We start from the raw sequence: 288,358 nt of genomic DNA on the forward strand, positions 1-288,358 counted from the left end.
TTTTAAATTAGTATATATAAAAAAATAATATAACAAATTAGTTGCATATACATATATGCACAAGTATGTGGCACACAGCGGAAACGCGTGCGAACAACATTAACGGAAGCGGACTCTTTACGGCCAAAGTGGCATATTAAATTTATTCCTTTTTATATGACAGCAACAACTACAACAACAACAACAAAATTCAAACCAATATATAAATAAGAATTCCTTTTGTACTAATGTAGCCAAACTAATTAACTCTTTTGGTCATTTAATCAAAAACTAAGTTAAAGCAACAACAACATTATGTTAAATTAGAAATCTCATCCTACTATCCTCATTCAGTTTGCTGCTGGCTGGAGGCTGACTTTGACGGGACATTGCCTAATTAAAATGACAAATCGTCAACTGCAATAGCAACACAAAGGCAGTAAAAACAACAACAACAACGGCACAGGCACAAGTTAACCCTGGCCAATGAACGGCAACAGCAAACGGCCAATTGTGATGCAAATTTATGCGCTGCTTGGTCAAAAACAAAAACCCGAACATGGCCCCAAAAACTAGGCAACCAAATTATGCACTCGCACCCACACAAACACACACCTACACACACATGGGATTCCCGCATGAATCGTTGTAGATACAGATACTGTTGCCACAATTCAGATTGAGATACATTCCATTCCAGAGTATGTTGCAAGGGCGTGGCATGGATTTTACAGTGGCTAGCAGGAAAATATATTTTCCATTTTTCCATTTGATTAACGATTTTTGGCGGCCAATTCTGGTACCAACAAAAAAAGAGTTTGATTGGTTGGCAAAGTTTTTGTTTTTGTTTTTGTTGTTGTTGTCTTTTTTTTTTTGTTTTGGTACCCTGCAAATCAGCAATTAATTTTCATCTCATGCAATTGCGTGCTCCGTTACGATTCATTAACTTCAAAATGTGTTTGTGTATGTGTGTAAGAGAAATCTGTGTCAGCATCTCAGTTGTGTTGGCTTTCAATTCAGTTAACAGGGCCAACAGAAGGACGCTTATTATCCTTGTCACGTTCGCGTTGTTGCACCTTTGTTTACCCCCCATGGCTTGCAGTTGGGCAAACAATTTGCTTGAGTGCCGATGCCGATGCCGATGCTGATGCTGATGCTTTTGCTTCAAGGTAAACTCCATTTCCTGGCCGAATCATTGAGAGTTTGAATATGTTTGCCAGAGTGTTGCGTGTGTATCTTTGGCCAAGTTTGTATTAGTTTGTATGCTAATTTCAGATGAGTGTTTAATGTCAGTTAACATGGGCATGAATTAACTAGATATATGTGGAAAAAAACTACAAATTAGACTTGAACTGAAGTCAGGAATTAAATTACTTAAAATTAAATAGATTTGTTTGAGTCCCTTGTTTTTTTCTTTTTTCCTCACATCAGTCTCTGTCGCATTTACCGAGCAAATACACAATAGTAAAGAGCAATACAAGAAACCAAATGTACAGAAATCACAGCACAAAGCGTAACATGAGTCTGGAGTAAAAAAAAAAAGAAAAGAAAGAACAAAATATAAAAAAGGCAAAGTGTTAAGGATGTAGTCGACTTGAGAATATACTGGAAATTCACTAAAACCAATTTTATTTATTTTCTAAGAATAAATTTCCAAGCATGAGTAAGCCTGTGATTAGTAAGGAAAAATAATATTTGACAACCCGAACTGGAATTAGATAGAGGCAGCTATATATGATTGAGAAAGTCCTAAATCCTGATGATGAACCTTAAAATCTGAAAACATTTCCAGTCAACTTTCGACTGATACTGCAAAGTAATGAATAGATTATCTGTTTTAACAACTGGTCTAGCGCAAAATACAATCGACTAAGATATATTTCATATTTTAAATTTAGAAAAAGAACTCATAAGATTAAGGGTTAACAAATGAAATTAATACATTTTCTGCTTCACAGAAGGGGGAAAAAATTCTTGTCTCTTTCAACTTATGAACATCATTGATATACTCACTTAATTAAAGGGTAACTGCAAATAAAATCGTGCGCAGATTGTGTGAGAAAGGAAAAAATATACGACAACAGAAGCAAAAAGCAACAAGAACTATAATTTCCTAAAGGACTTAATTATTTTATAATAAGCACATAACACAAGAACGACGAGCAAGAGAAAAGAAGCAAAATACGAACAGAAGATAGGTAGGTGGAGAAAAGGAAAAAGAAGGTTAACGTGAAGTGAAGAAAAGCATTAGTCGACTACAGGGACGAAGCATGAAAGGAAGTCGCTTAAATGCAGCGCAAAAGTTGCAAAAGTTTTTATACCACTCATCGAAAGTCTGAAATGATATATTAAAGTCCCCAAATGTATGTAACAGACACAAAGAAGCTTTTTCGACCACATAAAGTACAAAAATGAATAAATGAACATAATGAATCGAATGAAGGAGGCTAAAAAATAAAAAGAATTACATAAATCCGACGTAGTAATCAAACTTATTCATTCGTTTTCTGCTCGATTAAGTAGGTTAAGACTTTAGGTAAGAACTCATAGGGTAAAATGGTATATTAACGTCACCAAAATGTAAATGAATGAGTCTATCTGCTTACATTTACATTTAAATTTAAAATAATTGTTTAATTTGCTGCATGGTATAACGAAGTCGGCGAAATGTATTTACTTTATATTTTTTTTTGCCAGCACCACGGCAATCGGTCAAAGAGTGCTAAAGAGTGGAAGGATAAGTCAGAGAGCTGCAAAAAGGAATGAGTAGCAGCAACATCAGGGAAAAGCATAAATTGTGAAAATATTACAGATTGTTGTTTGTCTTCCTCTCTTTCGCTTTCCATCGTTCCATTCATTTGAACACCCGTCGCCCTCTCTGTTGTGGCTGTTGGTGGAAAGCTGCTTGGTTTTACGTTTTCTGTTCTTTTGTCTTATTAATGAATTTATGGTTGAGTGAATTTTAGCAATTAATATTGATTTGCAAAAGTTGTTATTGTTATTTTGCTCACTGGCCAAAGATTCTTGTGGCTCTAGCATCGAACCGAGATTCGTGGCAACATTAAGTAAATCAACCAAATGCAAACAAAATTCAAGTTTTTGGGTTATATGCACAGTAAAATTGTTAGAATGAAAGTCTAAAAAGGCATTTCTTTAAATAAAACGATTTGCTTCACTGGTGCGTGAGGGTAAATTAAAATTGTTGGTTTAAACTATTTCCATTTTGCTTGACTAATTAATTATTAATTTTTTGCTTAATTAAGTGTTTTTGTTAATATCCAAACATTTAACTGGCACTTGTGATAAAATTGTCTAGTATATCAATCATTATGAAACAAATAGATTTAATTGCAACTGCAATTATAAAATGATTTTAATCAGACTCAAATTGTCATAATCGATTTGAAAACTTCTTAAAGGACCTTCCTAGGAAACTGCCAGTCTCTCTTAAAAAACAAAAATCATATAAATTCATTCAGAGTATGCGAAACTATAATCATACAGCAATAAAATACACCATGGCCAATATGTAGAATAGAAATCGAACAATAATGGCAACAACAAATGCATAAATACAGGCCAATGCCGAACAATTGATACTTTTTTGGGAGAGGAAGGGGGTCCGAAAAAGGAAGCAGAACCCCAAAAAACGACCATCCAACAAATTTGTATGAATTTGTGCCGATGAAAGGTTGGTGGCTGGCGGAAGTGGATGTGGAAATGGCAATGGCAAAGAGGATGCCAGACACCAAACATAAACCCAAAACAAAACACTGAAACAAACATGGCCAAACACACACACACACACACACACACATATTAGGAGACCATGTGAACGTGTTAGGGTGAAGAGGGGAAAGTCTTTGGACAAAATTTCAAACCTCAAACTCCCAATCGTAACCGAAGCAAATTCATTTGAATTGCAAAACAAACACAGGCTGACAGCGATGAGGCCTAAGTCCAAGAACCAAGTCCGAAAACTAAACGAGCTTAATCATGTTGTAAATTTGCATAATTTGACATGTGTGTTAGTGTGTGTGTGTGTGTGTGTGTGTGTATGTGAGAGAGAGATATATACATTGTTTAATGCAAATCAATATGCCTAATATGTATCTTCATGCATATATTTCAATCAGCTTGGCAATAATTTTTCAACAATGCAGAACAGAAATTGATAAATTTAAAAGAAATTTGTTTTAAAACTATTTAAACGATTTAATAAAAAATATTTTTGAAAAAAGAGCAGGCCTTAAGTTAGCCAACTTTGTAGGCAAGCCAAGATCTTCATTCCTTAAAAAAAGACAAAAAGTTGAATAAGAACTAAAAGAAATTTGCTTAGCAGCAATAACTGAAATTAGTTTTTTGTTGACATTTTTGGCTTCCTCACAGTCTTGGTCAATTTATATACAATAAATAGAAATTACAATGCATTTTCTTAAAATGATAGTCATACCCTTTATTTGTTCGATTTCAAACTATTTTGAATTACACTGAAAATTACTTGCAATCGCGACAACTTGGCCATTCCCATGTCTGTCACACATTAATGACAATTGAATTGACAGCTCTCTGTTGGCCCAGGGATTGCAATTTGTATTCAATTGATGAAATTGTAATCATTAAATATTATGCTAAAGACATTCAATTGCAGTTGAATATAAGATATACGATTATTTAAACATTTTTCTAGCTTTTCATTTTCAAAACTTTTCCTCAAGTGTAGTTAAAAGCCATGTCAGTTAATAGAAAAACAGCTGACAGTTTCTAAAACATGTTCTGTCACTTTATAATTAAGTGGAAAACGAAGATGGCGCCTGAGCATGACCAACTCTGACTTGACCCAACTTAAGCAGCATGAGTAAAGGGCTGAGTGAAGAGAAACTGAATGGGTTGGGGAGGACTAAAGCTATATGTAAGTGTTTGCAGTTTAATGGAATTTTTAATTTTGTCCACTGTGTGCCTTGGCATCCCCAACTAGTTGACATTATTACAGAATTTTCTCGTGTTTTTTAACTATTATTAAAAATGCAACAACAAAAAAACAAGAAACAAAATTATTAAAAGCAACGAATTCTCATGCCCTTGGACCAACCTACCAGAAGCTCCAACAAAAAGACAGTTCCACTGGCCAACATGACCAGAGCCAAAGCAAAGAGTGCTGGAGCAAAATGCTCTAGATCCACCTCCACTTGGGCAGCTTTAAATAGACTGCAATCTGGCTTGGGCACTGTCCACAATTTGTCATTGTATTGCATGAGGCCAGTGGCTTGTAAATGAAGGATTGCATGGGCCAAATGTTCGCGCCAGGGTGAACTTTTGGCCAGCACCGAAGACGCCACATATGGAGGATTGAACATGATCTCTTGTAGCTCACAAAATTCATGTTCCTCCAGCAATTCAATTAATAATCTATACATACGATCGATGGCCGCATGAAAAGCGAAACCGCCTTGTTTTAAACGTTCTGCTCCCTGATCAATACTCAAAATGTTATGCTCTCGATTACGGCAAATCCTTTTACTATAGACATCTCTTACCAGCTGATTGGATGTATTGGTGAAGAGAACAAAATTGTAGGAAATGTTCTCCATGCCAATATCCAAATTACTATCATACAATGCCTGCAGATTAACAATACTCCGCGGACTGTCAGAGAGAAGTGATCCCACAATGAAGGCTCCATAGAACTGCATTAGCATAAAGCCAAATATGGAACTGGCACTGATAAGCATACGAGTTGAGAACAAGCGAAACATTTCAGGGTCGGGGCCCTGTTGCAAATAGGTGTCCATCATGGTGAACCATACAAAGGCAAAGTGGCGTTCCACGCGATGATGATGTTCTCCGCCAACTGTGAGGACGCGATGCTCTTGACGTACATGCAAGACCAGCAACAAAGTGCTAAACGTAATCAATGCCAAAACAGACCACCAGACCAGAGTGCTTAGTGGCTCAAAGAAGATATTTCGCACAATATTGCGACGTGGATGCCGGAATAGAAAATGAATGCTGTAAAGATAAAAATTAAATGTCTGAGTGGTCTTTCATTCACTTCCAACTCATTTAATATTACAATTGTGTATGCAAGATGGGAGTAAATTGCACTGAACTTTGCCTATCTAATACAAAACGCATCGGACAGAGGGCAAAGTCAGCCTGGTGGCTGGTTATTTGACCCATTACACCAGTCCAGCTGCCATTGTTGAGCATTTGGCCCCAGTTGTCTGTAAATCCAATATCCAAGCTGTAATTATTAAATCCTAATTAATGCTCCATTCCCAAACCACAACCGCAAGTGATGTTGGTACCTGAGATTGTACATACTCTGGATGAGTTTAAACAATTGATATGTCTTGCGCTGCATGGGATCGAATTGCAAGAGTTCCTTGTCGTTGGCCAAATACGACATGTCATCCAAGCCTTTGGGTTTCTCAATTAACTGATTGAAAACTAAATTACATATTAACAAATTCCATTAGTTTCTGTAATGCCTAGTTACCGCAGTGCTGGCACGTAGAGTGAAATTGTAGAAGTCTCGACGTCTTACTACCCAAGTGTTCTTAAAGTGGTTCAATAGTTGATAACCTTTAATGGGGGACCAACTTCCCTTGAATTCTATTATTAAAGGAGCATTAATTTGATAGACATCATACAGTTGATATGTGAAATTGCTAGAAGGCACATACTTTAATTACTTTCATTTCGGATTTATACACACACACACACACACACTTACTTATCAGCAGTCTCAAGAGCAACTGTTATATCCGCATCAATATTTATATTATAGCCACTAAGAATTTCCATTATGGTTTGCTCATTGGTTGCTCCTCCTGATCCCATCATAAACCAGGCTTGAGTATTATTAAAATATCCCATCTCAGAGGCTATTTTATAAATATAACGTTTCGCGTAATCATTATCATAATTAAATATTAAAACTCCAGTGCGTGGACTATTGTAATAAAAGAGTTCATCAAATTTCATTGGCTTCTTCAAATTATAAAATTGCACATAATAGTTGGCCAACAAATGCTGAATGCCTTCAATTTTGTGCTCTTCCTCAAGCGTCAAGACCACCAGAGCATGCTTCAAATTGTGGTAATACAGAAAATCCTCGAAAGCAAAGAGTTTCATGGAATTGGAATTTATGTTTTCAATTTGCCGCGAGCCTGAAAATCTTGGCAAAATTATGAAAATCCATAAAATAATTTTCACTTGCAACTTAATCATTCTATATGGCCGTGTGGCTACTACTTTCACTTGGACTTTACTTTGCTTTCATACTTTGTTTCTGCTGAGCCTTTTTATATTCGTTCAAATGGTGGAGCTTAAAGTTGTGAATTATTTAACAATATATTTATCATATCAGAGGAATTGGAATTGGTATACTCATAATACGCAACAAATTGCGTGAATGACATGTAAATTGTTCTATAATTTGTATAATTTTAAACATAGTGGTTGGAAAATTAGTTCATGAAATGCGTATACATATAATGCTAATGCCAGCTGAACGAGGGTCGTTTATGAAGTTGATTTGAGACAAGATTTAGTTTACTCAAAAAAGTTGACCTCTGAGAAGAACTGCTCTGGGTTGGACTGCGCCTGACATCGTAACTAGTTGACTAGGATATTTAAAAAAAAATACTTTCTTTTTTTTACTCTCAGATAACAAGCAATTTAAGACTTAAAGTTATATAGTGAATAAGAAAATGATCAAGTTGTTTTCAAGAAAAACTCATACGGGGCTAATAATCGAATTGCCCTTCGTATATGTAAATGAACATTTATTAACTGTCAAAACATGTCACATAGCACACGGGCACGGTAAGCCAGCGTAGAACAACATTTTAGACTAGCTAAATCAGCCATCAAAATGCACGTGAAAAGAAAATTTTTACCTGCGGCAGCCAAGCACAAGGAATATTTTCATATGAAAAATTAAATGAAGTTTTTTCATTGTTTTCTCTTTTTCTTTCCTAGACTTCTTGTTTGTTCATCTTATTTTATTTAATTTTTTTTTTGTATGTGGAGCATATTTTCATGTTACATCGTCAGACATGTGAGTGAGAAAAGTGTGAGAAAAGAAGGGGCAAAAAAATAAAAAAAGAAAGAGGACGACAACGAGGGAAGGCTAAAAAAGGGATGTGAAAGGAAAAGCAGCGAATGAAAACACACAAAACAAATTTAAACAGAAATATTTAAACGTTCCTGTCGCTTTTGTCGCGTACGCTGAGCAACGTGGCGTATGAGCAATTTTTGTCCTCTGCTTTTTTTTTTTTTGGCTTTCATTTTAATAGAGAAAAAATTGTTCCGCTTTTTTGTTGGTTGTTTTTTTTTTACTCGCTTGCTTGCTTGCTTTCCCCATTCTGCATGCAAGTCGCGCGCGCGTCTTCGATGCGAAAATCTGCGATAAAATGTGCAAAATTTCCCTTTTTCTTGGAAATGACTACATTTGAAAGGACTTGGTAAGTTTTCTTTTTTCTAAGGTTTTTTATTTTTGGTTGTTGGTTGCTGTTGCTTTTGTTGCTGTTCATTTGCATGTGGCCTTGCAACAAAATGTTTTTGTCATTACCGGCAAGTCAGGAGCTAAGCAGCAACAAGGACAACGACAGGGATAGGAACAGGGACAGGACAAAAACAAAACCAAATGAAACCTCTTGCATCCGCAAAAATGTCAACAAAGTGAATGTAATTCCTTTTAATTTCGTACTGCTCTTACAAGTCCTTGCTGCTTGCTGGTTGCCACTGGACGGTGTCTTCTTCTAGCACGTGGCAAGCTGTCGTGTAGCAAATTGCCCGAATGAAGTTGCCGCATGCAACGCGCCAAGCCAGGCCAGGCCAGGCCAGAACATTGCCCGTGCTGCATGCCATGAAATTAAGTTGCAAGCTGCAGGATTTGCTTTCAAGTTTCACTAAATTTTCTTTGCTCAACATACACACACACACACACACAGGCATAGACACATATACTCTTACCAAAAGAGGACACGAAGGTCCTTGGCTTCCTATCGTCTATTGCTAACACGCGTTTCGCTCGTTTCTTGCAGCTCTCTTCCTTAGCTTTCCTTCCTTTTGTTTTTTTTTTTTGCGGCAGTTTCGGATAATGTCACGTTAATGCCGCCAGCTTTGTCCTGCGTAATGTGGCAACTGGTTATTGGACTTTTTCGTATCTCACTACATACAATAAATTTATGTATTTCTTTTAATATTTTCCTGTTGCCTACTTGAATTTCCACACATATTTTTCATTTACCAAATTGTTTACGACTCAGTTGTCGCCAAGGCAAACAATTTCGGTAGCAAAATTTTAACAAATTTAATTAATTTCGCCGACCCAAAAAAACACAACAAAAAAATAGGACGTCATTATTATTATTCTTAATATTATGAAACATTTTCTGTGTCTCGTTTTTTTCTTTGCTTTACGTATTTTTCTTCTTAATTATTTTTACATTTCAACAGTCGAGGCATTTTAATTGTAGGTAGTCAACCAGAAAAACTTGTCCCAGGGCCAAAAAAACAAAAAAGAAATGCAAACGAACAACAATAACAAAAAGATAAAGGAACAAACAATACAAGTCCCTTTTCAATGGAATATTTAAACAACAAATTGAAATTGTCTTCATATAATGCTCTTAACAAAATCACAAATGAAATGAAAACTGAAACAGATTTCAATTTTCATCTTTCTTTTTGAGCAATGAAAGTCATTTTCAGTGATGGTCACAAATTATTTTTATTTTTTATCCCGCTTAAACTTTCTGCACTTCATTATTGTTTAATGTTGGCATGAACTGAAAAAAAATAATGTGTTTCCCTCCTTCCGCTCGTCTCTCCTCTGCTGCTGGTGTTTGGGCCGCATAAAGTCAACTCATTATGAAATTACTGCTGAAAACTTCCCCCATGCCGCAGATTTTCCGACCCACGGGAAATAATGGGAAGGAAGCAACGAAAACAAACAGCCAAAAAAAAAAAAACGAAGAAAATTACGATGACTGACTGGAAAGCAAGGCGAGTGAAAGAAATTAAATTTAATCGATTTGTGAAATGCTGCCAGACAACAACATCAACAGCAACTAAAACTAGAGCTCTTAGTTAAGTAAAGTGAAGGCGTTCATTCGGCTCGAGGACAGTGTCCAGAAATGTGAGTGAGTACGACAAGCACTTGGCCAGTTGGCCACTTGGCGTATGGCGCTTTTGCCACTTTTGCTCTGCCAGCTCTAAGCGCATTCTAAACAAATTAAAATTCAATTAAAAAGATGAAATGGCATTTCAGGGCTTAAAATGCACAGACACAGACCGAGACCAGAGAACCAGACGAAGCAAGGATTCCTCCATCTGCAGTGGGTAAAGAGACTTTACTTATATGGGACAGAATAAAATTTAAAAGATGTTGAGTTTTTGGTTTTCTATTTTGACTTGTTCTTAAACAGAAACCCATGGGGCAGAGTGTAACAAAATAGATAGAATCAGTGTCTGACTGAATACGAATTTTTCACAGTTGGTTGCTGCTACTTAATCTCCGCTAAAAGGCATCACATTCAATTCATTTAGTGGCAACACGTTATCAAAGCAAACGAGATGCTCCCATCCCGTCAGTTGGTAGCACCATTTTCGTCCTTTTCGTTGCATTTACTCTTGATGGAGGGCGGACATCGTCATTAATGCTTCACGCAACACGAAGTGCGACTTGAGCATCATTTCCAATTACGTCTACTCAACAGAGAGTGCGAGAGAGAAGGAGCGGGATAGCCATGGAGTGAGATAATAGGACAGACAGACAGAAAAGCAAAAAATTCTGTTCGTTTATGAACAGTTTTTTTGGCTGTCGTTGTTCAGGGTCGACATTGCCAATGTGCTGCTCATTATGGCCTTTGGCTATGCAAGCAAACCGCCAACTGTCATTTGCTTTGCTGTCCTTTATGGACTGCATTAAAATCCAGTCGAAGGTCCTCTTCGAAATAGAAGGAGCAGCAGATCCATACGTATTTTCATTTTTCATTTATCAACGTTTTTCGCTCACTTTCCAACTTTCTTTTTGTCTGCATAATGGAATCAAACTGATTTTAAACACATTTTGCCTGACAGATTTAAAATTCGGTCAAAGTTCGAGAACATGTAGTTAATTTGATGATTTCACTAAACTAACGACTAGTTTAAACTAGTTTGAAATCCATATCATGAACTTTGACCCTTGTTTTTTTGTATTTTAATTTTCAGTTTTTCTTGCAAATCAATTTTGGTTTTAAGGGTAATGGATACGCTTCAGGATATCCAATAAATATGCATGGCAAGCCAAATAGATAGAAAAAAAGAAAAAACAAAATGAACAATTTTTTATCCCCTTTCCCGAAAAACCGAAAAAAAAATAATTTAAAATTCGTCAGTGTGTTTTCTCTTCCTGTTCCTGTTCTTGTCGCCAACAGTCATCAATTATGGGCGGCCTTTCATAGACTCTCCCCACGACCACCTCCATCGAACCGCCTTCCCATCAAGCAAGTGTTGCAGGCGGAAGCGTCCAACTAACTAAACTATGCAAATTGGTTATTTTATGGCCGAAACCCTTTTTGCTCTTGTTTGGCCCTAAAGGATAACAGGCAGCGGCAACAGCAACAACAACTGTGCGACAGGCAAAAAAGAGTATAGAATAGAATAGAATGATATTGGGGAAGAATGGAATAATAACAAGAGGGGGTGAAAAAAAAAACCGAAAACTAAACGAAAGGAGAGCAAGGACAACGCCAACTAATGGCACAATTTAACCAACTAGCTGGGATAGCTATGTGTGGGTTGTGCGGATCTGGATGCGGATATGTGAGAATTCAATGAAATGGAAACTAACAAAATCAAATTGATGGAAAAAAAAAAAAAAAAAACACACAAAAAATTGGAAATAACAAGAACAAGAGAGTAGCCAGGACGATGTAGCAAGAAAAAGATGAAGACGAGCGGAAGAGACAGTGAAACCTTTAAAGGACACTTGGATGAAAAGAAATCAGCGCAAATCAAACGAAGCAGCGCAGCAGGAAAAATTGGGCCGACAACGGCGCAAAACAACAAATGCCAAGCAGATATAAGGAGCAAGGCAAAAAAAAACACACTCTGAAACGGAAGCGCAGCGACAAAAGGGCACGCCCCCCAACTGATAACCAACCTTACCGCCCACACGAAAACAACAAAAGATGCTGAAATGGCCAAAGAGCCACGACATGGAACAATGCCTCCGCCCCAGTACGCCGGAGATGGGCCGACTCTGGCGCTGGGATTGGAAATTGGACCTAGTCCTGTCCCAGGGCCAAAGCAAAGGAATGGGCGTGGGTGGTGTGTCTGTGTCCGTTTGGGGGTGTGGGTATAGCCTGACTGACTGGCGTATAACTCGTGCCTTGCTTCCGTTCAATTTGAAGCCTGTTTGTGAAAAGAAAAAGCAAAAAAATAAAACTGGCCAAGTCTGAAAAACAAATGCGGAAACAAGCAGTTGGCGGCCGATTGGAACAATTGCATCATCCATGAGTAGCAGCAGCGACTCAAGCAGAAGTCACAGCGGTGGCAAAAATTAAACAAACATGCCATTGCCGCGAGGTGGTCCAATCAGAGGGGTAAAACGTGGAGACCTTGAATGCGGGGAATTTACCCATTGTTTGAAGTTATTATTGGTCCAATTCCAATCACCATCGGCTGGACTGGACAGAACTGGACTGTTGCTACGTCTCTTGTTGCCTTTCCTCGAAGGATATCGCTTGATTTTCTTCTCATCGCCTCCGCTTCACAAACTTCCCTTTTACCCACTCCCCATTCGACGTCGATATAATTTCTGCTCTTTTATATTTGTCTTTCCGTTCGTAGACATTGGCTTTCTGGCATGTGAGCGTATAATTTGTAAAAATTATTTGCCTTGCTTTCATCGGATGGGAAAATATATATATATATATATATATATATTTATACTATGTAGGAGGTATATATATTTTTTTCATCAACATTGAATGTGGCTCGGGTTGGTCCTGGGACAGGAAGCGTTGCGGTCACCGCCTCCGGGTAAAAAAAAAAATGAAAAAAATTCTGAAAAACGAAGAGGATATGAAAAGAAAAAAGAAAGGGTTTACATTTTAAATGAAGCCTCGCTACTTCGTTAGTTATTGTTGGCAGCAGAAGCAATCCGAGTGATTGTCGTGCCCTTTAATTGCCTCAAGTGACCCGGCTATCCGACTTTAATTGGACAAAGATGATTGTCAGATCAATGCTTGAAGTGGCCAGCTGTCCATTTTGTTTGCTAAGCCACTTTAGCACAAAAAAAAAAAATATCGATGAGAACCCAGCAACAGCAAAAATGATTAACTCCAGGAGCAATGGCTGGTTCACAATAAATATGTGTGGAGTAGTTCAACAGACAATCTTCTACCAATTAAGTGAAACCATCTTTACTAAGTAATTATAGAAGATCAGTTGCAGTTGTCCATTTAGACAATAGAGACATTTTACAGTTATATTAACTGATTCGCTGTACTGAAAGAAGATAAAAAATCAGTTTCAAGTTTGTTTATTTCTCATAAAGAGAAATTAATAGAAAACTGTTTCTTAAGCTTTTTATTTATACACAATTTTAAAATGTATATTTGTGGAAATGAAAACCCTATTCGAAAGCATTCGAAGCAGATGAAATTAAAGCTAGTAAACAATATAATTTGTTAGTTTTTTGTTAAATATATGTGGCTTTTAATTTAGCTTTTTTGAAAAGAGTTCTCATGCATAAAAAAATTGTACAAATTTGGTTAAAACCAAAAGGCTTGATTAATTCTTGTGTATGAACTAAACATAGAGAGATAAATTTGATCCATTTTGATCCACTAGGTTGAACGGTTTCTTCCTTCTTAAAAGCGCCCACTATTCTTTAAAAAAGGCTGAGCGAATTATCATCGGTAAGACCCGCTAAATGGCCCCATTGTGGCAAGTGGTGGCCTGTTTCTGGTGATCCTTCATCTTAATTCTCCTGCAGAAAATACTTAATTTTTTAAATATCTTTTTAAAATCATTTTCCAAAGTCGATTCTTGGATTGTGGATGGTATTCTTCTGATTGGAGTAAACTTCCAATTTCCTTTATATAACACTTAAATACTGTAGAAAATCTGACAAGAATTATTTTCATTTTACGCGTCTTACTCATGTATGATTTGGTGTCAATAATATATTGCAAACGAAATCTTGCAATGACTCACAATATGTAATATAAGCACACAGATAATTTAATATATAACTTTAATTGGCAATTCGCTATTTAATTTCGATTCTATTTATAATTCGCGCAGAGTAAGCTGTTAAATTAAACGATTTTATTTATAATAAATTGCCAACTTTAGAAATTTGGTCATAACCCTTTATAATTACTAAAATATACATATATATTTATATATACGTTTATGAATATTTAAAATGCCCATTTTCGCTCCTTTTTACCGCATCCTGGAGTCGGAAAGTCGAGACTTTGTTGTTATTGTTGTTGTTTTTTTGGTGCTGCCTAAACAAACAGGAAAAACAAAGAAAAGAAAACCCAAATGCAATCACCTGTAACACGAAACTGAATACACAAACAAAGCGACTAAAAAAGGGGAGAAGCAAGGGGGAAACAAACGGTGCAAGGAAATATTTAATGCCAAGACTTTGATGTAGCCAATTTTCCCTGGGTAAGAAATTCAGATTCAGAGTTTGGTTTGGGTTCTGGCTTTGGCATAAATTGTTGGTTGATTTTGCAGAAAAACGGCGAGAGAAATGTTAAAATTAAACAGAAATGTTTTTTTCACCCTTTTTTTTTTTGCGTTGCTTCTTTTGTGGGCCTACTTTTCCAGTTTCATACACTTGGCTTTCTTATTGGCAAATTTCGTTTTTGTCTGCTTTCTATTTATGCACATTGGCTGCTGATTTGCCTGCTGTTGTTGCCCGTTTTTCTATTTCACTAAACTTGGCCAAAACGAACACTGTGGCAATGACAACAACTGTGCGGGTGAACGGTAGAGAAGACGAAGCCAATTTGTTTGTAAGTGAATATGCGATTCAGGATTTCGTCATAGCCCATTTTTACGTTGTTTTCCAGTGCTTTTCTTTTTGTCTAGTCGCGGAGTTTTTCCTTTTGGCTTGCAAATGTATGAAAGGAAGTAAATTTTATACAGAATATGCAAATAATGCTGACAACAATGACTATCCTCCACATAGTCGAGGAGTGAGGGGAAGTGGCGGTTGTTTTTTTTTTTTTTTCTTTTTGGATTTCATGCCATTAGCATGGACTGCAACGGAAGATGTCTGGGTGAAAATATTGGCCATTGTATTGCTGAGAATGGTTGATGTAGAAACTGAGAAAGTTCTCCCCCATTCCTGAAATCAGATATGTGCAGAAAATGTAATGCAAAATGTGAGTAAATAAAATAGACCATCATAGCATAAATGGCAACAATTATGTTATAGAATTTGTAAGAATCTACTTTGCTTTTTTCTTTTTGTATACCTACTTTTCCTAAAGCATAAGTGCTTGGAATTTTTTATAAGCATAAAAACTGAAGTGAAGCATATTAAAAATGTTTTTGCTATTGCAATATGAGGTAAAGCAACGAATTTTCTTTTTTAAAATATCAATTAAATATGTTCAAATGAATAATCTCATTTTATGAAATCTAAAATTTATTTGATTTAATCGAATTAATAGATTGATGACCATTAGAAATGTACAATCATAATTTATACATTCAAAAAAACGTTTCTAAAAAGGGCCAACAAAATGAGAAAAGGACATAAATGAAAATCCTCACTTAATCGCTTTTCAATTACTTAACCTTAACCACTTAATTTATTCATTGCATTACAGGTGTCCAAACTGGCAGCTCGCCCAATCAGTGTGCTAAATCCCGGCGAGAACCAGTCGCAAACGAGCCACAACAGCAACAACAACAACAACAAGAACAAAATGAACACCAACCAAAAAATAACGAAATGGAGCAAACAAAAAGAAGAGCAAAAGGTGGACCACCTGCCGGGTAGAGCATTCTCATTGTGAGAATCATTCTACACTCACCCATCAGGTACTTGCGCCTCGACACCATTAATCCGCATGAAATGAAAGGTGAGCGATTTTTTCGCAAATCCAATTTGTTGTAAAAAGAGAATGGTGAGGATGGGGACGGGGGTTGGCAAAAAGCTGAATGAGCACGGCGGGGGACAACCCGAAACTCAATATAGAGAAAGAGATTTTTGTGTAACCTAGCGAGGCAAAAACATTTTAAGAGGTTTTTTTATTCCCTCTTTTTTTTTTAAGTGTGACGTGGCCTTTAATGCGGACACTTTTAAGAAGATTTATCCATCTCACCGACCTCCCAACCGCCCCTCCATACCCATCAATTGCTTTCCGTCCGTCTTACCTGTCAAACATTTTGACGTTAAGTGCAGTTTCATTTCTTCGATTTAGCTGGCTTATCGCTTGTTAGCGTCCTTCTAATGTGTCCAAATCTTTTGAAGTAATGTCAGCCAATTATGCAGACTGCAGTTTACCATATTGAAAAATCAATAAGAGCGAGGCCAGTCAGTCATCTAGGCAGCCAGACCAGCCAGCCAGCCAGGCAGCCAAACAACCGGCCACTCATCAACAGAGGTCGTTAGTTTGATAAACCCAACAGGCTTCTCTCGCTATTTTCTCCCCCAGCCGAAAAGAAAAGTTGCAAAAGTGTCTCGAGTGCTTTAAACTTCTTCAAAAACTTCTTCTTGCTGACGCTGACTCCCTCAATGTTCCCAGCGGCCTAAGGACGGCGGCGACTTCCATTTTCCTCTGCCTCCAACTCACCATCTTACGTGCTCTCGGTGCTCTGTGCCATTTCCGCGTTTCTTGGTCGGCTGATTCTCAAGTGGGCAGGGGCCACACACCAGGTGGTGGTGCAGGTGGCGGTGGTTGTCGGAGGTTGCCACCTTGTTGAGCCAAAGTGTGTGGTCTGTGTGCACCAAAAAACGAGATGGGAGAGACAGAAAAAAAAGGACAAAGGCGAGAGGATAGATGAAGCGGGCGGACAGCTTTCCAGCCACATCTCAAGTGCGCACTCTTTGAACGTTCTTCGATAAACTTAATGGCCATTGAGTGTGGCCCTGGCTTCCGATCCAGTACCAGCTTCAGTTCCAACTCTTACTCTCTCGCTCTCCTTCAGCCCATCAAAGCGTTAAATGATTATGAAAATCGTTGGCAGGCCGCTTGCAATGACCTTAGTTTGGTCTATAAAAGAATGACTGCAAAGGTGGGGATGGCAGAATGGCGAGTGGAATTGGTCTTTGGCAGCTGCCGCAGGTCACGCCCAAACAGTTCTCAAGTGGTTTTCAAGACTTTGCCAGACTTTTCACAAAAAAAAAACAAGAAAAAAAACGAAAAACAAAACAGAAAACCACACATAATTTTAAAAGGAAAGGCGCAAGGAATGTACGGGGGTAAGAGAAACCCCATAAAGGAAATGCAATACACCAAAAGCAATTACAAAACAGTTGATCAGAATTATGCAGCTGCTCTTGCGGTTTGAAGTACAGTGCTCCATAATTAAAATGTCTTTGCTTGTTGTTTTTCTTTAAGAGAGGGCTGAAATTTACAAATGATGAAGGCAAACATCAAACATAAGATCAATTCCGAAATAGTTTTATGAAGGATAATGTGTCCGCTGAGTCATTTTACAAAAACTGCAGAGCTGAAATTAAGCAAATCTCCAAAAATGTCAACTAAAAGTTAACATATGTAGTTAGTAAAGCTATAAAACTCCGTTTTTAACACACTGTGAGTACAGGAAGCACAACTTCTCTTTGACAGCTAAAACAATATCTCTTCATCTCGATGGTAGTTAATTTAGTTCCTGTCGAAAAATATTTCGGTATTTCTCCTGATTACTGGTAAATTTTAATATCTATAAGTGAGTTTCTCCTGTATATTGTACGAATTTTGCTATAGATTGTACTTACATATGTATCAGCAATTTTTCTAAGCAAAAAGGGCAACTAAAATTAAACTCACGAAGTAGAGAGTACCAACATAAATAAAACGAAATCGAATGGGAAAATTATTTCCTCAGGTTAAATCGAATACTACACTAAACATACACACACACACCTACAAGGACTGTAGACACACACTTGCCCACAAAAACGATAAATTGCAAGTGCAATGTTAGCAATTGCTGTTGGCCATTACGTATACGCCGCTTTGGTTGCCCTATCGAGTTGAAAGCGTACACTTGATTGATGAAAAACCTTTTGCGAAATGTCAATCCAACATAATTGAGTCATCTGATGCAGTGGCCCTGCCACCCCCCAAATAAAAAAGAAAAAACGACGACATCGAAAAGGAGGCAAAACGAGAAAATGGTGAGCTACAAATAAACAGCAAGAAAGTGCCAAATACTATGCTACGTGATATCTAAAGTCGTATCGAGTTGTACAAATGTACATATATACATACACATAAGCCAAAGTCAACGTTGGCAAAAATTGTCATTACCGACGCCATACGTCGCGGCTGCTGCAGCTTAAAGTCACTCAGGTGTATTAGCCCCCTTACCACACATTGAGGGAGGGGAGACACATTATAATGGCAATGGCAGCTACAAACACATCAATATAACCACTTGCAAGTGACCAGAGATGTCAGCGTGAGTCACGTAACTGTATGGCAAAAATAGTAGTGAATATTTTAAACCACATCACGTAATCATCTCTGACCAGTAATGACAACTAAAATTAATGCCAGCAAGTAAATGGTAGTGACTGCAGTCCCAAGGTAACCACCAAAAGACGATGTACCTAGTTTGACGACGACTACAACGACGACGGAGATGATGATGATGATGAGGATGAGAATGATGTGGCCGATGCAATGGAACCAATGAAGGCGAATCACGCTGGGCTGGTCCAAGCAGCCAAAGCCGTTTCAAGTAAGTGTGACAAAATATAAATCTCTCTCTCCTTTCATGTGTGTATGCCTGTCTGTGTGAGTGAGTCTACGGGTGCAATAAAGTAACATGGGCACATATACATATAAGCTACACTTGGTCAGGTGCGCTCGTTAAAATGGACAGACTTGTTGTTGCTGCTGCTCCTGTTCCCAACTCGGTTGAGCAACCACATCAGCTGCATCCCGTGTTTATGACCTACACCAAAAGAGAGTTCAACTCGTATCACCCAATACAGATGACTATATGTGTGCCTTGTGGCTGTGTGAGTATTTAAGGTCCCCATTACGGACTTCAAGGGGTAACTAGCTTAACTTGAAATACTGGGAAAACTTTCCCCAACTGAATTCCCATTGAATTTTCGATGCATACGCAGGGGAAAAATCTAGTTTCACTAGATGGTTAGAAACTTTCTTCTTAGTCTTTTAACGGGTTTAAGCAGATTTGAGTATTGAGAATCTGAGTTTGTGGTTTATTCAAAATACTTTTCATGTGGCGGGTCTATTTAGGTGGCTAATAAAGAGTAGTTAATCAGAAATCTATTATCATTATCAACGTTCTATTTCTTAACGGATCCTCTTGTGAGCTTACTCTCTGAATATCAACGTTGCAATAAAGAAATTGAGTCCTCAATTTTCAAAATACATTGAAATAACTGGATCTAGGACTGAAAAAAAGTATTTTAGCCTAACACGCTTCGACCTTTTCGAAATTTTAAATACTTTTATTTTACACCGGCTTTTCTTAAAAAAAGAAACCATTACTAAACATAAAAAACTCCCAATATTTCGATTTCAATGCTAGTAAAATATATTTCCTTCCCCTTTTTGCACTGCGCATGTTCTGTTCTCTCTCTGTCGCACGCTCTTTCTCACTTAAACTCTCAAAAATATTAGTTAAAAACGAACCACTTTCATTTGGAGGACAAAATGTCGCTTCTGGCTTAAATTCTCTCTCTCGCTTATCAAACGAACTCTCACATAATTCTCCTCTCACTCTTCGCTCTAAATTTCTTGCTAGTATTATTCTCAACTCACTTATCTCTTGCTCTCTCTCTCTCTCTTGCATAGTCTATCTCGCTCTTCCTTGGTGTGGCTATGCACGAAAGTAAAAACAAAACCTGGCAGGCAACAATATACCCATAAAAAAAATAAAATCATGCCGAGCGGCATGGATTTTCTTTCAATGATACATTGCATCTGTAGAAAGGAAGAAGCAAGAAGTTCGGGTAAATATGATACACACAAACATACACCCACACACATGCATACACAAACCCATGAATGTATGCTATGCTGACTTGGCATACAGACCGAAAAAGAGGAAAATAGTACACACGTATTGCCGGGAATCCCTTTAGGATTTACCCCTTTTGGAAACTTCAATGCAGCTTAAACAGCCATCGCCGTCGAATGGAAAAGGAACAAGGAACATCGTACGAAGGCATAAGGCAGGCAACATTCACAGGATGCACACAGTTCACAGACTGAAAGCTGGCTCTCGAACTTTGACAATCTAAGCAGTTTACTGTGTCAATATGTTGCGTTTGCCAAGCTTCTACACCTGTCTCCATCCCGCCACCACGCTTTGCCCCGCTCCCATTTCCACCGGTTGTGTTCGCTCGTTGCCAAACTCAAACTCCGCATAACTTATGCATGCAAATTTTCTCCTAAAACCCTCCTTCAAACGTTTTGTTGACTTCGAAAAGGTAAAAGAAACGCAGTGAAAAATTTACTAACCAAAATGCGGTTATTGCAGCGATTATTTTAATGGCTCTTCCCTGTAGGTTGTCAAAGCATTTGCCATCCATGCCCCAGACACACTCTATATTTAACACCATGAGAAAAGTTTTCTATTATTATTACAAATCTTTGAGACATTGTTACAAAGATATAAGGAAAAACTGTTGCAAATTGTAGAAAGTATTTCACTATTTTTATTGAGATCATCTTGTTTCGCATTATCGACAGAGGATGTATTTCAGTTTCAATTGTTGAAAAAGTTTATCAAATGAGGAATGTAAGACCCGATCATAGGAGGAAAGCATGTCATGAAACATAATTTGGTTGCTTTAGTTCATATTTATATTAACGGTTATTTTGCTTTTAGTGTTTTGTTTTTGAATATTTGGCAATATATAACTTAAAAAGACTTTCAAAAGGTTTAGTCTTTACAAACTTATTTTCGCCTGCCTTATTTCATTCGTTTTCGATTGACTATATTGTGATCAACTTAGTTGCTTTTACTTTACAGACTTAATGTCTCTAATTTTTTTTGATTTTCTTTTGACTAAATTTTGATTAATTTTAGTGGTTTTTCGCTTTAAAACAAGCCTTCTTAATTAGTTTGAATTGACTTCGAAAACAGTCTGATCCATCAGTAAATGGTAAACAAAGTCAGAATATATTTTAATCACAGCCAGATTTAGCAATTAAAGAAACATAACTTCAGGCCAATGGAAAGCAAACATATGTATATTGTATATGTTTGCACAAAAATAAAAGAATGGAAATATGAAATTGTTAACTTCTTTTGAAAAAAGTCAAGTACATTTAGCTTGGTTCAGTAAAGGAAAAAGAAAGACAAAGGGGACTTTATTAAGCCTTTAATACTTTCAATTGCAACAATTATCGTAGTCTTTTAGTAGTTTTTAGTAAAATTTACATCCTGTGAAATGGATCGTCATTAAAGTACCTAAGCTTATAGTAAAGTAGATGCATCACAAAATGGATCAAAAGAATTACTTCCACAAAATTAAGCATAGCGTGAAAGAAAATTTCAATTTCCAATTTCTTCAAAAAAAAAAAAAAAAAAGTTACGTATACGCACTGTAAGCACTGCCAGAAATGTGACATCAGACTTCATAATTCACACTATAGTTCAAGATGGTACAATTTTCCCTTCCATTTTGCCATTCATATTTTTTTGCACCCCCTCTCGCTCTCTTTCTCTCTCTCTCCCTCTTTTTAATTTACGCTAAATGTTGCAACGACATTTGAGAGCACAGCTGCAGGCATCGCAGCCACGCCCACAATAGGCCACCCGCGCCCTCCTATATACAGCATCATCACTCTGGCCACATTTCCTTTTCAGACGTCTCGAGTCTGCTTATATTTTATTTGTTGCTAAAAATTGCATTCATGAATAATTCAGTGAAATAAAAAATTCGAGGTTTTTCATTCTTTTTTTTCCGTAGTTGTCAAAAATAAACTCAACTAAAAGAAATTCATTTTCATTTTCTTTTTTTTGTTATGCAGCAACTTCCGCTGGTGTTTTGGTGTGTGTGTTTGTGTGGGTGGTTGTGAGGGGTGCGGGCGTGTGTGCTCGTGTCGGTTATCAGCATTTTGGGTTAATATTTAATGTAAATGACCAACATTGTGGCTGCGTTGATGATGCTTCGGGCACTCGGACCGAGACCAAGACCGAGACCGACACCAAACAACCAAAAATAAGACCAAGGAACCAACGACCAGAGTCAAGAACAAGGCTCGCCTCCAAGTGCCTCCCCTTCTCAAGAGTTGTGCGTAGTTTTTGCATAAAAAGTCAGCAGGCTCCAGGAAATGGAAACTGTTTATGCAGATCGAATATGCAGTGAACATTTTGTGAAATGTTTCTTTCGTTTGCTTTTTGCTCTACGCTTCTGTTTCTTGCTCCTTTCCTTTCCTTTCCTTTGCCATCATTCTCTCTTGTTGAATTTATGTGGCCCAAAAGCAAAAATAAACTACCAAAGAAGAACTATTCTATAAATTAAAATTGCAAAAATATTCCAAGAGAGCGAATGAGAGAGTGAAAGAGAGCGAGAGAGAAAGGGAGAGACTGAATGAACTTTTTGTGACATTTTTGCATGGCAATTGAGAATTTGTGTTGTTTATTCTTTTGTGTCGCATATATTCAAAATATTTTCTTAAGAATTTGTTTTTTTTTTTCTATGAAGAGCTGAAATTGCAACCATAACAATATAAATGAATTATTGGTGTATAATATTTTTGGTTTTGGTCTCCTCTTCATATGAGAAAGAGCTATAAAAGTGGGTTTAGATGCAGAGAACTTCATCTGCTGTTTACCATATGGTTAAAAGAGCAAATCATAAAAAGTTTTGTTAGAGAATATTGAGCAAAATCCGTCAATATGATATGACGATTATCCAAAAATGACAAACAGCTGAACAAACATTGAACTAAGAGACCATATTAAGCCACAAAAGCCTTGCAATTTAATTTATTATGTCTAAACGTCATATATCCATAAATTTAAAGGAAAATTATAGCTCTAAACATGCTTGTCTTTAAAATCTTTTTCTTATTCATGGCAGAACATTCTTCTAAAACTGGCCAAACAGCAACAACTTAGATTAAGGTCTTAACTTTAGTCTGATCCATGCTGGCCAGTTTTAGATAATGTCGTTTGCCATTATCCAACGAAAACGTTTTTTTTCTTGTGGTGTAAGACTGAAAAATTTTTGACTGGTGCGGTTTATCTCAGCAACACTGTGATATGGCGGCCACAAGGTTGTATACGATATAACACTAGAAAGAAACCAAATAAGAACTTGAGGAGTAATCAAAAAGTATTGAATCGTACCGTATAAAATATGCAGCTTCCCTGGCACAAGATTGATTTTCAATAAGCTTATCAATTTCATGGCAAAACTGATTATTATATTTCACAACCGCTTGCTTATAGTTGTTATTGCAAATGACTTCGCTGTTGGATTTAGTGCAATTATAAATCTACTAAACCATTGCTCAGGCTTATTAAATATACTCACAAAGGTATTTTAAATTTGCTGTAACTAGGATCAGTAATCAGAATATCTGGTAGATCGTTATTCTTATATTTATAATTTTTATACACCTCGATATCAAAATCTCTTATATGTCGTTTATCCTTAAAATGTCGTTTACGCATAGCTCTAAATGGATAGCCGGTGTCAATCATGGGAAGTTCAACTGGTTCATCATCCTCTTGTGTCGTCTGATTAGGTCGCAACCGACGAATTTTTAAAATCGGTGTCAAATATGCATTTTGGTTATTGTCCATTTCAATAAAACTTAAACGAAGAACTCAATAAAATTGTGTTTAATGTGTTAGTCTGAGTGTCTAAGAATCTGTGTAGTGATTGATTTTGAAAAACATTAAATCTGTAAGTAAGAAATAAAAGGTTACTTGGAGTAAAGATTTTTCCAAAAACTGCTTAAAACAGCAAAAATAGTCTAAAATTAAAAAAAAAATCTGATCCCAATATAATAGAAAGAGTTTGGTATGCAATTCTTTGAGAATCAGTGGACTAGAAAAATTTATAATTTATAATAAAGCCATTTGTTTTACTTTTTACCATTAAAGTACTGTATTTTATTGCTTTATAAACCATTAAAGATAACTACTTTAATTAATAATCGAATTCGCATTGAATAATAATACTTGTATGTATCTATAAATTTTAGGAAGTTAGATTATAGCTCTAATTATGAAGGTGCTGATGTATAAGATCCTGGTAGTTTTTGTTCTTCTGTTGTTGTTGTTTTTTTTTTTGTGGCAGAAGTTTCATTGAAAACTGGCCAAAAACATCAGCTTAATTAAAGCCTTCAAAAGAGCATATGTCAAATTTCAAATACTTTAACTTCGGCCTGATTCGTTTTGGCCAGTTTTAAACGAAGTCATTAGCCATTATCCAACGAAAACGTTTTTTTTCTTCACGTGTGAGACTGAAAAAATTTTCACTGGTGCGTTTTATTTCAGCAACACTGTGATATGGTGGCCACAGAGTTGTATACGATATAACACTAAAAATAAACCAAATAAGAACTTGAGGATTTATTAAAAATTATAGAATCGTACCGTATAAAATATGCAGCTTCCCTGGCACAAGGTTGATTGTCAATCAGTTTATCGATTTCTTGACGAAATTTATTGTCATATTTGACAAAAGCTTGCTTATAACTGGCATTGCAAATGACATCGCTGTATGATATTCAATGGAATTATTTATCTACTTAATGACATTGTTCAGGCTTATCGAATATATACTTACAAAGGTATTTTAAATTTCTTATAAGTAGGATGACGAATCAAGATATCTGGTAGATCGTTACACTTATGTTTCAAGTTGTCATCCTGATTGTAATCATAATCTTTTATATATCGTCTATCCATACCATTTCGTCTACACATTGCTCTGTAGTGGGCTCTGGTGTCAAGTATGGGAACTTCATATTTCTCTTCAATCTGCCGGTTCGCCTGCTCAGCTCGAATCCGACGAATTCGTGAAGTCTTCGATGGTGGAATTGCATTCTGTGTTTGGTCCATTTTAAATAAACTTAAACGAAGAACAAAACAATGTTGTGTTAAGTGTGTTAGTCTGAGTGTCTAAGTGTCTTTGTTCTATCTAATTTGTTTCAAAACACATTAAATTTGTAAGTAAAAAGTAAAAGGTTACTAGAATTAAAGGTATTTTTAGTGTTTGATTAACCCAAGAGAAAAAGTCTATCTATCTATGCTTAGGGTGTTTGGCAGGATATTACATAAGCAAGACAGATGAAAAATGCAAAATCTGTTGGACTCAATATCGATGAGGAATTCACAGTACACGTAATGTTTTTAAAGTTATCCCACACGAGTTGGGCTATATATGTATAATATATATGTATATAACTCTAAGTGAATGGAAAAGCATAAACTATTTTATGTTAATGTGCCATTAGTAGACAAGAGCAAAATCAATAAACTAAAAGTAAACCATAATGAAATTATCAGCTATCCATTTATTTTCTTATAATATGCTTGTGTATGTATGTGTGTGTGTACAGGCAGACATTGAGTCGCGAGTTACGCCCACACATACTCACAATACGCCCACATACATACACACAGACGCATACCCTGAAGGCTGCTCAAACTTTTCACGTTGTTTGTGTGTTAAAAATATGCAAAATATTTAAACCGAAAACCCTTTTCAAAAGATTGCAGGAATGGGAAATGCTTAATATGTTCAATAATGTGTGTGAGGGAGTGTGTGTGTGTGTGTGTGTGAGTGTTTGTTTGTGTTTAAATAAGCAGCCTGAAGTCAACGCCTTTGTGCCATGATAGCACTGACTCCATATAACTATCACCAAAGTAACCAAAAACAACTTTAAAACATAAAAGTTTGCGTTAAGACACTACAAAGGTCTCAAGCGAGAGAAAAACTAAAAACAATTTTTGCAATATGATTATAAAATTTACATATTTTCCATACTTGATTTGTCTAAGGCCAAGTTTTCATCATTTGCTACGTTTATTCTTCAAGTTAAACATTAAGTCAAAATTTAATTTGGCTGTTTATCGCAATAAGCAAAAAATGTTACCCAACTTTCATATATTCTCTCTTTCTCTCCCTCTTCCTCCCTATGTATATTTCAGTAGAATTTTCAAGCATATTCTATGCAGTATTTTCTAGTTATTCCACTTTGATAGGAAACTGCGTTGAACCCTTTCCCCGGGTCCAATGCCTGCTTGCCTGCCGGCCTAGAGCTGCTAAGCGCAACAGAATTTATGGTTTTAATCTTTTGGCTTGAAAATTTTTCCGTTTTCTGTGTGTATGTGTGTGTGTGTTGTTTTTTCTTCTTCTTTTTTCTGCCTGCAACTGAACTCTTCCCTCGACTTGGCAGTCCAAGAACCAATGCCAAAATCATTTCAGCCTACGATACTGAGATGCGAAGCCGGCTCAAGGACGCGTACGCTCTCTCAACTAACACTTGAAGGACTGAGTTTTTTTTTTGGATTTGTGTGTTTCATTATGGGGAAATCAAGGCATGGCTGAGGATTGGGCTTAGGCCTGTGGGCGTGCTCCCCCCTCCATTTTCACTGCATTCCATTGAAAACAAAGAACTGCGTAAAAAAAAATAAGGAAAAACCAAACAAAAATACTATATACATGTATGAGAGTCTGAGCGCGACCAGAAAATAAATCAAATTAAATGAAATGAAATAGTTGCGGGATTTAGGGGCGCTGACAATGGAATCCTGCCGCCATATTTAAGCTGCCAGTTCCCTTAGTTTTGTTTTTTTCCCAGCCGCCCCATTTCTTTTTTGTTTTAGTCTTTTTCTGTTCTGGCAACTTGAACTCAAACAATGAATAACAAATAAAACAGAAGAGTCGAAAAAATAATATGGTATGTGGGGGAAAAATGAAAGAGAAAGTGAACAAATCCTAAAACATTGTTGTCATCTTGTCTGTTTACGCTGAGCAGGTCATTTTGGGTCTGTAACCAAATCAGGCATACCAAATTGAAGAGACATAGAGCAATGTGCTTAGTCGGAATGTTAAGTTACATAAAAGAATGTGGCACCTTTAGGCTAGAGTAGATTAAATTTTAGTAGTATCATCTGCTCTCAACTCATGATCAATGCGAAATTATCTCTTGACTGACTTACTGTCGGTTTGCTCTATTATCATGAGCGAGCATAAACAAGCCTTCCATTCAATCCAATAACCACGTGCCACAATCACACTTACAGTTACACGAATGTATGAACAAGAGCAATTCACCGCCAATCGACCAGGAGCCAGTACTTCATATCCTGCTCTTGTATAAACAAAGCATCAATGGGCGAGTATATGTGTGTGTGAGTGGGGGAATATCCTGCACTGACAGTTTCGCTTGCAGGCAGCATAAAACGATATAGTGAATCGAAAAATGGCATTGCAAAATAACAACACAACACACATTCAGACACAAAAACCCACTGGAGAATATTAAACAAAATGTCAATTTTCTGTGTGATAAGTTTTAAGTTTTCTATTTTGGCAGTAGCAATTTTAATGCCAAACCAGGCAAGGCGTAGGACATGCCTCAAGGATCTGTCAAGTGAGCGAAGAAACAAAGACTCTCTGCTCTATTTTTGCCTGACAGTTCGGCAAATCAAATCAAATTGCACAATTTAGTTGCAATTGCTATGGCAGTCAGTATAACAAATCAAAGGCAAGTTTGAGAGAAAACAAGAGTGGCAAGTAAAATGGACTGGCTTGCCGACACCCTACTAAACGATTCTTTGACAAAAAACTATGGTTACTACGACGTCTTGTACTCTTTTCTCCTCACTTAGATTTATAAAAGACGTTGTGAGTCTGTTACTCACTGCTGATAAATAAAAAACATATATTAAAGTTAAAAATTATTCATTTAGATCCTTAAGAGGTTTGCCAATTTTTATTAAACTATTTGACAAGTGCTTAAAACTTTATTGGGCTTAGAGACTAAGATTAAATATATATAAAAACCAATATTTAAAGATTCTTGTTAATCTATATAAACATGTACATATTTAGAACATACTTAATGCTCTGTCATTAATTTAATTTTATTTATATTTTGTCCAATACATCTTTCATGCCTAGCATAACAAATGTTTAAGTGGTATCAACTATCTGCAGTCTCTTGCTATGATAGGCAGCCAAGAAATAGGAAATAAAATCAAGTAAATTGAATGCGATGACTTGGACGTGGGAATACGTGCCAAGCTTTGGCATAATAACAAGGAACACAACAAAACAAACGGTGATAAAAAACACTTGAGATCAACGGTAATTGCTGCTGACAGACCCACCGATACCAGAGAGTATAGAACACGCGCCATAACAACAAGCCCCCTCCCCTCGCCGCACTCCACACCCCACCACACCACATAGACAATGCGTGCCAAATGTCAAGACTTTGCTCGATTCTGCCCAACAAAACATTTCTATGGCATGTCATCGCGAAGCTGGCAGAACAAATGACCCATCTACCGCATCTTTTGCCCACCCATTTCGCAGCCATCTGCCCACCAGTTTTTGCGCCTCCCCCGCTTCCCTCGCCATGCCACCCCACCCCTACCCCATCAACAGGAAACAACTTTGGATTTAGCTCGACAATTGACATTTGGCTACCGCATCGTCCTCATCTATTTGGATGTCTGCCTTAAAGCTTGTCGCCGCAATTTAGCCGCTTCCGTTGAATCCCCTTCCCTTACACTCTAGCAGCAAAACCGTTGCCACCTGCCGTTTGCTACACCTACGGCCACAGCTTTTGGTCTTTGTCCATTTGCCATTCATCAACATCACGAAGCTTCAAACCATTGCGAAGGAGGAGAAGAAGGAGCAGAAGGAGGGGGAACTCCTGTTACCTCCGGAACGATGAAATTAGAAATGTTTTTGCGTTTGGCTTCAGGCAAAATTCGGCTTCGGCCTCTCAAATATCATTGACAGCGACAGCGACAGCGACGACGCTGTTAAATGGAGGACGAGAAGGAGCGGAAGAATGCCATCCTGGACATCAACATAGTTTCATGGCATTTTGGTCAGCTTTTTTGGGCACATTGGCACAATGCTAATGTCAGGTTGTTGGCGTTTTCTGATTTGTTTACCTTTTCAATTGAATTCGCGGTGCGAAATTGCCGTCCATTTCAATTACACTTAACAGCAGGTCGATACTTTTCTCCAACCAAAAGAGATGCAGATGATGGTTTCATTGTTTACCTTTGTTGTTCAGTGTTTTGTTGCATACCATCGTAAATATCTCGAGCATAGAAAGAACATGACCATAGATAACAGCAGCCCATTAGAACAGTCGCCTGTCTGACAACAATTTTTATGCCTTAAAGAGTTCAGTTAAAGTCAAATGAACTATAGTTCAATGGTCACGATATGAAACAAAAATGGAAGCAATGAAGGGAAAACGCACGACAATTTCTCTATTAGATGAGAAGCAATGGCAAATTGAACAGCTCAAGCTGCCCAATTGACTGAGCTCTGGATGCTCGTCGATTATTGTTCTGTTTTTTTACGACAATTTGTCTGGGGGCTGCAGTTCAAACGAGTATATTCCACCCACTGAAGAGGGTCAAGGACTTGGCCTTGTATTAAAGCCCAAAAGTGTACAAAAAATTGTAAGAAATTTTGAAGGACGCCATTGAAACAGTTTAAAACTTTCTATATTCTTCAAAGTGCCAAGAGAAAAGCTGAAAGAAATGCTGCAAAAAGCAAGAAGTTGCCATAAATAAAAAGAAAAATGTGTATGTGCGGGGTTTGTGGGCTAAGAGGAGGGGAGGTTAGTGAAAACGATTCCGTATTGAATCTGTTTTGTGTGAAAGCCAATAAATAGCAAAAGTAGCGCTATATGTGAGCTATACTCAAAATTTATTGCCCTGCTCACGGAAATCCTTGAACATTTTTATGACCCCGCAGAAAGGTGAGTAAGGTGTCACGCAGAGAGAGAGAGAAATAAAGCCAACTGCTAACTGGAAAAAAATTAATTCAAGCAACGTATTGAAATTTATTTAAAATCTTTTTTTAAATTACTTTTTTAATTCTCTTGTCAATCAGTGAGCTTATTAAAACGTCTGCTCTTCACATTGCGAAAAGTATGCCAACTTGCATACTTAACTCACTCAAATCACTTAATGCCGTCCTGTGAAATGAGGCCTATTTAAGCTAGAAGCATTCGCCAGTCAGACACACACACACACACACACAAGCACACGACCAAAAGCTGGTGTTTGGTTTAAATAAACATGCAAACTGTAAAGTAAGAGTGGCAAAAAGTGTTGCCTACATTCCCGCGCCCAACTAAAACCAGAAAATCAGGTGAATGAGCACTTTAAGTCTTTGTTTCGTAGCGAAATCGAAATGAAATGGCAAACAAAGACCAACAAAGGTTTGGCTAACTCTGGCGTTTTAATAGGATTACAAAAACAACAACAACAACTATAACATCGGCACCAACAAAGGCCGCACACACACACACAAACGCAGCAAAAAAAAAAAAGCGCAATGCGAAAAGTTACTGAAGCGAAAGCTAACCTGCCACAGTGGCCAATGTTTTGCCAGTTGCTGCTGCGGCTATTATTGTTGTTGTTGTTGTTGCTGTTGCTGTTGCTGCTCTTTGTTATTGCTGTGCCTGCTAGCCAATTGTTTTGGTGACTAGCCATGGTTGATACAACTGCGACTTCTGTCTCACCTCGTTATACTTACATTTGCCTAGTTCAACATCACAATCCCAAATTAAATCGCTACAAAGGGTCAATTGGTTGCCAAGGAGCAGAGGAACTTTTACAAGAAATTGTTGGAGTCATAAGTAGGAATTATCACACCACACAAAAACAAGTCTTTATCTGGTCATCGGGTGATTAATGAAAACCTATTTACATATTGATTTAGAAAAAAACTCGTTCTGTATTAAAACCCTAAGCCATTTGTGACCTAAATATAGCTAAGTTACTTAATTTTATCACCAATTCTGTCTCGGTGGCTTTCTTGAACCCTTCAGTAAATTATTATCTAAACATTCTTATTCCAAACTTTTTAAAAACTTTTATTTTACATTTGACAGCTTTTTATGTAATGTTGATATAGCATTCTTCTATTCTTTATTTACAACTTATCTCTTACATATTATCGAACGACTAAAAGTCGAATCGTAATACTTTTACTTAACTTCCATAATCATTCGTATTATCTTTAATGCATACATTCTGAGAGCTGTGCTACCTGCCTTTAATTAACTATATCAATAGTGGAAATTGATTTTCTAATTTTAAGTGCCAGCATGTTTTCAGTTGTATTTTTCTGACTGCCTTTAATTTGGACTGGTTCTGGGAAACGGATGTGTTGATTGCTGGCATTAGCCTCTAGGACTTCTGGTTGTTCTACTGTCCTTGTTGATTCTTAATAACACACACAAACACACAGCGCTGTGAACTGGACACTGTGCGCGGACTCATGGTCGCTGCTCACAAAGGCGCACAGTTGTCATCAACAGATGACGATGATAATGAGGCCGAAGCCTGATCATGGTTTACTGACACATAATGACAGCTAAACTTTCAACACTCGACGAACACAGAGGGACAAACGGAATGGGATAAAGAAGCCGATGGTGGGCTAGGGATTGGATGCCATCATTAAAATCTCACTCACAGAGGAAGGGGCGATTGGGGAGAGTCAAGGGCATTGGTTAGACGAAATGAACGAAAAGGCAGCAAATGACTCGTGCAGGTCGCTTTTGTCATTTAGTCAGTCAGCGAATCAGTCTGTAACTGTAAATGCGTGACTTTTGGCCATTTAATGATGTTTCAACGTCATTGTGCACACAACAAATAAACAATCATCATTATGATCAACCATATCAGTGACAAGGACACTGGCTGTGGCAGGATGAAAATGAGGAGGAGCAGGAAGAAACATCATTCGAGCTGCTGCCGCTGGCTGTGGCTCATTTGATGACATGGCCTTTCAATGGCGCCCGCTGTTTGGTTATTAATGCCACTGTTTTTGGCCCAACAATATCTCTTCCTTTTAAAAGCCAGCGACAAAAGTAACAACAATGGCCAAGTAATAGCTTTCAACTGCCGCTAACAATGGACGATTACACCAGAACCAGGTCCAATGGCAGAAGAGGAAACGGAACTTATCAGTCCGCCCGGTCCCCTCTTAATTTGGCCAAGTTACATAATAATTGTAGATTCATTTAACTTAATTGCTAATTTAATACAATTTAATTGTAAGTTTTATACAAAATGATATTATAAACTAAAACATACAAACCTGTCAATGTTGTAAAAGAGGCTTTTCCTTTTCCGCATTACCATGCAATGATAAATGTGAACATATTAAATTATTGATGATTTTTTGTTTTTTAAACATATAATTTATTTGTGCAACTTCCTGGAAATAAGGTTGCACATTAAACGGATACGGATGTGCAGGGGACAATCAAACATTTTCTTTTTTTTTGCCCCAATCGAATCGATTGGCGAAGACCACTTCGTATATGCATACTCTTTAAACTAAAGGCTCCAACGCTTCACTAAACCTTTGCCCAAATAGACCCAAGTGGGAGAACTAGTAGTAGTTGGTACATTGACTCGCCTAAAAAAAAAACGAAAAACGAGGAAAAGTTGCTCTGGCTCTTACTTATTTAAAGTTGAGCCTGGCTCAGTCATGTGTATGGAAGCGAATTGGAGGAGCAAGCAAGTGCCCAGCATTGAATGAGCTGAGTATCCTGACTGCTGGCAGGACATGGCGAAGGCGATGGCGATGGCGATGGCAATTGCGAGTGTAGATGGAAATGAAGCTTAAAGTTTGTGTCATGGCCAAGCATGAGAATTTTATTTCTTAATTTTGTTTTCGTCTAATACTAATTTGATTTTGCTGTAAGCAAGCTTATTGACCCGTGTCCGGATTCAGCTTTTACTTTTCTATTTTTATTTCACTCTTCTTCTCTCTCTCTCTCTCTCCCTCTCGCTCTCATGCTGCGAAATTCCCTATAGTTTTTCTCCGCATTTTACCAATTTACATTGAAGGGTGCACGATTGAGTAGGATTGGGTCAGCGCCAGTTAGTAACTTGGTCGTGTTTGTTGCTGCTGCTGCTGCTGTTGCTGTTGGATGTTACGTTATTAGTCAGTCCACAGTTCGTGTCAGGCAGTTTGTCGTACATAATGAAAGACATGGCTTTCATGCTATGTTCTCGTTCCCATTTTAGCAGTTAGGACATACTGCCCCATGCCAGTCCCCTATATACAGAAGAAGGAGATGGCATGTTGCATAAAATGGCATTTGCATTTGTACTTTTAGTCTGCTGTTGCTTGTGCTGCTTCGTTATTGCATACAAAATACGTAATTGAAAAATGCACATATCTCCGAGATGCTTATTGACTTTTATTGGACAGCTGGAAGTTGATTCTTACTGCATAGATGCGAATGCTTGGCATGTGAGAATCTAAGCAGCTTAGTCATAGTACCATTTCAGTGGAATACTCTTAGAAAAGGGTATCTTAGTTTTGTATGTTAACAAGAACATAACGAGAGTCAGCTAATAAGACCTTGGCTGACTCTTATAAGCTTAATGGACTCATTGAGCTGTTAACTATGATTTGAGTGCTCAATTTAAAGCCCTCTCTTCCTAAATCTTTACATCAACTAGCTTTTAAAGATATTTGGCCTTCATCTTAATATATGGCGGAGAATGCCTTAAGTTAGAGCAATTAAAGTAAAGTGCCCTGAAGGATATACAAGCTTCTACATGGTTAAAATTGAATTTGCGCACTCTAAACTCTTTCAAGAATCACGTCTAATAGGGAGAACTATTTGAACTGCTTATTAAACGGGTTTCAATTGTAAATTGCTATAACAATTTGCAGTCTTGAAAATTAAATAAAGAAATGCAAATAAAAGTTAAGGCCAAATATGTGTGAAATCTATATGTACATACTTGATACATCTCTTTTCCCGCTCTCCTTTTACTTTTTCTCTTCGGCTCACTCGATTTCTTACACTTTCTCTGCCTTCTTGAGTTATTGGAATTTTAAATAAGAAAATACAAAAAGAAAGGCAATATTGAATTTTCTCTCCGTGTGTGTGTGAGTGTGTGTGTATCTGCGTCTGTGTGCGTTTGGTTGTGCCTCAAGTGTGAGTGTGTAAAAATGCGAATTATTATTGCCATTGCGTAAATAACCATCATTCCACTACGGTTGAGTGAATGGTCTGCCATCCTCTGGCTTAAAAAAAAAAAAACGGAAATGCTGTTGAGGCATTTTTAATAATAAAAAAAATAAATGAAAACAACAAAAATGTAAAATGGCAAAAGAAAAAGGGGGAAATCTCCGTATGCATTGCCTGCTTGACTTTTTTCTTGGTCTGCCATAGACATGGACTGGGCAGATAAAAAAAAGTTTTTGGCCTCCAACTTTTAATTATAAATAATTTTCAACATTTTAAATATGTCGCTGGCACGCAAAACTGTGTTAGGCAAATGGCCGAAATCGGCATAAAGCCGAATTTCAAATGTGGAATGGTTGCAATGGGTTCAGCTATTTTTTTTTTTTTGGTCTTCTTCCTTTTTTTTTGCCCAAAGACTGCCAAATGCAGTTTTTTATGGCTTGCGAAACTGCTTGAAATAATTCGTTTTCCCCTTGGTGCTCCTTGCCTTTCCTTTTCTACTCTAACTCTGTCTCTGCCTCTACGTTTTTATTTTTTATGCCCGGTTCAACGAGAAATAGTATATGAACAGCAGGGGTCGGGTAGGTAGGAGTTGAAAAGGGGTCGTCGAAGAACATGTTAGAGAGCTGCGGTTAAAAGTGCGGAAATACATTGAAATGACAATAAAACTAAAAGTTGCTGCTGCTTTGCCTTGCCTTTTCTATACTCTATTATCCAAAACACAAGTGGGGTACATTTGAATTTCTAACTAACGCAGATAAATGTCTCAATCTATTAACTACTATAAACTAGTTTCTGAGTTACATAAGTACACATAACAATTGAACAAAAAAAAGGATTAATTTAGAAGTCATTGCAGATTTGATGTTCACTTAACTGAGAGAATACTGTTTATCACTAAGCTTAGAAAGTGTTAGAAACAACAATCGGAATTTGAAAGGTCATTCAGCAATCGCTCTTTTTAGTTTTGGTTTGCGTTTAGTTTTTGTTTTATTCTGTTGTTTTTTTGTATCCCAATTTTAAAGTTTATTGCCTGAAGGCAAGCATGTGCAAGGATCGAGGAAATGTTGGCCAAATATTTATTTTATTTTTTATGTTTTTATGTCACTTTGGTGTATTTTTTTTTTCCTGTCGGTAGTTTAAATGTGCTGCTAATAGCAGTTTTTAGTTTGTTTCTGCACTGAGGCTATTTTAAATTGGGAAGAGATAAAGTTTGTCGCTAACTTTAAATGACGCTTAGAAAATTGCATGAAGATGCTGAAAATATGTTTAGAAATATTAATCATTATCCAACTTTTAGTTGGCACTGTGTGTTTTAATTGACCCTTTATTTGACTTTCCAAATTGCAAAAAGCCCCTTTATCTAGACAGAGAGAACCATTATTTGCTCATCACACATGATATGCTGATAGAAATAGAAAATCAACTTGAGCTTGAGCTGCATAAAATGGACCAGAGAATGGAGAAATAAATGTATTTGCATTTTACCTGTATGTACATTGCCACCTAAGTTATTTGAAATGCAATTTTCTTAAATGATTGGACACTGTATTGGTTGACATGGTCAATATTCTTATCTCAGTTACTTCAGACACCACTTGATGCTGACCAAAGTCAAATAATGGCATTGTGTGTCCCTCAGATTGTGGCTGACAGCATTTTATTGATGGCAAAATATTCTTTCATTTAATCTCAGACAATTTTCATGTTTACCAAGAGACAATATAGAAATTAAGAAGAAAATCTCAAATTGAAGAATAATATGACTTTCAAACTTGAGCTACACACACACTTAGACGAAGTTAATTACCACTTTAATAGAAAGCAAACTTTAAAGTTTAATTCAATTGTTTTGAATTTAAATAAAAGATGACATTAAATTACTTATTATGTGTCATTTGGTAATTAATTGTTAACAAAGGGCTTTGAAATGAAATTCTTTTTGTGAATATTTTGTTTAACTTCTTTTTCACTATGCCATAAAAAAAAGAACTGAAAACTTCAAAAAAATCCGAAAAAAAACGGAGACGGAAACGAAATGCCAGATACACTTCAGCTTAACACCTTGAGGCCAAAACCAAAAGTACAATACCATAACAGAGACACAGACAAAGAATGAGAAAAACAAGAAGTTTTTAGGGCGAAAAAAGAAACGCAACAGGGCCAACATGTGCAATTTAACCTTAGACACGCACAACTGACAAAAGATATAAGCAACAGTGAAAAAAAGGTAAAAAACCAAAAAAGTTCAAAAAGAGATCGTGGTGGGGCTGGCCAAAGGTAAGCAACAAAAGAATGAAACAATTTTGCCAGCACTTAACCATTTAAACCCCAACTGAACCGAGTGCACACGTTTGACCCCAAAAACAGACTCACACACACACACACACACAGATACTAGAACGCATAGAATGAAGGACATGTGGGAATTGAGCCAGAGAACAAGCTCAAGATTTGAACAAAAACAAAAACCAAATGGGTAGCACAAAAAAAAAGATTGGGAAAACATGTATGACCAAAAAGAGAAAAGAAAAAAACGGGTCAAAATTAAAACCAACGTAGGGCTTAAATTTATAACCAACGCGATGCTGCGTGGCTTCTGCCACACTATGGCATTTGTGGGCGTGGGCAAACAAGCAGCAAAATGAAAGCCACAGTGAAATGCAGTTTAGAACTGCAAAAAAATAAAGAACAAAAAAAAAGCCAAATGTTGCTTCACTCTGTGTGACGGCGACGATTTGAAGCCGAAGCCATGACCCCGCGTTGCATGCAATGAACATCCCATTCTCAGTTTTTTTTTTGTCCACTCTCTCCCAGTTTGATATACAAACTGCAAAATGGCAGTTCACCTTAACTGAACTGAACCGAACTGAACTCTTTTTGCCAACGCTTGCCAACGACAGCCAACAAAAAGTTGTCACATGTGAAACGCAACATTTCCTAAGCCCCATCACCCCCATCAGCTCCCCTCTCTCAATGTCTCTAGCCCTTTTTCTCCCTCTTCATCTCGCCTGTCTCCCTTCGATGGAGGTAGTTTTTGTATGCTTTCAGTCGAATTTCAAATGTTGCTTACTCTGCTGGACATGTTACCAACTTGGACGTGTCCTTTGTTCATCCTGGGGTTTCTTCTTTTCAGACCTCAACCACACCACCGCCAGCATCGTCGCTGCCTTTTTCTGACTACAACTCGCTAGAGCTCGCTTCTGACTATTATTAAACAGATAAATTCTCACAACACCTGCAAAAAAAAACAAAAAACACTCACAACATATACGGGTAAATCTTATATTGGGTAATTCCTAGTTACTTTTGCAGGTGCTTCTGTTTGCTCGCGGATTTTACACATGTCGCCTCATCTGTTCATGTTTTAAGTATCTCAAATAGTTGCCACACCCGCCCTCCTGCATCACATTTATTTGCAATGGCACAAATATCACGTTGGCTTATCTACACTGACACAATTATTCTCTACAGTGGTCTAAAATTGTGTAAAAGGTCAATTTAAAGAAACTGTTTCCACATTTCAAATCAATACTGGGGATTCGGTAAAACATCATCTACGCTTTTATTGTGTTTTTAAGAGTTCAGATGTTTCTTTTTGATTTCTGTTATAGCTGCAACTGAGATAGTAGGATCTAGGAAATTGATATTCTGTTCTAAATATGTTGCCATAAAGCGATTATTTCAGCTATTAATCGATTAACAATTCAAACAATCAAACGACATTGTTTGATAAATCGTATCATATGATTAAACGTGGCATTGAGCCATATAGAGTAAGTCTAGGTTTATGACTAGTCTAGGGCATGTGACTATCTAATGTCATGTTATACTAAAGTGAACCCACAGTGCACTTATACAGTTGTATTAGTCACCATATTTCGCACATTTTACAAACACACATTAATTTATGTTGGTTTCGGTAGGTGGGGGGCTTGGGTGGTGGTGTTTCTTTTGGGGCTGGCACTGTATTTTAGTTGAGCTGACAAAAAGCACGTGATTTGCTTATTTGAGCAGCTCAAACATGTAGCTAGTGGCACACAAACTCACACTCGCAGGTGTGAAGGAAAACTGATTTGTTGCTTTAGTTAAGTTTAGAGCATTTTAAGCATCTTGCATGAGTATGTGTGTGTGTGTGTGGATGGCATAACTTGTTCAGATTTTATTAGCAGCTGTTGCACGAAAAAAAAAAAAAACCAAATATCAAAGCCATTAAATTTAGCAACTGTTTTTGATATCTTAAACGAATATACCACAAAATACCATATATGCATTAAAACTTTGGTTAGAGATTAAAAGAAAAAAGTTTTTATAAGCAATTTCCATTCAGCATTTCCTTTGACAAGGACATGAGTTGCTGCACTACAAGATAGAGAGAACGGAATGTCCAATTCAAAACAACAAAGTCCAAACTGGAAACTAGAATTAGATATCAAACAAAAGCTTAAATTTTCTTTTTCGGTATTGTCTCAGCAAAATAAAAAAAACAAAACAAAAATTGTAGCATACTTATTGGCACACTGCAAATGCTTGACTCCCACATTTCATACTGGTCGTTGTTGTTCTTGTTGTTGTTGCTTTTTTTGTGGCATGTACAGTTGGTTTTGGACGACAAGGAAAAAGGTGGGAAAAAAACATTGTCCGAGAGAGACAAGACAACGACAGTTCTGCACAGACAAATGCGTGTGTGTGCGTGTATTAGCCATATGCATGTGTGTGTGCTCTGATTTTTTTTTTTTTTTGTTGTTGTTTGTCTGCTCAGTGGTTGTCTTTCCTTATCGGAAACTAGCTTATTCCGTTCAATGAACTGAAAAATATTGCTTACCTCTGGGTTTCCTCTGGCCAATGATCCTTTATAGATTGAATAGCTGAAATTTTCACATTGCATTTTGATAAATTTTTATTACCTTGACCTTGCGGACACTTTGAGCAAAGTTTTTGCTTTGTTTCAAAAGCATTTGTAAAGTATTTATGCTTAACTAATTTGAATGCTAGTCTCTCTGGACTTTTAAGCTCTATTCTGTCACTTGCCATAATAGCACAACGAATAGGAAATAAACAAAGAGTTAAGCGAAAACTAGGTGGGAGTGTTTTTGGGGGCCGAGGCAGGAATGGATAACTTTTGCAGGACTTTTCTTTTTAAACATGACATTTGACATATTTCAGCAAAAAAGTTGTGCTGCCGCCGCATTTTATACCCTTGTCAATTAGGCTGACGCGGCGTATGCGTAATGCATGTGTGTGTGTTTTTTTGCCCTGGTCAGTATGAGAAAGGAAAATGATATGCACATACACACAATCATACACAGCCTCTCGCAAAAAAATGCGAATGATGACAAAAAGTTTTGCTTTTGCGTTTGAACTTTGCCCAACGCAAAAATGTTAAGCAACGAAAATTTTTTCTATTTTTTTGTTGTTTGTTTAGGAAGACAAAAAAAAACCCTTTGTCAAAAAACTCTTTTAGAGACAATTTGCCAAGCTCATGGCAAATGGTAAAGAAATAAAATACATTCGAAAAAAAAATATATATTTTGTGAAAGAAATTGCTTAAATTTTGGTTTGGGTAAAAGTGAAAGAAATGCAAAGAACGGACCAGCACAGAACAGTTTTTGGTCAGATGAATAAACTTTTTGTGGTTACAAACTGTTGGCCATTTGAATAAACTATGAACATGGCTGAAAGTTAAAGTGTCTTTTGGCAAATGAACATATTTAAGTGACTAGCAATCAGCACATTTCGTTTCTGTTGCAGTAGTAGAGTATTCGCTCTCGATGTATACACATGTTACTTTAGCCTCTTTCTGTGTTCGACAGCTTTATCTGAAACGATAATTTTATTGGACATTAAAACATTTACGTGCCAAGTCACAAAATATTAAAAAGCCATATACCAACAAAAGCATAAACACGAAAAGCCAAAAAGAAAAAAACGAAAACAAAAAAGTACAAAATTCAGTAGAAAAGGCAGACAACAAAAAAACAAAAAAAAAAAAAAGAGAAAACACATGACATAAAACAAAAGAGGCCATAGGAGAAGAACTTTTTCAGTATGATTTTCCCTTAACTTAACTTTTCTTTTGGTTACTTGCTGATGCGTGTGCTTGTAATGACAACAAGCATAAGAACAACTTGGCCAAGTGTATCACATATCATGGCCATCAGTCATAAACTACTAAAGACACGCTGCTGCCGCCTGCCCACACACATACACACATACATACATACATACGACTTGGCGACTTTGTGACTTGCTTTGCGCCAAACACATGATGTAAAAACGTAAATGGCATAAAAAGCTATAATGTCCTGTTATTGTGTATGATGAACAACAATAGCAGCAGCAGCAACAACAACAAGAACAACTTGCCAACGGCTTGTTTGCTTTGTGCTTCCAGTTAAAGACAAAAGGCAACTGTAATAACTCAGTTCACCAGGAAGAAAGCAAAAGGCGTGCCACATGCAACACTCGCGAACAGATACAAACAAAAAAAAACAAAAACAGAATTATCGCCTGACCGCTTAGCGAAAATTCAGTTAACAAAGTTACATGAAATGGAAAGAGTATTCAGAGTATTAAGTATTTTTGACCCACTTCCAATCCCTTTAAATTGTTATATGTATCTATAACTTGTAGTTTCCCTTTTTCTATATTTATTGCAAATTTATTTTCTTATTTTATTTGTTAATTACTCTAAAAATATTTGAATAAGTAATTTCAATTATCTTTGAGTTGCTAATAACTTGCTTAAATGCTGCACAATCAGCTTGATGTTGTTAAAGCCAATGGAATTTTCTTCTAGATAGTTTTCAATTTGATTACAAAACTTTTACTTTGCCAAAGGTTTTACCCTCGTTCAACCATAACGCATACGCAGTGTAAGCCAGCAAAGCCAATGATGATGATGATGATGATGATGATGATGATGATGATGATGATGATGATGATGATGATGATGATGACAGCGGCAGTTGAACATTGCCATTGGAGCGTGCAATTTATTTCAGTTGGGCAAACATCCAAACATTTAAAAAATAAACTGTCAATAAAACAAACAATAAGAGAAGAATGAAGAAAATATTTTAAATACCAATTGGAATTGTTCTATTTAATAAATATATTTAAAATATTTTACAAATTGTACACATTTTTCTTCACACAATTGGCTTTTTTCTACATAGTTGTCATTGAAAATTAATATAAACATATCAGATGTAGCTAACTATATACGATGTGTGTGTGTGTGTGTGTGAGTGTGTGGCTAATATGTTTGTTGGCTATGCGGTTATTTATTTATGCGATTGTAGGCGCAACATTATTGAAATATAATAGATTTGTTGCCCAGGTGCGACATCGATGGGAAATACCTTCCCTCTAGCAATTCCAATTAGCTGAACCGCACTTACAAGTGGCCGTGTGCATGGCACTCAAACCACATGGAGAAGACTGCACCCACTTACACAAATTCACGCACACACACACACGTATTCATACACAAACACATTGTCAATCGATTTATACTCATACAGAAACAATGGCAGTAACAAGCAAGCAACAGGCTGGGAGGATCGCCATCATTTTGCCTGCGGTTTGTTGACAAATGTATTTCCAATTGTTTCACGTTTTCCCTTTTCTTTTGCCACCGCCTCGTTTATTATCCATGTGTGCCACCTGATACGTGAGCCTTATTAAAATTTCACTCTAACACATTGAAAATAATAAATTTATTCTATCGCTCTCTCTCTAAATTCAATAAGGTGGAGAAATGCGCATGAATGATAAATATCATTTGTTGTGTTTCATTTTAAATAAAATACTTAGTTAACCGTACTTAATCTAAAACTTCAGTGGACAAACTATTGTTTTGCAATATTTGGTTTATCACCATTTTTCTATTGGAAAAAAACAATGATGTAAAATGTAGAGCAAGTTAACTGAAAACTAACACGAATATTCAGTAAAAATGCTGAGTTATAGTGGACAAAAGTACAATATTTCAAATGCACGACTGGGCCCAGGGCACATTCACATGTCTCTGCTACTGACTGTTACACAGGTTGCCGAGCCTCATACGTGGCGTATACGTAATATCCTCACCAGCTAAACAGAGTCCTTTTCAATATAAAAGGAGAGAGCGGCGAATTCCTTTCAACTTGACACTGATGTTTTGTATACTCTTGCAGTTCATGCGACTTATCAGAGTCTTAAAGTTTTATCTAAAGATTCTGGAAAAGGGAGAGTTTTCCTGATAGTCACGCTCCTTCATGTTAATCCTTAAAATGCATAAGAAAACATACAGATTGATATAAGTTGCTGAATATCTCATAAATTTCATAATACCCCTTGATAGGGCATATAAAAAAAGTTATATTCTTGTTGCAGTTTTTTATTGCCAACCATTGTGTATGCGATTGGAATAGCAAAAGGCTCTAACAAAAAACAACAATATGACAAATAACAAAAAAACCAAAAACTAAAAACCAATATTAAAATTTTTGTTATAGCAACCCGCTGAGCAAGACACAGACAAACAAACAAATATACATCGATAGGTGTAAAAAAAAAAAAGAAATAAGTAAATAAAATGCAAATAAAATTGTATTAAATTTTAATGGAATTTCAAATGATTTATATTTACAGATTTTGTTAAATTTCGCAGATTGCTGTAAAAATATGAAAATGATGTATGAAATTTAAAAGGTAAGAGTAACATTAAAGTGCAACAGTTCACTTTTGGTTGAGTCTTTTTTGTGTTTATCAAATATGTTTTAAGAAGAAGGGAGAACAGAAATTTGCATAACAATTCGTTTCAATTTGCATTTCACTCTATCTCTTGGATTTAGCCAACATCCCAGACATTATTAGTGGAAGTTGCCTTTAGCAACAATTTTCCAGTGAGGAGGGTTAACTAAACAACAATTTCCAAGCTCTTTGCCATGATTTAAGATATTGGCCAAGTAAATGCAAGTGGATATAAATCAAATCAAAGCTTTTTAATTTTCTGACGGCACAACAAGCATAGCCAAGAATTCTAAGAAGTCTGCTAAAGGAGAGAGCAAGCAAAGCAAATGCCTTGTGGCTAACAATAACTTAATTGCAAAGTCATGTTTGCATTGTCCATGACCATGTCTTGAACATTTGGATACCTGATACACTTATGGTTAGTTCTGCAACTGTTCTCTTGTGGTGGCAGTGGCAAGAGCTGCACGACATTTCTGGAAACAGGACTCTACCCAAGTTTGAGTAACCACTTGGTAAAGCATTCAAAGGATGCCATGAATTTAATTATACATGAGTAAAGGTGTTGAGCCACAGTTTCAATTATATTAAACAGAGTTCTTTTTGTCTTTAAAATGTATGTAAGGGATAGCATACATTTTTGGGCCCATTTATAAGTTAAACCCTTCTTTGGATTAATACTCAGCTTGTCACTATAGAAATGCTATTATTTGAAATGACTAATAGTTGGTCAGCACTTCGGTAGACTGGCAAAATCCCCTTTTTGCTTAACCTTCACACAATGACAGAAAGCAATTGCTTCTGAATCGAATTGAACTGTAAGCTTTTGTGGCTTTCATTCTCGTATTGTGCTGGCATTGCAATTTAAATAATGCATCATCAAATGAATAAAGTTCGGTCGCCTGTCAACTCAACTGAAGCATTTAAGGTAAATGGGCCAAGTCGATCCACAGTCACAGTTCTATCCACAGCAATAAAAGCCAAATCATGTTTAACAAAGAAAATGAAATAACCGACTGTCTCAAAGTCAATCAATTGACATGTTTCAATAGTTTCACAAAAAAATATCCTGTTAACTAGAAAACTTGACAGACGAAAAAATGGGTTTGATAGCTCCAAATAAGGGAGTAGAGTAGAGAAATCTAGGGTCAATAAAGGACTAAACAAGTATTTAAGTCCTGTGAATTTTTATCGAATGGGTTTATAGTTTGTTGTTTACTGTTAAATCTATAGAATAAAATAAACGATTTGCTTCAAAATTTCTAGCCTCACGATGTTCTTATCTTTATGAAAAATTAGAATCTTTCAAATCTTATAAGTTCCCAAACGAAGCCTCAAGATACCATTAATTTTATCGCCGAAGTGTTATTCAGAATACAATTTCAAAACGCGTTTGCAAGAATTTCAGCAAATTGCAGACTACCACTTGCATGTGTATAAATGGAAACACAAAATATTATTTGTCATGCACATTTAAATGCGAGAGCTAAATATTCACCTTTACGGATGTGACTTCAACACAAATCACGTTGCCAGCAAGTCCACAGCGGTGGTGCGCGGTGTGGGAGGAGGGTGTGGCACATGGAAGGCTATGGCAGACATGCGACATGTGTAGCACAATTACCGCGTCGCGGCAACCGAATCCAACTTCTAAATAAAACATAATAAGGGTATGTCATCTAATTAAATATATCCGTGTGTAATTTTGTAGTTTAATTTGTGTACAAAAAAAAAATGAAATAAATACAAAAATGTAGGGAAACTAAAATACAAAATGCAAACACTGGCACACACAAACAAAACATTCTAAAGTAAGTATATGGCGAAATTTGGCTAAGGTGATGTGGTACTTGTACATTTTCTTCAATGTTTCTAGTATTAATAGGATTTATTTCATAAATGGATTGGGATAAAAGTCTCAAGGATAAGAAAATTTGTGTTGTCCTCAAAAGGCCGCAATCATGGGAGTTAAGAAAAGTATTTTGTATGAGAAGTATTTTGTCTTAGCTACATAAAAAATACCATGGACAGTTAATAACCATAACATTTAAAAGCCATTTATAAGTATTTAAAATTAACTTTTGTCATTATTGGAACAATATTAACACTATAATTTTCAGATTTCATCAAATTATAAAGACAAATTTCTAAGACCTCATAAATCAAATATGTAATTTAATGTAAAAAAAAAAATCAGAAAAAGGGTCTTAAAAATTTTTAAAATTAAAACTTTTCATTTAAATAAATGCGATAAATGATCTAGTTAACAATAGATTCCGACACACTGTGAGTGTGGAAACAAATGAGCACACACGGCAGACGTGCCCCGTTGAGGAAGCAAACGCATACAAGTACACCTAAACCAACACATAGAAACCCACACACACACACTCATAGACACCCATACACAGGCACACACACACACAGACACACAGCTGAAATGAAGCTTCCGGCAAAATATTTCAGTTGAAAATTTTTAATGAGCTCAAAATTGTGTGTGTCGTAGAAATGAAAATGTAAAATAAAAATGAAATAGATGATAAAATGAAATCAAATAAAATACAAAAATGAGAGAATTGTAAGGAATCTATATATATGAATGTAGTGAATTGCAATTGAAAGCTTTGGCATACCGAGAAGAGAATTATAGGAAGAAAAAAATTGGATTTTATTGAAAATAAAATCTAAAAAGAATTCTATGCCAATTGCCAATATGTAACTATATGCATATGGTCGATACGTTATATATATGGGTGATTCCACTGTATGAGCCTGTTGAGAGTTATCCGATGGGTTGGATGTTTGGTTTTTTTCGGTGTCAATGCCACATAAATATGACACTTTACACGTGTGAGTGGAAATGGGACTGGGACTGGGATTGGGATTGGGAGTGTTGCAACCATGACAGGACACATGAAGAGCAGGCACAATAGCACGACAGCCGGTGTATCGGTAGCAATGAAAATATTCGATGCTGTTCATGCCCCGATTTGCCCACAACAACAACAACAATCCCATGCCACAGCAGATGTGAGCTCTATCTGTCTGTTTGACATTTTATTTTAATTTCACAGATTTACTCGTTACCCTCTTGAGTCCTCCTGCTGTTGCTGCCACTGAGTATGGGTAGGAAACCATTATGTTGCCACTCTTATTCCTGATCAAGTTGAGAAAAATAAAGGTAGGGCCCCTCCCCTTCACCCCGTGAATTCTAGGTATTCATATATTTTCATAAATATACATAAACATATGTAAAGCAGGTTGCTGATATTAAAGCATCTTGTATAAATTATATTTCTATTTTCAAACCAATTTGATTGATTTATATACTGTCAAATATCTGTAACTGTAATTTAAGCTCCGACCCTTAGGTCGCATGTTTTTAACGAACAATTTCCCGTTTCCGGCTTTTCACGCTTCACTTCAAAAGCAAAAAGACATCGCCCACATGGCACACTGGTTCGATGTATTAAAGAAAACTGTTCAAATTGTCATGAATTCATTCTGAAACACTGTGAAGTTATTTCTTAGCTTGCTAATTAATGTAAAAAACGGAAATTAATTTGTCAAAATTGTCAAATGCGAACGGAAATGTCTACTACTCTAAAGATGAGAATTTGCATATATTAATAGCAAATGAATTGAGTTATTTGCGAAAGCTTTACAAGTAAATGGTCTACAAAATTTAATTCCTTTATTCATCTGTATGCCATAAGCACTCCTTGTTCTCCGCCTGCTGCGCTTGTTTACACACGGAAAGGATATATTGTATTTTTTATCGCCGTGGGTGACATGTACATTCTCTCAGTCATTGATAAAAACAAAATGTGAACGAATTTTTATGAATGAAAAGTAAAACTAAACTTTTGTGAAAATTTAAAGCATATTTCTCGAGCCATAGGCAATTTTTCGATTAAACATTATGACAGAAGAAGAGAGAGATAGAGAGAGAGTAATGGAATATCAAATGCAAGTGCGTTTCTAGTTGTATTATTTTAAACGCTACGCTTAAAGCAAGAACCGGTTACTGTTTGTCGACTAGCCCATAGCCCGTGGCTGCGCTTCATCAACATCCTTTTGCCCTTTGACCCTTGCTCTATCTGGCATTCGCTCCGTATTTCAAATTTTCTTTTTTCTTTTGTTCTTGCCTTTTTTGTTTTTGGCATATTGCGTTACCTCTGGGGCAAGTTCTTTATTGCCGTGTATTGTTTCGCCCAATGAAGCGCTGTTCGAACTCGGTCATCTATGTACGAGTATTGTAACCTGCATTCACTTCGCCCGCATATGCATTTTTATTTACTGCTCGCTGTGACTCTACCCCTCTCTTTGTCTGTATTTGACTCTGGATATTGCAATGGATTGCATGGTGAATTGAATTCCTTTGCAGCACTTTAAAATGCAAAGCTTTGACATGAGAAAACTCTTCAATGAACTCTGTCTATATGATCATAAAGGTGATTGATAGTTTTAAATAGAAATTAGATTTAGCGGGAAATCGATGTATGATATCTTTGCCTTGGTTGTCGCTCTTGACTATCTATTACTCTTGTCTTTAACCACTTTAGTTGCCACAATTCAACAACCACAAAACAGAAACAAGCCAAACTCTAAGCCAAGCCAAAAAAAAGGACTGGAGAGTATGAGGGTAAAGGGAATGAATGCCATTCTCGTCGTTGTTGAGTCTTTAAGTAGCCACTGGAGAGATTGCTAAACACAAATGTGAAATTTTCAAAACGAAACGAAAATAGAGCCAGAAGGCAGAAGGCGGCAAAACGTTGAATATGCAGTAGGATAGAACACACAAGCTAGCAGGCTGTGGGCTGTGGGCTGTGTCCGGAGCTGGCCAAGAGTTTATCACTGCACAAGTTTTATGTGTTAACATACTGGCCACAGTACAAGCAATCCTTGACTTGCCTCTGTGTTTTCTCTTTTGCGCTCTCTTTTCATTTGGTTGTTTGCTATTGCTTAGCTCCCAAATGTGCCACAAATACATTACAAAGGGGAAGGACTTTTTCTTTTGCCTGATAAGTAAATGAGTGTTCTGTATACTTACGGGGGGTGGCGTCAAAAAGGGGGGCTAGGCGTGGAGGCGCGGGCAATTTGCTAGATTTTCAATCATCAAAAAACTCATGAGGGTGTTATTAATGCCGCGTTATCAGCCCACCCGTTACCCATTTTTGTTTTTGTCATTCCCCAACTGCACTCTCAATCCCATTGCTTGTAAATTTCATCGTTCTCCATGGTCACCACAAAATGCACAGCAGAAGAAAGGCCACCAACAACAACATCAGCAGCTGCTGATGCAGTAAGGATACTCACACACAGTACAGGATGTGGATGCAGATTTCAGCTTCATGTTGGTTTCGTTGCTGTCTGCATAAAAACCCAAAAATTAGCATAATTTCTGGCACTCGGGCGACCATGGACGCAGCACTTGCGACCGCAGATAAGGCGTAAAATGAACGCAACGCGTCTTTTTTCATCTGTATTCCTGCTACTGTGTATCTGCGGGTCTATGTGTGTGTGTGTGTGTGTAGTGTTTGGGTGTATGTCTGTGTGTGGAACGCGCTGTTCTTTGCTTGTTATTTCGACTACGTTGTGTAAAACTTGCCGCACATATGAGAATATGTGTGAGAGGCACTGCAACCATTCTCAATTTGCCTTATGCCTCGAAAAAAACGGGTACATTAGTTTTGATAAAGGTTCGGTAGTCCTAAAAACTAACTTGTGAAACAGAAATCGAGCTTTATAGGATATAGTTGTAAACTACCATCCTACATTAGCCTAGGATTCGAACCCGGATCCTCGTTATTCAGCTGTCTAATTGACTGGACCATCTAACGAAATCTGCTTTCCGCGAGATCTTTAGATGCATTTCTTTGTCAACTTGTCATTGTCTATCTTTAAAACCTTTTTCGTTCACAATCTGCTTTAATCCTAGGTTCGATCCAATTCGAAAAAAGTCCAAAATCCAGTCAAATAATATATATACATATATTGTCGTCTCTAGATACAGCCATTTGGGTCAAGAATCTAGATATAAGCAAAGAGTATTAAAATTCCGTTCTTCTAAGAATTTTGTAGAATATTTTTTGGGCTACTTTTTTTTTGTTTCTTGCTGGCCATGAAGTTTTCTTGGTAGCAGCATCAGCTAGTGGCATGTGCAACATACAACAGAAAGAGAGTGGAGAGGCATAGAGGAAAACAAAGATGATTTCCATAAAAGCACAACAAGGGCGCAATACGCATAGCGAAAGAAAAGCAACTTGCGACTCAGTGTAGCGTTGACTACCATAAATGATGCTGGAAAATGAATTCCGCCCATGCACAGCATTCTTTCGAAGACATCGATTTTAATTGGCTGCATAAAAGTTTAAATCTGCAGTCGTCCTTTATTTACTTTTCGATAAAACTTGAAAATTTTTAGATTACTGCGGCCATGCTTATTGATTTTTAAAGGGACAAAGGATCTGGGTTGAATTTGGTTGGGTTGGGTTAGTTCGATTTTAGTTAATGTAAAACAGCTCATTACAGATGATCCTCAGAGTCTCATTAAGTCCAATGCCAACAAGTATGCCCAATACTTTTCGGCAATCGTCTGATGACCATGAAATATTATCTCTGATCGGATGGCCGCTACGATTGGGAACAACGAAACGTTGGTGGAGAAATGCCATTGGGACATCTACCATAGATACACCGCGAGACCATTCCTCAGTATCACTGGACAACATGATATCTTCATCGCTATCACTGCTTAGTTCGTCAATGAAAGATGGAGGATATCGTAGCACTTGGACCCTTGATTGCGATCGATGCCGTCCACCCATTCGGCGGTAGGGTTGATAGGCTAGGATGCCATGAGAGAATATACTATTGCCACTAATGTTTACCTTGGGCCTGTGATTGGGTCGATTATTTCTTTCCCGTTCAGCCATTAATCTGCGATGAGTATGCCAATTAATCCATTGGGGCTCCCGCAGCATTGCTCGATTAGTCGGCAGATAAGAACCAAAAATATGACGACGCGGCGGCACTTCACGAGTTTGACGAATTCTTTGCTCCATATGGTGGCCATCACCGACTTGAGAGTGCTCCAACACACGACGATTAATTACGGGGCTACGGGTAGACGAAGGGGGAATTTCACTGGACTCCATGGTATGAAATGAGCTGAAAACGGTGACGGGCATTTATATTGAAATTTGTAAAAACTATTATTTGCCTAAAAACAAGATGGGAAACTGGAAAAAACGGAATTGAACTGAAGCCTAGACTGTTACAAATTAATATAATGATGAAACTTCACATGATTTTAATCAAACGGTTTACTATGTTAAATAATAATCGAAATATTTGTTTAAAAATTGATAAATAAACTGCTTGCATTTCCCCAAGGTAACACTAGCCATGGAAGGGAGAGGAAGCGAGGGACAGAGAGAGGAAAGTTTGTTTCGTTCAATTACCACTTCCTGCCGCATTACTTATTCAACAACGGATATATTATATGTATGTAAGTGTGTGTGTGTGTGTATGTGTGTAGGTACTGCATGGCGCTGATTAAATGTTTCGACTTTCATCCGCCAGCTCGAGTTAAGAAGAAAATTTGATCCGTTTCTGAGCCGGCATCAGTTCAAGTTCTATGCTGAAACAATTCATTTCCATGCCACATCCTTACTCGATATTATTCCCAAAGCTACGTCATCACAGAGCACACACACACACACACACACGCGCATATATACAGTGCGCCATAATTCAGTGTGTTGCCATGACTAGGAGGACCTAGCAGCAGGAGCACATGAGTTTTGGAGCGGCAAAACAAAATGAATGATGAAAATCAGATCCCTAGACACTTTAGCCTCGGCAGTCTGTGAAATACATGCAGCTAGCAAGCAAGTATGTTGAAGTGTATGTATGCAATAAGCAATTTGCTTGAATTGAAATGTCAGCAGGTTGCACTTGTGCTTAAGTTGAGGTCCATTAATAATTGTCCATGGGTCCTTAGAAAGAAAGACTTGTCGGTGCGTACAGAGCAAGGAGTAAGGGGGCGTATGAGTAACTTTTTGCATTTATTTTGTTGTACTTGAAGCCACTTGGCACTAATTAAAGTCCCTCGTTAGCTAATTTAAATACTGCGACAATTTGCTTCTTTCCGTTTTCTTTTTTTTTGTGCTGCTCCTTTTTAACTTTTACAGTTTTGCCTCAATTAGTTCTCCATAAATTAAGAATTTCCTTTGTTCCTGTGCCACTTGCCAGGATAATGTGCAAGTGACCGAGAGTTAAACTGACCCATGCATTGTTGCTTGCTGGTCCTGTACTCTATTTGCATTCGTTTGCTATTGGCCATTAGCTGAAATGCTAAACAACAATGCAACTTGAGTTCCATGTCAGTTTGTATGTCATTGACAACAAGTACAAAAGCATCCTTATATGAAATGAAGCATCATTTGCCATCCATCGACATGACGGAAAAGTGTACTGGCTTGATTTTTTAATGAGGTTTGCGGCTGTCTCTGGTTCCCCTTCCTACACTTTTCCGCTCTTATTTTGCCATCAACTAAGGGTAGCAGCATATTTGTTTTGTCAAGGAGCTCATTCCCAGAGCGAGCCCCTCTTCTACTACTACAACTACTACTACTTGTATGCAGGACCCCATTTAATAAGACAATGTTGATTTTTAATGAGAATTAACCGCATCCTGAAATGCGACAGGCAACAGAGAAATGTTTAGGGGTGCCATGATGGATTAAAAATCAGAATGCAGCAAAACCAGATACTTCTAATGTAAATTAAAGTTCCTAATAGATTGAGTTTCTCATTAAGGAATGCTAATCGAAGGAATTAAAAATAATGAATTCTTTAGACATAGCCGCTGGAAAAGTCCATTGAAATATTTGTTGATCTCAACATCAGTTTACCCATGAAATTAAATGTCATTCAAGGAAAAAAGCATATAGGAGATTTCACCAGTTTTCTAATCAGTTCGTTTCGGCAAGCCAAACAGGCAACAACATCCCAAATTTTCTGTGTAGTTTCAGATTTTTGTTTGATTTTCAAGTAAGTTATCAAAAAAAATCCTAAAAAAAAAAAAAAATTCGATTTTTATTAGGAAATAATTTTTTTTGGTGCCAGTTTACCCCGGATCCTTCAAAATGTGTGGACCTTGCTGTGGAGGAGGATGCTGTTCACCTTGCGTGAGTCCTTGTTGCGCCCCGTGCTGTAGTCCATGTTGCGGTCCCTGCTATGGCCCCAATGTTTGTGGACCCTGCTGCGCTACTGGACCATGTGGTGGTTGCTACAGTTGCTGGCCAGGTTGTTGAGCAAAAGGCGCGTGTGTCCACCATTAAACATGAGGACCGCTTGGAGATCATCAAAAATTTGAAGCAATTATAAACTAAAAATAAAATTCGCGCGAATTTTACAAAATTTGTTGGCTGTATCAAGATCTTTGGGAAGGCTAACCAAGAGTGAAGTAATCTAGGTAATCTACGGGCCTTCAGTAATGGAGGCATTTTCCTGAATGTCTGTTTCTGAAACAGAATGTCTGTTTCTACAGAATTATAGATTTAGTAAAGCCAAAGCCTACTAGAAAATTTCAAGCCGATGGAAAGCCGACACCTGACAAAAGGAAAATGCCTCCATTACTGAAGGCCCTGAGATTACCTAGATTACTTCAAGAAAATTAAGGCTTCTGAAATACTGTAAGAATGTACATAGGCATAGTTTAGCCAAATTTATATAAGGGCAGTAGTTCCCTATGGAATTCTGTCGCCAATCGACACCCAAAGACACCATAGTATTAATGTTCTCCATCTCCAGCCTCTTGTCATAAGAGTGTTCCCTCTTCTTATCCTTTTCGAATCCCCTAAAGCTATTTAGCAATCTTTTGTGGACGGAACTCTGTCTATATCCCAGCCAGACGTTCATTACAGATGGATTGAAAATTAAGCATCGAGATTCCATGTCTACTTTCCGTAAGGGTATCAAGGATTTACCAAACCGAACTAATTGAACTTTATTTGCTTCTTTCATCGAAAACTTTTACCGGCTCTTCTTGGTCTAATGATGATGATGCTGATGCCACAGAGCTCCATCCAACTTGTTAGGGCCACAGTCAAGGGTTGCTTTTAATTATTGTTTATATCAGTTGAATTCGAAAGTTATTTTCTTTTTTATTTTTCTTTCTGCCAATATGCGAATAACGTTAAAAAACTTTTTCATTGTGATGAGCTTCTTTTTTTTATTGTGTGTTGAATATTTCAGTTTTTCTAGAGAAAATTGTGCAACAGTTTTTCTAGAGAAAATTGTTTCAGTTTGTATATAAATATTCTATAAATATAAATGTCTGGTCGGTTTTTTTGTTTTTCTTTTTTTTTTTTGGTTTCGTCAGCTAAATATTCACCTGGCCATTAAGAAACCAATGCCGACACCGTTTGTCCTGGCCCTAGACCCCGGTCTTCTATCCTATCTAACCGTCGCACTGCGTCAATGTCCGTTGACTGCTCCGCTTGCCGTGCATTTTACGCATGAGAAAATATTTTCAGTTAACAAGTGTAAACGATGGGATGCGGAGTTTTCACCAGCCTGAAAAGGGAGGGGAAGTTGAGGGCAAATGCAACGAAAAGCGTAAAAAAATCACATAAAAATAAATCGAAATAAGGCAAAAGTTGGTGCACAGGAGCAAGCGAGTAACAAACGATGCTCTATGACAACCACGATGGAAGCAGAAGGGGCAGGTGAAAAGGTGGACACATCAGAGTCAGGGGCAAGGAGACTACGTAGGATTTGTTTATGACGCGATATGGAATGACACGTGACGGGAAGAGACACCAGACAGCGTGGCATAGCACAGGAGTCTGGTTTGTTAAAAATATATATACAAAAGATATTTATTTGGTGGTCTGGTACTGTGTGATACCCTGTAAGAATAAGTAGACAAGTGAAGTGCATATTAATGACATGCTTTAAACCACATACATACATACATAGATATATATCAAATTCTAAACTTGGTTGAGAAAGTATTGTAAATAAGAAGTAAACTTTTCTTTGAAAGTTTGAAGATAATAGAAGTGTCCGAATTTAAGTCTGTATTTTGGTGGGAGGTGGTCTTATTTGACCAATTTGACTCAAACCTTTCATTTCAGTGCTGTTATGATACTGTAAGTGCTTCAAAGTCAAGAATGAATTTAAGAACATCATCAAATAGTCCACCCTTCCCTAATGCTTGGCCCTCCTTAAGTAGTTGAAATTGACAAAAGTAAATACTATTTTGAAAGAAGTTTTCATTTAATAGCATTTAAAGTGATGAAATTTTCTTCTTAACCTTGCGGCAAATCTATATTAAGTACCAAAATATACTTTTACATCACTTGCTAACAGGGTGGAAAAATTATGAAATTTAGCGCAAGCCACGAAAAAAAAGGAAGACGCATTCACACAAATGCGCATACATGTACATATATGCACAGACAGGACGACAAGGATAGGTATTTGTGGCATATCGCACCTGGTGCACTCATACCAATACCAAAAAGGAATTGGAGTTTGAGTTTCTGATGGCCAATGCGCTTAGCACTTTCATTTCGTTTGCTGCAAATTGCTTAACCACAATGCATATGTATGCAAAACGAACACCCACACGCACACACACAAACACACAGGCTTGGCGGCATTAGCAACGTCAGCTTTGTAAGGTTTTTTTTTTCTTCCCGTTTCATTCTTTACAAGGCAACACGAGCAACTGTTGCAAGGTGTCGCCAGCAGCTGTTCGACTCAATCCAACAGCTAACGGTTTAACGCTTCTCTGCCTTTTTTCACCATCCTGTTTTTCCACTTTTCTTTTGCTAAAACTCACACACACACACACACACAGACCCACTCACACCCATATATCCTCATATCACTCATTTGCAGTTGCTAGGCAGTCTGAAATACCGCAAAAATTTGTTAAGGACAAGAGCCCTGAAATTAACAGGAGTGCGGGTTCTAATTGAGCATAGAAAGTGAAAAACTTTAAGACTGTCTGGGAAAAATTACATAAGTAAATTTATTCAGTATTTTCTTTTTACTCATTAATTTGGGCTTCAATTTTCCTGTTATACTCTTCCTAAGGATAAGAACATTGTAATTTATTTAGTACGATGTCTATAAATCGCAGAAGAAAGTAATTCTTACTATACATATTCTTGATTCTTACAATACGTTAGGAAAGTTGACAAAATGTAAAATTTTAATGTTGTCATAACATTTTTGGATCATTTTTTGATTTTATTGGAATATTAAATAATTATAAAAAGGTAATATTAAATAAGGATAATTGTAAATTGAATTGTAAATTATTATTCCCAGAAAAATAATACACCATTTTCCATCTATATTTTGACCAGGTATTGATAATGCTTCAAATCTCTTCTTCAAGTCTCTTTCGGAAAGTCGCGATTATATAATCTATCCAACTATCTTCTGAAAAAGTTAAAGCAACTCTAAAGTGATAAATCTTTGACTATTTTGATAGAGTATGCAAAAGTTGCTTCCATTTAAATCATTTTTTTTTTTCATTTCCTTTAATATTTAGATATACAACAAAAAAAAATTGTCCTTGCCAAAATGTTATATAAAAGGTGAGATCTTAACAACAATTTCTTTGGTAATCCCTAAGCCTAATGTAACTGTGTGTCGTAATACGCAGTTAATACATCTATTGATAGGTCTAAATGTAGGTATCCAAAAGCTGTTTAGGGCCTACATTTTGTATGCGCAAAAAAAAAGCAAATGTTTAAGCTAAAAAGCGGCTAAAGATTTATTTTTTTTTTTCTTTGATTTTCTGCAATTTTTTCCAGTTTCCTTTTATTTTTTTTGTGAATGAAATCCTGGTTTAACATGTGTGAAAAAGGCAAAAACAAACGCAACGTATAAAAATGAGTGTCGGCTGGTTTTTTCTACTCCCGGTTTCAAGTGATCAATTAAAATGTTTGACACTTTAGCACTTTGTTAACTCGCATGGCCAACACACGTTTTTATGGCCAGTTTGCTGTTGTTGTTTGCTTCACCATTGGAAACGTATTAAATTATGTCAACTGAATAAATGTGTACTTAAATAGAAATATGAGTAGAAACATCTGCATTGATTTGTATCTGTAAGTGTGTGTTTTGCTCAAGAGTTCTTAGCTACCTGCCCATGATGAGTAGCTCAAAAGTTGTTCTCGGCTAACAAAGTTATCTAATTGCTGCAAAAGCCCGAAAAGTTATTGAATGTAATTAATAAGCAAGGCCACAAATTAAATAGCAATCAAAGTTCCTAGACTAGAGGACACAGAAAAGTATCTTAATAAGATAAAGTATTGGTTTAATAAGTGTCCAAGAGAAAGTGGAGACAAACGTAGCTATTTTCTTGGAGTGGATATTTATTGTCATCTTTCGAATTTGATTATAACAAAACGTTAAAGCCAATTAACAGATCGTTGCATAGTTCAACCAATTCGAGGTGGTTGTTTTAAGTAAACGATAGTCGGATGCAAAAATATAGTTGTGTGAATATGTCAAGAGCATTTGCCACATCGAACACTATCACCCCCAACCGCAAAAGGACTACCACACACACACACACACACTGACAAACTCTTATACACCCACTCTCAGTGCCATTCACAGTCACTTCCTGTTTTTTGTTTTTGTCTTTTGGCGGCCACAAAAGTCAAATGGTGAATATTAAACAACTTGGTCCTGGTTCCTGTCCCTTCATTTGCCAGTCATGTGGTTAAAGTGCCAAATCGAACACGGACTTCCTGCATCTTTACAATATGTATATACCTATATATGTACATATATGTAGATACATATCTGGATATATGTATATATTTGTCTCCGAATTTGGTGGAAAAAAGAAACAACATGGCAAGAGTCTATCAACAACAAACACACAACAATTGTCAATTTGATTAATTGATGCGTCAAGCTGGGAAAATTCTCTCTCTCGGTCTTCTTGTTTGGTGCATAGAAAATTAGACTTTCCATAGGCTAAATGGAACATAGATTTATATCTTGAAGAGGGAGCTACATAAATCATGTTGAAATATATCAGGGGAAAAACATCAACAACAACAACATATGTTAAACTGAACAGTAGAAATATTAGCCCAACAAAGAATTGGCTCAATTGTTAACAAATATATAAAGATTATTGCAACAAATTTAATTTAAGACGAGCATTTAAGTTATTTATGACCGATTAATAAATATTCAGCCCTTTTCTCATTTCAGAGATGTTTTCCTAAGAATTTACTGTTCTTAATTTAGAGTGAAATCGTTTTCATTTTCAAAGCTAAATTCTAAATTTAAGTCAATTTGATTTCGATTGGTTTCATATGTTTATTAGACTTAATTCGCTGATTGCTAGCTAAGAAAAATTTTTGTATTCTTATATTAATGATAGATTGGAATTTATGCACAAGTAAGGAAAGGAAGAACAGTAATAGATTCCGAGAAAATCAATTAAAATCAGGGAGAAAAATAGGTCTGATTCTTTTCTCGCTGATCTTGATTAATTTAATGTTACTTTGACCTTTTTTACTAATTTAATTTATTTTTAAAATCGATTCATTGACAAGTCTTTATATTTTCTTATGCACTTTAAAGTTGCTTAGTATTACTTATTATTGTTGAAATGAAGTAAGAAATTTCAATAATCGTTTGCTAATTACCCAATAAATAGAATGCAATTTGATTTCTCTCCCTACAAAATGTTTGTAATTTATATGTATGTTTTTCTTGGACCACTTAACACGTTCGACAATGTGCCACATGTCCTCTTTCCCCAGACACACTAAACACACACAAAATGTATGCACAAATTAGTTTGTCATTATGCTTATATAAAATTACTCAAACTCTAGTTTAAGGACTAGGCGTGAAATCTGCTTCTTGGCATTTTTTGACATAACCACACACTTGAAAAACTTCAAGTTAAAAGGGCAATATTATTATTTATACAAGCAAATTACTTTCATTTATGTACATCAATTTGTGAACGTTTATTAAATTGGGTCAAACGGAAGTGCACATTAAATTTCACTTCCGTTTCTGTTACGGTCATGCAAGTAATTAATATCAATTTCAACCATAACAAAGTTTACTTTTTGCTTAGTTTCTAAAATCCAAAAAAACAGGAACGTAACAACAAAATTATTATACAAATAATATATTTAACAATTCACTAAGAAAATGGAAGATCCACGCAAACGTCTACTCCGTAATATAATTGACAATGTCTATCACTTGGACAAGCGCCGATTCTTTCAGCAGAGACAAATCCAAACTGAAACCGAACGTCTAGAACGTTATATAGCTGATGTTGCCATGAATCATAAAAAATATGAACAATTGCAAAAGATTGAAGGCTCTCAATCGATTTTTGACCAGGTCCAACGCCAATTGCAATTAGAGTGTGAGAAATTGGAGAAATTTCTGAAATTCAATGATGATCTCAAGACTACGGATTGCTATGTGGAGGCTAAACAATTGCTGGAGGCAGCACGTTCCGAAGATAAAGAGACTGAAAAAGAACATGGTGAATTAATTTCTTCTAATTAGCAAATATATATAAGGTCTACCTACATAACTTTCCTAGTGGCTCTTACTACCTTAGATGGGCATAAAACCGCATGCTAAAGTAATATCTTCTTAGCCACAAGTAACACTAACTATAGAGTGGTTGAAGGGTGAGGGGTGAAAAAAACTTTACAAGCTGACTAGTGCCGCCTTAAAAATTAAACTAAAGTGCCAAGAAAGTAAAAGGCGACTCGTCCCGTCCTCTTCAAGTTGGTCAAAACTGTGAGAGAGGCTAAAGTTGCATAGCCAGCAGCAACTTCCGTTTACGCCAGGGCACAAAAACCACTTCTTGTTTCCATTACTTTTCTTCTAGTTCTTCTTAATTTTCTCGCTACAAACAACCCAGAAGAGAGAGAAAAAAAAAAGCTTCAGTGCCAGTGCGTGGGCAGGCGTCTCTTTTAATAATTTTTAACTCATTTTGCACTCGGAAAACAACAACCACAAAACAAGAAGAAAACATAGGAAACATAGCCGCAGTAAGAGCAAAATGTTTCACCTTTTGAGCTAAGCTCATTCTGGGCTAGAATGAACAAAGCTAAGTGAAAAGTTCTGTGACTCAAAAGTCAACCGAAAATTATTTAAAAAAAAAACTAGAAATATGGGAAACTTTTCTTGGACATCGCATCTGGGTTAACAGGCAAATTATATAATTGAAGTGGCCACAAAAAAATAAAGAAATGTTGCCTACATTAACATGTGGTTGTATGTGTGTATGTGGAGCACCCAAGTCTCATATAATTATTAAAAATTTACTAGTAGGTCCTCAATGTTCTACTTAATATAAAATATAAATATTTGACTAGATTTTCAATCATGCGTATTACAAATTAATTTAATTCGAATTGAATTATTTTCTAATAAAATATTTACCAATGTGTAATGTCTGACTTGTACACATAAAATTTGTATAGAATGTATTAGCCAAGAAATGCTCAAGGATATGCAACAAATGTTTTTCATCCTTCTCATAATAATAAACAGACTACCGTGAGCTCTTTGGCCATAATGCGTTGGGCATAATCGTCAAAGCTATATCATCCTTCAGGCTTCAGTTCTTGCACTAAATTGATCATATGTATATGGATGTAAAACATGATCCTTTCGGTAAATCTTTCACGTAATGGACGGTGAAAGGGCAAGTTACTGCAAACGGCGTCAAACTTATCTAGTTTAACGAAATCACAATTCTCATCACTTGGAGACGAAAAATGTACATTCGGCTTGGGGGAATTCTCCAAGTAGTGAGGCTTATTAATTAATAATTAATCAATTATTAAGCTCTTCCAATTAATCAATAATTAAGCTCTTAAAAGTGATTTTTTATTTTATTCAATAAAAATGATTGTCTTGTACATTTTGAAATTACCGTTGGCGTTCTAAAAAATCAAAAGCAAGCAGTTTTGACAATAAGCAAGCAGTTCATTTAGAGCATAATGCTCGCATCAATCGCTAGATGGCGCAATAACCAGTTTTGAGTTAACATGGCTCATTTTGAGTTAGAATAGACATTGAATTAACATGATGTTAACTGCTTCATGGCGGCAAAATCAAAATTGGTAGAATTTTAAGTTTATTTACAAATGTTACTCTAACTGAATATGTAGTTTAAGTTATAATCAAGTCCTTAGTCTTGCTGATAACGGATTTAAATAAATTTACATCCTCATATAAAAAATATCCTTTTCCAATTCTATTTTCTTTTAATTGTTGAAAAATGTATGTATATAAGTATGACTTCAGTCATTTCTTTATTAAGTAATTTGAATTTTAAAATTAAATTTATCATATATTAGATAAGAAAAGTTGTAAAGCTGAAAACGACCACCAGCAGGGCAAAACAACCTTGAGGAATTGCTGCTCCTGACTTCTTTTTGGGATAGTAAACAGTTTTTTTTGATAAAACAATCACTTGAGGTGGTTGGGCAGGCCCAACTACTGGGGCTGGAACGTGAACGGGAATAACTGGAGCGGCTGCCGCCGGTGCGTGATGGACAGCAATAGGAGCGGCAACAACGGGTGCAAGGGGAGCGGCAACCACGGGGACGGCGGGTGCAAGTGGAGTGGCAACCACGGGGACGGCAGGAGCGGCAGCTGGCGCAGGATGCGCAGCTGTAGGATGCACGGCCTGAACGACTGGCGCGGCCACAGGAGCAGTGGCAGGCACTGGTACAACCACGGGATGTGGTTGTGGCATCACGGGCACCAAATTAACACTGGGAGAAATGGGCGGTGCGGCCACATTCACCTGTTTAATGGTGGGACAAACTAAATGTTGCGTCTCAGTGTAGGCTTTTGGATTATGTGGATCCTGTTCGCGAATAGTTTGTTTGTAGCAGCCATTGGCATCGGGAGCACCAGTCTCGACCACAGTGGGACTGGGTTGTGGCACGGCAACAGCGACAGCATGGACTGGATCTGCTGCAGGATAATAATGATGAACATGCGTTCCAGCGGCAACAGCAGCAGGCGCAGGGGCAGGGGCTGGCGCTGGTGTGTTCTTGGCATTTCCCACTGCATGACCAATAGCAGCTCCAGCCAGTGCTCCACCTAGCAGGCCAAGTCCTGTATGGATACCCCCAAAGATTGTTTTTACTTTGTAGATATAAAAATCTATCTCACTTACCAAAGGACCTCTTTCGACCCCGTCCTGGTCTGCTTTCACTCAGGGGCAGCATGGTCATTGCCAGCAAGGCAACCACTAAAAATACCTTACCAAAACCACGTCTCGACATATCTGTATCAAATGAAAGACTTCTCCTACAATACTTTTTTCGTTTCGGGTAAATCAGGTCTTTCAGCTGTATGGCTAAATTTACAAAACGCTTCTGACTCATTTGCACTCAAGAAACGAAAAATATTGTCGCAAATATTTACACAGTTGCTTTAAATAAGTTATATGGCTTAATATAAGATTCTGCGGTAAATGAAACGCTCATTAAGCAAGTGTTCCGAAAAGAGCAAAGAAACGTGTACGCCAACATCAATAATTTACGCAGTTTTATTCGTTTTGTTATATAGAAGTGAATCCATTTATAAGAGTATTTCCAATTCTCTATTTTGTCGTTTTTTTTTTTTAACATCTAACGTACGATAGAAAATTTAATTCGGCGAATTCTTATATGTCATCAGCAATAAAATAAAAATCGGAATGGCCATGCCAATGAGTCATGTTCTAATACTCTATTTATTACTCTATATTAACATCCTAAAGCTTAAATAAGTTTAACTTTTACATATTTTAAATTCTTAGACTAAATATTGATATTATATTTAGTATGCAAACAATTGCTGCATTTTTTTTTTAATGACTGGAATAGTTTTACATTTTATTTGTTCGAGACTTTTTAAAACTAAAGTGCGACTCTTGTGGCTAAAAGTATTTTCAGGTTTATAGATAACATAAGTCAGGATTATTACCATATTTTTTGGGAAACTTCTTATTTAAATGACAAGGACTCTGACCAAAAGAGAGTAATAGGCCCATTAAAAAAAGCTCCAAACTGCTTTCTTTTAAACCCAAATGATTCCAAAAATCATATGAAATATTGATTTACATATTTAAATCGATTGCGGATCTTAACAAGTTAAATTAAAATTATTAAAAAAAACTATTTCACATTCCCAATCTTAATATCTGATATATTATTATCATTTAGTCTTTTTTTCATTTAATTATATTTAAGTTGAGCAGTAATTAAAATTACAGTCACCCAAGATCTAGTTTATATTGAAATTTAAGTCTCTAGATTTTGTGGTCGAGATGCTTATCCTCGAATCGATTAATCATTCGTTTTATTCGTTTTTTAAACTGTTTCTAGAGAAGAATAAGTATTGCTGTCTGATTTTAACATAAATATATGTATGGGTTTCAAGAAGAAAACTATATTAATTTGAAAAAGATTTTTGCAAAGCAATAGAGATCCAAGCGAGTTTCTTAAAAGCATATATAAGTTTATATATTTTTTTAGCCTCCATTTAACAGAGATTTACAAAGTTAATCTTCAGATTGTCATGTCAATTTATAAAAAAATTGTTGTAATACATTCTACCACATGTCCAACTCTAACTGGAGGCTAAATGTGTATGATAAAGTGTGTGTGTGTGTTTGTGTGGAGGTGCATGGACCATGAGGCTATGGTTTCAGACATCTTTAGACATTGAATGTCCCAGCCATGGATATGGCCACATGCGGTCGCAGTCATATTTTCGGTCTTATTATAAATGACTGAATGTGAACTGCCTGTCATGTTTTATCTTTATTTTCGTGCATTTGGCGTTGTAGACGGGGGTGGGCGGGGGAGTAGGCGGGGGCGTGTCTGCACATTTTGGCATGAACATGAACATGGCGAGATGATAATGGCGCTTGCAGGCCGACCCATTCTGACTGACGTTGCTAACAAAGTGACTCGCATTAAGGATAATAGAGGCAACTAAAAGCAAAGCCACAACAAACATGAAACAAAGCAGAGCTACGAACAGAAGCTGGAGCTGGAGCAAGAGCAGGAGCAGCGCGAATGGAGAATGAAGAATGAAGAATGAAGAAAGAACGATGACTGCCAGCGATTTGCGCATCATTATCCCCTTGGTCCTTGGCCGCCACAGGCCTGAAGATGTCCATCAAACGAACCAAACGAACAAACCAAAGAAATGCTTGCAATGACCCAGCCCATCCGCCACCCCCCCGCCCATACTTGCGCATCCTGTCGCTGACATTTTTCGTCGTCGTCATCTCGTTTGGCCTTACAGAATGATTTATGGCCAGCTCGGAAGTGGAACTCAAGTGTCGTACACCCTTCGTACACGTTCAAAGACGAAAAATCTTCCTGCTGTCCTGCAATTGACAATTGTCTTTTACTTTTACTTGAGGCAACCTGCTTATTCTCGCCCGCTCTCTCTCTCTCTCGCACTCGGCTAGTCAGAGACTTATAAACTAAACAAATATTTATTAAGCAAATTAAAGTTGCTTCTCACTTGGCCAAATTGTTGGCAAATCCCTTAGAAAACAAATGACTTGAGATATTTCACTGGATCAGAAAGTGAGTGGTGAGAGAGGGGATGCTGGTGAGGGGGTGTGAGCGTAAAGGAGGGTAAACGAACAACATTTTGATGCAGGTCCATCAGGTCTGGGAAATTCGTTGCCTTCACATGATGATGCCGCATTTTTATGCGCTCTAGCGCGCCAAAAATAACCAAAAATCCAAATCCAAAAATCTTCTCTGTCATCATTAGTCAAATCTTTAAGCCAATTCAATGAATATGTACACAATAAGAAAGAGAAAGAGTACAAGAAAAGAGAGAGAGAGAGAAACTTTTCGTTGTTAACACAAGGCACATTGCGTGTTTGCTTATGAAAATTAAATTGTCTGTATTGTGCCACCTCACGTGCTATATGTTGGCCATAGTTGTTAACCAAAAAAACAGCTGCCATATTTTGTGTATTTTTTGCCAACCGAAAATCAGATAAAAAAATATTAAAAAGAAAAGGCAGTCAGTCAGTCAGATAATCTCTCTGGCCCTCATTAAACAATTAAAGTGCTGCCATTTTTTTTTTTCGGGTGAGGTTAACTTAAATTAGATCACTTAAAGCTGGACCACAAAATTTTCAAACAGAAAATGACTTATGTCAGGGCATATGAATAAAAATGGGTAACGGGTGAAAGTCAGAAAGATCTGGCAGAAGGAAAAGAGTTGAAGAATTTGTAGTTAACCATAAAAGTACCCTCAGATCTCATTAAATCCAAAGTCTCTCTCTCTTTCTCTCCCTAATGAATTAATTGTTGTTAACTATTTACAAGCATCAAATGCATTCGCAGTCTTTAAAGACATGCCATAATTATACAACTAAGTATAGAACTTGTCTTTAACTATAGTCTCTAGCTCTAGAACCAGTCTTAGGTCTTTGGCTGCAATGTTAATGACATAATTTCAAAAGCATTTCATTAATGATCAATCCAAGAGGAGTTCGAAGTTGGATTAAAGAAGAGGGCTAAGTTGGCCTGCTTGTCGTAAGATGTTAAATGTTAATGCAGAAAATAAATATTTAAAAACTTGTATAATTTAAAGATTTAATTTTAAGATATGCGTGGAAAAGAGAAATGTTTTTTTATATTTCTTCTTATCTGAATCTGTGGCAAAAATATTGTTATTTGCTATGCCACAAGAATGCCAACCACCCCATACCACCACTGTGATGCCTTCTACCCACGATGTCCTGCGCCATGTCAAATCATTTGTATATAATTCACATCCTTTTGCCTCTGCCAAGTGATTTATGGCCTCCAGCTGCTTCTTCTTGGCTTTTAGAGAAATGCCAAAACGGAAAAGAACGTGGGGCGGGGAAATGGAACCAACTATACGTAGAACCGCCGTGCAAATTGTCTGCCTCAGCACTATTATCCTTTTCTCGTAGTTTTGTTCGCTTTTTAAGTAATTGCTGACTTTTGCCATTTGTAAGTTGTAAGTTCAATACGAAAATTTGATATTCCGACCACATGCTGTGATTAAATTGTTGGGCTTATGCTTGGGTCCCATATCAGGATCACAAAATGTCTGGGTAGGTGTGTTCTAGACCATTTCCTAGTTTGTTTTTATAATTGAAAATAGTTTTTTTGGCTGCCAAAGGCGTGACTAAGATGCTTTGCCAGTGATTACACACAAATACAAATATTGAGTGTCTAAATTTAAGACAATTTGTTTAAATCCATATTTCTGTGTGATAAACATGGCCAAATTTCTAGCATACTTCCTCAATTGAATGCCAACTTAACCTATGGCCATTTATCATGTGAAATTTACCCCTTCCTCTCCTCCCCAAAAAAAAAAAAAACGATCAATTTCAAAACAAACTCTAAACGTAAAACTAAACATTTTACGCAACATGCAAATTTTCATAAATTGAAAATTGACTTGCAACATTTTTGCCATAAAAGCCACAAAACCCGCTGCCCAATAAGTTTCAAGACGAACGAAGCATAAAACATGGCCCACAAAGTGTTGGTGAGGAGTGCAGGGGAGAGAGAGAAGGAGGGTATATGAACATGTGCATTTGCCATAAATTAGAAACTGTAACTTTAGTTTTGTGTGTGTTTTTTTTTTTGTTTTGTTTCCTGTTTCGAGTGCCCTGACAAAACACTTAAATTTATTGCAAACAACTGTAACAACTCTTTTACCAATTTGATTTTCTATGTTGGGGAGTGGTTAAACTAATCAACGGTCCCAGCAGGAATGAGGAAATGGCCCAACGGTCGAAACGAGAGGCGGCTAAATGAAGTGTGCAAAATTCTGTGTCCAAAAAACGTAAAACAAAGACCCCGCCCACTTTTACTTTTTAACTGAAAAAAGCATTGTTTAGATTGTTGTTGTTGTTGGTGTGCAGTCAAAAGTGAATCTAGAAACCCTGGACTGGACATAGCAGCATATAAATCTTGGCCTAAGTGTTGTGGTCATTTAGCTAAATGTCCGGCATGCAAAATTTATTTGTGGCCAGCTAAGTTTGTTCTAGACTTATCAGAGATGATGATGATGATGATGATGATGATGATGATGATGGGTGGTCGGTTGGTTGCTTCTTTGCCTTGTTGTGATTTATAAAATATATTAATTAAATCCAACCTAAATGGTGATAAAAACCTACTTGAGATGGGTAAAACAAAAGACAAATGGTCAAGCAAACAAACTCTTAAAAATAAAATGTTACTTTCAACTTTAACTCTTGCCACAAAATTTTTCAAACAACATTTCTCCACCCTCTGGGGACACCAAACGATTCCCGTGAAACGAAACTTTGTATCCACTCAATAATCGTTTTGTTAGCCAGACGAAAAAAGGGGCGGGGCAGGAAAAACTTTTCCTATCTGATGCAAACTTTTTTATTGGTTCATTTTGATGAAAAAAACTATTCCACTTTAATATACCTTTAAAAGACAACTTTCACATTTCATTAATAAGATTTATGTGTGTGTTTTATGGCAATTTAATATGTTTCAGAGGAAATTATTTCAATATTAATTTTAGTCCCCCCAACTTGGCTTTTGTCTGGTTCTATAAACAAATTATACACACATTTGTCGCGCTTTTCCAACTCTCCCACTTATGTGGGACACATACTTTTAGCATATGAAGAAAACGTATAAGAGATTATGCACGAGGGTTGATCACATAGTAATGAAATGAAGGTCTTTATATGGTTAGACCCTTTTGTCTACCAATTGGTTATATGTTGACTTGATGATGAGGAAGTTTGCGTCTCGATGAATTAACAGCTTACAATGTTGCAACAAAATACATAAAAGAAATGAATTGAATTGAGCCCTTTAACTCGTTCCCTTTTAGTAGACACTTTTCTATACTGGCGACAGCTAATTCTCAAAAAGTTAAAATACTTTTTCTTATAAATTTGGCATTCCTGATAAGAGACATCTTTATAAATAGATTACTTCAAACAAAAAACAATTGGCGTTTACATTTCACTTTTATTTATTTGAAACTTCCCTCGCTTTGCCTAGAAAACCTTTAACCCAAACCAGCATTTCCTCTAGCAAACAGAAAATCCTTGGAAGAAATTCCCGACTTTTTTCGACAGTGCCACACACATAAATCATTATTTGTCGCTGCGTTTGTTTTTTGATTTTGACAGGATTACCACTTATGTCTCCATGCTACAGTCTGGAAAGGAAAAGCCATGCGCAAGGAATTCTTCTGTGTCCTTTCGATGTCTGCCGACTATGCCTTAGGCAATAGTCGGGGCATTTCATTCCCTTGTAGTCAGTAGTCACTCTTCAATATCTAAAGCTATACAACAATTTAAAGCACTTAATTGATTTTAAACAAACGATAAAAACAGAAAACCATTACCAAAATTTGAATTTCACTCAAGACCAAACCCAATCAGTTACCCATTCTGCCTATTTTTTGAGATGGATGAATGGTTGGTTGGATGGCTTGACTTGGCTTGGTTTGTTCGTCTGTTGACTGGTTTGGCGTCCCAGCTCATAAGCCACAGAAATGCAAAACCGCCATAATAAAGGATAATGTCGGCGCATATTAAATAAATGACTTCCGTTCTCCATTGGCGTCGCCGTTGCCGTCATAGTCGTAGTCTATGTCTACCAAGAGCTCTACTACCCCCTCACGTCCTCATGGAACAACATTTACTCAATGAAAATAAGCGAAAGGATATTGAAATGAGTTGGTTGGTAGGTTAAAATGCAAATTCATGCCAAACGGGAAATGACGTGTGCGAAAATTCACAGGATGATGATGAGGCGATAGAGAGACCCCTTAACTAATTAAAAAACTTGAAAAGTGCTTCATAACATTTAAAATTGAATTAAACAAAAGAAAATAAAACGAAAAAGGAGAAACTTCCTGTCTTTAAAATGCAGATAATTCCAAATTCCGTTTTGACCTGTTGCCCCAGTAAAATCTGGGCAAGAGTTCTCACAGTTCTCTGGCCCGAAACTCATGTCGGCTGATCTCACAGCTCAAGGCTTGACTAATTACCCACCGAGGAGAATATAAAACTTACTCTTCGAGGCTTAATCGCTGTTTAAGTACACGATAGTCGCTTTTGGCCATAAACGCGAATTACGCCCAATGTCCCAGACCTTGCAGACTCATGACCATTTAATGTAAACAATAATTAAAACGCTAAGACCCAACACTGACGACAGCAGAGTGACTCTCTCTCTGTCTTTCTGCCCCTTCTCTTCTATCTGTGTCCCTCCTGCTGATGCATAATTCCTTGATATTGTGGCTTAATAGCTGCAAACTGCAAACTTACTTAACTCAAAAGAGGCAATTAAAAGGAATTCACTGTAATTTTATCAATATGTTACCCTAATTATAAAACCTTATATAGAGAACTTAACAATCGAAACTCTTTCATCATCTTTTCATTCAACAATAAATTCTTTGAAATAAAAAGCCACTAATTGTAAGATAAATATCTATATATACAAGTTTATTTGATTTTCTTTTTAAATCTGGGTCCAAAAATTTTGTTTACCATGAAGTGATTTTTTGATCAATTAATTAACTCATCTTTAGCAAAATTATTGAGTATTGCGAAGTATTTGATTAATCGTGTCATTACAAAAAATAGTCAATAATATTTACAAATTCAAAACAGAATCCCAAATGCATTCAATTAAGTAGAGTAAATATATTATTTTCTTAAATATTTACATAGATGTGAGAAATCTAAACGACAAATGGCAAAAAAAAGTTTTGATTTTTGCTATGGCAAAGAAATTTTTGCCAATTAAAGAAAAAGCCATAATGTCATATACTAATTGGAAACTGCATTCTATTTGGGCTCCATCTAAGCGATTTCAAACAATTCCATTACGTGTGGCTCAGACGTCTTTTGCCCTCTTATTCTATGCCAGATATCAATGTCAACTTTGTTGTTTGCCATTTAGATTGCACATTTCACTCAACCTACATAGGGAAAAAGGGTTTTTTGTTTCATTTGTTTATTCAATTCACCCTTCGGAATCAACTTGAAGGTTCCTTTTGCTTGTCCTCATTTTATTTTTGCTTTTTTTGGTATGTTTTTGTTGCAGTTTTGGGGCGTGGTTTCTGGCTTGCAAATTGAAGACATGCGCAACCAATTTCTCCTTTTGGTATAAGCAACAGCAACTACTCGTGTATATCTGTATATATGTACTTGTATAGTCATAGTTCTATGCAGATTTTGCAGACGCTGCAAGAATTGAACATTATTGTGCTCAATGGGAAACGCCCACAAAATGTAACCAATTTTTTGGGGGTTGCATTGCATTGCACATTTATTTGGCAAATTGCGTTTTTGACATTGCACTTTACAGATTGTTTGTTTGTGGTTGATAATCTTCGTCTAGATATTTTTTGGTTGACTAACTAATTTACGATAGTGATTAGAAGAAAAAGTTTCATTTGTCCTTCAAAAATATTAAACGAATACTTTTTAAGTGAGGCATACGTATTCATAAAGTTATTCATAGCTGGCAAATCATCAGAGAGAGAGAGACTCGTCAGTCTGGAAAATAAATCACAGAAAAATGTCTTTAATCTTGGCGCCTAGCATCTTTTGTATCCACTTGGTTGGTAGCAGCTTCTCCTTGTTGCTGCCGCTCTTCTTATGGTAAATGCCTTCATCATACATCATCACACCTGGCCACGCCCACTTTTCAGTAGTATTTGTCGCCTTAATTACTGGCCACTGCACTGTTAACTGCAAGTTAAAACTATGCAACAATTGCAAAAGCAAAACGATTTTTGCCCCACAGTGATGGCTTGATGAATGAAGGGGAATGAATGAATGCTCGATGAGGATTGTAGATTGAGGATTGAAGTTGACGATGACGATGGCGATGGCGATGACTCTGTTTGTTCGTTCCCTGTAACCCATTCGGTTTTGGCCTCTCCTTCTCTTTCTCTCTGTGCTTGATTGGTAGCTAGATCATTTGTCAAGGAGCTGCCATAGAATATGTATGTTGGGAACAGAGAAAGGGAGAGAAAGGAGAGGAGAAGGATGAGGAGAGACATCCCTGCCTGAGGCCTTTGGAGCGGAAGCTGTGTAATGAGTTATTAAAGTAAAGCGCCAACTCCAAGGCAATTAACTTGAAGAAGAAAATTTTTCAAATCATCTACTCCCACATGTGGCAAAGACTTTTACTCTTGCCACATTGTACCTTGACTTTATAAACCACTAAAAATAATTTACGACTTTCTATGGAATTTAAATTTCAACGCCATTGCTCTCACTCTCCTCACTCTCTCTCTCTCTCACTTGTATCTTTGCATCTCCATCTTTCTATGCCTTATGCGAACCTTTCAAGATATACTTGAGATACTTTTTTTTTTTTTGCGGCCTGCCGCAGAGTGTAAAATTTATGCGTTGGGGACTTACAACAACCTGTTTGTTCAACTTACAACATATAACATACAGGCGAAGGCTTTTTATTTCCGCTTAGATAAGTTTGTTTCATAAACGACACTAAATTATATGCGAAGAATGTGTTTGCCGGTCGACAGACATGTTTTAGCCTTATTTTTGGTTGTTCTCCTTCTACTTGTTATTGCCATTTATGCAAAAATTATTTTCGTTGCCAACATTTGGCTGTCTCAGTCTTATATCTTTCTATTATGGCACGTATGAAATATATAGTTTTTGATAAATGGACTGTCTATTGGGATAATAAAAGACACGTAGGCTAAAGCACATTTTAGTTATCTATAAAAGGATGCGGCAAAATTTTCTAGTGTTAGGAATTAGAATTATTTTTAGCAACATTTTTAGTTTCTTTCTTTCTGTTAAAAAATTGTCAATTTAAAAAATTATTCTTGCGTATGTACAATTAAATGGTAGTGTATATACTCACGTCTGTCTATTTATTTAGATTAACACAAACTGATTCTGACAAATTGTACTTAAAGCTCGCATAGGAACAAATGGTTTAACTTAAGTTTTGTAGGCTTTAACATGAAGTCGACTTTGCCGTCTGTATTAGATTAAATAACATTAAAATTAGCTAGGGTACACAAACTTTGGCATGGCGAAATTTAGTTCATTTCTCTGGTCAGTGATTATTTTCATAGTTCAAGAATGATTCATAAAAGCACTTGACAAATGAATCTAGTGCAATTCGCTCTGGATTATGTTTGTGTGTGTGTGTGTTTGTATCAGAATTGGGAATACAAATGCTATATACAATGCTTGTCTTTCAATGCCAAAGTCAAAGTGTCAGGCCAAAGTCAAAATAACATTTGCCAGGGCACAAGCTGAGGACAAACAACCAAACAACAAGCAAACCAACAGTCAACAGACACACAAACAAACAATCAAGCGCTTCCTGTTGAAACATTGCAAACTTCCGACAGTTGAACGAATGAAAGGAACATGAAAACATATGCCAGCAGTGTGGGGCAGCAGCAGCAGCAGTAACTCTAACATGAACTCCTCCTCCACCTACTGCTCCTGCTTCTGCTCCCAAGGACTGAGTGTAGTTGAAATATTTTTGGTGATTTATTTGCAGCGCGTAGTTTGTGGCATGTTTGCCAGCCGACAAAAGACGACATTCAGCGCCAATAAACAAATTGCCGACGCATTTTGTACGCCACTGGCAGAAGGACAAGGATTATGTTAAACAGTTTCGCCTAAAAATTGTATGGCGGTGGCACAATGTCTGTCCTGATCTCCGATGTTTTGTGCTGACATGGGCCTGTTCCTGGTATCTGGTTCTCCTTTAAGGGTTCATTATGCGGGAACAAAGATTGGCGACAACTTTGTCAAGTGATTTAAATGAGAGTCTTTATAGGCGCCACTTAATAAGTCATTGAATTCAAATCATTTCTTTTTCGGTGTTTTAAATGCAATCGAGAGCGTTATATATATCGCTTTACAATGTTTTAGTACAAATTTAGATTCAGTTTAAGTCAGTGGGCTAATAAATCAGTGTGAAATTCTTTTACTTAAAACTCGGGGTAAAGAATTTGCAGTTTTGTTTGAATTTCCACCAGCATTGTTTTAATTTCACGGCGTCTTTTTTTTGTTATCTCGTTGGTTTTCTTTTGTCGGTTAGCTCATATCATGGTTACTTTTGTTAAGGTAACATATGGCACATAAATTATAAAAAACACACACAAACACAGACACAGTCAATGTGGAGGTAAAAAAAACTAAATGAAAATGAACACAAGTAAAATAATGGAAAATGGGAAAAAGGCAAATGGTCTGACTTGCTGGTTGGGTTAAGAGTCAGTGCATTTGATTTACATTTTAATGAATCTATGTGAAAGAATTTTGTGTGTTTGCGACGACAACGAAGACTCTTGACAAGGAGATATTCCTTGGTGATAAGCTGTAAAGAAGCTTTTCTTCCCCCTTTTATTTAAGCCATTTAAATTAAAGGCCAAGTGATAATTCTAGCTAAATAAGAAATATTAAAGGTAATTTCGTTTGGAAAAAAATGTTTACAGAGAGAGAAATATCTGAACAAATTAAAGGTAGGCAAGTATCTAACCCATGTCTAGCCATCAGTCATAAGAGATACAAGTGGCCGGATTAGGAGAAATGCTTGTAGCACAGAGCTTAATGACCGTAATGACCAAACAGGATTCACATCCTGATGATGATGATGATGCTTAGATTAGACCACATGATGCGGCTGAAAAATTTGTACAAATTGCTTTAACCGAAACAAATAGTAAAGCGAGAGAAACAGAAATGTTTTTCTCGTAAATGAAATCATTCTCTGTTTGCTTATCTCCAAAAAGGGGATGAGAAACAGAGTGAGGCAAGAAAGGGAGGTATGGAAGGGATGTTTGCCCCGCAACCCTCGCAGCATTTTTATTAATGATTCACAATTTTATGTTGCACGTACTTATCACATTGAAGAGAGAAGGTTGCCAGCATATTCCACATACATACTCATACGGTGACAGAACGACAATAAGACAGTTCGACTGGGCGGTAGGGCGGCAGGGCGACAGGTATTTTGTAAGCTAAAAACTTGACAGACTTGTTTGTGATCCTTTTTGTTGTGTACTCTCTGTGTTTGTGTTTGTGTTTGTATTTGTTTGGTGTTCCCATTATGACAAGGGGATAAGGAATGAATACGTCTAAAGGGCGGCACGGGCGAAATGTTTTGCAGTTTTCCGGTTGACCGCAACAAAAGACAGCCTGTCACGCTGCCTTGTAACAACAGCAGCAGCAACATCAATGGCAGGAGCAACACTGGTAGACAGCGAGACCCAAAGGGACCCCAGGACGACAACTTTTCCACACTTTGCCATTTATATGAGCCTCTATACGTGTGTGTGTTTGTGGTGTCAATTGTAACGTAGTCAAAAGGTCGGACTTAAGTGACTTTATTAAGCGGTTTAAAAGGCCTACTGACTCCCACTCATAATGCACACACACACACCACAAACGTAATCACACGTGACAGTTTTAAAAACCTTTTTACCCAAAATTTGCTTGCCATTTGTTTAAGGAGCGACAGGTCTTTGAATAGATTAGGCTTAAAAGATGAAATACTCCTTTTCTATTTTACAATAACTATATTTAACATTTTAAAATTCTAGAAAATGGTTTGGCTTCCAGTCAATAGATATTATTTAGAATTTATTTACTGACAAACCCAAATGGATGATAAAGATGATAAATTTGGAAGCTAAAAGATAGCTTAAATCTAAAGCAAAGCAAGAAAGAATTCCCGATGCAAAATGTGATGAATAAGTGGTACAGATAAGGAAAATGATATGATGATCTGTCATTGATTCAAATGACCTTGTCAAGTGTACAATGATATTATTCAACCGTTTAAATGAATTATGTACTCTAAAAATTCTTTTCACATAGTCTAAAAAAAATTGATTTTTAATATAATATTTTTATTTTAAATAGATTAAATAGATCTTCTTCTTTCTAACGTTGTGTTGTCTGATTTGCATTCAACTTTTCACACACTTTCGTTGCATAAAACAGCTTTTGCTTGTTGCTGGTGATTATAAAATCAAATGAAATCGAAAGTGTCATACAATCAAGTCTCGCTAACTGTCTGACTTGCTCACTAACTCAATAACCATTTCCATTAAACAGCAACAAAATAAAAAAACTGTCAGTAAATTTTCAAATGACACACATTATACGTAGCATATAAGTGGAAAAAGTGGAAAACCTGCCAACGGATGTCGGATGTATAGCAATTAAATTGTTAGAACAGTTGGACAGAGAGACGAGATGGGCGAGAAGGGTTGGGAAGGGGATGAGGTAAAACTGCTACAAAATGGGTGTCAAAATGATAGAACTCTATTTTGATTATATATAATTCTATGCTTTATTTATTTTTTAGCTCGAACTAAAGACTCAAATCGCAATTAGCCGTAAATAGGGCGCGCAAAATAAAAGACAATTCGAAAATCCCAAAACTATGTGCCCTTCACATTGAATGCCACACATTGTTTGACAAAGGTTTTTGGATTGTGACCCTTCTGTTTTTAGTGGGTTTTGTTTTTTTGCTCTTTTGTGAAATATTTGAAATATTTGTGCCTTAGATTAGCAATGAACGTTTGCACAATGTTTCCCAACTAACGGCACAAAGAAATCCATCAAGGGATCATCAAATTTTGTGGCCAGACAAGAGTCTGGGTTGATGAGGCATGGAATCTACAAAGAACAGCAGTCTGGAAGAAACGGGAGTGGAAAAAAAAGAGTCCAATAAAACATCAACACGAGTAGAATTATAACAAACTAAGTATAAACTCCCTCTGTCTGTTCTGTCTGTCACTCAGTCGAGGTGGACAGAATTTTGATCAGGCCCCCAAAAAGGAGAGAACGATGGATGGATGGTAGGATCGATCACATAGTATCTATAGAACGGCAGCTGATCAAAGGCACCCAAAAAACTTTGATTGAAGTGAAGTCTCTCAAGCGACAGCAACAGCAGCAGCAGCAGGAGGACGTCTTTCTGCTGACGATTGCAGTGCAAATGATAATTTATTAGATGGCTATCTTTTGGGGGCATCCTTCTTTTGGTATTTTCATTATTATTATTGAATTAATTTTTGTCTGCATTTCTAATTAAACCGAATTAATCATGTGTCATACGAGTTAACTAGTTAAGGGAGGGGCCTGAAGGAAGAACTAAACAGATCTAGGGATGGAATTGCACAACAATTGACTGGCGGCGGTATATGTTCAAAAGTGGACAACAACAACATGCTCATGATTATTATGATCAAATGTTGTTCTCATGGACACTTTGATGTCATCCGACACACGCATGACACATTCACTTCAGACAATGCCTTGAGTATTGAGTTCAAAATGATCTGTATAGGAATGTGTTTTAGCCCAAAAGTATCATGCCTCTCTCTCTCTCTCTATCTCTCTCTCTATACCTCTCTCTCTCTCTCTCTCTTTATATATCTTTCAAACTCTAATCAATAAACCATTGACACCGTAAAAGATCAGGTCCTCTTTACAACTATTTTCCCATGTCAATCTGGCAATAAAGCAATATCAATTCACTAGTTAAACTTATATGTCTCCTTTAAGTAAAAGTTAGTTGTTTTTGTTTTTTAATGATTTAAGCTATGAATTTTCATGTTATTGCAACTAATTTTTATTTAAACAGTGTCTTAGCATAAGGGGGATATCAATATTGAAAATATTATTCCATTTTTAGTTACATTGACCCCACTGAAACAACGTCCCTGTTGATTTGATCATTGTTTTTTGCAGTTTTAATTGTAGACCATAAACTAACGTATCGTATAGTGCGTGGAGTATATCGTATCTAATGCCTCTTGAGAAACCAGTTTGCCAAAGGAAGCCGCTCAGACATGGACATTAGATTCTCACAGTCGTACAATCTGCGACGTCCGTTTGCACTGGATCTGTCTCTATCTCTGGCACTGGCTAATGAAAGTGGTTGCACCTGATTTGTGTGCTCCAGTTGTATCCATCAGAGATTGCTGTCACCCTCGTTGCTGCTGCTGTTGGTAGACTCACTCAGACCCCCTCGGACTGATGCCCAAGAGGCATAATTTAATTTCCGCTTCGAATCTGTTGTATGGCCAAGTGGGTATCAGTTGGCCATATTGACACTTTGATTTAAAGCTACACAATATTTGCCATTTGCTGCTTTTGATATTGATTTATATTCAAAGCCGATTTGATTCGTTTATTTACTTCTCAATTCTTTGCTTTGATTGAGCGGTTATGTCTACCAACGCGTAATGTCGTAATGACATTTCTAAAGTTTGTCAACTTATGTCAATTATCTGAAAGCCTTCAATCCACATTGAAGTTCTACCAGTGGCAATAGACAAAGCCAACTTATGAATCAGAAAAAAATGATTACACAGCTAAAATAAATCAAGAATTCATTAGATATCTTTTAATAACAGCATAATCCATCAATGCTTCCTTTTATTTAATATTTTGTGGAAAACTTTGGGATTAATTGACAAAATTACATGAAACATTTCCAAAGAAATCTCTAAATTTGTTTTCTATATCCTTAAATTTTAAAAACTATTTCATAAGTTTTTTTTACAATCCTCTTCTTTCATTTGTTTCTTTGAATTAAATTTTGGGATGCAATTTTTGTAAGGACAATAACTGACTCTAAACTTGGGAAAATGTATAAATAAATTTGAGCCAATTGGTCATGTGGGTAAGAAATACTGTTGAAAGTTGTGATAGAAACGGCTACTACCATAAGTATAATACCCTGTAGAAAGAGTATTAAAAGTGAAAAATCAGATTCAATGGACTTATATGTTGTAAATTACTTTCCTTTAAAGCATATTCTTTCATTTTAGCTTATTATTTCAAGTTGCTGTCTTCCTATCAAGCACTTTTGTCCATTATCATCTATTTAGCAGCTCTCGCAAATGTTTCATCTTATTTGGAAACCATTAAGCAATTTGAATATTATCAATAATAAGTTAAAAATTTTCTTAACTAATCTAATTGAATTTAATGCAAAGTTATGCATCTTTGAACACCCTTACCTCTTATCTAATTACATGCGTTGAGATCCATTTTAGATCATGAAAATTATGATTCTATGCGTATGTGGCCCATGTTCTATTGCATGTCTGACTGCTAAGTCAGTGATTATGGTGCAGTTTGCCAAGCAACACCTCTGAATAACAATGATTGGGATCTATGATTATTTTCCCAGTCATGTGTATGTGTCTAACAGATAAACAACTATAGCAACAACAACAACAACAACAACTACATATGTATAACAAATTTATCGCGTGCTAAGTGTGGGGCTCGTGCTTGGGTAGGTAAGAGTCAGGCTTGGTCTGGTTGAAATAATGATGATGATAGCTTTTTGATGCTAATGATAGACGAGGCTGCCAACACACACACAAACTAAATCACGCATACATACACACACAGATGACTCCCATACAATTGAACTCATTCGAATCGGAAGTCACAATCGCAGTTCGTTCTCTGTGTAGGCTGGCCAACAATTGAAAGTGAAATTTTTCGGGGCGATAATCGTTCAATCAATTAAGGTTAATTACAATTTAATGCAATTCTTTCCAGGCAGTCAGCAAACTTCACACAGACACACATTTGGCCAAAACGATTATGCAAAACTCATTGAGAGAAGAACAGTTAGTTTCGATGATCGGCGGCAATTTGCGTTTATTTTTTGTTTCGGCCCTTTCGTGTTTGGCCATCATTTAGTTTTGAAGTTTTCTGGTTAAACAAAAATTCGCAGTAGCCACCAAAAATTGGCAAACCGCTGGCAATTTTCTAAAATTGTTTCCCATTTTTTTTGTTGCTTTTGATATTCTAATTTTGTGTCTCAGGTTTTTTTATGATTTATAATTTTAAATTATTGGGCTACTGGCTTTCGCTTTAGGGCATATACTATGCAAATTTTGATAATTTGGCGCTTCTAACGGTTAAACTATATGAGAGATATGTGTTTATCTGTCTGGCCAATTTGCATATATGGATGCAAAACTGTTCAAGGTTAAGTCACGATGAAGTTTACTTTTTTGTATGATTAAACAAATTACTTCCTTTTGAGAGCCTTTCTTTTGTTTGAACAATGACATTAGCGAAAATTAAAGAACAGAGAGAAAGAGGAATGGAAAGACCTTTAAAGTGCCAACAAAATGACAGCTAATTAATTAAGCATTCCATTTATCTGACAGGAATTATCTCTTGTGGCGTTAATCAACTCTAAACAGATCTCTGAATGATACTGATATCCATGCCCATGCAAAATTTTTGGCAGTGAAAGCAGCTGTCATAACAACAATTAAACTGTCATCAGTGTTTGCACAACATTTTCGTTCAAAAATTTTGTGGATGAAATTTGATTTTAATTGGCCAAAGACCAGGGTAATGGTAGTAGTAGAGGTATGCCAAAATGTGGGCGTCAATGGGCATCAAAAGGCAGCTGTCACTTCAAAACGCACTGACATTTCACGAAAGTCCATCCCCTTAGATGCAAAAGCCTTGGCAAAAACCCGCTAAAACTAATTTCCTGATGGTAGTGATGGTGGGGATTATGATGGTGCTGTTGGTGGTGGTGTTGGTGGTTTTGTTGCGCCATTTTTCTCACTTTACGCATCATCACTTTGGTTAATTTGTGGCCGGGCCGGTCAGTGGTGGCTCAATGCGCCCTTCCCTGGCTCGATGATTACTTCATCTAGGTCCAACAGCATAAGCAACGGAGGCAACGGCAGAAACTGCAGCTGTGACCTTGGTGTAAAAGCTAATGATGCCAGTCCCCATACCGCCAGATGGATAGCTGATGGAGCTGTAAATTTGCAACACAAATGCAACCGATTTGCAATCAACGGCGTTGAATCTCTATCGCAACTTCCATCATTACCCATGTGGACCGAGACCGAGACCACGACTGAATCTGAAACTGAAAACTCAAAAACTGAGACAACAAACTGCAGAGGAATTGGAAATGGGGATTCGTAGGTAGTTGTTGTTACGTTTCCGCCGTTGCTCTGGCTCGTTTTACGCGCTTCAATGATTTGCCTGCAAAACTCTCACACAGCCAAGAAGATTAAGCGTATGCAACTCTCTTAACCTTCGTTTAAATTTTGCTGCCCTTTGCTCTGATTGACAATCGTTCGAACGATCGATCGATCGATCGATCGTTGGATCCCAAACAATGGGGCAGACAAAGCAACGGTTTCTGCTGCTGTGCGGTAGTTGTCATTGTTGTAACTAAATTTGTTTTGCGGTTTCTCAAGCTAATTGTGTGTGTGTTTAAGCTGGATGGAAGTGGTTTGACATGAGAACTGGTAAATAAATAAGAATCCTTGATAGTCTCCATTAGGTAGAAAAGGAAAAAATCAACCAAACTAAACACAAATCTATTTGCTGACAAATTCAATCTCTCAGGTCTGCCCCTCTTACAATTACCATTCATTTAAGCATTTCGACAGACAATTTTCAGTACGTTTAGTATACTTAATTACCCATGGAACCTCAACCAAGCCACCCAGAAGTCTTTGGGCCAACTCATGTGTCTGTGTGTGAATGTGTGTGAGTGTGGGGGGGCTTGCACTTAAACAGTAGTCGTCGCTTCTGTCGAATGTGCTTAACACAAATTACCAATTTTAATGCGACAGCCTCTCTCTTTCTCACTCTCTGTGTCAGACGGCGGCACAACAGTTGAAATTAACATGACAACGGCAATACTTCAATACACGGCAGGAACTCTCGACTCCAAGCTTCAACTTGTCCGTGGATACCCCATGACTTAGCCATGGCAAATTCGAAGAAAGCAAGACATACTCGTATTTTTGGTGTTAAAATGGATATAGCTGCATTTTATTATGATTATTATGATTTTCGACTGGCAGCAGCAGCAGCAGCAGCAAAGGTAAAAAAAAAGCCCCATAACAAAATCATCATCGACAAACTGAACTCACCCGAGGCAGAGAGGAATGAGGAAGAGGAGAAGTGGGCACCGCCATCGGCACCGGTAGCAACGGTAGCCCGATCGGGTGCAAGTGCAAGCAGCTTCGCGTTAATGGCCAGCAAACAACAGGGTCCCAAAACAGAGGCTTCAATGTGAATTCCGTGCATTTGCAATCGCACTTGACTTGGCCACTACGTCCGGTCGATGGATGCATGGGCATGTGTTTATGGGGCATGGGTTGAGAAGTCAAAATGACTGTACAGTCTTTATCCGTTAAATGCAAACTAATTTCATTTTGCTTTATTACATATAGAATTTATTTATTTTTAAACTTTGACCTCGCATATAAAATAAATTTCCTCCATACACACTCGATCGTTCATTTTACCCAAATTCGGTTTCAATTCCACACAATTCTCACCTTTTTGCCCATGATTTGGTTCATTATTGTTCCATTTAAGATATTTGGCTTTTTCACCAGTTGTCACCGATATATATTCATTTTGGTTTACGTGATTATGGACATCTAGCCAATAGTTATTACCTGAAGTTTTTAATAAATTGCTAAGTCCATCCAGTTCTTCTTCATTCTGAGGACTAGCCAGATGACTACCTAAACGATGACATGCGTGCAAGGCGCCAAACCAAGTTTCTTTTTTCTGTCTTTCAATATAGTAATATTTCGAGCCAATTTGTTCGAATTTATTCGATTTTGTCTTCATAGTATTACGTTGAAAGTTGAATTCTTCGATTTTTGATTCACAAATTGCAAGTGCATCGGACTTGTCCTGCACTTGTAGTACTTTGTTCCTCATCTCCATTTGGCATTCGACGAGAGATTCTTTATCGGTATTCACGTGCTTTGCTTCGACTTCTGATTTCCAGGAGAGCAATGATTGAATTTGCTTATCGGCACTCAATTGCAATTTGTTCATTGCCATTTCTATTTTATCCAATCTCTCTTGAGCATAAGGTGGCTTCAGAGTTTCACAGGATTCCAATCGCTTTTGCATTGTGGGTAGAAATAACAAAAGTGGTTTTGCTAAGCGATAAAAGCTATTAGAGCCATCGATATGCCCATCGTTAAGCTGTAAAATGGCATTGCCAGTTAGAAAAAAATAAGCATTTATCCCGAAATTTACTAATTTACCAAGCAATCATTTGCATTGACCAGACTTAATGCACACAAGAAAATCAAATAGAACATTTTTAAATCAATTGAAACGTATCACTAAACTGTCTTAATCAGAACTGATGGCTTATATGCCAAAGAGACAGCCAAATACATATGTGCATACATACATAGCGGCTGAATATACAAAGAAGAGTCATTCAGAGTCAAGTAAGCAAAATGAAATATGAGATAATACATGCTTTGGAGATTGAATTTCAGTGTGTTAATTAGATTCTCTGAAATATATATGTATGTATAATTTCAATTTATTTTATGTGAGCGCTCATTGAATTAATAATTTTTATAGCTTATCAATTTGTTGTGAATGTTGTTAATCTAAAGATTTCTGATGAAAAGATAGAGTTTTTTCAATCAAAAGAGTCAAAATAATATGTAATATAGGTTATACATTTTATTGAGTAAGCACTGTATTGATCTCTGTTTCTAGCTTCTGCTGCTACTGATGATGATGATGACGACGTTGAAAACTTTAACGCGTTTTTCGCTTTGGCATGATCATTATCGCAGGTTTCGTTTTACGCAACTTCTTGTTCAACTCATTTGGCTTTGGCAACTTGCAAACGGCCAAAAGAACTGCAGATTCTGTGGCACTGGCTGTGGCTGTTGGTTTCCAACCTGCTTTTTGGGGTGATCCATCAATTGTGTACAATGTCCCAAATGTAACTCGTCTTCCTTTCTCTCTCAATCTCTCTCTCTCTGGTGATCTCCCTTTTTCCCATAATGATGTATGCTCATTGCATTGGCTTCTTTTAGTTTTCGATCCAGAGTGTTTGTCTGTTTCTTGGGCAATTTGATTTGCTACCATTTACAAAAAGAATACAAAAAAAAAAGGAATCTCCCTCTCTGTCCTGATTACTTGTTGTGGTGGCATCAAAAACAAATAAAAGCTTAAATTGTTTTCAGATCATAAAGCAAAAAGGGTTTAACCCATTGATTGTCTGTTGATTGCCATTTATTGCTGCATTGTATCCCTCTCTCTGAGTGGAACTGGGTGGTTTTTGGTAGTTTTACAACATCACAGTTATGATTGACGGTGGAACTAATGAGTGAAGAAAGGGAGCAAATCAACAATGAACCGTAAAAACCTGATCAATGATCAAATTTCCGAATACTCTACAAAAATATTGTGCAATTGCATTAAGTATACGACGAGTGATCGTCTTGTTTCGTCTCGTCTGTAATTAACTTAATGCAACAAGATACAAATTCAGCAGTTTACGAGCCCATAAACTGGGGCTGCCTTACATACATTGTATCCAACTAATTGGGTCAAAAATTCAAGGAGGAACTGCACTCAGAGAAGAGTGAACTAAAGTTAAGAACGTACGGTAACAAATATACACCTGTTGGCAGGTGTGGGCAAAACCTTTAACTGACTGCCGCAATGACGTTTCACTTTGCAATGCATTTTGCGTTAAAATAAATAAATAATTTTTGACAGAAAGATGACACGAAGATTATGATGACAATAGAAATGATGACATGACCAAGATAATACATAACATACATACATACATAAGTGTATATACATATATACACTTCGTTGTACTCTCCTCTTCTCTACGAGATGTTGGCCATTTGCCAACGAGCCAGCCATCCAAGTAAACAGCCATCGAACCATTCACTCAACTTCTCATGGACCTCGGTGCACCTTTCAACGTCGCCTAATTGTGCCTTGGCCCATTCAGACGGTGTGTGTGTGTGTGTGTGTGTGAGTATGTGCAGTTGTTTTGGGGTACACCTCACACAGCAAATGGCATAAATTTAAATTTTAATTTACTACGTCGTCAATTGAAAGTCGTGCCCAGGCAGCGACCGCTTGAAAACCCGTCTCAGTCCAAGTTGAGTCGAGACCTGGCTATTTTATTTCATTTCATTTATTTATTTTGAGCTACTTGCAAAATAATTGCATAAATAAATATTTTAAAAAAAGGGTACACAGTATAAAGTCATCTCTCTCGCTCTCCCTCTCTCTCTCTCTCTCTCTCTATCACGCTCTGTCTCTCTCGCACTTGGTCTTGTTAATTTGTTGTATTTTGATTACAATCATTCCAACTGGGAGCAGAAGGGGCAGATGTTGGCTCCAACTTCTGTTCCATCTATCTCACTCTCAGATTGAAGCGTTGTGATTACTTCGACAAGAACGACAAAAGGCGACTCATCTAGATGAGGATTCTAGTACCTGTCATTGCAGTTAGTTGGCATTTGGATTTGTACAATTTATCAATGAAACGATGCATAAAAAAGTTAACCCAGTGATTAACTAAACTCATGCACAGCAAAGAATATTTTTTCCTTGAATGCCTTAACAACTTAATCCACTCATTCCCCTCATATGACACACACTCTCACACGATTAACAAGTGTTTAAATCACAATAAAACTTTTCAAATCCCATCGAATGAAGCAATAAAAAGAAATCGCAAAATATGCTGAAGACCCAAGGGCAACATGCAAAAAAAATGAAACTTCCCAAAGAAGATGGAAAGAGCGGCAGAGAGAAGAAAAAGAACAGAACTTACGCATCCAAAAATTGGTCAATAAAATCAACGACAAAACTTTTCTTTGGCCAAAGTACGAAAAGGACACCCAGCACCAGTCGCAGACCCAGACAGAAAACGTACTTATAAGGCACAGACAGGGCGTTCAAAAGGAAGGAAAAAAATGGGGCAAAACCAAAACAAAAGAAATCATTCCCAGGCCAATAAAAATGACAACAGTTACAAAGTGGCGGTTGCCAATATTACAAAGAGCCAAACACACAGACAAACAAACAAACAAAGATTAAGCCAATTTAACAGATGCTTAAAGTCAGGACACACTCGTAATCGCATATTGGATTAACGCACAGTATAGAGGAGTGTAGTGTGAACTTCAAGTCAATGACGACGGTTAAGGATAAGACAGACAGACAGTAAAGACAGCCAGACACAATGTGAGATATATGTATGTAGAAGCATGGAATATGAAAGATCTGAAGAGAAGATTCTAAAGAGATGTGAATACCCTGTAAGAACCTATGTATGATTTTAAATTCGATTCATGGGTTTTAATAGCTTTTATTCTTTTATTACAAGAACGAAGCGAGCAATTTTGAACTTAGTACTAGAACTAATATATAAGAGACTTAATGAACATTTAAAGCCAGACAAATCTGGCATTTAACCTGCCTTTGGTGTATATAAAAAGTTTTATAATTCTAGATATATTTTTAAACTAATTGTTTGTTCACTATGTTTGGTCTTCAAAGCCAATTTAATAACATTTTGTAAATAGAATAAGAAAGGGTATCTCTTAATTGTTCCAACCCAACCATAAACAAAGACCCAAGCTATAATATAACCTTTTGCGAAACCAAACTATAAATACTCTTGCCAAATTTTTCGTTATATTTATTTCAAACAGAATTTTTCAATATATTAAAGGTAGCTCTATTCGCAAAAGGAAAAAAGTTGAAATCAACTCATTTAATATTTAATTTGTTTAATTTTACTTGTTCATGTAGACCATCTATTCGCTTAATCATAAGACTTTAATCAAGTATTTAAAGGTTTTAGTTTATTATTATTTTAAGCGTTACAAACTTGTTGTAGAAACCAAACGTTGACTTTTTTTCGAAGGGCATAAAAAGGAGGGCAAGTATATAGAATTTATTTCGATGACATTTGCGGTCTATAGCAAACGCGTTTCTCTCTTTCTCTCTGCCTGACTTCTGCCGACAGTGACGCTTCTGCTTGCATTTATTTCACTTTTAATTTTTTCTTTTTTTTTAACAAAAATCGCGGCATAAATTCCCAAATATATCCACACACAAACACACAGAGATGGGTGCCTTTTTTTCGTCCACAGATACTTTGTCTTTGGCCGTTTGCTGCCATGGGGCAAATCCTTTAGACGACGTCGCATGTTTGGTTTTTCTTCTGGTTTGCCTTTTTTTGTGATATTTTTTTTTGGGTATTTTTTTCTGTTTGCGTTGCCCATTTGCGGCGTTTTGATATGTTACCCGGTAGCAGCAATTTTTTTTTTGTAGATTTTTTTGTTTTTGTTTGGATCTGGTGTTGGCTCTTGCCGGCGGTTCTGGCTGGAGCTCAATTGAGGGCCACAGAATCCGTGCAACTCTTGAAGATGAGCCACTTAAAGCGATGAGATTTTTTGGCGTCTGATATATTTTTGGCGGCGGCGTTTATCAAATGAATATCTTTGATATATATGTATAACAAATGATAAAATGTTGTTGCTGCCTCTGCTACTGCTGCTGGCTGTCGTGTCTCCATGTTTTTGTCTGGATCAATAAGCTCAAATTGGTGTTATTAATTGTGGGCAATTGATTTGATTTGTTTATTGGTTAAGGAAAGAGGCATGTATCATCATCATCCACTTTGCGATTTAGTGGCCACCCACTTTCATGGGTCGCATTTGAGCAAGGCGATGGATCATTAGCAATGAAATGAAATCCTCCATCCAAAAATTCTGAGTAACCTTCAGCTGGGATGCCAAATGAATTTATTGAAACATTACCTAAGCAAACGGTCAACCTAGACTCATGATGATGTTTCTTTCTCTTTGGCTAATTGAATTTCCTCTAGCCTCACCCACGTGTGTCCTTGTGCTTGTATGATTATATCATCTGCTGGACCAACTGCCTTAGCCCCCACTTCTTTCCCCTCTCTGCCATCGTTTGTACAAAAATGAATGTCTCGCATTTTAAGTGCCGGGTCTCGTTCCGTTTTTTTTCCTCATTTTTACGGTCGTTGGTATGTGTTTTCACGCATAAAAATTAAAGTCCCCAAGCATTTGTTTGTATGGGCATTAGGTCTGGACTGGGTCTCCTCCTTATCTTTTTCTGTGACTCTTCTTTTGTTTGTGCTCTACAACAATTGACCTTTTGTTGTAAATTTTTGGCCATCATTAGTTTGCCGGCTACTTAACACGACATTGATGTAGCTTAATTATGCCTAAAGATAATCTAACTGGATACAGGGAAGGTGTTTTAGTGGATCCGAAGGAAATTTACAGACATAATGTATGATGAAGCTGATGAGAGTCCCCCTTTTAACTACGTCTATGTATGCGTTCCGCCCGCATCCCATTCTCATTCATTTGAATGACTTTAATTACATTGAGACTAAAGCCCAGACAGAAACTTCTTGTCTTTTTTTGCCCTACACGAGTCAAGCAATTCATTAAAGCTAAACTGGGGCGAGACTTGGGCAACTTCATAACAGTTTTCTACTCACCATGTCGATGAGTTGGACGAACTCGACCACACCCACCGCAGCAACAACAAGTTGGACCGTTAATGATTGTGATTGCTAATGTCCCTCAAATAGAACGATACATATATACGGAGCACAGCATAGTTAGATGGATGGTTTCTGGCTGCTATTACTGGTTTCAGTTTCTACTTCTGGTTGACATCGAGTTCAAGTGGCAGGCTGCATCTCAATCTCTAGATTGACTAATGCCATTGGGCAAAAGGAGACAGTGCGCTTTGTTGGTGGTGGTGGTGGTGGTGGTGTTGATTGATTGTTTTTCCATGTAAATCGTGGCACAAATTAATCAATGCTAATGACACTTTCTCACTGTACAAGTTGACATTTCGTCAGGTTGACTAAGAAATACGGAAAAGTCTAGCCATCGTTTCGTTCTTCTTAATGTGTCTTGAGAGCAAAAACAAATTGCATTTTAAGCATTTACTGGGATAGTGCAATTTTTCATCATCTGAAACCCAGATAGCCTTGATTTACGTCTGGCGTTGAATGCGTTAATTACCCATATACTTACATAAGATACTTTGTATACATTCAAGATACGCAGATACGCACTTTGGCTAAATCTCAGAACGGTTTTACTTATCTTAATCATGATTTTATGCTAATGTGTCGCAGTGTCTTGTGTAACTGCAAGATTACAAGATACATAAACTCAACTCTTGCCAAGTTCAAACTCAAAGCCAAGACCATTTTTCGGAAATTTACTAAAAACCGCGTTTCGGTCTACGCCCACTTTTTGGGTAACAACAGAACTACAGAAGTGTACCAACCCTTTTCGGCACCTTTTCAGTTTATTTCCATTTACCAGTTCATTTCGAAATTGCCATAGGGTAGCTTTTTATACCGAGTACATTGCACTTTTAGCCACGACCAACAACTACAAGTACATCTATAATTACGTCACCTTGGCGTGGCAGTCACGGAGACCCAAGCACACACAGGAGGACCTCAGTGTGCATGGTAGGCAGGACATTGTTTTCACTTAAAAGAGCTGTAATAGATTCGTTAAATACTCAGAACATATGCATGTGTGAGTGTGACTCAAAAAAGTCTTTAAGTTCCCCTTTAAAGCGAGAATTAATTTGCAAATTTACTTCAGTAGGTAGAATGTAAATAATATTTGTATTTTAAATGATCTTTAACTCAGGAAATATACAAATATTGCTTAGTCTGTTTTCTTTTTCGGCTTTATTCCAAAAAGTTTGCCCCACACTGGTTCGGCTTCTATTAAACCAAAGAGAGCAATAAATAAAATAAACAAGAAGATCTTCATGTTAACTGAAGTTTGCTTAGCTGTTAGTTCATTATAAATACTCTCACTTGAAATATCCAATAATGTATGACAAATACAATTAGTTCCTAATTAACAGCGAAAACCATGACAAACCTTTTGGAATACAAGCAAATTAGTTACAACTGTAAAAAATAAAATATTAAGAAGTGAAAGTAATTTAATGGAAACTTTTAGTCTCTGAATTCAACTGTAAAACACTTTAATATAACAAAACGAAACTAAACCCGACTAAGTCTTGATTATTTTCATTTGATCACTTTAAAGAATGGATGTGAATGGATCTAAATGCATATTGATCTATGCATAGGTATATTCACACTCATGGCAATCAAATGACATCCCATTATAGTGTATCTTGTCAATAAGTTCACTTCAAACATCTGCAATAGGTTCGTGATGCATATGTTAATGAGTCTCAAAGGACTTTAGGTTCCCCTTTAAAGTAAGAATTGATAAATTTAGAACGTTGTGTTTTAACTTCACATTTCTTTTATTAATATTTAAGATTGATAATTTAATTTGTACTCCCTTTCAAATGGGGATTAAACCATAAAAGTAAGTAGGTCATCTTTCAAAGAATGTTTGTATACGGTTTTGGCCCTTATTAGACCAAAGAGAGCAATAAATAAAATAATTAAAAAGAACTTCATGTTAACTAAAGTTTGGATAGCTATTAGTTTAGTATATATACCTGTATTTCAAATATCCAAGCATGTATGACAAATAAAATTAGATTCTGATTAAAGTCAAAAACCATGACAAATTTTTTGAGATACAAACAGATTACTTATGTTAGAAGTGGAAAGCTTTATAGAAACTTCGAATTATAATAATTTATTTAAGGCATTTATTTAATGCCTTTAGTCCGTGAAGTCGACTGTAAAACATTTTAATATAACAAAAATATTGACTTTAATCCTCTCATTTACAAAAACTTAACCACAACCAAGTCGTTACTCCTGACATGACCACACTAAAGACAGAATGCATTTAGGTCTCTTCACACCCATCGCATTCAAAATACATCCCTTTATAACACATCATATCTTGTCAATAAGCTGCTTTCTTTTTGGGGAAATGTTCGGCAAAGATTTTATAAGCAGCTTCCCTTCAAAAGTGAAACAAATTGCCACCAAAAAGGTAGAGCAACCTTTGTTTGCTGTCCATACCAGGCGAACAATTTTCTTTGACCATGATTTATACAAGCAAGTGGTCTCGTTTTCTCCATCTTTGGGTGTTCTGACACGTCTTTCGGTCAGTGCGAAAAGATAATAACTGACAGGACTCTCCTCTTGACCAGCACGATGGGTTTTTCCACATGCTTGTATTCAAAATTCAAGCCAGACTGTCCAACGGTTATCAGAGTTTTCCCATTTTCGTCGCCTGGCGTTTTTGCTGACTTTTCATATGGAGCAACAGCTGGCCCAGTCAACTGGCAACTGCCAAGTGCTTCCTTTTTGTATTTTGTTATTAACATTTTGGTTATTTATTTTTATTTTTTTCTTATTTTGGTCACGTTTGATAAGCTTGAACTAATAATTCATGAATGGACAGCTGTTGCTGCTGCTTTGAATGATTTTAAATATGAGATTCGAATGAGTTTATAAGTTTCTGTTTATTTATTTAAGAAGCATTCACCCCCCAAAATGGGCACAGAGTAATGGCAATGGGATGGTTATCGAAGGAGGTTGGGAGAGGATGGGGTGGTTGATGCCATCCTTGCCATTGAGATTGATTGATGTCTTTGGCTGGCATAGGTTCAGCTAGACAATCATTAGCTGAGCGAGAGAGAAAGCGGCGGGCGGAGGACAAACGAATGCCACGCCCTATATGCCGAGTGTGGAATGTCGTGGAGTGCCGTTGACAGCTTGCCAAATTGTCTAAAGAAATGTTTCGTTTTCCCAGACATTGCCCTGACCATGACGCATCATTAGCATCTTCTAAGTTAACAATGGATAGACGATTAAAGTTTATATCTTTCAAATTTCATGACATTTACTCACAAATGGTTACGAAACTTTTTTTTTTAAATTTAAGTAAACAAAATATATCTATTTTCCTAAAATCAATATAATTTAGAAATATTTGGAAATAGAAAACATTGAGTGTTAAAATTAGTTATAGTTTTTACTTATCAATTGTGTCACTAATGGCTAATTTCGTGGTTTAAATTTCTGCAAGAAGTTTCAAACCTTGGTAAAATTACAAAAATATTCATTTTTTTATCTACAGAACTTTAAGAACTAAATAAGATATTAAACTGACATTCCTAAAACTAAACTAGAAAAGTATTTACTATATAAAAGTTATCAGAACAGAAAAAAAACAAAAATTTAACTTAAAGGATTTGTTTTGAAAATAATTCATTTCAAATTACTGGACTGGGTTTCTGTTTTATATCTCCTACAAACAATGCGATCTGTAGAACAAGAAAGGCGAACTTCATTTTGACAACTGAGTTGCTATATGTTTATGTTTTATAGACTGAAAATATCCACGTAAGTTTAAGTTTGAAACCGAATAAATTTCTTAATTACCACGTAAGCGAAACGAATATAATTATACACTATAATATTTCTCATTTGGCCTGCAAAATTAAAAGTTGTATTAGTTTGGCCAAGATGCTGATAACAAAACGTAGTTTCTTAATTCTTTTCGTAGTATTCCAACTTTTTACAACCGTTCCGGCCTATGTGGTGAATGTGAATAATGAGAATCTTCCTCTACTCTTGGAATCCCATAAACTGGTGTTGCTTAATTTCTATGTGAATTGGTGCAAATTCAGCATGCAGCTAGAACCCATTTACTATGAAGTCGCTCAGCTGCTTCGGATGGGAAATCCTGAGCAAGGTCTCATAGTTTTGGGCAGGGTTGATTGTGATGTCGAAACGGAATTGGCGAAAAAATATCATATTCGAAAGTATCCAACGGTGGCTGTGGTGCAGCATGGACTGATCCGATGGGATGAATTTCAAGGACCTCGTAATGTCGAGAGTATTATGAAATTTTTGGAAACGCACTTGAATGATCCCGTTAAAGAGATACAATCAAAAACGGAATTGGACAATTTGGTGGTTGTATCAAACACTCTGATTATCGGTTACTTTACAAACTATCTTGATCAAGAATATAAAGTTTTTCGTGATGCTGTGCGTTTTTTCGGTCCATACGGCGATTTCTATGTGGTCCTGTACGATGCTATGAGAAATGCCACTCTAGATGGCGAACACAGGATTGTCGCTAGGGCTAAATATGATCACATTGAGGAGTATAAGGGGAATAAGACAAATACCAAGGAGCTGGGAATGTGGATTTTCTATCAATGTCAACCCATGGTGCAAGAGATAACATTTGCCAATGCCGAGATACTAATCGATGGTTCTCTGCCACTTATGATACTATTTCACCATAAAGATGATCATGAATCGGTCAAGCTATTTAGAAAAACGGTCGAGTCTCAATCAACGGAAACTTTTATGTCTGTTAGATTTATCAGCGGTCAGTCCGATATGTTCTCCCATGCAATGTATCATATGGGCAAATCGGAGGAGGATTTACCCTTTATTGCCTTCGATACCTTCGAGCATATGTATGTCCTTCCGAATTTCACTGATATTGAAGTGCCTGGCACAATAGAGCAATACATTGAAGACCTTCATTCGGGTAAATTGCATTATAAGTACCATGAAAAGGAACTTTTGGACGCCTTAGGCGGCGATGTGCAAGAAACAACTCGCATTCCAGAATCAAAATTTAAAATTCTAAAACAATCCAAACATCGCTATACCTATGTTAAAGAGGAATTGTAAATTATCATTAAGTATAAGTATAAAATTAAAAATTACAAATAATTTTTTGCCATCAATCTCTAATTTGAATTTGAATTCTTTTGCTTCCATTCAAGATTCAATGCCCATTTCGGTGTGATTGTCATTTGTGACAAATCGAACACCAAACAAATATGGTCAACTTCATCGTCAATTAAAGGTAAATGTCGCGTGCCAGTCCTGGAAGCAAGATATCATCGACTGCATAAGATTTCTAGGAAATAACCAGGAAAGGAGATTTGAATATGCGTGATCTAGCCATATAAATACTAATAAACTCATTAGTCAAGCATCTAATAGTCAAATCTCTGAGGCTTCGAAATTTAACTTAAATCTCGAATTGGATCCAAAACCTCTAGAGACAAAAATCGGTTAGTTATGGTCTCACTCACTGTTGACTAAACACTCTTACTCATAAATTGTCATTATTAATCATAAATTTATGGCAATATCCAGAGCGTTACATGTTACCAAACAAAAATGGAAGTGGTCCAAACAGAATAGAGCACGTGCTAGCAAAACAGCGATCAAGTGCCAAGTGTGGCACCTTCTTCTCTGGCAGCAGCAGCAAGTTGTGGCTGGAGCTGTTGTTGATGATGCAGTTGCAAGTTTGCTAAAAGTTGGAGCTGCAATTATAGAATTTTCCATAGTGGGCCATATAAGGTACGTTTCATAATTATAACGCCACCCATATATTTCAAATATTGGTCTAACGGTACAATTTTCGATGTTACAATGTTCTACCGAAATACTTGTTGGGGCACAACAACAACATACAACAACTTTGGGATCAATATGAATAACGGTACTTTTCTATTTACGCAAATTTGGTTTTGAGCTTGTTTCATAATTATAACGCCACTTTCAATTAATGCGTTTTTTTACTACAAATGTCAACAGTTAACAATTTTTTTTTTATGAACAATTAAAATTTGCTTTCCATTTTTAGAAATGACATTAAATATCCTTGTAGGCATCCTTAAAACTAAATTTTTAATTACATCTGGCTCAAACATCCATCCAAGCCCCGTCTATCGCATCTTTCAGTTCTTGTACTGTGTTAAATTGCCGATTTTCCCTGGAAACCTTACGTACTAAGATGCTCCAGAGATTCGCAATCGGATTGAGGTCTGGGGATCATGCTGTCCAGTTCATAACTGGGATTTCCTTGGAACAAAACCATGACTTCGTCTCCGTGCTCCCTGGAAAGTCCAGTCTCTACCATCATTTTCATTGAAAAATGGGATGAGACAGTTTTCCAACACCTGGATGTAATCTGCACTCTTCATTCGGGGAGATTACAACTGCAGTTTCTAACATCCAGCCTAGGAAAAAGCTCCTCAAACCATTTCAAAATTGTTGAACATATAAACAGACAATGGTCATCAGTAAGCATCACACAATAATAACCAAATTCGTGTTTACAATAAAGATATAAATTAGAGGTAATTTTTTCGGATGAAAAACAAATGGAACTTGGATGGTTCTACTGGTTTTCAACGATATTGGCATGATCTGAGGAAAGAGCCATACATTTTTTCCAAGCACAATTTCGGTGGACGAAATGTGATGGTTTGAGGAGCTTTTTCTTAGGCTGGATGTTAGAAACTGCAGTTGTAATCTCCCCGAATGAAGAGTGCAGATTACATCCAGGTGTTGGAAAACTGTCTCATCCCATTTTTCAATGAAAATGATGGTAGAGACTGGACTTTCCAGGGAGCACGGAGACGAAGTCATGGTTTTGTTCCAAGGAAATCCCAGTTATGAACTGGACAGCATGATCCCCAGACCTCAATCCGATTGCGAATCTCTGGAGCATCTTAGTACGTAAGGTTTCCAGGGAAAATCGGCAATTTAACACAGTACAAGAACTGAAAGATGCGATAGACGGGGCTTGGATGGATGTTTGAGCCAGATGTAATTAAAAATTTAGTTTTAAGGATGCCTACAAGGATATTTAATGTCATTTCTAAAAATGGAAAGCAAATTTTAATTGTTCATAAAAAAAAAATTGTTAACTGTTGACATTTGTAGTAAAAAAACGCATTAATTGAAAGTGGCGTTATAATTATGAAACAAGCTCAAAACCAAATTTGCGTAAATAGAAAAGTACCGTTATTCATATTGATCCCAAAGTTGTTGTATGTTGTTGTTGTGCCCCAACAAGTATTTCGGTAGAACATTGTAACATCGAAAATTGTACCGTTAGACCAATATTTGAAATATATGGGTGGCGTTATAATTATGAAACGTACCTTACATAGTTGGCCACCAAAACAAGGCAAACGCTCTAAAAAGGTGTTGACTCTGGCAGTTTGAGGAACTGTCCAATCCATGGCCACCATAAATAACTGCCAATAAATGTCAACGTTTTTGGCGCATTAACATAAAGAGCCGTAAGCCGATTTCGTTGACAGCTGACACACACAAACACACAGACACACACACACACAGGTGTGCCACAGTGAGATTGACATCAAACCCTGAGGTACGAGTAATGGCCATCATTATATCGTCTCTCTCTCATTCGCTCTACACAATTGATATAATCGCCTTTTAATCACCTACACCAACTTGGCTCTTGATGTCCAATTACATCTTCAGCTTCAGGTCCATTTCCAGCTTCAAGTCCATCTCTTGGTGCCAAGATTTAAGTTTAGTTGCCATTCTTCAATTGTCCAGATCTAAGAAATGCGGGCGGAAGTCACGTGCGGATGTTTTATTTTCTACTTTCTAGTTTGGTCTTAATTCTTTGATGTTCATAGTCAAACATGCGAGTTCTAAATTAAGGCTCCAAATGTTTCCGTTTATAATTTACCTAGTTTTAGTACACAATTTCACCGAAAATTAACCCAGTTTAATTTGGAGTACTTCATGACGGTACTTTGAGAAGTTTGAAAAACAAACCGAAAACTAAATCGAATGATTACAAAAATTTATTTAAAATGTTTACTTTCCGATGAGAACGAAAAGAAAACAAATTCTACTATTTGAGTTCTAATTTCTATTCGTAAGGGTCGACCTTGATAAGGTTTAAATTTCTCACATTTCTAAAACAATCCGTTTAATTCGGTATGAAAGAGAAACAATGAATTTATATAACAATTTTGAAAAGTTAATGGTTTGGGTTGTTTCAACAATCTATCTATTCTATCTTCAGCTTAAATACAACTTTAAATTGACAGCATCATCAAATTTAAGAAACATATATTACGAAGTTAAGAAAAACTCTTAAATTTTCCATAGACTTAACAAAGCCGTGCAAAACGGGGATCGACAAAAGAATATAAAAACCCTTGCAGGAAGTTTTCAATGGAATTTCTAGTAATGATTCCTCTCTATTGTTGCAACAAAAACTACAAAAAAAAAAGGAAGCAAGTGTAAATCCATATCAACAACAAGTTGCAATTACAATTTCAGCGTCTCAATGTGTGATATTTCAATTAAAGTTTACTGTCGCCAGTCATTAAATGACAAATGCAACATGTACATGCGGCATGTGGCAACAAGCAACAGAAAAAAAAACAGAAGCCAACAAACAAAAAACAAAAAAAATACAAAATTAAATGTCAAAGCGGACAAACGGAATAACAAAATATCGACAATGTACTACTCTAACAACAACAAAACAGAATCAGAATCAGAGTCGGAATCGAGTTGATGATGGAGCCGGTATCTTCTCTCCTCAACGTATTCAAAGTTGTGCACGAATTCAACTGCGATTCCAATTTCATTTTGTTCAGGGGCCAAAAGAAATAAAAGTCAACAGAGAGAACGAACGAACGAACCAAAAAAAAAAACACAAACAAAACGTTTTTGTTTAATTAAATTAACAAAATACGCGACGGACGGATAAAAACTCAGTTATTTTTACACACGCCAACACCAGAAGAAGCGAAAAAAACACAAAGCTGGCCAACACGTGTTGGCTTTGGCCAAGAGTAAAGAGAATTTGGCCACCAAAATGCGCTCTTAAGACCGAAGTTTGACTATGCCTATTCACTTGCTCCCATTGAGTTTGCCAGGCATGCCGTCTCGTTTGCTCACATTCATTCCGGGGCTGTTGTTCTCTCGCTTATACTCAAGGCACTTCCCTCACGGGCCATCTCTTTCGCTGTGGGCTAACTCAACCCGTTTCGACCAATGAATAAAAAGCGGTTGCCACAGTGCGCCATGCGCGTATTAAAAGAGGCGGAGCTGCTATAGCCTGACACTATAGTGTCTCGGGCCTCTCTCGACCGATCTGGTTCCCCTGCGGTTTTAGGTGACCAGCCCTTTTTGCATGGCAGAACAGAACCTGCCCCAGTCTGTCAACCATTTGGCGTCCATGACCAACCATGACGACGACGATGAGAAGATGATAATGGTTCGCCGCAGTATTGCGGGCTGGCATTTTGACATTTTGTTGGATTTTGCTTTTGCGTTTAGTTCATGGCGCCGCACAGCTGTAAACTGTATTCAATATATCAGACATCTGCCCTGCCTGCGGTTTCTCCATCATTTCATACACAATTTTGGCTTTTCCATTTCATAAAATTTCATTATTTAATGTGTTTCGGTTTGCAAATTTACTATCAGGTGTCAGACACAAACTTAATAATGCCGATCAATGAGAGAAAACGACATTCTGTTGATAGGAGTGCTGAAATTATACGCAGATGAATGACAAAAATAATAATTGATAATTAACGGCCAATGTGAAAAGTCAATGAAATGATCGCTTCAAAATTTAATGGAATAATTCTACCCAATACTTTAAGTTCAACAAAAACTTAATATAAAATATTTCGATTTTCAGTTTTTAGGCATCAAAAAAAGGTTATGGCAAATATTGTCCAGCATGTTTTGTTAGCTTTAAAAAGGATTTAAAAAATGTACAATCACATTATATTTTACACAAACTGATAAAAAATGACGATTTTTTAACGATTTAAATGATTTTCAACATAGCATTTCAATCAAATTATGATTGACTCTTGCAATTGTCAATAAAAAAGGCCAAAAATATTGCTTTTGCCAAATGATTGTTTGCTGATGGGATTGAGAATTTAAGTATCATCTGTTTTTTTGCCAGATGCCATTAGAATTCAGGCTTTGAAAGTAGAAATCAAATTTGAGGAATTAAGCTGGATACATATCAATGACATTTTGATTAAAATTTATAGAAAATAGTTCAAGATGACCTGTTTTCAAATTGGTTCTTTATAATCCTATTATTTGACTGTTCATTTTTAGTTTCAGAATGATATTTATAAATTGTATCTAAAAATCAAACCAAAATTATATGCAAATTGTGAAATTCGAATTGGGTACAATCTGTTTCGGCGATTTCCTTTGGTATATTATAATAGGCCGGCTTCAAGGCTCCCTTCAATGATTCGAATTACAAAAAATGTAAAATGTCTATAAAAATCAGTTTTATATAATTTCTCACATTACATGTGAACGTCATATTAGCTGGAAATCATAAAAAATGTTTGATTTGAATGAAATGTTTTGTAAAAAAGAAACAAAAAATGTTATAGATATTTTTTTAAAATCATTTTCATATTTTAAATGATCACGTAATTTTTTAAATTCTCTTTTATGTTTTTACTATCTAAAATGTTTTGATTAAGTACATTTAGGTAAATTTCGTTTTCCGATTTTGCATTATATAATGTTTAAGCACAAATTGTCTTTTTATTATCTTTGACTATTAAAAAATATTAATTTATATATTTTAATTATTTTTCTAATTTCACAAAGAAATAACTTTGAAAGTTTAATATTCATTAAGTAATATAAAAAAGTAACTATAATATTTCAAAGTCTATCCTACCCATTACGTTAAAAAGTTTTACCATAAACATAATTTTCTCTATATATGTATAAACTGCAACCCATATCAGATGACAATGAAATGGGATCAGGTTTTCAATATATTTATAAATAATAATTATAACAATTTAGACCAGGTTAACAACATTAAAAATGTTGAAAGTTTCCACTAGAAAGGAACAAAATATATAAATAGATGTTATTAGAACGTTAATAACCTCGCACCATGTCATAATTGTTTCTTACTGCTTGCCGCATTTATCAGTTGACGGGGATCAATTCAAAATGGTTGCCCATATGCAAATAGATAATAAAAATGGCATTGATGACAGTGCAAACAAGTGCAATGACAGTCGCATCCAGATAGCAATTTCCATTCCACTCAAACAAATGAAAATTGACACGAACGGAAAACTAAAAACAACAAAAAATGGAATGAAAAATAAACTACAAAAAAATGGCTGGACATAAAAATTGCACCTAATTACTCGGGTGCGGCGGGGGAGAATGTATTTATTTTCCTTGGTGATTATATTATATGTACATAATCAAATTAGTTGATAAGAAACTGCAAGAGGCATTAGTTTTAATGGCCAGAGTTTGCCGGCGGAAGGCCAACTGTTTATTTGCCAAATAAAGCAATTTCCTTGCGGTAATAACAAATATGGAGTAGAGAAGCATTACAACATATTTGAAATAATTCCCCAGAGGGCGTCTGGGGATAACGAAACTTTTACATTGATTAACTAAACCGGGCCTAGACGACATTTGTCATTGCATTGCTATGATACTTGACCAGCAAGAGTGAGATAGCAACAGAGAGAGAGAGAGAGAGAAAAAGAGAGTTTGAAATGCAAGTAGTTGGCTTCTCTCCCCAAGGAATTGCAGTTGCAGTTGTCACAAGAAGCCGAAAATCGGTTTCCCACCCGCCGCCACCCGTCGCCAACAACAACGACACATGTCTTTGAAATAAACGATAAAAAAGAAGAAACAAACTGCAACAAAAAGGAGAGAGGAGCAGAAACAACAAAAAACGAAATGCCAATCCAAAGTCGAGCAGTGCAAAAAGATATAAACCAAGTGCTCCAATAAAAATTCCACCGCCTTCGCATAAATGCCTCATTCTCTCTTGCTCTAACACACATACATTCTCTGCCGCTATCTCTCTCTCTCTCCCTCATACACACTCTCTCTCCCTCGCTGTCTCTGGTGTTTCTTACATTTCTCGTTTTTATGAGATTCGTTTTTTTATTAAGAGCGAATTTGTCACGTTTTTGCTGGAAGTTGCTCTTGAGCTTGGTTTACATTGCGTATGAGTGATTTCGCTTGCTCTGTATATTCGGTTTTTGTTGTTGTGCCACTTGAAATGAATATGTGCGATTATTAGCTGTAAAAACCGCAGCTTGAATGAATGAATGAAATGCGAGGCAAAAAAATTATACCGTTTTTTTGCCACACTTTTTTTGTGGATTTTTTAATTTGAATATTACATGAATTAAATACTCATTATCTACGCACAGCTCGACCAATATCGGTCAATGGGCTAATGGTCAACGGATGCAGTTGGGTGTTTCTTTTTTGTTTTGGTGTTTTGTCATGCCGAGAAAACTTTTCAACGAATGATGACAGTCAAAAAATAGTTTCGTTTTATTGTTTAAAAAATGTTTCCCAAAAATAATGTTCAATGCATTCTCTCGAGAGGTGGTATAAGCACACATCCTGTTAGCTCACAAGCTATTTTACTGCCCAAGCAGAAGAGTAAAATGCTGCGACTAATTCGCCACAAATAACAGCACCAAGTTAATTGATCTTCATCGTCGTCCTTTTTATCTTGGTCCTTCTCGTTGTCCTTATCTGTGGTCTTCGGCTCATCAGGGGTGTCCTTTGATTCGTTATCCCCACCATCTTCTGTGGGTGGTTTGCTTTTATTAGATTCGGAAGGTCTCTTTGCTTCAGATGGTCGGCTGTTTTCATTAGATTGCGAGGGTCTCTTCTCTTCAGTGGGCTGAGGCACTTGTGAGGCTCTTTTCTCCTCAGTTGGCATCTGACCATCACCGCCTTCATTATTAACCTCGTCGGACATTTTTTTTGAATTTGGAAATTTTGAAATTTTGTTAAAATAAAAATGAAATAATAATTAATCTAATATAAATCAAAGACTGCTTAAATTTTTCCTACATTTTAATTGTTTCTTATATTTGAACTTTCATTTTTAGTCAATTTTTGTATAAATTGCCTGTCTTTTAGCCAAAGAGCAAAACCTTCATGCAACTTTGTCCATTCATGCTCAAAGTCAAGAGGGAAAATCAACGAAGGCAAAAAGCGGCCAAAATCAAATCAAAGCTGCTCAAGAGTTAAGAGCAAAAACTCATGGAAAAACCACAAACAAATTTTTTTATACGGATTGTCCACCAATCTTAAGAGAGAGAGACAAACCGAAGCAGATGGGAAGAGCAAAAGAGAGAGAGAGAGAGAGAGAGAGAGCAGTGTAGTTTTTGTCTCGGTTGGCTGGCAAAAACTAAGCAAAAAGGTACAAAAAGAGGAGTTAAAATTGCTACTGCGCATGCGCCGCTGTCTGCCCCAAAGTTTAGGCCCCCCCTCATCCCTCTTCTTCCGAGACTCAGTCTGACTATGCAAGAGCGAGAGAGAGCGTCCTACACTCCACTCCAAGTGGCTCGTCATCATCGGTCGTCGTCGTCGCCGGTCGTCGTCATCGTCGTGACTGCGATTTGGCGGCGAGCCGTGCGAGGCATTTGAATGTTTTTTTCGTTGCCACACTCAGCATTCGAGTTCGGAATTCTTGCGAGCTGGTAGCAACTTTTTGTAGTGCTCCACAAAAAGCAGAAGCCAAATTAAGCCCCCAGTGCCAGGGCCCAGAGTGCTGGCCACTGTCCACTTTAGCCACTTTCGCGCGCGCGTTTCATGCACTCAGTGCAACTCTTTGGTCGAGTTTTTTGTGCTGCTGCTTAGCGGCAATTCCCCGCTGCATTTTGTGCTGGAGTCCCCGTGAAGAATTCTGTCGCAAAGTGCAAATGCATTTTCATCATTCCGCAAGTGCAGCTGCATTTTCTGTATCACAATTACATATATCGGCATAATCGTTTCTGTCAACGAGTGAAGTGCAAAAATCGCTTATCACAACAACTACAAAAAAGAAATAAAGGAAAGAGTGCGAAAATAAAATACAAAATTCAAAAATAATGCCATAAGTCAGATAAAGTGTGTAAATTGTGAATATCTTGAATCAACGAAACGCAAACGTCAATTGTGAATGAATATGAATTGATACCCAATAAAAGTTATACTCTTCAGTGTTGTGTTCTTTAAATAATGTGGTAATAAATGAAAAGTCAAAAAATTATAAAAATTTTATAAGAATAACTTGTGTCAGAGGATTACAAACGAACTAGCTAGAGATATTCCTAAGCACTGCATCGGCTTATTACTCATCTAAGTCTTGACTAATAAATATTTCTTATTTGTCATAGAACAAGGATTAGATAAATGCCAATTAGTCTTGAGTGTAGACACTAATCAACTTGTCAGACAAAACTGAATCATTCCTATTAGTCCGATGTTTAATAAATACAAGATAAAGATATAAACATTCGATTTCCATGTAATAAATGTCTCAATATTTGCAATTATTTTTCCTTGTAGTATACAAAGTCGTTCATATAAGTTTCAACTAGTTTTTACTCCGGTCTTAGGGTTGCTCTTTAACTACATTTTGTCTGCTGCCTGATACGTTTATCAAATGATAAATCCTAGGAAAGTTCTCTATTATAACCCAAAAAAACTTTAAGAGGATAGAGGATTCTTTAAGTGTCTTTCTGAGAATTGTGTAAAAAGAATAAGTACAAATATCATTATGGCCAAGTAAAAAAAAAGGGTTGATTCTTCCAATCATTAATTTGTTTTATTTCCAGAAAGGGAGCCTCAAAGTTTAAGAATCCAACTTGACTACCTATTAGAACGTTGATTAGAAAGTAGGCAGCAGGACTAACGAACTGTACCTGCTGCCATCAAAATAAATAAGTAAATGTGTAATATTCCGATTCGAAGTTCAAAGTTGTTTATTCTTTTGACCAAAATGTTATGTTGTATAAAAATTGCTTACATGATCATCATATCTCTTAAACCATGTGAAACTTGCAGTTAATCAAGTGATGAGAATCAATAGATTGAGTCCTAATTGAAAAGGAAAAAGTTGAAAACAAGTGCTTTGCGAGTGAACAAGTGAATTGATCAAGTTTTAAATGATTATGCATGGTACCTGGTACAAAGGACCACAGTTGGCGCATCATCCACACTCGCATACGCATAGTCACACACCGCATAGCCATACACCGCATCACAGTGACTATTCGCAGTTTCGTTCGTATCCCTCGTTTGTTGTGACACCCTACCATGATGGCCATGCAACGGCCACGGCCACGCCCACACCCTGTACAGCTGCAACGCCCGGAGTGCAGAGCAATGAGGCGACAGCAATAATTCTGGCCAAGACACTTCCACCATCAACTGCAACAAATACTGCAACTGCATCTTTATTGCCAAGTCCCCCGATTAAGATCGAACAGGTCTTTGGTGAGGCATCCACAGCTCTGGGAGCAGCTGTTGTTGAGGATTATGCCCTGAATTTGGACTGTCCGGTGGAGCATCATCATACATTTCGGGTGAGTAAAAATAAAGAGATAATGTTATTATCGTAAATGACTAGGTATCCCATGTCTATGACCCACAATATGCCAATTGGTGTAGCCCAGCACCTGCACTTGTCCCCCTTCCAAAAAAGCCATACAACACAATACAAAGTGGGCGTGCCTCAAATCAATTTTTATAAAATCATCCAATAACACTTAAAAGTCACGTAAAGGGAAGCCGGATTGGGGGGAAACGTAAGGGAGAGAAAGACACACACAAACAAAAACACGATGAAAACAAACACGCCCCCAACTGACACAGTTGAAGAGCGAGTAAAAGAGAACGACAATAAATGCTCCAAGTCTCTTGGGTGCAAATAAAAGAGTAACTTAGTCTCTGTGAGCATTTTTTTCCACTCAAGCTTTAAAAAAAGGTTTTTATAGCCTTTGCTAGCAAGGATATTTTTTGTTCCCCGGTTTGTGTACAGGATACAGCAAAAGTCCTTGACGGCAAAAAAGCTTTCTCCATGGCTTCCGTATAGAAATTCAAGCAACAGGTGCAAATTGCATATCAAGTGCCTAGGGCAATCACAAACAACTTGTGGAACATTTGTCACTCAAAGTGGAGTGCAAGGAGAAGACATTTCAAACTCATTGTTAGATTGATTTTCAAATATAAAAATTTGATAGCAAAAAGTTGGAACATAATAAGCTGGGGTGAGAAGTTCAACCCCGCAACAATTTGTTCTTTATATTAGGTTGTTCAACCGAAGTAAATCCACTCACATTTATTTCAATTATCACTAAATGCAATTCTCTTTATACACTTTCATGTTGATAGTATGTTCACTTTACACAGCACTTTGTAACAAATAGAAAGCAGACCATAGTTCTATAAAAATGCAAGTTATTCTAGATCTTTTTTTAAATTGCAGAATATTTTTAGAAAGTATAAAGTTTATACCATAAACATATTAAATCCAAATAAAATTTTAAACAAAGTTTTCAAATAAGAATAAAATACTGTAACTCTGAGCTAATCAAAGTTTTAGTTTAGTTGACGTTTGAACTCAAAAAAGGGGTTTTAATTCTAGTTGGTGTGTGTTTTAGGTCTGATCTACGTTTTTAAATATTATTTTCCACTTTTGTTTTCATGCTTCCTCGAGTCCATTTGCTAGATCAATTTCTTTACTTACAAATATATTTTGTGATTTAGAACTAAACGAAATTCATTTAAAATAACAATCCTTGCCTTCATATTTTTCTTCATAATTTTAATCTAAAAGAGTATACAATTCTGGCATAACATGTTTAAATGTTAAGCCCGAGTAAAATACCAAGACGATTTGCTTTCCACACGTTGCATAGTCGAAAAAAAGATGCCCGTTCATTGTTCTTATCAGCCATTGTGCTGGGAAACTCTATTAAAGCACATACAGACACACACACACACACACACACACACACGCACATTAGTATGTATGTGTGTAATTGGCTGTGTTCCTTGGATCTATACATACATAAAAACATATGGTCCTGTAAAGGATTTAGTTTTTCTTACTACACTTTGCTGCATGCGTTTGCGTTGGCGTTGCCGTCGCCAGCAAAGCAAACTGCGCTGCTTACGCTGACGCTTAAGAAAAAAGGAGGAATGGGGATGTAAGTGTAAAAAAAATGTTTATCAGAAAGAAATCTGCACAGTGTTTAAAGCCAAATGAAGCGAAATAAGCTTGAAAAGGAAGATTGCTTTTTGACCTGAGAGAAAAGAGATATAAGAAAATGATCTTTAAGTTAACTTTGAGAAAAGACCCTGAGATCTTGCTTAAATTTCATAAAGAGAAACGGGTTAAACCAACAATCAAACAAAATAATATCAAAGGGGCAAAATAACAAACCAAATAATGCTAAGAGATATGCAAGAGAATGGAATAGAATAGAAAAAAGGATACAAATAATATAAACAAAATGAAAGAAAATGAAATTGGCGCTCGTGAAATGTTAACAACGTTGACGTCTGAAGTAGACGCCGACCTAGCGGTCGGCGTCGCAGCTAACGCTGGCAGAGCTGAATGTTTTTATCCTTTCTTCGATATGTCGTCGTCGCGGCATTGTGTGAGTCTATGTGGATGGGTGTGTGTGTGTGTGTGTGCCAGGACATCACACAGTTTCGCTTTTCTTTTACAACTTTTTGTTATTATTTCGTTTTTTGCTCGACGCTTGGCAATGTATTTCTTTCAGTCGCTGCCATTTTTTTCATGTGGCAAGGAACAAAAAGAAAAAAAAATATAAGACCAGCACAAAAAAAAAATGGGAAAACAACAACAATACACACAGGAAAAAAATACAATTTCACTTGGATTTTTTATATCCACAAAACTCATGTGTGTGTCTGTGTGTGTATGCTTGCGAGTGTTCTTGTGTGTGTGTGTTTCCTTGAGTTTCCTTTTCGCGCGCGAGCCATTTTGCTGTTTCTGCTCCTTACAACAAACATGAGCACCATAAGTTGCCGTAGCAGGAGCTGGAGCTGGAACTGAAGCCATGGCCAAAGCCGGAGTCGGTGCCGGGAAATAGCTTGCTTCCGTTGTCAGTTTTTTTTTTTTTGCTCTCTTGTTTTCTTTTTTTTTGTGTTTTCTTCCTTTTTTTCTCGCTTCCTGCTTCCTCCGCTGGCTGTTGGCTGTTGGGAGCCGGCAGAGCTGCTGCTGTTGACGTCAACGTCGTCGATTGTTGCATGTGTTGCCTTTGGCGGGCTTGCAACTGTCGTTGTCTTCAGCTCTCAGTTCCCAGCTTGGTTCTGACCAAATCTATTGCTACACGGTCGCGGTATCGCACTCGCGTTCGCGTTGGCGTTAGCCTTTACATTTCTTAGCCCACAAGCAGTTCGTGGCTTAGACGCTAGATGGCGTCCCGCAAAAGACACAGCTGACCGCAAAAGGGCTGAAAGGGTTGAAAAAAGTACAGACCATCATAAGTGAAGACCCAAACTTACGACTCAAAGAAGAATTTTTTGGGACATGAGCTGGCAAAAGGACTAAAGGGATTTAAGTACTTGCGACTTGCTAATCCTATCTGTCAAGAAACTGACTTCAAATCTTGACTGTATCATCTAAGTACTATTAGATATAAATAGAAAGTGTATACTTTTGCTCAAACTTTCTGTTCTCTGACTTTTCTCCTTAAGCACTGACTATTAAGTCAAGTCAAGGTTACCAAATTGAGGCTTAAGAAGGATCAAACTGTACAGCTTACATACGATTGGGTAATTTTTCCCAAGAGAATGAAAATTCATAGTACAAACATGAGAGGGCAGCAAACGATATAAAAGAAAATCAATCTCTCATCTTTCTCCACCTCTCTTGAAACCTCTTTAAGTTCTCTCATGTTCTACCCTCTTTATTCGCGCCTCGGCTGAACTTTGCGCAAATTCAGCTTTATATTTTCTTCTTGTTGTTCCTTTTATTCCTTTTTTTATTTTCCGTTTTCTTACAAGAAAATGCTGCAGTGCTTCTCCGTTGAAAACTGCAATTGTATGTCTTTATAAAGGAGAAGCAAGAGGAAAAATTATAAAATACAAAAAAGAAAAAAACCAAGAAAAAAAGGAGAAACAACAAGTGTAGAAGGAGCAACAAAACATTCACAACACACACACAAGCACACAATATGTGTGGGCTAACCATGTACATATATATATAAATGTGTATGTGTGTGTGTTTGTGTGTTTTTTTTTTATATACATACTTATTTTTGCTTCGCGCGCGCTCGCAATTTCTTTTGCGGACAGCTTCAGTGCTTCATGCCTTTGGCTGGTGCACTTTGAGTTTTAGTTTTTCAGTTGTTGCAAGTTATCCCATGCTCCCTGACGCAAGACGGACGCAGACGGACTCAACAGGACTCGACAGGACACACAAACAAACAAACCAAAGCCAACACCTACACCCGCCCACACAGCCCACCACAAAACTTAAAGACTTAGCAACTGCAACGCGTCGTATGCGCAATATCTTGAAAGAAACACTATCAGCTGCTGTTGCTGTTGCTGCTGCAGATAATGCCTGAGCTTTAATCAGCAGACGGAAAAACGAAAGCCCGACTGAAATGTGTTAACTGTTCGAGTGTTGGCCAATGTGAATTGCGAAAACGTGATGTGAATGAGAGAAACATATGTGAATTGAAAAGAAAAATCTCTCTCTTTTGTCCTTTGTTTCCCCACAGTTTACAAAAACTACCTAAAGTTCCTCTTTAAAGTGCAAAACAAATAAAATAAAATAATAATAATGTAAACAAACTAAAATAAATAATAAAGGAAAAAACCAAAGTTCCTACAATTAGTGCAAAAATAAATACGCCAAATAAAACCAAAAAGTTCCTAATATATAACAAAGACGTAAAACGTAGTCAAATATAATACATAAGTAAAACAAAAATTAATTTAGTAAATGCATAAAAAACAAAGAAATATAGTAAGTGAAGTGTTGGTTATTATATCAAATGGAGATGCTGATCTTAATGCCTCAAAATAGATTAAAATAACTTTAGATACATTACTTACTTAGTATCGGTTATGGATAGCACTTACTGTGTCTGTTCTGAAAAGTATAAGATTATATTAGACCCGTTTTGAACAAAATTTCTTCTTAGTAGTTAATAAGCAGCTACGAAATAGTTCGACTGTCTTAGCAGTCACTTGACAGTCAACTTAAGAGACTAACTATATCATAGCAGACATCTTATTACCATAGAAGTTGTATTAAGTCAGACAGCTGCCATCTAGTAACATTACCATCATGTCTGATAAGTCTCAAACCAAACTAGAATGGTGGAAAGACAACTCAATAAATTTTTAAAACTAATTCTGTTCAAGTTGCTTTAATATATTACAAGCCATTGCAGCTAACATACAATAAACTTAATTAAAAAATTTAGAGCTAATACCCAATAGAAAATTGTAATATTTTCCCAGACTTACAAAGAGACAAATTGGTATTCCGAAGATTATATTCAATAATAGCCAATAGTTGCTTTAGAATTCACCACGTTAGAGCATAAAGCCAAATTTTCATAGATAATCCTCACCTACAGGCGACAATCGAAAAGCAAAAATGAAACCAAATATTACTTTAGTGACATATCAAAAACTCGAAAAGCACAACCGGAATGACAAATGAATGCTAAACAAATCAAACAACCAGCAAAACAAATAAATCTCCGTGGACATATTCTACCACATTCACACAAAACTGTTTACTAAACAATGTGCTAACCATCAGCGATAAAAAATAAAAACAAGAAACAAAAAATGTTAAAAAACAAAATAAAATATTGCAATGGAAAAACTTGAAAAATAAAAGGAAAAAAAATTCAACAACAACCACCACACATTTTTCAAGGTCATTTTGTGGCAAGTTTTTCCGGCAAATGAATTTCTATTTGTTTCATTTTTCAAACGCAAAAAACTAGAAAAAAAGAAACAAACATCACTTAAAAAAAAAGGAAAACTTGAAAAAACTTGTGTTTCGTTTTGGAAAATAAAAGAAAAGCCAAAGAAAAAAGAACAAAAAATGTACATGAAATTCGCTGGCAAAGTTTTGCTTGTTTAGTTTCTATATGACAGTGTGTGTATGTGTGTGTGTGTATCCAAGTGTGTCTATGTGTATGTATGTATAAAAATCAAACAAATAAACTGCAAGCCAGTTAGATAAATTGCTTTTGGCGTACATGGAGAGGGAGAGGCACCATTTGAAAGTGAAATTTGTTGCCTACATTTGAGCGTTTGCTTACATTTGTCATGCACGAACTTCCACGAACGAAGTGCGTCAGCAACAGCAACTATCAAAACAACAATAACAACAACAACAATCATGCTGAAATGGATATGCTAAAGGATCATCTCAAGCGTTATCAGATGGGTCCGCCCACACCATCCGTCACTCCGGTGCCATTTCTTATGCCTGCTGAGTTCTACAAGAGCCTCTTTGCCAGTGCCGTCCTACAGCAACAGCAACAACAGCAGCAGCAACAGCAACAACAAAAATGCGATGGCTTACGTTTCTATGTCCAAACGCCATCACCAACACCGCCTGCAGCTTTGGCTGCTGCAACAGGAAGTGGTAGTGGAAGCGGTGCCTCTTTGTCCACCAATTTGTTATTATCTTCGGCAGCTGCAGCCGCTGTTTGTGTGGCGGCTGCAGAATCAGCCAAGCGCACTCAGGTGAAGCAGGAGCAGGATGAACAGGAACAGCAAACCGAATCAAACGATGAGAGAGAAGTGCAAATGAAGTCGCAGCTAACGGTTAGAAGACGTATGGGAAATGTTAGTATTTGAAATAGAATTAAAGCTCTTTAAGCCGGTATCGCATAAATAAAGTGTATTTCCCAAGATGTCCTCTTCCTTTTTGTCAACCCATCAAACAAATTAAGATATGTTACTGATAAATCAGACATTTTGCACTCCGGGGCTTAAAATAGAGCTCATCCCGTAGTTGTTAATTGCCATCTGATTGTCCTCTTGATTTTTGATTTCCTATTTGTTGTTATAATTATATTTTCATCCAAAACTTGAGTTCCTTAAAATGTAATCCCAAGTCAAGTAACCCAAATCATGTCGTTGGTGACCCTTGCAACTTGCGAAAAAAGTTTCCTTGTATTTATTGTTGCTAATTATGGAACTCGACCGGTCAGTGGACCGTTCTGTGTGTAACACGGCGCCAGCCAACAATAACAAGTAAAAATCATAAAAAAATCATTTCATTTTTCATGCCCAATGCTTTAACCAACAAAATATGTATAGAAAAAAAACCTTTTTCACCTTTTTTTTTCTTATTTTTTTTTTTGGCAGAAACCCCAGAGCAACGAAAACAACAGTTACTCCTGGTCAACGCAAAACGGCGGACACCAACACGACGAAGTCGTCAACAGCAACACGAACAACCCAACAACGCCGCCAACTCCGCCCATTGAGGGTAGCCAAACAAGTTCGGCATCCGCAATTAATTTGAATCCAACTCAACCCACCTCACAGCAGCAGACGCGTCCAAACTTTGGCAGTTCCATAAAATCACCACCAGAAACAAGGGCCCACAATTCTATAGCCACGTGCAAAAGTCAACCAGAGGAAAATAATAACAACAACAACAGCAACAGCAACAACTCTAACTCAACAGCAACTGCTGCTGCTGTGGCTGCTGCCGCTGCTGCTGCCGCCGCTGCAAATATGCCGATCGGCAGCGTACAGGGACAGAATCCCACACAGGGATTGGTACACTGGATGAGTGCTGTGATGGCCGAACATATGACAGGTCAAACGCATCATGATCCCACAGCAGCTGTGGGCATGCATTACATGTGGAATGGCAATGTCGATGTAAGTACAACTACAATAACCTCTTGTCCGCCTTTTTGAAAACTCCCCCACACAATCACCAAGAGGAAAATTATCTTTCTCTACTTTTTTTATTGTCTTAACATTGCCGACACCTGCAATTGACAAGAAGCTGAATGTATAGCTGCAGTAACTGAGGCCAACTCTCTTTTACTTCTCTTGGCTTCTAATTAATGTGCATTAAAAAACTTGTTCAAGTTAAGTGAATTAAATGAGCGATGCGTAAGAAACTTATCTATGAAAACTCTTTTTGCTTAGTACAAAAATATGTTATTATCTTTGAATCAACTTTCAAATGTCCTTAGATTTCTTCAATCAAAGAACAGAACTAAACAACTAAATTCAACTTACACGTAGAAACTATAATGTATAGAATGAAATGCATGTAACAAAAGGCTTAGGGAGAAATATAAATCTTTGAAATCTAAAAAGCTTTCAACGAAAGTCTAATAAAAAATTATAATCTTTAGACAGTTACAAGATTAACTTTGAGATAGACTTAAATATTAAATATTTAATTCAACAGTTTATACAACATACGTTAAGAATCAGAAAGAAACAACCAAATTCTATTGTCAGCAGACTAACAGAACTTAGGGATAAAAGAATCCAAAACCAGACTCATATTAATGATATGATATAATAACTAGGAATAACCCTTCGACTACATCAGACTGTATGTGGCATGTACTGGTTCAGTATCTAAATTTAAATTTCACCATAATTATAAAACCTTGTAAATGAGAAATGGGTCTAGAGAAACACCTACACGATGATACTTGAGCAAAGTTCATGTGGCAAGAAGACGACCTTAACCCGAGAGCAGGTCAACTTATTACACAGACCATTCCCATTCATTGACTTGGCCGCAATCACAATTTATTCTTGTCTTTTTTTTGCAAGTCCCTTGCAATTTTTAGCACGATTCATCATCAAGCTTCCCCGCATGCGAAAGGCTTTTGGAAAAATTCTTACCCTAACCCTTTCCGTGCACTTTCACTCGACGACAACTCCAAGCGACAACTTCAGCCATCTAACTCGAACCGTTTGCTGTCTGCAGCTACACACACACACACATACACTCTCAGAAGGATGGAAAATAAAGAGGGAAAAGAGAAAGCAGCACGCAAAACGAGAACCCAACCTAAGCCCTAAACCCTTCTCATACCCATATCCTTGACCGAGCAGACGCGACGTTGAAAAAAATCCTTTTAACGGCTTCGTCGTCCAAAAAAAATGTTATTTTCCTCCTTTTTTTTGCCATCCCGTTGCTGCTCGCACTCTTCCTTTTTGCCCTTCTCCCCCTTCACCCATATCCGAGAGAGAGAGAGAGAAATTCGTCCTGGCTTCGTCGTCTACTTGGCAGCTGTAGAAATTTTCGCTCTCTGGCTCGCCGCGTGCCATTCCGTAGAATTTTTTTCCCTTCAAGATGTAAACAAGTTCAACGCGTCGTTCAAGTTTTTCTTTGACTTTTTCTTCAGTTTCTGTTTTTGTTTGTTTTTGTGTTTTGAGTTTTTTCGTTGCTGTTCATTGAGTTTGCTCTTGATTTTTTTTTTGTTTTGTTTTGCTTTTTTGTTTCCCTTTTGAATTTTCTTTTTTTAAAGCTGCGAAATTATTGTTTTGAATGGAGATTGATTGTCTCCAAGGACAACGACAGGAACGTGTCCAGGCCGAAAGGTTTGTCTCAGTTTTGCCCTCCCGCATTTCGCCTACTTCAGTTTGCCTCGTTAGCAACGCGCTTTACTTTTGAACGTATTTTCTTCTTGCTTTCTTCGTCTTTCTTTAAGGAGACATTTCCCGAGTTAATTAATTTTTAAAGTTTAACAATGGCGTCGGGTCAACAATCGCAGCACTCACAGATTCTGTAGTTGTTGTCACTTGCATTAGCTAAATTAGCTATTGGCCGAAACGTGAAGAATGAAAAGCGAACTCAGGCCACTAAGAGGAGGAGACACTAATTAATTTTAAAAGCAACTGCAGCTTAATTTTAACCAAAGCGTGTAGATCAAGTTGGGACTTAAACTTGATATTGATTTAAATGAGATTTTTAGTTTGTCCTAAAATCATGGCTAATCAAAATTATGTTGGCCAATGTTCAATAAGCAAATTAGAGAATAAATTGGCTTATACAGATGATTTAAATGGTAGTTGAATATATTTTAGGTCTCAGTTTTTAATTCTAGCATAGATTCAGATTCTTCAGTTAATCTTTAAATTGTCTTATTAATTTGCTTCTTTTTTTATGTGGTCTTTAGAAGCTTTCAAATGAAGAAATCGACCAGCAAATGCTTCCTTCATCATGGCATATTTTGCATTTATTTAATTGACAAACAAATTAACACTTAGCAAATATTAGAAAAGAAGTGAAATTTACTTAAAAAATTATGCAATAAACAGTCAAAGAATTTTTTTTTTGAAACATGTAAAGAACTTTTGGATTTTCTTGTAAATACAACAACAAACATTGCTTGTACACAAGTTTTAAGTTTTGAGGCATAAGAAAAGTTATAAATCTTCTGAAAATAATGAACTAGCCTATGATAAACTTGAAGGCGCAAAGGTTCCTAGTTCTATCTTGTCCTATTGTCTTCTTCTTTTCGTCTTAAGTTGAAATTCCATTTCTCACATTCTCACACATTTCCTCTTAAGATCCGCTCTTAAGTTGCTCTTTAAAATTTTAACAATTCTAGATAACAGATTCAACTGAACACAATTACGACTGTAAAATATCTTAAACCTTAATAATGTTGTTTCACTAGCCTCGCAAACGGATTATTTGAAACAGACTCACTCATTCACTCGACCGTATCGAATTAGTATTGGTAAAAAATGCCCAAAGCCCTAAACCGCGATGAGATCCACAAAAGAGGCAACCCTAGACCGCAGCACGCCTCAAAACAAAGCATTGCAATTAATACTTGTGCTTCAATTAGAGGAATAAAAAAACCTCGACGTGACGCCAAAGCGACAGTTGGACCAAAGAAAAAACACAACACACGAGAATACAGAAAAGTGAAAATTGAAAATGCGAAACGAAATGAGAGCACAAAATGGATGCCAAGAGAAGTTCGGCCTGCTCCTGACTCGACGGGCTCTCAATGGATAATAGACGTACCAGAGTCATGGAATGAATAAAAAACCGCGCTAAAACCGCCAGGCAACTTCAATTTTTAAAGTAATTGCCACACAGTTGTAGCACACTTTTCTTTCCATTTGCCTCGATTTTTACCCATTTTCCCTGCATTTTTTATATATGCAGAAGAAAAAGCACAACAAACTCTAACCTCAAAAGAGTTGGCGACAAAACGCAGCACCACACAAAAAAAAAAAAGGATGCAAAAAGGAATAAACAATGCACATATAAAAACTAAAGGAATACAAATTTTTGGTTTCTATCTATGGCAAAAAATCAATAGAAGCAGACAGAACATGGCTAAAAAGATGTAAGAGAAAAAGAAGTTCACAAAAATGCAGGCAACACAAAAAAAAAAAACTGGAAAAAAAGAAGAAGAGAAGCTCACTGAAAAGTAAGTGAGTGAGAGGAAGTTGAATTCAAAGGTTGCTACATTGTAGAAAACGCGTTTTGGCGGCTGGCCATGGGTGGTTGGACGGGTGGTTCTAGGCCGAGGCAGAGTGGTGGGTGGAAGTCTGGTCCGAGCAATTGCAAACAAAAAAAAAACAAAAAAGAAGGAAGCATTTTTTACGTTTTCCGCCTAATTTTTTGCACTTTTTTCGCCGTACTTTTTGCATAGAAGTTGGACCAAGCAAGCAGCAACAAACCCACTCAACCACCCAACCAAACCCCTTCCATCCATCCACCAAAACCACCGCCCAGCCACCCAAAACTGTACAGAGCCTCAGTTGACGTCGCTGCCACTGCGAAGGGGTTAAAAAAAATTTATTTTGATTTTTCTAGGTTTTTTTTATTTGCGTACCACTAGCAAAAAATTTTTTTTCATTTGAGAGCATGGAGATGAGGTTAAGGAGTAAGAGAGAGAGCGAATGAGTTTGTGTGAAAGAGAGACAGAAAGAGAGGGAGTGAAAAGGAGAGGAAGATGAAGAGAATTTTGCTGCTGCGCTGTGTCATTTTTTTTTGTTTTTTTTTATTTTCAAAAATTTTTTTCAATTTTTTTTCGTTTCTTTTTTGCTGCGTGCTGCTGCTTTTGGCTGGCTGGCATGTTGGTTAGAGAGAACTTCCGTCCATGTTCATGTCCATTTCCATGTCCATGGCTCTGGTCATCTTCATCAGCCAGCTGCGTATGTATGTATACATGCGTATGTGTGTGTGTGTGTGTGTGTGTGAATGCGTGTGTCAGTCTCTGTTGGTAATTTCTCTTTTTCTATTTTTTTTCTCTCTACCACCCTCCTACACACATACATAGGAGTAAAAGAAGTTGGCTAAAACAACAACAACATCAACTAACGCTCACTCACACACCCAAACACCCAAACACACACACACACTTATGCACATGTGAGCCTATCACACACTGGCCAACTCCCCTTGCGATATGCAACACTTTTTGCCAACTTTTTGGCCAACACCAAAAGCCGCCGCACTTTTGTCGCCGCTCGCCGTCTCCAATGCATCGCCGCCGTCGCTTTGACACCTCCGATTGTGTGTTACACTCGGTTTTCTATTTCAATTGACACTTTCATATATTTGTGTTTTGTATTTTGAGCTTGCCAGAAATTTTTTAGCCACTTGTTTTTTCTCTTTACCATTTACCCCGCCCATTTCAAAGCGGCTTCCAATTTCAATAAACGGCAATTTTTCTCACTTGGTTAGATAAAAAACAAAAATGATGAATTCAAATCGATTATCATTATAAAGTTATTGAAGTAGGCCAACAAAAACGAAAAGGGCACTTCATCAAGCCCTTTGAAGAGGTATTTCAATAATATTTTTTCTATTAATTTCAAGAGGTGTGTTAATTGTATATTTATAAAGGGAAAAGATAAGTATGAGCGATACTTGTTGTTTATAATAAAATCCTTGCAAATTTTATGACATATTTTAATGCTTCGTTTCAAATTAAACCAAAGTCTCAACGTTTAGTAGGTTCCTATTTATTCCTATTTAGTTCTTATTTAAATCTATTTTACATTACCGAGCCAGACTTTTAGTAACTTTAACTTTTAACTTTTACTAACTCAGCATCTTCAGCTGATTGAAGAATACCTAGAGGCAGTTTATTTTAACTTTTTGCTTTTCTTAATACATTCGATACTGTTAATTGTTATGACAGCTTAGTTTAATAATCGAATTTTACTATTTTATACCTATATTCATTATTATAGTACAAATAACCCACTTTCCACTGTGGAAATGATTTATCAGGCATTTGTGAAGCATCTAGTTTTCTATTTAATTATTTACTTCTTTTTACTAATTAACGACATCGATTGAAACGTGGAAAATGTTTTCGCAGACCTTATAAAATTCTCACTCTGATAGCAAACAAATTTTTCTTAACTATTTTGCATATTTCGCCCACCAATTGACCGACAAAAAATGCTGGACATAAAAAACCAAACAGCATGCTAAGGATATAAGCGATTACAATCTTTGGCCCCCAACGCCGCGGAGTCATCAGCATGCCAGCGAGCATCATCCAATGTCCCTGAAACAGGAATATGAGGTAAGTATCTTAAATAAAGAAACAAAAGCAACTACAGAATATAATACGCCAGAAATGTTATGGTTTAAGCCAAAAAAATTAAAAAACTTTGCAAATACTCAAAGTGAAGGTTAACAAGGCGAATACTGTATACCCTATATCATATAATTATTTAGGTAGTTAACTGATATTTAAATGGTGGTCTGGTAGGCTGTAAGATAAACTTAGAAAGTGACTAAGGTCTTGGTTTTAAAACCATTAATTATAATTTAATATAGTCTGAGTAACTTTCGGATTAAACTTCTTCTGTTTTCTGTAGCCAAAGTCGACCTGTTGCTGATCACTAAAAATAAATGGAAAAAGTTCTGTTTCATGTTCTAAAAACATTTCAATAGATCGATTAAGTACTTTTGCCATTAGTCTTGAAATAGAATAATGAAATCGTTAACTGGATTGTTTGTCATTATCTATAGATAAAGCTTGAAAAGTTTCGTCTTATTAGAATCTTTGTTAAGGCCTAAAATGTTGCTGGTCTTTCTTTTAAAATACATAAAAAAAACCGGAAGCGCTGTTTGTGCTACAAACACAGCTGAGTAAAGTCGTGAGAGAGAATATGACATACAAAAGGGGGGAAAAATATAAATAAAAACAAAAACAAATTCTAAACTCGCGTGCTGCCAACATTTGGATTTGGTTTGCCCTCTTCTCTTTGCTTTTCCTATATACATTTTCTTTTATTTACTTGTCTGGCTCTAGCCAGACTTTTTTTTTGCTTTTGCCGAATTTTTTTATAGAAATAAACTTTATACATATATTTTTTTCGTTCTATTTTGTTGTCTTTGTTGCATTCGGGATATTCGTTTTGCCTAAGCATATTGAAAGAGTTTAGGAGAAAAAAACGCAGCCAGCCGGCGGTGTCATTTATATAGAATTTTATTTGATTTTCGGCAGCGATATCGATGTCTGTGTGTGTGTATGTGTGTGTGTGTGTGTGTGTGTGTGGGAGAGAGAGAGGTAGCAAGAGTCATCCTAGGTCAGGTTCGGTTGGTATTTAACCCATATTTGATGGCCAATAGCCATCAAAATTTCCTTTTTGCCACTTTCACTTTATGTCAGTTAGAATAAAATTTTTTAATTTTTTGTTTCGACCCATGGCAATAAATTGGTAAACTTGATTTGAATGTGTAGCTTTTAATTATGCAAATTTAATATTTTTAGTAGCATTTTCTAATTTGTCTATTTTTTGGGGTGTCAACAAATTGGGAAAATATTTTTGGTTTTGATTTTTGTTTCATGGCTAATTACTTTGAGCTGAGTGGATTTGTCAAATGCATATTTAATATTAATGATTAGTTGATTAGGTTAATTAAATAGGACTTTTGTTTCTCTCTCTTTGTGTTTATTAAAATTGATGAAATATTTAATTTTAAATTATCTCTTTCTACTTTTAGGCCAAAATGAGTGATCATCACCACAATAATCTGCAGAAAGGTGAGTCATTGCTTAAACATTCCCAAATAGGTTCTCTCACAGGCCAAGCCAACGACAGAGGAAGAAATCGTTTGCTAATTAATTGCTCACTAAACAGTAGGGCAGGAACAACCAACACAAGGACAGAGAAACAATCACGAAACGGCCTAAACCGATATCTACCCAATAAGCCAAAGATTCAGATCAAAAGCGCGAGAGCTATCTCAAAGATTGCAATCTACATACAAAACTAAAATCGAAGAACGCGTGCGGGCCTCGAAAAACAACAAAAGCGGGGCAGCAGCTCCCACGACGGCAACCAAAAAGTCGCCGAAATGTTGACCTTTAACTGAACGTACAAGAGACTGGCTTACAAGATGTTTACATAAATTCCTAAAATGCAAACAACATTTTCAACATTTTCGAAGTTGCTAGGAAGAGGGCATGTTGCATGTTGAGAGAGGCTCCGCCGCATTGACAGCAACACGCTGTGGCAGTGGCGGTAGCTGTGGCTACTGTGGCTGCTGGTACCCAGGAGTCTGGATCTGGACCTCCTTCAGTCTTGTAGCTAGATTCTCTATCGATAATGTCAACGCTAGGCAATTGGCCAATAAGGTTGTTGTTGTTGTTGTTGCAGCAGTTGCTATTGCTGCAGCCTTTTGCTTTTGGAAGATAAAAATCTCTTAGTGGCCACATTGTTGCCATCAATGGATCTCAAATGTAGATGTAGATGTACCTCACCGTATCTATCTATGCGATCCTTGTACAAATTAACAATAAGCCCAACAAGCCCACTGAAAAATGCCGCTAAAACTTTATCGAATGGAGGGTGGGTGAGGAGAGTGAGGTGGGTATTTTGTGTGGGTTTATTTTATGTGTTCATGAACCTAAACTTTCAAAAACCCGTCGTAATTAACACTAAAATTGTTTGCCAACTAACAACAACAACAACAACGACGACAATGAAAGCAACAAACTAAATAGAACAAAACATTTATGCCAACAATTGCCTGCAAATGTTTTATTAGTGAAATGTATCTGACATACTTTGCCATCATCATCTGTGGGACGCCAAAAGAGCTAATTGCTTGAAGTGACTACAAAATGCTGGCATTTTAAAATAATAGATATGTAAATAATTTCATCTATGCAAATATAATAAAGAACAAACTAATAACATCATAAGGGCAAGAAGTTTGTTATACAAACGTTTGCAATAAGTTGACAAGAAATATGTAAGTGGAAATAGACCTAAAGAAAGGTCTGTTCTCGTTAGAAACTTGAATAGTTGTTAAAATCAATTTTTTATTTGTCAAATGTCAAGAAATGGATAGATATGAGCTAAGATGGGGTTCATAACTGAACGCATAAGAATAAGAACTGTGTTCCGCTTGGATCCACTAGGTTAGCCGGATCTCTCTTCAATGGATCACTCAATGTTGGTTTAGGAATTTTAGCAATGAGTTCAGTGCCATTAAGCCATTAAGCCTATTGATAATAGAATTGGTCTGTCCTCCATCTTACAGCTATTGCAGAAATGTGGTCCCTATGTTCTTGGTATCCAATTGAAAAAGTCTGCATAACCAATGAATGAAGTTGAAGATTTTAACTGATCTCTAGTGCATTAAACAAGGGCATATACCAAAGCTTTGTGTGAACTCATCTTTATAACTCATCATTATAACTCGACTGACAAATCAGACAATCACAAGGAAAATATTATTAAAATAGCCTTGAGAATGACTTTAAATATCACCCCAGTGTACGGAGATGTCAATTTAGATTATGGTCTCCAATTCTAACGAGATATTAATCAGATTCCATTGAAACAAAATAAAAGAAAAGAAGAAATCAAAATACAGACAACAAAAGACCAATGAATAAATAAATATGTGGAAAATAAAACAAACACAAACTGTTTTTTATATGTTCGAATTGATCTCGAATCGATAAATATGTTTAATAAATTTGCTTAATGTCTTATTGACTGTAAGAAGGTAAAATTTGGGTTCAATAAATGTCCTAAGTAGCTTATTTATAGTCTGTTTAGCTTTACATGGTCTTTAAATATAAAAAGTTTTTATTTTACTTATATATAAAGCGAGGGGTAAAGTGTACTTCGGATATCTCTTTTCCTAAACAAATTACTTATTTTTCAGTTTGCTTAGCTTATAGTCCTTGGCTAAAACACCTGAAGTTCGGCAGAAAATGAAATTTTTTAAATATTGTAGGATATTTTTCAGTCTAAACTACATAGTCAGACATAGGCCTGATAACATTATTAGTTACACGATTCCAAAGATAAGTAATCAACGTCGTCTATTTAGCATGTGGCCTAATTAAAGAATAAGCGATAGTAAATGCGTAAAGGAAACTCATAAACTCATAAAGTTAGTTGATTTTGTGAAATCCAATTCAGCAAATCTCTTCATAATTGTAAATGCATTTACGTTCATAAATATCTTCTGAATATAAAGCCTTTCAACCTCATTAACAAATTCACACAATTTTTACACGCAAATACGTTAAGCTGCCACTGCAGCAGCAGCAGCAGCAACAACAAAGCAGCAGAAAAAAAAAAAGAAAAACAAACGCTTAATTATGATAGAACTTCAGCAACGCCCGAGGTAAACCGGTAGAAATATTATAAAATGTGCAACAATTTTCACATAATCTACAAGCTCAAAACCGTAACTCAGTCCAAACGATTTCCCAGTGGCAATCAGAACAGGCAACAAAATGACTCAGTTTAATTAGAAGATGGATGTGGCCAAGGGGCAGATGAATAGATGAGAATAGAGATGGGCATGAGCATGGCGGAGTAAAGGAGGGAGAGGGGGAATCCTTTGGCTGGACAGGTGGCGACATAGGTAACGTGAGTGAACGTGAATTGTCGGCAACAACCTCAGCGAGCGCGGCTTTGACATGGACAACGGGCCAACCAAACTGGCCACTGGCTACAGAGCCCGAGACCAACTTGACGTTGGAGCGACAGCCGTTGGATGGCGCCATGGCCTGACATAATTCAACTAACTCAACACAACTCAGCAAGAAGTTTAATGCAACAACTCAATTGCAATTGCAGGTCACTTTCTGGATGACAATCGTTTGGACCATCATTCGGTGGCTGGACAAGGTGAGTCAAGTGATGGGAAATCTTTTCGCTTAGTTTTCGGAACATCTTTTGCTTTACGTGAGTAATTTCTAATTACTTATTTTGTGTGTTTTCAATATTTTATAGGTGGCTTGGGCCTATCGAGTACTCCAAATGGTGGTGGTGGCGGCGGTGGTGGTGCAGGTGGAGCCAATTCAAACGGCGGCAATTCAAGTCTTGGCGCCACTTCACATCATGGCAATCATGTCAGTTCTGCTGCTGCCGCCGCCGCTGCTGCTGCTGCCCATCATCATAGTTCTGCGGTGGCAGCTGCTTCGGCGGCTGCTCTTCTCGTGGTGCCACAGCCCATCAATGCCAGCAAAATCGGTGGATCCGGTGTAGGGGGCAGTGGCACAGGCGGTGCTGGTCATGCGGCGGTCACTGGCGGCGGCGGAGGCGGAGGCAGTGGACGCAAGTATCAGTGCAAAATGTGCCCGCAGGTGAGTCCATATGAAACGATTATCCAATTGTTCACGATATTGATGCGACGACTGTTGCTGCTGCTCCTCATGTTACTTAAGGCTAAAGGTTTTAACAGTTAAATTATGCCGATGGCAGCCGTTAACATTGCGGGTAAAAAAAATTTGTGCGTCACTTAGGCCAGAGCCAGTGCCAGGGCCTTCCAGCGCGGTAGGCGAAACAATCGCACAGCAAAGGCTTTGTTTACAATTTTCCAATTGATTTACTTTGATCCATAGTTTCGGATTTCAATTTGCTTCAATCTGGTTCCCACACACACATACAAACAAACACTCCCTTGTACTCATTCACGGCGCTTCCAACGCAGTTTGTCTCTTGCTATAATGACTGACACTTCAGTCGAAAGGGCCAACAGGCAACAACAGATGCTGCACATGCATTTTGCTCATAAAATGTCAATAAAGTGTGTCTGTGAGTGTGTATGAGTGTGGGTAAGTGTGTTGACAATGCTGTTGTTAGCTGCTAATTGAACTTATTTGTTGTTTTAACGGTCACTTATGGCAAGTTGGGGCAGGTGCCAGCTGTCAAGATTTCACAATTTCGGGTTTGAAGCAAGTTCTCTGCGGTGTGTGATAGCCGTGTGACACATCCTTGGTGGGCTAAGCAATTGAGTTTGAGCTTACTTTCAAAAATAGAGTTACATGGCCAAAATTGTCCAGTTTTGTGTCATTCTAAATATAAATTTACAACAAGGTTATTAAAGTGGAAATCTGACAATTGGCTCAGATATGCATAGAAGGGATTAGAATAATAGATAATAGAAAACAGAACAAAAAATAAGAATTTGGGCAGTTATAAGAGGGAAAACTTTATCGCCAATAAGTAGTCCAAACGTTTGATCAGCAAAGTTTCCTCCATTGTCAACACTAGATCCTCCTATGACAATTTGTCATCAGCAGACTTTGGTAGAAAACATTCAGGATTAAATCTATCAAGGGAATATTATTTTTACCCCATTTTTGCTCGTTTAAGGTGAAGCTTGTTAACGCCATTTCATAATAGAGTTATGACACTTAACCTTTTTTTTCCATTCACTCATTATGTGATCATATACTGCAGGATAACTACAAGAGTTGTCAAAGAAATCAACATTTGGTTTTTGTTTTTTTTTTTTGTTTTGGCTTACCAATTATTGCAAATGTTATTTGTTGCCATGGACATGAAGCAATTTTCAAAACGAATGATATGTCCATTTAGATACTATGCCACACCCACAATGCCCACAAATTGCGGTTCGGAAGCTAACAACGTTTGCCGTGTTGATGAGCATCGAAACTCACACAGAATCGTGCAGTTATCCCTACTCCATTTATGATGTTGCTGATGTCGCTGCTGAAAGGCTAGCAACAGCAACAGCAACAATAACAGCAACAACAGCAGCAGCAACAAATAGTAGTAGTGAAAAGAAGAAGACCAACATGGACGAGGTGTTCATTTGTGCGAGGAAAAGTGAAATAGCAAGCATGCCTAAAAGTATGCTAACGCTTTTTTTTCTGTGCACGTTGCTGTTGCGTGTATGAATGTGGTATGAGCGTCATATGCATGTATATGTGTGAGCGTCCATGTGTGGGTGAGGGCTGTGAGCTGCACTACTGAAAATTAGTGCGTTTTGTACACTCAAAAAGCGGCTGCTGCTACTTTTTTAATTACCCACACTTTCCTTTTTTCTTTCACTGCTGTTTCTGCTGCTCCTGTTACTCCTACAGCTAGTGGTGCTGCTGGTGATGGTGGTGCTGCTGCTGCTGCTTTGGCCATGTTGTTGCTGTATCTCCCAGCTTCAATTGGAATTACTACACTTGGCACTCTCCAACGACAGCAGCAGAATCAGCAGCAACATCTCGTTTTTTATGCCTTTGACCACATATCCGTATATAAACCATCTCCACCCCCTGCCATGTATGTACATATGTGTGTGCGTGTATGTGTGCGACGGTCAGCCTATCATGTTAGTGTGCGCTCTGCCATTTTCTTTGCATCTTTTTTTTTTTTGGAACGGATGAATGTGCCAAAGAGAAACGAAGAGCGACTCGTCGGAGACTTTTCCCATTCTTATTTGTTGACTTTTTGTTGGCCAAAAATAATGTGGACCCAATTTTTGTTGCTTCTTCTTACATTTCATTTCATTTGTTTTTGAGGGAGGCGCATGCATGCAGCGCGCTTCGTGAGCTTAAAAATAAAATAAATTATTTTTCAATTATTTTCAAAAAAGAATAAGGTAAAGAGGCAAATGATTAATGCACTGCCAAACCTGAAAATAACATACAAATAAATTATGAACGCTTTATTAATAAAATATATTATTGAAATTCATACAACAAATGGCTTCTGCCGATAAATTGGAGATGCTCTTCATTCATATTCTGGGAATAGTCAGCTATGGATATAAAGAAATTAAGAAGTTTTTTAGTGGTCTGCTAAAGGAAAATTATGCATCGAAAGATTTAAAAGGCCAACAAAAGAATTAACAATAAAAAGAAGCTAAAATTTTCCTTTTTTTTTTGGCCTTTTTAAAAGGCCAACAAAAGAATTAACAATAAAAAGAAGCTAAAATTTTCGGAATACGACTTAAGCACTTCTAACCGAAGAAAATCTAAACTGAACCAACTTATTTGCTAACAAAAAGAATTCAATTTACGAGTAGTTATTTCTCGTAATGACACTTTTAAATTCCCAAATGAGTTTTACCAATTTCATTCCCACTATTTATTAATTTCAAGAATTTCGCAACATTTTTCACGTTTTAACTGATCAATTTTAGAATATTATTTGGGCTTTTTTTTCTGTAATGGAATGGATAAACCAGAAAAGTCATTTAAATATGTTTAATTGAATTTAAATGGTCCCGAAATTGTTTTTCTATTCATTCGATCAGAGTCGTCATCGTCAGCACTTTTCAAACGAAAGCCCCTCAGTATTAAAGTATAAAATTTTCAGCAAAAACCTATATGGAGAAACCGAAAAACCGATTTAAAAAAAATTGAAAATCATTAAACTTTTTGTGTGGGTTTGTATGTGTGTGTGTGAACAAAACCTCATGCTTTTAACCTTCATTTTGTTTGCAGATGCAAATTTTTTAACAAAATATTTGTGATAAATCATATACAAAAAAAAAAAAAACCGTAAAAAATAAAAGAGGAGTATAAAAATCAATTTCAGTGCCGCGCCCATTTCAAGGGAGGTCGCTGGCAACGTTTACATAAAATTATAAAACACGCCTAGTACAGAAAAATCAAAAAAAATAAAACAAGTAACGAAAAATTAACTGAAATAAGCATAAAAGTATGCAACACCATTATTGTAGCATCCTCCCATACACACACGCACACACACACACCAGCACATAATAACCTTTTTATTATTTTTCGCAATGTTTTATTTTTAGAATACATGCAACTGTATTTGTATGTGTGTATGTGTGTGTGGGTGCACTTTGCCTGTACTGCAATTTGCCTACATTTTGTATATGTATAAGTTCGTTTTTCTGTGTGTGTGTGTGTGTGTGTGTATGGAGGGGCGTAGAGGCACTAACACAATTGCAAGCTTGGTCAACCGAGGGTGAGTTGGAGCCAACTCACACTATCAATTAGTGAAATTACATGCGAAAAACGAGAGCAACAGCAACAACAACAAAAACGACGAAAAAAAAAGGAACGATGAGAAAAATAGAAAAATTGCACAAAATTTTCAGAGTTCACCCAAACGGCGCATGTGTATGTGTTTGATGCATGCATGCATGCGTGTGTGTGTGTGTGTGTGTGTGAGCATTTGTTTTTCCCCTTCATTTAATTAACAATAAAAATAGGCTAAAAAAATCTAAAAAATAAAAAAGTAATGAAATAAAATATATACTTGTACACACACCCACATATGAACAAAGTATACATGCTATTTGTTAAATAATTTTCAACACGCGCCCCCAAGTAGGCAACACTTTTTTTATATTTTTTTTATTTTGTGTCACATTGAGAGGAGAAGCTTACGCTTCATGCAGGGTTGGGCATTAAAATTTGATCCGATATAATGCATGAATTATGTAAACTATTTTTATTTTCATTTCGTTTTTCTGCCACGGTATTGGTGCATATGCATTACCCCTACATAGCGTGTGTGTGTTTTTTTGAGTGTGCTGGTGTGTGTGTGTGTGTGGCAGCCTTTGGCATTTAGCAATTTGGTTAACTGTTAACATTAACATGCCCTCCATATTCTATCCTGCCTGCCAGCAAATGTTGCGGTTAGCAACAGCAGCTAATGGCAAATGTTTGGCCTAGGAATTCGCTGTCCTGCGCCAACCATTTACTCATTACCATCACTTTTTCACTGGATCTATGCTGAGAGTATTATTTTTATCACAATACAGTGAAATCTCATTTACACGACACCATAAGCTTAATGAAACTGGGGCTTATCAGGTAAAACTCACAGAGACCCACACAAGGTTAAATAATAAATATTTTAATATTTCTTTATTCATTTTACACAAAATGTATAAGTAAAGAACTTTATCTGCAAAGTTCACATTGAGCCAGATTCATTTTTTATTTGGCATAAACTTCTATTTAAATAATAAGGGTCTGCAAATTTTGCAATTATAAAATTGAGATTTTCTGTTAATTTTTTAATACTTTTAGGCTTAGTTCTTTGTGGTTCGAATTTTATATAATATACATATGAAATAGTGGTTATTTCAGCTTAATTGAATTCATTTTGCCAACAATCGAATCGAAAAGTGCTTATTTATTTCCAGTATTCAAAATTGCTCACCGGAAATTTAGCCTTGATTACCAAATATATTAAGAGAATAGGCGAAATCGGGCAAAAATTGTGATTTGTATATATATTTTTATAGTTTTAATGTTTTAAGTCAAATTTCAAATCGGTCAGTCGTCTTCTTTATCGAGACTTCACTCCACAATCATTTATTCACTCACTCCTAAGGCAAATTCACAATATTGAGTGTTTTGCTTTGTTTTACACATGCAATAAAAATACAAAAATTTTTGTATGTTTTTTACAAGTTTTTTTTGTTTAACCAAATTGTTGTTAAAACGACAAATTTTTTTTCCTCTTTTTTCTTAACTTTGCATGCATATAGTCGTAATATTTATTCACGGGGCGAAAATATTTTTCCCTTTGCCTTTTGGTTTACGCTTCAGCTAAATATAAATATGAGAAAAATGCAAATTATTCAAATAGTTTTTTTGTTTTGTTTTCTTTTTTAGCTTTTAATCAACAATTAATAATAATACAAAAAAATCAATGTATAATCTAGTAGAACTATTAAAAATTTCAGTAAATTGAAATTTAAATTAAATGCGCCCCGGGGCGAATACTTCAAATGAAATATTTCTTGATCAAAGGAGAGAAAAAAATGGGATATTCTTTTGAATTTTTAATGAAAATATATACTCTAGCTACACATACAAATATATAACTAATAATAATAGGAAACATGATTTGCAAAACAATTAAATTAAATAAAATAACTTAACACTAAACAATAAATTTAAGTGCTATGCCTCGATTTCAATGTAAACTGGGTAAATTAACCTGAAAGTAAAGAAATAGAAATCGATGTTGTTAGAAAAAGTCAATAGAGGAAACATTTGGAAACTAACCATTGATCTGAAATATGTTTTTACCGATTGCCAGCGCAAATTCGCAGAACTTCCCCATTGTCTATCGACATAGTCAAAGTCATTTGTAGGCTGCACTTCCAGAAATTGTGCCCAGAAACCAGCAGGGAGAAGGAGTAGAACAGTTAATGTCTGTTGCCAGATGACAACATTTTTGAGACTCAAATCAAGATCTCCAAATAGAGTGGGGGCAAATACTGTGGCTAGATTGTGTACAGTCATCCGTACAGGAGGACTTTCGGCCACCCGTTGCCAATGGAGTATGAGATAGGCCAAGGTATCGCGATGCGCTTGCTGCAACTGCAACATGGACAAATAGACGGCCTCCTCGATGGCCAAGGGATTTTCCATGTGGGTGGCTCTCTCAAAATCCTTGCGATGATATATTGGAATAAGAGGTTCAACTAATCGCCGCAGGAACTCCTTTACGCAGCAGCATAACGTGTGTGTATCCTTATTGCCCAAATGGGGCGTGGACTTGCCACGCAATAGCTTCTGCCGCAGACTTTTGCACTTCGCTCGAGTGGAGGATATCCGATAGAGACCCTCTTGCTGCAGGCCACGGGACTCAATCTCTGTGACACAATGAACTATCAAAGCTGGCACCATGGGTGCCACAGTGGGTGCAAAATCCCTTAAGTGACCACGTTTTGTGGTCATCAGTGGCTGTGGAATACAATTCACTGTGAGATGACGACAGCAAGAAATGTGACAACGCAGGGGACAGGAACGACACCGCAGACTGGCCATGGCAAAGCGAATTCTATAGAAGCACCAAGTACAGAGAGATTAGATTTGGCTTTTTTCAGATTTATCAACTGTTTTACTTACCGTTTCTTGCAGTGCACACAATGACCGCCATTGTAATAATACGATTTCACCTTAAAATTATGCTCCCTCAGCAGGCCAGAATGGGATTGTGAGCAGGTTATCGTATAGCAATCATCTATAGCGTCTACCGAAAGACTGCCAAGACCTCTGCCATTTGGATTCATTTCAATGCGATCCTGCAGCGAGTCCAGCGATTGTCCATCGAACATGCGAAAACGTTCACTCAAATCATCATAGGAACTGCATTGCCGCAACATTATGACTTTGATCTGTCCACTGACGCGTTTGGTAGGCAAATGAAACGCTTTTGCCTTTCTGATTTATCGATCGAATGCAATTACCATATATGTATATTTATATAAACAATGATTGACTCAGCTGTTCTGACCAACTGTGCATCCAGTAATTCGCGAAAACGATAATAAGTCAATTAGTCAGTTTCTGTAAATATTTGATTTTTGTTTTTGTTTTTAACTCTGACAGCAAAGGCATTTTACTAGAATTTATGTGGAAATCTTTCAAACATGAATATATTGCTATACACATAAACATAAGTAAACAAAATCTCTTGTTTACACTTCTTTGGTTTCAACTTATACTGACACCTCAGACACGAGCTGAGTAGAATATTGTCAATATCAATTTGTAAACACTTTTATTCTCATCGGATGTATCATTTTGTCTCGCACACTTGATTTATTTACAAATGCCGTTGTCCAAAATTTTAGATCAAAAGGCAAAAACTTTTAGGTTGACAAAAATAAGGGAGACTTTGATGAACACATTGATGATTAAAGCATAAGCTGACCAAAAAAATTGCAAACAAATAGAGAGTTTATTAACAATTTACTGTTTAATACTGTTTAACCAACTAAGGTCTAAGTTTTTTACTGGCTATCCCAGGTTGATCCCAGTTCACGCCCAATTAACATTCATCTAGAGTCGGCTAAAATCAGATAAAATCTTTTAGCAAATCGTCTGCTCCTTTCTTGGCCATTAAGAAGTCTAAAAAAGCGTCAATTTTGAATATTTGAGTCCCCACATCGCAGATATTAACCATCACTAATTCTTAGTTTATCTTAATAACTTAACCTAGGGAAGAATAAACACAATCGTCATTTGAAGACTGACACAAATACTGATACGAAAACTGACCAAGACTATATTGATGTATTTTGAAGCCTAAACCATAACCAATCTAAATATGTATTTGGACAAGAATCACAGGAACTCCAGTCCCAAATTCTAAGTTTTGTTGGCTTGTATAATCTACAATTAGTCTTCACCCATTACTGAGACAAGAGAAAACACTCTGATCCCTCCAACTTTTAATCTAGAGTCTATGATAATAATGTTGATAATAATGTCTGATCCCTTCAACTGTTAATCTAGAGTCTATGATAATAATGTTGTCATTTAAACACAATCAAATAAAAAGGGATCAATAAAACCATCTCAAGAAATTTTACAAAGCCAGGAAATAATACTTTGTTCCTTTAAAATCCCATCCTTTGCTAATATGAACAAACTTCATGATGTTATAAAGTGTTGTTAATTCTTTTTTTCAAGAGTTTCCAATTTTAAGCAATTTTTATGTATGTAAAGTATATATCAACATAAACATTTGAAACTCCTTTTAGAGAGTTTTTGAAGTTTCATTTAAAAAAAAATAATAATAATTTTAATACTATTCGTTTATGTCCAAACTGTCATAAATTGTAATCACATTCACTCATGTTTCCATTTTCCATCTAAATTACTCATATTTCAATGTCAATGTCTGGGAATTCCATGAAATAAATCCATGTAAATCAAACAATTTGTCTAACAAGTCAGTGATTTCTAAACGCGTTGAAAATGGCTCTAAATGAATGAAAAATTCATGGAGCAAAGCGTTTGGTGGCCATCAAAATAGAAAACCAAAAAATCAACGGGGAAAAAATTTGTTTCAAGTCTGTGGAAAATAAACCAAAAAAACAGACATTTTTTTTGAAAAAAATCTTTGTGACATCAAAAGGCAAACATGTGAAATTCAAACGAGGGGCTAAAAAAAAGTCTGTCGCACAGATACGATGGATTGGAGGGCAAAGGTTGAAACCAAAGCACATTAAATATATCAGCCAAAATATATGCTAAGATAAATTTATAGATTCTCCTAATGATTCATAGACCGATATAGACCGATAACCTGATGAATTCCGAGTAAACACTATATACTCGGCAAACATTTAAGCCTTTTGTGGATGGCGGCGAATTTGGTAGCAGGAAAAGAATAAAATTAACGAATGAGGAGGGCAAAACGAAATGAATTTGATTTTAATAAATTTTTATTTTTTTTGCTTGTTGTCGTTTTTTAGGCGTCAGCTGCAGCCACTCGATGTTGTGTGTGTGTGTGTGTATTGTGGAAGGGGGGGTAGGAGAGAGGTAGATGGGAGGGACGGTTCAGTGAGTGGGTTGCCACATTGAATTCGTAGTTATTAATGCGTATTGAAATGCATATACCAATGTGAGTGAGAGTGAACTCCTCTGTACATATTATTGTATATGTGTATCTCTGTATAGCTGTGTGTATGTGTGTGGGTTGCTGTGGGTGTAGCGTATGTGTTTGGCTGCTTTGTTTGTATTCAAAGTCCACAAATGCCAGTCACGCATTGGAATAAGCCCATGCAGGACGCATCCCAAACCCAAACCAAACGGCAAAACTGGCTCCCAAGCCATTCCACATTACTTTAACCGAAACGTTTTTTCCTTTTTTTTTTTTGCACTTTTTGTCAATGACCGGAGAGTATAAATGTATGTGTGTGTTTGTATGGGCGAGTGTATTGCATGTGGGGATGTGTATTCAAAAACACAAGCACAACAAAGCATAAAAAATTCACTGGAAAACATCAACAAAACCACAAAATAAAAAAAAAACATAGGAAAAATGTACAAAATAAAAATAGCGTCAAAGCAATGGAAACAGTGTTGCCAAGTGCCAATAAATAATATTTAGCACACTTTTAAAAAACAATTTATTTTCAAAAGAACTCAATTGGTTTATAAGTCAAGCACTTTAACTTACTTTTGTCGTCTAACAATATTGAATCTTAAGACTTTTAACTACTAAGGCTTCATTTAAGCGATATTTAATTCTGTTAATAATATTGATCCCTTTATCGAGTAGTTCATAAATAGCACGACTATTTAGTCTATCTTTGTTACTGTCTCTTTGTCTCACTCTATGTCTCTCCGCTTTTTATCATCTGTTTGCTGTCTAACCCAAAATCCTATTTATTTTAGCCCCTTTCGAACAAAAGAGCAACAAAAATTATTGTTATAAATTATATTTTTCAATGGCAACTCTACGATTAAGCAACAACCAAAACGAAACTAAAAACAGGACAAAATCTAAAAGGCAAAATCCAAAAGCAAATGCAATAACAACAGAAACAACATCAGCAGCAGCAACAAGCACAAAACTCGTGCCACGTGAGGGGTAGCTGCAAAACCGTAAAAACAAAGTGAAAAAAATCCAAAAAAAAGCAAAAACTGAACAAAAAAATGATTGTGTTTTGCGAAAGGGAAAAAAATTGCACCGAACAGAAAGAGATGGCATGAGGCAAGGAAGAAAAAAATGCTGTTTCCTGTGGCAACGAAGGCAAAAAAAAGAAGCGAGATGGAAATTGAAGGGGAGGCTGTTGTTGGTAGCAAGCAGGCAAGGAAAAAAAATTGCAGAGCAAATGGAAAATGGGAAAAAATGCAAAAGGGAAAAAGTACACACACACACACATACAGAGAGAAGTTGGTCTTGAGAAGGGGGAGGAGTGAAGCAGGTGGAAAGAAGTTGAGTTAAGGTTGCAATGTGGAAAAAAAAGAACTTAGAAATAGCAGAAACGACGACGTCAGCGTAGCAAAAACTGAGTTGCAAGAGCATGAGAGGGGTGGTGTGGAGGGATTGTGGGTGAGGTGGTTGAGTGAGTGAGTGAATAAGTGAGTGGAGTGGGTGGCACGATTAAGGGGCATGTGGAAGGGAGTGGGGCTTAAACGAACGGGTGGTTTGAGTGTGACTGTTGGCAGTTAAGCCAAACGCGGTGGCTTAGGTCAGGATGAAGGCTGAGAGGCGGTGGTTGTGGCGGATGCTGAGGTGTGTGTATTTGTGTCTGTGGCTGAGTGAGTGCAAAAACTGTTGCCTACTTATTGGGGAAATTCGATATTAAACTATTTCAATGAAATGTTTTAAACAAAATTTTTACAAAATTCAAACACAGAATAGAACAAAATCAAAAAAAGCCAAAAATAAAAAACAAAATGGGGGCAAATACAAAAATGTTTTGCCTTTGATTTCAAATGTAGCTGTGTCTGTTTCTGTGTGGGTGTGTGTGTGTGGGTAAGTGTGTCTGTGTGCGTGGGTTTGTCGCCGGCGCAAAAATTCCCCCTTTTTAATGTGTGTGTGTGTGTGTGTTGCCTCACTTTTTTACGGAATTTTTTTCCGCGTTTTTTAGAGAGAGCGCCCAACTCGGCCGGCACTCACACCACCCCCTGCACTTCATCTCACTCGAGTTTGGGTCAATGTTGTGCTCTGCTTTGGCAGGTGGCTGCGCTGCCAGCGTCGGCAGCATTTGAATAGAGCCAGCAGAGGCGTTAACGTTAACGTTGACGTTGACGCCGCCTATGCAACCAAAACTTTTTTTATTCTCTCGTTTCGCTTCCTTTTTTTCTGGCTGTGTGCGTGGAAATTTTTTTCATTTCCTTTTTTTTCGTTTTTTGTTTTTGTTCGTTTAGTTTGTTGTTGGGGATTTTTTTCGAGGCTTGTGTTTGTGTGTGTGTGTGTGTGAAAGAGAGATTGCCGCTGTTGATGTTGTTGTTGTCTGTATGGGCCGGCGGCGGCCTTTAGTAAGCCAGGCCCCACAAAACCCACCCAACCACCTACACACACACACACATAGATAGCTCTGCCGCTGCTGCGTTTTGAAATGTTCATGTATTAGTACGCGTTTTGTCTGTCTGCCTTTTTGCGGCCTGTCGATGCTTCTGTGTGTTGGTGCGTTTGCTTTTTGCATCTCTCTATGTATATGTGTGTGTGTGTGTTAGTGTGTGGCTGGCTTGCTTGGCGCCCCCCGAAAAATATATTGTTTCAGATTTTTTCATCATCGCTTTAGTTGAGTTTTTACATTGGTGACGGATCGTGCTCTCGGCTCTTATTTTGGCTCCGGCTCCGGTAAAGCGGTCATCAAATTTGCGCGGTTCTCGCTACGTTTTCAGTCTGCTCCGTGTTTTTTCTGTGTGCGCAACATGTTTCTTGAGACGCCAACATCATCATCGTCATCATCGTCATACAGCACAACAATAATAACAACAACACCAGCAACAACAATATCAGCAGCAACAGCAACAAGAAATATAACAACAATGCCGCAGAAAAAACACGTCACATAGGAACGTCTTTTTAGCTGAGAGGACAACCTCCTTCGTTTGTCTCCCCTCCTCCCATCGGCTGCCGCTGCAACTCGTTACGCTAAGAAAAAGTAGCAAAAACCAAACAAACAAACAAACCGGAGAAAAAAATGTAAAACCTAGAAGATAGAAAACGCAAAAAAAAAAAAAGAAAATTCGTTCCTGACTTGACTTGGTTTGCCTTGTTTCCGTTTCCGGTGCGCGTTTTTTATACAGTTTTTCCGGCACTTTTCCTCTGCTTGGCCATTCGATTTCTTCCTGTTTTTATTTATATCTGCCGCCGCGTGTGTGTGTGTGTGTGTGTATGTGTGTGCGTGTTTCTTAAGGTTACGCGCGACTTTCGATGGCCCGCCCTCTCCTTGGTCCTTAGTCCTTCCTTGTCGTCACGTGCAGACGTTAAGAAAGAAAAGCAGCTGGCTTTTGTTTTGCTTGCCTGCCACACTTGTCTCTTCCGCTGTGTATGTGCCATTGTGTATGTGTATGTGTGTATGTGTTTGCTGGCGGGGGCTTTACATATAAATAATAAATGTTCTTCGCCTGAGGTCTGTCTGCCCCTGTATGTGTCTTTGTGTGTGTGTGTGTGTATATTTATCTGTCTGTGTGTATACAAAAGCATGTCAGCTGTTTCTTGTGTTCAATATCAAGGTCAAAATATCTCTCAGCTTGTACATGTAAATATAAATCAAGGTTTGCCACTTAAAAGTATGCAATACATTTTCAAAAATTGTCGTGCTCCAACAATTTCATATTAGAATATGAAATGAAAACTGTTTTCTCTTTTGATATTCATTCTTAAACTTTAAATCTAAGGCCAAATCAAACTAAAGATTTTAAAATCCTCAAAATGTTATTTAAAAGTTTAGAACTATGCATTAAAAATTATATTATTTTGCTAAAATTGACATTAAAGTGGCCTTAGCTGTAGTGAAAATCTTTGTCTTCAAATAATTGACTTAATAAATAATGAGTATATAGCGCTTCTTTGGAGAATAAAAGTTATAGCATTAGCTTGAAAACCAAATAATCTCATGCAAATTAAATGTCTTATAAACGAAAATCAGATACTAAAATCTTTCTAGAGAGCTGTCGAAAAAGCAATGTAATAAGATTGTCCACAAGTAGAAAACTTAACCAAGCTCCTGAGGAATTCGAACAAACATTTATACAAAGAATCTATTAATTAATGAATTGTGAACACGTCTAAAAAATATGAGAATAGAAATCAGTTTCATGAGGATTTTTTGATAACAAATGATTATTTTCATAATTAATTAAAAGTAGTTTCAAAAATAACTCTTTCATATGTTTGAAATCTAAAATAATATACAAGAACAAAATAATAGGCTATTATAGTGTTTGATTAAAAATATCATTTATGATGTTTAAAAAAGTCGTCATAAGAAAGTCATTAAGATATCGTGCCCAGGCTATTATTTTATAGCGATATAGGAGACACTTATGATCAGAAAATGAGAAAGTGACTACAAATTTTATTCACAAAGAGAATTCGAAAAAGATTCGTATATCATCAGATACTACATAGAGAATGCTAGATGGGCATGAGTATTAAAATTTTCCTTTTCATTTCCATTTCCTTTTCAAATCTCTCTAATTGATTGATTTTTTCAAATTGGAATCCTGTTTAATCGTAGTTAATTTGTTTGCCATTTTGTTGATTTAATCAAACATATCATTCCAATAGGAGTCGTAACTGATAAACAAAGAGAAACTAGGTTAAAAACAAGCTGATTTTTTAATATTTATATCAGAAAGGGGATTCGAAAAAAGATTCGAAAACCAACTTTGCGAACTTTGACCCTTAAGAATGACAATAGGCTGAAAATATTGACTATTTTTCAAAATTGTATAACTTTTCGTAAATTACGGCAAAAAAAATTATCTAAAAACAACTGTTTGCTTTAAGAAACAAATTTTTGAACAGCTTGTTGCATTCCGAACAGATATATACATATGTGTATATGTAATCTCTTTGAACTGAGTTAAAAACACTTTATAGTAGGCATTTTGAAACTAGTTTACACTTGAAATACATACATATATGAATTATAAATTTCTTTCAAAATTTTTAAATATCAACTTAACGATATGACCAAAGTATGTAAGCTCTCTGCAAGCAAATACAAGTTACGCAAGCATTTTCGTCATGAGAATCATAGATCAAAACAGCCCAAAGAGTCAATTAGAGCGAAAACTAAGCAATTGCCAGATAATGAAGTAAAGTTTCGCTTTAATAAAATAAAAAATGGTTATAATTCCTCACTTAAGGATGTAATAGTTCACCGTTTCATAGAAGTTGTCATTGTGATGGTTTTAGTCTTTGGATGTATGATCTACAGGGCAATTGGTCGCATGAAATTCGATAAGAATTCCATATATCCGTTCATTGATCTTGAGGAAAATAGCATGGCCAGAGAGTAGAGCGAAGCGTGCAAAGTCCCCAGCGAGGACCACACCCGATGTGATCCAATGTCTTGAAAATTTGCAACTGTGAGTAGTCGATGAGCTAGTCAAGCTGAAGATAATTGGGCTAAGGCAAACACCTGAGTAGATTCTCGTATCGATCTTTGCACATGATACAGGGATCGAAGCTCTCTCTTTCGTTTAGACGTTTATATGATGAAATTCGATACGCTGAGAAGATGTGTGATCAGATTTTAACTAATTCTACGTGTGTATGCTTACCTGGGCCAGCTGTTCAGGCTCAGGCTCATGCTGTTTAATGCAGGACCTCCATTTCTTCACTCTCGACCAATGATCAGTTAATCAAAGACAAGCGCCCCGTTCACATCAGCAATCGTCGGCCCTACCTAATAATCAGAATAAAAACATTATTTTTAATTAAGGTCCAACGCGCGTTAAATTAATTGCATATTTGAAGTGATGTGAAATTAATTAATGATTAGTGCAAACAACAAAAAAAAAACTCATCTCTCCGCAAATGTGAAATTAAATATCATTAAAATGCACAAGAAATAATCATATACAAAAAAAAAAAGAAACGAAATAGATATACAAGAATTAATAATATAAAACCCAAAAAACGATTCTCATGACATGTAGCCAATGCATTTTTCATCAACTGACAAAAGCGGAAATATTTTTGTGATTTTGCACAAGTTAACAACAAAAACCAACAAACCCCAACCAACAAAATTAATAAAAATATACATTAAAAAAAAAAACCAGCAAACATACCCCCTTCAAAAGAGAAGTGAAAAAATGCATTAATCAGTATATATGTACATAAGCATTTAAAAAAAAGGGGATAAAAATTATGAATTACAAAAAAAAAAGGTGCAAAAAATTGTTACACATTTTTCAATTAATAACGCACCAAGCTAAAAAACTAAAAAAAAGTGTGAGCAAAAGCGTTAAAAAACAACAAACAAATGTAGCCAAACCGCTAAATGTTAATTAGTTAAAAGCTCAAACTACTCATTAAACCATATACCAATCGACGCACTTTCACACACACACACACACATCATCATCGTCTATGTGAAATTATTTCCCCAGTTTTTTTTACCCTTTAGAGGAAAACTTTCTACATTTTAGGGGTCTGGGTTACATTATGTATAACCATACATATGTGTTCAATTATATATATAACTATGAAAGAATCATATACACAAGTGATTCATTTTGCTGCTGGCAAGCAACTTTTTAGCTAACCATTAAAAAATAATGAGAAGAAACAATTAATAATTTCTATTTGGATGCAATTGAGCTGTAATCATCATAACCTTACAAACTTATTGGCAAATTGAAACATTTCAATTAATCTTTAGCCATGAATTTTTTCATCATTGAAATCTATAAAGAGGGCATTCAACTCTTACTGAACTCATATTTCGTGGAATTACAAAATTAATGCACTACAAAATCACTTGAACAGACAGCAATTTACATTTTAAATATGCATTGCAGAGTCTAAAAGCTTAATCAATCCATTGGAGATGTTCTTATTTTCTTGTCCAGTTTATTAATATAACGCTATAGATATAATATTTTATTACATTTTATACTCACATTGTGTATTCCAAGAATGTAGCTTTAAGAAATTAATAGAGATAAATTTTCTGATAGGATAAGGCAGATTATGACATTTGTATTACATATAAAACATCCGCTACTGTTGGGTGGGTAAAAACGGTTTTTGGCATCGATAATTATCGACTATAATCGGCCACTTTTCAATATACAACAAAAATAATACTAGGAGAAATTCAACTTATAGGGGAGTATATATTTTTGCCATAAAGTAATTCGATTTTATCACATAAAGTAAGTCATTTTTAAAAGGAACAACTTTTCATAGGACTAAATGCAAAACCAAAGGTGTCTTTGACTTTTAGGAACAAAAATATACTTCCAAAGGACTCTTAGTTTAGCGAACAGAACGTGACTTTCAAAATATTGAATGGGTAATATTTCTTATACATTCGCTAAGAAATTATCTACTTAATAGAAGAACTCTTAAAGCCAAAAGTAATGTTTTCCTACGTCATTTCTTTTAATATGCAAATTTCGTGGAATATGATACTTAAAGAAAAATCATAACCAATTTAAACTTGTTGACTTTAACTGATTTCTTAGTACTCATTTAAAGTAGTTTTTAAAGAAAGATCTTCCTTTTCCCCATAAAACCCACTATGTAAATGCGAATAAAGAGTTAAATAAATCTGTAGCAAAAGGCAAACGAAAATTTAATAAACAGATTCTGGAAACGTTAAATGAAATCTTTAATTTAAACGCGATTCAATTAGTCAATAAAATACCTAAAACGTTTAATTAACTAAACTGGATATTGTTTGCAAATCAAATTTGCCATTTTCATAGATATTTGCACAAATTTTTGCTGCAAAGCTTTCTAACTAACTTTCTATTACACAATCATGACAATTTCTTCACGCATATTTACGCTAATTTGCATAAATATGTAACAACAACAAACCTAAACTAAAAAACACTCCCACACACACATACATCAACAGACAATTTTCATGTGTCATAACTATGTCAAATGCCATTGACAAATTTCTATATAGAATATCTAACCCACTAAAAAAATTCCATTCAAGGTCAATGCCGACAAAAACAAAAAGAGGCAAACAAGCTTACATTTCAATCCACACAAAATGCACAGCGGCCCAAATATACATCACAAATTCAATAACCAACAGCAACAAAAAAAAAAACAACATAAAATTCTGTGAATACAATACAGAAAACAAAATGCCTGAATAATTCATGGCGTTTAGAACTAGACGGGGGGTAAAAAAAAAAAAACTCGACTAAAATTTAGAACCAAAAACAAAAAAGGAAAACAAACATCATTTAAGGACTTTCACCTGTGAAAATGCCACGGAATGTCTGCGGCATGTCTGCGCTTCAATGACTTGCCCTCCAAAATAGAAAAAAAAAGAAAACCAACAAAAAACCCTGTAAAAAATAGACAGACAGACAAGAAACAGACATCCGTACATACCTACCTACATATATAAAATATATCTACAGAGAGCGAGAGGGAAAAGATTTTTTAAATATATATTTGTATATAGAAGGGAAAAAATCCTAATCGAAGTCTGTGTAGAAAAAAAACTAACTAAAAAAGGAATCCGCACACACAAACAAAAAACCCGACAAAAATAAAATCCGGCAAAGTCAAATTCGTGGTGGAAAAAAATATTTTTCTAGCGAAAAAAAAGAATTTGTCTCTGTTTCGAGGGCAATTGAAAATGCAAAATAAAGAGTAAGCTGCAGAATAGAGACAAAAAATAACGATAGATTTAGGACATCAAAAGCAAAAGCAAATTGACAACGGAACAAAACGCAGAAAAGCAGCGAAAGAAAATGCAAAAAGTCGCTTAAAAAGGGGGTTATATTTATTCAGATAAAGATACCGATTTGACTAGTAAAACCCGACTAGTTATAGTGTAAAAAAATCACTAAATGTGGAATGACTAACAGAAGAAAGAATTGAACATTTCAACACCAGAATTTTCATTACTTTTTCATTTTTACTTAACACAATATATATTTAAATTAATTAAATTGCTATGACATATCGCTCTAAATGAAATTTTGATTGATGTGGCAATTCAGAATTCAACTAGCAAATAGCAAGGCTCTTAAATCGTTGTACTAATTATTTTTGTCATTATGAATTAAGATCTAATATCTTGTTAATAGAAGCTTAGGTAAAGTAAACGGATTTTACGATCAAATTTCATGAAGGTTTATTTTTTACTTTTTGTAATTCAGTGCTAACTGATTCTCGTTTTCATTTCAAAATATACATGTTGGGCTTTAAATGGATACCAACTTCAGAATGATTTGCAAATACAGCTGATTTGTGTTTAAAGATGTTTTAAAAACATTTCGTAAAAAGCTTTATTAGGCATCTCAAATTCATGTTTCGTCCTTGCCAATCTTACTTTCATTAGTTTCAACATATTTGTATTTCTTTGATAAAATACAATCATATTGGCCTGCGCTTAACTCTAACTCGGTCTTGGAAGTCTTAAGGTTCTCTTGTCTTATTATCAAAATGCCAAAAGCCTTTTTTAACACGGATTGTTTATACAATATAATTTTTTACACCTTAAAAATTCTGGTATCCCACTCTGAAAACAATTTCTCTATTTTATATAAGATTTTTGGTCCAATGCCAAATGGGAAACATCATAAAGTGAATAGGTAATGAGAAAGTTAAGTCGAATCGCAAATAAATGGAATGAGTCTTGGCATATGTTCATAAAGGACAAAATACCATGACCTCTCTATTGCATTGTAAAGACATGTCAATAAATATGAGAAAAATATGCATATTCATTTGCATCGTATTCCCTGTTCCAATTAGCCAAGTAAAATTAAAACTAAAAAACTCTGCGGAACTCTGTACGTCTTGCTCTTCTTCCTCATAAAAGACAAAATCCAAATGCCAATAAAGGTTTTTACTATTTGCGCCAGAAACTTAATCAAAAAATATTTCACAAATCGCCATGAACAACAGTTTTGTTATTTGTTTTACAGAAATTATAACTGTGCAAAAGTAAATAAAAATATAATTCCATTTAAAAGTGATATAAACTTAATTGAAAAAGCACAACTGAAAACTTAACTACATTTAATGCAATTGTTAATAAATAAAGAGGAAAACAAAGAAAACATATCCAAAGTGAATAATAGTGCAGCGTGTAAATCTAATTGAAGTAAAGTGAATTATATAAACGAATAATGGAAGGCCGCTTAATTGAGTATCGGCCAATTGGCGGTGGTCTCGATTATCATCACAATTCTCCATTGATTGGCGAGATACCACCAGCTGGGGGAGAATACTCACATGCAGTACACCGATCGATAGATCATTTGCGCAACAGTTTGAACGAACGTGTGACACTTGGTCCACTTAGTGTATTCTCAAATACCGCTGATCTTAGGAGCTCTGTGCTTAGTTATAGCCAGCAACCACCGCAACAACAACAACAACAACAACAGCAGCAGCAGCAGCAACCACAACAGCAGCAACAGCAAACACATCAATACCATTTGAGCGGCGGCGGCGATGCACTGCAACAACAACAGCAGGGGAAATCAACTTTAACCACTTTGGAGAGCAATGTGGCATCATCAGTGCCGACAGTCAGCAGCAACAGCAGCAACAACAATGCGAAACATGTCAATGATCCGGCTGTTAGCAGTAGCAGTAGCTCCTCCACCACAGCTGGGACAACTCCAACTGGTTCCACACGTGGTCGCAAATCTCGCATCTATCCCAATCCCAATCAGCATATAATTGTGACTAGTAATAGTGTGGATCATGGTGGGATTCGTATGCAGAATGCTACGATTAATGAAAGAAATGCTCAAAACCCAAGCACAACTGTAACCGGACAGGGACAGGGAGGACAGCCAGCAGACCCAACAGCCGGTGTGGTTACTAATCCATCTAGTGTCAATGGGATTTCATCATCGACTAGTTCACCGCATCATATGACCCAGCTTGACGTCAAGGACACCAAGGTGAAGAGAGTGCTTTGGGGTGATAAAGTTAAGGAGAGTGTGAAGCGAAAGTGTCCTCCAAGAAAAGGATTAGGAATACGGAAAAGTAAAGAAAGATAGGTTGAAAGTTTATGACCGCATGAAGAGAACTATTTTTAAGATAAGTGTGGGTAGATTTCTTTGTAGTCCACCGTTTTCCAGTCAATTTAATTTTTAAATAGATAAAAACTGAGATCATGTAGTAACATGGCATTAGAATTAGAATGGAAAGGGAGCTTTTTCTTTAACTTTTGACTTTTGTTTCTGTTCCGACGGTAAATAAGGATGATAATAAATCTCATGATAGAAGCTAAGGACTCAAATCTTCATTAAACGATTTCATATTCTCGATATATAGAATTGTTCAAACTGACATACATAAATGTAAATATATGTCTTAAATCCAAACAACAATTGAAGCTTATTCACAATTACTAAATAATAATGAGTATTTTTTGTGCCTTTATAAACTGATTTATTAAATGTATATCCTTTCGAGATAGTCTACCCATAAAACACATATTTTCGGGCAAAGTTTCTTGGAACTAAATGTTGAATTTTAGTTTGAAAACATTTTTTTTGTGTTAAAAAACGAAAAAAAATGTAAAAAAGTTATGCGGACTGTAGTAAATAAAAATGTGCGGCAACAAATGTGGGTACTGTAAAGAAACTATATGTCTATAAGAGCAGCAGCAGCAGATTATTTCGGGAGTTTAAATTTTGCATATTTTCAAATTTGAATACTAAGTCAATTTATTATGATTATTTGCAGATTTTTAGTTCAAAGGCGGATCTACAATTGCATACACAAATCCATATGCGAGAGGCGAAACCGTACAAGTGCACGCAGTGTTCCAAAGCCTTTGCCAACTCATCGTATTTGTCGCAGCATACACGAATCCATTTGGGCATTAAACCATATCGCTGTGAGATTTGTCAACGCAAATTCACACAATTGTCGCACCTGCAGCAACACATACGCACCCACACGGGCGACAAGCCGTACAAGTGTCGGCATCCTGGATGCCAGAAGGCCTTCTCCCAGTTGTCCAATCTGCAATCGCACTCCCGCTGCCATCAGACAGATAAGCCCTTCAAGTGCAATTCCTGTTACAAATGCTTCTCGGATGAACCATCGCTGCTGGAGCACATACCCAAGCACAAGGAATCGAAGCATTTGAAGACGCATATCTGTCAATATTGCGGCAAGTCGTATACCCAGGAAACCTATTTAACCAAGCATATGCAGAAACATGCAGAGCGAACGGATAAAAGGCCGCCCATTGCACCGGGAAGTGTGCCGCCGGGTGGTGGTGGTGGGGTAAATGCTGCTGCTGCTACTGGCAATTCCCAAAATTCTACAACAGGTCCACCACAGTCCAGCAGCAATCCAGGGGCCCAGCATCAGCGTAATAATTTGGTATTGCCACCGGTTTCTATAGCGCCCAGCGATAATGGCTATTGGCCAAAGGTAAGTCCAGATTCGGCAGCAGCTGATGCATATCAGCAGCAGCAGCAGCAACAACAGCAACAACAACAACAGCAGCAGCAACAACAACAGCCATTGCAGCAGCAGCAACAGCAGCAGCCTCATCATCATCATCCGCAACATGGAATCCCAGTGCCACCGCAGCAACATGTCCCGCCACAACAACAACAGCAGCAGCAGCAACAACAACAACAGCAGCAACAATCCCAACATCATCATCCACAGCAGCAACAGCAACAACAACCTCCGCCGCAACATTCCATGGAGGCACATTATGCCCAAGCTGCTGCTGCAAATACAGGACAAAGTCAAAATGGACATGCCCCCGAATTGCAATCACATCATCGCATGCCCGATCCGGTCAGAGAAGATATAGGTAATTGTCATTTTTGAATCTTGTCAAGCAATATCCCACCATTTCCTGCACTTTACTCACCCACAGTGTCCACACCAAGCACCGTGGGTCCCTATGATGCCGCCTCGATAACAAAAGCCACCAGCAACTCGGCATTTACACCGATCAATTCGATGCCGCCACATTTGAACTCATTAAGTCATCATCCGATGGCTCAACGACCTTATCTCTATGACGCCATCAGTTTCCCAAACAAAAACGTCAATCAGAATAATGCGAATGCCTTTCCCAATCAATTGATCTCTCTGCATCAGATCCGTAACTATGCCCATCAGCCGGCTGGCCTAATGGCTGGTGAGCATCTTTTGGGCGTTAGTGTGGGGCCTGGCAAGGACAAAGGATAGCTAACAACGTACTTCTAAATTGCCAGTACGTTGCAAAATGGGGGAGGGGAGAGGAGGGAAGGTTTCTTCTTATGCTGGAGGCGGCGTGCATTACTGTACAGTATTACTTTGTAGTTAGTTTTTAGAGCATACTTTCAAATACTATTATTTAATTTACATTTTTAAGGACATTTCGGTAAACGTTTCATATTCAATATTTTGAGTTTAGACACTGTAAATGGCCAACAAATACGTACATACAAACATAATTCTACTTGAATCACACCGTCCAGTTATTTTTGTAAACAAAATTCATTGAAATTTCATTTAGAATCCATCAAAGAGATTTCCTTTGTAAATAGTTGATACACGATTTTACCTACTAGAAGTTTGATGTATTTATAGGTATATACATATATATATATTTTAATGCACAAAACGGATCTCGCAGTTAAATCTAAAATCAGAGATATTCAAATTTCATGGTATCCTGCTGCAAACTACAAAAAAATGAAAAATCAATTGATAAATATATATATATAAATGTGTATATATACTACTTATTAGTAGATCAAATCATGTTAGTGGACAACATAATTGATATAAAACTATTAATTAACTATGTATGTATATTTTTAGAAGTAAAACACACAGAAAGTTTCTAAAAGAAATTTAAAACAAATACTATAACTCAACACGATAATGAAGAGATCATACATATATATGTATATGATTCCAAACCGATTAAATGTGTTTAAGAAAAAAACTATGAATGGAAACTATGCGATAGATAAGTACTAACTAAAACTAAATACACCTATTTTGAATCAATTCAACTAAACAAACAAATACATTTTGAAGCATGAAAGAAGAAGACTGAAGTGATCAAAATTAAAACAAAAAGAAACAAAATCTTTAAGAAAAATCAAATGGTAAACGTTTTTACAGCAAACTAAGCAAGCAAACTGATTGTATCCTAACATAAAAAAAAAGAAGAAAGAATTGCAAAAAAAAACCTACAAACAAATTACGACGGAACGCGGGCGAGACATCAAATGTAATGTATTATTAATATAGAAAACTAAATTACAATAGCTAGAGTTTAATTCCCTATAAATGAATTCTTAAAAGTCGAGAAATCTCAATGTAAAGACAAAACGCGCGAATCGATTCCCATAATCGAATCGATTCTCTTAGACAGCTAAGCATAGAAAAATACGATGAAATATGAACTTACCAACATTTAAAATAGAAAGAAAACAAAGAAAAAGTAATAAATATTCAAGGGTATTTTGTCGGCTGTCAATTCCAACAAAATATAAACAAATAACAAAATCAAACCATTTTAAATTAAAACGAAAATCTTCCAAAAAGTTGCAAAACTAAAAATACATATACACAACAAAAAAAACTGTATTTCAATGAATGAATGAATGTTGTTTGCCGCCGAGATACTCTGAATAATTGCATATATTCTATATATATGTATTATATATAGTAGATATATATATATATATGTATATGTGTGTGTGTGTGTCAATTTCAATTTTCCGTTCATATTTGTATGTACATTTTTATTTTTCAAAAAAAGAAAAACTCATTGCATAATAAAGTTAATTAAACGTTTTGCTCTTTGAGATTAATGAACGGGATGAGCTCGTTTTTAAATATCTTTATATGAAATTCCTTATCAAGAGTAGCCACATAACCGGTTAGATAGTATCGTTGATTTCGAGGTTCCCATATAATTTCTCCCACAGCACTCCAATCATTGGGATTATTGGCATTCCAGTAAGCAACTCCAAAGTCAAGGCAGATGGGTCGCAAATTGGGTCCAAATATGAAAGGTTGAACTACAGTTAATATGGCAAGTTTGTAAACTGCATCTTTTATGGTGACACTGTGAATTATAAGAACAAAAATTTCAGTAAAGTGTAAACAAAAAGTGTAGTCAGAATACTTACGAAGCAATATGTATTTGAGAGATGTTATGTAGAACATATCCATGCTCATCTTGGGGTGAAAATTCCTTTGTATGATTACCCTCCGCAATGGCATAGAGCAGCGGTTCCGTAGAGTTTACTTCGGGTATTGAAGACTCTTCGAAGACATGGGCGTTAGTTATTACCACATACGGTGAGAGAATGGTGACCGAGGACATGTACTTAAACTGTGGATACTTTCCACGCTGAAAGAGACTTCCTACCCAAGGAAATGTTGATTCATTAGCATCCCAAAAAATGCCACATTTGGGTATACAATTTGGTAAACTAGAATTCCCTTTCCATTTGCCATCCGATTCACAACGGAAATTAGCAGAAGTGTGTCCATTTGCACTCTCATAACCGGAAGCGCAACTAACCTTCATTTCTGTGTCTTTTAGAATAATTGGCGAGGCCTCACAGTCGATCAATTCATCAGCAGTTTTACATTCCCGCTGAAGATTCAGCTTATTTTCCAGCTTGCAAACTCGCTGACAACTTGGCCAGTAAGTATTCCAATGTGTTCCATTACACAATTTAAACTCTTCGCCAATTAATTGGTAGCCGCTCTTACATCTAACATGGACTACTCCATTCTTGCCCACAGCGGCGCCAGTTTTGTAAGTGTTCGATGTAAAGTAATCCTCCGCAATTAAAGCACCGGAATCGTCTTCAATTTTACAGAAAGACCTTAGCCATTTGGATTTCTCGGCTACTACTATTTCTGTTTCTTCTGTTTCAGAGCCAGGGTCAGTTTCTGTTAGGTCGGGTGAAGTAGGTCTAGGCTTTTTCTCTTCCTCGGTTATTGGTTTATGCCAGAATTTCTTTTCCAGGCACACATCGTCCATTTCATCCGATCCATCACCACAATCAGGTATATGATCGCACACTTTATCCGATCTAATGCATCCTCCAGTGGAGCATCGATAGGCTTCATTCATACATGGAACAGCACTGCAGATTTCCACATCCTCGTCTTTACCATCATTACAGTCCAAGATACCATTGCAGACCTTACTCATTGGAACGCATCCAAGTGTATTTCCTATCCTACACTCGAAGTCGAATTCTCCTCTGGAAAAATATAAAAGAATTGAAAGCTCGCAATCAATTGTCAATTAAATGTTTCAGATTTATAAACGATTACAGGTAAGTTTAACTTCCTTACGTGCAGTTTCCCTTGAGAGCATCGTACAATCCAGCTATCTCATCACTTGATGCGCACTCATATTTATTTTCATCACTTTCATCCCAACAATCCGGAGATCCATCACAACGTTTCTGTATGTCAATGCATCCTCCGTAATTGCAGCGAAATTTATCCTCACAGTTATTCCTAGCGCAGACTTCATATCGTTCATCTGAATTGTCATTACAATTGTCAATGCCATTACAGGCCTCATCCAGGCCAATCACCTTTCCACTTAGGCAATAAAAGTTGTTATCTTCATTGGCCCAGCTAGAATCTGTAGGTTACAGAAATATTTATTAGATATATTAACTAAACTATATAGCCAAAATTCTACTTTTCATTCAGAGTAACATTTTGTATTGCTTCGGTCTAGTTTTTTGTCTATTTTACTTTAACAACTTTGAAAGATGTACCCGAATATTCACGTGTGGGGATTAACGTCTCAGCAAATGAATTAAATAAAATAATATACATATGTATGTTTTTTTTTTATATTATGTTTTACCATAGACAGAGTGCGATAAGCGATGGGCGATTGAATGTTCTCTTATCAGAAAGAGAAATGGCAATTTGTATTGAAAGCTCTCACAGATTTTTTGAGCTCTTTTTCATCTTTTTTGTTCTTGTTCGCATTTATTAATACATTTTGCACTGTCTATCCATCAGCTTGGCAACATTAAGGTAAAGTTGAAGTCTATATGGACTCCAGATTAAATACATTACATACATATGTAACTAGTCTTTTGTTCTTACCAAATAAATAGAGACATAAACAAAGTAATCCCAAAACTAGTTTCTTGGTCAAAACCATTTGTGCACACGTATTTATAAGTCACTCAAAAAGAAGAACACCTCCGACATGAACAAGCGGTAATATACTGAATCTGAAAAATAAATGTGTTGCTGCTTATACCTCGAACTGGGAGAGACATCAAATTCTTTGGAATAGCGCTTATCAAATGTTTAATAATCAAAAGTAGATTCTCGCGTTTAAGGCGGTATGTCTAGGTCCAGATAATACATAAATCGAAGCGAACACGCCGCAATATTTTTTTAAATTTTTTATAATTTATAAATTTATAAAGAATTTTTACAAAAATTTAGAGGGGATTAAGTATAAGAAAATATTTTTAAATTAAAAAGGTAAAACAAATTTAAAAGAAAATGTCAAAAAAGCTAACATCGGTTATGCCGAAGTTAATATCCCATTGCAGTCTTTGGCAATAATATTTTTGAAAGTTTTAAAATCTTTTTGGATTCCAAAGCCTTCGTACTCTTATTCTATTTTATATTCATATCTTTTAATTTGCTATACGAGCACTTTTCCATCTCCCAAGCCCACGCATACACATTCATGTTATGTAGCGTTGTGTCTGTATGTGTGTCTGTTCTGTTGACTTCGAGCAATCACGCATTAGGCTGCTGGCAGCGCTGTTGGCTGCGTTTGAGCAGAGCCGAATTATATTGACTATAACTCGATGTTTAACATGGATCATTAGCAAACTCCTTCACCGATTTTTCGTATAGCACTTAATGATAAAGTGGTCCGATCCGGATGATACTTCATACTTGATCTTACCCAGGTGAGAAATAGCTTAAATACATCCTAATAGCTTCTTAATTGGCGAAGTAAAACGCACACGCACCGACGGAGGCAGAGACGGTGGGACGGACATGGCTATATCGACTCAGCTTCTCATGCTGATCAAGAATATATATACTCTGTGAGGTCGTAAAAGCCCTTCTCTGCGTTACAAAGGTCGATGTATGAACTGTTCATCTAATATTTCCAAGGGTCAAACCTTTTGAATTTAATTAAATTAAGATTAAGCTATGTATCCATATAGAACGTAACTTAAAAGCAGAATTATACTTGCGTAGTGGTTTTTTACCTCCTTTTTTATCATTATGCTATAAATTCTATAGATATTCTGCTGAACAAAATGAAGTTGAGTTTGAATCATTCAAAAATATCTTTTACCTAAATCAAAAAGTTAATTAAAAATATATGTAAATTTTTATATATAATATATGTATATTTTTATTACGGGAATTAACCATTTGATGCTTGCTTACACCTATCATTACATATATTTATATGCATGTATGTAATGTAGAATTATACATTTTATGAATACATATACATATATTTAGACGGTATGTATGTACATACATATCTATCCGTATATATGGTATATTTACTTTTTCTCATTTGCATAGATGTATGTATGTATGTATGTATATTTATTTATGTATGTGGATTGAATATGACAAATTGTTGCTTGTTGTCGTTTTATTTGTTAATTATTGTAATCACTTTAGACGAATTGAAGTTTGATTGGACACACGAATTGAAATTGTTTTTTTCCTTTTGTTTTCTGCATAAATGTATTAGAAGGTTTATAATTTCTATATCTGTATGTAAGTACATATATAGATTTCTTGCTCTTTATGCATCTGCTAACATTTTACAAAATATATATGTAATAGCAGCTTCTCCTAGGGACTCACTAAAAAGATATTTTCATTATCTTTTGGATGATTTTTTTGTTTTTATTCAGTACATTCAATATGTAGACAATTATTTAAGCTTGGCTTTTCTTTTTATTTTTTTCTCTTTGCTTTTATGTGTGGTCTGGTTGTAGCGAGGAGGGGGGAAGGGAGTAAGCTAAATCTATTTCATTCCTACATGTATCTTTTTATTGGATTTGGTTTTTTGAGCTTTGCATTTGCTGTGGGTATGTCTAGATTAATTATGAAAGTTTTCTTATTTGTGTTCTACAGGCTATATTTTCCTTAGTGTTTGCTTATAATTATTAATTTTAGTTTTATTGGGTTTTCCTCTGTGTTTTTTTATTTTGGTTGTTGTTCTTTTTGGTTTTTGCTTTCATTTTTGGTTGTGTGTGATTTTGTATCTTTTTGGTGCTAAGCAATTTGCTGCGTGTCCTTTCCTCTAGATTTCCTTTCGTTTGTGTACGTATTTCTAAATTATTAAGCTGATTTAAGCTGAATTTCTCATTGTCAATTCATCAATCAATGGTCACACTTTGAAAGTACAATTTTTGCAATTTTTGGTGTTCTTTTTTTTTAAGTATATGTATATATATTTTTGTCATATTTTATATATGGTTTCAATTTACAATTACAAAAGTATATATGTATATAGACAGACAATTGAAGTCAAATGATAGATTGAAATTAAATACTTAAAATTATAGTTATATATATTTTTTGTTTTTGACATGCTGCTTGTAAAACCAAAGACGAAATGGTTAGGATAAAAGCCAATAGTAAACGGAATATACATTTTTTTGTTTAAACAAAATGCGGCAAATAGTGTGTGCCATAAGTATGTGTACCTGCATGTCAAAAGGGGGAGTTTTTCTCTTTATATTCATTAATTATCTTAGATTTACATGCATTACATTATATACTAAACATTTTCTAATACATTTAATTTATATATATTTTGCCTCATTTCCAAGGGCCGGTAAAACAATATTGGATCGCATTTCAAAATGATTCTCAATTGAATTTGAATGCAATCTTTTGCATGGTGTATTTTTGGAAAACAAATTACAAGGAAATGGAAATAAATATCGGAGACTAAATATATGAAAAGTTAAGTATTGAAAACGAAATGGGTTTGAATACGAGCTCATACATATGATTCCCGTTCAAGTATGACTCCCGTTGTGTTTGCCTGCTTCATAGATGAGAGCGACGCCAGCGCCGGGATTCAATTTTATCTCCAAGGTGGTTTATTCTGTACTCATTCAACTCAATCACCCACACACATAGACTCACTTCATTTTAGTTTACTCATTCAGCTTGTGCCATTCGGCAATCTGACGTCGCGGTGAATTGCAAACCTCATTCCAATGATTCAAAGCGGTGCTACTTGAGCTGGGTCCACCCAATTCCAAGCGTCCAATCACCTAAACACCCAAAGAAAAGTATTAAACTTTTTGTTTCATTTAAATTTAACAATTGCAGACTTTTACCTCATTTTTGGTCACACGATCCCAGTCGAGTAGCATTAGCTCCAGCGAGACACCTTCTAGACTAGCGCCAGTTCCCTAGAAATAGGATAAAAGGTTTATTTCATCATCCTTCCTGGGAGCATCAACTTCCGCTTACCTCAGCTGCTGGTATATCGAAGGCGAAACTCTCATTAAAGACGGGACTTAGAGTGCGTTTCTTGACATGTGTCTTCTTCTTGGCAATCCTTTGTCCATTGTACAGCAAATAGATCTTTACATAGGGATCAGCCAGACCAGTCACATCCATGCGTGGTAGATTTCTAGCCTTCAAGAGGACCACAGTCAAGCGCCCAGCTGCTGGTTGCCAGCACAAAGAGATCAGGAGTTCACCACGTCCCTGGGCACGGATCTTTAGGCTGCGTGGCTGAATCTCCTTGCTGATGGATAAAGCCTCCTTGGAAATGTCACCAATCTCAATGGATGTCAAGGGGCAGACAACTTCGCCAATCACATCGTCGCGGGAATAACGATCAAAACTGAGTATAACAAAATGCAAGGACATATTCTGCAAATCGTTCATGTTCAGGCCATAGAAAGTGAAGTCCTCATCGTAGACTGGATTGCGAGTATTTCGCACCACACGGGTCTTCACCTTATGCTGTTTGTCCGGCAACAATTGAAGCTTTACATACGGATCGGTGGCCGCCTGAGTGCGACCATTCATGCCCGTTGGTATATCCCCAGTGCCACTTACTCCTCCCTTGCAGGGTAGTCCTCGACAGCGTATAATCGAAACCATTAAAGCATTCCTTTCGGCCAAATAGCGCAGCTTGAAGTAAATGGTTCCCAATTTGCCATACTGATCGGTTACAGTCACCTCCTTGCCATTGCTCAGAGCCTGATCGTCCAGTGTGATGGTGACATTACCATTTGCAATTGTCTCCACCGGTGAATGATGATGATGATGATTCAGACTAGTTGTCATGCCATCCGTCACGCTTAGTTTGTTATTCGGCAAATGTTGTTGTTGTTGTTGCTGCTGTTGCTGTTGCTGCTGTTGTTGATGCTGATGTTGTTGCTGCTGCTGCTGTGGTAGCTCATCCTCTTCGGTATATTTCACTGGTTGCGGTCCCATCGGTGAAGTGGATTGATCCTGCATTGGTGACAGCAAACCCATCTGCTTGCCGCCAGTTGGCGATGGCGATTTCTTTAGATAATGCGGTGGCTGGCCACTGGGTGAACGAACTGCAGTCGGACGTCGTGTGGGTTGAAACGGAAACGAGGCATCAAGCTGGTTCTGCTTCTTATTCCGAATCCTCATATGCTTGGCACAAATGCAGGCAACCGATGAGAGAATCGCTGCCGCAGTAAGTCCAAGCAAGGCGGGCACAACTAAATAGACAGATGACAATAAATCAATTGATTATCTCAAATGGAAAACTTTTCCCCAGCAATTTAATTATCTTTCTCAATCTCATGTGTCATCCATCAATCTTTGTATTTATTGAACATTTTTGGAACTCACAACACCCACCTTAAGCAGACTTCAAATCATTAGTCCTAATAAACACACGACACAAAAGTTTTCTTAAACTTTTCTACTTAAGAATTCTTTTTTTGAGATTCTCCGAGTGGATATGTTGCATTAAGAGCAATATGTTACTTACTTGTGTCCATGACGCTGACATCTGGTATATACTCGTCAGCCATTTTTAATGGATTTCCCTCGATTCGATATATGGCCTCCTCGCTCTGGCTTTTGGAGTTTCGGTTTCCGTGTGTTAGCTGAGATGATGTGAGTGGAATAACAATTAGTCACACAATTTGTACTCGAGAATAAAACTTTTTATTTGCTTTTCTTTTCTTCTCTCTACTTTTCGTTTATTTCGTCCAAGCAAAAACTTTTCCTTTTTGCCAGGAGCACGAAAAAAATGTTCATATAACGATTTTGCGCAGGAAAAGTATGCTAGGAATTTTTTTTTTTGCCTATGAAAAATTTGAGGTAGCAGCTGCTAGTTTTGGCTTTTCTCAGGTTGTATTGAATGTTTTTGTTGTTATTTGGTTTACTTGAGACGCACTCACACTCACCCTCTCTCTCTCACTTACTTTCCGTGTGTTTGTCTCTTTCTAGCTATGAGTTATAGGGGTGCTCACTGGGCTCGTATGAATCATCGGGCCACCCCCGCAAAATTACAAAGTTCGTTGCTCATTTCAATTTTTTTTTTTTTCCTTTTTTCTCTACTATTTTTCAAGTTCAATGCAAAGTTTTCTATAACTTTTACCAGACTTTTTCACATTAAACTAAGAACAATTTGAATTTAATAAAATTTACAATATTTTTCACAAACTTTTCTACAGTAAAATGGATTCTCCGTAGACTTGAACATATTTTTGTTACTTTTTCCAATGCTTTGGCTTTTTGTTTAATATTTTGCTAAGTTTTAGATTGACTTACATCTTGTTGTTAACCGATTATTATAAAATTTCTAGCTAAACCCACGCGTTTTTGCAAATAAAATTTTTTCTTGCCACCTTACAACGTAGTTGCCTCCGAGCAAGTTGTACGTACGCACTTTATTATGCCTTTCAAGTGTCTTGAGTAGGTTGACTCGTTGTCCTGCTGGGAAATCGTTAAACCGGCGCCGGCGCACTTCAGCCACTCGTTGCAATTCGTGTGGGCTGCTGGTAAAAAAAGCACAAGTGGAAGTGGGTGACAGGAACCTGTGACGTCTTTATGTCCCATAAAAAAAGGGCCATAATGTCGTTTGAGCTTATACAACACTGTCTAAAAGTACACTTGGAGAAAATTGGCTAGACTTACTAACTCTCATTAAATTTCTTAGCCTAGAAGCTAAAAAGCAAAATTTCTTAGCAAATAAACTATTAACAATTTGTAAAAAGTTTGATAAATTTAAACAAAGCTTTAATTTTCTCAAATAAAGCTTTTGTCGCTTAACTGTTTGTTTTGAGGAGAGAGAGAAAGCTTTAAGCTTTGCTTAACACAAACAGTCGCTACCAAAAAAGACCATACCTCTAGTTGTGTCTTGAGGCCAACTTCAATACTGATGTCTCTGTCAGGGGGAGGAGGGGGAGGGTCTCAACGGGCATTTAAAAAGAGCCGCACATGCCGGCTAGACGCTGAGTCGTCGACGGTCTGCGTTTGCGCGCAGTTCAAACAGAAACATTTGCAGAGGGCCAACAAGAAACAGCAAAGGCAAAACACAAAACTTTGCAGTGAAAATACTTAACTTAATACCATTTAAGGCACAAGACTTTATTGTGGAGTGCGCGTGTGTTTTATTTCTCTCTGTGTGTGTGTGTGTGCAACAACAATTCAAATTAATTGTTAACAATTCTCTAAACACTTTTTCAACTTTTGGTGGATAATCATCCAACAGAGATTGTGTAAAGGCATCTGCAAAAAGGAGCTATACCAAATACAATTGATTGTTTGACGCATCGAAAAGGCCATCAGCAAATACTAAACCGAATTGTAAGTTAAAGCAAATGGTTTTCGCAATTCACTCTGACCATTTTTGGGGGGGAAGTTGGCAAAGATTTCAGTTAGAGGATTTATGCCATTGTCATAAGCCGAAGAAACGGAACTCTACCTTTCGGATGGCTTATTGTGATAAAAGCAAAAATAAGAAAAAAAAAAAGTGGCAAAAATGGCTGTATCGCAACTCCAGTTGCTCGATTTTTTTTCTATTTTTTGCTGTTACACATCGTGTGGAGTATGTCTCACGATTTACTCTAGACATGTTTCTAATTTTAGTTACTGGTTTACTTTTCTTCTACTTGCTCACTTCAAAACGGTCACCCATTGTATAAGTATGGCCACTAATCTGTTCGATATTGTGCTCAATTATTGTGTGAGGCAAAAGCAAAGTATCTCATATAAAGGTGTTTCGCTAAGGCAGTTCATTAAAAACGTTTATTACAGTAATAGGAAATTAACCCGGTTTTTTTCGATTTTTTTCAAACGTTTTTTGTCTCGTTAGACGGAAACTTGTGGTATTTTAAAAGATCAACTACTTACAGCTCTTATTTATTGTGAGTAATATGTTTAATTTGTTTTGGTTTTTGGTTTTCTCAGATTCAAATTAATGGCTATTTACGTTGGGTTTTAGTAAAGCATACTAAATCTATCTAAAATGCAACAAAATTTGGTTAGCTTATTTTTAGAATTAATTCTAACTCTTTCTCTCTTTCTTTTCCAAAATGTTGATTCAATCAATATGTATGTACTTAATATTACCGTAAGCTGCTAATAAAGATAAGAATTGATACTGTTTGCCTATTGGTTTTGAGTCTTTGAAATATTTTTAGTGTGCTTTACATGTCTATCTTTTTAATATTTAATATAATAGGTCTAAGCTGACTAATCATGCTCTGACATTGACTCATTCAAGCAAAACAAAAAACTTTAACAACCAAATTAATAATATATTCTTTAAAATTCATACAAAAATCACTAATCATTGGGTTTTGCCCTAATCACTTATTTTAACCGATTCCAATGACAAATCATGAAAGGATTTCTAATGAAAGACTCTCTCTCTTTCTCTGTCTCTCTCTCTCCAAATAAATTTCGTATGCTCGATTTCGATTCGATACAATTCGATGCCCCAAATAAATGACTAAGCAAAAGCACACGCACACGTGAATCCAAATTAAATTTGTGCAAAAAATGCAAAAGTAATTTCAAGTAATAACCATATATGTTTTTATTTTTTTTTATATTTATGCCCTAAACTCATTAAAAAAAAGAGTTCAATTCGATAATTAAATGTGTATTTTTTTCCTGTTTGCTTGCTTTTACATTTCAAATTCGATGTAGATTTTTATTTATTTTTTCAATGGATGATCAATCAAAATTTTTGCTTCTTATTATTGAGGCCAAAGACAATTGTCGAGCATTTGCAATTGGCGGGGGGATCATCGTTATTAGATGGGTGCGGAGAAAATCAAATGAACCGAATAACATGTCGAGTGCTTTGACCGAGCGTCTGTTAGCCACCTAACCGCTTTCTTTTCTATAACTCGCCAATCATTACCTAGACAAGAAAAACTAAAGAGAATAATATTTTATACCCAAACACGAGCCATAACGTTCACGTTCCAAGCCCCCACAATCTGTGATGTTAAAATGTCAACAGCAACATACAAAAAATTTGTACTTATTCCATGTTGTTATACCCTTTCGAAATATTGGGCATATCAGAATTAAAACAAACTTTTGGTCTCTGATTTGAGGGTATAGAGCAACTTTAATGGAGTTTAAAAACTTGCTAAGCCCCAAAGCCCCTTTTGATTTTTTGGGAGCGTGCTCTGTCATTTCAAAGTTGCTGTTTTTTTTTTTAGTGTTTGTTTGTTTGCTCCTCTCCGATTGACTTTTGCTGCTTGTCGTTTGTTACCTATTTGCATTGTTGTTTGCCGTTTGCTCCCTTTTCCGATTCATTCATTCATTGAATTTGATTTGTATCTGTAGCATGTGGAAGCTTTTTTTGTGCCTTTTACTTGTCTCCTTTTGTGTGTATCTTTATGTTGTTTGCCATTTGCCATTTAAATGGTCTTTCGCTTGGCCTTTTTATACTCCGCACACACTAACATATTTGTTTACCATTCGTTATGGCACATTTTGAAGACAAAATAAAACCGAAAAAGAGAATTCGCATTATATGACAAGATACACAAAAAGATAGAACTCTAAAGTGGAACAAATCATGATGAATTAGCATTTCACAGCATTGTCAAAAAAATTCAAATTGAGGCCATTTGAATAAATTTCTGGCAAATGGAAATCTTATCATTTAATAAGATTTTAAGTAAGTTTTAACTAGCTTTTGAAATAGAATCCAATTCGTTAAAGATCCATTTGTCATTAATCATCAATCTTAATACTTTTTCATCCAAAAATCCTTAGTTAAATATTGTATTATATATTCTGTCGAAAGTTTTCTTACCTCATCAAAACCCTTTTGGGCTCTATTGATGCAACTCTATGCAAAAGTTTATTAGTGCATGGCAAAAATATAGCCTGTAGGTGTTCAAAGTTGACACATAAAATGTTATCCTAGACTAGACAAGCGTGAGAAATTTCAGCAAAACATCAATTACAGCAGCAACAGCAACCACAACAACAACAACAGCAGCAACAACAACAACTTTGTTAACAAATTCACTCATTTAGCAATGAAACTAAAAGTGTTGTTAGTTGAAATCATGGAAATGGGTAACCAGCCAGTTGACAGGCAACCAGCTTCAGCTCCTGAGCAACAGCAGCAGCAACAACAGCAACAATTGCTGCATCCGCCTAGAGGGATTTTGTTGCTCCTGCTATTTTGTCTTACCATTTACAGCATTGCAAAGCAACGATCAATCAAGTTGACTGAAAAAGCTCATCTGCAAACTCCTTTTTTGGGTCTTCGAATACGATGCGCAATTTAGCAGAATTTTCACTTGCGCAGCAACCAAAAAATTTTCAGTTTCGTTGGCAAAGGCCGTTTGCAACGTAATTGGCGAAATGCAACAAAATGTTGCAAATATTCAATCACGTACTTCGTGCCACATGGCAAGACCAAAAAGAAAAAGAAAAAAAAACAGTAGAAAATTTAAATAAATTATGTAAAAGTCAAAAGAAAATTTTGAAGAAAAAAAAAACTGGCCGGCTTTGGCATTTCCTACCCTTTTACGCGGTATTTCCGTTACCATTGAAAATCGTGCCGACTAGACCAGAGATATGTATGTAAATTATAGTTTTCAATTCTCTGGAAATATTAGCTAATAAAAAAACAACAAAACAAACAATCAGCCTTCAAAAGAAACTTAGCTTAGCTTAAGTTGATTTATATCGTTAGTAACAAAAAACAAAAAAAAACAATTGTCAGTTTTATAAATTGCAAATCAATTGTAAATTGCATGAGGGAAAATCCCTCGATAAAAAAAATTAATAAGCCTTAAACTAATATTAAAAAAAACCATCAACAAAACCTTCGAAGCAATAGAAAACATCAAAATAAACTCTTTTGCATGGTTCTTGTAGTTAGAAGATCAGCCAAAGATCTTTCGTATATAAAACCAATTTCACACAGATATTTTTGACTGCAAGCTAATTTAATTAAACAATTTAAGCAAAAATTTAATGGCTCAACACACTGTGGCAAATTGAAATCATTAATTTTCAACGTATATGACTTCGAACTGGTTTACCATCAAACCTCAACTAAAACCGTTAACAGGCATGAAGAGAAAAAAAAAGCACCTAAAAACGGGCCATAAAGTTTTTCACGTTCAGCAGCAGCAGCAACAGCAGCAGCAGCGGCGGCGGCAGGTAACGGCAGTCATCATCAAATTGACAAGCTGGCAAGGTGTTTGAATAATTTTAAGAAAACGAAATGCAAATGCAAATACAGACAACATATCGAGAAAGCACGTACAATATCGCAAAAGCAACATGTTGCCAACGGTGGCTGCTGCAGCAATAAATTAACACCATCAGCAACATCAGCAACATCAAGATGCATATTACGCAGACCCCACACACACACACACACAGACTCTTAGATATAGCTGCTGCTAGAAATTGGCCAAGAAGAAATCAAAAACAGCTAAAGGAAAAACAGAAACAGAAAGAAAAAAAAAAAAGATTAAGGTAACAACTGAAACTGGAACTGGCAATTGCATTTGCAACCAAAACACTAGAGGAAGCTGGCAACGTCTGGCCCAAGTTGGCCAATGTCTGATTCGGTGTTGCATTTTGCCGGTCGGTCTCATGGCTAACTTCCTATTTTCACTTTCATTCGTCATGCGCTTGGCGGCAAATGGAAATGCAACAGCAATAACCAACAACCAAAAGACACTACCAAACTGTAAACCCACTTTGGTTTTTCTTGCTGTTGTTGCTGAGTTGTTGAAAGACTTGTCACCAACATTGTGCGAATATTTCAGTATGTGAGAACCGAAGATTTGCTTTTTTTTTTTGTTGTTGTCATGCCTCATCACGTAAGTGTTAGAAAAGAAAAAATAAGCAAAAGTTATTTAGTAGGCAAAATGTTGATTAATGCAATTCGCTTTATTCAATTTACAAACTGACATGTTGAAATGAAATGGAATACGGTTTTGTTTTTGGTTTTTAGGACTAAATTATTCATAGATATTTCTCAAAGCGATAGGGAGATGCATTAGCAAAACATTAGAGTATGAAGAGCATCTGAATAATGCAGCTTTAATCAAGTGATTTATTGTCTGTAGTATTTAGAAAAGATTCAGCCATGTTAAAGGGGCAAACACACTTTGGCTAATATAATACACATATTTATGTTTATTCTCAGAATACAATAATGGAAACCAAATATTGATAATTAAAAAAGGGATTAAGAAATTGTGTTCTAGATTAAAATAAAGTAAAGTTAAGCATTTTCTGACTTGAATTTATGTAAAGGTCATTTGGTGCAATAGAGCTTTGGCCTTGTCTATCTTAGAATCATTTAGAATCTCAAAATATCTACAAGTCCTTGCCAAATTCATCTCTGTATTCAATTTCTAAATCCTTTTACCAGGTCTGTTCCTGAGTCTTTATTAGTTTTCAGACAAATATCAATTTCCTTTCCAACTCGTTTTGAAACGATCATTTAGGCAAAAGTTTGCCTCAAAAATTAACAAATTTGAAACAAATTAAGCAGACAAATTTATTTGGAAGCGAAAGCAAAGAGAGATGCAAATTTCAATGACTACAAATTAAACGGAAATAAAAACGGAAACAGGCCTAAATATGTAATCAAACGGCTTAATTTATGGTCCATCAAAATAGGAAAGAAAATCTTTTTTTTATGCATACATTTCGTATACATTTGTAGATAATCTCATTATTATGTTTTTCCGGGAAATTGACGACTGGAAGTTATTGCCAAAAAATATTAAATATTAGCTTGAGTCCTTGAATTAATTACTTTTCGACTTTAGGTCGATAATAAAATAAAAAATATCCTTCAAAACACAATTACTATTGAACAGAAACTGTGGCATACCAAAAAGAACCATAAAATGGCAGTAGAAAGCTCAAGGACTCCCTGATACAACGTGATACTTCGCTGGGCTATATCTTTAGTTAGGTATACCAAAGCTATATATAGAAAATATTTAATATTTAATGTTAAGTCTTCGTCAGTTGAATTGTTATTTCCTTAAAGTCTCAGCACATTTCCGCTACTTCATTAGAGTTGAGTGTGAGTATAGAAAACAAATTTATGAGACAGACATCACCTGTGTGTTTCTATTAAGGCCTATTTGGCCCAGAATTTTTTCGAATACTAAAAAACCTTGCAATCTTGACAAATCTTTCAATTATCATCTAATCTGGCACAATCTTTAAACACAGAAAACTTACGCAACTTTCAGTAACAATAACAACAATCACATAACTTTAAACTAAAGTAGGAGCCCTGTTTGGGTTTATTTGGGGTTTTTTCTTTATGACACGCATAAATCTCATTACTTTATGTATTATTATTCTAATAAATGCATAATTCCCACATTAATAAGCCCCAAAAACCATAACTAAATGCAAACGAACAAGGGGGAAAGACTCTATGTATGTATTTTTGGGTAGTTGTTCACACCAGAGCCAAACCGAATAAAGTTTCAATGAGCACGAGACACAAAATAGCATGGCAACTGACTGGCTAACTGACTGCCTGACTGACTGGCTGACTGGCTGACTGCTCGACTGACTGGCAACTGAAAGAAACGTTCAAATGCAACAACAACAAAAACAACAACCGCACCATTGATGAAGACAATGCCAAACAATATCAATGAAGATATCATATACAAGCCACAAGACATGAGCGATAACAACAACAACAACAATGTTGATTTAATCGACATACACACACACACACACACATATAGGCACCTCATCGTATCGCATGAGTGCACATCGTGCCATTAATATATATCTATATATGTATGTGTTATATGCATCCAGGCGATATACTTGTTAGTAGCCGTAATTAATTAGAAACACATAAACCGCAAAGATAACATTGTAGGTGGAATTATGGTGACAAAAGAAAATCCTAACAAGTTATTACAGTATATGAAGAGATAACAATATCAAGAGATATTTACTAATATCCATAGAAAATTCTGTTACATCCATGGTAATCCTGTTGGTACTAATACCTAGGTAAAACACCAAAAACTATAGTTTTAAACCGGATATTAAATAAATTTTAATGATATCAGTCGTCTCTGTTTTATATTATTCGATAAAATCCTTTGGATATATTATGTTAATTCGATAGTAACTTCAACCACAGTCCCATTTAATTTATAAACTTCTAGTTTGCAAATATATTGACTGAAATCGGGTCATTTTAAAGGGAATATCTTTCGTCGGTATCAAAATTTGACCAGTTTTATAGATAAAATCTCATATTTGGGGGAGGAAATTTTCATCGTTTCCCAAAGAATCCGCCACTGACTGATTTTATAATCTTTTTGTATGGCATTATCAAGTATACGCAAAAAAAAACATTTTTGAGACATTTTTTTACCTTTTCAGTCTCTGCCAGCTTCTGGTCATAATGCATAGACAAATTGTCTACAGAGTATCAATAGAGTCGAACGAAAACGATCGATTTGTCATACACAAAGAGAAATAATATATGCAAAATAGTTTCCCATTAATAAATCACATAATCATGATGCTAAAACGTATTAATACCAATAAAATTAAAAATTAGATAAATTCGAGATTCAATGATTTTGCTCTGTGTAGGGCTCTGGGAAAAGAAAAACTAGTCCTGGGCAACTTTTTAGTTTTTATATTCTGTTTTTGTTTTGCTTGTTCGTTTTCATTTTCCTGCACGATTTCTTGCACGCGTTTTTCTTTTTCTAGTTTTTTTTTCTTACTTGGCTTTGAAGTTCGCCTTACAATTTGGTCTTGTTGTTGGTTATTTTTTTTTTTTGGGCTTGAATGGAAAACTTGTTGCGAGGTCAACTGCCTCTCTTTTCGTTTTTATCTTGTTGCTTTGTTGCCATTGTTTTTGTTGTTGTTATTTAATTTTCGTTGATTTTCCATGCTCGCGTGAACTGCGTTTACATACATAGAGAGACCGAGGCATAGGCATATAGGCATTTGCATTACTTTCCGATTCGAGCATCCTTCAAATTGTATTGTAGATGAATAGACCCAATTGAAATGGAAACAAAAATCGTGTTTCAAATGTCAAGCAAATGAACCATTCGCCGATCTTCACAACTCTCGATTAAGGTGATTTTTGTTTTATTTTTTTTTTTTTTTTTTGTGTTTGGTTCTGTTGTTTGACTTTCTGTTTTGGTTTCGATTTCGGTTTTCGGTTTCTGTTGCTGTTTTGGGGTGTTTCATTACAAATTGCAATTTGATTGCTGCTTCTACCTCTGTTTTTTTTCTCTCTCTGTGTTTCTCTCTCTCTCTGTCTCTTCCAATTTAATTGAGGTCAAAAACGTTGTAGACATCTCCAAAAACGTAAACGGCTTTTTGGGCGGGCATTTAAGTAATTGCTTATCCTAAATTGTGTGTGAATAAAAATGTAATTGCTTAACAAATTAAAATAGTTCTAGTAAGAAAGGCAAAAATGCAAATATTATAAAATGATCAAACCTTCGAGGTCAATCTTACAAAGAAGTGTGCTTTAGCAGGTTGTCTGAAGTGCTATTTCAAGAACCAAGAATTGACATTATTGAATACTTAATATAATTCTATTCAACTCATAAAAACTTCTCAAAAGTCATAGATTAACTAAGATAACTTGGTCTGTGCCAATCGTTTGTTTATAAATTTGTTTGGAACAAAACTAAGTAAAGTTAAAGTAAACAAAATAAACGTTTTATATATCGCGTTCAAGTGCCAAGTCAATTTAGTGATAGAAACATCAATAAAAAACGAAATCAATTCGTTTTTTATGGACCATAATGAGTAAATAACAAATAATAGAACCAGTGAGACTATAAAAGTTTAAAACTGACAGCAAATTGTAAATCGAAAAACTGTAAATAATAATAAAGAACTTACCCAAGTTGTTTGGTCTAACATAAATTTTAATTAGTGTCGGTTACAAGAAATAATTTTTACCTTTTCTTTTCGAGTTTCATATCAATATAGCTATAGCTATTAGTGGTATTCTGAATAATAACTTATTATTATTTCAAACCCTTCAATTTGTGCAAAGCAGAAGACCATGTCATCAATGACTTATTATTAATAATAATATCATACATTAACTAATATGTATTTATCAAAATTTAAACTCTTTAGATTGTTATGCCATAGAATTAAAAAATCTTTAAAGTAGTTGGAATCTATTTTAATTGCATAGACCTAATGAAAAATGAATTGGAATGCAAAAATTGTATTCCATTTCCAGTTGATTGAGCACAGAGCCAAAGGGTAATTATTCCGCAACCTTTATTTAACCTTGCCAAAAGACAAAAACCAACGATGAAACAAAAACAACTACAACTGAATAAAAATCTAAGCAATGCTCCAGCAGCAGCACTGCAATTAATTAAAGTACACACAGAAAACAATGCGCCTTGGCGCCGTCGCTAAAGAGGCGTCCCCACAAATCAAAAAAAAAAAAACCAAACAAAACAAAATATAACTAAAATAAAAATTACTTTCCGTATTTTTTTTTATTTTGGCCATTTGGCAAAGCAAACGGCAACTGCCGCCAGCATTGGCAAATTACAAAAGGCCAAAAACGACGGAAGAAGCTAAAGAGCCAAAGAGCTTAAGCCAGAGCCAAACACAAGACAAGTCAGAGACAGAAGTCATAGCTCATCATCCAAGTTTGGCTTAAGATTCGTTGATTTCACATGACCTTAGCCCAAAGTAGCTATGAAAATTACTCTTTGTTGTTGGTGGCGCGTTGGTCTCGTAGATGCCTAAAACAGAAGCAATTGAAAGCGGTGGGTGAGCGAGAGGGAGTTGGGGGGATTACAGTAGCCAGCCAGCTGATTGAGTAATGCGAATTATAATTAAGGCATTTCTCAAAATTCGACGGGGTCAGTAAGATGTAATCGAAGGTTACAAATAAATCCAAAAGTTGCAGTTCTTTTAATTTAAATCATCAAGTTTGTTGCCTAAGTCTTTTGTTTTTTATTCCGAATCTACTTACAGTTTGCAATTCCCTGCAATCATCATGTCCACCAGCACATCAGCCTGTGATTGTTTGGTGGGCGTGCCCACTGGACCCACCCTAGCATCCACATGTGGCGGCAGCGCCTTTATGCTATTCATGGGCTTGCTCGAGGTATTCATACGCTCCCAATGCGATCTGGAGGATCCCTGTGGCAGAGCCAGCTCAAGAGTAAGTATCGGCCTCTATTTCCCCCTAGAAAATCTCTCATCTTTATTTAATTGTTTATATGTATTTTTATAGTTTCGTTCGGAACCCGATTATGAGTACGATTTCATTGTCATTGGCGGCGGATCGGCTGGCTCAGTGGTTGCCTCACGTCTCTCAGAGGTGCCGCAATGGAAAGTGTTGCTCATCGAAGCTGGTAAGTAAATGTTGAATGATGCCAGCAACATGTTGCAAACAGGCAACAGACAAGCTAAAGCGGCAACACGTTGTGGGCAATTAGATGCACGTTATGCTGGCATTTGTTTAGAAGTAATTGAAGCTTAACCGCAACTTGAGCAACACCATCAACAATAGCGACACTAAACAATAACAACAATTGTGGTTGTAAAAGAAAAAAAAAAGTACTAAAAAAAAAGAAGCAACCGCAACCGCCTTGAGCATTATGTAAACCTAAACGAGCTGCCAACTCGCCTGAAGAGCAAAAGGAATTCGTAATGTATGCAAATTTGATGATACATACAAATATACGTACATAAGTATGTAACTATGTACTACAATTCGAGTACGAGTATATCTGTATACACATCCAGTTTCAAAGTTATTTACGATGTTCTGCTTGAATTCATTTTTGCGTTAATTGCTCATTTTATACTCTAAACAAAAGGGTATACCAATCACCTAAATCACTAGAACAACAATCAGAAACTGGAATGCAAATAAACAGAAACTTATTCAAAAGATTTTTGCCAAATGCGAGAGCATTGACTTGCTAAAAAATTACGACTCTTTTATATGTATCATAATATTCATTAGGCAAAGCCAAAAACAATAACTACATCATAAAACACATCATATACTGGTAGGGTATAATAGAAATAAATTCACGGGATTTGAAAACACTTTGCCATAATAAAATATGATTCTTCATTTAGTTATGGCAATTATGTTTTGAACTTTAACTTTTTCGAATATTTTTTAGTAAGAAAGAAGTCATAAATTGTTAAGAAAGGAAAGTATTTTTTACCAATTTCAATTATAGACAGCCGAAATCAAGCAGCAATAAAGTTAATTCGATAGTATTTTTCAGGAAAACCTCACCATTTTATTCAACCATAATTTTATATTAAAAAACTAACAAAATTAACTATAGAATAATAATGCTTAATCTTTCTTTAGACAATTTGTCAGTGGCTTAAAATCAAGTTCAACCCAGACAGATTAAACTAATATGTATTAGAGATACAAAAGAGTCTTATATATATAAAAAATTTGTAGAGTATTGACTCTTCGATTACTTTACTCATGGTGTTAACCACTTATTCTTGTTATTCATATCATTTTACAGTCTTTTTTATGAATGAATTAATATGCATAAACAAAACGTGAATGCCTTCAGTTAAGTGTGGGTGTCTGCTAATATTGTTGTTTTGGCTTATATTTAATGCAGGGCATTCACTTTTAGTTAATTAACACTGAATATATTAATTACGCGAATCTAAAGAGAATAAGGTGACAATAATGACATCCTTTCCCTTTTAACTCTTTATTAAGAGTTTTCCCTTTGCATGAGAAATGCAATTTGATAATTTCCCATGGCAAATTATCGAAGCCATTAAAAGTCTTGCCTTATCATTATTCTTTGACTATTTGCTTGAGTTACTTTCTGGGTTAGAGAAGACTTATCTTCTTTTGTCTTTTCTTATTTCTGCCTAGTCACTAATTAGTTATTACTATAAAAGAGAGAGAGGGAGAGAGAGTGGGGGGAAAAAAATTACTTATATGTGAAGTTGTAAATGCGTTGGCGTTAATTATACAACAAAGTGCAATTATATGTGGCTTATTATTAGTATGTAACTACTTTAATATGAATGACAGTGGCTAATAATTAGCCTAAGTGCACTTTAAAGTTGACAATCATTGACTGCACTCAGTGTTTAAGCATTTAAACTAAAGTATGCCGGACGTGCTTTAAAATTACCCAAAACAAAACAACACAAAATAAAACTCTCATTATCGTCCACATTGAACCTTGGCTTTAAGCCAGAAACAGATAGACAGACAGTTTTGTTACCAGCATATTGTCAGATAGCCGTGCCTCAGATGTCAATTTAACTATTCAATTAAGACCCGCTTCAATAGGATCCTCTTTAAACACACAAACGCACATACACACACACAATTTAGTTTACTTTTGCCATTTGTTTTTCGCATTTACCTTAAGTCAACATTAACATTCTAGAATTTCCGTTTCTAAGGTAAACACACGACTTGTGGCCAACAAATGCCTCATGATCAGGAATCAATTAATTAAATCAATTCAAATAGATGCCTTGATTGTTGTATTTGCAACCAACAAAAACAAAAACCGTGGGAGCCAGCAAATTAAATTTACCGCAAAAATCTCTTTCTAGTAATAATTTAGCTTTCTGGTTTAAAACAAAAGAAAATACAAAATACTCGTAGCTAGGCAATTGCGAATCGACTCTCTGATTCATTGATTATAAACGTTATAAATGTTTGTATATTGTTAATAACTTGTTCCACAAATTCGCAAAATTTAGCATAAGCAAACAAAAGTCAAAAGACAGAAAAAAAACGAGCTTGAAACAAATGCGTCTAGAACTTGACAACTACGCAAAAGGCAATTAGCACTCGAAAACATTAAATAATTAATTTTATTTTTGTTAAACGTTTTTTTTTTTCCTTTTCTAAATGCATTTTTTTTGACTTGGAAGTTTTGTTTATATGGCAAAATAATGCATTGATTAGGTGTGACCAATAATGAAATAATAATAATCTCATAAATACATTAGTCAAATAAATTTAATTCTTTATTGATTCGTTATTGATTCCTAATCTAGATTCTAATTTTATTGGCAAATTTTGTATATAGCCTTTGAAAAGAATTTAAATTTTAAAGCAAAAAATCACATAAATAATATGGAAGTACCTTTTAGGATTGCTATATCGGCGAAAACGAAAACGAATGGGATTCCCCTATTCAATGGCTGAAGAGAGAACTACTCTAACCATAATACTCTTGTTTTCGAGTTCGAGTATTATAGTTAGGGTAGTTCTAACCGACTAGGGGAATCCCATCTATGAGTCAATTTGGGTTTGTAAAGAACAAAACATTTTGATGAATAGGCTCAAAAGCAAAATCAGAGAATTGGAATTGGTGGTCGCCCAAAACTAAAGTCTAAACAGTTCAAAAGCAATTTCTCTCGTATGCTCTTGGTGGCCTAGATTAGGATCGCAATGTAGCCCACTTTCAATTAAACTGCATTTTCTTATTAATCGTTAAGTAATGCTTGATGCTATCTTTATACATAGACTTCTAATAGGTGAAATAGAGTCTGAGTTAAAACTATCTGTTCCCTGTAGACCTTAGTAGGAATGATGTTCTTCTATCATTTAATTAACCATTATTTGAATGAACCATTTTTGAGTTCTAAGTTCTGAGTACACTCATCTTCACCCAGTAATCAGAGGACTCTTTTGAGTTTCTCTCTGTTCTTTTATATTCAGCTCTTAATTAGCTTTAGTTAATATATATTAAACGTTTCGTCTGTCTGATGACGAGAAAGCTTGTCCAGACAATATAAATAAAAATTGCTTGGTTACTTCTATTCACAAAAGTATAATCAACTGCTCTTCAAACTAACCCATAACTAAATATTTATTTTTTTCCTATATTTTCCAGGTGGCGACGAACCCGTGGGTGCCCAAATACCTTCCATGTTTTTGAACTTCATTGGCAGTGACATTGATTATCGCTACAATACCGAACCGGAACGCATGGCCTGCTTATCGTCGATGGAGCAACGTTGCTATTGGCCACGTGGCAAAGTCTTGGGCGGAACATCGGTTATGAATGGAATGATGTATATACGTGGAAATCGAGAAGATTACGATGATTGGGCAGCCCAGGGTAATCCTGGTTGGGCTTACAAGGATGTATTGCCATTCTTCAAGAAATCCGAAGATAATCTCGAATTGGATGCTGTGGGTACAGAATATCATGCCAAGGGTGGTCTTTTGCCTGTGGGCAAGTTCCCCTATAATCCACCACTGTCCTATGCCATACTTAAGGCTGGCGAAGAGATGGGCTTCTCGGTCCAGGATCTGAATGGTCAGAATTCCACCGGATTCATGATTGCCCAAATGACGGCAAGAAATGGCATACGTTATAGTTCGGCCAGGGCCTTCTTAAGACCAGCTAGAATGCGCAACAATCTGCATATACTACTTAATACCACAGTGACCAAGATTCTAATCCATCCACATACCAAGAATGTGCTCGGCGTGGAGGTCAGCGATCAGTTTGGAAGTATGAGAAAAATATTGGTCAAAAAGGAGGTTATTCTCAGTGCGGGGGCTGTGAATTCGCCACAGATTCTACTGCTGAGCGGTGTGGGACCCAAGGATGAACTGCAGCAGGTGAATGTGAGGCCAGTTCATCATCTGCCAGGTGTGGGCAAGAATCTTCAGAATCATGTGGCCTACTTTACCAACTTTTTCATTGATGATGCCGACACGGCGCCTCTTAACTGGGCCACAGCCATGGAATATTTGCTCTTCCGCGATGGTCTAATGTCCGGCACTGGCATCTCCGATGTCACAGCCAAATTGGCTACCCGCTGGGCCGATCGTCCAGATTTACCCGACTTGCAGCTTTACTTTGGTGGCTATTTAGCCAGTTGTGCCCGTACCGGTCAGGTGGGAGAACTTTTATCGAACAATTCACGAGCTATACAGATTTTCCCTGCTGTCCTCAATCCAAAATCTCGCGGCTACATTGCTCTCCGCTCAGCCGATCCTCTCGAGCCACCACGCATTTTCGCCAACTATTTGACCGATGAACGCGATGTAAAAACTCTGGTGGAGGGCATCAAGTTCGCCATTCGTCTCTCGCAGACTTCACCGCTGAAGCAGTATGGCATGCGTCTGGACAAGACCGTGGTCAAGGGCTGTGAGTCGCATACCTTCAACACGGATGCCTATTGGGAGTGCGCTGTACGCCAGAACACTGGTCCGGAGAATCATCAGGCGGGTTCATGTAAAATGGGTCCCTCACACGATCCCATGGCTGTGGTTAATCATGAGCTGCGTGTCCATGGAGTGCGCGGTCTACGTGTGATGGACACCAGCATTATGCCCAAGGTTACGGCGGGCAATACCCATGCTCCGGCCGTAATGATAGCAGAGAAGGGCTCCTATCTGCTCAAGAGAGCCTGGGGTGCTAAGGTCTGACGATTGGATGCAACGTGGACACTGCATAGAGTAATTTAAATGAAAAAAAAACAAAAAAAAATCCAACGAAAAAAGAAAATTAGGGATTAGTTTCCCCTTTGAAATCCCAATTTTACAAATTTTAAGCAAAATTATATGATTAAGGACACACCGAAATCTAAATCTAATTCTGATCTATATCTTTTCTTTACTATTGTCGATATATCTTTGGCCTCTACGATCTTTAACTCTGGGCAATCTGCGTTGCTGTTATATTTTCTATAAACCATTAATAAGTTAACTCTAAATATTTAAACTAATTCTATAATTTTTCACCTATTCAAAAGTTTTTTTTGCTAAATTTTGTATATCATTCATTTTGTATTATATCAAATGATAGATAATATTTCTATATATTGTAATGCATTATTGCATGTATTTATTGTTCGATTAAAGTGCAAACCTATTTAGTTTAAACGATTTCCGAAAACGTTTATGGTCATTTACCACCGATTAATAATCCATCGCTGGACTATAAAAACGTATTTGCAGTCAAAATGTGGCTAAAGTTTTTTGAAAATGTTTCTCTTGCGTGTGTTTCTGCCAATATTGGTTGGCTATTTGTATTTGGTGGTTGGCCAGGATGTGATTCCCGACGATCCGGAGTTGCAACGAGAGAGACATGCAAACTTTCTGGTCGTTCGAACATCCTGTGCAGAAGAATTTCTGGTTCCCTATGGTAAGTACTACAAAGCAAAAAAATCACATGATTCCATACTGGTTAGTAGGCATTTTAGGTCCATTATTTAAATTCCAAATTAGTTTAAATAGATTAAACAACTCGATCAGATCCAATTCTTTGTATTTGAAAGTGTTTTGCAAAGCAATTTCAGCTCACGCCATTTCCGTAAACATTGTTTACGTTTAGTTTAACTGCAGCTTGCATGTTTAATATGGTTAATTGAGGGACTCGAAAAGTTTTGATTTGTATATATAAAGGTTTAACAAATTCAGATCAAAATCAAATAACTCTGAAAATGTTAATCCAGTGTATCTTTGCTTTAACTATTGCGAGATCTAGTGTTATTTTTGGTATGGTAGATCATGCCAAGGATAATGGTGATATATTTATTATAAACTATGATACTTTCGATGGTGATCTCGATGATATAACGACCACCACACAAGCTCCTAGAGAGCCTGACTATATAGATTTTGATGAGATTACGCATATGTGTAATCAAAGTTTCATAATTCCAGTGTGTGAGTGTTCTATGAAAGAAATTAAAATTCTATATAATTTTTTTATAATTTTGTTAGCCTATGCCTTTCAATTTAATAATACGGATGCTGTCCTTGATGATAAGGATCTAACCAGCATGGTAAGTAAAGACTTAGTTGAAATAGAACACAATTATTGTTGATGGCTTACAATTTTTAGTGCTATTTTCGATGCTTCTTTGAAAGATCTGGTCTGATGGAGAACTTTAAATTTAATGTTGATTTGGTAAGGAAATATTTATGGCCAGCTACAGGAGATTCCATTGAATATTGCGAGGGTTTGGCTAGTAAGTACTAAAAATGGTTCAACAACTTTGCAATGGCTGTGATTCATACTAAATTTTAAACCTAAAACAGAGGATGAAGAAAATCCATGTAGAAGGACCTATACCATAGCCAAATGCGCTATGTTACGTGCCGCAACCGATGCCAGGAACAAGCCCATGGTCTAAGAATCGAAAAATTCTTTCGAGGACAATTATATGTATTAGTACTTTTGTAGTAGAAACTTATAAATATTTGCACAATACAATTTAATATCTAAAGCATAATTATGTTGCTATCACGTCTCTTGCTCTATTCCTAATGGCACAGCACCGCACACTGTGTTGCTATAGTTAAGCAAGCGACTTAGCCTCTTTCCAATGGGTTTGGGATACTGGTTATTCTTCATTAGGAACTCCTTGGACTGATGCTCAACAGCTCCATTGTCTAGTTGATATTTGCAAAGGGTATGAAGAGGACGGACCAGAGACTGCCGCAATTCGGGCTGACATTCCAGTACAGCCAGGCACTGGGCAGCCGTCTCTAGAGTACTTAAGCAGCCCTCTGTGGGCTGTGTCCTGATGATATAGTCACTGATGCCAACAGCAATGAGCTTGACCTGCTTGAGACGATGCAGAACAGGACTGCTGGCATAGATGGCCTTAGCCTGGGGCCAGGTGCCATCTATTAGGATTAAGGTATATGGCCCTTTACTCCTATCGATTTCCTCCAAAGGCACTGAATCCTTACTGGGATATAAAAGTAAAGTCTGCTCGGAATTAAAGATACCCTCGAGTTCTTTTTGGTTCTTTTGATTGGGAAATCGTTTGCCCTTATATACAACACATTTGCCCGGCTCGAGGCCAAGTTGAAGCATCAACGCTGTACGTAAGGAACGTTTCTCCTCGGCAGGATGTTGTAGTATCACAATCTGTGAGGCCACCGAAATGGCTGGCTGAGGTAAGGCCGGGCACCAGCAGACCACAACGGGACGCCTAGAATATCAATAAGAAGCAATAGTAAAAGACTCATTTGGAATAATTCTTGACTCACTTGCACTGTTCGCACTTGTCCCGTCTGTCTGGGGGATCCGCACTTATACCTATAAGATCATTCCAAGCATCTTCCTCCATTGTTTGGCAGTAATCAAAATTAAATCAAAGAAACAAAATTTAACTATTTAACAATTGAATAAAAACAGATGGCAACGCTGTGCACCACATGGTCTGGTCGAAGTGTTTGCGCGAACAGCTGTTTAGCAAGTTTGTGATTTATCTGTTTATGCAGCTACAAAAATATATTTAAGCAACAATATATATAAGAGATAAAATATCTGATTAAAATTTAAATCTAATTTAGTTCAATATACACGTTTGATTTGAATAGAACGATTTGCCATTTAAATGTATCCAAAAAATTGTAATTTCCAAAATGAAATCAATCAGAAATTGCTCATATTAACAGTTCGCGATTAGTGCAAACTTTTGTCAGGCATAAACGTTTTGGTAGCTAGCTCGTTTGTTTTCTTTTATTTAGATTTTTATATTCGAATTAAATTAGTTGTTAGGCATAAAGTTTTAAATAGAATAATTAAAAATGCATAGTTTGGGCTGGGCTTTAATCATGAAACGTGGTTGTTTCTGCAGCAAAGAAACTCTTCACATTAATGGCTCCCGCTACACAATTCGGGAAAGGCTGGCGCAAGGGTAAGAGCCACCAACCAGAGATTCCAACAAACAGAATTCCACTTACAAACCTGCGATATCTAATCTTTTTAACCTTATCAATTGTTTACAGCGGTTTCTCACTGATCGACCTTGGCGAGAATGCTGCAACCAGAAGAAGCTATGCCATAAAGCGCATCACCTGCCACAGCATCGAAGATCAGAATATAGCCCTGCGTGAGATTGAGAATGGCAAGAAAATTGACTCGGATAATGTCATCCAAGTGGTCGACTACGAACTGAAGGGACATGCCGATATAGTCATCAATACCACATCGACACTGTTCATTGTCCTGCCTTTCTACAAACATGGCTCATTGGCCGATCATTTACAGATGCGGGCACGGAAACATGATTATATGCCAGAAGCTCAAATTCTACAGATCTTTCTTGGTATATGTGAGGGATTAAAGGCCATTCATGAGGCGAAACCGGTGCCTTTGGCACATCGTGATTTAAAAACTGCCAATATATGCTTATCCGATTCCTTTGAGCCCATAATTGTGGATCTAGGATCTATGACGGAGGCAAGATTGCAAATCGTTGGCCAGTCGGATGCCCAGCGTCTTCAGGATGAGGCCGAAGAGAGAAGCTCGATTGTATATAGAGCTCCTGAATTGTTTACTGTGAAAACCTATTGTACCATCGACGAACGAACGGACATTTGGGTAGGAATATTACAAAAGTATAATTTATCAAATCAGTGCATTAATAGACCTACATATTGATCTTCTGCAGAGTCTTGGGTGCGTGCTCTATGCTATGTGCTATTTTAGTTCGCCCTTTGATCCCATCTATGAACGTGGAGATAGCGTCGCTTTGGCCGTATTAAGTGGAAACGTCAATATTCCAGAGGACTCAATATACACAGACGTAAGCAGTTGAATGACGGTATAAATCTATCCCAAGCTAAATATTAATTTTATTTAGGAAATGCATGAACTAATCAAATACATGCTACGCATTGATCCCATGGAGCGACCATTTATCTATAGTGTAATCGAACAAACCCATGATCTTATACAGAAACTAGAGGGACGCGTTTAATCTGATTGTTGGCATTCCAAATCCTTTATACACCTCGATTCCAATTATGTAATTGATTTAAAAATCCAAATATTCTTTTAATCATGTATTAATGTAACATTTTAATTGTACAATACAGACGACAATGAGATTTTTGTGAATTTAATGCAATTATCTGCGTCATTATTGTAATTGTAATCATCATGTATGTAAATGTAAATGGGCTATTTGAAAAGACTTGGTGCTTTCTGTACTTTGCGTTCCCATTTTGAACACATATCCAAAGATGTGGAGATTTAGATAGAATTTCCTGCATTAAAAAACTCATGATCTAATGCAGTGTCATACAAGGCTATCTGACAGGCGAAACGTTAACTATCTGGCAACGCCAAACCTTAAACAGCTGAGCCTTGGTTATAACGGTTTGTTTTGCTTATGGAGTGAAGAATTTTATATTGCTTATGTTCCAAAATGACGCGACAATGTCGAACTTGCGGTGGCGTCATTTACAACCGCAAAGCAAAAAATCTTTTCCAGATGGAGAATGCTGATATTCTGGTCAACATTGAGATGATCTCAGGGATGACGCTGCTTAACGAGCCAGATTTGCCAAACTCTATCTGTGCCTGCTGTCTGCTAGATCTGAATCAAGCCGTAGTATTCCGGGAGCGATGCAACAAGACACAGGAACATTTTCTACAGCGTCGTGAATGGCAATCTTCTAACGATGATGAGGTTAAGGAAGCAATAGATATAGAGCCAAACGATGGATTGCAACTTCTAGACAATGATATTGCTGATTTTGAGGTGGAGGATATGCTTGATTACTCGGAAAGGGACATGTACAGTACCAATAGAGATACGGAGGCGGATGAAGATGACGGAACGGCTCAAGATGCTGAGCTGACTGAAGAAGCCGAAAACTTAATCTCGGCTATGCAAAAAGAAATGCTTAGTTTCTGCGACGATATCAGTGATCATCAAGATACCAACGACGAGGAGGAATCCACTTCGTCGCCACCAACTAAAACAATTACAAAGGCGCCACGAAAAACAAATGCCACCAAAGCAGTTAAAAAGGACACTGAGGTGACGGCAGTCCAACGAAAACCTTACAAGTCCTGGAAAAATTTAACAGAGGAAGAAGCTCTCGAACGTAAGAGGGAACAGCGTCGCCGCGATTGCGTCTGTGAGCAGTGTGGTCGTCACTTCACCGACCAGAGCAACTTCAAGCTCCATATGTTGCGGCACACGGGCGTCAAGAACTTTGCCTGCCCAGAGTGTGGCAAGAGTTTCTACACCGAACCTCTAATGACTCTGCACGTACGGATTGTACATAATAGGGAGAAGCCCTATGTCTGTAAATACTGCGGTAAAAGCTTTCACAACAGCACATCGCGTATAATCCATGAAAGGTGGGTGACAAACTATAATAAAATTGATTTCTCCATAAGCACAATTTATTTCTCTTCAGGATCCATACTAATGCCCGCCCATATAGCTGTGAGTATTGCGAAAAGACGTTTATTTCGGCTTCTGGACGCAAACGACATGAATTGGTACACAATGGTGCCCGTCCCTTTTAGTACGTATGAATGGGTTTAATCTTGATATAGTATAATCCTGAATCACGTTGTATTATCTTTGCAGCTGCGCCACCTGCGATCAACCATTTCAACGAAGTACTCACCTAAAGGCACACTTAAAATCTAAGTTGCATATAAATAGAGCTAGTCGCCAGCGTCACAAATCTCAGTTGGAAGAAACGGAATCTCAGTAATTAATAAGAAAATAACGGCCAGACAAGTTGTAAAATTAAAAAGGGGCAGATAGAAATTGTAGATAAAGGACTTGTCAATCAAATACTGAACTTATTAAACATGAGTAATTCAATAGTTTACTGCCAACAATTGAGATTTACGGTTTATGTACAAATTTTGTAAATGAAAGACTTAAGGGCAACTATTAGCAACAGAGTGGCACTGCATTTTTTTTAAATTGCCCATTTACATAATAACCATTTATCATAACGAAAAGATGTTTAAATTTTGCAAATCGTAAAATGATTCTCTCAGTTATAGGCGGCTAGCGTTAAAATTTATGTTATAATTGTAAATATTTTCAAAAATGTTAAAGTTTCTCTGAATTTTGGCCAATTTCCAACCGATATCGAAAAGTAATAGCTTAGTTTTTGAAAATTTGTAATATATTAAAATGCCATCAAAACAAAGGTAGAGAAAATTTTGATTCTATATTTGAAAACTTGAACCAAAAATGTATAAAACTTCGGTTTTTGTAGTGCCAAATAAAGGTCAAAGCATCATATATAGACATGGATTTTAATAATAGAATTTCGGGAATTTATATATTTTGTTAAATATTTATTCAAATATTCCATGAAAATAAAAAAGTGGCTTAAAAAATTCCGATAATTCGCAGCTTAGTATTGGTAAACGCATTTTTTCTGGATTTCGGCGTTGCCAGATAGTCTTGTTGTTCGCCGCGTATTTTGAACTCTTTTTTTTTGCGGGTCAATTTAAACCGCGTTATTAATTTATAGTAATGTTTTCGTAGTTTTCTTCCCTTTTTTTCATTTAAAATGTTATATTCCTGATTTTGTAGAAAAACTGTTGCCATTTATTTATAAATTTATATATGTGTCTAGCCATACAAAAAGTTTGCTGGGATATTGCGGGTAAAATGACAGGGTTGCCCTTTGTGATTGATCTGGCAACGCCAAACACAACACGCGAATTGCTTGCGAACAATTTCACAAGGTTGGTTTTAAACTTTTGTGTGTTTTATGTCAAAGTTTAAATAATTCTTTTTGTTCTAGTATACGCATATATATGTGGTGTGTTAACTGCCCAAAACAAAATACGTTTTTGAGTGTCTGTTCTGGAGTAACCACTGATAGCGCGGATTACCAACAATGGAGCGGGAAAGTTGCTGCAGTTTGAGTTTAGGCGCTATGACGCCCCGCAAAGGTTTGGCTAATCCCATGGCCGATTCCACACGTATTGATGGAGGATTAACATCAACAACTAGTCTAACACCGTAAGTACAAGTAGCTGCGGGTCGCAAATGTGGACGTCAGTTTAATTTATATTTTTTTCTGCCAAAAATAGCAAACTAAACCGTCTTTATTCTCTGCGTGGCAATGATCGCGATAGCGAGGGAAGGGGACGGAGTCTTAGTCAAAACCAGCGAAGTAACTCATACTCCACCCTAAGCATGGGTTCACCCACCAAAAGTGCATATGATTTCAATCGCAGTACAACATCATCGATCATGAATCGATCGAAATTGAATCTCAGCCAATTGGATCCCAGGTAAGGCAACTCTTCAAGTCTGACATCATCATCTAACTTGTTATTTCTCCCACCTTTAGGACCTATGCTAATGTTAACAGCACTGGACTCGCTTCTCGCATTGCGAAATACCAAGAAAGTGCTGCAGGAGCAGGACGTCTACAGCGTAGCATATCTGTGAACAATTTGCCAATGCCCCTTGTCCAACCAAGAAGATCAATAGCCTTGCCGACTGCCTACAGTCCCGGTGCGCCGAAGTTGTGTGCCACGCGAATAGCACCACCGGAGCGCAGTTTCTACAGCGGAAACACATTGTCAAGTCTGCTTCGTTCCAATTCGATAGTGGGTGTAGTTCACAAATCTGGCGAACAGCATCAGGGACAGGAACAATTATCGCGCGAAAATCGTCCTATTTTGCATCCGCCACCAACACAACAGGAGATTGAACCCACGCGCAGTGTGTTGGAAGAGTTGAAGGAGATTTCCAGAAAGCGCATTAACAATGGAGTAAGTTCCCCACGTCCAGTCAATGGCATTTGCTCTTGCTTAGATCCTCATTGCTTGCAGGAACCACACGAGCCGCCTCACGAGTTCGCCAAGAAACGCATGGCAGAATTTGTCGATCCCCACTCGCATGTGCTCCAAGCACCAGGACTTTCCCCGCATCAGATACCAGCCAGTTTTAAGCGTCAACGCGAACAGCCACTGCCTCTCACTGTGGCCGTTCCCCTAAGGCAGCCACATAATACGCCTTCTCCTGTGGCAATGCACCACCACCATTTACAGTCCAATGGAGTAAGTGGCGGCGGCTCCATCTCTAAACTGGGCACACCTACGCAGTTGTCGCCAGAGCAGCAGGCAGCAAAGCGAAGAAACTGTAGCTACAGCAATGATATTGCCTCCTCTCTGAGTTCTAGTCGGCGACAATCGCACAAACGTAAATTATATGATATGCGAGTAAACCAGAGGCAGTCTATAACAGGCCACGAGTTATCCGCTCTTGGCGCAAGCTGCAACTCCTCTCCAGAAACCTCGCCCAGCCTACAAGCTTCGAAAATTCAGCGTAAAGTCGAAATGGAAAGCGTATGCAAAACTCTAAGTATGCCTACGCCAACAACAACCGCTGTGGCTGTGCCGGTGGCCAGAATGCAGTCTGCACCCACCGAAACGGATGGGATGCGTCACGCTACTCCCCCCATTGCCCAAGCGACCAAGCCCAAACTGACACTATTCAATGCGCAGCAGAAGAATCAGTCGAATCAGGAACAGTCATCGTCAGATTTAAATAGCCCTGAGGTGGATGCATCTGAATATGCGGGCATTCAGTTTGTTAAGCCCAAGCAGCAAAACTCAAAGAGCATTGGAATCGGTAAGAATCCATCAATAGAGCGAATGCAAAAGACCAAATTGGCCATCATGTTAAGTGGCCTGAGGGGTGAAATGTATATTGGCGAATCGGAAGATGACACTGATGCCGCATTATCAACATCGTCCAAACTGATATCCCCAATCAAGCCGATCATTGCGGCAACAACAACTATAACAGCGACAACAATGACAACAGCTACAACAACAACAGCAGCAACTGCGACACAGACTAGCGAGAGAATTTTGACTAAGCCGAACGTGGAATTTAAATTACAACCTAGCAACAGCAGCAGCAACAACAGCAGCAGCACAATAGCTCAGGTCAAGCCTTCTATAATGTTTGGTAATCAGATTAAGACATTGACACCACCAGCAGCAGAAGCAGCAGCCGCAGCAGCCACAACAGCAACAGCGTCAACGACATCAACAACAACAACTGCAGCAACAACAACGACGACTCCTTTCACATTTGGCGATGCAATTAAAGGAGCAGCAACAAACATGACTCAACCGAAAAATGACAGCGTTTCAGTAATGCCAAAGCCGGAAACAAAGAATGTAGCAAGCGTTAATCCCATTTTATCATTTGGAGCACCAAAAGCAAGCAGTCCTTCTGCAAGTTCCAATGCGACTCCAGCAATGCCTCAATTCGGTGCAGGTGGCGGAAGTGTCACAACTTCACCAATGTTTTCATTCGGTAACAAGACGGCGGCGACGACAACAAGCACGATTACTAACCCAACAACAACAGCAGCAACAAACACAGCATTTACTTTCGGCAGTGGAACATTAACAACCACATCCACAGCAGCAACAGCAGCAGCAGCAGCACCACTAGCAGCAGCTGCAACGACAACAGCAACTGCCACTACATTTGGACAATTGAACAAGGCCAATTCGAGCTCATCTGGATTTGGTGGTTTTAGCTTTGGTGGTAATGCTGCTGCTCCAACAACCACGCCCTCATTGGGGGGCTTTGGAAATCAACCCAATAGTTTTCTAACTAACTCTAAGCAACCAGAGGCACATCCTGCCGCCTCTAACACTGCCACAACAACTCCTGCCTTTGGCAGTCAAACCACCACTAGCTCCACTTCATTTGCCAATGCATTTAAGCCAGCATCTGAAGCAAATCCGAATCCAGCAAGCCAGGAGACAACTAAGGCTTTCAGTTTCGGTTCGACAGCGAACAAACCAGCTGCGGCGGTGGTACAGCCTACAACAACTGCCAGCACTTCCAATATATTTGGACAGAATTTATTTGGCCAGAAGCCAGCGGAAGCAGCCACAACTACAACTACAAGCACACCCTTTGCATTTGGTGGTGGGGCTAAACCAGTGGCGCCCACTGCAGCTCCAACTGCAGCACCAACGGCGGCAGCATCCACACCGTTTACATTCGGCGGAGCAGCGAAACCTGCAGCCCCTGAAGCATCTGCATCTGGATCCTTTTCATTTGGCGGATTGAAACCAGCTGCAGCACCCGCAGCTACGACAGGCACTGAAAAATCCACACCCTTTGCTTTTGGGGGAGCAAAGCCAGCGGCAAGCGGTAGTAATTTGTTCAGCTTTGGTGGAGCAGCAGCTGCCGCCCGAGCACCAAACGCAACCACTTTGACAGGAGGAGGAGCAGCATCATCATCATCAACAACCAATAGTGCCTTCAGTTTCAGTGCGAATGCAGTGCAAAAACCTGCTGCTTCCGTCTTTGGCAGTCAAAAGCCGTCGACGACAGCAACTGCAACTCCATTTTCATTTGGTGGTGCAGCAGCCGTCGAGCAGCAACAGCAGCAACAACAATCAAATCCTGAAGCCGTTGCTCCATCTGCCAGTGGCTTCTCTTTTGGCGCTGCTATCAACAAAACCAATGGCGATACAAATGCTGCATCGAATATATTTGGTACACAAACTGGTGTGGTCAAACCTAGTTTTGCATTCGGGAACAATAGCGCGAGCACAACCTCCACCAATGCGGCTCCTGCACAATCCTCAGGTTTTGGTGGATTCGGTGCTGCTGCTGCCGCAGGAGGAGCAACCAATCAACAAAGCAAACCATTCAGCTTTGGAGGAAACTCATCGGCTTCAGTTGCTCCGGCTGCGGCTGCAATTGGTGGAAACCTTTTTGCAAATGCTGTGGCAGCCGCCCAGTTTGGAGCTGCTAACAATCTGCCATCCACTGCTCCAAACAATAGTGCAACCGCCAAGCCTTTCAATTTCGGTGGTGCCCAAACTGCTACCAACAATTTGTTTAGCCCATCCACTCAGACAGCAGCGACAGTCCCGAAACCAGCTGCAGCAGCATTTCAATTCGGCGCTCCAGCTCCAGCTTCGCCGGCAATGCCAACTACTGCACAGCAGATAAATGCCAACAACCTGTTTGCACCACCAACAGAGAGCCGACCCATTAGACGAGCCACAAGACGTCTGCAGAAGTAAATCAAGTCTTTGAGATATCAGTACTAACCACAAATTGTAGACTAATAAGATGTGCAGGGGTAATTGTTTTTCATATACATATTTATGTTTGCATATATTTTTGTTTCAAATAAAGTTTTGAGTAATAGTCTATTCAGCTGTTCCATTTACTGATTGCTTTCCACAAATCGAAAAAGATCCTGTTTGTGGTTTTAAAAACATGACCATTTAAGGAATTTTCCTCTTTTTAGGCCTTGAATTTTTTCCCATGTACCAATTCCAAAAGGAATTGCAATGTCTGACATACAAGTAAGTTCTAGTTTAAAAAAGTATACAAAATATATATATATTTTAAATTGGTGTCAGAAACCTGCAAATATGCCAATATATTAAATAGTTTATAAAAATAAATCTTGAATTTAAATGGCAGTCAAATTTACAGGGCGTCCTTTTTGACCCCGAATTCGAAATAATTAAAAAGACAGAAGTTACAAGTTTGCTCTTAATTTATTTACGGTTATCAAAATATGTTTATACGTATATAAGTATATATAAAGAAGTCTATATTTCAAAAGTCTACCACGCGAAAGCTGCGTTTGATAGTTTTTGTTAGTAGAAGTCTCGATTTACGATAATAAATAATATTTATCGTGTTAAATATCAACAATCCTAAATGACATTTTGCAATATCGATTGCTTACTTCATTAATACTTTTTTAAACAAGTTTAGAAATTGAATCGCTTAAATGCTGTTAATAAATATATTAATTAATGGATAATTTATAAGTATAGACAGGAAATTTTGAATCCAACAATGACTTAAATGTAGAGAACTAATCACTTTGTTGAAAATTTATCTAATGGAGTTTTTGATTTTGATTTCATTTCTTCAGTGTTTTAAAAATGACTATGACTATATATTTTGATTAACTAGGTTTCTTTTTGATTAGATACCAGATGGGTGAACTCGTCTCCTTCATCTTCTGCTGCTGCTTCTGCATTTTCAACAACTTCTTGCTCTGGCAGCAACTTTATTGGCAATTTCACTTCATCTCGATAGTCCAGTTGGGCATTGGATGGACCTAAAATGTGTGTTTTAAAGATTTCCTCATCGCCATCGTTGTCATCATCACTCTCATCGGCCATGAGAGCCACACGGGTATAAAGTTGATCACTGGAATTTGATGCCTTCGCCGCATGTCTATTGTATGCGATGCCCCCGGCCAAGACAACGCCGACTAAGCCAATCACAACAGCAACAACCAGCAGCGTTGTGGTCCAATTCATGTAGTGCATGAGATTGGAATTGGATGCTTCTCCATCTAAATTGGATACGTCGACCACAGTGCCCAGGCCGGTACTACGGATAACATAGGCATAGCACACTGTCTCATTTGTGGTCTCCTTCCGCAGTTGGCTGCCTGGGTAACAGGTACTGCATTGAGTGGCCAGCGGACCATAACAATCCAGGCAACTCTTGTGACACGCAACACATATGTGACTTTGTGCCAGGACCAAAGGCGTTAGCACAGGGCCATCGCTTCGACGTCGTCGTCGATCCTCCGCCTGCAGAGGATCCTCCTTGTCGTTTATGCTATTCGAAACGGAAGCAACTGTAATCGGGTGATCTGAGGCCAATGATGTATTGGAAGATGGGGAAACTGGGCTTGTTGTGCTGCTATTGTCGTCCACATCGGTTTCATCTGTTTCCTCCACAGTCTCTTCGCCTTCATAGGGATAACTGTGCTGGGGACACTGGTCATAGCAGAGTCCTTCATAGAAATATGCAGGTTTCTTACACTCTGTGGAATGAAAAGAAAAGAAAACAAAAAACAATTAGTTTCACTCACAGCTTCTCTTTGTTCAATTCAAAGACAAAATTTACCTCCCAGACAGTGTTGGATAGTAATGAAAAATAGTTAAGAATTAGTTAGAAGATTAGCTAATGTAGAATGGTTATGTTTCGATAATGCAAAGAGAAACAACAAAGGATTTCGTTAATATGTATAAGTCAAATCATATTTGAAATCTTTTACAAATATATTAATTTCAAAATTGAAACAACATAGAAAAAATTCAACAAAATCAATTGGTTTTTTTGTATTTTTATTAAGCAAAAGCAAAAAGCAAAACATGCTCAATAAATTGGCCAAATAAGACTTGTAGCGTGTGTGTGTGTGTGTGTGAGTGCAGGTGAGTGGGCAATATGTGTGTGCAGAACCCAACCAGTATTGGTAAGTTTCAATTAAGTCTTTTTTTTATTATTGATTAACATGGAAAGCGAAAGTTTTTACTTGTGTTAGGCAGAAAAATTGTAAAAAATAGCAAAGACAAAATAAAAATTGATTAGAATGTTAGGCTATAAACCAAATAGTTAGATTTAACAAAATTAAAAAAAACAGTGGGGCAAATGCTTTTGTTTTTATTTTTTTTTGTTTTTTTTTTTTTGTTCGTACTAAACTCACCTTTTTTTATTTTGGAAAATTTGTTATGTTTGCTTGCTTTGCAGTCAAGTTGGCTAAAAACAAAATTTTGAGCAGGTTTTTGCTTTTTTTTTTTGGATATGGCTTAATTTTGGGTATTTGTTTTTGAATTTTTTTTCTATTGATTCAATGATGGAAAATTAAAAATGCATTTGGCAATTTAATTCTAGATTTTTTTGTTCATACGTTTTTCAATGCATTTATTAATTACTCATATAAGATATATATATATATAAGATTTCATATATGTAGATAGATATATACACAAACATACATACAAATGGGTTTCGCTTGTTTTTTTCTTCTTGTTTTTTCACTCTTCTTGTTCGACTATTTCTTGTTTGGATCTTACCTAGAGTAAGTAATACGCATTACGCTCTCCCTTCTTAAGTTTTATTTCAATTTACATTTTTAAAAAAAGTTGAATTTCAATTTTCACTTTTCCTTTACGCAAGCAATTTGTTCAGTTGTTTTTCAATTTAGTTTTTTTTTTTGTTCGTTTTTTGATTTCTTTTTTTTTACAATTTTTATAGCATTTGCTTGAATTTATTTTCTGTCTAATTACTACCCCAGGCCCTAGTACCATTTTTTTATATGTATTTATTAAATTAATATTATATTTTAATTATTTAGTTTAAGCTTAAATATTAATTTGGCTTTTTCGTTTATTGATTTTAATATTATTTGAGTAATTAGGGTTTTAGAAATTAATTTCAATTTGTTTGTCGTGTTGTTGTGTGTAGCAAAAGATTGTTTTTTTTTTATTTTAGAATTATAAGTACCGAAGCCCTTATAAGAGAATAAAATGAATGAATCAAAATAAAGCAGAGTTCGTTCTCTTTCTAAATGTGTAAATACCCTTGCAGAAGGAAGAACTGGAAAGAAATTGACACGTTTTCCAAATAGATTTCCCAATTTATGAATCAAAAGTGATAGAATAAAAAGTAAGAATTGGCCCATGAAATGCTGGACTTTTACGTTACATTATGCAAGGGTATATTAATTTCGGTGTGCCGAAATTCACTTTTTGTGCCTAAAACGTAGTCCTTTGAATAAGTATTTTTACTTTTTTGTTGATAAAATATAGTTTAGTTAATAATATTGGATTAGTTTTCTTGTGTGGATTATAGAAAAATGCTAAATGTATTTTTGTTTGTATTATTGTTAAACTTAATTTCTTTCTTTACTGTAAGTGTGTGTTCTTGGCTAAGTACAACAACAACAAAAAATTGCATAATTATTGGTTTATTTAACAGAGTTTCATGTATAGTTAATTAACTATAACTTGTTTATTATACTTTGACGTATTTTATTGTGCATTTTACGATATGATTTTCATTCATTTTAGATCTAAACTAATATTCAATGAGAGAAAGTACGCAAAAAACATTTTCTAATTAAACACAAAACAAAAAAAACAAAAAATCAAATATATGTCGATAAAATATTAAAATGGGAAGAAAATTTGTACCGGTAAAACTAAATCAAATGATATGTTTTGGGAAGAAAATATATAAATATATGTATATTTTGTTTTCATTTGTATTGTTTAAAATTAATTATTGCACTCGTGTTGCCTTTTGATTTGTTTTTTGTTTAAAGTATTCTTTGTTTTTTTCTTTTTTATTATTTAAGCAACAAATTAGGTAACAAAGATATGTGTGTCTGTGTGTAGGTGTGGGTGTGTATGTGTATTATCTATCTTTCGCTAGATCATCGTTGCACAGTGGTCTGAATTTGGCAGTTAATGTTTTCATTTGAATTTAACATCTATAATCTCCTCTTTGTTTAAAGGCCTCGTTTAGTTTTTATTAATGATGATCATTTAATGTTTATTAAGACAGTTTTGCATTCTCAAGATATGAAAATAATACGTTTTTTCTCAAGGTTCTTGGAAAATTGTTAGACCTTAGTGCATCGATCATCTATCCCTATGTGCTGCGTGTGTGTGTGTGTGTGTACTTATTTGACTCCTTTGAAAACAAGTTAGGCAATTTTTTTGCAGGCAAACATATTTTTGTTCGAAACTTGCTCGTTTCTGGCGCACATGAAACTAAATACATATGATGACTAGAAGCTAAAATGAATTGATTGTGCTTGTTTTACTTCTGGCATTTCTGTGCGCCAAAACAAAAATGTTTTTTTTTTTTTTTTGCTGAAAACTGCAGGAACTTCTTTTTGTTTTGTTTTTGTTGGTTTATAAATTGTTAAATATACACTTTAATTGTATAAATTGTTATTGTTTCTTCATCATCCTTATCATCTTCTTGTTTCATATCGGTTATTGCTGCCTATGTTTTTAATGCTACGTTTTACCACCTAAAAGAATTTTTAGTTTTCGTTTGCTTTTTTTGTCCATGCCTTTTCTTTTTTTTTTATAGTTTAAATTTAAATACAAAAGTTTGTTTTGTTTTCGGTTTTTGCTTATCGCCTTAATACTAGGTTTTTATTAGTTTTCTTTTTTTTTGTTTTCTGTTTTTTCGGCTACCCATTTAAATGTTTTACTTTATTTAGTTTAGTTTTAGTTGTTGTTTAAGTTTAAGAAACAGTCTTTTACTATGAATTCTAAACACGGTTAATTTGTGTGTGTGTGTGCGTGTGTTTATCGCGTGACTAAAAGAAAAATTGGGCACAAAAATCGTGAATCGAATAATGGTGAAAAGCAAAAGTTGAATTGAGGTAAGCAAAACATATAGAGCAGTGCTAGTCAAACTGTCGACTGACTATTTAGCTGGCTTGGCTATATCTGAAATAATGTTTCAATCATAATTACATAATATACAGACGACTAAATTTACTAAAAATTTAAAGGATTTTGTGCAAGCAATCAAAGCTTCTAAAACTGTATATGGTTGACGACAAAAAAAAAACAGTAATTAAAAAAAACATTCAAGAAAAAATATTAACAAATAATGTTTCTATTTTTTATCAACATTTTTGGCACAGGCAAATGGATAAGCAAACCAAAACCAAAATATAAACAAAAACCAGTAGATGCAATTAATCCCGGAAGTACCGGAATTTATCTATATCCTTGCAAAATGAACCACAAACTTATCAGATTGTATTGTCATTTGTTTGAATTTAAAATACGTCGTAAAATAAAGACTTTCTCTTGCATTAAACTAGAGCAATAATATTCTAAGATAGAGATTGGATATTGCTCTAAAAACCTTTACGATCTGTATACTCTGGCAAATAATTAAGACAGACATTGGAACAATAAATAATTATTGCACTATGAAAACTCTAAACAAATACAATTCATTTACATTTACATAAATTTCTTTTGCAAGGATACAGCAATGAAAAAAAAATAGTAATAATAAAAGGAACCAACTAAAAACAATTTAAAAATTGAACTAAACTATATAGGTAACTATATATATGTATGTATATGTATGTATAAGAGATGTATGTATAATTTTGTATATTTTTTCATGTGTAAGGTAAAATGTATATTGCATTTTCAACTGATCAAAGTATTAGCTTTTGTGCTTTACGCAATGAACAACCTTTTTAGTTTGCCACGCCTACAAATCATCTGTATGCTGCCTTCGAATATTGTGTGTGTTTTTGTTTGTATGTGTTTTTCTTTTCTTTTTTTTTTATATGTAAAACTAGACTTACATTTAAATTTAACTACAAAAATTTAGTATATATTTTTGGACTTGCAATGCGTTTGTTTCTTTTTCTTTCTTTTTCTTGTATCTTTAAATCTATATATAGATATATAGATATACATATATATAGATTGATAACTACTCTAGTTTTCCCTTCTTTCACTTAATTTTACTTTTGTTTTCTTGTTTTTTCTTTTAGTTCTTGTTGCTTACATTCAGTTGTTCAGTTGCTTGAAACTTGAAATTGGAATTGAAAATGGATTTTTGTTTTGCTTTGTTCTTGTTCGTTTGGTATTTTTGTTGTTTCTTTTTTTTTTTTTACAGAGTACGTTTTTGTTGTGTTTCTCATTTGTTGTTCCTAATAAATTATCTAATGCTTTTGTTGTTGTTGTTGTTCTTGTTGGCATGTTTGAAGTTGAGATAAAAGTTTTGCATAATCAAAATAAAGATTAAACAAGACAAACCTAAGCACTTATGATCGCTCCATTTAAGGCACGCAGCGGTATTGCTACGATCTCGTGTCATGCCCACTTCGCCGACCTGAAACGAAAAGAAGGGAAACATATGTGGTTAATATGTATAAAGAATTTCATATCATTGAAAAGTATAAATTTAAACAATTTAAAGTATAGTTTTAGGAGGGAACCGGTAATAAAAAGGGTTTTTCCCCTACTCTTTCTGTCTGTCTGTCTGTCTGTGTGATTTCTGTTGTAGTTCATTGCATGTTGCCGCACTGTCTGGCATTTTAAGTGCTTATGTTTGTGTGCGTACACACATATGAATGTTGTGTATGTGTGTGTGTACTTATTTATAGCCAAGCCCTTTACCAATGTCCGTCCCATGTCTTTGGCGTGCCTATCTCTCTCTCTCTGTCTCCCTCTATATGACTTTCACATCTAATGCCTTCTTGCACATCGCGTGTTTGCAAAGCACTAAAATGAAGTATAAATTCGGTCTGAGCCGTCGTTTTGTATACCCTACCATTTTCACAGGAAAGTCAAGAATTTTCAAATTAATCTACAATGAAGTCAAAAAGCTATGCCTCAGATTTCTTTAATTTTTAGTACTTCTTTTAACCTATTTTAATAACAAAGAACATTTTAAACCAAATTCTAAACATTTTTTGGTTAAAAATTACTTTCTTAGTAAAGTGTAGAGACTTTTTGCATTAGAGTGTATGAAAACAAAAATGTTTGTTATGCAAAAAGTTTTTTCTGCCAGTCCAAGCGGCAAGATATAGGCAGAAAAAAAAACACACAAAAAAGAAAAGAAAGAAAAACTAAGGTCACTGCACTTTTAGTTATCCCGAATGGCTAGGACTTAGTGCTGTAAAAAGCTTTTAAACGACAATACTAGGTGCCAAAAAGGTTAAAAATTGTTGCCTGCCAACAGGCGCAATGAATGGTTCAGCGAACAGGGAAATCCCCCAAAAAATGGCCAAAAAGCCTCCTCAATGCCTCTAAAACTCTAACGTGAATGGTAAATTTTAATGCTCAAGCTGCTTATGACAGCAAAGAACTTGGTCCTTGACTTGGCACAATGCCCGACGCCATGCCAAGAAAATTCACAAAAAAAATAAGATAGAGAGAGAGAGCGAAATGGAGGGACTTTGTATGCGAAGTATTTGCAAATTTATGACTAGCTATTGAAAGTATTTTGCCTACTTTTAGGCTGTCTTACTGTATATTAGGGCAACAAGAGAGGGAGAGAGATAAAAAAAAGTATGCATAAGTTGTTAAAAGAAGGAAAACTTGCATGCCAAACACAAACTGAACATAAAGAAGCTACCTACATACACACACACATACACTCTCGCATACACACACGCTCGACACAATTTACAGGCGAGCTTAATTTCTTTTTCCTATGCATTTGTTTTGCTGTTGTTACAGTTTACGAAGCATTGGCAAAGCTTAGATTTACATCCTATCGTCAAGCTAGCCACATGCAGGCACGCAAAGTTCTGTTTCGATTCTCATGTAGAGGGGCATTACTTAGATTCTCGCTCTCTGACAATTCGTTAGCGAAGCACTGCAAAACCAAAAACCAAAATAAAGAAAACAAAACAAAAAGAAACCAAAAAAAACAATATACATATATATTAGCTAATTATGGGGCCGTTCATTAAGTAGAAAACCAGATAGCCATAGGCTATCTTTATTTATTTTGAATTAATATACGCTTTGAAAAGAAGATTCTTATCCTTTTTAAACAAATAAGTTGAAAATCTATTTAATTAATATATTACTTTTATCTACAACGAGCACGAAAATCTGCTCAAAGTCCTGAGATGACAAATTCCTTTCCTTTTAATGAACGACCCTTTAAAGTTTAAACTAAAACAAGCTTTATTTAGAAGCAAATTCATGTCTGTCTCTTTTTACACTTTAAAAACTAAAGCTTCTCTATATATAAAGTCTCTCTTACCTGCTGCATATTTCGCCATTGACCACTCGCATCGTATTCAATGTCATTGTGGGCCATATCATTGCCATATGGGAATTGATTCGGTTTATCGACATTGGGGGGATCATCCGGTTGAGCTGGCGTTTCTGTGCCATAGAATATCATATCCCATTGAGTTATTTGTGCTGTAAAAATGAAAGGAATTTTTAGTTATTATACTGTGCCAAAACAACAACAAAAAAAAGGTTAAAGAACATATAAAATAAAAGAAAATAAACAAATGAATGGAAAGTAATCAATGGAAAAAATACTCTTAAACTCAAAAATATGTATAAAATACTCGCTACACAAAATTGTTGCAAAAATAGTTGTGTGTGATTTATTACGGAGAATGCGTAAGCGGGCAAACAACAAGTCGATGTCGATGTCGGTACGGGGCCAATAAATCTGCCATGATAAGGGGGGAACGAATAAAACAAAAATCAAGTGTCAAAAGATCAACGCAAAACTCAAAAAATTTAACATCAAAGTGAAATATGTTTCGCTGACATGAGGGAATAACAACAACAATCACGATGACGACGAGCAAACCAACAACAAGTGTAACAACTACAACTACAACTATAACTAACTAGTCCAAGTGCAGTTGCAAAAGTTGTAACTTGCAGCAAGAGTTCTGATTGATGAAAGCGACATACACACATACACACACACACACACACACTAAATTGATGAAACGAGGACTGGATGCCACCTCCTTCAATTCCTCTCAAAAAGTTTTTCTCTCAATGGAGGGAAAAAAGAATAAACGAGAAACAAATATGTATGAAAAGCAGAAAAACTCATGAGATGAGATGATAAAATATTGATTTCTACTCAGGCAAAGAACTGAAAACTTGAAAATAAAATCAAAATCAATAGCGATTAAAATGAGAAATAGAAGAAGGGGAAGAATTTTTGGCTACCATTTGGTCCATTGCCGCCATTTCTATTGCCTCCCTGTATTAGTTCAGGTGGCGATTGCGGGGCTAATATGGCATCGACATCCTCCTCATCGTCCTCTTCGTTTTCGATCTCCTCCTCCACCACCTCAACGGGGGTCATGACACCAGCGGCTGCCATCAGAAGTTGCTGTTTCTTAAGGATTTTCTGATCGGGCATAAAACTGCTTCCGCCCGCTGGCAAAGCTGGCAAGGATTGTGTCACAGTCTGTGTCTGGGCCTGCGAGGGCGGCGGTGGTGCTGATGGCGATTTCTTAGTGTTGCCCGGTTTACTATTCCCCCCTGTGGTGGGCTTAAACAATTCCACCTCAAATTGTTTGCCCTGTTTGCGAGGCGGATTGCTCATCTTGGGCTTGGATGGCGAACTGCTGCTCGAACCCTCATAGGGTTCCAGTTCGGGAAAGATGGCCTGTATCTTCTCATAACGCTCGAAGAGTTTGGGTATGCGGGAATCGGTGTTGCCATCCTTCACCTGTTTGGCCGCCTTCAGGGCCGGACGTGAATTGTTGCCACTTCGATTGCCACCGCTGGCGGAGATTTCACCAGTTACTTTGCGTGGCTTCTCGTCGTATGATTTTTCCCCCGAATTGGCCTTGGGCCTGGCAGTTTGCAGACCATTCTTGTCCTGCTTATTGGCTTTTCCAGACTGTTGCTGCTGCTGCTGTTGGGATATGCGGTAGTATTTGTTTTTGCTTGTGGTGCTGGATACCACTGTGGAGGCGGACGTGGTGCTGGTGCTGGTCTGCTCTTTTTGCTTATTCCCTTTGTTGCCACCTTGTCCCTTTTGATTGCCACCTTCTGGCTTGTTGTTGTTGTTCGCCTTATTCGCCTTGCCATTCGATTTGTTATTCCCCTTGCTGTTATTTGGCTTGCCCAGTATGACGCCATAAGTTGCCGAGATTTGCTGATATCCCTGCTTGGGAGGAGCTGGCATCGGATTCAGCAGCGGATTGTTGGTCACAAAGCTGGACTTATTGGGTGGCAATTTGCCCAGTGGCAACTTGGCTCCACCGGCCAAGTTGTTGGGTGGAATGCGTGGATACTGTGGCGAGTAAATCTGATGAAGATTGCTGGTGGTGCTGCTACTGCTTGTGTTTGGTGTGGTGGCTTCGGCGCTAGTGGTGCGCGGCACTGAGATCGGATCATTGGGATCGATGGCTTGCGTGGTGCCGTAGAATATCAATGACCATTCCCGTAGCAGGGCATGGCCTAGTGGTTAGTATTTTGGATGATCATGATGGGTGACAATTGGTGGTTAATGTTTCAGTGGTTCAGTAGTTCATGAGTCGTGAATATTCCACAGAAAGCGCAGCATGTAAAATGTTTTCGGTATTGTTAGACTTAACTCTAGTAAATCGGTGCGTAAAGGAAAGAAGCGGAATCTCAATTGGCCTAATTACTCACCCATATAGCGTCCTTCGTTGTGGATTTCCAATTGCCAGTTGCCATGTGGTGACTCTCCCCAAGTATGAACGGACATGAAGGGCCATTGATTGAAGCCCGAACGGGAATTGTCATGAATTCTGGAGAGTGAAATGATATTACACATCTGAAAGGACTTTCTATATTTCTCTCTCACTTACCGTGGTGTGAGCAGTGTGACCTTAGTGTTGGCTGGAGACTTTAAATACAATTGGATATCGCCGCGTCTCTGAGATGTCAGCGTTATCTTGGCCTGGACATGCTCCAGATAATTGACTGAGCGACAATGATTAACCGATAGCTGAAGTGTGATATGTGTGCGTGGCGGAATGACCCTAAATATAGAGAATGAATCAAGATTAGTATTACGTTTCCCTTCTTCCCACCCCCACCCACGTATCAGCCTCTAGCATCACCCCCTGCTTACTTATCCACATGAGGAGCATTGATCTCGCAACGCTGTTGCTCTGGCACCGTTTTCCAAGTCCTTGCCACCTGCACCATTTCGGCGGCATCCATGAGACCATAGCCAAATGAGTGACTCACACGTCGGCCCACACCATTGCGCGCCCAGTTGGAATCCTTAAGATTCCCCGGATGTGCTGTACGCACCACAATGTGCTGCAGATCGCGCCAGGTGAGATTCTGGTTCGATTGCAGCACCAAAGCTGCAATGCCGGCGGCGAGCGGTGCCGAGGCCGAGGTGCCCGTGTGCGAGACGGTGCACGAATGATGCAAGTCTGTGGTGACCACCTGCTTCTCGCTCTGCCCGCCGCTGCTGTAGGTGGTGGCTAGCGTGGAGCTGCATTTCTCCGAATACCATGGCACATGACCCTCCTCGGTGGCACTGGATATCGATAGAGTCCAAATCGAATTTGTATACCCATCACAATTGCAATTATCCTGCTCCCGGCCGCCATTGCCAGAGGCCCAAATGAAGATGCTTCCCTTGCCGCCACGTCCCTTTGTCGTGCCTTCGATGAAGGCTCGCGAGGCCAATTCCCCAGGACCATCCACTGTCTTGCCATCGTCATCGGGTCCCCACGAGGCACTGTAGATGTCGATGTGCTGCGGATTGAGCGAGAGCGAACGCGCCTCCACAGCATCGGTGACATCACCGTCCAGCATCCGCACACCGCCCACACTGGCTTCATAGGCAATGCCCACCGCACAGAACGAATTGTTGGCTGTGGCGGCCACTTCTCCGGCGCAACGTGTGCCATGTCGATTCGAGTCAGTCATATCGTAGTGCGGCATAGGATCATCATCATGGCTATTCACATCATACGAAGCTTTCGGATCCTAAGAAAAACAAAATCAAGCATTAAAGGGGAAAATCAAATGCGTCTTGAATTGAACTTACATAATTCTGTTCTATATCGGGATGATCGGATTCCAGTCCATCGTCGAGAATGGTGACAACGACACCTTTGCCCGTAATGCCTTGCTTCCAGGCACGTATCACATTCATATCAAGTCCAGGACCACGATTCTAAAAAGCAAATCAAAGTAAATTTTAATCCAATCATTTTTACTAGTTGAAAGAAACTTACCAAGTACCACATTTGCGGCCATTTGGCATCATCAAACCCCATCACATCCACCAAGGTCCGCGATGAGGTGCGCGATGGTCGCATTCGGATGAAATCTCGCTTGCTCCGGGATTTGGCTTTCTGCTGCTGGGCCCAATGGACGCGCTCATCGAAATCCAGACGCGTCTGATGATGTGTGGCAGGTGAGAGGGAACGCTTCGATACCTTGTGATGGGCAAAGTGATAATGATCATCGAAGATCTAAAATGGAGAAAAAATTAAATCAATTGTAGTAGGCTATACACAACACATTCATTTCGAAAGCAAAAACTATTGAGTAAACATTTCCCAGTTGAATCTACAGCATCCAGCATTCAGCATTCATCCAAGCAAATGGATAACATACGTAAAATAGCAAATCAACTCTTCACTCCGGGAGAAATTCGCCGCTTTCAGGCCATGAGCGAGAAGTATTTTAATATGCAAAATCTGAAGATGACCATGAAAAAGAGACCCGATTGGAGAAAATTGTGGAACGCTCGTTACTTTTCCACAATCAAAGATAGTGAGTAGCCCATGCATTTTATATTCGCGTTTGTCACTTGTCTCTGTTTAATTCACACAGAATGCTTTAAAGATAGGGAGTCTGAGAGTAGTACTCCTCCTACTCCACCTCCGTATGAGCCACATGATTCGCATCATTGGTATCCAGATCCTGAATTCTATAAGGATTTTGACAAAGTGGTTATGTTTCCCACTGGCGATCAATGGAAACAGCGGCCCAATACGAAGGGCAAAAAGGCTCCGCTTGTGGACCGGACCTTCCGGAGTAAATTTATAAACTTTGGACCAGCCCATCCGGCAGCTCATGGTGTGCTGCGCATGATCCTAGAGCTGGACAACGAGACAATTTTATCGGCCGATCCGCACATTGGCCTACTGCATCGTGGCACCGAGAAGTTAATCGAACATAAAACCTATTTACAGGCCTTGCCCTATTTCGATCGCCTGGACTATGTGTCCTGCATGGCCAATGAGCAGGCCTACTCGTTGGCTGTGGAGAAGCTATTGAATATAGAAGTGCCGCGACGTGCCAAATATATACGTACTTTATTTGCGGAGCTAATGCGCCTGACCAACCACACAATGGCCGTCTCTTCGGCCATTCTGGACTGTGGTGCCATTACGCCACTTTTCTGGCTCTTTGAGGAACGCGAGAAGATGTACGAGTTCTCGGAACGAGCTTCAGGAGCTCGAATGCATGCTTGCTATATACGACCGGGCGGAGTTGCCTCCGATATCCCATTGGGTTTCTCTGAGGATCTGTATGCGTTTATCACCCAGTTCAAGGATCGCCTTGATGAGGTTGAGGATGTGATTACGGATAATCGCATTTGGCGTATGCGAAACATTGGCATTGGTCAGATAACGGCCTACGAGGCCCTCAATTATGGATGCAGCGGTCCAGTACTGCGAGGTACTGGCATTAAATGGGATCTGCGTAAGCAACAGCCCTACGATGCGTATCCGGAGTTGGAATTCGATGTTGCTGTGGGTCGTAATGGCGATTGCTATGATCGCTATTTGGTTCGCATGTATGAGATGCGAGAATCGCTTCGCATTATCCAGCAATGTCTTGAGAAGATGCCTCTAGGAGAGATCAAGGTGGATGATCGAAAGATAACACCACCGCAAAGACGCAATATGAAATTGGGCATGGAGGATCTGATACATCATTTCAAGTATTTCTCGCAGGGCTTCGCTGTGCCACCAGGACAGACATACACAGCCGTGGAGAGTCCAAAGGGAGAATTCGGGGTCTATCTAGTCTCCGATGGGACTTCTCGTCCTTATCGCTGCAAAATACGTCCAGCTTCTTATGCTCATTTGGCCATGATGCGTAAAATTGCCCCCACGCACATGCTGGCCGATGTTTGTGCTATTATTGGATCACTGGATATTGTATTTGGGGAAATCGATCGCTAATTACACAAATTGAAGCAATAAAAGAGAAAACGGGGTGGAGTGAAGTAATCCCCCCTTTCTGTGTGTGAATCTGTGTGTGAAATTGAATTTATTAGTTTTCAAATTTATGCAAAATTGTTTTGATTTTGCGGCATCTGATGTGTCACCCAGTTCTATACAAAACAATGTTGCCAACACCCCATTAATTGAATTTCATTGTTTTAAAATTCTTTAGCAAATTGCATTTTGAATGCCAGACAATAAATGTGTGTGCACAGTGGGGGAGGAATAGTTACTTCAGCTATTTTGTAATTACAATTTCGCAGTAATGGAATTTTGTATTCCCCTCTTTTTTTTTTTGTTGTCAACATATTTGGCAAGTGTGTTGTAATGGATTTAATATGTAGATTACACTTCCTGGGCTTAAAAGCATTTTCGATTTTTGTATATTTCAGGTAAATATGTATAATTAGAATCAGTATTGAATAGGGTCAGCTACTACAAAATACACTTTGAAATTGTTTAATTTGTATTGCGAAGTGCAAATGCCAATATCCAGAGCATCCATGGAGGCCACAAAATTTGCAGATCGTTCAAAAAACTGACAAGCCTAAGGACTCAGAAATCATGTAAATGATTTAAAGTGCTGTATTTTAGACAGTTTTACTTTAAGGAGTTATTAAAAGTTGATTCCCCAAAGGAAAGTAGGTTGAAGAGGCAAAATTTTGATCCACATATTAGTAATTGTTTGTTTTAAAGTAAATTTCCGTTGTTGTGTCACTGGAAATTTTCAACCACTTTCAACATAAGCTACTACTACTTGCAGTTGACAACTCTGTCAGATGTCAGATTCAAAAGCCTTAAAATAACAGTCATAATAAAAATTCTTCCGTGTATTGTGTGTGTTGCCATTGTGCATGACTGCCAAAAACTTGCACATGACTGCAGCTTAATTGTAAGTATATTGGTCACACACACACATGAAGAAAGTGTGTGCTTGTGTGTGTGAAAGAGAGTGAGAGGGAGGACGACACACGCATCATTAAGCGCTTTACAAACACAGGTAAACGCATAAAAGTATGCAACACAATTTATTCATGCCCACAGCGGATGCCTTCGCCGATTTTGGGCAACAGCGGAAGCGGTTCCCTCTCCTTCAGTGTGCTGGCTGGCGTTTGTCATGAAATTTGAGAAGTGTATGTGTACGTGTGTGTTGACAGTATGCCACCACCGTTCACCATTCTCTTGGCCATACATCCGCCTGGTGGGCAACTACTGCTAAAATTTTAATTGCTGCTACTCTCACTCCCCCCCGACCTGCGTACGTGTCGCCCAGCGCTCAAAGCTCGTTTAGTTTTTATGCTCGTCGAGTGGTTTTTCGTATCTTCCTGTCTATCTCTCTTTCTCTTTATCAAGTTTATTAATTTATGCAACACAAACACACTCACACATACATACCCACCCAAAACACACGCACACACACACACTTGGGCATACATATTTGCTTTGTGACTTTCCATGCATATGCAATTTTTTGTGCCCAACATTTTAATTGAGTTTACTGGAAAAGTTAAGTTAATACTACATATACGTAATACATATACTATAGATATAGTTATAAATATATACATATATTACTATTCTGAAACGACTAAAAACTCTATGAGGGAGTGTGGGGAAATAGTGCGACAACAAAATGAAAGTGGATATAGGGATAGGGACACAGAGTCCAGTGTCCGGGCTTAGTTTTAATTGTTTTGTTGCGGTTTCAATTAAAATTGACTTACAAAACTCAACTGGGGATATCTTTTTTGGGCCATCAAATTTAAGTGGCAATGCGTTGGACGTTGATGGATTAATGGGCATTTCGTTTGTGCCTTTGTGCGGCAAATGCCATGGATGCCTCCTGTCAGGATATTAACTTTTACAAGCCATTTGCGTTTGAGAGCTCATAAATGTAAATGACAGATTTGTAGCATATGGAAATTGCATATGTATGTGACAGCGATAGAACGAAACAGATAAAGACAGATATACACAGAGAAACAGATAGAGAGAGGGAGAAACTAGAGACATGTAGAAAAGTCATATTCTGTAATGAAAATTAGTCTTGCTAAATTACAAAAATTATTCACTCGAGCATTGAATCTGTTTTTCGTTTTCTCTTCTTTTCTCTTTTTATTTTTTGTTCTCATATTTTTGGCTTGTTAATGTTCTCTCATATTAAATAGAATTTTCTAGTTGAAACGAATTTCTTCACGAACAACCAAGTTAGCTAATTTTCTAGTGCATTTATCACAGACAACCAAAAACGGACGATGGCATAAAAAGCAATAAAACCGCAACAAACAATTACGACCAACAAGCAGTGAAATGAGAAAAGGAGATACAGAGAAAGCGTGGGGATATGTTAAGCTGTGAATAATGCCGCCTCCATAAAAAGCTTTTAAAATTGTCAACAATTTAATTAATCAACTTGAGTGTGAGCCAAAGAGAGGGAGAGAAATGTATGTATTTGAGGACGAGACTGACAAATGTATGTACAATGCAGCAGACAGACGGAAGAGAGGTGAAAAAAGGTGTATCTACACATCGCAACCAAACTGGAGGCGTGGCATGGGAAGGGTCTTTAAATTAGCCCAGAAAAAAGAGCACCCACCATTTACTTTACCATGTGCTCAATTGCCATGGTAAATGGTTAATTTTTTAAACACCACGACAAAAAAAGAGTTGAATTGCTGAAGAGGTGACAACTCGACAGAAGGGGATCCGACTTCTATATAAATACGTGCAACGTTTAATTAACTGATAATTAATTTAGTGGTACTCAGAATAGAAATGCAGCTTGGATTTTCAATTAAGCGGGCGGTTGGTAGGGAAATCTGATAAAAGCCGACATGGAGGAAGCCTCATCAACACTTTTTACACCAAAAAAAAAAAAAATGTATCACTCACTGTTAAAAATGATGACAGAAACAGGTGCGCCCCAGCAACAGGGGCACATGGGGCATCACCCGAACGGACTGGGGGCCAAAAGAGTGATGCATACAAAAGCTGTGAAATGTCACACTCCGAAAAGCTGTGCTGAACGATGTCAACAGCAGTCCCATGTCAACGTGTACTCTCCCCCATTGCCCTTCCATCTTTCGGCCTGGCTTTCTGCTCTTGGTATCAAGACAGGGATTTTGTGTCATCATATGTGAGGTGGAAATATTGTAATTGAAAATATGTAAGAGTGCAGGCTAGCTGAAAGTGAAATATTCTCAAGTGAGATCAAAAATTAATGCAATATAGCATTCTGTTGTTCGATTTTCATATACCCTGTGATAAATTTAACTATCGTTTCACTAATATTGTATTTCTTTCCTTCAATACATACATATGTTATACTCAATAAGTTTCAGTTGCCAGAACATTTTTCAACCATATTGATCAAAAATAGCACATGGTTGGACCAGTCTAAAAACCTTATTTGTTTGCTCTATCTATTTTAAATTAATGCTTAATAAGCTTTAAAAGCTGGCCTGCAAATATATATTTAGTTTAATTAGTGCTTTTAAATCTTACAGGTTTGTATATTAATCTTGAATCGTTCAATATTAGCCCATAAGTATATGAGGGTCAAAACCTCAATATTAAGTTAACAAACTCATCAATTAATTAGTTGTTCTTAACATGTTAAAGGCCCATGAGTTATGGCCTAAAACCCAAACTACTTTAACCTAAGCTAATTGTGTGTATAAATATTCCTTCCTCACATATCCATATCCATTCAATTCAATAAAATCTTCACTGAGGATCTTAAAGCATATTCTGCTTAAATGAGGCAACTTACGAATGGGATTCTCCTGGCAATATGTTTCTTCAATCACTCGATGCTCCGAGTTGCCATAGTTATATAAATATTTAGCTATATATATATATTCGTATCCTACATGCATTTCTTATGTATGCATGTAAATGTATATTCCTATGTGTGTGTGTGTGTGTGTGTTTTCGGTGTCGGTGTGTTGATGCCCTTTATGTGTTGCCCTTTGTTGCCCCATCAACACAACGATGCCATAATAATGAAAACAATTGTATTGTTATTCGACTGGGCGGCAAAGTTCATTTGCTCGGGGGCAGCGGGGATGGTTTTGAGAGGCTTTTGTTAAAATATTTATAGAAAATGGCGACAATTTGTACCAAACAATTGCAGGTCAGAGGTTACTGCTGCTTGTTATTGTTGTTGGTATTGGTTTTTAAATTGTTAAAAAGTTATGTAAACATTTGCAGTGACAGGGTTGCCCAGCGCCACTATTGAGAAACACATATTTGTGTTGCATATTTTAAGGCGGGAAAGGTTGAGTTCTGGAATTGATTTTGTTTTTTATGCGTAGGTCTTCCTACTAGAGTGTTTTTCCAAAATATATACATATACTTTTTGCGGCTTTCTCTTATTAAGTTGTTGAGAGAGAAACAGTTTTTTCGGGCAGCTTTGGGCGACTTTTATGAAAGATAAACAAAACTGTTTTTGCGGCAGACCTGCGTCCTCTATCCATATGCCAGCTTTCCACAACTTCTGCCCTTAGTACACTCGCACCAGCAGCCAAGGGCATGTACTACCCTTAGATGAAGCCAGAAACCTCTTAGACAGCAACGCACATAATTGTTTACATGGGTGAGATTGAGACTATCTTTCTTTTCCCCCTGTTGTTTTTTTGCAATCAGGTAAAAGACGACGAGTTTGCAACCCTTGGTCCTGACCCACTCTCTCGCCTGTCCCTTCCTGGTCTACTCTAGCCCAAACTGTCCCCTGTGGGTCTAGCTTAGGTCTGGCTCGTTGTGAGGGTAGAGCACGCAAATTTAATAAACCCAGAGATCAGCTGTTGTAAATATTTTTTTTTGGCCTTCTTTCTACTTTGGTCTTAATGGCAATTGGGGGAGCAATATCTTTTGCGAATCTATGGCATATCTTAAGGGGGTTGCTTTACTTTTTCCTCGGTACCCTTTTCATATACTGTAGACATTTCCTCATGGGCATCAACAAAATCTATAGCAGACAATGTAAAGGCTCGAGATTTGGTTAAGGACTTCTGGTGAGCCAATAAAATGAGTTGCTAGTTGCCTACCAATATGATAAAAAGGTTTTAAAGGATGCAGCAAGTCCTCGACATAAAAATCTATTTAATTTCAAACTACTTATTATGCAGACTTTAAGATTTACATTGGCTCTTGTCGCGTCATTTATTACTTCAATTCGACCATAATTAATTATTGAATTTTATTGGCTATTATAATATTGCATTTACTTTATGCATTTTAAACATTTTCACCCACCCAAACGAATAATTTACGATTCACATTAAATGTGGAAAAATCAATTTATAAACAGGTAGAAATTATTTCCTTTTCCGGCTGCTGCTCCTGCTGCTGCTGCTGCTCAATCCATAATTTGATTCATTGTTGGAAATTAATTGAAAAGAAAAACGCAATTGTATATTGTATATTATAAGCCAAAGCGTTGACTGTAAAAATATAAATGACAATGACAACAACAGAACCAGCAACAGCAACAGCAGCACCAACGCCAACGACAATAACATCAAGTGCATACCCACATATAGGAGTGTCATTTAAATTGATGCCACTGAAAAGCGTAACGAATTGTATAACAATTTATCGTATACATATATTTAAATATCAACGAAAAGGACCAATGGAAAATGTTCATTATAATTGGAAATAAATAAAATGAAATGAAATTTGAAATGGAAAAATAGTGCAGAGGGAAGAAAAATGTTTCGTGTATCGGAATAATACCTAAAAGTTTGGTCAACAACTCTGACTTTGACTCTGGGCCAGCAATCGATAAATACCCTGTGTAAGTATAGACGGAAATTGCTGACCGTAAGGACACTTATGTCAGATCAGACAGATGCATAGAGCCAGCCAGAGAGGTCACAGCTGTTGCAACAAATGTAAGTTTAATGTGATTGAGTCGGTTTAAAGAAAGCCATTCTTTTATTTATCCAGAAGAGGACAGACATAAAGACATGACACAGAACCCGGACCAACGCAGTCCAAGGGGGAAGAGACCAGCAGAAGACCATAGCAGAATAGGGACAACGATTTTCATTTACAATGTGGCCAGAGGAAAAAAAAAAGAGGAGGCGGTACCCCCCTTTCCCTTCCTCACCCCGACCACTGCCACCAATACCACGCTTTGTGGCCCGCATGCAGTTGGTTTTGTACAGAGAGCACACAGAGAGAATTTATTGACTTTTGACAGGACCAGCAACAGAAATAGTAGCAATCAAGGCTGTAAAATGTCACAGAAATCAAGTTAAAACAGCGGCTGAAAAATGTTCGATACATAAGTCAAGGCAAAACCAAATTGAAATCTTTAAATTTCATTCTTTAAAAGTCTTTATTTAAGAGCTTAAACTAAAGAGAAAAACTTTAATTTGATAAATGCCGATTTTCCAACTTGGTTAAATTTGTTACTCAATTAGTTCGCAAATGAATAACCAAACTTTATTTTGGATCTTTCATTTGCAACTTTGACTTAAGGGTTTGAGAGTAAACCTAATTTGGCCACTAATTTCGTAAAGAAGTTCCAACCCGTGGAAACGAGAAATCCTTAACCAATCCTTTGCATAACACTAGCTTTGGATAGGGTAAAGGTATTTCAAGTGTCGGTGCTTGACTTGAACTTTGAGTAAACATTTAAAAATTTCAATACATGGTCAATACGGAGCAATAGTTGGATAGATACTAGATCCATGTTGTCACAGCTTGGCTGGCACATGTGAATAAATGGGTGGGGAAAAATAGAATTAATAATGCTCTCTTGCTGGCATTGTTCTTGCTTGCTTCTCTCCATTCATTGTTTAACTCTGTACTCCGAAAGCCGAACTCCTCCTAAACTCAAACATGCAATGCAGAAATTGTGAAATATTTTTGCATTTCAATTGCCAGCATCAGTTGTGTGGCACGCATTGAAAGATTGGACATGGGACAAAAGGGGACGATGGAGCAATGGGGGGCAATACGCCTTTTGTGAAAGAAATTGATTGCACTTGCGGGGGAGTTGGAGTCAATGATGTTGTCGTACGATTTGGGGATTGCAACCAAAAACCTTGTCCACCATTCAATGATGGCGATGATGATGATGACCTCATTTGCTTGAGTAATGATGCCACTTGCTTGCCCATTTCTAGTTGGAAAGCTTAGCCGAACATTTATCGCTTGCAATACAAAACGATTTTCATTGCAATTGGTTTTCGTTCCGTTCGTTTTCTTCGATACGCCCGTATTTTCTTTATTTGCTTTTTAGTTGTTTCCTAATGAAATGCGAAATTTCTTTGTCGTTTGTCATGCACTCGGAGACTCTTTTGTCTCCGTCTCCTCGCTTTGGGGAAATCAAATTGATTCGTTAGGTTTTGGCAGCAAATCTGTCTTTTGTTAGCTAAATTGATTGAAATTAGGTTTCGTTTCGATACATCTTCCTCATTAAAGGCAACTGCTATGCGTTTGCTAGTCTACTTTTCTGTGTGGAAATTCTTTCGTTTGCAAAATGTGGCATGCCACCAATGCGACTTCAAAGAAGCAACCGAACTCGAGGCAAGAGTTGAGTGAGTGTGTGTATCACATATTATTGCAATTCAAAGACGAAGCATTTCTCTGTCACAGTAAAAGCTAACTGGGCAGAGAGATGCTTGAGAATTCATAAAATAAGACTATGCCAAATGGGGTGGCGGGGGGAAAAAAAAAACTGTTGCTGGCATGTCAAAGAAATGAAACGAGGAAAAATGGTTCTCATAATTCCACGTTCTCTTTTTTTTTTTTTAATAAAAAATGTTCATCAAATCTTCAAAGGACTTTGGTTGCCTTAGCAATATACGCAACGAGTACACTTTTTAAATGTACACGCCCAAAGGTTTGTCATATATGTATATAGATTCTGATCCATATTGATTTTGGTTGAACTTTTCTGCATTTCCTGCTTGACTTAAATTAAAGCAAACTAAAAATAATCATAACATATATAAATATACATATTTCCCAGCCATCGTTCTAGGTCCCTGACACAAATTGACTTCGACAGCAGAAAAACACAAGGCGACAAAGGATTTTATAAGGGACAAGTGGGAGAAATGGGCCATCGGGAAGCTCATCGAATACAAATATGCAATATAGAAATATAAATAACACACAATAACAAAGCATCACAATAAATATATACACCTCCATGCGTACGAGGGCAAACCTCTCTTTAGATTTTCCTCCAGCATACGTGCACTTAGACTTTGAGTGCTACTTCTTAAAGGAATCCAACTAATGCATTCCCAAGTATCACCTTCACTTCAAAAGCAAAAGATTTATCGACAGTTTACTACTTTAGTCTTAAACTAACATTTATAGTTTGGATAACTCGATACTGACTTCTAATCACCCTAAATTTTGTTATTTGATTTTATGCGATTTTAATAAAATGTTATATTATAAAAACGTTTAGTTAAGGCTTAAACGACAATATTTTCATACTCAATGCATTAAACTTTATCGATTTAAAAAATTTCTCTATAACTTTTCCTCATTTTTGTCGGTTTTTTTATAGAGAAAAATACGTTAAAAGAAACCTTCCAAATTGCTACAAAATAATCTGCATGAAAACTCAATAGATTTTTTTTTTGCTTTGTTTTGTTGCTGGCAAAGGGAAAAGGAAAACTCGTCAAAAGTTAAATTACTTTAAACTTATGCTGGGAGAATAATAGTAATAGTACGTAAAGCTAAGCAGAGAAAGGGAAAAAATTAAAACTTTTTAACAAAAGCCTTTTGATAGAAACAATGGCTAAGGATTGCGGGCAAGTGGGGAGAAAAATGCATTTAAGTTTGCAGAATCAGCACTCAACAAAAACAAAAAGGCAAAAAGCTTGCTAAAGTGAAAAAATTTGTAACAACTTTAGTATACATATAAAAATATAGTTTTATTACAGCAATAATCAGATCGTCAATCAGAGGTCCCATGGCATAACATATTGCAAATCATTTCTATTTATGTTCCACCCCGTTGTCTTCCTGCTCCTTCTCAACATATTTCCCCGTTTCTGATGAGTTGCCAGTGGCAACATCAAATGAAACCATTAAAGTGCAAATGTGCAACGAATTGGCAATTGGCAGCTGAACGTTAGATGAAAAATATGATTGCAATACATTAATCAAAATTTCCGAGGTGATTTTGTTTTTCCCGTTTTTCTTTACACTCTTGGGGTGGTTTTCCACCCATTTTGAGGGCATGCGAGGGCGGTATAGACGCCGTAACTTTTCCAATAATGCAATACAAATACGTTTCGACTGTGCGTCAATATGGAAGGTATGGGAGGTAAGGAAAATGGAAAAGGTTTTTAGTTGCAGCGGATAGAATTATTATTATGAGTGCTGTTTGCTGAGGGGAGGAAGAAATATCTGCTCAATGGCTTTTAAGGGCTGTTTTCGTACCAATCTAATGGAGAAATATGAGACATAATTTGTGGAGCGTGGCAAGGATAAAAGGAACGGAAAGCCAAAATGATCTGCAAAACAATTTCTTGTCTTATGATGATTACCTCTATTTGTGAGTAGGTTTATTTTCGTCTTAAAGAGCATGTTAAGAAGAAATTATTGGTCTACATAGATAGATAAATCAGCTAACCTGTCAGAAGAGTATACAAAACTTGGGCAAAGGAAATGAAAACCATAAATCGAACTCAAGTTACCTAATTAAGCGAAAAAATAATGAAAAGAAAAGGAAACGTTGTTTTTCTAAATTGCTCTTCGATTGCTTAAAAAAACAAAATGATAAAAATTAAAAAAAATATAAACGGAAAATTCAATTTAACAAAATGAATAAGACACGCCGGCAGAAAGACCGTTTGCGTATGTATGAGTGGGGGTATATGAGAATGTGTGTGAATAATGGCAAAAGTTTTTTTCGTTCAAGACGGAAATTTATGTGAGCTTAAATAAACATCAACGACGGAAAAGTGGAAAAAACTTAGAGGCAGGCATGAAAAACCAAGAATGCGAGAGACAGAAAGGAAGACCAAGTAAGGCGAAGACACACAAAACATATGTTAAATTTCGAAGAATTTAATGAAGCAGCCAACACAAAATGTTGGTAAGAACGAAAGAACGAACAAACAAACGAACGAACGAACACTTAAAACAATGTCAGCATAGAAGAGAAGTTAAAGGCTTTTGGCTTTAGTGGTTTGGTTTTGTTGTACAACTCGGTTGGCATTTGAGACGAGTTGCTTGCTTGTAGCCCAGTTTAAAACTATATATAATAACAACTAGGGGAGGGGTTCAGTCGAGCGGCAAGCCACGGGAACGTGACGCGGTACAGAGAGGTAGGGGAAAGAAGCACAACATTGAATATGCAACAAAAACAATAACATGAGCAAAACGAAAACAAAAAAAAAGAAGAAAATTTGTTGCATTCTTAGAGGAGAAAGTTGTGCGTGCGTGCCTCGTCAAGGACTTCCTCTAAGAGGGGAGAAACAAAAAGGCGATATAAACACAGCTGCGATTCGATGGGGTTATGTGTTTTGGTGTGTTTCTATGTGTTGTCGCTTGCTTACAAAGGTTCGTGGAAAGTTAATAGCCTGCAACATGCACTTGAAAACTTTAGACTTCAAGTCTTTGTTAAATAAAGTGAATGTCTGACATGGATATAAGGAAAACTAGACACACAGAGATAAAGAAAATGGCATTTTGTGCAATTTAAGCATACACTTTCGACTTGTTTATAAATTTTGAAATACTTTTTATTCACACATATTCAAGAGCATCAAGCTTATTGTGCTCATCCCGCATGGCGTTCATTTCAATTGTCAGACACTCACACGGCTAAACGCGTTTTGCTCGCCCCCAAGGCAGGAACCCCCTTTCCCGCCTGTTGCCGCCATCAACCGAATCTCAACCAGGTGTGAAATACGTGCGTTGTTTAATTCAAAACCAAAAACAAAAAAAAAAATAGAATGGGTTAACTTTTTGCGCGCTCGCTGAAAAGTATGCAAAGAAAATGCAATGCGCAACATTTTAACATTGTTTATGGTACTCTCGCATTCACTCTGCTTACTTCCATCTCACTTGCACTCACGTGTTTACTGATAGACATTCACACTCAGCTAGTTCGTTGCACAAATTTAGCGTTGCATATTTTGTGGCGCTTGAAACAATTTTTTTATATGGCAATTTGCCAAGCGAGCGATGCTCTCGAGCAACAACCGAGCAGAAAAACAGAATGAAACACACACAAACACAATAAGAGAAACAGAGAGAGACAGAGAGGGAGAGAGATAAAGAAAGAGGCAGATGCAGAGAATCAACGAGGCTTGGCATATAACGGAATTGTTGCGGTTAAACGAATGCCGTGTATAGTGTGAACACCAGAGAGAAGGAGAGAGAAAGAGTGACATCTACTAATACCTGACCAAGTTTCTGTTGCAACGAGCTTCTTTCTAGTTTACCTTGAATGGCTTTTGCCTTGAACGCATTTTTCACACATGTTAAGTGCCTCTAACCTACTCCACATTCCTCTCTTACCACAGCTCCCTTTCTTTACCACAACCACTCTTTGTTGTTCAATAAATAGCTGGTAGCAGCAGCAAGATGGCTGCCACTGCCCTGCCAACTCAACTTGTGTCCATTTTTCTTCACTCTCTCTCTCTCTCTCTCTCGCTCTTTCTCTCTGCTTTTCTATTTCCTTTGCAACATCATCCTCTTGGTAGCCCATAAAAATGTCCAAAAATTGTTGCATACCTACCAGCTCAGTGGCATGGCTCAAGTGTTGCCACAGTTTCATGTGCTTTTTACGACACTTGTTCACTTCTTACCCTATGTTAGCTAGGGGGCCCTACTCATCCAACCTATACCCTCTCCATTCCTCACTCTCCTACCCCGAGCATAGCCTTTCAAAGGCATAATTTGACAGCAAATTGTTCAGTTTATAACCATACCGTAAATATTCCCTCAACTTTTGCCCATGCAAAAATATTCCATATACATTGTGGCATATATCTAGCGGATATACTAATACATATATATGTGTAAGCCACAGGCTGACCACAGAGTGGCAACACAAAAAAATCTCTTAGCCTGGCTTTAATGCAACAAAGTCTGAGCTTCTTTATACCATTGGGTTTTGCTTGTTGGCAGGAGGAGTCAAGGCCCAAATGAGTTTTAGTTTGCCGTGTTTTTGCCCCCTTTTGCTTTTATTAAGAAATCTCTTAATTCACACAAATTTTATAGTACTTAAGCGGATTGTGTTATGGAAAAAGTAGAAACACTATAACTAAGATTAGAAATGTTAAATTAAATTGTTTTTATATGCCAGTCGGTTTATTGCAGTTACACTTTTTAATCACAAAGTAAAACTTGATGTAAAATATTTGCCTGCACTTAATTGTGACTAAAATTAAATTGTGCAGAGAAAGTTTCATTTACATTTAAGCGCTTAAATTCATATTTCTTTGCCAATTGAGGCAAAAATCAGAAAATTGCATTTAACCCAGCCGAGGCATTCTCTATAAATGTGTGTGTGTGTGTTTGTGTATACCGACTGAAAGGCCCGAAAGGACTTTCAGGTAATTTGAACTAACAAAACAGAGAGAAAGAGTCAGGTCAGAGCTATGGAGAGCAGGGCTAACGCCGGGGGATGGCGGCAATGGTGTCTAGGGAGGCTCGTTGTTGCTGCCTGCTCTCAGTCTGACTGAGTGGGTCAGAGTTTGCCATATTCCATTTGGTTAACCAAAAGTTACGTGTTTTCATTTTTTCCTCTTCCCTATCCGCATAGTTTTTTTTGTTTTTTTTTTTCTCTTTTTTTTGGCGGCGTAGAGCTTTGAATGTTTCTCTCTCTTTTCTTTTTTTTTTTTTTTGCTTTTAGCTGGCCATGAAACAATTTGGAGTGGAGCGCGCCTGATGGTATGCAACACATTATTTGCTTTATATTAGCGCATGTCCTTGCTATCCACTCGGAACAGTAGCCCTGGCGTGTCATATAAATTAGCAACAATGAAGAAATTGCAAAATTTACGAGTCCCACAGGAGAAGCGAATCCATGCGAATAAGAGACTTCACCATTTGGCTCGCTGAATGTGTTTTTAAAAATGTCTGACGGTCGCATTAATGACAGAGATCTCGTTCCTTTTGCCTCTTGCTGCTGTTCATGTGCGTGTTTGGCCTGTGGCTTTTGCCTCGTTATTGCCTGTTAAGGTTCACTGAATTGTGGGTAGTTTGGTGGTACAAAACAAACAGAGATACAGACATTGAAGCAAAAAGCGAGTGAGAGAGAGAGAGATTGCACCGCTTCTGTTTTTTTCCCCATTTTCCTTTTTTTTTTGCGCCCGCTTACTTCTCGCCTGTGTGTATATTAATTGAAAGTCGCTTTTCACCAGCGGTTTTAACGGCCTGAGCCCTAGTCTGATAGCCCACAGTCTGACGTCTGCTGTCCTCTGGGCTTTGGGTTCGCCCCCATTTCTTTTTTTTTGTACTTCTTGTTAGGCTTTATTTGGTATATTCGATGAAAGGTAAACATATCGAATACGATCCTGTTGCCAGGCTTTCAATGGAATTATAAGTGAGCTGCCATTTTATGTGTGGGGATATACATATACATTTACTTACACCAGTAAAGGGAAAGCCAATTTAGTTTCAACTTGGCCAATCTGCAAATTTGACATATAAGTTAATTAACTAACTTTGCCTAGTTACCTAGTAACACTTGGAGTTATGCCCCCTCACATTCCTCACACTTTTCATACATTAATTTCCATTAGAGTGACTTTCGCTTTCCGCCAACTGGCTGAGCACCCACCCACCAAAAAAAAAAGGTTTATTGCTCCTACGTTTTTATGAGACGCAATTGGTTGCGCCCGAAATGTATGTACATAGAAAGACACACTTGACAGGACACGGTAAGGACGAGGTATGTGGCAACAGCAACAGGAAAGGAGATTCTAGCGGAATCTAATTAAGCAGCCTGCCTATGGAGCTGCGTTAATATCCTGGGGCCGTTTTGGGCCATAAAAAGTGAAGACCAAGTTTTGTCAATTGGCCATTTTTGGGCTCTTTACGACCGTGCCAATATGCACTAAAATTCTTTCAAAAATTTATGCCAACAAGCAGACGCAAGCAAGCATATATTAAGTATACCACATGTTGTGTTCCGCCTAATATTTAATTTTCCTTTTTGCCTTTGGCAGCAATAAAAACCCAAAAACCGAAAAACGAGAGAAAAAAAAACTCACAACGGAATCAACGGAAAAACAAAATTTTAATTGGATTTCCGCTTTTCTTTTGCCTCTCTCATTATTAATTATGCTAGAGACGTAGAGAATTATAGACACAGTCAGAGAGACAGAAAGAGAGAGAGCGGGTGAGTGGCCGAGGAGGAGCGTACTAAATATTGTTTGCCAAATTCATTTCATTTTCCAGCCATTTTTTTCAAATTTGTTTTAGTCTTTCAAATTTATGATTTATAAGATTAACACAACAAAAATTTTTGTTTTTTGCCTTTTTTTCCTTCACATTTTTGGGGTGCGGATGTTTGTTTGTTTATTTGTTTTTGTCTGGCCTTCCGCTAGGAATAATGAAAATTTCCAGCTGCGATTATTTATTATCAAATTTGCACATTTTTATGATGCCCTTATTAACAAAGGGTGTATGCATTTGGACTTACAGTTGGCGATTTAAAGACTACAATGATGGAAGAAAATATAACATTCAGGACCTATTAAGAGAGAAGCACAAAGTACATTAGTCATCACCCTTTTACAATATCTTAATCAGATAGGGTAAAAAAACAACTACGACTTGGAGTCTTTTAAGTTCCTTTCTTTTTGTTTGAGTTTTTCTGCTCTTTTGTTTTGTCTGGCTAAATGAATAAAGACACGACCCAAAAATATAACTAAATTTGGGTTTGTACATTCGTGTTTCCGTTTTCATTTTCATTTCCCTTGTTTTTTGTCCAAAAATTTAAGAGGCTGTAGAAAAAAGTGCAACTTAATTCAATTTATTTAACAAATTGACTGCCACAAAAGGCCTGACCAAGTCAAGTCCCACTTGAGAGGCAGTGAGAGGATCCAGCAGCAGACCGAAACCCCGGACACAGGCGCACAACATCCGGGCCAAGTGTCTGTAACATATGCAAATTGAGAAATCGCTTAGGAAGCTACTTCTCTTTTTCACTCCCTCTCTCTCTCTCCCAATTCCTTTATATTTTATTTTTTCATTTTTGGTTTAAATTTTTTTGAATTCTCACATATTCGAGTCGGGAACTGAAATTGAGACTGGCTTTAAAATAATTGTCACGTAAAAGTAATTTGTAAGAGTAATATATGTAAATGGTAACAACAAAAAAAGGCCAAGTGAACTATTCAGTCATTCAAAGATAAAACCAAAATCAAATTCAAACAAAATTTTAATTTTTTTACCTTAAAATCTGGAACAAAAATTTAAGGGCAAATTATTTAATCTGTATTTGACTCGTTTTCGTTTTTGGGTTTGCTCTAACAAAAGACGTGTAAAATTTACTAGAGAATAAAGTCAATAACAATGAAAAGACTAAATGTGTGTGTGTGTTGAATTATTTATGCGCAGACAAGAAGACGAGAAAAACAACAATACTGAGGCCAGCAACAATATGGCCGAAAGGGAAGTTGAAAAAAGGTTAAACCAGAGGAGAACGTGCAATGAGACAAATAAACCCAGACACATGAGACACGCACATCCTCTCAGACACACACACTTGCACCCAATAACACTTTGTTACACCTACATGGACATACACCCACACACACACACACAGACACAGACATTCAAACTCCCAACCGTAATGGGCACATGGCGCGTTGGCTCTAACAAAAGGCAGTTAGTTTTTGACTTTCGGTTGCCGCATCTCTTTTTTTTTTAATACCCTTCAACAGATTAGATATACGTCATTTTTTCAAAAGGTCATAAGCTACACAGGATTTCAGATTTCTAAGTGAAATTTTTCTATAATAAAAAAAAGTTCGAATAATCATACTTCAATTTATGTGTATCGTGTATGTATTTTACTTTTACTTACTTTTACTTTTATAAAAAAGACCTTCAGAACCATCGTTAAGACTTTTTTAATCTAATGAAATAATTTCTGATTAATGCTTTAAATTTTAATAAATTTCCATTTAAATAATTTAGATAAAGCAAGTTAAAATTCCATTCTCTAGGGACAACTATTCCTATTCAGCTCATAATTTGTCTATTTCTATCTTTTGCCTACATTCATTTTTAGAGATGAACATTTTAAAACTTGTTGGAAAATACCAAACAATATTATTTACGTTCATTCTCTATAAGTATAAACCAGTTTTACTCTCATCCAACAAGGGTATTCAATAGTCAGTTATTAAGAAACCAAAGGGTTTTGTATTCATGTTGTTGCTACCCTTTTTCCTGCTAACTGTTTGGGGAAAGCCTTCGTCTTCTTTATAGTCGTCGCCAAGCTGTCTGGCCTGACTTTTCGTATTTCGTTTCGCTTTTTCGTTTCTCTGGTTTTTTTTTTTTTGCTTTTTTGTTTTTTGGGTGCCTTATAAATTATGAACAAAATGCCAAACTGTGTTTCCTTGTTCGTTTCACAACATAATTGTCTGTTTCATGTGGGGGCCACGCTGGGTGTGGCTATGAATGTGTGTGTGTTCAGTGTAATCCTTGTAAAAGATTTGAGTGTGCATATAGCGGTAAGTTTATATAGAGTCTAGACAGACAGAGCTTAGCTAAATGATTACAAAAATTACTATATACATACTGATATTAAAGATGTTATTAAATAGTAAATTGTTTCATCTCTTGCAACAACAACTCACCTGAAAATAGAAAGAGAGATAAAAGGCAAATGAGATTTAATATGGCAACAATTGAATGTCGTTGCTAAAGTTAATCAAATTTCTCAATTGATGTTGAGGCTTAAAAATGTATTATTTGTCAGACAAACACAATGATTGTCAGACACAGAGAGACAGACTCTGGCTGCGGCAGGACACAGATAAAGGAAATAAGTGGGCTCAGGATAGTAATTTCAATATGGCAAATGTAGTTTCTCTTTCTCGCTCTTAAGTCTCTCACTTTATTTCAACTGCCCTTCTTGTTCTCCTCGGTCTCTGTCGATGTTTATCGTTAAATTCAATTTGCAATTTATAAGATTTTATGCAACAGAGCGTAGTTGAGATGGTAGTTGGGAGGAGAGACAACAAGTAAGCTTGTTATCTGACATACTCCTACATATACACACGCACACACACACACACACACACGGATATACATTTACTTTGGTTCTTGCTATAAATTGTGCAGCTGCGCATTCCATGTGGATGCAATGGCAGCTCAATGCAACGTTTTGCGGGCTGCTACCAGAGAGGTTAAAGGCATTGTCCACTGAAGTGGAATGTATATACTGGATGGCTCGATGGCTGGCAGTGAGCACGAATCCTTTTTTCACTGCTTAAGCGTAGCAAACAATTGTATATTTTTTTTGGTCAACTGCCAATTTCTTGTTCTGCCTTCTGGCTTTAAGTGGGAAGTAAAAAATTTTTCTGCCATCTAATCTCTAATTGGTTTTTCCTATCATTTTTACCAGTCTTACTTACCTATTGTCAAATACAGGCCACCTTTTTTTTTTTGTTAGCTATTCGCAAAAGTAAATCATTTGTCATGTTAAAATGGAACTCCATGGGCGACATTTTTGCTTTGCAATTCAATTTGCAAAACAAAAAAGTAAAGAAAATCCAGAAAGAGAAAGAGAGAAAGAATTGTATAAAAAAGAAGAAAAATTGTGCTGAAAGGAAAGCCATGTCTAATCCAAGTGCAATGACAATTTAAATAGCTCCTCCTTTGCTAGATGATGCAGTTGATGTTGCTGTTGCTGCTGCAGATGCAGATGCAGATGAATCACTGGCTAGCTAATGTTGTGTCTGTGTGTGTCTGCTTTTCTCTGGTTGTATTTGTGTGTGTGCTCTAAGCTTTATTTGCCCCCCCTCAACAGTTCAATTGTTTCTAGTGATTTGCTGGCGGTAAGCTGATTTGCATGTTCGAGTACTAAGTGGAGATGGAGGAAACGAATTTCCAAAATGATAAAATGATTTGTAGTTGGTGTGTAGTTTCCAATTTTAAATACAAGTCATAAGTCTCTACCGCTTAAGTCTTTGTGTGTATATACATTTGTATTTTCGGTACGTGAGTTTTATGCGCTTTAACTACTTAGTTAAACAATTTGGTTAAAAGTTGGAAAACACAAAGCTCACACACACACACACACACACATTCAGTAGACACTAGCGAATGCTTAAATTTTGCTCTTGCTGTTGCTGCTGCTGGGAAATGAAACGTGCGTGCAATACCCATGGCAAGTCCCGATGAGCAAAAGTTTTTCTCCTTCTTTAGCGCGCTGCTGCAAATTAAACGTAAATGCGCTGCAGACACGTACACAAAACGTGGGCGTGGCATCGCTTAATTGTGCCAAAAAGCCAGTTAATAACACTACAAAAACAAAGCAACAACAAAAAAAAAAAGTACCATGAAACACGCCAGCAACAACAAATTGAATTGAATGCCATGTGTTGAAAGTGATTTTTCTTCTTTCTTTTTTTTTTTCTTTGTTACTACAATTAGCTGCAAGAAACACACATCTACACTGAGCGAAAGTTAAGGAAGAAATTTTAAAAGGGTTAGAAACTTTGTTAGATAAGTCGTAACCTTTTTTTGCTCTGCATCAAGACAAATACTTATTTATGTTTCGAAAGGCAAAAAAAAAAGTAAAAAAAACAATTAAGTACATTTGAAAACCACTAATTAGGGGCGTTACAAGTTGGTTGCCTTGTTGGTGGTTTGTCAAGGGAATGGAAGCTAGGGAAACGGTATGGGCAAGAAGCTTCCAGCTGGAAACGGTAAGAGGAGATTGTGGCTGGCTAATTAAGCATGAATTTATGCAAACGCATGTTACGCATACGCCTCGTTTGCCTCTACCGAAACTAGCTTACACACACACACACTCACGCACACACACACAAACACAACCACCTATTAATTTATTATTCATGTTGTTATGCACAGCAGACCCACAAAAGTAGGCAACATATTTTTTCCATTTCCTCTCACTTTCAACATTTTTAATTTCTACCAAACAAAATTCTACGTGACAGGATGGGGAGAATGGCCGATGGCAGAGAGATGCCCATTGGTGTGTGGGCGTGGGGGGGTGGTGCTGTTGCTGACCAACACAACTGTTTTTCGCCATTAAGTTTTATTTATGGACCAGCGAACAAAACGCGCACATTTGCCTAAATGTAGGCAGCGAAAACATTTTATAATAATAAAAAATTAGCCTTAACGCCTAATTGCTTGTATAATTGCAATTGTATTTGATAATGAGCCATTGCGCTCCATACGAATGCATGGCCGATTTCACCGATTATAATATGAGCATATAATTTAAGCATAAAAATGTGTTTGCTGAACTTTTTCTGTGACAACCACAAATTAAATAGAAATTTAGGTTAATTTAAAAGAAATTAAAGCCAGTTTTGTGGTTGCAACAAACTATATAAATATAAATTGGACTCAAGTTAACTCAAACTGACTCTTGTCATCTCGTATAGCCATCACGGTTAGTTAGTTGGTTTCTTATGTGGTGCGATCTGTTGTAACTTGAGGCATTCTTAACCAAGACATTCTCCATTCTATGCAAAGGCAAAGCATGGCAACAGCTGGCTAGTTGAAAACTGGCGCACTCTCAACTTTTGTTAAACAAAATAATTAATAATTCAAAAGCACAAAAGTTCAATAAATGTAAACCAAAAATGTTCAAACTAAGGCTAAGCGTAGTGTAGCTTGTATAACATTTTTCAGGGTGGTAATAAAGTCAACTTAATTATAACAAAATGGCAATAAAAACAGGACAACAGCAACAACAACAAACATTTTCCACTGCGGAGGTAAGGAGAAACTTTTCTGTGCAGCTTTTGTTTTCTTAATGAGTCGTGGCAGCAACACCAACAGCAACAGCAGCAGCAACAGCAGCAGCAAAAAGACCAACAACAACATTTTCATAAACTTGCCAAAACGTATTTAGTTGAATTCAAGAAGAAAAGACGAAAAATTTAAAGAAGGACGGCCGTGGGGGCGTGGCGTGGCATGTCTGAGGGTAAAGTGTTGCGCATATGTTGCATAACGTAAGCACGTTAGTGCTGTTAACGTTATGCCTCAAGACCAAGACGATGTTGATGATGCTCAAGAAGAAGAAGCGACAGCAGCAGCAGCAGCAGAACCAGAAGCAGAATCTGTAACAAAGGCAGAACAAACGACGCGTCGGATAACGGAAACGGAAGTTGCTTACAAGCAAGCGAAGCACTAAGGACAAAAGGAGATAGGGAGACCAAAGCGAGACAGAGCGGATTAAATTGAACGAGGGGAAACTGTAGATAGACAGAACACATCTTAATGGTCTAAGCTCTAAAATTGTATTGCATACTTTATGGCTTTGCTCCTTTGCTTCTTGTTTAAACACTTTTGCACAAATTTCGATTGGAAAATGCATAAGCCAAACGAATCGACATATATGTATGCAAATTAAGTGCTATCTCTCTCACTCTCTCTCTACTCACACACTGCTAACGGGTAATTTATGTTTATTCTCAACCAAATTATGCAAAACGTTGGCCAAAATTTAATTCTGGTAAAAGTCTTAAGCGATTTTCAGTCATTAGCATCTCGGGGAAAAGGAAACAAGAAACATTTTCAAATAATTTATCTCGCCATCTCTTTGTATTGTATATGATCTTAAATGTGAATTTTTTCAGACACCTGTTTTAGGGCCTTTAAATGCCTTCTTTATGATATTTTATACCATTTTATCTGATCAGCTCTCATTTATATATTTTCACACACACACACACAAACAGACTCGGCAAACAATTTGCTGAAAAAATATTTACAAAATTTATTTATTATTATCATTGTAAAATGTCGTCGTATGATGGCAGCTCATAAAAAATTCCAATGATATTTGTTTATTTGTCTCGCTGTTTGCCTATCTGTGTATGGCGCGGTATGTGTGCCTGCATTTAATTAAGTTTTGTCGGTTTATAAGTGTATGAGTGTGAGTATGTGTGTGTGTGTCTGTGAGTGTGCGATTACCCTGATAAGTTTTATTTAACAATTCTGTGAATATTTTTTCTGCGCTCTTTATATGATTTTATCTGCTCTTGTTTTGCATAAAATATTTATGGTATTAAATTGAGCGTTAGCGTTTTTTTTTTGTTTTTTTTTTTTAAATTTATATTTTGTTGTGTGTGTGTGTGCGTGTATATAGGTGTTGGATGCTTGGAATTTATTGCCTGATAAACTGTTTCGACATTTTGCCTCTGCATGAATGAAAATATTTTTTTGGAATAACTTTTAAAAAACTGTCTGAAAGCAAATAAAAATTATGAAGAAATAACTTAAATATAGTATAAATATTTCAATTTCTTTGTTTGTTTTTTTTTTTCCATAGAGTCCACGTTTAGCATTTTATTGAGTTATTTCATGTAATTTAAACTTAAAACAATATTAAATACGTTGTTGTTGTTGTTCTTGTGTCGAATATATCTAACTTCTTATATAGAATAATTGATATTAATTGTGGATTAAATATTGTGTGCTGAATAAATATAGTATATAAATTGTTGATTATATAAATTGGTGGTTATATATATATGTATATTTTCCTTTATAATCTCATTTTCATTTCATCCAACATGCGATAGACTTTAATGAACTTCTTCTCGACCATTTCCGTAAACGATTTAATCTCATTCCTCACAATGGACAATTCCATGGCAGCATCAGAAGATGCTCCGCCATCGCATTTCTTTGATAGTTTATCGCTCTCATACCAGCAGGCAATGCCATCTACATAATCATCGACCAGTTCGGGTGGTGTTACATCCTCCATGAAGGATATATCACGACGTTTAACTATCGACGACATTAGCAACTGCAGGAAGTCGCAATTCCAATTGTTTTGCTGAAAGTAGAAATATTGCAGCGACTTGAGACTGTCGAAGATAGTGATCTTTAGCGAGTAAATCGAATTTGCCGATATATCGAGCATTTGTAATTGCGTTTGCTTCTTGAAGAGTCCTTCGTTTAGCTCATGGGTGTTTGTTGCTGAGAGATTGAGTCGCTGCAGAGCGGTGAATCTACGAAAAGGATTCGTGCCCGCTGCGAAATTGCCCAGAGGATTCTGTGACAGATCCAGGCTGGTCACATTGATGGCCTGCGGCACATGGGGCAGCTCTCTAAGTGAATTATTATGCAAATCCAATTCCTGGACCACACCATAGATGGTCAAACGTCGCAGATCACAACTATGGGCAACGGCCAGCTCGAGCAGCGAAAAGTTCAGTGTCAACTCTTGCAATATATTTCCGGAAATATCGAGTAGCGAGAGACGCGGCTGAAGTTTCAGCAACTCCGATTCGAAGGCTGTGAACCGATTTCGTGCCAAACTCAAACGGGTTAAATTCAAATTTCGATCAAAGATGCCTCGCGGCAAAGCCTCCAATGCATTGCCAGCCAGATTCAGATCAATTAGCTTCCGCATTCCATTGAATATGCCCACTGGAAGATGTTCAATACGATTGTCTGCCAATGACAATTCCTTTAGTTCCTTCAGGGCATGGAAACTGTGATTGCCAAGCTGTTTCAGCTGATTGCCCTCCATGTGGAGGGTGGCCAAATTATCGGCACCCAAAAATATATTCTTTGGAATATCCCGCAAACGATTGTGACCCAAGAACAGGCTCATCAAATTGCTGGCACCCTCGAATTGTGGCCGCTCAAAGGCCTCCACCGAGCAGTTCTCCATGCGCAGCACTTGCAGATCGGGAAACGTGTCAAACATCAATTTGGGTATCTTGGCAATGCTCGAATTGATGAACGTCAACATCAATTGCTTGGCTATGGGTGCCTGCGAGAGTATAACATAATCATTGCGACCAATTTGCACATTGGTACAGATTCCCGAATTGCAATGATCCTGAAGCCAAATGCGACGCAATTGACCCGACGGTGGGGACGATGCTGACTGCTGATGCTGACTGGTGGCCAATGGTGGCAATAGTAGGCCAAGCCAAACTATTGCCACCATGGCCAGCCACCCAGTATTGGGTGGCATGGCTTCAAATAAAAACTAATCGCGACGCGTCACAGGATAATCCGTTGTCTGCTTGAGGCGAAAACTCAAAAACTAGTTACGGGTTCTAGTTTGGTTTTTTTCTTTTTTGTTTGAGGTTTTTCGTTCGAGATTCTTTTGGTGTGTGTGCGCACGCCACGAAGCAACTGGATCAACTGTTCAATCTGTTGGAAATCACTTGCTTTAGTCGACCCCAACTTGATGCGGGCCCCTCAATTCAATTCTACCAGCAGTAGCAACTGAAAAGGGGTAACCAACCCAAATCTAAGCTGCAATATTCATCTATCTCTTTCTCTCTGTCTCTCGTTTTGTCAGCTTGTCTCTGTCTATTACCCATATTAATTGTTTTTGTGGTTGTTGTTGTTGCTGTTGTAGTTTTTGATTTAATTCAATTAAACTCTGTCGCTCAGCAAGCATTTTTGTTTTATTTTTGTTCTTTTCCAACTTTCAGTTTCGTTTTAGTGCAAGCAGCACAAAAACTATTTCACTAACTATATTTCAAATTTATTTTATTGCATTTCATTCCATGCCCTGATCTCTATGTGTCTATATATATGGTGTTTGTGTGTGTGCGTGTGTGTGTGTGGTTTATCCATTCTTGTCCAACTGATGAAAATGAATGTTTTTTAAAGTAGGAAATGCCAAAATGCCAAAAGGGGTGAAAAAATTCAAATAAATATTATGGCATTCTTTTTCTGTGTACTACATGAAAATGCATTTGCTTGTTAGTTTCTTCATTCAAACTACAATAAAAGTTAGAAATAAACTTTAATTGGAAATTTAAGCTTTAAATAAAGTTTCAAGAGAAATCGAATATATAAACAGCTGAACAAATTCTTTATAATGAATCATTTCTCTAAGAGATCCAGAGATAAGAAAATATGCGAAACATTCAAACAAGTTTTGCTCAAGTGACCCAAATTTTTGAATTAGGCAATTAAAATTGATTACTTAAAGATGGCCAAGATGTGATTGGCCAGCTAATATGTTACCTTAGAACCTTTCTAAGAAAGTGCTGATCTTATCGGTCTCTAGCAAAAGTTGTGTCTTTTCTATAAAAGTGGCAACACATTGCCCACAATTATCATAGTCAGTTAGCATGAGGATCGTAGAGAGAATCTTGGGTAAGTGACAAAATATAATTTTTAGTTGTAAACCTTTTGCGAAATTCTTGTCTTCCCTTTTAGTAAGCACAAGTCTTTTGCTTCTTTGCATTGGAGTAAGCCAGGGACTTCTTCCTCGCTTAAGGCGGGTTAATGCAATGGCTCGCAGCAATTCAGAAGATGAGGAGCATATTCCTGGTGGTCCACAAATTGTCATCTTGTCGGCGACACCTCGACAAGAGAGTCGGGCCGAGGGTAGAGAGGATACTGAGGCAAGTTTTCATGAGCCACAGATTAAGGAATCCCTGGACTCGGATAAAGAGAATCGTAAAGTTCCCGACTATTTATATTCTAATGCCATTCCCATGGTTAATGATCAGAATATCAAGTATGTTCTACCGCCTCAATTGGCCTCTTATCCAGTGGCCTATGGACCACCAATTATCTCCAACACCAAGAACAACAACAATATTAATCGTAACAATGGCGTCTCCTATGTAATGATACCACGCGTTCAATTGGGTTTCAATGTCCAAGGACAAACTGGTCTCAATTGGAATGGCTTAAATATTATTCCCACAAATCTTAACGGAGACGGAGCTTCGGAGAAGGAGGAACCAACATATATTCCCATTCCAGTTCCAGGGCCCCCGGGGCCACCAGGACCACCTGGCCCACCTGGTTTACGTGGCGCCACCGGACCAGTTGGCCCACGCGGACACAGAGGACCTCCCGGTGAGCCAGGTGTCAGTGTGTCCGCTCCTTCAAATCCTTCAAATATTTGGTATGGCCAGAGTCATAGTAATATCAATAAGCCTCAATACACTGAACACTTTTCAAATGGTTATCAGAATTGAATAGAAATAAACAATGAATAGAAACTATAAACAGACTTGTGGGAATTGGAGCTCGAAAAGAAATACAAAGCAATTTAACTTGGAGTTTAATCAGTTAAGTAGAAATTTTTGCGTTCTCTATCCTTCTATTAAAACGTAATATATTGCTCCCTGATGTTTGCATTCTTCCACAGCATTGGCAAGTGCATTTGCACTTCTGAAATGTCAGGCCACGTAGTGACATTATTATTAGTTTTTATTGCATCTACTCAAATATTATTTACGTGTATGTCAAATGTTGTGTGTTGGTCAGAGAGCCAGAGTCAGAACATAAAAATGTCTAACAGAATGCTCGCGTTCGGTGTCAATTTATGGGCACACTCAAACACCTCAGAGAGCACACACACACACACAGAGTGGATGAGACGTGTGATGATGATCATAATGTTGATGTTGCTCATGATTGAGTGTAATTTACATAGATTTTAATATCATCTGCCTTTTACACACACACACACACACATTCTCTGAGGTTGGATGAGGAAGGCGGCGGAGGAGTGTGCTGGTATTTACAGCGTTTTTAGGCTGACTATCCCATTGACGGCTCCTCAATTGGCGACAGTTTGCGGCACCTGACAACAAGTGACAAGTGACTGTGTATCGTCTATCTCCCTCTTTTACCCTCAACACACATTTTTAGAGGTGTGTGTGTGTGTGTGCGGGTGATACCAGCAAAATGGTGTCACATATACATACAGAGAACTGTTTCCCCCATAGTTGACCATTTTAACAGTTGACACGACTCTTGTTTAGTCTCTCTCAGCTTATTATTATGGTTTTGCTTTTTGTTGTTGTTTTGTCGTGTTAGGTTTTATTGCTATTTAGTTGTTTGGTACAACAAAGATGGAATCATGACATGGCATGATATTGTTATTATTGTTGTTGTTGCCTTCAATTGATACGCAGCACGCATTTGTTTCAATTAAATGAAAATGTTTTATGTGCTTTGGAGATTGACTATGTGGTTAAACCGCAGGAAAGGCTAGACCAGGCCCGTGTTCCAATGGGTGACATTTATATAGTCAAGAAAATGGACATTTAAGTGCCACAACTGATGTGTTTCTAATTGTGGTCTATGTGTGTCCATGTGCTTATTATGGCATACCATTTCGAATGGCATTAATGCTCATAGACTTTTACTATATGGTGTCAGGGGTAAGAATATAGAAATACTATATAGATTTTAGTTGTCACTTCTTAATAATAATAATATTTCGGCAGAGGTTATATTAAGTTTTATGGTTCTTTTTACATAAATTCGATACCACAGATAAACAATGCAAAGTTTTACCAATATATATCTACTTAATCATTTTATTCACAGAAAAATTATTTAAATTTCAATTTTCTTTATATATGCACTTAATTTGTGCTTCTTATCATGCTAATTGCAAATGTCTGAGATAAGTTTTCAGACTTTTTCTTTTGCTCAATGCAAATGTCTCTTATCATTTAATTTAAAATGTAAATTCTCCGTCCAAAAGTTGTTTTACAAACAAAGAGATGAAAATTACATCAAAATTCGTGGCTAACAAAAAAAATGTTGAGCACACGTTTTTAGGGCGAAATACAAATAATAAAGTGAGTGGCAGAAATATCTCAATTTCGTTTTCTCTCCTTCTCTCTCTCTCATTCTTTCTTTCTCTGAGTGTGTGTGGGTGTGTATCGGTGTGCATAAAATTTGAATTAAAATGTCTGTGTCGTTTTTCATATGACAACATACAGCTGCCAACTGATAAGGACTCTGTGTCTCTGCCTTTTGCACAACATCAAAAGGTAGCCCGAAATTAGGCTACCTTTTTCCACCCTACTACCTCAGCTGATTAAGCCGAAAATGTTAATAAATGTGATTATCATGTTGTTGGATTCGTGCTGCCATTAAAATGATTAAGGCAATAAATAATATAAAATGCGGCCAGCAGCGACAGCAGCAGAAGTCGAAAAGAAGCTTAGCTTTGACTAATGACAAAGCACGCGCCTTCATTTGATTTCTAAATAATTTTATGTATTTCGCAAAACCTGTCACCGGATAATGCCTTTTGCCTTAAGGTGCAACAACGCCTCGAAGTGGGCTTATTCCTAAGGCGAACATAAAACGAAAGCATATAAAGATAAAATTAAACAAAGAAATTTATCATGTATTGTGCGACTTTGCAAATGCAATTCTTTGGACAGAGATTAAATTTTTAAAGTAAAGTAATATGGAAAATTCTATCAGACAATACCAACTTGAGAGGGAGCGGTTAAGAGAGAGCTCGGAACAATAGGTGGCTCTAATTTGCTAGCTTGGGCCAACAAGTTTACCAAGTCAACGAAATGAACATTGACCGGAACTACGGCGTTTTGCGTGCAAACTGACAATTTAAACAAAAACCAAATTCTGGCCAAGCCAAAGAGACAAAGCGAGCCAGGAGAGAAAAATTGTAAAAAGAACTTTGATAAATATAATAGGGAATAAGGCTACTAACGAAAGCGAGACATAGAGAGAGAGAGAGAAAGGGAGAGGGAGAGCGGGGACACGGAATATAAGTATCGCAGCCCAGTGCAACGGAAGTGCCGGCATTTTTATGGCAGCTTTTCTTTTTCCTCCGTCTGTTTGCATATTTCATGAGCTTGGAAAATTTCATGATGGACCAAATGAGCAAACAATTTGACATTCTATAACGCAATTCAATTTCAAATGTGAAAGTAAATATACTTACCGAAAAGTATACTCTAATAATTTGCACATCATCGTTGTCTGAGTGCGAGAGTTTTCTTCTACAATTGCCATTATTATTTATTTATATCAGTGGAAATTTTGAGTAACAGATACATATTTAATATCAAATTTTCACTTTTCTGCACACACACACACACATAAAAATAGAGAGGGAAGAACACTCAGTGAGAGTCCCAAGAGGCTTAGGAATTTTGTACGAGACTCTAAATAGTTAAATTAAACATTCAAGTGAATACATTTTTTTTCATATTTGGTTTCTTTTTAATATTTGTGATATACATTTAATATGTAGCTAATAAGTAATTTATTCAAGAAAATCTTTTTGACTATTATTTAAATAATAAAATAAAATAGATATCTATTTCTATTTTATAAACTTACTCAGTTTACTTAAATGTTGACTTTTATTTATTTTGCTTACCTGTAAATAGAGAAAAGAAATCGACATGTTTAAGTTTTATGTGAAAGTAATTAAAGATGAATTTATTTATAATTTAAGCTAAAGCTTCCATCATTCCATTTAGATGCAATTATACCGCATACCTACTAATGGCTTTTAATTAGTGTAGAGATTTGTAAACACACACACACAAACACGTCGTTTACCCTTATCTAGAACCATATCCTGTTTGTATTCCACCTGCCTGGTAGACGCTTTTTTTCCATTTCATTGCACAATGGCCATAAAAATAGCCCCTAAAGCCATTTTAACTGGATAACTTGTACTGGCTTAGACCAAAACGCTTAATTACCATTACACTTAGACACACGCACAAATGAACACACACACACATACTCGCATACACACCAACTTAGGTTCCACATTTCTGTCTTTGTTTTGCTCGTTGTATTCACTTGGCCTATTCATTGTTGTTGTCGTTATTATTCATAAGTTGGCAGACAAGGACTTTTATTTATATGCATGTGTGTGTCCATTTACACCCAGCCACACCTTCAATTTGGCACCACCTAGCAGGTGTTAATGTGTTGTATTGTAACTGGCAAAGTCAGCAAAGTAACAGAACGACAGTCTTCTCTATTTCAACCTCAACTTGGTAGGGAGAGGAGTTGGTTAAGCAAAAGGAGACTAAAGAAATGAATGAACTTCTCTGTCTGTGCAATGAGATAGAAATTCCTAATTAAATTATGACGACAGATTTTACCAATGAAACGAGCAAAGGATTAAGTTAACTAGAAAGAAAGATCTGGTGAAACAAATTCGATTTGGGACAATGGGAAGACTTAAGTCAAATTAATATTCTATTTTGATCAAGGCTGGAATATAACCACACGAACTCTAATCTTCATTTAAGATTTGAGTTTGGTTTAACAGAAAATGAACTTATCTTAAGTACAGATATAAAATATTAAAATTTTTCTTTGCTTAATGCATTGTACACAGTTTAAAAGGAAGGTAAAATTATTTTTTTCCGTTAATATTCGTTTACCCATGGCAACGAAAGATAATATTAAAACGATGCTCAGGCAAGTGTCCATTTGATATTATAGACTGAAACTAAGCAAGAGCTTGTCTCTTTTTATCTCTCTCTCTCTCTCGTTCTCTATTTATTTCCATCCCTTTTTCTCTATGTCGTATCTTTTTTGTTCCACCGTTCTCTCTCTTTTTGCATATGTTAGTGGCAAATGCTTTCATTACGCTTCAAGTAGCGAATGTGCCAAAGTGGGCCACTTGATGTTCAACGCGACGAGATGCGACCATGAACGAGAGAGAGAGAGAGCGAGAGAAATGGATGCCTAAAAATATGCAACACTTTTTCAATGCTTAGTTCTAGGGTCACACAAACACGCACACTCACAATCACAAGCGCTCAAACTAACAAGTAAATGACAAAATGACTAAGCGATTGCAGTGTAAAAAGCAGGCTAAGGTCAAACAACAAGTTCAATATACAACGGCACCCAGACCTAGAACTCTATTAGACTTTTAGATACCCTACATATATTCCATATTAACAATATTGTCGATGTGAACTAAGTTGACTATGTTTGACAGTTCTAGGTGTATACCCCAATGGCCCTTTTGCGGAGTGTAGGGAAGCAACGATAAGTGCAAAATTTTGTTGCCTACATACAGGCGCTTTGACACACATAATTGCAACGTTGATTGCCATCCGCTCTTTCTTTCCCTCTTACTCTATGCGTCCTTTTTCCATGACATTTAGGATTTTCTGTGTATGTGTGTGTGTGTTGCCTTTTTATTTCTCACATTTATTTGAACGGCTGCCAAATCCTGACAAGGCCAAAGTTTCATAAAGCGAATAGTGAGAGAAACTCTGCTGTTTAAATTTACCCAGCTTAAGGCCAAGGTAAAAAATAAACAATTAGCTTAATTTCAAATGCATCAGGTTAATTAGAATTGCAATTCCTGAAATCGCAAAACGTATTTTCTGCTTTTGATGAAAATCCAAACAATTAATTATCTTAAATCCTTTTGACAAACGTGTGTCAGATTTTGCCTTTTCGATATGCAATCGATAATTGCAACACATAAAATTAAGATTAATTTTGAACCATAAATAAAATTATTGTTATCTAAAATATTCCAGTTTTGTTAATTTTGCCTAGTGTAAAATATTGTTTTAGAAATGCCCATAGAAATGCATTTTGTAGCAATTAAAATGTCAATTCATTCCCATGATGATATATCTATGTATGTATGTATGCAGGGTGTAGAACTAATAACTCAATCAAAGTGGCATTTCTGTCTAGTTTGAATGAACGAGTTCCATTTGGGGACCGATGGAGCACCTATGCATATGGACATACAACAATCAATGAATTATTGTGGCATTAGTTTCAAAACCTGGCCAATTTTATAGTGCCCTCCCCATGGGGAGTTCTAGTTTTTGCTGGTGTCTAGCAAAATTCATAGTACACAATAGAAATTGTCCTGGAAAAAAGAGGACCCATATGGCACGGCACAACAATTGTTTTTTCACTTTTTGTAGCTATTCAATTTACATTTGATTGACTTTTAATTAAACTAAAAATTGGAAAAATTGTTAGGTTATATGAATATGTATGTGTGCGCATATTCAAATGCCCTTCGGAAGTCAAATAACAAATTTCATATTGTGCTAATCAAGTGGAAAGTGTTGATTTGATTTGATTGCGCAATATATTTCTCCATCTTTTTGCACCTTTTTTTTGTTGTTTTTTGGTTTTGGTTATTGCCGCACCTCTTTGCAATTGTTAACGATTTGTTTGAATAAGCATGGAATGAAACAGAAGGACTGAAGGGCGAATGAGGCGTGGCAAGCGGGAAGAGGAAGGATATGGAAAAATATACAATAACAAAAGAGTGCAGAATTTTCAATATTTATGCAAGGGAAATATTTGCCATGACTTTTACTCCTCCTCGCACACTCTTTGTGGCAGCAATAAAAACCTTTACGCTTGATTGAGCATTGTATAAAATCTTGTTTTCCTTTTTTTTGTTGTTGTAGCCCGCTTCTTTGGGGCAATTAAAATGACCCTAAAATCAAGTCAACTTTGACTTTGTGCTTTCGAGTTTTGCTTTTTTCTCCTCGTTTCTTTTCGATTTTTTGTTTGTCCTTGCTGTCCTTGCTGCCTGCTCATCCTCTTATTGCCGTGACTGTGTGAGTTGTTTGACTCGTCTCGGGCTTTTAATTAAAATCACAGCGGCAATTTACAAGTAGTCAGAGACACTTTTTTTCGATTGGTGACCATTAGCAATTTTACACTCGACTGAAGCCCAACAGCAAATGGGTGGAGATCTTGCAAAAGCCAGGGCGTGTCCGCAAGCAAAACAGTGAAAAAGAGGAAAAAAAAGACACAAAGAAAAAACGCACAACTTCATTTTAGCCATCTCTTCAATGTGGCATATAAAGTTATACCTCAAATGCTGAATATAATGCAGAATATTATTTGATTTTTACTCGTGGCAACACTAAAACCAAACAAAAGCCTAAGTAAAGGGCGTGTCTAAGCTGAGGCAAAACCGCCTATTTGCCTTAGATCTACGGCTCTTTCATTCTGCTATTTACAGTATTTCCATTTAAGCTGAGAAGATGGAATGAAAATGAACCAAACAGAAAAGAAATAGAGAAGCAAAAAAAAAAAAAAAACTGTCAGCGCGCCCAAAAGATAAGCTAAGTAAACACGACGCGATTGGGCGTTAACAACGGCAACAACAACAACAATAGAAATGGCATTGGGAAATGCAAAGGGGGAAAACTTTTTTCTCTACCAACACCGCACAAACGTCTGCCATCGTTATTCATGTATTCTCAACGTTTTCTTGTTAATGCCAGAGCAAAGCGTAAAAAACGCCTGAAAATATGCATTAAAAACCGGACCGAACAAAGAGAGAGAGAGAGAGGGCGAAGACGGAAAGAAAAAAGCATCTTAAGGAGAAGAAAAATGGTTCTGGTTCGCTTTTTGCTCTTCCAACATTTATAGTGCAATTTGTTTAAAGCACCATGGTGATGGCGCTTCAGAGGGGAGGGATGGAAGGGACGAAAGTGATGGCAGCGGTAAAAAATGTCTGAGCAGTCAACTGAAGCATGCATTGAGTGAGTTGATAAGGGCGATTGAACCTTTGGCTTTGCCTCTAAAGTATTCAAAGATATTTCAATAATATTTATGCAGTTTATAAATAGCAAAATAGCTGAAGCATATTTAAGAGAGAAGAATGTTAGGCAAAAGATTAAGAAAATCTCACTTACAAAAGGTTGACCCAGCAGAAAGTTAGGTGTTACGTTCTCTCTTTTCGTCTCTCTGCTAATCAAATTTTTTTGACGTTCATTGAATTAGTTGAGAAAAATTAACACGCAAACAAGATGCGGCGTAAACGTTTCACGCGCCTTCTAAAAAATTTAAGCTAATTAATTTTACAGCCTCCCTTTCATCATCGTCATCAACAGCATAATCATCGTCTTGAAACCTTATCTCAATCATCAGCCGGAGCATCCATGTCGCTTTCAAACAAACATCGAGCCATTGTCAGGTGCTCTAAAGGAAAAGCGGCTGTGAAATTTTATTTTTCCTTCACGAGGAAATTGCTGGTCATTCAAAATGAATGAGCCAACTTAATTGAGCTCTTTTCATGGCATATAATGGAGGGAGAGTATTTTTCTTCTCAACCTCTCCTTCTCTCTCTATCTTATCTTTTCTATGCGAATTTGAATCGATTGCAAGTGAATTTTTTGGTGCAAAAGTTGCCATGAAATTGGCAATATTTTATTAGCCCAACTAGAAGTTTTACCAGCCTGCAAAAAGTTTCACAGCCAAAAGCCATTTTCATTTCCATTTATTCATTCACTCACTCGCTCAGCCAAGTAACTTAGTCAGTCATTTAGGAATTGATTCATGTTTTTTTTTTTATTTTTTTCCCCCTTAACTTGAGGAAAAACTTCTCTTCACTCATTTCACACTCAATCGCATTTTGGTTTTTTACATATTCAATTAGGTACGTACAAGCCTCGAACACAAATTGAAGCAAAGAAGTAAAAGAAAGTTTTCTCAAGTCTCGTGGATCAATGGCAAAAATTTATAAACTTGTGAGATATTTCTCCATGTCATGTGATTAAAGTTTTACAAGTTCTTCACACACACACATACACACACGCAGACATTTATACACTGAAATCTGCTTGTCGCTGAGCAAGCAAGAAATGAGGGAAAATCCTTTTTTTTATATTCCATGGATTTTATTTTTTTACTATTTGCATAGCTGAAGGAGGCAAGTTCTGTGTGACAATTGTGAAAGCCATAGCCAGTTGGGGGCACAAAAGTAGAGATAAATGCCTTTGCCCATATATACATATATACACAAATATGTATGTGGGTGTTTTGTGTGTGTATGTGTGTGTGTTGCTTTGTTACTAAACAAAAGTTAAGTCATAAATATTTTCCGAGTTTTTGACTTCAAATTTATCAACGATATCCGCCTTGAGCCATGAGAGGAGGCCAACGAACAAAAGACACACGTAAGGATACTTATATGCAACTAAAGGATACAGTTACAAATGTATCTCATGCACACACACACCCACACACACACATACTCGTACAATGAAAGAATAAGGAATATTTAACTTTTGACTTGCAAAGTTCTCCACACGAAGCAGCAGAAAAAAAGTTTCCGTACTGCTTTTCGTGGGTGTTAAAGTGGCTCTAAAACTGTAGGGCAAAATGCTTTATACTATATTAAAAACCTAAATTAAAATGGGTTTCTTTTTATCCCGTTTGAGCGGTATCTTTCTTTACCTTTTCCAAAGAACTAATTAATGAAAAATGTTGCCTACTTTTCAGCTAAAATGTCACCTGGACCAAGACCTTCTCGTTAAACTGTTGGACAATTAAGCCTTATTGAAAAGTTTTTCTTTTTTCTTTTTATATTTTTTCCCCCCGGTTGTGTGTGTTTGCCCACATTATGCTTAAGATGTCTTCCGACCTCCACATTAATGAGCTGTTGACCCTTCTCCAAAAAAAAAGGGTCAAAAGAAACATGAAAAATTGCTTTCTTCCCCCATCTCCGTCGTTAAGGTAAAAATTTAATTTATCACCAAGAGCAAAAGACATTGCAAGTCATTGACTGCGATTTTAATTATATTGGTTGCAGTAAGTAGGGCTTCGCTGCAGGCGCAGGACAAAATTCAATCAATCAATTTATCAATTGAAGCAGCAGAACACAAGGCACAAGGAGCCGAAGCAAAAGGTAGAAAATTAATTAAAAAAGCGAGAAAAAAAAGTCTCACACATACAAATCGCCAAAAAGGCAATGGCCAAAAGGATTTCAATTAATTTGATGAGTGGCCATGCCAGGCAGGGATAACATCCTTCATACAAACAAACAAACATACAAGACAAGAAACAGCAGGAGCAGGTCATGTAACAATAGAATAAGGATAAGCAGGAGCAGAAGCAGGAGACGGTGTTGGTGCCGGATCCGGATGTGCATGTGCCATGTAAATGCACATCACACAATGAAATGAGAGACAACAAAGGAGCTGCCGCATCTGCCAGAAATGATAAGAAAATGACAAAAAAAAAAAGTTGAACCAGTGAAAAAAAACCAAGAGGAAAGGGAGAGATAATAACGAAGGATTTTAACTTCAGCAGGCGAATCTGCCGTCGAAGCGAGGAGAACAAACTAATGCATCACATAAATTTTAGAGCAGAGTTTATTCTATAGGTAGGTAGGTAGGAACCTCTCCAATTTTCTGTCAGCGAACATTTCTAGCTATCGTCCCTCTTCGTTTAATTAGCAGAAAAGCAAATGAAATTTTAAGTACAGTTAATAAGCACTCTTCCTTCTTCCTTTCTTCGACTTTTCCTTTTGCATTTGCGCCAACGGGAGAAAAACTTTCGTTCTTTCGCCATTTTATCATCATAATTTCAGTGCCAAAAAGTTTAGAGAAGAAAGCTAAGGAAAAAGCAGAACTTGATAAAGCAAAAGGAAAATGGAGTCTGATTCATATACTATATACATACGTACATACTATACTCTCCTCTTCTTGTATATATAAACATAGTTTTCATTAAAACTTCTGACACAACAGTTGTCAGCATGGAGCATTTCGTTGTTCAGTTGCGAGGCAGTAGGACCTAAGAATTGCGAGATGACAGTGGGTGGGCGTGGCACCCAAAAAAAGCAAACAAACAGCAAACACGCTCCAGGGGAGTTTTGGCTGAGCAAAAAGTCGCAGGTTCTTATTTGTGTATATTAATTGTAGTAGTAGTTGTTGTTGTTGCACTTGTAACTTGTTTGCACAGCTAGTTGGGTTTAGTTTTTAACGCTTGTCAAAAAACCGGATACGATTCGGGGGCGGGGTTGAAAAAGTCAACACAACATCAGAAACAGAAACTACAAAATCAAAAAACACATGAAATGGAGAGGAGAAATGTTTTGGCAACACTTTGGCGAGTTATGTTTGGCTTGGTTATCCAGCCAGAAAAATGGGTGGAAAAATATTACAACTTTGTGCTTTTTCAATTAAAAAGCGAGCACAAACACACAAATTTTGTCTGCCCCAAAGCATTGATATTCTAGTAAAATATCTTAAACAATTATTTACATTATTTATATTACAGAGCGTAATAATTTATATTTTTAGCTTATACTAAGATAACTCAAAGAGTATCTAATAAATTATCTGTTCTTAATAATACAGCAAGCAATAATAAAACATTTTTAAAAAACATTTATTGGTAGATAAATAAAGTTTTTTTATTAGACACAACTTAACTTAATTATTAAAATTTGCGTTTCTTCTTTTTTTTAAAGATTTTCGCCATATTAAAGTATTTTCTTTTCTTTCTTTTTTGAATGGGTCTACTTTTATTTTCTTTTTTTTTATGTTCCATTTTTACTTTGTGGTTTATTTAAAAAAAAAAAGCCAACAGTGTTTTTAAGTTTCTGCTTGAGGAGAGCTCAAGTCATTACCATTTTACAGTTTTACAGACATTTTGGTGACATCTAATTATGCAAAATGTATCTGCCACTTTGCCTTCGCTGTCATGATGTCCCTGCCTTTCCCAGTAGCTGCCCGACTGGCTGGCTGAATGGCTGTAACTGGGATTCATTTCAACAATGCCGTTTAAAATTAATTTTCAATTAACTTTTCCACCGGCTGCTGCCCAGCTGGTGTCTTTTAAAAGTATCATTTCTTTTCCAACTAGTAGAAACTTTAGCCCATTTGCCATTTCCTTCATAAATTTAGTTTCCACTTCCTTTTCTAATTCCTAGCAATTAATTGAATGAAGAGATAGAACAAAACGGACTTGCGCTAACCATTATTTTTGTGAGGGCGGAATGGAAATATCCATTCCATTGCCATGTGAATGACAATAATTTCAAGAGACACAAAGGCGAGTACTTAAGTTGTCCCTAAAAGCAACAGACAGAAGGCGTGAGGCGAACGTATATCGACACAATTGTTGAGCCTTTCAGGGTTTTAGGTATCAGGTTTGCCACCTGTGGGCTGATGCTTCTTCTGCTTTCTACTACTAGTACAGCCAATTGAAAACTCAAATGCCAAGTTACATTTAGACCCGCGAGCCAACCAGACAAACAGACAAACGTCTCGACATACAGGGTAAAAGGTAGACGGGGTGTGGAAAGAGGGGCGATAAAGGCAAAGACTTAACCCTTGGCAGCCGCAAAATGTAACTGCCTGCAATGCATTTAACATCAAATGGGAAATGGCAATGGGCGAATCGAGTGTAGTTGATGCTTTAAAGACTTTCACACTTGAAGAAAATAAAGGATATTCTGAAGAAGAAAACTCTGAGAATTTATTATAAAAGGGAAATGCGAAAGAATGGTAAAAGATAAAGGCAACACTTTGATTCACAAAAAACTGATGTCAAATCATTGGGGTTAAGTAAAGTTTCGTTCAGTGTAGCATCACTGGCACACATTTACTACCTACCGCGCGTTGTCTTATCGCAAACAGCGATGCCATTACATGGCGATTTGAGCTCCATTTTGCTTAACCATTCCCAATGCCCAGATAACTTGACAGTCACTTAGCGGGTTCGCATCTCGTTCGTTTGCTCCCCAGCTACAGCATTTGACCTAACCAGCAGCAAAAAGTATCAGCTAAAAGTAGAAACATGACCAGAGTGCTCTTGCCAGATTAAAGTTGTCCAGTTGGCCACACCTGTGCTCTTCATTTTGTCTCTTTCACTTTCCCCTTACTCTTTCGTTCTGTCTATCTCTCTATGTTTTGCTCTGTCTGAATGATTTGAATGACTGACAAGCAGAAGGATATACTAAAGCCAGACAGATTTTTGTACAAACTTTGTTCAGGTTGGGTGGTTACCCCCAAATATCTTTTCTCCCCCCTCTCGGTCTGTGCTATATCTTCTATTATATCTACAAGTCCCTTGAGTCAGGGTGTCCTTTTCATAACGAAAAAGTTTTACTCAACTCTCTCTGTATGTGTGTGGCAAAGTTTTTAATAGTCACACATTTGAGTGTTCAAATGATATGCTAAACTGGCTAACGAGAGTCAGAGCCAAGTGTTTTGCCATGGCTTTTTGGCCAACATTTGTTCAACGTTGCTCTGTCTGCATATCTACAAAATAAATCTACTAAAAATTTGACAAACTAAGTATATAACTAAAGATACACATACATATACAAACAAAATTTTACTGGAAATAGTTTAATTTCTAGAGTGGAAGTTTATGTATTCATCGTAACATGAGGCACGATTTAAAATTATATTAGATTTAAATGGGGATTCTTTTGCCTGTGTAATATTCACCATTTATCAAATTACGATTTTACTTTAAGCTCTATTTGGTGGAAAATTCCTTGACTTACCTTGCCCAAATTGACGAAACCATGATCTTTGGCCACTGCATCGGCTATGCCATTATCACCATTTGGTATATGAACGGCCCAGGTGTGTGTATAGTGGCCCGCTGTGTTGCCATTACGCGTATTGCTGGGAGTCAGCTTGGCGTTGCCACTGCCCGTCTCATAATCAAGCACATAGGGTGGCAATACCGGGGAGGAAGATGATGATGACGATGACGACGACGACGACTGCGATTGGCCGACCTCCAGTTTGAATGATGATGCTGCTGGTGATGACACACTTCCGGCCACGAAACCGACATTAAAATTACATAAAAAAACTACGGCACTAAATTGCAAGATTAGCAGCAACACTGCAGCCGTTGGTGTTCGCGTTCGCGTTGTTATTGTTGTTGTTGTTGTTGTTGCTGGCGTTATTTTTAAATGTCTGCTGTTGCTGCTGCGGCTGCGGCTGCGATTGCCGCTGCTGCTGTGGCTGCTGCTTTGCGTTAAAAAACTAGTTTTAAATAAATTGCAATTGAAATTGAAATTTTTTCTTATATCACATTTAATGATTGTTTGTTGTTGTTGCTGTTGCTCCTGCTGCTGATGTTGCTGGTGTTCTTGTTGTCGCCAAGCGGAACTTGGTGTTGTTGCAACATATGTTGACATCTCATTATGTTGCTGTTGACAATTTGTTTTGGCAACATGTTGCCACAAATTTCGTTGACTTTTATGTTGCTTGTTGTTGCTGCTCTTGCATATATTTCTGTTGCTAGTTGCTGTTGCTGCTGTTGTTGGTATTGTTGTTGCTGTTGGCTGCCTGCTCCATCGCACGACGTCGTTTTTCATTGTGCGTTTTGTGATTTGTGCAGTTGGTTACTGCTGCTTTTGAGTTGCTGTTGCAGTTAGTTAGTTATGGATGGAATGCTGCAGTTTTTCTATCAACACCACTGAAAATATAAGAAAGTACATTTTATTAGCATACTTTTAGGGAAAAACACCAAATGGAATGAGTATTTAGCTGATTTCAACATAACTGATAATATAATTTGTAATTCTATTCATCAAATTCGGAAGATTATAAAGTATAAAATCCTTGCCCAAATTTATAAGAAATAACCTTTCCCTATTTGATACAGGATTTAGTTGGTCAGTTGACAATAAACTCTCTATTAATTAGTGGCTATATTAAAAAATTCAGTGACCAAGTAACCTCAAATCACACAAATGTAGCCAAGTAACAATGCAATCAAAGTAGCAGCAACAAACAACAATAAAAGTACACTGACCATTATGCAAGCATATTAACTTGATGCCATTGGCAGTGTTCTTTGACTTGCCACCATATTCGACATGAATCAGATTCGGTTTAGCTAGGAGTTAAATCGCATTATATGTCACCCAAAGGACAACAAGTTTCGCTTTGCAAATGAGTATCATCAGTGTGCATAACTAGAGAGAGAGAGAGAGGCAGAGCCTAACTCTGACTCTTGACTTATGCCATTGTCAAAATATGCCCATGACTGATGATGGCCAATAGCCCTTGGCATTGACAATTGACAGGCATATTTCAGCTATTGCCAATGGATGGATGGATAGATAGATGGTTGGATGGATGGGAGGATTTCTGGATTTTGGCCAAAGCACAGCGTAATTAAAGCGAGTGACAGTCACGGAAGTGCCGGAAGGGCAGGATATAAACGAGAAATGAGAAGAACATGGGGTAAGGGACGATGAGTTGGAGATGAGTTGAAACGAAACGGATGTTGCTGGCCCATACAATGTTTGAGCCATGGTAATCAATGGCTAAGTGGATAGGAAATTGAATTTTGTGTGACAATAAAAAAAATTTTGTGTGGCAGGCAAAAAGGCATTTAGAGATTATTATCATTATCATTCTCCTTGTTGACTTCTAGCCAGCATTTTCTTATTTATGTATTTTCAATATTTCTCTGTTCAAGTAAAAGTCAGTCTTTAACTGTATTTTGCCCCAGAAAATAAAGATCCCTTTTCACACAAGTCACATCAATAGCATTTTATGCGCACTGAGGGAAAGAGAGAGAAGAGGAGAAACAACATCTCAATTTGTCGCAAGTTGGCAAGTTGTTGTTGTTGTTGTTGCTGCTGTTGCTGGCACTTTACACTTTCCTTTCTGCATCGTGCAAACTTACACCTTGCACCTTCTCCACTCGACCAACTTTCATCATCAAAATGTAGTTGTTGTTGTTATTGCTGTTCGTTGTCGTTGACTTTGACACCGTTTTGCACTTTTCGATACCATGTGAGAGAAATGATGGTGGTGGCCATGACCACGCCCCGCATTGACATGGGGCACTTATTTTCTTATTATTAAGTATACGCTTAGTATGCCCCAAAGAAGGGACAGCAGCAGGCAGCAGGCAGCATGCAACGTTGAGTGTATGTCTATGTGCAACAACGGAAGCGCAAAGACGTAAATGCGCGCCAAGTAATGATTACTTTGTGTCTGGCGCTGACAAATGCCGTCAGTCAAAGTCAAAGTTGACTTGAGTTGAGTTGAGTTGAGAAAGAGCAGACATGAAAAAGGAAAAGACGCCGCCGGGGAACAATGATAATGTAGACGATGATGATAATGATAGTGATGATGATGATGATGATGACTAAATGCGGAAGTCAAGTACAAAAGGTGTAGAGAGTCAGTCCATGAAAGGTGTGCCCAACCCTTTTCTTGTGCATTCATGTGCAATTGCTTTCGATAAGCGGCTGGTAGAAGCCCTTTTTTGGTTTTTGTTTTTTTAGTTTCGTTTTTATACCATACACCCATAGGGTGAAATGGTATATTAAAGTCGCCAAAATGTATGTAACAGGCAGAAGGAAGCATCTCCGACCCCACAAAGTATATATATTCTTGATCAGGATCAAAAACTGAGTCGATCTAGCCATGTCCGTCTGTCCGTCCGTCCGTCCGTCCGTCCGTCCGTCCGTCCGTCCGTCCGTCCGTCCGTCCGTCCGTCCGTATGAACACCTAGATCTCGGAGACTATAAGAGCTAGAGCCACCAAATTTGGTATGCAGTCTCGTGTAGTATGTACGCTTATCGAGTTTGTTTCAAATTTTTGCCACGCCCCCTTCCGCCCCCAGAATTTACATAAAACTGTTTTTCTTAAAAAGTATAGCAGATAGAAACATCAAATTTGGTTTATATACTCGTTTAGTTAGCGCGCAGAAAATAATTGTTCCAACTTTTTGCCACGCCCCCTTCCGCCCCCGGAATTTACATAACTCTGATTTTCGTAAAAACTATGACAGCTACCGACATTAAATTTGGTATGTAAGTTAGCTTAATAGACGCGCAGATATTGACTATTTCAAAATTATGCCACGCCCATTTCCGCCCCCGAAAATTAAACAAAACTGATTTTCTCGAAAACTAACAAAGCTAAAGTCACCAAATTTAGTATGTATATTGGCTTAGTATGCGCGCAGAACACATATATTTTAATATGTTGCCACGCCCACTTCCGCCTCCATAATTTAGAAAAAACCGATTAGCTTTTGCAATTTTTTGACCATCGCGATCAAATTTGGCAGACTAATAAATCTTATCTATTTCTATCAAACTACCAAATTTGATTGAAATCGGACTAGAAACATACAAAATATACGTATGAACGTATTTTGCTACGCGATCCATAAGGGCAGAATTGGCCGTTGGCTAGTGGCGGCGCTAGAGTGCTTGTGTGTTTGTAGAGTGAGCGAGATAGCAAATGGTATGAGGCATGTTAAAACAATTTAGTAGACATACATTTGGTTTTCGAAATTTTAAATATTTGTTTCACCTGGTGTATGGTATACCCAAGTCGGCGAGACGACTTACTTACTTCATTTTTTTTAACTTTTAAGTCTATTGTAAAGGAATTTAAAAATTCTTGCACGTTGACAACTTTAATGCCCCATCATGACGACCACATAACTGTGGCCTACAACTTAAATCCCCAATTGCCAAAGCCACAACAAAACAACCAAACAAAGCAAGTCAAGAAATACACATCTAGAGAGGGACAGATTGAGCGAGAGAAAGAGAGAGAGCAAAAGCAAAGTAGATGACAGGTTCTAGAGGCGGTTAGAATCCTTGAGGCCCTTTCTCTGCCCTTTCGTTCTATTTTTTTTTTTCTATAGTTCGTTTTACTTCTTCTTTGCTTTCTTTCCTTTTTCTTTTTTTGGGAGGGATAAATATTCTGACACTTGGCTGCTGGTTTTGCTGGTACTGCCTTTGTGATTGTTGCCCTCAGTGTTTGGTTGGAGTGTTGTTAGTTCCTGTAGATCGCTTCTAAGGCTATGCAAAATGCCATGTCAAATGCAGGCTGAAAGCAGCAGTCGTAACCGCTAAGCGAAATGCACAGAAGCAAAAGAGGAGGAGAAACAAAAAGAGTTGGCGGAGAAATTGCACTTTTAAACCCACTGCCAAAGCACATTAAGGCTACAAAAGCTGGGAGAGAAGCCTCCTTAGTTGCTTCTCTTACGGGTTGATGTTGTTTTTGCAGTAGTTTATCTTGCTTTTGCTTTGAATTCATATATACATGTGTGTGTGTGTGAGTGTGTGTGTGAGTGCGTTTTGTGTGGTAAATTGAGGTGAGAGGAAGAAAGCTTTCTCTTGGTGGCTTTTGCTTGCTTAATGATAGTTGCACACACACAAAGGCAAATATGCAGTTTCTAACGCGCCTTCTCATCCTCATTCTCATTCTCAGTGCAGTCTGCCATATCCTCTACATTTACCACCATTTTTTTCTTCTACTCATTTCCTTTTCTTTTTTTGCTTTTTCTTTCGCGGCCAGCAACTAGAGCACAAAGTCAACAACAAACGTTGAGGCCCCGGTTAACGCCCGCAGAAAAGCGGCTACTGACTCACACACAAAATAAACGAAAAAACTGCCATTCAGGCTAAAAACACACAAAAAAAGTTAAGTGAAAGCCAGCTTTATGCCCACTCTCTATTCCTTCTTCATGTCCTTTTTTTCCAATTTCTACTCGTTTGCATTCTTCTCTACTTTCGTCACTGCGTATTAGCACACGATCATCAAACAAAAGGTGTTGCCAGGGTAAATTGCATAGAAATGGCATTACAAGTGTCCACATACATACACACTCTTATGTAGGATTTGACCGAAGAAGGGGCCAGCATTTGAGTCTATGTGAATTGTGAGTGAACTTTACAAAGAGTTTTTAGGTTGGTTAACAAGTTCCGAAAGAGGTCAACCTAACATAAAGAAAATTGCTCTTCTAAAAACCTTAATGATGCTCTATGAGTAATATGTTAAGTGCAGTTAATCATAAAAAGTAATTGCTTTACTGAAACACTCGATACAAACCGAAACAGTACAGAAACATATCTTTATGTCTAAACTTGTAGTTAAGCTGAAGAAATATCTATATCTTGCTATAAAATTACTGAATACGAGCAAGATGACATCGAAAATTTTATGTGCAAACGAGCAATCTTCTCATTTGAAGCGATTTTCAGTATTTTTATTAAAATTACACCTGACTGTAACGTCAATTATTTATGTTAATCATTTGTCTTCATTAATGCTTGGCCATCCCTCAATTTCAGACTTACATACAGACAAATTGGACTTCAGCTTCCATAAATATTAAATATTATTATTATTGCTTCATGTGTTAATGAATAACGTGGAGAACTTACAAAAATCTCTCCCAAAAAATGACCAGCAGAATTTTAATTATTTTGCATTGTTGCTTGAAAAGGCAGAAAAGGGATATGCCTGCAGAAACATATATGTCTATATGTATGTGGAATATGTGTATGGGATACCGAATGCATTTTACGTATTTTCCATGCGAAATGAAGACTATTTTTATCCAACGCTTTTTTGTTTTAATGTGCAAACAGGAAAGGGCATTAACTGAAGTCGAAAAGAAAGTAATATTGCATGCCTTGGAAAGAGAAAGAGAGAGAGAGAGAGAGACAGAGACAGGGAGAGAGCGGGAGTAGAGATAAAGCAACCCGCATGCATACTTACTCCCTGCGGTAGGCAACACAATTTTTAATGCCTCACCAGCATTAATTGATTTTGCATGGTCACTTGCAGTGGTCCAAGCGTAAAATAAATGGTGAAAATGGAAAATTGCAGTCCTTATGCCGTATACCGTATACCATTTCTCTTTTCTTCCGTGTCCCTTCACTTACGATATTAACTTTTCTTCCCCTTTAGAATAAAAGTAGGTTGGGCACTTGGTAGAAGATAATGCTGCTGGCTGGTATATATGTATATCCATTCACGGACCGCTTAATGCACCTTAAGCGCACCTCAGCGGCAGACAAAAGTCTTTACAAATCTATGCAAAACAAAAGGAACAACACACAGCTTGCACCTAACTCAAGTACATCATTCTGAAAGAGACTCTCAACTGCCGCTGTTGTTGTCCTTAGAGTTTCCCTCAACTTGTCGTCAGTGCTGCTTCTCAATGCCCGTAATGCCGGCTTCCTTCAACAGAGGCATAATTATGAGTTTGCTTCATTTTGTGACAATTTGACGCTAGCGAAGCACAATCCTGAATAAGGCAATAAATTTTCGTTATATCAACAACGAATTTCTAATGCTCTTTTGGAGTTGTTTCTTTTTATTAATTTAATTAATGAATGGAGGTTAAATTAAACTGATTGGGAGAACTCTGAAAAGAAAACTCCTAACAAATCAAGTTTTAAGTTCAAATAAGTTTTCATCCCATCTAAAAGTCATGCGACCCATGGAAAAGCTTTGGCAAATTGCCCTACCCAAAACTGAGTGGGGCAATGTCAGGAACTGTTCAACGTTGAAGGAAATGCTGATGACGCCGGCACAGGTGCACCATGATGAGCTTGATGAAGATGGAAGGGTAAGAGGAAAGTAGGACGATGATAACAAACTGCGGCTGCATTTCACTTTGATGAGCTGCCACAGCCAGTGCAACTGTCCATGCCCCCGGTTCGTTGCACATTAGCGCTGACAATGAAAATAGGAAAATGCCGTCGAGTGGGGGGAGAGAGGAATGGGTTGTTTTTTTTGTTTTATCTATTTGTTGTTATGCTTAATCAAGCTACGCAACATGATGGAATCTAAATCACTTGAAACGCACAAAACTGGTAAATCCTGTGTTTTTGTGGTTAGTTGGTTGGTTTTTTGTCTGAGTGCGTGTGTGTGTGTATGTGCCCACCCAAATAAGCCAAAGTGTAAATCAACAAATCAACAACTTAATATGCAGCAATTTGATGCCAACGGCAACTACCACTTGCAGCAGCAACAGTACTACTAGCAAAAACAGCTTTTCATTCTGCGTGGAGGAGAAAAATCGCAAACTGAAAAACCAGCCAACGAACGACAACGGCAACGGCAACGAGTGAGTGCCGCCAATTCACATTCCATACGTTTATTAGTATGCACAGAGGATGCTGTTGCTGCATGGTGCATACTTTCAGGCGTTGCTGTGCTCTGTGTTTGGTTGGAAATTTATGCGTGCCTCTTCTAACTCACTCAGAGACTCCGTTTCCATCTCCATCTCCATTTCTGTTGCTGCTTTTTGCTTGGCCAATTTACACTTTCTACCTCGCTTTCAGACATCAAAAATTTCCATTTCCAAACTACAAGTGCATTTCATTTCGACGGGATTTGTCGTCGTCGTTTCAATTAAACTTGCTGCCAAAATGTATGCACGACTCGGAATTTGTACCGATTAATTTTTTATTATTATGCCAAGTGCCTGTTGAAAAGTGCCAAATTGACAGGCCACCAACAACTATAAATGCAGCAAAAGTTTATTTTACCATGCGCTAATAATTTTTGCATGCCCCAAAAATTGTGTTGATAGCAAATGGTTATTCCTGGGCTAATTGGCAAAGTTTTTTTTTTTTACTCGCGCGAATTACATGGCATTGAATCCAATTTAAATATATGTATATACACAGAGAATGCCAATCTATAGATTAAAAGTTACACAACGGAAGCTATATTGGTTAAAACAAATTGGAATTCCCATTGGATTTTGTATTCAGTTGATGACCAATCCAATTGAATTTGAATTGAGAATTCTCTACTATGACTATGCGTTTTAGTTTTGTGTCAATAATAAATATACTGTGCAAATTGTTTTAACGGCTTGTTGACGCACTATCTTTTACCAGATATATATATAATTATAGACGGATCTAATGTAAACGATTTATAGTTAACTTTTCATTTGTATTGTATCTTAAAAAGTGTCTATAAGGAATGTTTGCTTAGTAAAATCTTTCTTAATCAAAATACATCTTGAAATTCCTTTATTTTGCCTACTTAAATGGGTAATGTTCCCCCATTTTACACTCCTAGATCCTCCACTGATTTTAAATGTAAACCATGATCTCATTTATCGAAAGTTACATAAAATTCTGATCATACTCGGAGTAATCAAGTCAACAGTTAAATCTCTAACCAAATTTAATATGCCCAAATGGGCAAAGGCATACATATAAATTAGCGGAAGCCAAGAGAGAGTGTATAAATATTGCTCGACAAATCCATGTAGTTGGGGTTTTGACTCCTTGTTGACCATGTCAATATGAAAACCAAACAACTGAACAAGCCGTAAAGCTCTTGCCACACACACATACACACACACAACAATCTTCTACACACCTCGCTAAACAAAACACATTGTTGTTGATGTTGTTTTTGTAGGCTTAGTTAGGTGTGGCATGCTATGTAATTTAGACAATTAGAAAGTTTTACCACTTGATGTGATGTTGTTATTCTAGGTAGTAAAAGTTCTATCAGTTTTTTGTTGTTCTATTTGCACGACAAACTGTTCGTTAGAGCTAAAAGTTGACCATGTTCGGTGGATAGATATCTACCCCCAAGAGGAAAGGAGAGCGAACGACCTTTAACCACTTGAATATCTAGTTGTTCCTCGTGAAAGGCTAAGCCGGATGTTTTCTTCTTCATAGCCCCTCTCTCTGTGTCTGTGTTGTATATTTGCGTAACTCCTCATAAGCGATAGCTATAGACACGCTGATGCAGCAGATTCTGCAAATGCCTCTCCAATGTGCCAATTGCGTTGTTCAAGAAGTGTTTGGCAACGATGAGCTTAGCAACGCCGCCATGTTGTCGGCATGTTACTACTGCAACTGCCAACTGAAAACGCGGCAAGGACTTCATCTCATGCATATGCAAAAATGGCAGTTGCAAAATCCCTGTTTAACAAAAAAAAAAGAAAACGAAAAAAAATTGCAACAGCAAACAAAACATGCACAAAATAAAGTGTGAGAGGAAAAACTGTTAATGCAGCTATATTACATAGCAACCACAACTTGGTACATGAAACCCATTTTAATGACAAGCAAGGCTATAACCGTGACTATAAATCTACTAAATAATTGATCAAAATATGAAATGCAATATATCAAAGAGATTATATATAAAAAAATATCGTTTTAGAGCTCCTTCTACCTTCTAAAGTTTCTAAAAGGATTAATAGTTATGCTAGCTATTCGTTCACATATTGTAACTACTTTCTTTCAGTGTAGGAATTCGTGTTCACTTCATTTCCATTCGGCGATTTTTTCTTCTGCCACAGTTGTGTTTTACGTTTTTTTTTTTTTGCTGCCATTTTTCGCTGTCAACGGAAACACTAATTTTCCAGTTATTAGAGAAATGTCAAAACAAATGACAGTTCCGATTTGCCAGTTGCAGTTATTTCATTTTGGTTTTGTTTTTTTCCATTTAATTTTTAAATTATTTCTCTCATTTATTTTCAGTATGATTGTTGTTGTTATTTGCCCTTTTAAATGGCTATGCAGCGATTTGTTTAACAGAAAGGAAGAAGAGATTTGCAATTGCATATAAAATTTTGATGCAGATTGCCACCAAATTGTATATTATAACAAATTTTGACATTTTTTTTTTTTTTGCCTGGGGAGAAGGGGGGGGCCATGGAACATATTTGAATGACAAAGACATAGACTTACACAAATGGAACTGTTCCCCAATGTAAGAACTAAACTAAAAGCAAGACAGATTTTTGCCTGATTACGCCATGTTCCATCTACCAAATAAAAAAAAAAACGAGGCAAAAACACAAACTAAAAGCAACAACAATAGAATATGCACTTTTTCATGGATAAGGAGTCCCAAAAGTATGCAATGGGGAAAAAGCAGCGAATGCGAACAAATTGATATGCAAATGCGAATGGAGCTACCAGAGTAGACTTCAACAGAGGGAGAGAGAGAGGGGAGCACAAAGAGTATAACAAGGCAGGGTAGAGTTGAAGCTGAGTGGAACAATGCAGAAGCTTGGCAGGACCAGGCAACGAAACGTAATAATAAAATAACGCAGACCGAAATAGACAGACAGACATATACAAAGAGAAAGGGAGAGAGAGCAGGGAGCAGGGAGTAAAAGTGATGGTGGCTAAACCCGCAATAGCTTCTCATTTCCGGCTTAGCTGCTGCAACTGGCAGCTGGAAAATTTGCTTAGTCCTTATGTTTCCGGGTAACACACACACACACACACACACCGAAGGAAACGAAAAAAGAACCGGAAAATTATAAAGCACATACGCCTACAATAATAAATGAATCCCTCAATAATTTCACATAGAACTTTCGTGCGCAGTCAAATTGAATTTTTAAAATAAGTTTCCCGCTCCATCCATTCACAATAAATAAAAAAAAAGAAGAAAAAACACGCGTAAAAACTTTCCGTACCGAATTCAATTTGACGTAACTTTCTTACTGGCTTTGGTGTTTTCTCTCTTACGTTTTTTCCTTTTGATATCATCGGCTGACGGCGAGGCAAAAAGAAAAAGTTTTCGTCGCCCCTCAATTGATTGAAATGCCCGGGCATAAGTAAAACTCCAGCTAAGGCAAAACTCAGTTGTTCAACTAATGAGTGTTGCCGAGTCGTTGCCTCGGGTTCAAAATGCTAGAAAACATGGCCAGATGAGGATCCTGACCAAAAAAGTTGTGAAGCATAAGAATAGAAAACTTTAAATGCTTACGGTCAGCTGCTGGCGAAATGTCTTTTAGTATTTTTTGTTTCACTCTTCACCAAGAGGAAATGTTGTGGAAGCATTTTTTCGTTTTATTTCTCAAGAAGACCTTTCCACTTGGACAATAAAAATGGAGAGTGGACGAATAAGCATGAAATGTGCATAATGAGCAGTGTCAAATGTCTGCCATTTATTGTACACTTTTCTTTGGTTAACTAAATGGACCTGATGAGGGGCTGAGTCTTAAATTCAATCTTGCATTTGTTCCAACGAAAGACAAAATTAAATCAAAAGATACCAAAAGAAGTGGCAACGAAAAAATGCCAAACATGACGAAGGAAAACAGACTCACACACACAGACAAAATGAACGGAAGAATGTCAATATCGAAAATGTCACCTGAAGTGGATGAATGGAGGCAACCTCTTGGCCGTCATATAGCATCATGACTTAATAAATACGTGGCACGCTCAGGTGTTAGCTGGCCAAGAAGAGAGAATGAAAAAGAGCAGAATACAGAATGGCATGAAGGCTGTGGCTGGTTGTCGTCTGTGGGTATTTGCGCTTGATTGCCCCCGAAATCGACAAAAATGAAGTTGGCAATGCCAACGTGAATGGAGCGAAGTAAAAAACCTGATTGATGCTCTTCTCTGACTCCAACCCCTGATGCTTAAACTCTCGGATTGATATTGGGTTCAGTCCTTGGCGTATGCATTTAAATTCGAAATGGTGACAGAAAAAGGGGAAGAAAACCCAAACCAAACTCACTCACAGAGAAAAAAAGGGATAACACACAGTGCAATAACAATAAAAACCCTGGGTGGTCGAAACCTACATACATCTTCATGTGTGTGGCTGGATGCTTGGTTGGTTGGCATGTGTTTTAGTATACGACTCTTTCCATTCTTATCGCAATTCAAACTTTTTGGATTCGCTTGAACAATTTTTTTCTTGTGGTTGTCTCGCCCATTTTAAGCAGTTTTCCTGACTGAGGCGGGAACCCTCAATGAAATATGTTTCTAATTGTGACAAAGGATAACTAGATGTGATATTAAATTCAATTTCATGCGAATAGGCAAAACCCTATTTAACCTTAATCTCGATGACATTTTCCACACACACACACACACACACACAACTTAAACTATTTATTTCTATTCTAGATATTTGCGGAATTTACACTATTTACCTACGCACACAATGACTAAATGCAAATATTTGTGCTAGTAAATGACAAGTGGAAGGCGGAGAAACTGGAGTAGAAACTTTATAATATTGAAATAAAAGCAATAAAAGTGGAACACAAATAAACCGAGTGGCAGGCGGCAGTAGCAATAAGTAGTATGAACATTTGCATTGGAGCCCTAAAACTGGCAAAGAAAGGGAGCCCAAAGGGAAAAAGGAAAAGTGAAACGCAAGGCTTATGCTAAACAAGCCCAAGAGACGTCAACAGACAGGCATTAAGGCAGACTCGAATAGGACAGGAGGCGGCATGGCTTAAACGACATTTTATGGGGCGGTCGCACAAACCGGAAATCATGGTGCACATTCAATTACACCACAAGTCTTAGTTTGATGTTTGATTCCTCTAATGATATACTTTTGCAATATTATTTAGTTTATTGTATCTATTAAATATATTTGTAAGTTTAACATTAGGTACAAGGTATCGGAAGAATATAGCTTTCACTTTCACTTCAATATTATATTTAAATTCCTGTACTTAAGTAGAAAACTGTGAGAAAAAGGCAGATACATTCTTTTGTGGTGTTGTGTTGTATAAGACAAACACTTTTGCCAACTTGTTGCACAAATTGCTAAGCCCTTTTAACGTAGCCAAAGCCCTGCGGCAGATTGTGGATTTTACTTGGGTATCTTGCCTATTCCTTCTATCGTTTTTTGTCTCCCAGTTTTCTGCTCGTTCTCGTTTAGACATATAACCATACGAATAACTCCACTGTGGAGATTTACCTTTTGCTTGGCATGTCTTTTCACTCTATTAATTAAACGTCTCCCACAGTGTGTTTTAAAACTGTGGTTTGTTTTACCTGCGGCAATTCGCTGCCACTCTCTCCGGTTATTCAGACTTTGCATTTCCTTTTAAAATTAAATTTATGTATGTTCTTTTGCGTTTGAAAGCTTTTGCTGATGAATTTCCATTTAATTAAGTTGAAAAATGACCTCGCCCACAACAGGTGCGACGTAGCAAGGGAGCAGCAGCTCAACAGGTGGGCTTTTGTTTTTATTTTTGTTGTAAAAGACAGAAAAGCAGCAGCATCAACGGCAGTAACATATGAAAATAATTTCCCGTGAGTGGCAAACCGAAAATCATTTTAAATAAGGCATGAAAACGCATTAAAGCCAACACCTCGTGCGGCCAAAAAGAGGCAATAAAGATAATAATTTCACCCTACAGCAACGACAACCTCATCCATCAATCTCCCACTCTCTTGTTACCCCTCCCTCCCCCACCCTGTATTTTTTGCACTGTTTGTCTGTCTGTCAGCCTCTTTCGCTTGGCACTCTTCAGTTTTCCCGATAACATTGGCGGGCATTATTTACTTGAATGTCGCGTGTGCATAAAATACAACTTGTTTGTTTTATAGGCAAGCAAAATTATATATAATAAATAAACACAAAAAGACGAAAACAAAAATACATAAACCAAACAATAATGGTAAATTGTATGGACAATATATAGATATTCTCAAATATAATTTCAACTCGTTTTATTTTGATTTTTCTTTTAAATAATTCAACAAATTTCCAAACTCTTTTGTCCTTTCAATGTCTGCCTCAAACGGTATGCAACGGTATTGCTAAATTCCGAGTGTATTCGATTTCCGGAACACATCGGAAATTGCGTCAAGCATAAAACCACACACACTCACAAACAATAAACATACAAACGCATACTCGCATAAAGTGATAAGCCGCCTCAGGCAGAAAACGGCGCCGTTTCGCACCATCCCATGCCGACCCCAACGTTTGGCTGGGCATGCAAATAAAATTGCGCATACGCCCCTTTGTGACTGTCTCTTTTGTGTCCTTTGCCTACAGATATGTATATTGTATATATGTATGTATATGTATGTATACATATATTTATATGTGTTTGCATACATATCGGTGATAATACAAGAAATTGTATCAAGTGAAATTGTTTTTTAAAATGTTACGTGCCCGTCGGCTGCTTTGACAGAGGAGCAAAAAAAAAAAGGAAAAAAATAACAAATACACAGAGACACACAGACAAATTTATATGCGTTGGGGTAATAAAAATGCAATATAATTTCATATATAAAAAAGAAAGAAACAACAAACAAACATATCCTCTGGGTAATCTGAGAGTGTTTCGATTGCCCACCGAACCAACAGACATTTAGAAGTAAGAGTTGACTGCCAGCAATCACAGCTGATTTGTTGAAATAGAATTTTCGAAATTCCATTGCCATAAATATTCTACAAGATTTTTGAGCTACTTCCATACATTTTATTAAAGCAAATAAATGGTTTTACTACACAGAATGTATAGATTTTTTATTGCCATTGCCATTTGCATAGTGAGAAATGTATTTACTATCAATCGTTTCATTACTCAAATTTCAATCACAATTTATTTGGCTTTACTTTAAATTGTAATTGTTAAAATAAGCTGGGATTAAACGGTCTGGAATGTCTTTTTTGTGTACTAGTTTTAATTGAACACTGTTCTTGTATTTGATTTTAATCAATTTGATTTGAATTTACAGCAAATGTAAATGAAGTAAAATACACCAAGCTATCGCATATATTAATTAATGTAACATGCACCATATGCATAACTCCAATTGCTCTTTGAATCACTTCCCTACCTTTCTCTGTTTCCGTATAGCTGTGTGTAGCATGGGCAATTATAAAAGCCACAAAGGGAATTGCCATGACGACAATCAACTAATGAAATTAATGGCAATTTGCATTGGAAGCCTTTTTGTGTTCCCCATACTGACACACACACATATCCACATAGACGACAAGCGAAATGCACTTAAATTGGTGGGAGTGGCAATGCCACGCCTTCTCACACACAGCTCACAAATACAAATTAATCAGATTGCTATTAATTAAGCGACCACTAAATGGAGCCAGGTCCACGATAAACGCAATTCTCGCAACGCAAATAATATCAAATAATCCTTTTGGCTGTCCTTCTACAGAAGTGACCATAACATGGACTTTAATTGATAGTTGTTCGCATGGCCACATCACCACTTTTCCTCCCTCACACACACGCACACAAACACACTATTCTATTTGAGGGGCATTAAATGGTTGAGGCATTTTAAAGGAACTTCATATTAGCCGCAAGAGTTGTGACAATTTATGAGCTTATTTTGCATTGACAAAATGATAAGTTTTGCCATAGATAAACGGCCAAATGTGTGGGGGCGAAGTTTTTATATTAATTTACAATCGTCCATTTGGCGAATAAGCGTGTACTGTCAATATTTATGTACGCCATCACCAGGCTTATCGCATTCTGGTGGCGTCAGTCTGTCAGGCAAGCCGGCAAGCAGGCAGGCAGGCTGACATCTGCAATGATAATCAGGATGACGCTGGTGGTGATGGTCTTAGTGTATGGCGCCATGGAGTTGCGCTTGTTATTGAACATAAAAATAAATTAATAAAAGCATGTCACGATGACACATACACTGGAAGGGAGAGTGAGTGAGAATGTGGGCCCAATTAAACGACAGGCCAGACACATTTCCCAGGCACTTGTACTTAATGTACAAAAAGAAAGCAAATATTTTAACATCATCATATAAAGTGTCAGGAGGCAAGAGAAGAGAATGGAGTGGTGGGAAGTTGAACCAGGTCATTAAAGTTTATCAGTCACCATGCAGCAGGCTGCAGGCAGCAGCATATGCAACCACAGTGATGACACTTTTTAATATTTTTAAAATGATTTAAAAATATTAAAAATTCATTTTTATAAGTTTACCACAAAACTGAGTATAACTCAAGTAAAGTTTAAAGATGTGCCAAAGGAACTATGTCAACTACCAACAAGAGAGACGTGTGGGTCTACGTGTCTCTTTCTTCCTCTCTCTGTGTAGAATATGCAAATGAAATGTGAAAAACTGATAAATTTTCAATTAAATTGGTAACTGAGAGCAGAGTCAAGTCACTGCATGAACGAGTTCAGGAAAAAGGGGCAACCGTTCAATTACGAAATTAAATTTCGGTTTGCTTCAAACAAAAAACAAACCGAAAAAGGGAAATTAAATACTCGAATGGCTGAATGTCTCCCTATCACACACACACATATATACTCATCCTTGTATTTATATAGATTTTTACCATTCAATTTCAAATCGACACTTGAATAAATATTTGTTTATTACGTTCAGTTCGAATTGCTGTAGGTATGCTTGTGTGTGAATATGTCTTTGTGTCAGCAAATGTTTGCACACTTTCAGGCATGCGACAATTAATGGCCAACAGAAAAATGGTATCGAATGTTGAAGCACGTATGTGTGTGTGGGTGTGTGTACGTCTGTAAGAGACTGCATTGAATGCTGCATACTTTTGGGCCCATTGACTCAACACCAACATCCGGAAATCATAAGAAAGTCATTGACAGTCTACTCTATTGCAAGTCCATCAACCAAATTGATTGATGTTGAGAGGAGAGAAAACATTTTGCCAGTTTCAAAGGTATTTCTATGCAAATGTGGAAATAACAGTAACAGATATGTGTTGGCCAAAACTAGACCTTTCATCGATTCGGCCAGCAAGAGGTCTTTTTACATTTTTGTTCATACAAATGGCAAAAATTCAATGCAATATCTAATCAAAATTTTAATAAAGAGTTTCCAAATACAAACCAACGAAACTAAAAACTCCACAAATATTTCAAAGTATAATACATTTGTGTGCTTGTGGTCGGAAAAATCAAAAAAGTATGCAACACAAAATAAAGCATATTTTGTTTCCGTGGTTTTTCCTAGTCCGTGTAGCCATAATGAGGACTCTCAGAGAATCAATATTAATTTGGAAAGCATGTTAAATAAAATGCAATTATAAAAATCTAGATAATTGGTTGAAAAGCACATACTTTTTGGCCATTACTAATTTTATGCGATTTTAATTTTTATCGAAAACGTGTGCTCTCCCAGTCTCTGTCTCTTTTGAACTCTCGTTTCTCTCAACGTTTTCGTGCAATCAAATTGTGCGTTAAAATTATAAAATTTAATCACCAGCTTGTGGAAAATTCAATGAGGGGGTTATTTTGGCCAGGACGAGAAAAAGCAACAGTTGGTTATGTGGTGGGGTCGGGTGTAATGATTGCCAGGAAAGCAGGGTGTTTGGGGGCATTTTTCTGGATAAAAGAGGGTGCACTCGATGCCCAGCTGGGGTTGCTTACCCTTTTACTATGCAAATTAGTCGCCCAGGAACAACTGAATGAATGAGCGAGCATGGTCACAAGTTCTCTCTCTCTCTCTCACACACACACACACACATACACCTTTAAAGTGACTCGTGGAAATTGTGACCACAGTGAACGTGTCTCGACATTTTCAACAAGCAACAAGAACAACGTGTTTTAATTGACGATTGTTTGGGTTAGGTGCTCAGTTTCTGAAAGCATCGATGAGACTGTTGGCAAACAGCTGTGATACCCATTGGAATGCCTCTTATCTAGGTAGGTATCTGAAAGCTTTATTCAATTTATGCGTGGCCGCATCACTCAATGTTCATGCGGTTGTTTTGGTTATACATCATGTACAATATATACATACATATACCTACACATATATGTATGTATATCATCTCATATTTAATCAATTCAATTAGCTGAGAAAGGCTGGCTACTGCCATTGGCATGAGAATAATGCGAACAGACACACGTTTTAGTCAAGTCAAGGGAGGAGCAGTAATAGAACAGTGCTAATTAGGAAGAAATAATAGAAGAATAGAATATAATTTAGTTAAGAGCATAAAAGAATTCAGTAAGAGATCGAAGCAAATAATTAAGTGTACAAAATAATAAAGTTGTTGGAATCGGTTACATTTATATATCTATTATCCACAATTTATGCACAATCTTTTATATAGATATAGAAAAGGACAAAGGCAAAGATGTTAAATTGTAGGACTAAATTTGAACAAAAAATTGGGAGAAAACAAATACTTGAAATTATTTAAAAAAATTATAAACTCTGAAGTCTACGACTTAACAGTCCAACAAGAGACATTATGTAATGATCAACTTAAACATGATTTTAATTTGAAAATACCTCCAATTTAAAGGGAACAAAGCTAAGTCTAAGATTAAATGTTGCAAAATCGTGAACAGTGAAGTCTCATATAACTTCATTTTTGCGTATTGAACGCTAATAGGTGGAAAATTAATACGGCCCTAGAAAGTATGCATCGAAATGTACGGAAAATAGACGATGTAAATAAAACCGAATAGTAGCCTGCGGTCTAGGCTGCGTCTGTGCGTGCAGTTAATTGAGTTATTCAAGTTGCAGCTGCTGCTGCTGCTACATGCCACATCCAAATGAGTTAGTTAATTAAGCGAAAAGAAAGAACTTCCAACCTGCATAGCATAGCCGATAGGAATTTTACCAAACAAATTTTTGCCATTGAATGCAAATCAACGCCAAATGCCAAAAGGAAAACACCCAAAAAAAAAGGAGGGTGAAAAAACACAGACCCCAATCAAATTGCATCAAAAGTTGTGCCAGTAGAACAGAACTTTCAATGGCAACCAGCATCAGCAGATGGAAAACGAGAAAATTTCCCGCCAACATGGCACAAAATTTTAAATTACATTTCGTTTTGCGTTGCGGCTTTCCTTCTCTCTCAATCTATCTCTCTCCTACTTAACGAAGTAGTGAGTGGGAGTGGGAGTGTGGGGAGATAGGAAGTAGCAATGGATGCCAGACATGCTTCATTGGGTAACCAAATTCTCAATTTTTTTTTTGGGGGCTAAATGTGAATGCCATCATGCAAGCTGCCTGCAATTAGGAAGCGACAAAAAAAAAAACCCAATGCATATATATTCTCTGACGGTAAATTTTTGGAGGCAATAGGGCGGCGGGCGTGCAATTAAAATTTTTGCTCAAAGCCTCGAAAAACTTGCCATCATGATAGTTAATGAGTTGGGGTTAAATGACGAGAAGCGAAGGGAAACTAACAACTACGAGACTTAGGTTATTGCAAGGGGTCAGGTCATTTCGTTTAATGGCTGAGCAGTTTCATGCCGGCATCCGCAATACTTGCTGATGATGAGATTTTATTTAAATTTCATTTCAAAGTTTAAAATTCAAAAATTACAACTTACCACAAGAACAATTTCAAACAAATGAAGAACAGATCTGCAAGTAATAAAAATCATATATTATTAAAAATGTAAAAAATACAACATTTACATGAATACATTTTAGGCAAATTACCAGTAATTAACATAAGTTTAAATCCTCGAATCCAAACAACCAAAAGTGAAGAAAGCAACTAAACATTTTATGGCAATTTTTTATGCATTTTTTAAGAGCATAATTACGGAACTTTGCAATGAGAGGGAACACACAAAATGGTCATCAAAACGGCAGCCATTTTATGCTAATGGCAATGGCAATGACACAAAAAAAAAACATAAGGGGGACATCACAGAGAGCTTAAAGGGAGGGAAGGGCAATGAAATATATATGCATAGCTAAAAGTAACATTCGGCAAAAGATATCTATCTATGTTTAGGACTGGCAAATGGGATGCATATTAAAAATGGCAACAAGACAAAGACAGCCACCGACAAAAAGAGAAGAAGGTAGCGTGAGCTAGCAGGGAGGTATCAGTAGAGACGACAGTGACAGTCAGGCTAAATTCATCAATGACAAGTAAAAAGGTTCGCGTGGGGTAAGATGGAGGACAAGTGATGCCTAATGGCAGCTGCTGACGAGGACGATGCCAACGATGATGATGGCGATGACGTCGCCTCAACGTCAAGGAAGCTCAAAAGCATTCTGACATTTTCTTCTTTACATTGATGAAGGCAAATGTACCTACATGAATATTATTTATAGCAATCAACTGATAGATTAGATGAAAAGTCTATTAAATCTTGCTAAAAATAAAAAATCTTTTCAAGTTAAATAATTATCCTTCTGTAATGAAAAGAAAAGGTTATTTCTATAAAGGCAATCCGAGTTATCCCTGTTAGACTCTAAAAATCTTTTAAAGGAAATTTAAACGGCAATTTATTTAAGTTTCGATGAATACAGGTAAAATTATTTTTTTAAAACTTTAGCTTTGAGCCTGAAATTCGTTAGTTTGTCAGTTAAGGCAATTGGACTTTTTCGTTTTTGGTTCATTTCCTATGCCAACTTCAAATTGAACTCATTTGGCCAGTTGCCAATTAACTTTTTCCCCTTTTAGCCAAAGAGCAATGGCCGATTTGTAACCTCCCGTGCAGCTACTTCACCTCACCCCTTTGCTTGGGTAATAATTCAAAGTAACCCTTACCCGCGCTTGCTTTCGAGTCCGACTACTTTTGGGGAAACAGAGAAACCACGAAAACTTTGAAAGCCTTCTGCTGGCCGCTGGCTAACAATATCCGTTCAAAGTGCAGACCAATCCCAGTTTTCCCTATAGTTGCTACTGCTGCTTACTTCAGGCATCAAGCCGCAACAACATTGCGGACGACTCTGTGGTGTTACAATGTTAGGGAGCGACCAAACCGATGCAACGTATCACAAAACGAGCAATGGCATGACGGTGAAATGCAGAAATTCTAGTAACTTGCCGCATGAATGTGTGCATTCTCATCATAGTGCATCCTGCTCATCATCATTATCATGCTCATCATGCAACCAACCAATTGCAAGTTGGTTTGGGATGAAAAGAACTTTGTTCTTGTTTAGTTGAATTACGTAAGGCACATTAAACCATCTAGCCGCCATTTGGCCCTCGACTCGCTCTGTTTGTTAAGAGCTTAATGAAGTTTGCTTAACTGGCTTGAGTCGGCTTGGCCTACAAAGTTAACACTTTGTCTCACTTTCACTTGACTAAATTTCACAAAAAGCTCTCGATCTTCTAAAGTAACAACGAAGTGAAAATTCAACCAGTTGAAATCAGTAGAAACCCGAACTAGCTGAAGATATAACTCCTTTATATGTTTAAATAAACTCCTTGAATTGAGTTATCTAACTAGTTGAAGTAGTTGTAAGTTATGCTATTAAGAGAAAATAGCTTTTCAAATCGCTTTAATCCCAGGGAAGTCAGGGGTCCGCCTACTGTGAGCGATTGAAGGCGTTTGGCAAAGCATATTTGCCGCTTCTGACACACATGCATCATTTTAACCGCAGGGTTTCTGTCACACCGCAGTCGTCTAAAAGTACTGCCATGCAGAGTGACACTTGGTGGATATCACCTGGCGTAAGCTTGCAGCTAATTATGCAAATTCATTTTAATGCCATTGTTAAAATCCTATTTGCCTTAAGGATTTTAACACACCGATAGAGAAAGAGAGATAGGGAGAGCAGCAAAAAAGGACCTTAGAGAAGATAAAACTCAATGATTAAGCAAATTATTCTTCATCTCATAAGTGGGCCAAAATATATATATATTATATATATATATATATATGTATGAAGGAGTCTTGTGAGTACTTCTGCCTAAAGTGCATATTAACGTAAATTTATGGTAAGAATCGTTTTGCCCATATTAATAACACGGAAAGAACAACAAAAGAAACAAAAAGGAACAAGCTATAATGTGAAAAGGTAGGCCTTGAAATAAATCTTCTAGTTATTGTTTTATAACATGCTTTCAGGCGTAAATCCCCAACAATAAAAGTCTCTCGGTTCTCAGCTTGATCCTACACACTCGCCCGAATGTTGTATTGTAAGCACACTTTAAAGTTGTTTTCGGTTTTTTTTATTTTTCCTTTTTCTTCTTTTAGCCATTTTTGCCTTTTTGTGTTTTTTTTTTGTTTTTTTGTTTGCGTTCAAGTGTTCCGAGGAGCCACTTGAAAATTTTCCAACATTTTGTGTTGTGTTCTGTTGCCAAAAACCAAAGCGAGAAAAGGTAGGTAACGAAGCATTAAATTGAAGCCTCAACCAAAGAAGTTTCGCTTTCGCATAAATACACCTGTGTTTTTTTTTTTTTTCGTTGTAAAGGGGTGGGGGGAGACGGGGAAAATGAGGGTATTATTATGCTTAAAACTTTTGCCAGCACTAAACGTTGTTATTGCTATTGTTATTATTATTTTGTTTGCTTTATTTTTGTTGTTCTTGTTGCTTTTAAAATATATTCTTCAAAAAGTAAAGAAGGCTAAGCCAAAATAGAGTTGAAAATGATTTTAAATAAAAACTAATTTCATTTTGCCGAAAATTAAGTACCCTGGAAGTACTTAAACTTGTAAATATACAAATTAAGAGGTTTTGTAAACTAAGGTCGATCTACATCTACATTCTCAATAACTTTCAAAGATTTATATTCAAAGATTTTTGCGAATTTCCATGTATTCCATAGTTTTTCAAAGTTTCAAACACACAACAAATACTTTTTAAAGCCTAAGCCAGAATTTAAATGTTAATTAAATTATTGTAGATCTTGATGTCCCTACTGCTGCTGATTCTGCTTTGGTTCATTAAGTTATATCATATTTCTCTATTTGTCTTTTCTTCCGCCTCCTAAACCAGCATCAACAGCAACAGCAAGAAGAATAACAACTCATCAGTTGAACAAACTATATAAGCCTGTGGATGAGGCAGAACCACAAAAACCATTGACAAATTTACACAGCTTAGCCAAGAGCAATTATGCTTTGGTCTTTGTTTGATTGCCAACCTCCTGCTGCTCCTTACCTTGTCCTGATGGTCCCGTTCTGGGTCCTAGGTGGCTGTGGTGGTGACGCTTCTGCTGCTGGTTGGCCTTAAGCGCAAAATATAAATAATTATTTACTGTTGCCTAATTTTCGAAACAAAGCCACAGAAACCATTTGACTACAACTTGATTTTGTTGCCAGCCAGGATCAGAAGCAAAGGCAGCAGGCAATCTGCTTACAGTATTTAATTTCAACAATGTCTGTTCCACAAGCCACACTGAGGAGCAACTGCAACTGGCACGAACTGGCATCCAAAACCCATTCCATTCCCATCTCCATTCCTCACTTTAACCCTTTCCTACAATAATTATAATAATAATAATTTACTATGAAACCCAAAGCCACAGACTTTATAAATTTATATATATATATTTATACATATATATCTCGTTTGTTAGCATGAGGTTCAAAATGGGTTTGAGGCCAGCACCAACTCTCTATCTCTCTGCCTGACCGATAGAGTGGGCTATAAAAAATGGCTTAATTAGTTGGCTCATCTCCACACCGTATCCATACTCTATGCCTTTTATGTTGGGCAGAATGAATATTGAAGTTGGCAAATATTTGCGATTGGGTAAATGCGGGCAACGGACAAAGTTAGTTAGATAAAATAAAAGCAACAAACTTGATGCGACATAGTGAATATAAAGCAGATATTTAAGAGATCGGGACACTAAAACGCAAAATTTATCATAAAGAAAACAAAAATAGAGCCAATAAGAAATTATTTTTCAGTTTATAACAATTCGTTTAATTTTCAACTTTCCTACCAAAAAAAAAAAAAAAAAGTTTGAGTTTGGGGAGATTCTGTCCCCAAGAAATTTTAGGCAAAAGTATTATATGGTAGAGTCAAATTGAGACCACTACAGAGGTTCTATCTGATCTCATATTCTAATCCTAGCTTGCACTCAACTTAATCAATTGAGAAAGTAAATTATATGATCTCAAATATAGATTGAATGGAGATGTCTAGGTTTACGAACATCATTTCGAATTCCGGGAAGCCTCCCTTCAATATAATTTCAATATAAAAACAATTAGATGCTTGAATAATTTCAGGCCAAATGAAAACAAACATTTTGTTTGTCCCAAACTAACTAAAAGCATGCTGTACTAAATGCTCTATAGAGCCTTTTCTTATGACCGTAATAAAAACGAATGCAAATTGGTCTATGGTTATTATGACTGCAGCACATACACCCCAACACATTCTATTTCTCATTCCACCTCTACCTCAAGGCAGAGAAGGAAAGTTCAATTAAATGACGCCTGTCAGAAACTAAAAACAACTGGAAGCCACAGCGTCATCATCATCATCATCACCAAATGAAGGAGGAAAGGGAAGAGTTGTGGCAGATCCAGGAGGAATATTTGAAGAGTGGCAAGAGGTAAAAGTCAGTCAAGTTAAATTTGATTATGTGTCTGTTAGTGTGGGTGTGGGTGTATGTGTGTGTTTATGCGAAGGAGGCCACAGAAAATCTGTCGACGTTTTACAAAATGATGTTGCATACTTATGGGCGCCTGCCGCCTGCAGTTGAGGCAATTTTCTAGCATTTTATGCAAACAACCAAACTAAACGCTTTTACTCACCAGCCATCACCATGGCTTGCCTGGCCTGGCTTGTCTCGACTTGGCCCTACGTAACCGACAGTTAAATGTTTTCATTTTCCTACACTCAAAATGTTTATGACGCCCAAGCATCGGTGCAAACACACAAAATTTATTTAATTAAAATTGGTGTATGGGTGTGTGTGTGTACTGCACTCTCAGCCTGGTCTCTAATTGAATTGCTAGGCAGAGAAGGACTAATATGCGAGTGAGTAGGGTATGGATACGGCAGGCGTAGGCAAATGTCAGCTACCTAAACTACAGGTTTACTTTGCAAATTTCTGTGTGTGTGTGTGCTTGTTTTTTAGTTTTTTTGGGTTTTTTTAATTAAAAACTTTGCTGTTGTTGTTTTTATGCAAACAAAATGCCATATGTGGTTGCGTGATCAGCAAGAGATATGCAAATGCATTTTCAAATAACGATTTTTTTCCTATTATCCGGGTTACCTACGACAGCTGCCAATCAAAAAAAATCAGACTGTTTGCTGACTACCAAACGTGGCCACAATAATGACAATATCAATTACAGGCAAACACCCAACTTAATTAGTATGCTGCTAACGAAAGAGCAAAAAAAACACATTTTAAATTCTTGTGAAGAGAGCTAGTTAATATTAAAAGTCAATTTAAAAGTCATTGATTTGCTTAGTGAAGAAAATTAAATTGTCTCTTTTTTTACATTTATAGTTTAAAGTTCCAAAGCAGAATGTTGTGTAGAAATTCCTAATGCATATGATTCTTAAAAGAACATTTTCAAATTCCTTTGGTCATGTTTTGTTTCCCATCAGAACAGCAGTATAAAGAAATCCTTTGCATACTTTAAGGCTTATGCAGTCAAGGGGTCGAAAAGTTTGGAATGAAACGTCAGAGGCCAACACAGCATGCACAAAGAATTTCAATTTTAAAGCATCAGAGTGGGAAGAGCAGCCTTTTGTCTATCTGTCTGTCTGTCTGTCTATCTCTCTGTCTATCCATCTCTCTGTGTGCCTGCAGTAAGAACTATTGTTGCATGCAATTTATGTAGGTGTTGCCAGCACGCACACACACACACACACACACACACCCATCGAGAGAGAGGCCACGCTCCCTCTAACTTGTATTTATGCTTTAATGAAAACAAGAGAAAGAAAATAAAGAGCGACAGAAGGGGCAACTGAAGCAATCCAGAAAAAGGACATCTCGTTGCTTGATTGTATTTTTATTTAATTTGGACTCGCAACATGGCATCCATGTAACTAGCTTTGCTTATCTAACATGGCTCTCTTACACTGCCTCTGCATCATGCATCTTTCTTTGCATTGCATATATATTTTTGCCACGATAAGCGTAGACAAAAAAGAAAGGGGGGAAAACATTAATTGTCGGATGCTGTGACTTTCTCATTACGTGCTTGGCTTGGACAATTTCAATTCTTCCAACTCCATCTCTCTCTCTTTTTCTTTCTCTAGACGCTTTCTTATGTTGTCCTGATATCTTCATTTTGGATATAAATATTTATGCTACGAGCCAACATAATATAATGCCTTCCCGTCTCCCTCGTGTCTCTTTGCTAATGTTCATTTGTGTTGAGCCAAGAGTAACAGCAGCAGGGGCAACCCCACTCCTTTTAAGGGCTGTGAAATGATGCGTTTGCCTGTATGATGGGGAAAATGCTGATGTTGAGGGGCATGGTGAGAAGCTGCTGGGGCAGGGTCAGGTCATCAGGTAAACCTATTTTGGGGGACATGTCTAATGCAAGTTTTATGATGATTGTTTCGGCTGACAAATAAACTGGGTGTCGCAGCGATAGAAAAGTTATCACTTAAAATCACTCATACGACATGTAGTTTACAGAATTACAAAATTTGACAATGGGTTCTAAAATGTAGATAATTTGGTGCTGCAAAAGTTTAACCAAGGCAAGAAATTATTTATTTCCGTACTTCGTATGGAAACCATTCTATTTTAAACAATCTACTGAGAGACACCCTGTAAAAATGGCAAAAAAAAAACATACCTTCATGATGCTGACACACAGGGGAAAGCAGGCAAAAAAAAATATAAGAGAAAAAACTGAAATTCAGTTCAATGAAATTAGGTCAAACTCTGGCACAACCTTCTTCCTTCGGCAGCGAGAAAAGAATCTGCAGAAGCCAAAACGATGGGTGTGATAAAGGTAAATGTAAAAATATGACTAAAGATAAGCATAAATCAGGGCATAAAGCAATTACGCTGGCCAAGCAGAATATATAAGTAGAAGAAGACAAGTCTGATGGGGTAAGGAGAAAGCAGCAAAATGGTCGGACAGATGGCAGTAACAGAGAAGGTCATGGAAGGAAACAAGGGAGCGAGGGGGTTGCCAAGTAAGTACACACTAAGCGAAAAACATTAATGAGACTACTCAGCAGCCCAGCATTATGATTGATAAATGACAAGACAACAAGGCAAACTAAGAGAAAGAGAACAAATTTAGTAAAACTTTTCTCGACTGTTGCAAAGTGTAGTGACAAAAAAGATAAATGAAATATAAATGGAGATGAAGTGGGACAAAGTTAGAGAGAGAAATAGGCATGCCACGTTTAGATAAAAGGCCCGCTCGACCGGCCAACTATCAGGACAATCATGTTGTCTAGTTGCCAAGAGGCAAATAACAAGAAAATGGCGTCAGTCTTTGTCATGTTTCCTTCATCTTGTAGTTCCGTTCCAGTTAATACACTCTAATGAGTAGCTTATTCAATTATTTGTGTTTATTTCTTTTATTTTTCTTTTCCTTTTTATTCTGATGAAGGGAAAATTTAATTGGGCAAGCGAATAATTCCTTACTCTCTTGGTCTTTTTGTCTTTATTAAGGAAACGCAATAAATAAATTATATAAAAAGTAAGAGAAAGAGAGAGAAAGAGGACTGAGTTGTGTTGTTTACGGCATGGTAGTTTTTATATATATCTTGATGACACAAGGTTTCCGAGCTTAATTGAGTGCAAAATTTGTGGGTTAATTGGTTTGAAAGTTGCACAATTTATTGCCATCCAATCCTTTCCTGCCTGACAAGCTTGGGCAACCGATGATGAAATGTCAAAGATCCTTTTTTGTGGCTTATCCTGGACCACTCTCTCTCTTTTTGAGAGGCGCTAGCCGGTCAAGGCCCATTAAACTAGCCAAGGATAAAGTTGTTAAATTAAAACACAGCTTGAGGTTGAAATTTTAATGGTTAAACCACAAAATGCCAAACTTTTAGTTGCTCAAATTTCTCTTTGTCTAATAAAATTGTATCATCACTCATGTATTTACCGCATTCCGTTCTCCAAAAACTGAACACACATAGATAAAAAACATATTTTCCACCAATTGAATTAAATTGTGTTAAATTTTTTTTCGTTTTTCGCAATCTATCTCAAAAAAAAAAAAAAAAATAAATAACAGCGTAAAACGGCAATGAATTTGATGATGAAAAGCAGAAAAACTGACGAACACGTATTGCAATTTGTTAATGGAATTTCAATTGAATGCAAAATAAAAAAAAAATAAAAAATAAAAACTGAATAAACATATAACAAGAGCCGAACCTCTAGTGAAACGATGTACAGGTAGATAAATAAATAATAAATAACAAAACAAAAAAGAAGCAGAATCATAAAAAATGAGTAGAAAACGCATGAAAAAATAACGAAACATTTCTTGGCCATCTGTTATAGTGCTTGAATACTCTACCCAGCAAAGAGAGTTTAGCTTTTTTTTTAAATGAAGAATGATTTAGAACAAAAAAAGCCAGACTTGCCTTTATTCCATAAATCTGAGAGTTTTCAAGATATATTCAAAGTTTTATAAAAATCATTAAAAGGGTATACAAATGAAACCTAAGCAAAAGTATGTTTGCTTTTGTAGCTTCGTTTTTAATATTTTTTCCATATACATATATAAAAATGTAAACTCCACTTGTTTGAGTTTGGCGTTTTAACGAGGTTAACTCAGATACAGATGTAAAGAGTCTCTCAATAAACGACACCCCACATAGGGATTATAAGAATAGAGGTGAAATTTAATCTTTTTTTTACAATATATATATATACAGTTTTGTTGTTCTATAAATCAGTTACTTTTAGATTTATGTTTTTTATATTTTGGGTAAATAAATAGCGATGAAACACAACTTCATACAAAACATAAATCACTTGCTAGGTCAGGCACAACAAAGAAAGGTAAGGAAACAAAAAACGAAAAAAAAAAAAACAGAAATCAGCAATAGGTGAAATATGAGTTCACCTGTGTTAAGTACATTTCACCGGTGATAGAGAGCGGAAACCATTCGAAAGCCATAATTCACCGCCAATGGCAAAATTGGTTAAAGTACACATTGCCCCCCAGAAAGGCAAATACTTGGATGCTTCAATTGAATTTTACACTTCTATACATCCATAATCAAGTGTATTTAGTTAACAAACAACAATTGCAGCATTCAACCTTTTGGTCTTGAAATGTGTTTGATTTGGCTTTGTTTTCCTTTTATTTTGGAAATGTTGAAGAATTTTATGGAAAATTTATTAAAGCACTTTGTGTTTTTTTTTGGCATAGTCATAAGATTTTCAGATTTCTATTATGGGGTGATTCAATGCCTTGACCGCCGTTTTGTGTTTCAGTTTTGTTTGTTTATCATCCATACACATCCGCATATACCCAAACTCAGACACACACACACACACACATTTACAGAGGCACATTGAATACAATACAATATATTATTTATTTGCCTTTACATTTGGAACTATGAAATAACCAACAAAATGTTGGCCGTTTCGTGGTCAAATATATATGGGTTCCTGACCCACATGTAACAAATATACAAGAAATGTGCGGGGTATTTTGGGGTTGGGGTTGTCCGGTAGCTTGTTGGTGTGGCCAAAACAAAATGGCCGACATGACTCTGTCCCACTTTCTGATGCCCTCTTCTGTCGGTGCTTTTGTACATGCATCTCTTCTGTTCGTGACAGCAGCTCAAGGCTGTTCAATTAGTCCAGGTAAAGTTATTACCATAGAGATTGTCTATGGGCTGCTAGCGAGGCTTTAATATTTTCCATTAAAAATCGTTTAAATCAATGCAAAAAGAAAAGGCATGAACAATAACATAAATGTAGCTTCCCAAAACTGCAGCAGTTTCCGTATACGTAATATAAATCAATCATACGCCATGTGTGTCACACACAAAAACACACCAAAAGGTTAAACGACATGCTTCTTGATTGAAGTTGTCATTTTTCTGAGCTGGACTACAAAAAGTTAGTTATATATAAAACTTGCAAGAATTGCAAGAATTTAAGTTTAAATTTTTAAGGAAACTTCTTTGCATCGAAGTACTTATAATTTTGGCAATCATGTTGAGTATTTATCAAAAACTTTAAATATCATTTCTTTGGTTACTTATGTCCTTGTGCCCTTTTCCTTTTGTCGTGTCATGTGACAAAACAATTTGTGAGATAAAAACATTGTCAGAGTTTGACTGACAAACTGCAAGGCGATTGCCAGTTCAACAGATGTGTCCAGTGCAATATCTTCATCACTCACTAACCCTCTCTCAATCTCTCTCTCTCTCTTTCTCTTTCCATCGTTTATATTTGCAAAGACAACATTTATGTAAAGTTTATATTATTAGAATTGCATGCAGCAGACAATAAAAAGTAGCATTGTATTGTGCCAATGTCCTGCGTCCTGTGTGTTTGTGTGTATGTTTGTTTTATAACGACTGCAGAACGTCGACATTTGCCAATACGTTTCATAGGGGCCACGGCAGCGCCTTCTTCTTGGAGACTGCCTCTTGTCGTCGCCTTCGTCGTCGATTGAATTGCCTTTTCTTGCTATCGTTCTTCTTTTTCCTATTTCTCCCTCTTTTTAGTTTACCAGCTGCGTCGTTTTCCAGTTTACCATTCATTCCCTAACCCAAAGTCATCGTCAATGCCAATTTGTGTTTTTTTTTCATTTTCCTTACTATGTAGTTTTTACAGAATGCTATTCCTTTTTTGCCTACTTGGCCTGCTTTAGTGGTAATAGATGGAATTGGCAAATGGGTTTAAGTTCACATATACATACATATGTGATTGCATTCAATAAATTACAGTCGAATTTGTAAGCAATAACATTTGCAATTGTTGTTGTTGCTATCGTTAGTGGAATAAAAATAAAACCAATTGCTGAGACCTAATGAAATCTCTTTAAAAAATTTACCATAACATTTTGTAGATGTATCTTCAATTGCAAAAGAAAATAAAACGGCAAAATCTTCCATTCAATCCATTACTTACGCTTGGAAATTTCATCAGTATACATTTCCTCCCCTAAGCAGCTTGGATTTCCATAACAAACATCAACCAGGGACAGTTTTTAGAAAGCATGTTTTGCCATTTTCCTGTAGCTTTTTCCATGTACTACCTAGTTTATGTGAGTCTGTGTGTGTGTCGGCAAAATATATTGATATGATATGGCCGGGTTTGGTCTGAAACTCTGTGTGCTCTAGTTAACCCAACCGAAAATGCATCCCACCATACCGCAAAATTCCCCACCGCGTTGCCAAAAAAAAAAACACAAAACTCCCCTCTACTTGCTCTCTTTTTGGGCATGGCAACGTTGGCTTTACCGTTACCTGCTGAGTTTGTTCGTTGCTCGTTGGTTGGCAGTTCGGGCCAGGCCAACAATATATGTGGCCAATTATAGCAAGAACAGACGTTTTTATGTTACAACGTGTTTTTTTTTTTGTACTTTTTGTTTTAGGTTTACCTAGAACTAATTTATGGTTAAGAGCTAGGATCTGCGGGTTATTTCACGTTGTTATACCCTCACAAAGGGTATGCTAATCTAGATCAGAGGTTTATGGCCCATAAGGGAAAGCATCTCAAAATGGATTAGTGATCTATATCCCAGTTGAGTTTATATACTTTGCTTTTTTATAGATATTTGCAAAAGGATTTATGTGATTTAATATAATCACAAGAGTATAAACATTTCGGTGACCCGTTTATTTTGTTTTACGTTCCATTCTAATCATTGGCCATAATTCAACAGCAGCAACACATTCATTTGTGTGGTTTAAAAAAAACTAAAAGTGCAAACGGCAAACAAAAAATTGCAAATAATATTTAAAGAGACTTTAAAACGGCATTTTAAAAATGCTTCATTTCTATGCAAATAATGCAAATCCATGTCAGTTAAAGTTCATCATCATTTAGATGGTCTTCAAGTTGTTTCATTATGCAAAAAGCTTTTAATGTACCACGTTGAAGGCTCTACCGAAGGAAAATGAATAATATTTTTCATTTCGTTTCATCTAAGGCCCGGACTGTAAACCATTTGGTTTATTGTCAACTTGACAGTTGATAAACACATCATCAAAATAACAAAATAACAAACAAAAAGTATAAAAGAAAGAGCAAAAAAAAAGACAGATGCAGGAAAAGATAGAGAGAGAGAGAGAGAGAGAGATAGTGAGTAAGTGTGGGTGGAAGAAACAAATAGTTGTAGGCTTATCCCCTCAGCCTCAATCTTAAGCTGGCGAAACTTTGTCTGTTTTTCTTTTTGGCTTTTCTCGTTTTTTGGATGGCTTTCAACGAGCTTCAATTTCGAATCAAATTCCGCTTTTTTGCTACAGTTTATTTTGCACAGCGACGACATTTGACATTTTGTTGTTGTTTATTCCCATCTCTCGTGGCTCTTTGCCCTTCATCGTTGGTTTTTCGTCCTGCTGTCTCTTGTTTGACAGCAAAACATGAAAATGCGATTTTTTGTAGGTTTTCCTTTTCCCGTCTTCCTTTCCCCCAACCCCCGACCACGCTTTTTTGTGTTTTGACAGCAAGATTCCTTAATACAAAACGAAAAAAACAAAATAATAATATATATGTATGTATGGTTTATGTTTACCATGTGCGTGATTTTTGGTTTTTGAAACATTTTGTTATTTCAAATTTAATATTCAAGCAGAATATTTGAGTATCGTTGTCAGAGTCTAAAGTCATATACTCTTTCTTATTCGAAGATTGTCTACTTGGCATTTAAGTGCCATTAATTTGTCTCATTACTAAATTTCTATTTCTATACAATTAAAACTTGCATGGATAAGTTTATAAGTTTATAAATAATAGTAAGACTCTCTGTAACCTGTACTTCTAGTTATATGGTTTGATCTATTCTTCGTCTCTATGAAACCTTTCCTGAAGTGTATATCATCTTTCTAAAAGAAAGAGTAAAACAATTGTTTTTGTATCTTTTTTGCATTCTGCCTGTCACAAACAAACTCGGTCATTTATCATCATCAACGTCATTATCTTCTAATTTGTTTTCAGAATATCAATAGAGAAGTAAAATTCCATTCCGTTCTTTGTCGCTTTTCACTTTTCACATAACTTTTCAATGGCATTGAAAATCATTTGGGCGGCAAGTTTATTCATTCATTCATTCATTCATCTCATTTGACTTTTGTTTGTGCTGTGTTCTAAGCATAAATTAACACTTACATTTTATGTGATGTGGGGCCAAAATGTCCAGGAAAATGCCTCAGACGACTGACTTCAGACTTTTGACTGCAAAGAAGAAACAAAGACAGGGAGGCAAAGAAGATAGGATGAATGAGAAAGTTTTATATACTTGTTTATCTATATATATATATGTGTGTGTGTGTAGGTACTAAGTTTATATACAAGCACAGACTCAATTAGTTGGGTAAGGACTATTCTGTTAGGAATCTTTAAGGCAACTCCTACTCACCCGCACACACAAACGACATTCCACAAAAGGGAGAGAGAAGAAAATAATGTTAAGGCCAGTAAATGTTTATTTTTATTGAGATTTGGCCAGATATTTCAAATATTGTTGGCAACCAGAGCCAGTGAACAAAATTATCACGAACATTTGCCATGATGTTTACACTTAATTTCAGTGTATGTGCGTGAGTGTGTGTCTAGATTTAGCTTTGATGCTATATAAGTTTGCAAAAAGTTTCCTTTTTTTACAAAAAGTTGGAAAACTTTAAACGAAATTAAACCTCAAAATAGGTTGTAAAGCAAAATAAGACCATTGCAGTGATGTGAAGTGGAAACGACGTGACAACGAAACACTTCAATGGAAAATCTCCAAAAGCAAAAATCTAAAATCAAAGACATCTAACTTCATATCTGTGGCTTCAATTTACCGACTCTGCCTTCTCGAACTTCCTCACTCGTTCTCTCTCTCTTTCATTCTCTATGGAGGAAAAGAGGATTTCTTATGGTTTTCTCACTCTTGGAATTTAAATGCCAAACATAAACAACAACCACAAGCGGACAAATCTGTTTATAAACAGCACAGAGAAAATCAAGTCAAAATGACAAACTGCAGAGTAACACAACTAGTTGATACCCATTGCTTTTAAATTCACTACTACAAATTAATTTAAGTACAAAAACTAAATACATGAAATTTAGAGGCATCGCTAAGAATCGATAATATTCTTAACAACTTTTATTCAAAGTCTAATAATGAACTAATGAACTTATGGCTAAACTAATATGCTTTTGCATTACCATTTTTCTTTTCGTGGGCCATAAAAATTGCACAAGTTTGCTTCGTGGCTTTGTTTTTATCTGCAGCAATGGTTGGATAAGAATCCTTTGGCAAAAGGTGTTGGTAACACAACCGGAACGCGACAAACAGACAGTCAGATGGGCAGACAGACCAAGAGGGAAAAACTCACAGGTTTTCCCTAGTTTCTATCTTTCTCTTCTCTTTACGCCACCGCATTGGCCTCCCTCAATTACCACTTCTAACTCTAACTCTAGAGGCCCCATCCTTGGCTTATTGTTGACTTTGCCTCTATCTGACTGTGTAATGTGTGTCAAGTGGACGACGCTTGGTTGCTCCAGCTTCATTTCAGTGTATCTCTTTTTCACTCAGTCTGATTCCCTATCTTCTTCTCTCTGTTGCATTGCTGTCTATCATTTATTTGACTCCGGCCTTTGCTTCTTGTAGCAAGTCAAAAGTAAATCGTTGAAGTTGCTTCTATGCGTGGTTAAGCCCCCAGTGATGGGCTTAATAAACACATGAAGCGAGGAGTTGAGAGTGAAGAGTGAGTAAGTAAGGATTTATACAAACTATTTTGCATGTGATTTAATTACTACTATTAAATACACACTAATTAATTTAATTTGATTTCACTTTGACAGCAAAAAGTCTCTGTTAGCAGAAGATTTTCAAGTGGACGCTTATCTTAATAATAATAAGAATTATAATAATGAATATACATTTTATGGTTGAGAAACTGTTAGGAATTATGGCCAACTGATAAGACGATAAACGAAAAGTTTTATTACCACTTATGAAAGACAGCTTTAAATGATCAAATATCTTGTTATAGTTAAATCTTTGAAGAGAAACGTGCATTAGAGCTAGTGAAAACCACTCAAAATACACAAAGGCACCATAGTACACGAATTTCCTGCCTTTTTCATTCCCAAAAATGAAACATAATCTATTTAGCCAAGCTTCACATATTTGTTTATAGAGGATAGAGAGTAAATCTAGATAAACCCATGCCCCCATGTCCTTTTTGTACTGCTTCACCGCCAATAACATTGCCTGTCATATTTTGCATATATATTTCTCTTACTCTTTCTCTGTCCCATGGAAATATTCGCTTACTATCTCTTTCTATATAGATACACTATATGTAGTATATATATATATGTATGTATATATGCATCTATGTGTTATGTGTGTTGTGTTGTCAGGATTCCAGCAAAAGCGACAAGTCCTTTGTCAAAATGCGGCTTAAAATATTTTGCACAAATATTTTCATGACAGGTGCAAGTATGTACATACATATATGTGTGGGTGGGTGTTAGTTGTGTGTGTTAGTGTCAGGATATGTTATTTAGTTGTTGTTTTTGCTGAGGCCCCCTAAAATCCGTTAATGAAAGGCGCTCAACTTAATGGAGATTTATTGTTTCTCACTATTATTGTTCCATAAAATGTCATATATTCTCACTCTCTCCCTTGTAGGCTTTCATCTCTTCTCTTCTTTTTTGTGTTTGTTATACTTTTTTCCCCATTCCCCTTTAATTTTAGTTATCTAAGCCGACAATCTGACGACCATCACGTGGCAGTTCATGGCTCCAATGTATTTGCGGTTAATGTGCTAAGTGCTGCCTGGTAAAAATGTTTTTTTGTCAGAGAAAAAAAAATGATTTATGATCCCATTGGACGAAGGGGATCCCATGGAAAATGGTCATGTGATTTCGATAAGCAGGGAAAAACAACTAGAGAACACGGTTTTTTCTTTTAGATAAATACTCTAATTTAAATACTCTTATTTTCTCTTAAATTTTGGAATGAAAACGTATATCCGGTAATACTCATTTGATATTCCTCAAAAGAGAAACATTTCCTCTTCGATCTCCATTTGGTTTGTTTTCTTTGTTAATCTAACAACAGAAGAAAATAAATATGTATAAAAACTTATAGAGAATCAATTAATCCTGCAAAATTTTGGCAAAAAATAAATGTAGCCTAAATTTTGGCGCAATTTTCATTAAGTATACTGAATGTGAAGTGCCTTTTCATTCCTCGTGGAAGTAGTTTTGTATAGCTATGACAATTTAACCTAGTTTATTCAACTTTGGCCTCCATTACGGGCATTAAGCGACGTGACAACATATTAACAAGGATTTCGGCAGGATTTCGAGAGCCACACTCTCCCCCTACTTAAGGATAACAACTTTTGCACAGTGTTGCCTTCTCCCCCGATATACAATTCTTCCACACAATTGACAAACCAATTGACAAGGCACTTAATTGTGACATTAACCGCATAATGCAAAAAAAAAAGTACTTTTCCTGTCTCAAAAGTCATTAAATATGCAAACCGCAAGAGCAAACATGGGAAAACTTTTAGGGTGTGCAGCAAAAGGGAGGGGAACCCCCAAATGAAGTACTCAACTATGTATATATACAATTTAGAATGATTGAAATCTGAGCTGGTTTAAAGCCGGGTCGAAATTGAATTGACCAAACACAAAAGAAGGCGAGTAAGAGGGAGAGAGAAAGAGTGCGACAAATGCTGCAAATGCAATTCAAGCCAGCTGATTACCCAAAGGGGTAACTTCAGCCGCAGCAACAGCAGCACTCCAAGGCTATATTGTGGACGGTTGAATTGGCATTAGAGGGGCGGAATGGCGGAGTGAAGGGTTAAGAGGGCAGTGCGAGTCGGTTAGTGGGCGGGGTTTGTGTGGTGTTTTGGTAATTGCTTCGCACATATCACACATGCATGCTAATTTTTAGAATCAGACGCCCGGACTCTATTCACCCATCACCCAATGTGGAATGAGATTTTTGGCTTTTTCCCGTTGCCCATGGTAGCCCACAACAATTTCTATCTGAGGAGAGGAGCACATAAAGGAGTGGAAGGGAGGGAAACCTTGTGTAACTGTGTGTATGTGTGTGTGTGTGTAACTGCGTTGAAAATTTGCCACGCATTATTTTCATATGTCTGTCATTGGAATGAATCTGCGGCTAGGTTTGGTGTTCCTCGTTTTTTGGGTTGCTTCTCTCTGCTTTTGGTTTTATCTGTTGTGGCTTTTATGCGAAATTGCTTTTTTCTCTAAAATGTATGGCGGCTGAGGGCAAAGTCAGAAGCAGAGGCAGCGAAGGGCTGTGTATGTGCAGAGGAAGAGTTTATTGTGTATGACATAGAAGAGTTGTCGTTGCCCGGGTTAAGGAGGTAGAGTTTGTTCCCCACCGGTTTCGATGGCTGCTTTTGTGGTTTCAGAGTGTCGCTGTAACCTTGTTTGTGTGTGCGTGTGTATGTGTTTTTAGCCTCTCTGTGTGGGTGTGTGTATGTAAGAGTGAGTATTGGGGTTATAAATGAGTTCAATTTTGAACCAACATTGTAAATTTAATTGAAATATGTCAAAGATTATTAAGTGCAATGAAATGCCAGTTAAAGGAAATGAAATCTGAACAATTACATTAGTAAATTTAACAACTACAACAAAAATTTTACAAATAATGCATTCATAATGGCCGCTGTCAAATCGATTTATCGCGCAAAAAAGGAATTATTTATTACATTCTCATCAGGATTTAAGCAGAATATAGAAAATTCACAGACCAAAAAGTTACATATTTTAGGCACCTTAAACTCAAATAAATAACTTAAAGATGTAACTCTATTTTGTTAAGTTTTTCTATTTGGATAGCTTTTAAAAACTGGTGATCTTCAGAGCATTTTGGAAGTATAAAGATTACTGTGGAATAATAATTGTTAAATTTGCAAAGCTGTCTTGTACTTAATTTAGAAAATTTATGTGTGTTCAATTTTCTATCCATTCCATGTAGTTTACGCTTTTAGCTTTCCCACTTTTTTAATCAAATTGGGTCAAAAGTCAGCTTGATACTTTAACCTTAGACCAATTTTCTCTTCAATCTAATTATTATGCAAGGCTACAGTATGGCTTTCAATTAAAGTCGATAGGTTTATCACATACACACAATTCCCCGAAGGGTATAACAACTGGCAGCAAATCAATGTCGAACATCGGCTACAAATTGTAGTAATTAAATATGCCCATAGAAAACAAGAGGCCAAAAAATCGTTAGGATCCCGCCCAGTTCACCAAACAGTTCCCTTGGCATCAATTTGACAACCATTTGAATGCCATCACAAGTTCTCCAATCTCACATTTGTGAGTCAGACACGATGAGGAGCCGAATGAGGATGAATTTCAGTTTTTTTTTCCACATTTATGCACCTTAGAGAACGAGAACGTTGGCAAGGCAGAGAAAAGTGCAAAGGAAAAAAAATTGAAATGAAATTATGCACCAAGGATGTGAGTCTATCAATGGGTGACCTCATAAGTTTTTTTTCCTTCCACACACATACACACACAAAAATGGGGAAACTCAAGAGTGTTGAGTATTGAACGCTTCACGTTGGGCGCCAAAAGAAAAAACAGAAAATAGAAAAGTAAAGCAGGTCATATGGAAATTTTTTGCTCAACTGCCATTACAATTTGTGATTTCAGATTTTCTTCGATTTTATTTCTGGGTTGGTTTTTCCCCTCTCTCTATATCTCTCTCTCTCTCTCTTCCTTCTTCTCCTCTTTTGGCTGAGGTTTCAATCACAAATGATTCATAATTCTTAAATTCAAATTCAGTTTCTGTTGCCACTTAAAGATCAAAGCTCATTGGTAGGTAGACAGCAAATACGGATATACAGAGAGGTATGAGTATCTGCACTTCAGTCAATCAATTAAACAACTTCAAACAGACAAACTACCAACAGAATTCCATCTCTTTGTCCCTTTCTTTCTCTCTCTCTCTCTTTCCGAGGTAGTCTTTAGGGCCGTTCCTATGCATTTGATTCACATTTTCATTGCTGCCTTGAGGCTGCTTTAATTATATTTAAACATTTTCAAGTTACACAATTCAATTGATGGCAGACATCAAGTTGACCTTTCGGCAGCATTTGGTCTCTGTTGCTGTCTCTGTCAGCCTTTTTATGGCTTTGGCTCTGGGTCTCAGTCTGGGTTTACAGATCTCTGGTCTGTCCATTCCCCCCAGAGTTATCAACATCATTTTCATTTTCACATAGACACAAGCAGCAGCAGCAGCAGCAGCATCATCATCACTGACATTGAAATACGTTTCATGGTCCGTTCACTTCTTCATCAGACATTTAATTGTTGTCTGTCTTTTTTCTCTATCTATGTATCTCTTTCACTCTCTAAAACTCAAAGCGCATTGAATTTTAAAATTGAAATTTTATATTCATTATCTCACATATGACACTTGTGTGTTTGTTTATGTGTGTTTAAAACTATTTCAATTTGGTTAAAAATAGCATATAAGCTTGACATTGAAAGTGATTGCCTTGAATTGTGATTTGAGGATTTTATTTCAATTCAATTGAACTTCTCATTGCACGTGTGTCTTTTAAGCGGAAGTTTGTGTTTAATTATAGCAATTTTGAAGTTTCTACTTTATTTACTCTTTCTGCCTTTTTGGTCTTATAAGTTATTATAACAAGAAACAGGGTGAAGAGACAAAGACTATGTACATACTTGTCAGTGTTCAACCAAGCGTACCAAATATGTATATTTATATTTAAACCAAGAGCCACTTTAAGCCTTCAAAAATGAAAAAGAAAAACCTGAAGTCTTTGAGACCCCATGAATTGTAGAAATCTCCAACTACAAAGCGATATAATGAGTTAAACTTAATTAAGCAAATTACCAAAACAAAACGAATTATAAAGCAAGCAAAGGAAACAAATTTCCAATTCATTTATGACTTTTCAATTCATATTTAAATAGAATTTTATGAGTGAAGGAAATAGGAAATGTGTCATTTCAGATATCTCCCTTCAAAAATATTACACATATATTGCCAATTGATTCATCTTAGTGGCATTTTTGCAATACATACATATATTATATTATATATATATTAAATGCATATATAAAATATTTGAGAAAAACACTTTATCACGATCTTTTTCAGATGATGTGGGAAAAAAGTTTTTTCCTGTTTGTTTATTTATGGGAAACTCCAATGAATAATCCGAATATATCCCGCATCTATTGATTGACTTACTTCTTTAATCACACAAAACTTTAGTATATTATACACAACGAAATGTGTAAAAATCTAAGAGCAATTCTATAGCTGTTTCTCAATAGTTGAACCGGCTAAGCGCAAGGTCTACACACAACTGAGCCGATTGAGAGCGTGACTGACTTATCACCAAGTTGCGGCTATGACTATATGAGAGCAGTGGAAGCAACAACAACAACAACAACAACAATAATAACACAAAAACAATCACAACAACCACAAAAGAACAACAAGGCAAAAAGTTAAACAACAGAATTTCAGAAAATGATAATCAATTGCATTCAATAATAACAATAATAATGGTGATGATGATGTGAAAGATGCTGTCGATGATTTAGGGTCAATTAAGTGTTGCAGTGGGTAATGCCCATTGAAAATAAAAATAGAAAAAACCAATAAAAGACTGATAATAATAGTATGAAGTTCATACTGGACAGGCTAATTGCAATTGGCATCACACGAAACACAAAGGTTTAAAACACATTTAATATAAAAAGCACTTGGCAAAAAAAAGGCAAACTATTTAAGGGATTTCTCACTCAACTTGAAGTAAAATTTTGGTTACTTTTGGAGTCTCCTTTAGCAAAACGCATAATTTTTATGAGAGGTCACCCTCTAAACACCACCTAACAGGTTTTTGGACTATTAATTAATGGTTTCTAGAGTAATATTACCATTTAAATGAAGAATGTTTCTCTGATCACTAGGCGCAAAATAAAGTGCTACTTTTATTTTCAAAAATATAGCACAAGCTACTATCACTAGAGAGTGATAAGCCTAGGAAGCTGCGGGTCATCATTATCATTATTAAGAAGAAACAAACACAAAATTTGTGATAATTTATATAAAACATTATTATGTCAAAAAGAGCAAAAAGAGGAAAACAAAAAAAGTAAATATTATTATGGAGACACTCAGGTTGCTGAACTTTTTGTTGAACATGCATGCAATGATAGTGCTGAGAGACACATAGAGAAAGAGGGAGGGGTTAAGGGGCCCACGTTGTAATCCAGGGCAATTAACAGGTATAAAGATAAATCTGATGACGACTTTACTTGCACAACAAATTATCAAAACGCTAATGAAAAACACAAATTAGCGAGCTGCGCTCCAGGTAGCTCCATCTAAACTAAACGCCTAAAACTGTTTATACAATACACAGACGACACAAACACACACACACAGAAACACTTGGATAGCAAACTACGCAGAAAATGAGTTTTTCGCTAATGAAGCACCGCCACATTCTATATGAAGGTGGAGGAGGAGTATGCCCCCTTCTTAACGTCACTATGCCAATCAATAGAATGGTACAGGAAATTTAGAGCAAATCTATATAGTAAATATATGTATGTATGAATGTTATGTATATATATTGACAAACTTGCCTAATGAACCACCAAAGCGAGTGCCTTCAATTCAATTAACAGTTCCCCAATTGCCACTTGGCATGTTCATCTACAGTTATGTGCACTCAATTGAACGCTAAACGAAATGAATATATTCATTTTCCTCTCATTTTTCGAATTGAAGTGGTTTAGATTTTTGCCTAATTACCGTTGGGAGGAAACCCAAAAATTATTACACAACCACTAAATACCTTTTGAGCGTGACTTTAAACACGATTGCAAACAGTTATAACATGATGCCATAGAAATGCATTCACAGACACAGAGTTAGAGAGAGAGAAAGATGAGTTATTCAGCATCTTTTTATAAATATTATTTGGTTGAGAAAGAGAATGCATCACAGATAGAACTTTAAAACACTCAATTTCAATCGTTAATATTAGTCTTCGATTGGAGCTTCTTTTAATGGCAAAGTCAACAAGATCGTAGACACTTGATTATAATTCTAGAGAATTAACATCACAAATCTAATATTAATTTGATAGATGAATAAATAGAATTCCCACAATGGCAGTACTTATTACTTTAATAAGAAAATCTCAATTTAATTATAATTCCAGAGAACTGACCCTGTTTACTTTGAGAATTTATTATTAAGAAAATGTTGTTGAGTCTATAAAATGTTTATAAATAAAGCTAAGTGAATCTGTCAATGTGTAATCCATTTTGACAAGTCTCTAAACTAAATAAAACTTAAAACTGGCCATGTGTTTAATAATAGAAAACACAAGTGTTTAAATTAAAAGTTTTAAGATAAAAGTAATGTCAGGGCTTTTAAGAAAACAAGTGCCTAATCGTCGAATTAGGGTTTTAATGATCAGCACATACCTTTTTTGAGGAGTCATTAAATAAAATTACTTAGTTTCACTTGGCCACATACCAGTAAAGATAGAAGAAGCAGATAGAAATTAGCTGGAGTAAAGTCTAGAGTGTGCAATATGATTTAATTAAATAGAAATTATGAAAATATTCATAGCAGAATAAATAAATAAATAAGTTTGCAATAAATATACGATTTCGATAAGGGTATTATGTATAAAGCTTGTTAGTAATACACACACTTACATACACAACATATAACAACAACAACAACGCAGCAAAAATCACTTGAGCAAACAAATTTATAGAAGCTTGGACAAAATCCAACTTGAATCTGTCAAACTAATGATGATGCCAAAAGATAGGCATAGACTACACATACACAAGATGTATACACACACACACACACACACGCATTTGGATAGCAACATTTGCATCTATGTAAATGTGATTGAGTGCCTTGTAGTGGTTGAAACTAAATACATATGATAATCGCAGGATAGAGACCAGAACCTCTCAACCACAAGTAAATCCCTGAAGCACATTTGTGAAATTATGAATTACATGCAGCATACACAGATGGAGCAAGGGGCACAAATGGATGATGATGCTGTGGATGCGAATGCGAATGTGAATGAGGATGTGTATATGGATGTGGATGTGGATGATGCTGATGATGCTTGAATGGTTGAGAAATAGTTTTCAATGTTGGTTGTACATTTCAATTAGTTTGAGTGCAACATTTTCTCTGTGTTCTCTGTGTGACTGTTTCGACTGCCTACGAATGTTAATTACGCAATTAACTTAACAAGCAACTAAAATGCTGTTTCCCTCTGTCTATATCCCATCCTTCCCTTCAATGTTTGCTTTCTCTGTCTCTGCCTTGGCTTTTGCCCAATTTATATTAATTTTATGCTACACAACATAAGCATGTGGCTTTTATTTTATACCCAAACCTATGGCGACATTTGTTTACTTGTTCATTAATACTAAAGTTTAAGAATTTGATCAATTTCTACTCAAGTTAGTTATAGATTTTCAATAGAATTTATTTGCCATCTATTTTGAGAAATGTTAATTTTTAGTAGAATATTTGTAGGTAGTTTGTATCTTTGTATTTAGAAATATTTTGGCAAATTCATTCAAGCATTCAAATTTGTTTCCACTTTTCTTATTGTTTGTACAAGTGTGTGTGTGTGTCTGTATGTGTGACCCAGTCTTTCCTGGCTTACTGGACGGTACTTGATTCTTCGCTTTCATTTGCATTTAAATGGATTTCTTTTGTTTCGCTGTTTTTCTCATCTTTTTATTTTTTTTTTGTTTTTCTTTATTAATTTATTTTCTTTGGAATTTAATTTCGCTTAATGTTTGTTCTCTCGTTTTTTCTACGTTTGTTTTGAACTAACTACTCTGTCCCTCTCTCCCCCTCTCTAACTCTCTGCCCCTTGTGGCGCTTATCATGAATCATGCAATTTAGTTCAGGATTTTTTTGTATTTTCTTCCCTTTTTTTGTGTGTTTTGCATTCTTTTATTGTTGAGTAATTACGGTAATTTATTTTTAAATTGTAGAACTGAAATACGTGCTTAAAAATGGAAATAAGGGGGTTATCCATTTAAATTATTTGTCATGTGCAAATTGCAAACTGGTTCTAGGTGAGGGCAAAGACATTGACATGATTACAGGAAGATAAGCTTCTAGATCGACAGTGTGTTACTCTCTACTTGAATTTTCAAAAAAATTTTAAAATGTGACCATTTCTTTTGGATGAAACTTATTCATTGGAAAGTTTTATATAACAAAGATTTCTTTAAGTTCAACATACTCGTGAATACGTGTCATTATTATATTTCATATTATATATGCAATTCAGCTATATAACTACTTAAACCTATACTTATTTAATAATTATCCACCTACCTTCAATCATAGCAATTCACAAGTGAAGTCAAGTGAAGATTGCAACGTTGATCGAACTAATTAATTGATGGTTTGAACAAAAGAGACTTTGCATATATAACTAGATATAGCTTCACATTTACCTAGCTTAACTTATACATATACTGCGAATGAAGAAAAGTATAGCTTTTTAATTAATTTGATATAATGTCATAATTGCAACAAGTTCATAAAATCTATTTGCCATTATGGCCAATGATAAAATCAATAAGCTGAAACTGTCACATAACGTAAAATACGACATCGTTTCGAAGAATTTTGATTTGTTGAATGTCAACTCTATATAACACATACATACATACATACATATGTACATATATAGATAGCAAAAACGACGCTTATCAAATTGATTGGTTTATATTTAGAGAGCAAAACTGTCAACAATCTAATCAATAAATTTAACATTTATCTATTACTGACACAGCTTGAAGTACTTTCAATATTTAGTAAAGTTTTGCGATTCAATGGCGAATAATTTATGCAAAGGGATTAAGAATATTTTCTAATATTTTCATTTTACTGATTGAAAATCACGGTCATACAATGTAATCGATATATATGTATGTATTTTTTTTTGCAAAATATATGTACATAAATTAAATGAAAACATTTCAATTTCACAGAGTTTTGAGGGTCATCGTTGCCTTTATGCCACATGCCACATGCGTCATGCCCAATGAAAATCATAGAGCGTAAAATATTTTGCAAAGATTAAACCTGCAGAAATGGAGAGGAGAGCTTTGCGAATTTAAAATTAGTTTTTGGGAAAAAAACACAAAATTTTATTGTGGTTTTGATAAAGAGCTTAACAACTTTTTATAACGAAAATAGACAGAAATTGTTTTTTAAATTAAAGATTATTATTCAAAAATAATTCCAAATTGCGGTTAGAAAAGTTTTGAGCTGGGTAAATTGGTTCTAAATCGAGCCAAATGATTTTCAGAGCACGTACCTGTGTGTGTGTGACTGTGTGTGTATATTCGATATTTGTCAAACAAGACCGCAAAGTTGCTCATGGGCGTATCCTGTTAATTGGTTAGGTTGGACTGCTTGACTGGATTCCATTTCCCAAAACAAGACAAACACCAGACGGACGAACTCTCCAGGTCCCTGACTGCTTGTTTATGAATTTCACTAGACACATGTGTTCGGGTGGAGGAGCTGGTGGTTGGAGTCCAGCCAAGGCCGGAGAATGGACAACTGAAGAGCATTTCCCAAGGGGTAAATTAATCTAATGTTGTCAACAATATTTTTGCGTACTCTGCAGGGATACACACGTAGATACAACAACCAAGAGGGAGAAATATAGAGTGTGCCAGAGAGAGAGAAAGGATTCAAAACTCTTTGCCACGTTCCTCATACCCTTCATCTCATAAAGGGTTGTAACTTTTAATTAAAACTCTTGTCGTGGTCCTTCTTTTGGTTTCTTTTACTACTTTTTCTATTATATTCCGTCATGTCATGGGTTTTGTTAATTTGTGTAATCGTTATTTATGCGACGATGCTAGTTGTGGTCGTTATTCTGTTTTTAACTGATAGTTTTATGAGAGAGACACAAAGTTGAGAGGTTAAGTGGTTTTTTAATGGCTTTAAGAAAGACATTGATAAAGATGGGCGAAGGTCTGTATTCTGCCAAACCGAAATTTAATTTCAAAATGGAAAAACTTTTCCCAAAAAGTTGACCAAAAACAAAAACAATAAAGCTCAATTAAAAATTTGTGTATTTTAGCATAACGCTGAAGAAATGTTAGCAGAAGAAATGAATACCCTGTAAATTTTAATAAGGAAACTATTTTGACTAACTAACCGACAATGGACAACAAAACAAAGGGTACAATTATTTTCTAAAAAGTTCAAGTAGCAACCATTAACCTCATCGGACGAAGGGCAACCGAAAGTTTTATATATTGTTTTTACTTTTGGAAATTTTCACAGCATTTGCATTCCCATAATTTAATTCAGCAACTTTTCACTTTAATCCAAACAAATCCATATGCAAATGACTATAACAAAACCATTTCAGAGTTCATTCAACTGGCATTCAGGGCAACTATCCCCCCGCAACTATCCCCCCTAAAATTCAACCAATTCGAACCGGAAAAAAAGGATAAAACCCAAAAGCCAACAAATTCTCTTAGAACTCGACTCATCGCAATGGCCATCTATACTCATGCTAACAACTTCCGCTACCAAAAACGAACGAACGGACGAAAAAAAAATATTAAAACTTTCCTGGATGGGGAAAAAAACGAGCAACAAAAACAAAGAGTTGAAAAAAAAGGGATGGCCAAGAGGAGGAGAACTTCAGCCCTTAGCCATAAAATAGACTTTGACTATGAATTTCACTTGTGTAGCATATAAAATTTAACGCTCTTGCCACAGAGTTGCAGCGAAAAGTCGCTCTTTAAAATGTTGCTGCCGTTGCAGCCTTTTAATTGCCAAACTTTTGTCATGCAACTTGCATATCTGCCACAAACAAAAAACAAAAAAAATACACAAAAGCCAACACACAGAGTGCAAGAAAGAGACGGACAGGCACTGAGATATGGCCAATGGGCTGCGGTCGGTATTGCAACTTTTTGCGGCACTTTTGCTTATTTTATTTATTTCCGCTTCTATGCTTCTTTCTTTTTTCTACTTCTTTTTCATCGTTGTCGTCAGCTGTCTTTGTTTATTTATAAACAACCAAAATTTCTTAACTTATCTCTTAGATTTTTGTCTTTCGCTTGAATTTTCTCTTGTGAGGGGGAGGGAACATCAAACAATCATTAGCATGAATTTGTAAACAGCCCTCTGAAAAAAAGTTTACCGATTTTCGTTTTTCCAAAGAATTTCTCCTGGAAAGCGAAACATTTCTTTATAAGGATAAAAATATTTTTTATTCTAAGCTTTGTCAATTTTATCTACATATAATACATATAATCATATTGACATTCACATTCAATTCATTTCCTGTTTTCCACTAATCTAAGTTTCCGATTAAACAAATAAATATACATATATAAAATTAATTAATGTTATATGCCAGATGTGTATATTATTCATTAGCAATTTTCCATATTTAGATGGCAAAAGTTTGTTGTTTTTTACCCTTCACATTTGATTTACTATTGTTTATCATTCTAATGAAAATTGTATTAAAATTTGAATTTATCATCAAACATCCATGAAATGAAATAAATCGTTTGTGGGCTATGAAGGGGGATTTTTATTTGCCCAAAACTTGTTGTGTGTATATATTTTATTTGCATTCTGCTAGAAAATTATAATTTAATTAGCAAATAATTATGACTACATTTGTTATAGTAATTTGTAATAAACAATAGTTATGTGTTTTCTATTTTTATTTGGAAATAATTAACAACAAAAATGAGTGTCGGCGATTTGCAATACCTTATAGTTTGAATGATTAAATTTAGTTTTATATATGTATTAACGTTTTGAAAAATATACAATGCCGACTTATACAATCTACGATTAAAGAGCATTAAAAAACAAATATTTAATTGAACATTATGAAAATTGTTTGGATTAACAGAACGGTCATTAAAAGTACGTGTAAATAAATTGGATTCTTTTTTCTTTTTTTAACATTGCGTGACAATGGCAAATGGAAACGGGTAACGAGTAACTGGCATGTGGCCGACTGACTCTCATCTCTTTCTCTCACACAATTTAACTTGAAAGCGAAACCCCTTTAGGCACAGAAGTTCTCATAAATCCCTTATGAACATTAATAATCATTAGTTCATACATAATACAACAATGTACAACAAGCATTTCATACAACTTGTCCAAGTTTTCGTTCTCTCCATCTCACAATTTGTCAAATTCACTCAACTGTGTAGAAGAAAGAGCAAGGGAAAACCAGAGAAAGAGAGAGAGTTGGAAACCTCATATGAAACAACAACCTCAGGAAAATTGAAAAATAAGGAAAATAAGATGACTACCGAGCCTTCTTCTAGTCAGGAAAAAATACTGCCATTGGCCAAAAAAAAAACACACAAAAAGCCAGAGAGAGTGAACGAGCAGAAGCAAACATGAAATTGCACATTTTTTACATTTTGCACATAATTTTCAGGTTATACAATACAATAAGTTATTATATCTACCTACATACATACATATGTATGTCTACATACATATGTGTATGGAAGTACAATATTAAAATTTCCACAGCATATGGGCGTTCGTTTCATATATATGTACATACATACATACCTACATATATAAGTATATTGGATGTTTGCCGTTTTCTTTCTCACCAACCATTGTGTTTTTTCCATTGTGTTAAACCCTTATCAAAAGGGTCCTTTTCGTGCTTTTCTACTATTCATTTGACCTGAACAATTTCACAAATCACACACGAGTTTTATGCTTCTTGGTTTTCCTTACGTTTGCTTTGTGTAGAATTTTTAATTCCCTATTTGCATAAAAATTTGATGATATTTCTTACATATATGCCAATTTAAAGTCACTTTGAATAAACGTTAGTCATTCAGGCTATAGCTAGATAGAATATATGAATTGTAAATTAATATTCCATATGTTCAATCCTTCTCGTTTCTAGTTTGAGCTGGGTTAAGCAGAATGATATGCTGATAGAAGTTTCCAAAAGTTTCAAGATAGCAAAGAAATAGAGAAATAAATTTATTTGAATGCTTTGAGTGTAATTTATATTTACAAAACAATTTTCGACTCCTCTTGGGATTTGCAAAGAATATTTTGCTCATTTCTTCCCCTTTTTTTGCGCAAATATTGAAGTGCACTTGTTTATTTCAAACATTATGCCAGCTGCTCTTTTATTTGCGATTATATTTTAGCTTTAGGTACCTGTGGCAAAAACTGGAGCAAACTCGTTCCATCAACTTGTTCAACTCTCTGGAGGCTGCTTAATGAGAGGTTGCCTTTGCTCATTGGATTAATTAATACTAAAGCTAAATAGAAGTAGGCACTTTCACATGCATCAAATCGGAGGAGATAAAACAAAAGTTCTTCAATTGAACTACTCAAAGTTTTCTTCATGGTCGAGTTAGTTTCAAAGAGACTGATAGAGAGAGACAGAGAGAGATAGAGAGAGAGAGAGAGACTTTAATTATTTACTGGGCCAAAAGCGATAATTACTCCATAACTGTCATATGATAATTATGATAACACAAATAAGCCAATAACAAGAATCTGAAGAATCAACAGCTGCAAAATGCTTAAAAAGTCCTATCCCAAGGCGGAACATGTGTGTGTGTGTGTGTGTGTTTGTACGAAAAACAACAACAAACAATAAACAGTTAAGTAAATAAATGTACAAAAGAAATTACCGCATCTCGAGTTCTCTTCACATGGAAGTGAAATTGAAGTGCATTGACATTTTGTGCGGGAGGCAACAGAAGCATTCAATTATGACGACTACACTATACCCTTTATTGTAATTTGATCTAATTATCTCTCTTCATATCAATGAATTTTTTCGAATTTGATATTATTATCGCTATTAAGAAAATATATAAAATTAAGGAAATATTTTATGGTAATTGTGTAAAATGGAAAGGAAATTGTTTATCCAGAAAGCATTAAATATTTATATTACTCTTAGTACCAACTCCAATTTTGACTTATATATGTATAAGCATAAATCATGTGGTTTAAAAGAAATTCTGATAGATAAGCCAATAGAGAAATCCAGGCTGATTGAGACGACTCTTTCAGCTTCAGAAAATAAGTACACTAGATTTTTTTTAGGGTATAAAAACAAATTTCACTCAATGCAACAATTTAATAATACAATAACAACAACCAAAAGACACAAGGAAGAGAGACACACAGAGAAAGAGAGTGCGAGAGAGAGAGCGAGCGAAAAAAGAGCAAGGAAAATAGGGAAATTACAGCAAACATGACAATTGGCTTTGTCTGGGAATGGAAAAATGGCTGGAGGCTTCTTCTTCCTCCTGTCTCCCTCCCTCTTCTGTGTGTGTGTGTGTGTGTCTTGTGTTTTCTGCTTATGTAGATACTGCTTCTGATGCTGTGGCTTCGTCTTGTTGCTGGTTGCTGGGTGCAAATGACATGTCTATGTACAAACTGTCGGCATGTAATCAACATTAATGTTGTTGGCTGGAAACACTTTTGCTGCAGCAGCAGCAGCATCAGAGCATCACCAGCAGACAGGGCAACAGTTGCCAGTTGCCGTGAATGAATGAATGAATCACTTTGTCTCCACTGTACAACGCAAAGACAAACACACCGACCGACCGACCGACCGTCCGAACGACCGACTTTGGGGAGGTAGCAACGGCTAGAGACTGGAGGGGAGGAGTTGTAAGTAAACAAACATCTGCAACATGAGATGATGCTCATCACTGAGCAGCATGGTTACAAACATGTTTCATGTTTTGGAGGCACAGTGGTTCTAGCAACTAAAATAGCTCAAAATCTTATGAAACAAAATGTAATTTTCTCATAAATGTAATCTAAAGTGAAAGACTTCACTATTAGGGTATATTTCAAGCCCAGTCTTAACTTCAAGCCATTTTAATTAATCTATTGTTTTGAAATTTGCAAAATACTTTGAGAATTCCAAATTTTTTACTAGCAATTTTAATTTTATCTTGTACCAATGCCTAAATCGCCTTAAGCCTTGAAGGTGGCGCCATTAGTTGCCTTAAACTATTCTTTTTATCCTGCTGTCTCTCTCTATTTCTGTGTATTTTTCTCTTTCTCACTAACTGACGCCATCAGCCACTTGTCTGACTGACATTAATAAATCGCTTTTATAGCCACATCCAGAGGACGAACTCAGAACTGCATCCGAAGCCGTCGGCGCTACTGTTTGCCGCAACTCTTTGAGCTCTCTACGATTTTGTATCTTTTTTTTGTTTTGGTCTTTTTCTTCTCTATTTTATCTCTCCCTCTATTACACTCTGTTTGTTCTAAGCGTTGAGGCTACGCTTTATTAATTCCACATCACTGCCGGCGGCGCTTGCCACACACACACACACACACACACAGAGAGACCCACAGTTCAATGAGTTTGCCTCGCTTCTAGTGATATTCCTTTTTTCGGGAATGTGACCCACAAAAAAAAAAGATGCGCTTTTGTTTACATACTACGCCCACACAGATACTCATACACACACAGAGATAGAGAGAGGGTGAGAGGGGCACAACACGCGCTTAGGGGCAAGCCGCTCATATTTATTGAGGCAATGTCGATTTAGTACAGTGCTGGGCCATTAAAGTGATGACAGCTATGGGTTTTCATTATATGACCCAAGATATGAAAAATCATGGAGAAAACATATGAAAAAGTTTACTATCATGTCTGTGTATATACATATAGTTTTTTTATAGACTGATTTTTTATATATTTTTGATGTGTAAACTTTATAGTATGTACGCAGCTCTATTCTAGACCATATCAAACAATTTGAATGAAAATTTCAAATAATACCATTTAAGTGTGCAAAAATTCTACTAAAGTTAAAACTAAATATGCCATCAAAAAAGAATTGATATCACAGAATGTTTTCTAAAACAGTAATTTATTCCTTCTAGCAGCCATTTCTTAGATTAAAGAAATATTTCAAGTTTTTAGTTAGTTGTTTGAGTTTTATGAGAGATTTGAATATTTTTTCAGTTAATTACATATATATTTAAATCTAAAACAATTTAAAGTGGCGGTTCTTAAAATTATTAAACTTCAATGAAAATAAAATTAATGAAACAGTTTTTATGTACATTTTATAAAATTTTGGGAAATCTCGGCATTCTAGTTCTCCTGCCAGTTTGTTAATAACAGTTTTAAGGTTTGTTCCAACCTTTTAAAAACAACTAACAACATTTTAACTAACTTGTGTCAAAACGAGGTAGAACGTTTAAAATGATGTACACAATAGATTACAATATATCGTTGAGATTTACAGGTTTTAGAAAGTCAACGGCTAAACACAAATGCTACACAAAACTGTGGCTACCTTCACTCTTCATCATCAGCAGCAGCGCAGCTCTCATTTACATAACAAATCTCGAAAAATTTGAATTTGTTATTCGTCTATCTGAAGTTGAGTTAAGTCGAGTTGAGGTGCTAAATTTAGTTTAGAGCAATGTGTGACATATATGCAAACATATTTGATCAAATTGAAAGCAAATTTAAATGTTAATGCGTGTTCCAAATTTAATATATGCCATAATATATATTCTAGATGCCGCCTTAGAGATTAATGAAAAGCTCAAGTGGGGCTCACAATAAAATGGTTACATCTTGTGGTTCACATAGATACGCATAGATATCTCTGTGTGTGTAAGTGTGTGCGGTTGAGTTTCTGAGAGACTCAACATGTGATTGGTGTTGCATGCAATTTGCATAATATATGTACAATATGTATTTAATATTAATAGAAATACAAGTAGCATGATGGATGATGCAGCAACAGCAGTAGACGCCGATAGAGAATACTATCTGTGGTTAGTATGAAATTTAAAACTGGGTTGGGGTCAAGCTTGGATGGGATTAATCTACCATTACATGCTGTTATTCTTATATATAGTCTTAAAACAAATTGAAAATGTAGAACAATCATTTAGAAGTATAGCCAAAAAATTTTTATTTCTTTTTCGAAAACTATTTGAATATATATTTCTTAAATAAATCTTTGACATCTGGCATTGTCTTAATGAATAACGGTTAGTCTGATTGTTTGTCATATTTCACCGAATGCTTCAGGTACATAAATATTTGTGTTCATCATAGAAACGTCCATATCTCCTTTGCCCCTAAGGACAACAACTAGCAAACTGTAGTTTATTTCGAATTGCTTTGAGTGCAAAATAAATTTGGCTTGAATTTGATTCGATTCATCTGTTGTTTAAAGGTCTTTTCTCTCAGAAAAATGCAATGGGTTGGTTGCCAAGGGTCTTAAATAAATAGTAGATATATATTTATGCACATATGTATACCAGATCGTGTTGATATAAACTCATATATTTATGTTTATCAAACAAAAAATTCCTAGTATCTCTCGGCTCCCTACATCTTATTGATATTTGTTTGCCATCCAATTTAGCAGCTGCTGGAACATGCCCTTCTAATAAGAAGAATTTCAAATTATTTTCTAGTTGCACCATATGAACATTCATATTTATGTTTATGCACAAACATTCCGCATAAACTAAACAGCTGGACGATACCACACAGAGTTGAAAGCTGACTCAACGAATTGGTACCCTCATTTTCCCACACATTTTTTTTTGGCTTTTTGTGTGAAAACGAAATTTGAATTCTACAATTATATATACATACATTGTGTCTTTATTAGAGTGGTATTTTTCTGTGAAATATGTAGTCGTTAATATAAATATCTTCCAGAAAAGCTTTAACAAAAAATTTGGTAGTCATCAGTTATAAATATCTTCATGTCAGATTTTTTAAATTAGTAATATTTCAAAATAAGTTTGTGGAATATGTGAATAAGTTATTCACGATCTTTGGAATCCAATCTAAATCAAAAATTCCACGAAATGAAAGTCCTTCCAAGGAATTAAAGTTAACACTTCTAGTTGGCTATAAAACACAGCTTTGTTAAACACCTCAAAGAAATTTAGAGACCTTTTGTCATCTGTGAATATTTATAATTTATGTGTTTTCCCTTCAAATATGCTAATTATGAAAAACAATACACGAGATTTCAACATTTTCACATTCAATAAAAATATAAAACCAGTCTAATATTTATATGTGTAAGCTTTGTGTGTCAGGTGGCGCCTATCAACTTGCTGCACAATAACCAAACTGTGTCAAGTTCATTATATGATTTCTTTTCGTTGCCACACATAATACAAAATCAAAATACTGAAATAAAATTGCCAAGAGTAAGCAAAAAAAAAAACAACCAGAGGGCCGGGGCTAACTTTGACCGCGTCAAAGTTTGTATACCCTTGCAAGTTTTTTGTGGAAAAGGTCTAATATTTGCGAAAAAACGGCTTAGAAAATAACGAAGATATTGATCAAAGTCACTGTTCACCACCGATTGTTTCTATGGAAGCTATATGATATAGTCGCCCGATCTTAATCAAATTTGGCACAGTCATTAATAGTTATGGTAAACTGAGAAATATAAATGTTTATGACAATTGCTTCAAAAGTAACGAAGTTATTGACAAAAGTCACTGTTTTCAACCGATCGTTCCTATGGGAGCTATATAATATAGTAACCCGATCTTTATCAAATTCAAAACAGTCATTAACAGATATATTAAACTAACAAATGTTTAATTTGAAAGCAATCGCGTCAAAAGTAACGAAGTTATTGACAAAAGTCACTGTTTTCGAAAGATCGTTCCTATGGGAGCTATATGATATAGTCACCCGATCTTGATCAAATTTGGCATAGTCGTTTATATGTGTAATTAACTCAACAATATTAAATTTCATGATCATAGCTCAGAAAATAACGAAGTTATTAAGAAAAGTCACTGTTCGTGACTTTGCCATTTGTATGGGAGCTATATGATATAGTGATCCGATCCGGCTGAATCCGAGATATACAACGCCTGCAGTATATACAAGCCTACATGCAAAATTTCAACTCTGTAGCTCTTACGGTCTAGGAGGAGTTTGCGTTGATCCAGACGGACGGACAGACGGACAGACGGACGGACGGACGGACGGACGGACGGACGGACATGGCGATTTGAACTCGTCTCGTCGTGCTGATCAAGAATATATATACTTTATATGGTCGGAAATGCTTCCTTCTATGCGTTGCACACTTTTGACCAAAATTAATATACCCTTTTTGCAAGGGTATAAAAACGAGAAGAAATACTTTAAGATGCAAAACAAAAAGGTAAACTGTTTTGGCAAATTTGTTTTCATATTTGTATTTGCTGAGCCGTGAGTCAAAGAAATATTTCCATTCTTTTCGTTGAGAATATTTGCTCAAATGGTTTTCGGGGGCTGCACGACATTTCCTTCTTGCACTGTGTTTGATTCGAAAATAAATTGTTCATTACTTATTTGTATAAACAATAAAGTAAATACTTGCTGGACGACTTACGCATTGAATGGATGGATGAATGAACGGGTGGTTAGCAATATCAACATGATGAACAAAACATACCTGCAAATACAATATAAGAAAGACAGAATGAGTAAATAAATTTAATTGTTTTATAAATATTTGTTGACGACAAAAAAAACGAGGGTAATTCTATTCTAATTTTGATTGCAAATAGACCAGAGTGTCAACAAATTTTTGTAGGTTGTTGTTTTTAGACTCAAATATAAAGACTTTTTATTTATATAATACTGTTTTGTTATCTTTGCTCTCTTTCCCTTGATTCTTTTCATTTATTTTCACTCTTTTCGTCATCAATTCAACAGGATGAACTGGTTTTTGTAGTTAAAAAAAACTAATTAACTTCTGTACAATTGACCAAATTTGACAGCCAGTTAACAACAATGCGAAATAGTTAAAGTCACTGAATGGTCTCAACTCTAATCAACTGCAGCAGCTGCAAATTCTGTTTCCTTTCAACTGAATGAAAGGTGTGAAAATCAATTAGCAGAAGTGGCAATAAGATTAGAGTGCAACAGCCACCAACATAGACCGTAACAATGGGTCATGGCTAGAAAGTGGAACGCTTTAGAAAATCAGAAGCAAGCATGTCAATCGGCCATTGGACTCTTTCGAATGGTAGACGCGCCCAGGTGCATGCCCATTTTCGTTCAGGTGCAAGTACCACAACGACAACGACACGTGACCAAAAGCTGGAAA

At 36.7% G+C, this 288,358-nt stretch overlaps 20 protein-coding genes and 2 long non-coding RNA genes across 27 annotated transcripts; 12 read left to right on the forward strand and 10 right to left on the reverse strand.

Moving 5' to 3' along the window:
- Window positions 1-5,036: 5,036 nt before the first annotated feature.
- Window positions 5,037-7,212, reverse strand: LOC6647674 (ionotropic receptor 75a). The gene is made up of 5 exons (XM_023178231.1): window positions 6,716-7,212; window positions 6,479-6,650; window positions 6,288-6,418; window positions 6,053-6,223; window positions 5,037-5,988 (listed from the first exon to the last, which is right to left on the reverse strand). Exons 1-5 carry the CDS (start codon window positions 7,210-7,212, stop codon window positions 5,037-5,039), a joined length of 1,923 nt encoding a protein of 640 aa, XP_023033999.1.
- A 15,905-nt stretch (window positions 7,213-23,117) lies between these two features.
- On the reverse strand, window positions 23,118-25,401 carry LOC111519200. 3 transcript variants are annotated; one of them, XM_047009397.1, is made up of 3 exons: window positions 24,971-25,401; window positions 23,521-23,643; window positions 23,118-23,465 (listed from the first exon to the last, which is right to left on the reverse strand). In XM_047009397.1, exons 1-3 carry the CDS (start codon window positions 25,243-25,245, stop codon window positions 23,330-23,332), a joined length of 534 nt encoding a protein of 177 aa, XP_046865353.1. In that variant the 5' UTR covers window positions 25,246-25,401; the 3' UTR covers window positions 23,118-23,329. The 3 variants fall into 3 exon arrangements, with proteins under 3 accessions (XP_046865353.1, XP_023033997.1, XP_023034491.1); XM_023178229.2 differs by lacking the exon at window positions 24,971-25,401 and adding an exon at window positions 23,708-24,101; XM_023178723.2 differs by lacking the exons at window positions 23,118-23,465; window positions 23,521-23,643 and adding exons at window positions 24,277-24,722; window positions 24,778-24,900 and having other exon boundaries at window positions 24,971-25,397.
- Window positions 25,402-51,997: 26,596 nt separating this feature from the next.
- LOC124459780 lies at window positions 51,998-52,559 on the forward strand. The gene is made up of 2 exons (XR_006953798.1): window positions 51,998-52,190; window positions 52,266-52,559. It is a non-coding gene; the product is annotated as an uncharacterized LOC124459780 (long non-coding RNA).
- Window positions 52,560-58,260: 5,701 nt separating this feature from the next.
- LOC124459781 lies at window positions 58,261-58,752 on the forward strand. The gene has a single exon (XM_047009399.1). It carries the CDS (start codon window positions 58,356-58,358, stop codon window positions 58,722-58,724), a length of 369 nt encoding a protein of 122 aa, XP_046865355.1. The 5' UTR covers window positions 58,261-58,355; the 3' UTR covers window positions 58,725-58,752.
- Window positions 58,753-60,463: 1,711 nt separating this feature from the next.
- LOC6647672 (lysine-rich arabinogalactan protein 19) lies at window positions 60,464-61,581 on the reverse strand. The gene is made up of 2 exons (XM_002070311.4): window positions 61,366-61,581; window positions 60,464-61,304 (listed from the first exon to the last, which is right to left on the reverse strand). Exons 1-2 carry the CDS (start codon window positions 61,574-61,576, stop codon window positions 60,532-60,534), a joined length of 984 nt encoding a protein of 327 aa, XP_002070347.2. The 5' UTR covers window positions 61,577-61,581; the 3' UTR covers window positions 60,464-60,531.
- An 18,902-nt stretch (window positions 61,582-80,483) lies between these two features.
- On the reverse strand, window positions 80,484-81,376 carry LOC124459782 (mannose-binding protein A-like). The gene is made up of 2 exons (XM_047009400.1): window positions 81,309-81,376; window positions 80,484-81,246 (listed from the first exon to the last, which is right to left on the reverse strand). The coding sequence occupies exons 1-2, from the start codon at window positions 81,363-81,365 to the stop codon at window positions 80,485-80,487; spliced, it is 819 nt and encodes a 272-aa protein (XP_046865356.1). The 5' UTR covers window positions 81,366-81,376; the 3' UTR covers window position 80,484.
- A 9,330-nt stretch (window positions 81,377-90,706) lies between these two features.
- On the forward strand, window positions 90,707-91,729 carry LOC6647670 (endoplasmic reticulum resident protein 44). The gene has a single exon (XM_002070309.2). It carries the CDS (start codon window positions 90,707-90,709, stop codon window positions 91,727-91,729), a length of 1,023 nt encoding a protein of 340 aa, XP_002070345.2.
- Window positions 91,730-100,340: 8,611 nt separating this feature from the next.
- Window positions 100,341-143,839, forward strand: LOC6647668 (zinc finger protein rotund). 2 transcript variants are annotated; one of them, XM_002070307.4, is made up of 9 exons: window positions 100,341-100,902; window positions 101,497-102,246; window positions 109,046-109,570; window positions 115,129-115,230; window positions 116,661-116,700; window positions 119,765-119,815; window positions 119,921-120,273; window positions 141,050-142,142; window positions 142,209-143,839. In XM_002070307.4, exons 2-9 carry the CDS (start codon window positions 101,827-101,829, stop codon window positions 142,523-142,525), a joined length of 2,901 nt encoding a protein of 966 aa, XP_002070343.2. In that variant the 5' UTR covers window positions 100,341-100,902; window positions 101,497-101,826; the 3' UTR covers window positions 142,526-143,839. The 2 variants fall into 2 exon arrangements, with proteins under 2 accessions (XP_002070343.2, XP_023034548.1); XM_023178780.2 differs by lacking the exons at window positions 100,341-100,902; window positions 101,497-102,246; window positions 109,046-109,570; ... (2 more) ...; window positions 119,765-119,815; window positions 119,921-120,273 and adding an exon at window positions 139,279-140,259.
- LOC6647667 (GTPase-activating protein RacGAP84C) lies at window positions 125,770-127,336 on the reverse strand. The gene is made up of 3 exons (XM_002070306.4): window positions 126,778-127,336; window positions 125,929-126,709; window positions 125,770-125,860 (listed from the first exon to the last, which is right to left on the reverse strand). Exons 1-3 carry the CDS (start codon window positions 127,032-127,034, stop codon window positions 125,837-125,839), a joined length of 1,062 nt encoding a protein of 353 aa, XP_002070342.1. The 5' UTR covers window positions 127,035-127,336; the 3' UTR covers window positions 125,770-125,836.
- On the forward strand, window positions 134,199-135,076 carry LOC111519208. Its single transcript, XR_002724285.2, has 2 exons — window positions 134,199-134,721; window positions 134,783-135,076. It is a non-coding gene; the product is annotated as an uncharacterized LOC111519208 (long non-coding RNA).
- A 254-nt stretch (window positions 143,840-144,093) lies between the features above and the next one.
- On the reverse strand, window positions 144,094-147,585 carry LOC26529800 (modular serine protease). The gene is made up of 4 exons (XM_047010440.1): window positions 147,552-147,585; window positions 145,655-145,952; window positions 144,469-145,560; window positions 144,094-144,404 (listed from the first exon to the last, which is right to left on the reverse strand). Exons 1-4 carry the CDS (start codon window positions 147,583-147,585, stop codon window positions 144,122-144,124), a joined length of 1,707 nt encoding a protein of 568 aa, XP_046866396.1. The 3' UTR covers window positions 144,094-144,121.
- Window positions 147,586-149,207: 1,622 nt separating this feature from the next.
- LOC6647537 (synaptotagmin-4) lies at window positions 149,208-152,148 on the reverse strand. Its single transcript, XM_015177409.2, has 5 exons — window positions 152,117-152,148; window positions 151,329-151,446; window positions 149,819-151,053; window positions 149,683-149,757; window positions 149,208-149,616 (listed from the first exon to the last, which is right to left on the reverse strand). The coding sequence occupies exons 2-5, from the start codon at window positions 151,369-151,371 to the stop codon at window positions 149,497-149,499; spliced, it is 1,473 nt and encodes a 490-aa protein (XP_015032895.1). The 5' UTR covers window positions 151,372-151,446; window positions 152,117-152,148; the 3' UTR covers window positions 149,208-149,496.
- A 671-nt stretch (window positions 152,149-152,819) lies between these two features.
- LOC6647536 (glucose dehydrogenase [FAD, quinone]) lies at window positions 152,820-168,586 on the forward strand. Of its 2 annotated transcripts, none has more exons than XM_023178392.2 (4): window positions 152,820-153,154; window positions 162,827-163,016; window positions 163,089-163,209; window positions 166,717-168,586. In XM_023178392.2, exons 2-4 carry the CDS (start codon window positions 162,849-162,851, stop codon window positions 168,303-168,305), a joined length of 1,878 nt encoding a protein of 625 aa, XP_023034160.1. In that variant the 5' UTR covers window positions 152,820-153,154; window positions 162,827-162,848; the 3' UTR covers window positions 168,306-168,586. The 2 variants fall into 2 exon arrangements, with proteins under 2 accessions (XP_023034160.1, XP_002070339.3); XM_002070303.4 differs by having other exon boundaries at window positions 166,717-168,266.
- Window positions 168,587-168,824: 238 nt separating this feature from the next.
- On the forward strand, window positions 168,825-170,077 carry LOC6647535 (general odorant-binding protein 84a). The gene is made up of 4 exons (XM_023178227.1): window positions 168,825-168,984; window positions 169,566-169,627; window positions 169,687-169,813; window positions 169,884-170,077. Exons 1-4 carry the CDS (start codon window positions 168,825-168,827, stop codon window positions 169,976-169,978), a joined length of 444 nt encoding a protein of 147 aa, XP_023033995.1. The 3' UTR covers window positions 169,979-170,077.
- LOC6647534 (tRNA-uridine aminocarboxypropyltransferase 2) lies at window positions 169,990-171,010 on the reverse strand. The gene is made up of 2 exons (XM_002070301.3): window positions 170,844-171,010; window positions 169,990-170,785 (listed from the first exon to the last, which is right to left on the reverse strand). The coding sequence occupies exons 1-2, from the start codon at window positions 170,921-170,923 to the stop codon at window positions 170,089-170,091; spliced, it is 777 nt and encodes a 258-aa protein (XP_002070337.1). The 5' UTR covers window positions 170,924-171,010; the 3' UTR covers window positions 169,990-170,088.
- A 137-nt stretch (window positions 171,011-171,147) lies between these two features.
- On the forward strand, window positions 171,148-172,711 carry LOC6647533 (serine/threonine-protein kinase 16). Its single transcript, XM_002070300.4, has 4 exons — window positions 171,148-171,496; window positions 171,588-172,182; window positions 172,253-172,387; window positions 172,445-172,711. Exons 1-4 carry the CDS (start codon window positions 171,387-171,389, stop codon window positions 172,559-172,561), a joined length of 957 nt encoding a protein of 318 aa, XP_002070336.1. The 5' UTR covers window positions 171,148-171,386; the 3' UTR covers window positions 172,562-172,711.
- A 232-nt stretch (window positions 172,712-172,943) lies between these two features.
- Window positions 172,944-174,865, forward strand: LOC6647532 (transcription factor Ouib). Its single transcript, XM_002070299.4, has 3 exons — window positions 172,944-173,955; window positions 174,015-174,125; window positions 174,191-174,865. Exons 1-3 carry the CDS (start codon window positions 173,012-173,014, stop codon window positions 174,318-174,320), a joined length of 1,185 nt encoding a protein of 394 aa, XP_002070335.1. The 5' UTR covers window positions 172,944-173,011; the 3' UTR covers window positions 174,321-174,865.
- A 385-nt stretch (window positions 174,866-175,250) lies between these two features.
- Window positions 175,251-179,787, forward strand: LOC6647531 (nuclear pore complex protein DDB_G0274915). The gene is made up of 5 exons (XM_023178913.2): window positions 175,251-175,317; window positions 175,377-175,597; window positions 175,669-175,872; window positions 175,932-176,358; window positions 176,419-179,787. The coding sequence occupies exons 2-5, from the start codon at window positions 175,473-175,475 to the stop codon at window positions 179,653-179,655; spliced, it is 3,993 nt and encodes a 1,330-aa protein (XP_023034681.1). The 5' UTR covers window positions 175,251-175,317; window positions 175,377-175,472; the 3' UTR covers window positions 179,656-179,787.
- Window positions 179,788-180,122: 335 nt separating this feature from the next.
- LOC6647595 (furin-like protease 1) lies at window positions 180,123-233,169 on the reverse strand. Of its 2 annotated transcripts, XM_023178736.2 has the most exons (11): window positions 232,978-233,169; window positions 232,342-232,917; window positions 192,123-192,362; window positions 191,933-192,061; window positions 190,997-191,871; window positions 190,731-190,904; window positions 190,552-190,670; window positions 189,112-190,356; window positions 188,168-188,331; window positions 186,205-186,280; window positions 180,123-181,436 (listed from the first exon to the last, which is right to left on the reverse strand). In XM_023178736.2, the coding sequence occupies exons 1-11, from the start codon at window positions 233,167-233,169 to the stop codon at window positions 180,565-180,567; spliced, it is 4,662 nt and encodes a 1,553-aa protein (XP_023034504.1). In that variant the 3' UTR covers window positions 180,123-180,564. The 2 variants fall into 2 exon arrangements, with proteins under 2 accessions (XP_023034504.1, XP_023034505.1); XM_023178737.2 differs by lacking the exon at window positions 189,112-190,356.
- Window positions 192,389-194,156, forward strand: LOC6647597 (NADH-quinone oxidoreductase subunit D). Its single transcript, XM_002070296.3, has 2 exons — window positions 192,389-192,666; window positions 192,727-194,156. The coding sequence occupies exons 1-2, from the start codon at window positions 192,495-192,497 to the stop codon at window positions 194,085-194,087; spliced, it is 1,533 nt and encodes a 510-aa protein (XP_002070332.1). The 5' UTR covers window positions 192,389-192,494; the 3' UTR covers window positions 194,088-194,156.
- On the reverse strand, window positions 215,603-217,457 carry LOC26529197 (insulin-like growth factor-binding protein complex acid labile subunit). The gene has a single exon (XM_015177466.3). It carries the CDS (start codon window positions 217,282-217,284, stop codon window positions 215,836-215,838), a length of 1,449 nt encoding a protein of 482 aa, XP_015032952.1. The 5' UTR covers window positions 217,285-217,457; the 3' UTR covers window positions 215,603-215,835.
- On the forward strand, window positions 218,564-219,262 carry LOC6647596 (collagen alpha-1(XVII) chain). The gene has a single exon (XM_002070295.2). It carries the CDS (start codon window positions 218,564-218,566, stop codon window positions 219,260-219,262), a length of 699 nt encoding a protein of 232 aa, XP_002070331.2.
- Window positions 233,170-288,358: the final 55,189 nt, after the last annotated feature.

This window comes from Drosophila willistoni, chromosome 3R, assembly GCF_018902025.1.
Source record: "Drosophila willistoni isolate 14030-0811.24 chromosome 3R, UCI_dwil_1.1, whole genome shotgun sequence".
NCBI classification, from domain to species: domain Eukaryota; kingdom Metazoa; phylum Arthropoda; class Insecta; order Diptera; family Drosophilidae; genus Drosophila; species Drosophila willistoni.

Coding starts and splice junctions, on each gene's coding strand:
- LOC6647674 (XM_023178231.1), bottom strand. CDS start 7,212: ATGATTAAGTTGCAAGTGAAAATTATTTTATGGATTTTCATAATTTTG. Junction 6,419..6,478: donor CTCTACGTGCCAGCACTGCG/GTAACTAGGCAT, acceptor GTTTTCAATCAG/TTAATTGAGAAACCCAAAGG. Junction 6,224..6,287: donor CAGAGTATGTACAATCTCAG/GTACCAACATCA, acceptor TAATAATTACAG/CTTGGATATTGGATTTACAG.
- LOC111519200 (XM_047009397.1), bottom strand. CDS start 25,245: ATGGACCAAACACAGAATGCAATTCCACCATCGAAGACTTCACGAATT. Junction 23,644..24,970: donor AAGAAATTTAAAATACCTTT/GTAAGTATATAT, acceptor TAAATCCAACAG/CGAAGTCATTTGCAATAACA. Junction 23,466..23,520: donor GAAGCTGCATATTTTATACG/GTACGATTCAAT, acceptor GTTTCTTTCTAG/TGTTATATCGTATACAACCT.
- LOC124459781 (XM_047009399.1), top strand. CDS start 58,356: ATGGAAGATCCACGCAAACGTCTACTCCGTAATATAATTGACAATGTC.
- LOC6647672 (XM_002070311.4), bottom strand. CDS start 61,576: ATGAGTCAGAAGCGTTTTGTAAATTTAGCCATACAGCTGAAAGACCTG. Junction 61,305..61,365: donor GGGTCGAAAGAGGTCCTTTG/GTAAGTGAGATA, acceptor GTATCCATACAG/GACTTGGCCTGCTAGGTGGA.
- LOC124459782 (XM_047009400.1), bottom strand. CDS start 81,365: ATGTTCTATTTGATTTTCTTGTGTGCATTAAGTCTGGTCAATGCAAAT. Junction 81,247..81,308: donor TCAATGCAAATGATTGCTTG/GTAAATTAGTAA, acceptor GCCATTTTACAG/CTTAACGATGGGCATATCGA.
- LOC6647670 (XM_002070309.2), top strand. CDS start 90,707: ATGCAGCTAGAACCCATTTACTATGAAGTCGCTCAGCTGCTTCGGATG.
- LOC6647668 (XM_002070307.4), top strand. CDS start 101,827: ATGATTATGCATGGTACCTGGTACAAAGGACCACAGTTGGCGCATCAT. Junction 116,701..119,764: donor CCACAATAATCTGCAGAAAG/GTGAGTCATTGC, acceptor TTGCAATTGCAG/GTCACTTTCTGGATGACAAT. Junction 120,274..141,049: donor AGTGCAAAATGTGCCCGCAG/GTGAGTCCATAT, acceptor GATTATTTGCAG/ATTTTTAGTTCAAAGGCGGA.
- LOC6647667 (XM_002070306.4), bottom strand. CDS start 127,034: ATGTTGCGGCAATGCAGTTCCTATGATGATTTGAGTGAACGTTTTCGC. Junction 126,710..126,777: donor TGTGTGCACTGCAAGAAACG/GTAAGTAAAACA, acceptor GTGCTTCTATAG/AATTCGCTTTGCCATGGCCA. Junction 125,861..125,928: donor AAACATATTTCAGATCAATG/GTTAGTTTCCAA, acceptor CTTTACTTTCAG/GTTAATTTACCCAGTTTACA.
- LOC26529800 (XM_047010440.1), bottom strand. CDS start 147,585: ATGATAAAAAAGGAGGTAAAAAACCACTACGCAA. Junction 145,561..145,654: donor GCTCTCAAGGGAAACTGCAC/GTAAGGAAGTTA, acceptor ATATTTTTCCAG/AGGAGAATTCGACTTCGAGT. Junction 144,405..144,468: donor TCTCAAATACATATTGCTTC/GTAAGTATTCTG, acceptor TATAATTCACAG/TGTCACCATAAAAGATGCAG.
- LOC6647537 (XM_015177409.2), bottom strand. CDS start 151,371: ATGGCTGACGAGTATATACCAGATGTCAGCGTCATGGACACAA. Junction 149,758..149,818: donor TCGATATACCAGCAGCTGAG/GTAAGCGGAAGT, acceptor TCCTATTTCTAG/GGAACTGGCGCTAGTCTAGA. Junction 149,617..149,682: donor ATCGTGTGACCAAAAATGAG/GTAAAAGTCTGC, acceptor TTGGGTGTTTAG/GTGATTGGACGCTTGGAATT.
- LOC6647536 (XM_002070303.4), top strand. CDS start 162,849: ATGTCCACCAGCACATCAGCCTGTGATTGTTTGGTGGGCGTGCCCACT. Junction 163,017..163,088: donor GTGGCAGAGCCAGCTCAAGA/GTAAGTATCGGC, acceptor GTATTTTTATAG/TTTCGTTCGGAACCCGATTA. Junction 163,210..166,716: donor AGTGTTGCTCATCGAAGCTG/GTAAGTAAATGT, acceptor TATATTTTCCAG/GTGGCGACGAACCCGTGGGT.
- LOC6647535 (XM_023178227.1), top strand. CDS start 168,825: ATGTTTCTCTTGCGTGTGTTTCTGCCAATATTGGTTGGCTATTTGTAT. Junction 169,628..169,686: donor ATAAGGATCTAACCAGCATG/GTAAGTAAAGAC, acceptor TACAATTTTTAG/TGCTATTTTCGATGCTTCTT. Junction 169,814..169,883: donor ATATTGCGAGGGTTTGGCTA/GTAAGTACTAAA, acceptor AACCTAAAACAG/AGGATGAAGAAAATCCATGT.
- LOC6647534 (XM_002070301.3), bottom strand. CDS start 170,923: ATGGAGGAAGATGCTTGGAATGATCTTATAGGTATAAGTGCGGATCCC. Junction 170,786..170,843: donor GACAAGTGCGAACAGTGCAA/GTGAGTCAAGAA, acceptor TTGATATTCTAG/GCGTCCCGTTGTGGTCTGCT.
- LOC6647533 (XM_002070300.4), top strand. CDS start 171,387: ATGCATAGTTTGGGCTGGGCTTTAATCATGAAACGTGGTTGTTTCTGC. Junction 171,497..171,587: donor CGGGAAAGGCTGGCGCAAGG/GTAAGAGCCACC, acceptor AATTGTTTACAG/CGGTTTCTCACTGATCGACC. Junction 172,388..172,444: donor AGGACTCAATATACACAGAC/GTAAGCAGTTGA, acceptor AATTTTATTTAG/GAAATGCATGAACTAATCAA.
- LOC6647532 (XM_002070299.4), top strand. CDS start 173,012: ATGACGCGACAATGTCGAACTTGCGGTGGCGTCATTTACAACCGCAAA. Junction 173,956..174,014: donor TCGCGTATAATCCATGAAAG/GTGGGTGACAAA, acceptor ATTTCTCTTCAG/GATCCATACTAATGCCCGCC. Junction 174,126..174,190: donor AATGGTGCCCGTCCCTTTTA/GTACGTATGAAT, acceptor TTATCTTTGCAG/CTGCGCCACCTGCGATCAAC.
- LOC6647531 (XM_023178913.2), top strand. CDS start 175,473: ATGGAGCGGGAAAGTTGCTGCAGTTTGAGTTTAGGCGCTATGACGCCC. Junction 175,598..175,668: donor TCAACAACTAGTCTAACACC/GTAAGTACAAGT, acceptor TGCCAAAAATAG/CAAACTAAACCGTCTTTATT. Junction 176,359..176,418: donor GAAAGCGCATTAACAATGGA/GTAAGTTCCCCA, acceptor CATTGCTTGCAG/GAACCACACGAGCCGCCTCA.
- LOC6647597 (XM_002070296.3), top strand. CDS start 192,495: ATGGATAACATACGTAAAATAGCAAATCAACTCTTCACTCCGGGAGAA. Junction 192,667..192,726: donor CTTTTCCACAATCAAAGATA/GTGAGTAGCCCA, acceptor TAATTCACACAG/AATGCTTTAAAGATAGGGAG.
- LOC26529197 (XM_015177466.3), bottom strand. CDS start 217,284: ATGCCACCCAATACTGGGTGGCTGGCCATGGTGGCAATAGTTTGGCTT.
- LOC6647596 (XM_002070295.2), top strand. CDS start 218,564: ATGGCTCGCAGCAATTCAGAAGATGAGGAGCATATTCCTGGTGGTCCA.
- LOC6647595 (XM_023178736.2), bottom strand. CDS start 233,169: ATGAAAAACGACGTCGTGCGATGGAGCAGGCAGCCAACAGCAACAACA. Junction 186,281..188,167: donor AATGGCGAAATATGCAGCAG/GTAAGAGAGACT, acceptor TTTTCGTTTCAG/GTCGGCGAAGTGGGCATGAC. Junction 181,437..186,204: donor GAGCGATCATAAGTGCTTAG/GTTTGTCTTGTT, acceptor TTCATTCCACAG/AGTGTAAGAAACCTGCATAT.